Source organism: Argopecten irradians, chromosome 15 (genome assembly GCF_041381155.1).
Source record: "Argopecten irradians isolate NY chromosome 15, Ai_NY, whole genome shotgun sequence".
NCBI classification, from domain to species: Eukaryota; Metazoa; Mollusca; class Bivalvia; order Pectinida; family Pectinidae; genus Argopecten; species Argopecten irradians.
The window spans coordinates 13868781-14111974 of record NC_091148.1 but is presented as its reverse complement, the minus strand read 5'-3'; the positions used below and the strand labels follow the sequence as shown (position 1 = coordinate 14111974).

General features: G+C 34.7%; 8 protein-coding genes and 1 non-coding gene across 12 annotated transcripts; 5 read left to right on the top strand and 4 right to left on the bottom strand.

The window, feature by feature from the left end:
- Positions 1-1491: 1491 nt before the first annotated feature.
- Positions 1492-27844, bottom strand: LOC138308537 (gamma-tubulin complex component 5-like). The gene is given in 23 exon segments (XM_069249558.1): positions 1492-1580; positions 2496-2596; positions 4693-4907; positions 6144-6304; positions 7595-7715; positions 8094-8175; positions 8714-8805; positions 9376-9438; positions 10034-10205; positions 11988-12300; positions 12902-13033; positions 13457-13590; positions 14076-14191; positions 14902-15104; positions 15380-15614; positions 16606-16700; positions 17481-17581; positions 18298-18572; positions 18987-19069; positions 21228-21327; positions 22840-22951; positions 24496-24602; positions 27751-27844. Coding segments are annotated over 23 exon segments (3147 nt in total). The 5' UTR covers positions 27820-27844; the 3' UTR covers positions 1492-1515.
- Positions 27845-27960: 116 nt separating this feature from the next.
- On the top strand, positions 27961-34510 carry LOC138308838 (uncharacterized). Its single transcript, XM_069249864.1, has 2 exons — positions 27961-28080; positions 28582-34510. The coding sequence occupies exon 2, from the start codon at positions 28583-28585 to the stop codon at positions 29363-29365; it is 783 nt and encodes a 260-aa protein (XP_069105965.1). The 5' UTR covers positions 27961-28080; position 28582; the 3' UTR covers positions 29366-34510.
- A 3879-nt stretch (positions 34511-38389) lies between these two features.
- Positions 38390-63120, top strand: LOC138309424 (zinc finger and BTB domain-containing protein 49-like). 2 transcript variants are annotated; one of them, XM_069250607.1, is made up of 5 exons: positions 38390-38638; positions 53138-53703; positions 54647-54805; positions 55291-55360; positions 55780-63120. In XM_069250607.1, exons 2-5 carry the CDS (start codon positions 53218-53220, stop codon positions 57066-57068), a joined length of 2004 nt encoding a protein of 667 aa, XP_069106708.1. In that variant the 5' UTR covers positions 38390-38638; positions 53138-53217; the 3' UTR covers positions 57069-63120. The 2 variants fall into 2 exon arrangements, with proteins under 2 accessions (XP_069106708.1, XP_069106709.1); XM_069250608.1 differs by lacking the exon at positions 38390-38638 and adding an exon at positions 49257-49318.
- Positions 63121-65434: 2314 nt separating this feature from the next.
- Positions 65435-77422, bottom strand: LOC138309786 (uncharacterized). Its single transcript, XM_069250996.1, has 9 exons — positions 76959-77422; positions 73404-73525; positions 71865-72523; positions 70889-70987; positions 70134-70396; positions 69428-69514; positions 68796-69008; positions 68013-68081; positions 65435-67506 (listed from the first exon to the last, which is right to left on the bottom strand). Exons 1-9 carry the CDS (start codon positions 77064-77066, stop codon positions 67399-67401), a joined length of 1728 nt encoding a protein of 575 aa, XP_069107097.1. The 5' UTR covers positions 77067-77422; the 3' UTR covers positions 65435-67398.
- A 62-nt stretch (positions 77423-77484) lies between these two features.
- LOC138309787 (hydroxyacid-oxoacid transhydrogenase, mitochondrial-like) lies at positions 77485-99778 on the top strand. Of its 2 annotated transcripts, none has more exons than XM_069250999.1 (14): positions 77485-77609; positions 85131-85171; positions 86170-86222; positions 87018-87071; positions 87570-87724; positions 88294-88490; positions 89092-89169; positions 89849-89954; positions 90545-90697; positions 95725-95823; positions 97448-97526; positions 98126-98222; positions 98728-98885; positions 99481-99778. In XM_069250999.1, exons 1-14 carry the CDS (start codon positions 77551-77553, stop codon positions 99562-99564), a joined length of 1413 nt encoding a protein of 470 aa, XP_069107100.1. In that variant the 5' UTR covers positions 77485-77550; the 3' UTR covers positions 99565-99778. The 2 variants fall into 2 exon arrangements, with proteins under 2 accessions (XP_069107100.1, XP_069107099.1); XM_069250998.1 differs by lacking the exon at positions 95725-95823 and adding an exon at positions 91161-91259 and having other exon boundaries at positions 77488-77609.
- A 4049-nt stretch (positions 99779-103827) lies between these two features.
- On the top strand, positions 103828-116288 carry LOC138309140 (uncharacterized). Its single transcript, XM_069250290.1, has 12 exons — positions 103828-104185; positions 105314-105460; positions 106282-106384; positions 106714-106879; positions 107263-107379; positions 107653-107804; positions 108089-108188; positions 108687-108801; positions 109297-109418; positions 113888-113990; positions 115303-115421; positions 115626-116288. Exons 1-12 carry the CDS (start codon positions 103933-103935, stop codon positions 115743-115745), a joined length of 1617 nt encoding a protein of 538 aa, XP_069106391.1. The 5' UTR covers positions 103828-103932; the 3' UTR covers positions 115746-116288.
- A 230-nt stretch (positions 116289-116518) lies between these two features.
- On the bottom strand, positions 116519-220294 carry LOC138309139 (uncharacterized). 2 transcript variants are annotated; one of them, XM_069250288.1, is made up of 19 exons: positions 216533-220294; positions 208765-208842; positions 189150-190353; positions 170964-171124; positions 143812-144045; positions 136346-136516; positions 131828-131941; positions 131211-131324; positions 130813-130899; positions 129270-130247; positions 123498-123770; positions 122858-123025; positions 122355-122621; positions 121781-121960; positions 121240-121425; positions 120810-120833; positions 120244-120326; positions 118552-119920; positions 116519-118327 (listed from the first exon to the last, which is right to left on the bottom strand). In XM_069250288.1, the coding sequence occupies exons 1-19, from the start codon at positions 218732-218734 to the stop codon at positions 118133-118135; spliced, it is 8088 nt and encodes a 2695-aa protein (XP_069106389.1). In that variant the 5' UTR covers positions 218735-220294; the 3' UTR covers positions 116519-118132. The 2 variants fall into 2 exon arrangements, with proteins under 2 accessions (XP_069106389.1, XP_069106390.1); XM_069250289.1 differs by having other exon boundaries at positions 130065-130247; positions 216533-220289.
- Positions 164634-164706, top strand: Trnat-agu (transfer RNA threonine (anticodon AGU)). Its single transcript has one exon. It is a non-coding gene; the product is annotated as a tRNA-Thr (tRNA).
- A 5658-nt stretch (positions 220295-225952) lies between the features above and the next one.
- LOC138309493 (amine sulfotransferase-like) lies at positions 225953-237762 on the bottom strand. The gene is made up of 6 exons (XM_069250706.1): positions 237676-237762; positions 237197-237379; positions 233191-233502; positions 230701-230798; positions 227484-227670; positions 225953-226473 (listed from the first exon to the last, which is right to left on the bottom strand). The coding sequence occupies exons 2-6, from the start codon at positions 237366-237368 to the stop codon at positions 226367-226369; spliced, it is 876 nt and encodes a 291-aa protein (XP_069106807.1). The 5' UTR covers positions 237369-237379; positions 237676-237762; the 3' UTR covers positions 225953-226366.
- Positions 237763-243194: the final 5432 nt, after the last annotated feature.

Genomic DNA, 243194 nt, shown 5'->3' with positions numbered 1-243194 from the left:
GTGTATTTTACTCATTCACCCTTGAAATGGTATAATAGACTGTCCCAGTCTTTGTATTAGAAGAGTTCAAATGTGTCTTTAGGGGTGAAGGAGTTAAGTTAGAGCATTTATATAGTTGAGGAAAAATCCCCAAGAGATCCCATAGGGATCTTGGCGCCCACCAAAGAATGATCTATGTCTGACAACAGAAAGAGGGATCTTTTCCCTGCTTTCAAACTTTTACTACATACTATTATGAAACTTGAGAAATATCCTTTCAGTACTTTCTGAGATATGTAGCAGTAATAAACTTCAATTATCAAAATCCAAGATGGCTACCTGTCGATCATCTTGCTGACCGATAAGTCCAAAAACACACTAGACCCCTCGGGGAACCTGCACATGAAATTTGAGAAAGATCCCTTCAGTACTTTCTGAGAAATAGCGGTAACAAACTTTAACTATCAAAATCCAAGATGGCCGCCGGTCGGCCATCTGTCCCAAAATGCAATATGCACAACTAGGGTCCAAGGGGAACATGCATAAGAAATTTGAGAAAGATCCCTTCAGTACTTTCTGACAAATAGCGGTAACAAACTTTTAACTATCAAAATCCAACATGGCCGCAAGTCGGCCATCTTGTTGACCAATTGGTCCCAAAATGCAATATGCACAACTTGGACCCTAGGGGAACCTAGGTGTGAAATTAAAAAAAGATCCCTTCAGCACTTTCTGAGAAATAGCGGTAACAAGAATTATTTACGGAAGGACGGATGGACCACGGACAACGGAAGAAAGGCGATTTGAATAGCCCACCATCTGATGATGGTGGGCTAACAAAAACAAAAAAACAATTTAATAATTTTCATGAAACTTTCAAACTTTTATAAAACTTAATTTACAAATGATGTAATCACAGATCAAGATTGGACCACTATTTGCAATGATATATTGAGGAGTATCTGTGCTCAATGTTAACTTTTAAATGTTGCATGAAAGTTTTTAAGCACATTTTAGTCAACACATAAAAGCATTTTGTCATGCCACAAACTTGGAAACTTCATTATGGCAGTTTATCAGACTCTGAAGAGCTAGAATTCCTTCACTACTTCAGGCAAAGTCTACATCTCTTTGAAAAGGTTTCCCATCACTGTAAAGAGATACAAGTGCTTCAGGAAAGGGAGTGAAAACCTCCCATCACTACTCCAGGTAAAGTCTGCATGATTGCATCTCTTTGGCGAGGTACACTGTTAAGAGATACAATTGCTTCATTAGCAGGCCGTGAAAATCTCCTTTGCAAGGTAACCCCGATACAAATGCAAGTGCTTCACTAATGAGGGCGAAAACATCCGCTCACTATGCCAGATAAAATTTCCCTGGTGAGGTAGCCCCATCACAGTCAAGAAAGCTGCTATCTCAAACACAGATACACTCTGTTAGTGATCAAACATTCTCTTTGTCATAAACTAAGACTTTCATCATGAAAAGAGCACCAAATCATCGGATGGTGTACGGATAGTGTACACATGGGAGATGTCAGTGTGGCCGTAGCCTGGTGACGTGTTCCGTGGAAGTGATTAGAGCGAAGGCGAGAGATTCCACTGAAACAGACAGAAACAAGGTCAAAATAATCGGATACAAACTTAATTACATTCTAGTTGATTTGTTGCTTTAACTCAATAATATAAAGCTATACATTTGTACATTTGATGTATAGCTTTATGTTTTGGAAATAAAGAAACAAATTGACTAAAAATAAATTGTGGTACTGTGAAACCAAGTGTAAAAAGACCACCCAAGGGACAGAGGAAAATGGTCTTTATAGCCAGGTGGTCTTTATAAACAGGTTGAATTCATGTATTGTTAAAATTAGTCATTCGGGACCCTAGAAAAGAGGTCATATTAAGCAGGTGGTATTTATACAGAGGTGGTCTCTACTGAAAGTTTAACTGTATATAGGTACAATAAAACTTAGACAAATCTGCTTGATACTTCTGCTTATTACAAAGTAAATTCAAATCCTGACTTTGGCTCCTCTTTCTTCATACTTCTTCGTGAAACTTATAAGGAATTTGCTTATGAAGAATAATCTTTTGCTTTTTTAATTGATACAAAGAGATTTTGTGGTCCTGTCAAGTGAATTTTTCCTCTATAACAATTTTTTCTGTGAATTTGTTCTCGAATACTGGATATGGCCTTGCTTGAAAGTGGTATGTAGAATGACTAATAGAAAATCAAATACAATCAAAGAAGTACATAATTAATTGTTAATAATGGAAAAATTGCCAAAGAAGAGATTTTAGCCAACTTTGGAATGTGTGAGTGAGCTTGGTAACTACATCGATTTGGAGTGCAATTAGCCTTTGACTTTAATAAACTCATAGTTTCACAAACTCTATAGCAAATTTCTTTAATAACAAATTATTTCTCCTGGTCCCATGGGATTCGTCTTAAGGAAGTTTTTCTGTACTAATGATATGAGATAGATAAATTAGGGTCTTATCTTATATACTTACAGTGTGGGAATGAGCCCCTTTTTATAACATTATTAAGGAAGGAAGCCAGAAAGAGCATACAGCGGGAGAACTCCACTTCAATCTCTTGTATCGTCTTAATACTGAAACACAAAAACATATTTCAGATCACATTTGATATGATGAGTTTCTCGTACATTCAGATATTGTTTAATCAGAGGAAATCACATAATCACATTTTACATCATTAGTAATTCATTAGTCCCTCAAGAATTTGTTTATCTTTTATGGTATTATATGATTGACTCTTTTCAGTACATGGCTTAAACATTTTCCCACTATCTCCGATCCCATAACTATTACTCCAAAATAGAATAAATGTTTTAAGTCTAAGTATCTGTGAGTCGGGTCATTTTAGGGAGATTCAAACACCACAGCTGATATATCCCCTCAGCCCAAAATTTTATATTTGAACAAGAGGCCCAGAGGGCCTGTATCACTCACCTGGTTTTTTGTTAGTAATTATCACAATACTCTGACAATTAGAAAAATAAGCAAAATTGACTCCCAAAGTTTAATTTTGAATCACAACCATACAATGATGCTATTGATACCATACAAATATGCTATCCAATACATAGGTTCAGAGACAAAGTAATTTATATGAAATAGTAGCCTAATTGACCTTTTTGACCTCGCATCTATTGCCGTTTAAGGCCCCGGGTGTCAGCCCTATCATTTGTACAATTTCAAATCCCAACCCTATTAGGATGCTACCATTGCATTATAAGTGCTTTTCCATTCTTAGTTGCAGAGAAGAAGTCGTTTATATGGAAATAGCCAAATTGACCCCTTTTGACCCCACCCTTCAGGCCCCGGGGGGTCAGCCCCATCATTTGCAAAATTTTGAATCCAAACCCTATAAGGATGTAACCATTACATTATGAGCGCAATCCCATGTTAAGTTGCAGAGAAAAAGTCATTTATATGGAAATTGACCACTTTTGACCCCGCCCCTCAGGCCCCCGGGGGGTCAGCCCTATCATTTGCAAAATTTTGAATCCCCAGCCTACAAGGATGCTACCAGTGCATTATGGGTGCTATACCATGCTTAGTTTCAGAGAAGTCTTTTATATGGAAATAGCCAAATTGACCCCTTTTGACCCCGCCCCTCAGAGCCCCCGGGGGGTCAGCCCCATCATTTGCACAATTTGGAATCCCCACCCTATAAGGATGCAACCATTGCATAATGGGTGCTATACCATGCTTAGTTGCAGAGAAGAAGTCATTTATATGAAAATAGCCAAATTAACCCCTTTTGACCCCGCCCCTCAGGCCCCCGGGGGGTCAGCCCTATCATTTGCATAATTTTGAATCCCCACCCTATAAGGATGCTACCATTGCATTATGGGTGCTATACCATGCTTAGTTTCAGAGAAGAAGTCGTTTATACGAAAATAGCCAAATTGGCCCCTTTTGACCCCGCCCCTCAGGCCCCCGGGGGGTCAGCCCCATTATTTGTACAATTTGGAATCCCCACCCTATAAGGATGCTACCATTGCATTATGGGTGCTATACCATGCTTAGTTTCAGAGAAGAAGTCGTTTATATGGAAATAGCCAAATTGACCCCTTTTGACCCCGCCCCTCAGGCCCCCCGGGGGTCAGCCCCATCATTTGTACAATTTTGAATCCCCACCCTATAACGATACTACAATTGCATTATGAGTGCTATCTCATGCTTAGTTTCAGAGAAGAAGTCGTTTATATGGAAATAGCCATATTGACCCCATTTGACCCCGCCCCTCAGGCCCCCGGGGGGTCAGCCCCATCATTTGTACAATTTTGAATCCCCACCCTATAAGGATGCTACCATTGCATTATGGGTGCTATCCCATGCTTGGTTTCAGAGAAGAAGTCGTTTATATGGAAATAGCCAAATTGACCCCTTTTGGCCCCGCCCCTCAGGCCCCCGGGGGGTCAGCCCCATCATTTGTACAATTTTCAGTTAGTAGCCCATAAGGATGCTACCAGTCAAATTTTGTTGAAATCCGACCAGCGGTTATGGAGAAGAAGTCGATTGTTGACGGACGCCGGACGCCGGACGCTGCGGTATCCCATAAGCTCACCTCGGTCCTTTGGACCAGGTGAGCTAATAAATGTGATTAGTTTACAGTCTATTTTGCGTTTGAGTTGTTTGTTTATAAATCACATATTTGATAATCTCGGCGGTTGTATACCTGATGTGATGGATGCCTTTATCCCAGAGATTGTGAAAGGTGAGAATCAGGTTTAGGACTTTCATTACAGCTTCTTTGAGGAGCTTGACTTTTTTGTGGAGGAGACATCGTTCGTGAATCTTGTGGATGTAGCCGTTGTGGATCTTGATGATTTGGTCGAGATCTCTCGCCTTCTGTATCTCTGTCTGGAATTCTAGACCCGTGCTGTGTAATATCTTAGGAAAGATAAAAATTACGGTTTAAGAATATCGTCGCAGGGTAAGGGAGCTCAAGACAACTCATGATAATTTCATGCACACACTTGAAATAGATAGCGCCTCAAGTTCTTCAAGCATTTGAATGACTGTCATTTAGTTTAAAACCCTCTAGTCACATATGCAACTTTATATCAGAAGGTTAAATTATACTTAAATGGTTTGAGAAATAACTACAGTGAAACTTGTCTAAACAGGATGCCACCGGGACCAGCACGTTTGGCCGGTTTAGCCAGGTTTCTGGATTATACAGGTTTTTTTAAATTACAATAAAATATTAAAGGAAAATGCCATTTAGTTATATTGGAATATACAGATATCCAGATCAGACAAGGGCCAGTTTGGACAGGTTATATTGTAATATTTACATTACCACTGCACAGTACCTATATGTTGCTACTAAGCCCAATGCATGTTATGTTATTTTCCAATATTACCATTGGCAGTTAGACTCTGGCGCACTTATACCACAATCAGAGTTCATGAAAACACTGGGTTTTATTCAGTGTGGGAATTCACTGAAAAAATCGTTAAATATTATTAAAATTGATCAATATGAAAATACATTCTAATTAAATAAAATACTTGAAATGGGTTGAGGTATTGTATTTAGGTATATTTGGTTTATTGATAGAACTACTTCATCTACTGCTATTGTTTAGGCCATTGTTCAGGACAACAGACTGGAAGCCAGTGCCACCCAGTATTTCCCGCTAAATCTTAGGCTGTTCCATCGACTGATAATTTTCTCTATACAGACGCATAAGTTTCATTTTCATGCTTTATTTTTTATCTATTTTCTTTTTTGAAATGATAACGACCACTTCCAAAGGAAATATAAGCATTGGTTGTCATATTTTTGACATGCATTGGTGTGTAACATACATTGGATGTTCTAGCATATCTTTCATGGTGCACTAACATGCACCACTGGATATGCTAGAACACCCAATGTATGTTACACACCAGTGAATGTCAAAAATATGACAACCAATGCTTAATGAAACGGTGAAAGTCATTTAGACAAAGTAAGCGAATGTTGTGAAGGGCAGAGGGACTCACTTCACAATGTAAACTCTTGTCTCCTTGTTAACATTTACCTTTCAGTCACAGGACCAAAGCCTTATCAGTAGAAACTTGAAATCAAACGTAATATTAAAGTTAATACTGATGAATTTTTATTTCAATGCCACCTACCCTTGTCATAATATAGTTATGTAGACTATTCACAAAGAATAAAAGCCTCATTCTAAGAACGTGGACGCGATGGACTCGTGCTGGACTCGGGAGCTCCTCGTCAAGGGTAAGTAACTCTTCATCATGAGACTTACTCTGAAGAATATCCTCCTTCTCCAGATCTGAAAAAACAGCAAAATACAACAAGAAAGGTAATGTTACTTCTTTGCAAATCCTCTTTAATAAAATGTTACACAATTTCTTTTGTACAATATGTACTGTAATTTTCTGTGTATTGCTTGAAGGCTTTATAATTTTTTTTTCATCTGTCAGAAAGTGTCTAATGTGGGCTATTGGTGGGAACTGTAAAAAGTAAGTGGGCTTTATGCTGTAAGCTATTTCAAATTTATTGAAAATAGTAGGCGAATAGCTGAGGTACACTTTTCCCATACAGATACAAGTATTTCTTTTTAAATGAGTTGATTTTCGTGTCTTTGAATCCTACTTCAATTTTTTTTTAAACAATATATTTTATTTTCAAAAACGGAGACAATTTTTTTTCTACAAATCTTGTCCTCTCGCAGGAGGGCTTTCACATATCATTCTCCTTTCATTCTTTATTTTCAATTCATCAAAATATCTCTTTCACGCTATTTCACTTTCTTTCTGTTTGTTTATTTGTTTATATTTTCCTTAAGGAAATCAGAATAATTATTACAATATTTATATGTAGTTCGTATCAGGGTATATATATATATATATATATAAAAAATGTTCCATAATATATTTGAGATATCCTACAAAAATTCGTTTTTACCTGCTAGTTGGAGGGATGGCGTGCGTACGTGTCAAGTTTTGCTGTGTATTAGATACTTTTCGGGGGCTGCGGTCTTCTAAATGTATGTATATTTATTTATGTGTTGTATGTGAGTATATGTGTTTACTATGAGATACTAGTGTTTAAAATATGTTAATACAATGTTAGAAATACATTTTCTGTTTCTGACTGCACCACTGTCCACATGTTCCGTGCATGTGGTTGCTGTTATGTATTGCTTTGTTAAATCAATATGCATTAAATATTTGTTTGTTTGTTTGTTTGTTTTTCCATATTTTTCACTTTGCTATTGCGTAATCATTTTGGTGAGTTTTTGACGTTTTCTTTCACTGACCTTTCTCCCTTCATTGGCCTCTTATATGAATTAGGTCAACGTTTTAAATATTTTAAATAAATATTTAAATAATATAAAATTGCTATCTTTACTGTCCTCTGAAATCTGGCCCCGATTTCTCGAAACTTAAGTGCAGACTTAAGTCAAAACTTAAGTTTTTCTCCTTATGTAACTTATATGAAAATTTATGACTTAAGTTTGTTTCGAGAAATTGGGGCCAGTACCATTGAATCACAATAATGATCAATATGAAGTGGAAGTAATAAGTCATTGCCGTAATCAGTTCATTTATTTACTTACCGAAGAAACGTAGTTCATCGAGACAGTACTTGGCTCGTTTTATTTGTAGGAGAAAGTTAAACACCTGGTTATAGATATTCTGACACTTTGTGTTGATCACAACATCTACTGGCCATGGAACCTACAATAAGGATCAAAGTACTGAAAGTACTGTAAGCACACTTTAAAATTTTGTCAAATTAAACACAATACAGCTGTAGATTTATTTCATGTTTGGTGAAATTTTAGCATTTTATGTACAGATTTTGTAGATATCAAAAGAGTTCCATTCGCAGATGCAGTTGGCATCAATACTTTTCATAAATATCTAGATTTATGAATTGATATGGTAAATTTAAATTCCAGAAAACAATTGTTAGACAGGAAGACATATTATCATACGTACAATATAGTGTTTCTGGTGATACTGTAATTGCGAAAACAAAACTTTTTTTCAGTAAATGATGAAAATAATGGGTATTCAAACAAAATACCAGCTGAAGATTCTCATAGGCTTTACCTTGTAATGTAGTGTCATACAGTCTGTTATCTTGATCGGGTTCGGTTCCGATGACGATACTGGATTGATCTCTATCGTCAGCCTGAAAATATTAAAACAATTATCAGTCAAAATCTTTGTTTTTAGAATTAAATGCATCTTGAAAGGAGGAAATCTAACATATACATGTATGTAGGTACATGCATATTTATATAGGGTTGTAGAGGTCTGGACAAAGGCTCTCTCTTCTAAATCAGAATAATCTGTTGTACACTGGCAAAACTTCTTACCCAATAGTGACCTCAAGAAACCTTGATCAATTTCTAGCCAATTTCAGGTCAACATTTCTTGAGGTCATATTCTAGCCAATATCAGGTAAACATTTCTAGACGTCATATTCTAATCAATTTCAGATTAGGAAATTTTGCCTGTGTATTGAAATCGTTCCCATGTTTATAACTTATTTTGAGTCCAGACTCTGTAACTTTGTGTCATAGTTCAATGGCTTGTTGTATGGGATACTTTGTCCATTAGGCTACATGGGTTGGTTTTTCTCAAAAACACTAATTTTTTTCTCCACCCTTAAAATAGCTCTTTATAACATATAAACTCAGATCAAACCCAATCTGTATTTTGTGTACCTGTTGACCTCCTCTGGGAAGTATGTCTGTAAAGCCTCCTGTAGAGTGAGGTTGACAGACGAGGCATCTTGCCAGTATTCATGGAGACGGATCTGTAATATTGATTAAATATCTACATCAAATTCAAATACAAAACAAAATCATGTATAGCTACAATGGATCCACAATCATCCGGTCGCCGATAATCTGAAACACTCACAAACTGGAATGGATTTGGAATCCAGCAGTCAGGGAAATTTGTAATCCCGACAGTTTGTCTGGGGCCCCAAGTGTTTGGATTATCAAAGAAATCTAGAAATGGATAGAAACTATTACAGTGAAACATACTTATAACAAAACACACTTACAACAAAGTCATAGTTAGAACATATTAATTTTTGTTCCCTTTCAAGATTCCTATACTATACAGTCGAGACTGTCTGAGCGACCCCCTGTATGTAGCGACTCCCTGTCTTATGTGACCTTACTTGAGACCCCCCAACGTATTTTGCTATACTGTATGTCTGTAATGTGTCTATACCGAATTGTGTTTATAATGAATTGTTTTTTTTGGTCCCCAGAGATTCATTATAACCATTTTACTGTAGGTTCTTGGCATAAAACAACAAGTTGCTCTATATCTGTAACAGTTTTTGAAACAACATCAATACTAAATGACTTACCTTGTCAAATATTGGAGCGTAGAATTCAAACATGGTGTCACCAGCTTCCATCAAAAAGAAATGCTGAAAATAAGTAAATAAAGTGTGTTAAAACTATTTACTGTTTTCTTGATTGTTTTCTTCAATATCTCTTTTTGGAGTCATTATTTTTTTATTAGTTTTTTTTTCTTCAAAATTTAACCAATTTTCATACACAGAAAGCATGCAATAATATCTTTTCATAATTAAGAATAGTCACCAAAAGTTCAAAAGTGACATTGGCTTCATTCAATATGACTTTCTTTCTGTGTTGTGTTAAAAAGCAGAAGGTCTGAGACAAACTATTAAGAGTAAACTTCACTACACCAGCAAAGACAGTGCCATTTCTGAATTTTTCAGAAACAAAAGAAGGTATAACTTTGGATGTACCTTTACGATTTCCCAATTAGCTGTAGTCAGCTAACTATTGGTGTCTAGAAGAGGTACAAATGGATAAAACAACTAAAAATAGTAAGATTTAGATTTATCACTTCCCATCCATGCAGGACTGAATAATGTGTTGAGTAGACATACAAATGTAGTTTATTGTTTACAAGCCCTCATATAAGCCAGAAAGTCCATCAATGGACAGACACTATGATTTAAGTACAGGAATAGAGTATTATATGTATTTACAAACCCTCATAGAGGCCAGATACTCCATCAGGTGGTACTCCTCCTTCAGCATCACAACGAGGTGAGTACAGATCTTGGAGTCCGTGACATCACCTTTAGTGTGCTATAACAGATACAGACATTCCTGTAGCATGACAGACAGGGGCTGTAGGCCGTGACCAGTCACCTTTAGTGTGCTATAACAGATACAGACATTCCTGTAGCATCACAGACAGGGGCTGTAGGCCGTGACCCGTCACTTTAAGGGTACTATAATATATAGACAGTTATTTTAGGTCAAAAAGCATCAATCTGAAGTCATGACAAGAGATCCCAGAGGGAACTTGGCACCCACCAAAGAATGATCTATGTCTGACAATGGAAAGAGGGATCTTTTCCCTGCTTTTCAAACTTTTTCAAACACACTACATATAAAATTTGAGACAGATCGCTATAGTACTTTCTAAGAAATGGTGGTAACAAACTTCAACGATGAAATCCAAGATGGCGACCGGTTGGCCATCTTTTTTACCGATCAGTCCCGAAAGGCATTATTCATCAGTCCTAAAAGGTACTTTGCACAACTAGGGTACAAGGGGAACCTATGCATGGAATTTAAGAGAGATCCCTTCTATAATTTCTGACAAATAGCGATAACTATCAAAATCCAAGATAGCAGCTGGTCGGCCATTTTGTTGACCGATCAATTACAAAATACAATATGCACAACTAGGGCCCTAGGGGAACTTACATATGAAATTTGAGACAAATCCCTTCAGCACTTTCAGAGTAAAAACGGTAACAACCTCTAATTATCAAAATCAAAGATGGCTGCCAGGTGGCCATATTGTTGACCAATCAGTCCCAAAACACATTATGCACAACTAGGGTCCCAGGGGAAACTTTATATGAAATTTGAGAAAGATCCCTTCAGCACTTTTTGAGAAATAGTGGTAACAAACTTTAACTATCAAAATCCAAGATGGCCGCCTGTCGGCCATCTTGTTGACTGATCGGTCCCAAAATGCAATATGCACAACTAGGGTCCTAGGGGAACCTACATATGGAATTTGAGAAAGATCCCTTCAGTACTTTCTGAGAAATAGCGGTAACAAGAATTGTTAACGGACAGAAGGACGGAAGGACGGATGGACGACGGACCCCGGACGAAAGGCATTTGAATAGCCCACCATCTGATGATGGTGGGCTAAAAATACAAAGAAACTAATACATTAAAGAAACATATAAAGGCAATATTTAGTCAGTTGAAGGTGTTTTCATGTGAATTTCTTTTGAACTGGGGCAAAAAAGTGAATTTCACATGAATGGCCTTCACGTCAATTTTAGGTAAAAACACTACCAAAAGTGTCATGTTCTGGTGACCTATTAAGGGTCACGTTCTGGTGACCTATCAAACTGACCAATCAAAATAACTGCCTCCATTTCTTGACAGGAACAAAATAAGTTAGCAAGAGCAGTCAGAATCATTTTCATGAATACAGTCATTTTACCCAAAGAGCACAACAGAGTTACATGTATTATGCCAGCTGTGGCGAAATCTCATTTTCAGTTGATGAAGGCAGTGGATAAAATGTATACGAACTGAACTACAGGGAGTATAAAGGCCATCAAAACATAACTCCTACGGGGCTGTTTTCAGATCCTTTACGAGACAGATTTTTAAAAAAATTTTTTTGAGAATAAGAATTTGTACTTTAATCAGATTGTGACATATACTGTATTGCACTTTAAATTTGTAGGTTCTATCTTTGGCCGAGTCATATTCACAGGGCTTTACCAAATAAATAAAAAGAATTGTGGTTCATCAACAATATATTAAATTCACAGATCTATGAAGTTAGTCCATGTCAGTGACTTTTAAAATATCTTACTGGTATTTAGTTTTTGCGCACTTAAGTAGTAACACAGATATAGCGAAAATGAACCCCAGCTGAATTTAGACACTATACAAAACATACCTGTTAACGTCATCCTCTATGGTAGTACTATGGGAAGAAACTCTGTTCATACAAGCAGTAAAGATCATGTCAAAGTTTATCCTAAGTAGTCTGTCAAACGTTCCTCGGATCTTCATCTGATCCTCGATCTGTTGGGTGAAGACGGACATGTCATGGGCAGAGTTATCTACCTTGGTTTCTTCCCCATCTGAAGATTGTGAGGTTTGTGAAGTTTCTGAGGTTTCTACGGTTGCTGTGGTTTCTGAGTTTTCCGAATTCAGGAGATTTTCGAGAGATTCAACAAATGTGTTGTACAATGGTGTGGACTTATAAACTGTAATAGAACAAAATCAAAGTAAAGGTTAAATTGATCTATACATATGAAGTGGATATTTTGTTATTTTAGACATGATGTAGAGGATATCAAATGTAAAGCTTGGTCAGTGACACAAACAAAAACCATATTACTGTATAGACGGTTGTTTCTATGGGGATGATATTTTCTCAATTATGTGGGACATTGCTTTTAAAATGAAAAATTTTATCTGTAAAATATGAAGAAATGGTTTAATCATCTATACTCTCAAAATTCAAAGCAGCCAAAAACTGATTTTCTCCATTTTAGCAAAAATCGTGAAAATTAACGGTTGAGCCTTTGTATAATGATTGCCTGTCTTGTAAAGAGGATCTTTTATCTTGTATTTATCAAGTTTTTCTCTAAAACTTTTTTAGAAGATTTCCTTCTAAAATCATCAACTTTCATTCAAATGACTTCAAAAAGCCAATACTCAAATCACCTGAATATAGAAATTTTAATATATATACTACAGGGCTTATATATAATAAATATATAATACAGGGCTTTTTCCAAAATTGTTTATTTCTATCCCAAAAAACCAAATCCCAATGACAGTGAGATTGACCTCTGTACTCACAGATATTATCCTGCCTGCCAACAACCTCCCTCAGTCGACCAAGTCCTTGGAACATCTCCATGGACTTTCCTGCTAGGACCACCTCCAGCAGGATGGGCTGTAGGAACTGTGGGGCCCAGTGGGACACCATTCCTGTGGGAATATTAATGTTAAGGCTGATGATTACAGGTATATTATACACATACTGTATTATGTAAAAAAAAAGAAGAAAAAGACTCTAACTGTGTTGTGCCAAAGGAGAGACCATTCCAGTACAATATTATTCTTTGTCATATTATGACATGGTGATTGTAAGATGGACCAAGGCAACAGACTCTGAAATGTGGTACCCACTTCCCAATAAAATACAGTGAAAGTGAGAGAAAGACCTTGTAAAATACAGTGAAAATAATGATATTATTATTTATTCAGTGATATTAGCATCAAAATGTTTTGTGAAAATCACTCACATATTCATTGAAATAAAACCGAACACAGTGGACAAATGATGACAGAAACTCTAAAACATAAATAGATCATAGATATAGTACAGCCTACATAATCCATTCATCTGACCTTTGACCTGGGTGCTGTCAAGTGACCTTGACCCCTGATGCTGTGACTCCTCCATTAGACTCTGATCTGAAGGTATGTGGATCGTAAAGGCCGTCTCCCAAAAACTCTCGTCCAGAGATCGCACATTTTCATTCCTGTAATAAACTCAATTTCATCAAAAGTTTATCTTCATATCAGCAGCAAATTAAGCATTTATCTATCTTGATATGGCTTCTATGGTCTAGACAGATGCCAGAGTTTTGCAGACAATCATTTCATATTGCACAAGAGCTCAATATAAAGATAACCTACAAAATCCTGATATCTACCGGTATATTGAGCACAGAAACCTTATCAAGATAGTTTAATACTATTAAATCAACTATTTGGGACAGCCAAAAAGTGGTCACCCATTCACCCCCGAAATTTCTAAATGGAATATTCCAGTCCTTGAACTAAAAGAGTCTAAATGTGTCGTCAGGGGTGAATGGGTTACACAGGTAATCTGAATATGTATACTAAAGTGATCAATACAAAAGATTTTACAATATGTATAAGTTATAATAAGAGCATTACAATGTATATTTCACTAGTAGTGTACGTCTAAGAATAAACCACTGCTAAGAAAGCCATTGTGAACCTTTTTACTATAAACTCCTCCATGGGATCAGACAGGTTGCCGTTGGTTACCCAGGCATCAATAATGTCCAGGTATGGCCTACAAGTCTGTATCCACATAGGCAACAACATGTTCATCTGGAACAGACAACAGAGTAACTGAAGTATAACTGAATTGTCTACAGAGGCAAAACATCTTCAGGTCAAATTGATCTTGGCCTAGGTCGATCTGACTCAATCATCTTCATCTTTGTGTGAAATTCAGGTGAATATCAGATCAAATTCTTGACTCCAAACTGCTTTTTAGCAGAACATTTTTACTTGAAACTGAACTGAATTTAAATGAAGACATTTTGCCTGTGTATAAGACATAAGCTCTTCCCATTCATATGAAATCAAACTGAAATGCAATGGAACAAGATAGATATTGATAATACTATATGCTCCAATATGCCCCCAAATTCATGCAGGTTGCCAAGGAAATCAGTTTCAAGGACAAAACAGCTTTGAAAGTAAAGGACAAAGGACATCACTTTTGGTAATGCCATTCAATATTTGAAAGAAATAGCAGTGACCTATAACCTTTAGTCTAGGGTTAAATCACCTCCGTATCAGTCCAATGTTAACAGATGATTCGGGTATTTCTAAAATTTTATCACTTCACACATCTTTAACAGTTTACAATTTATGATTTGAACACTAAATCATGTGCGGAATACCATGTAATAGGAAAGAACCAAAGGATCAAGTACTAAATACAATATGTATCCTGTGGATGAACTAGCTGTATCAGCTATGCGTTGATCATCATCCCATGAAACAATAATTATTTTACAACATTGACTCACCATTTCTGATGAGTAACTGGACATGGCGTCATGCTCCAGTACAGTTTCGTACAGGACACTGAGTAACTGTGAGGCCTTCTGATAGTTCCCTGTCAGCCACTCCGCTTCCTTCACTCCCCGCTCGTAAATAGAGTGGATTACCTTGACTTTTGGTAACCATGGTTTCAATTTATTGTACAACATTGCCAGGGTAAATGTTTCTTCTGTAACAAATGAAAACTATATGTTATCATATATACATTAAATCTGTGCTTAGTAAGTTCATTTGAAAGGTTTTGAATGAATGAATGAATGAATGAATGAATGAATGAATGAATGAATGAATGAATGAATGAATGAATGAATGAATGAATGAATGAATGAAAATTATTTGATCATGATGTAATAGCAAGTTCATTTGAAAAAGTCTTATTAGAGTGAATAAATTAGTGATTGATGAAAGAATGAATGAATGAATGAGGGAAAAATAAAGGATCACCTTGTTTAATGATGATTTTCTCTATCTTCGTTAGTTCCTGTCGCAGACTCTTTATAAAGTGGGACACCACTTGTGAGAAGGCCTGCAGAGTCTGACAAACTCCATGCTGATTGGTTGATCCACTACCGTCACCATAGCAACAACTCTGGTCAATCACCTCTTGTTCAAACTTGAGCAGATTATGGATATAAGCAGCATGTTCTATGAACTCATCCAGGAATGCTTCCAGAGAGTTCTGTCAGTCAAAGAAATCTATATTTAACTTATGTCCCTAGCTTAAGGAACTAATCATTATCAAAATAACACATGCTGACGTGGTTGATTGATTTTAACAGATAAATAGAACACCTACTCAGTGCCTTTGTTGGTTTGGATCAGAAACAACAGTGGCTCTTCACCTTCATCATTTTTTTGTCTTTGCCAAATGACAACTCGTATCTTAAAATTCTGCCCATCAGTTTATTTTCAGAAGATGTAGGATGCTACTAACCGTGTGTTTAGTCCGGTTGTGTGAGGGTGTGATGTCTGTGTATGGCATTAAGATTTCCCTTTAAAGTTGTATGGTCTATAACTTTTTCTCATTTTGTCATAGAAAAAGCATTTAAAGTGTTCTACATATTTTTCTTTGTCTCTCTTAAGTTTTTAACCTCCCATATTTACTGAGTTTTGTAAAATTTATTAAATTTAGATATTGATTTACCACATGTACATGTTAAAAATAGTTTGGAAATCTCCGAACTGTTCCTATTTTCTCCTATCTGTACAGGTATTGCTGATGTTGGTCGTGTGATATGACTTGGAAGGTTCCGATCTAAATGGGTATTGTTGATGTTTGTTACATGAAGCAACTAAGTTTTCAGATATTAAGTTTGAAATATGATGTTGACTATGGCGGTACTTTGAAAACATGTGATATTTCATGCGACATTTACGGCAATATTATATTGATGCTTTTATGGATCCGAACCATCATATATAGGCATCCATATTCACACATTGTATGTTTTATGACAGTTTGTGATGGTGAAAATTACAAGAAATACAACTTTAAACAACTCAAAATCCAAGAGGCCTGATATATGTTCAAGATCATAATGGTATGTAGGAATACTAAGTTTGCTCCAAATTTAACCTTGACCTGTATTCAAGGTCACAGGTGTCAAATACTGTATGGTAAATGTGATATTGAGAGAGCTGCAGATTAAACCTGAAACTGTTTTACTTACCTCCGTCAGATGAGACAGAACGACATCTTCCCGTACCAGAAAACGATGGCCATTATAGATAAATATAAACAGATCGGACACACACACCTAACATCCTACAACACAAAGTAAACTAAACCTCATGATCATTAACTACCAATTAAAATGTTTCTATTTTGGCAAAAACATATTTCATCTCTTTGTGGACTGTTGATACTTCAACATTTCAAGCATAAAGGACTATGTATGGTTTGGACCCTTTTTGGCCTCCAAATCCATCAAATTTTCAAAACTGTTATTTAGTGGTTAATTTGTTGTATTTTAAATATTCAGTTCATCTCTGATTCAACTATAACGACTGTTTTCTTATTTTGTAGCTGTATTTGCCATGGTAACATCCAAAATATGCAAAAATTATGAAAATGTAGAAATTTTGACAATTTGGGTCATTTTTGCAAAGTGTTTGTCTGTGAAACTACAGAGTGCGTCCTTGAAAAACTTAATATTTACTAAGAATATAAATGCACTGCCAATTCATTTTTAGGAGAAACGCAATGTTTGTTCAAGGATGCACTCTATGGTTTCAAAAACAAAAACGAAGCAAAATATTCCAAAAATTGTCAAAATTTCCACATTTTCATAATTGATGCATATTCCGATTGGTTATCATGGCAACTGAAGCTGCAAAATTAGAAAACATTTGTTACAATTAGATTAGAGATGTCCTAAATATGTAAAATCCAACAATTTAAATACTAAATAACAGTTTTTAAAAATTAGACTGCTTTGGGAGCCAAAAAGGGCCCAAACCATACATAGTCCTTTTCTTGATTTTTCAAATTTTTTAATCATTATCATAGAAATCATTGAACATGATACAAGATTTTTCAAATAACCATATACATACCATAGAATTTCTCTAATAAGATTGGTTTCTGTAATAATGGTCTGGTTTGTCTTGGTGTACAATGGGCGAGATCTCTGTTTATACGATTCCCTGGGAAATCAAAGATTAATATGATTAGCTTTAAAGATGCTCCACCGCTGACAAATGGTATTTTTTTCACTATCAAAAACAGGAGCAGACTATTTTGAATTTTTCTTCAGTTACAAAAATTACTTATTTTACACCATTACCACCATTGAAAAGTTTGAGCTTCTAATTTTACTTCAAGTTAAAAATATAAAAAAATAATTAATTGTATCCAGAAAAAATTCTGTGGCACTATATCTTATATAGAATGAAGTAATGATTGCGCATGCACCAAAGGCGGAATAAATTATTTTGTTAGTTTTCGTGTTAATTAGGCATATATATACACACAATTAAACACCAATTATTGTTCAAATGATTAATATCATTTATGCTCTGTCAGTGGTGGAGCATCTTTAAGTTAGAAGGCATCAAAGACAAGGAATTATCACAGTAGTGGTGTAAACTACGAATGTATCATCAGTGTGATGTTGATTTCGTTTGTGTCAGATGTAAATTAATTCAACACAACATAGAAGACTATAGGCTATTTATCTGATGTAATAATTACTCAGATAATATCCAGATATCATTACTGCAGACGCTGGTCAATTGAAATTGAATAAATATTGATTTTTCACAAAGGCCTTTAAGTATTCATGACATTGCAATATGATATGGCAGAAACAGGTATTTATGCTATTTATGCAATAAAAGAACAAATCTGTCAAAAAACTGACCAATCACGATGGAGGTTAGAAAATTGGCTGTCTGTATCGTCAGCACTTTGTCCACACCAGTACTGCACAACAACATTTCTGGTCAGCCAATCAAATCCTGACTCTACCGGAGGAGTTGTTTCTATGGCAACCAATGTACTCTCATCAGGCTGGATGGTAGACAAGCTAACGTCAGGAAACGGAGGTGGGGGAGTGTCATCTATGGATTCTTGGTTATCTCCCCTTGGTGTTTTTTCCTCTTCATCGTCATCTTCATCAGTCCACTCATCTTCGGACTAAAAATATAAATTCCATTAAAATCCTGACACCAAGATCACAAATCATTTTTAAGTATAAAAACAGTCTAAAGTTTATGCCAATCAAAAATAATGTTAAAAAATGGTATGTCATATTTTTTTATTTCATTACTATTCATGGATTGTTTAGTTTGCGGCAATTTACTCGACAGTAAATATCATGAACTTAAATCCCATGTGAATAAAAGTGAAGTTTTTACAATAATTAGACAAAGAAACGATAGTGTATTTCTTATTATGAAAATTTTCTAGTCTAAGGTACAAATCGTGAAAATTTTGACCCCTGTTATACAATCTATATTTACTTCTCATTTAGACAAGTTCAACAACCTGCATCAATAAAATCTTTATTAAAGCCAAAGAATGTAAAAGTCAGTAAATCAATGGCTTTACCTCTATGTCAGATATATACAACGGTGGCTGGTCCTTCTCACCCTCCAACAGAAAGGCTCCCCAGTCAAACGTGTCCTTAGGAGCTGTCAATCAAAACAAATTTGTTACATCTCTACAAACAACATAATCTACTTCAGCATCTATTACTGTATTTGTCATAATTCTCCTTCAGAAGAGCGTAGAGGTGCTAATAGGGGGACGGGCAGTAATTACAACCAAAACAGTAGGTTTGTTTTAATTTTCTTTCATTTATCTATTTGTCGTAATTCTCCTTCAGAAGAGGGGAGAGGTGCTAATAGGGGGACGGGCAGTAATTACAACCAAAACAGTAGGTTTGTTTTAATTTTCTTTCATTTATCTATTTGTCGTAATTCTCCTTCAGAAGAGGGGAGAGGTGCTAATAGGGGGACGGGCAGTAATTACAACCAAAACAGTAGGTTTGTTTTAATTTTCTTTCATTTATCTATTTGTCGTAATTCTCCTTCAGAGAGGGGAGAGGTGCTAATAGGGGGACGGGCAGTAATTACAACAATACAGTAGTTTGTTTTAATTTTCTTTCATTTATCTATTTGTCGTAATTCTCCTTCAGAAGAGGGGAGAGGTGCTATTATGGATGCAATGGGGAGGGCAGTAATTACAACCAAAACAGTAGGTTTGTTTTAATTTTCTTTCATTTATCTATTTGTCGTAATTCTCCTTCAGAAGAGGGGAGAGGTGCTAATAGGGGGACGGGCAGTAATTACAACCAAAACAGTAGGTTTGTTTTAATTTTCTTTCATTTATCTATTTGTCGTAATTCTCCTTCAGAAGAGGTTAGAGGTGCTAATAGGGGGACGGGCAGTAATTACAACGAATACTACTTATGTTTGTTTTAATTTTCTTTCATTTATCTATTTGTCGTAATTCTCCTTCAGAGAGGGGAGAGGTGCTAATAGGGGGACGGGCAGTAATTACAACGAATACTACTTATGTTTGTTTTAATTTTCTTTCATTTATCTATTTGTCATAATTCTCCTTCAGAAGAGGGGAGAGGTGCTAATAGGAGAACAGGCAGTAATTACAACCAAAACAGTAGGTTTGTTTTAATTTTCTTTCATTTATCTATTTGTCGTAATTCTCCTTCAGAGAGGGGAGAGGTGCTAATAGGGGGACGGGCAGTAATTACAACCAAAACAGTATGTTTTGTTTTAATTTTCTTTCATTTATCTATTTGTCGTAATTCTCCTTCAGAGAGGGGAGAGGTGCTAATAGGGGGACGCAGTAATTACAACCAAAACAGTAGGTTTGTTTTAATTTTCTTTCATTTATCTATTTGTCGTAATTCTCCTTCAGAGAGGGGAGAGGTGCTAATAGGAGGACAGGCAGTAATTACAACGAATACAGTAGGTTTGTATTAATTTTCTTTCATTTATCTATTTGTCGTAATTCTCCTTCAGAGAGGGGAGAGGTGCTAATAAGGGGACGGGCAGTAATTACAACGAATACTACTTATGTTTGTTTAAATTTTCTTTCATTTATCATCACATCAGCAGCTAAACTTATTAACATATAAGTCATTAGTTTATCTAATAAATAGCATTTCTCTTATCACATGCCTGGTAATGATTGCTGTGATTTATAATATTACAGAAGCCATTATGTAGGTCCAAAAAAGTACAAATTAGAATTTTAGAATACACTTGTCCATTACAGATATGGTAAGGCTCAGCAAAGTGACTGGAGCTGGGGCTAAGACAAAAACAAGGTGAGACAAGTTTGACATTTCTTACCAAGACACTGTCACACTTACCTATCATCTATGAAAAAAATCTTTATGCTAAATGCTATTCTATTCATAGTGCAATCAAATCTAAGGGCACAATTGATTCTGAACAGATAACAGCAGTGATGAAATTGTGTACCATAGCAAATATATGTATAAAATATAGCATAATTGTTTTTAGTATAAATTTCGACCATAAAACTAGTATTTTTTTACTATTTCATCTTTGTACATTACCAAATAATCTCCCCTTACAGACAGGTATCAATTATGATATTGAAGATAAAATAATCTTTCTCCCATTACACATTAGAGGTCTAGGACTCCAGGTATTTCCCTACCCTAACATATTTCATCTTTGCATTACATATACCAGGGTAATATATAAGTTATGTCCCTTATTTAGCTGACCAGTGGCTTTAGTGAGATGTTATAAGAATTATTTTTTTCAAATTGCTGCCCATTGCTGTATGCCATACCTTCAACCTTTGGGAGTCTTGGTTGCTCCACATATTCTGTGAGTGTAGGCGAGTTAGAAAGGTTCAGTAACAGGGAAAGGATAGCATAATGAGTGTCGGTCTGAAAAACACAATAAAATAGCGGTCAAAAAACAGAATAAAACTATCACTTTTAGACTAAAACCCAAGATTTTGTGTGAAACTACAAAACATTCAATTTCAGGAACAGGCTGGTTATTTAGCACAATGTTAAAGGGACAATTCACTCAGGTTAATTCTTTTACGTAACCAAGAAGCAACATATGGCATAAATGTATTGTTCTACATTTCTTATGAAACATATAACATAAAAAATTGACAAATACCATGTCACTGTTTAGTATTTCAATTGATACCGTTATAATTATAAATTGTTGATCAATACAGTTAAGCAGGTACAAAATGTACGCTGTATCCATGCCTGAGCCGAAGTCACGCATGTTACACAAATGAACTACATAACCCCTGAGGAGGTGATAAAATTATTTTTTAGGCAAAACAATTCACCTAATAAGGTAAACAAACTACTGTCAGGGCGATTTGAGCAGTTTTAAACAAGGGTAGCATTACTCCAAGAGTAAGGGACAGACAAGGGGGCATACAAGATGTTTGACCACAGTGTGTAATGATGGACAGCGAGCGAGTTTGAACATTTCACATGCATTTCACCACCTGACTGATTTGTATTCCATTAGAACTGGGTTTTTTCCAATATATGTACAAATTTCGATGTTCTATTAGACTGAATTGTCCCTTTAACACACTTTAATTGCCTTTCATCAAGAAGACATACATGTATCACATGAGAATAATTCACATACCACATGATACCCGATAACGTTTGTGCAGGACTAGTATCTCCAGTGGTGATGGAATGGAACTTTTTGTAATCTTTATGCTGAAATGATGTTAGCGCGGGATATAATCTTTTGACGTCATTCCACCACCTTTAGAAACAAAAGTCTCGCACAAAACATTATCCATCCTCGATTCTCGATCCCACACTATCTCATAGTGAAATTAAAGGCAGCTCAGCGGAAAACATTTGACCAATCACAGGTTAGCAAAGATTTCCTTTGAAGACTGAGGAGAGAGCAATGCCTAAATCAAAGACACACAGTCAACCACAGTGTCCCGTTATATGGCTTTTTGATTTACAACAAATGACTAAATTACCTGGTCTGTTCTGTTGCCTCTAATTTTACTATGAAATAGTCCAGGGGTGTAGAGATTATAAGTGATCGGAACCCCTGGAACATCAAGGATGAACATTATCATGTACCACCTGGTACATAGATAATTTTCCATTTTTTTTCTGTTGATATTCATTTTAAAGTTCAATATTTTTCTTCCATTGTTTTAAAGATGGCTGAGATACAACACATACATTTTTTTTTACTTCTATGTGAAAGTGAATGAAAATCAGAGTACGTGGAGAAAAACCACTGACCTATGTAGTCAGTACTTGACATCTGCTCCACAAGGATTTTGAACTCAGAGATTGTGGTAATATGTTGGAATACTTTAACATGTACATCAGTTCTTTAGTAAAACAATTTTCTCAAATTGTAAACCATAATATTCCTATATTTACCTTTCCGGTGTCACGGCCTTCAAATACTGGTGCCTCAAGGAATTCATCAGTTAACTTCCGTAAGGAATCCGCCTTATGTTGTTGTGAGTGGATCAGAAATTTATTGATTGTCCTGTGAACGAGATGTAAGAAGTAATGATGGCTAATGTCAGCTCTCTCATTAATTCAGAAAGGAATCCAGGTATTTCCCTCTTCTGACATACTTGTAAATGCTATTCTATTTAGTAAAATCAATACATGTGTGAAATATTGAGTAATTTTTGAGAACAAAACGTCTACTGTGAAATGCACCAAAATAGGATAACCGCTATTAAAGGTATGAACTAGTATTTTTGAAATATTTAATCTTTGTACATTACTAAATTATCTCCCCTTACCGACAGGTATCAATTGTTAATTGAAGATAAAAGAATCTTTCCCTCAATACACATTAGAGACCTAGGATTTCAGGTATTTTCCTAATCCGACATATTTCATTACATATAACATATAAGTTATGTCCCTTTGCTGACCAGTCACTTTAGTGAGACGTTATAAGAATTTTTTTTTTTGTGTGTGCTCTGAAAAATATCGTGTTGGGGTCACAAATACCAGGTACTTTATCTAACTATCAATATCTACATGCAAGAGCAGATAACTCTGTAATATGCAAAGACAGAACAAAAAATAATTCATCCCCATGTTAGCTAGATGGAAGGTATAGAACCATTTCAAGTGAAAAAAGATAATTAAAACGATATTCCCTGGAGAGTCAATGCTACATTATGGCTTCCATTTCATGATTTCTAATCACGTACAATTTTTGTACAGTAACTTTAAATAAATAACAAGGAAAAGTACTGCAAAGCTCCCCTGTGGTAAAAAGTTACTCTCATGAATAAGACTTAATTTTTAAAAAGCTTATTCATCAGAGTACATTTTTGCCCTTTGGGCCTCTTGAAATCCTCAAAATCAAGCATTTTCTTCCTTAAAATGATTGTTCATACCAATCACAACACTTACAATCCTACATTAATGTGTAAATCATGACAGATAACAGTGTTTTTACACTTTCACCAAAACCTTAACCTGTCATTTCAATGTGACGCCAGTGTAACTCCATAAGTCTCCCTTCGATAGAACAGATAAAAATCAGATAAATTTCATCAAATTAATTTTGCAAAATCCTTTTTTCTACTTAGAATATTCCGTATTTGCATATTACAGAGTTATCTGCCCTTGCAGGTAGGTACTGATTGTGACGTCATGAGTTTGAGAGCGTAACGCCATACTTTTCGGACGAAACGATGTGAATTGCGCTCACAAAATAATGATGTAACAATCGATACCTACCCGCAAGGGAGCTAACTCTGTAATATGCAAAAACAGAATAATTTGCCGAACAATGGTAAACCAATGTTTAGACAATATATCCAGTGATATGTGAATGGGGTAAATTTAAAATCATTACCTCTGACGAGTTTTCAATAGAAAACGAAACCATTCAGGTACACTACACATATTTACAAATTATGTCCAGTAACCAGAAGTTCGCCAGTGAAAACGGACTGCAGCCCAACCAGTCACTCAAATTTTAATATAAATTTAAAATTGACTCTGACTTTGAATATAAAGAAAGACTTGCTTGACTTATATAATCTATATAGATTAACAAACCCATTTAAAACATCGGTGACTTTGTGGCTATCAACATCGAGAAATCTATGGTACTTCACATTGGAGGTAGCAAACTGGAGACAAAGGTTGAAATTTTCATCTCTTTCCTGAAACAAAATACTTAGAAGTTTAGTAAATCATGAAAAAATATTGATCAAATATGATATATTTAATAATAATATTTACACTTAATAGTTATACTACATAAGCAACATTAGCCAAGTTTGATAATATTAAACATGTGACAGATTAAATTATATGTCCCATCTAAGTTCTGACATGGTTTTGTTAACTTTATTGCTTTTATTCCACTTCTATCACAAAAGGTGAGTGCACATTGGTAACTGTTATCTTTAGTTCAAAATTCCAGTTCTTGTGCCTGGCAACAAATCAAAACAAGGAGCCGCAAAGCTTGGCATTATCCCCCGCGCCCAGTTGTGTATGAAAGCTCAAACATAAAATAAATGAAGCTCATTGTAACCAAGAGTTTAAATCTTGATATTGTCATCCATGTAGGTTTAACTATTTGAACAGAGCTTAGTATTGTCCTTGAATAAATTCATACAACAATATATCCGCTCTCCAGTAACATGACATTTAAAAGAATAAAAGAACACAGATTTGATGTAACATGTTTAAGTAATATGAATATGATATTTTTTATGACACAAACATATCTAAATATATACATTGCATAATTTACATCTCATTATGTTGATGGAACTGCATCAAAGCAATTGTCCAAATTCACAAGTAACAATATATGGGTATTCTAAAACTGAAAAACAATATGACAGCTGGTGGTGTACATGGATAACACTTTATGGAGCATTCGGATACCTAATTTATGAGGTAATTATAAATATAAGATTACCTCCTATAACCTTGACAGCTTTCCCCACACAATATGATGATCTGAATAGAGCACTAGCCTAACATGTACAGAAAGTTTCGTGTAGCCAAATTGAACGGTTTTCGAGTTATAGCCCGGAATAGAAAGGAAACTTTAATAATATGGTATTTTTGAATAAGTTTCCATGGTAACAGAAAAAGTATCGAAAATGAAAGGTTCCCATTAGCAAAAGGCACAACTACAGCACTAGCCTAACATGAACAGAAAGTTTCGTGTAGCCAAGTTGAACGGTTTTCGAGTTATAGCCCGGAATAGAAAGGAAACTTTAATAATATGGTATTTTTTAATAAGTTTTCCATGGTAACAGAAAAAGTATTGAAAATGGAAGGTTCCCATTAGAAAAAGGCACAACTAGAGCACTAGCCTAACATGTACAGAAAGTTTCGTGTAGCCAAGTTGAACGGTTCTCGAGTTATAGCCCGGAATAGAAAGGAAACTTTAATAATATGGTATTTTTGAATAAGTTTCCATGGTAACAGAAAAAGTATCAAAAATGAAAGGAGGTTCCCATTAGCAAAAGGCACAACTAGAGCACTAGCCTAACATGTACAGAAAGTTTCGTGTAGCCAAGTTGAACGGTTTAGGAGTTATAGCTCGGAAACGATACTCGGACGGACGGACGGACGATACTCGGACGGACGGACGGACGGACGGACGGACGGACGGACGCACCGACGGACAGAGCCCAAATCAATATCCCCCGCAAACGCGTTTCGCGGGGGATAATTAGATGGGGTTTGTGTTTACATTATCCTAGCACATATTCTTTATTTCAAATCTCAGAAAATGAAATGGATCCCATTTCATTTTTGAAAGTTAATTCCAATTTAGTGATCACCCCATTTTATCTGACGACACCTAAATGGTGGTTTTAAACCCTGAATGTATGTAGGCTATATATACAGTGCTATTAACCCTGGATATATGTAGACTATAATACAACCAAAAGTTGAATCATTTTCACATTTCCTTTTGATTGCAGATATTTCCTCATGATCAATTATATATATATACAGCTGTCATTAAGCAGAGGTTATTAATTTAGCTGACTGATACATGTCCAATCTTTTAGCAGAAACAACACTTGAATGCTGTAGGTAATATAGGCCTATAAGGTTTCAATGATTTTGCTGTTACAGTTTAATTTTAAATTATTTAATTTAGCGATTTCCCCACTAGTTTAATTCAAAAGTTCGTTTGCCTACAGTATGCCAGTGACATTGACCGCAGGTGCCTGTGTATTGACAAATTCGATATTTAAGCGAAAATGTTTATTAAATAAACACAACTATAATCTAAAAATATTGATAATACAATGGTAAAGGTAAACTGTAAACAAATATGGGACAGGTTCAAACATTTCAGACATAGCAAGGATTTATAAGTGAGAAGGATTCGTGACTGTCTCTTTACATTACTAAACACCACGCGAGACGCCTATGAACCGGGAATAAAAACCGTTTTTCTCAACAAATACTTGTCTTATCGAGTCAAACGAAACACCAATGTAAAGTTTATTAAATATCACAACGTTTATAACTTGATTTAAGGACAGAAGATTTAGAGAATATGTCATAAATTTTCGTTAAAAAAATACGACAGCTCATGAAATGACGGCCCGCTTCAGAAAGTAAGACGGTAACCCTCGCACCCGCAAGCTACATCAAAGGCTGCGCCGGCGGATATCAAAGGAAATCAGCCGTCGCCCAACGTCACGATCAGTGCACAAACACAAAAGCTCCTGCTTTGTACTCCCCCAAAACCCAGTGTGACTTATCCTTCTCATATACGTCCTCAAGGACGTATATGAGAAGGATAAGTCACACTGAGTTTTGGGTAAAGACAGCGCAGGCGCTTTTGTGTTTGTGCACTGATCGTGACGTTGGGCGACGACTGATTTCCTTTGATATCCGCCGCCGCAGCCTTTGATGTAGCATGGGGGTGCGAGGGTTACCGTCTTACTTTCTGAAGCGTGCTGCCATTTCATGAGCGGTCGTATCTTTTTAACGATAGTTTAAGACATTTCTTCTAAATCTTCCGTCTTTAAAGCAAGTTATAAACGTTGTGAAATTTAATTTACTTTACATTGGCGTTTCGTTTGACTCGATAAGACAAGTATTTGTTGAGAAAAACGGTTTTTATTCCCGGTTCATAAGCGTCTCGCGTGGTGTTTAGTAGTGTAAAGAGACAGACACGAATCCTTCTCACTTATAAATCCTTGACGTCCTTGAGACATAGAGATGTAGCTAGGCCTATACACATTTTCGTGAAGTCTTCACGGATCCTGCACATAATTGATGCATTTATATCGTAGTTATTTTCTGTGAAAATTAAACTGTTACCCTAAAACCTGTCAAACTGTGGATTAGTCCTTTTAAGTCGTGTTCAAAGGTGTTCTTCCATCGCGCCATTGAAATGCAGTTGACGTGCGAACATATTTTCTATATAAAACCCCGAGGAATTCCGAAATATTCAGCATCACGGTCAGTGAGGCGCTTAAACAAGCACAGTGCATAAATGTTATTGAAACAAACATCCATTTGATCCTAAAATTAAAAGAGAAGAAAAATAAACAGCAAAGGGAACTTTGGCGCCTGCTAATCCGATATTTTCATGATAATGTTGCTATGATTATTTTCCTCTTTGTTAGAAGACTGCTTCGAATATAAAAGGTAAAATAACTGTGATATTTCAGTACGTAGATGCTTGAATTGCTGTATAAGACGATTTTTTCATAACGAGCATAACGTGAACGTCATAAACGATTCGGAATGCATGATGTCATTGAATGTTGACATTCTTTTGGGTGTTTTTACTTGTATAAGCCGAACCATAACCCAATACGTTTCATGAAAGTCTCAATGTACCAAGATATCAGCTAATAAATGAGAAAAAATGTGTGTTATAAAATTATACTTTAGGTCATACAAATGTAGAGCGTTGTTTGAAAAAATGGTGAAGACATGAGGCTAATTAGGATTTTTAAAAGCTTACTTTTTGAATGAACAATGTGAAACAAATGTAACGTTTGGTATTAGGTTCTCCAGATAATGATAGGTATATTAACTGTAGATGTACCGTAACTTAAATATTGATATGTACGGAATTTAGATAATTACCACCAATAAAAGTTGGGAAATTAATTATTTGATAACAAAATCTATGGGTTTCAGAATGTCTTGTGAAGGTGGATGCTATTTTTGTGTAAAGCCTCCTGAGAGAGGGATGGATCTTGATTCTGCCCTTAATGAACTAGGCATGCTCAGCTCAGTCACAAATAGCCGTAAGGAATTCATGAAAGAGAGAAAGCGATCAACGAGTGAATCAACACCTTCTAGGCCTTTCAATGAACCATTGCCAAGACCCTTTAATGAACCAGCCCCATTTAATGAACCAGTTTCCAGCTTCCACGGAAAAGGGTTTCATATTCTTCAAGTTGATCCTAAGTATGTGACTGGATTTTCAGCTGATTTTCCATTGGTTATGAATGTGCCAAATTCAGACAGTGACTTGCCAATGGATGCCTCTAGGATTCCGTCAACATCTGAAACAAGTCCAATATTAGACCCCAAACTTAAGGACTGCTTCTGCACCAAGGGGTCATGCCAACATTCTGAGGTCACCCCAAAACAAGTAATCTCGAAACGGTCCATGTTACGAAAGGGGCGGTACAAAAGATATCTGAAACCATATGAAGTTCCATGGAGACTCAATAATTCACTACCAGAGGCGGAAATGCATCACCAGGAACATTCCAAATCTAATGAGTCCTCGCCTGTCAAGGCTTTAAGTGGCGGGCCGTTAATCAGGTCAAGGTCATTGAATAACCTTGAATCTGCAAGGGCAAGGTTAGCCGACATCTTTGAAGAACCCCATCCTCAACATTCAGCTGATAGGCAAGAAATTGAAAAGGTTTCTAAGCAGATAGAAAATCTACATTTTGTTGAGAAAACATAACGGGACATATTTTCTAGTCCAGCTGCTTTAATTTGAAATTAATTATGAGAAACAAAATCCAGTACATGTATGTACAATTGAATTCTTGAAAAGGTTGTATTTCCGCTAATGTGATTGTTATTGTTCAATTTAGCTAAGTAATTTAATCATTAAGTTACTTTTTGATTATATAAGTTTTCAGGGCTCAAATTTTACATTTTTTGTCACTTGCTAAAAATAGCAAGTGCCCTAAATTTGTACTTGCAAAAAAAAAATTTATTTGCAATTAAATATCAGAATTCAAATCACAGTTTTGTTACATATAAAATCATTTATTTTTGCATGATGATATGAGGTGTATGGGTACATTATGTATATCAACAACATTATTGTAAGAACTGTGTCTTCATATTTTCCATTAGAACAATATTTCACAATCGATATGTCAATTTTACAGTTTTCCATGAATAAAACTACATGCTAAAATATAAGCAAGTGCATATTTTTTGCACTTACATTTCTGGTATATCTACTTAATAGCAAGTAAAACAGTCTGAAATTTGAGCCCTGTAAGTTTTCATTGCTCAAGCCTGTTGTATCTTAAAATCGTGTAGAATGTTTTTGCTGGTTTTGCAATTTTTGATGAATGGTCTTCCATCTTTTTTTTGTAGTTTTAAGTCTCTGCCATTTATTATTTGTTAAGGCTTCATCATTGTTCTTCATTTCTAAGAAATTAAAGTCATGTGGTGAATTTTATGTATGGCGATGATTAAGATGGAGCCAAGGCATAATAACCAATACTTACGAAGTAACACGGGGATGTAATTATGTTACTCAAAGACAATATCATACCCTAATATAAATGCTTTTAGTAAAAAAAAAAACCTCATGAATCACCAATACAAAATTATATCATTTCCTGATTTAAACTTGAAATTACGTATACAATGTACATGTAGATAGACTGGAAATATAATGACTATATTAGCTACCAGTTATAAAGTTAAACATGAATGTAAATTTTGTAAAGCATTACCAAGCACAGATAAACTACCTCTAGTATATAATATTCGTTGTTTGATTAAAATTTTCTTTCCTCCCTATGAGATATTACTATTATTTAAAAAATTTTCATGCCCAACTCACAAGAAATAACACTCCAGTAGGTTTGGAAAAAACGTATGTCACATAAAAATTACCTTTAGTAAAATGATCAGAAATACAATTCAGATATTATGTGACACCCCAAATATCAACAATTTCAGATTGAACTCCTAAGTTGAACTGTCAGGGGAAGACAATCCATTTTCTAAATAACTTCTACCAGATGTTTTTAATTTGTTCCTGATTTGGCATATCATTATGTAATTAGAACTTTAAATATAACCTTCCTTAGTGACCACTTCTGTAAAAAGATCACATGTTTAATAAGACAACTTTTTTAGGGTCCTTTGTATATAGAGACAGTTTGTCTTTATAGACAGGTTTGATTATATCAAAACTTACCATTTCTATATAGTGACCACCTGCTTAATTAATAAGATCACTTTCTTGGAATTTCTGTGTTAAAGATCACTCACTTATGAAGAGAATTATTTCTTTGTCCCTTGGATGGTCTAGATCTTTATAAACAGGTTTAAGTGTATTTACTTTTGGTAGTAATACTTGTAATTTTCTTTCTGGTTAATAGTTATGTAGTATTTATTTATGTAGTCTTATTATTTATGTTTAATTTAATATCTATCTATTTATATATTTTGTATTTAATGTATGATTTGAAATAACAAAAGAAGTTACAATGAAAATGTAATGAGACAACTTGATATGGAAATTAAATTAGAGGAATATCTTCATTGAAATACAATGTAACCATTAATTATGAAATTATAAATGCTTGTCATATAATTACACATATACCGTATTCGACCCAATAAGCGCCCAGGGCGTTTAAAAAATTGAAAAGGTGCTAATGAGACTTAATTATTGCAAATCTATACAGTTATGTGTAGTTTTGGTCTTTCTTTATGCGTGGGAAATTAAAATCGAGGCCTCAAAAAGGGGAAGGCGCTTATAGGGACATGGGCGCTTATTGGGTCGAATGCGGTATAACACTCACAGATTCAATTAATGACCTGATAATTTAATTCATTGACAGAGAGCTAATTATATTGATTTTACATTAACAAAGTTCAATAAAGCTCCATTATGCAGGGGAGAATTAACAAAGTTCAATAAAGCTCCATTATGCAGGGGAGAGACTGAAGTCAAATGACATTGTATAATCAATTCATGTGTATGATTAGTCTCACTGGGTGATTATGATGTCATACAAAATGATTCAATCCAAACAAAATATGTATGATGTTATGTTCACTAGAAGCTGGGATTTTTCAACACACTCTTCTACCTCCTGTATTACAGTATTAGATATTTTGTCTTTGCACATTACAGAATTATTTGTAGCTATAGGTATCAATATTGTTACATCATGATCATGATCTTTTGACTGATTGAGTATTTTCTCTGAAAACTATGTGAATAACAAAAAAAAAAAATAACCATACAATCAATATCTAGGCTAGCTGCAAGGGGAGATAACTCTATAGCTGTACATTGAAATATTATAAAGATCAAAAACTCCCAGAAGTCACTTTTAATGGTAAGATTTCAGTATAAATAATAATTCTTGTTAATTTAAATGAATTCTTCTTAACAAATTCAGGAATCCTGGATATATATGATAAAAGCTGTACTAGACTAATTGCTATCTGTTTATCTACTGATACATATTTATTTATTTTTTGACCTTATTCACATTGTAAGAAGTCGAAGTACTTATTTATGATCCTCTGATAAAATGTACAATATATTTACACATGTTGAAAATTTTTAACATATTAGGTGTATATGTATCATATCTATGTGCTAATTGAATAATTTCAGATGAAATTAAACCAACTTATCTGTTAAAGATGCTCCGCCACCGACAGAGAATAAATTATATTCAACATTTGAACAATAATTGATGTTGAATGGTGTATATATATGTCTAATTTTCACAAAAAAATATAAAATAACTAATTTCACTGTTGGTGCATGTGCAATCAGTACTTCATTCCATATAGTATATAGTGACACAGAATTTTTTCAAGATGCAATTAATCATTTTTCAAATTTTTAACTTGAAGTAAAATAAGAATCGCAAACTTTTCAATGGTGGTAATGGTGTAAAGTAAATAATTTTTGTAACTGAAGAAAAATACTAAATCGTCTGCTCCAGTTTTTGATAGTAGAAATACAATTTGTCAGCGGTGGAGCATCTTTAAAGGCTAGGTATACTGTATTGACCATAATTAGTGCCCAGCTGCCTCCTATAAACAACCCTTTCCTTTTCTGAAGGAATTGAAGTTATATATGAATGTCCTATGGGTTAAACAATGTTTTACAACTGTGTGATACTTATTATAACTGTAACATCAGAATTCTATCCCAAATAACATGAAATTCAAGCATTGTTATATAAGGCAGGTGTAAAAACTTGTAAATCGTTTAATTTTGAATCACAATATAATTATGAGTCTCAAGGGAAAGAAGACATATAAATGTTTATTGTGCTATGAGCACAGAAAGATTTAATATGGCTGTTTAGCAGGTTTTCATCCATGGCTCGCTATGGCATTAGTATGGCTCCCTATAATAAGCGCCCCCCTTTGTTACATTTTTTTTAAGCGACCTGGGTGCTAATTACTACGAATACAGTATACCCAAACTAAATACTGTATTGTACACAATTAAGGGGAAATACTTTTTTCAATTTCTTGTAACTTGTTAGTTCATACAGTCTAAGATCACAGGGACTTGATGTCTATTTCCAACCTACAGCTTAAGATTTTTATTGTGAGAACATTTATAACATTGGTAAGTGGATTTGAACGTTGTGAGTCCCTGTGTTGTGTGTTTGGTTAAAATTCTTCAACTTAAATAATCATATGTGTGCTCTATTTCTGTTACATATACCTTAATTTATTAATGCTGGTGTTGTTATTTTGTTGTTTTCATTTTTTGTTCACCAGGAATTGGCATTGATTTCCAACCCATAAGTTTATATAGTTTTATTATCTGAAGTGGTAAGTGTTAAGTGTTAGAGTGAAAATTGTTCTTGTTTAGTCTACTGTAGTGTACAACGCTAACATATGAGCAGATGTTGATAACACTAATATTCAGTCTTTGCTTATTAAAGAGTTATCTGCCCTTACAGAGGGGTATTGGTTTTGATATCAAGTGTAAACACTGTTTGTGAGAGTGTCATATTTTTCTGTGAAAATGATATAAGTTTTGCTTACAAAATAATGACAATGACAAATTACTATCAATATCTACCAGTAAGGGAGATAACTCTGTAAAATGCAGACAGAATACTTAAGCAGTTTTCAATTATATGGTTTGAATGGTTGGACTTAGTTGTTTGTTTTTGAATTAAAGACGGACCTGGTGGTTTTATATTATTGTCAGACGAGCCTTAACAAAGCCCTCACAGGCTTTTATAAAAAAATGCATTGATTAAGGATCCATGCATGAAATAATAACTTTAACAAACGGTCGAACTGGTTGTTCTGAATAGACAAAAGCGACCCTTGTTATATATGTTGGTCTACTCTCTTGCAATCTAAAACACAGAATAAAAGATCATGTCTAAATTATTTAAACAATATGAAGATTGACTCTTATGTGACTGCATAGTATTTTCTGAACAATAATAAATAGTTACTATGATTTTTTGATCTGCATATTACAGAGTTATCTGCTCTTGTTGTTATAGGTTGTTATGACTTAACTTGTTGGCATAAAAGTACAATGGTGTAAAAAAATATGTGACACCATCCAACACATTTGATGTACAAACCAAGAACTACCTCAAGGGGAGATAACTCAGTAATATACAAAACACTTCTGCAGAAGTTACACGCATGTGAAAGGGATATATTATTATGGAAAATAGTTGCCAGTTTTTGTGAGTGAATAGGAGATATGGATGAATGAGTTGGTGATTTTTGTGAAATCCTATTTTTGTTTTTTTTGTTCTATTTCTACCTTGGTGTGTACACATACATGGACCAATCAGAAAGCTGCATATTTTGATTAGAAAATAAAAAGATTTTTTTGAAATTTTTGATTTTGTTGTGAATCTATCTGATACTGATATCACTGCACTGCTTGTGTGTTCTACATGTTTATGAATTAATATAAAAAATAGCAGAAAAAATACAGGCTATTATGTGTCTCAATGACAAACACAAAACAGTCTGCTATAAGTTACATGTAAGTTCATCTTCATTACATACTTGGTTATAGTGAGTTTCAGAAAAATATGAAAATTAAAGCAAGATGACTATTCGGTCTTTGCATATTACAGAGTTAACTCCCTTGCGGGTAGGTATCGATTGTTACGTCATTATTTTGTGAGCGCTATTCACATTGTTTTCTCCGAAACATATGACGCTACACACGCAAACACATGACATCACAATCAATACCTACCCGCAAGTGCAGATAACTCTGTAATATGCCAATTCGGAATAGTCTGTTAAAAAATAACTAAAAATAGTCTCAAATAATGGTGGCTCTCTCGGCCAATTACCCGCATCTGGCGCCCTAATTGGGGAAAATAAGGCACTCTTGAGATTGTATAACACACTATCAGATAAAATTGAAAGTTTTATAATCATCGTATAAAATGAGAACAATTAACAATGGAAAGAAATATAGCAGCAAAACATGTTCAAATCAAACACCCTTAATATAAATATCGAGATAGGAATTCTTAACAAAGCAGCCAACAGCTCCTTAATTGTCAGTATAATCAGGATCTTTAAAAAAATAGTTTTGCTGGTATGTTTTGAAACATTGTCTTGATTATTAAAAAAACTAACAAAAAAACATTAATATTTCAACTGCATTATCTATGGGAATCCTCCTGGCCCAATGTATGTTATTTCTATGTTACAACATTGGTGAACTCCTCTGTGACATCAAGATATTTATTACAACATTGGTGAACTCCTCTGTGACATCAATATATTTATTACAACATTGGTGAACTCTGTGACATCAATATATTTATTACAACATCGGTGAACTCCTCTGTGACATCAATATATTTATTACAACATTGGTGAACTCCTCTGTGACATCAATATATTTATTACAACATTGGTGAACTCCTCTGTGACATCAATATATTTATTACAACATTGGTGAACTCCTCTGTGACATCAATATTTATTACAACATTGGTGAACTCCTCTGTGACATCAATATATTTATTACAACATTGGTGAACTCCTCTGTGACATCAATATATTTATTACAACATTGGTGAACTCCTCTGTGACATCAATATATTTATTACAACATTGGTGAACTCCTCTGTGACATCAATATATTTATTACAACATTGGTGAACTCCTCTGTGACATCAATATATTTATTACAACATTGGTGAACTCCTCTGTGACATCAATATATTTATTACAACATTGGTGAACTCCTCTGTGACATATCATATTTATTACAACATTGGTGAACTCCTCTGTGACATATATTTATTACAACATTGGTGAACTCCTCTGTGACATCAATATATTTATTACAACATTGGTGAACTCCTCTGTGACATATATTTCTTACAACATTGGTGAACTCCTCTGTGACATCAATATATTTATAACAACATTGGAGAACTCCTCTTTTATATCAATAATTACAACATTGGTGAACTCCTCTGTGACATCAATATTATTACAACATTGGTGAACTCCTCTGTACATATTTTTACAACATTGGTGAACTCCTCTGTGACATCAATATTTATAACAACATTGGTGAACTCCTCTGTGACAAATATATTTATTACAAATTGGTGAACTCCTCTGTGACATCAATATATTTATTACAACATTGGTGAACTCCTCTGTGACATCAATATATTTATTACAACATTGGTGAACTCCTCTGTGACATCAATATATTTATTACAACATTGGTGAACTCCTCTGTGACATCAATATATTTATTACAACATTGGTGAACTCCTCTGTGACATCAATATATTTATTACAACATTGGTGAACTCCTCTGTGACATCAATATATTTATTACAACATTGGTGAACTCCTCTGTGACATCAATATATTTATTACAACATTGGTGAACTCCTCTGTGACATCAATATATTTATTACAACATTGGTGAACTCCTCTGTGACATCAATATATTTTTACAACATTGGTGAACTCCTCTGTGACATCAATTATTACAACATTGGTGAACTCCTCTGTGACATCAATATATTTATTACAACATTGGTGAACTCCTCTGTGACATCAATATATTTATTACAACATTGGTGAACTCCTCTGTGACATCATATATTTATTACAACATTGGTGAACTCCTCTGTGACATCATATATTTATTACAACATTGGTGAACTCCTCTGTGACATCAATATATTTATTACAACATTGGTGAACTCCTCTGTGACAATAATATATTTATTACAACATTGTGAACTCCTCTGTGACATCAATATATTTATTACAACATTGGTGAACTCCTCTGTGACATCAATATATTTATTACAACATGGTGAACTCCTCTGTGAATCAATATAATATTACAACATTGGTGAACTCCTCTGTGACATCAATATATTTATTAAAATACATTACCTTGTGAATCATAATATTATTACAACATTGGTGAACTCCTCTGTGACATCATAATTTTACAACATTGGTGATCCTCTGTGACATCATATATTATTACAACATTGGTGAACTCCTCTGTGACACAATATATTTATACAACATGGTGAACTCCTCTTGACACATATTTACAACATTGGTGACTCTCTGTGACATCATATATTATTACAACATTGGTGAACTCCTCTTATATTTACACATGGTGTGACATCAATATATTTATTACACATTGGTGAACTCCTCTGTGACATCAATATATTTATTACAACATTGGTGAACTCCTCTGTGACATCAATAATTTATACAACATTGGTGAACTCCTCTGTGACATCAATATATTTTTACAACATTGGTGAACTCCTCTGTGACATCAATATATTTTTACAACATTGGTGAACTCTCTGTGACATCATATATTATACAATGGTGAAAAAAATTACACATTGGTGACTCTGTGACATCAATATATTAATTACAACATTGGTGAACTCCTCTGTGACATCAATATATTTATTACAACATTGGTGAACTCCTCTGTGACATCAATATATTTATTACGACATTGGTGAACTCCTCTGTGACATCAATATATTTATTACAACATTGGTGAACTCCTCTGTGACATCAATTTATTACAACATTGGTGAACTCCTCTGTGACATATATTTATTACAACATTGGATTTTCACTATGAAATAATCGTCCGCTAAACCTGCCTATAGTATTAGGCTTTTTCAATTTTTTTTTTCTAATATATATTTGACAAAAAAAAAGACTTAAAATATAGGCAGGTTTAGCAGACTAGTCGAGATAATCCAGATATAACATCAGTGATACTAACCCCTAAGGTATCAAGGGCTTTATGGTGAAAAAGGTGTGTAAAGTAGACAACTCAAGAAAAATACTAAGTCGTCGTCTGGTCCTGTTTTTGATAGAGCAAAATTCCATTCGTTTGCATTATCATTTTTAATATACATACATCTATATATATATATATTTTTTTTTTTAAATATCATAAAAGAATTTGTTATTGTGAATATATGAAAAACACCACTCGGAAACTAGAAACATATATGTAGATATACATATATATATATATATATGAGTTTTTTTCACATTAAAACGTAATGAGATATGTATCCATCACCCGTTTTGTATTACGTTACTTAATGTTTTTACTTTCACTTTCGGTTTGCTTGTGCGTTATCGTAGCCCGCAATAATACCATCCAATAAGAATGCGTGGATATAATTGTTGTGTTTCTCTTAAAATTTCCTTTTTTCTGATAACAAAGACTACAAAAATGTTTTTATTTTACGTCGTTTGCAATGTTTAAATCATACACAATTGTGTAACTCCCCTACGATTCCCGTAACACGGAAAATGATGACGTAGTACACAAATGGGATATCCTCCTCACGTCAACTCGGCATTTCCGTTCTCCCTCCCGTTACAGGTGGGTGGTTCCCACGGCTAATCGGAGTGTCCTTAGTGTCCGCCATGTAAAAACAAGGACACTGCCACGTCGGTATGTATTCCTATTTTACATTATTTCTAGTTTATATTCACAGAAATGTACGTATTCTGTGGGGGAGCGAAGCGGGGGACTGAAGCGCCGTCTTAACACGGCTTAGCAGAAACAAATATGTCGGGAGGGATTAGACTTCGGCCATGGTTTGTCGTTATTTGTTTCGGTCGAGTGGGCGAGTGTTATGTCCAGTTCAGTGTCGTCTCCTCCAGAGTCGTACAGATATTCCTCAAACAGAAGTAAGGGTTTATTTAGGTAGGGTATTTTTGTTTTACACATGTGGAATGTTTACATCAATGTTAACTAGTAACAGGTGGACTTTTGCCCGGGGAGGGCCTCGGTAGGCCTTCGACTATAGGAGGGCAGTTATATGTAGATATATACATATAATGCAATGGAAGAGATCTATAAATAAATAAAATAAGCAATATTTTACATATCTACATTATTGTAAAAGACAATGCATGTCGTTGTAATATGGGCCTAATATATACAGAGATGTACTTCATCCTTTCTTGCTTCACTCATCAGGTGATTCAGAATATAGCTAGGTTGTACAGACAGACTGAAAAATTTAGAATGTCATAACAACATAGATACAAAACGTTTTTGTAGGTAATTTTGACAGTTTCTTTTCACACCGCTGATGAATTTAAATAAGAAGACAATATCATGACAGGGAAACAGATACATGGTACATATGCACTGTACATATTTGCCTACCATTTACTGCAGCCAGCAGATTAGTTTCATAGAATAACTTATTTACTTCATCAATTGAAATTTTGTTATTCCATAATAATCCTGTGTATATGCTGTTTAATTGTTTCACCGTTGATTTTAAATCCAATGTATTACAGATGGTCTATCTTATTTGGTCAGTATAGCCAAATTTTCTGATTATACAGGTTTAAATTACTATGAGTATGAAAGAAGATGGGAATACACAGGGATCCCGAATAAACAAGGGCCAGTTTTGACAAGTTATACTGTAAATGTTGGACATGAGATAAATATATATGTCTGAAAATATCCTCAGTTATTAAAACATAGTATATTTATCTAAAACCATATTTAATTGGCTAGCTAGCTAGTCGCAAGACCAGTCCAGCTTGCTTGCTTCAGGCATTTACCATGAAGAGGTTTCGTAAATGACAATAATACAATGCTAACTGCTACAGGGCATTTCATTTAAACAGAAGATCTTTTATCAGAAGCAAGTCTTAATTATCAGATCAAATAAGAATGCCGTACAATGAGAAGTACTGCTATAAAAAAATTCTTGTTTAAAAATCACAGGCAGTTATCCTATTAGATGAAATAGTTTCCCTAAAACTGTACATATGAATTTTTCCTGTGCATGAGGAAAGAAAAACTTTTGTAGCAAGGTGAAAGTTTTGTTTGAAAAAAAAAAAAAAATGTAGTCCGTACCATCTGTCCCAGTGTCATCAATCATCCATCTTTGTAATATTTTAGGAATTACTTGCGAAAAAATCCTCAATGAAATCATAACAGAAGTTAAAGTAAAAAATATTATGTTAGGAGAATTTTAATTTAAGGAATTTGTTAAAGTTATAATAATCAAGGAATGTTGATGAAACTGGAACCTGATATTGATGATATTACTATTTATCAAATTCAATTGTGAAATTATCATTGCTCAGAAATACAATATGTCACAGACTTGAACTGAAAGAGCAATAGTTTTATGAGAGAGTTAAAACATACAATATATAAATTCTGTACAGAAATTGTTACTTGTGTTACAACACACAAAATTGTGAGAAAATAACCAATTACATCTCATTAGCAACTGGAAAACCTGTACTAGTTTTTTAACCACAGATTTTTACACTGTAATTTCACCCCATTTTCCTATCCAGTCATCCATACTAGTTAAACCTGAACATGTAGATCTGTCTGGCATGCCTCAACAGGTGGGAATATACATATATATAGACTGGGGGAGCAGCTCACAACTAGGACAGCTGTTACAGTCATCTCATTATCAACTTGACGACAAATATTCATAACTCAGATTTTAAAATAGTTCAAACTACATAAACAATAAGATTTCATTTCTAAAATGTTTAAAATAAATTTTGTAAAAATAATAATAATTTTCTTTTTGAGGTAAGAATTTGAATTATGATGGAATTTTAGTGATGGACTCGTGAAGCTAACAAGGCTTTGTTGTTTTGGTCAGTGGTGTACACTCTATAGACTTGCCACCTTGTGCCCCCAGGGTCTTTGTATTGATTACCCTCGCCAGTGTACCTGTATTGCAGGTGTATACAGGTGTGGCAGCCCCAGGACACACATTAACACACCAGCGTTGATATTCCTCATTTATCTAGGAAGATAGCTCAGAAATGACAGTCTAGTCGGCGGCTATACATTAACTGGGATATCAGTAAGCTTTACATACGTATACAGGAATGTAATTCTAAGTGTAAATTGTTGATGTCATCATCGGACCAAACCGATGATACAAAACTAACGTCAATACTTGGCCTTATGTACACCTGCTCTTTGATATGACACATTTCTAATTTTACAATTGTTCTGGGCAACTGTGAACAAATTAAGTGTCTTATATTCAATTATACCACCAACAATCTGCGTTTGAAATAGCTGGCAGAAAGAATGGTTAAGGTATTCACAAGATTTTGATATGACATAAATTTTCTATGTATAGCCCTCTACATCGGGCAGCTGTAACCGAATGGTCCATATTCAACTGCCAACAATATAATCTGCCTTTGATGTAAATGATTGATTGACCAGTTAAGGTGTCCGACATTCAACCATCCATTCAACCATCTGGATATAGCTGTAACCAGTCGGTGGTCAAGATGTCTTACATTCAACCTCTTGGATACAAATAGCAGTGCCTTGGTTGAGGTATCTATTCCATCACTACTTGTATGTAGGCTTTCCACTTCTGGTGTGAAAGTCCAATGTCAATTAAAAATATGGAACTGTAGTCAATTCCTATCAATAGCTGGTAATAGCCAGGGTCATTTAAGAATGTGCCAAGTTTAAATTGCGGCTGAAGGCAGATCGAAGTACCCGGGAAAAAAACACATGGCAATTGCCTCATTTAAGATTCAAACTAGCAATTAACCCAGGGATGGAGGGCATAAGGGCATGGTAATATGTCAGGGCATATTAACCATTGGGATGGCATGGTAATATGTCAGGACAACTTAGCCATTGGGATGGCATGGTAATATTAGTCAGGACATCTTAACCATTCCAGGATGGCATGGTTCTATATGTCAGGACATCTTAACCATTGGATGGCATGGTAATATGTCAGGCATATATTGTCAGGGGCATCTTAACCATTCGGATGGCATGGTTATATGTCAGGACATCTTAACCATTCTGATGGCATGGTAATATGTCAGGGCAACTTAGCCATTGGGATGGCATGGTAATATGTCAGGACATCTTAACCATTCTGATGGCATGGTAATATGTCAGGGCAACTTAGCCATTGGGATGGCATGGTAATATGTCAGGACATCTTAACCATTCGGATGGCATGGTAATATGTCAGGGCATCTTAACCATTCCAATGGCATGGTAATATGTCAGGACATCTTAACCATTCGCATGGCATGGTAATATGTCAGGGCATCTTAACCATTCGGATGGCATGGTTATATGTCAGGGCATCTTAACCATTCGGATGGCATGGTAATATGTCAGGACATCTTAACCATTCGGATGGCATGGTTATATGTCAGGGCATCTTAACCATTGGGATGGCATGGAAATATGTCAGGGCATCTTAACCATTCGGATGGCATGGTAATATGTCAGGGCATCTTAACCATTGGGATGGCATGGTAATATGTCAGGACAGCTTAACCATTGGGATGGCATGGTAATATGTCAGGGCATCTTAACCATTGGGATAGCATGGTAATATGTCAGGACATCTTAACGATTGGGATGGCATGGTAATATGTCGGGACATCTTAACCATTTGGATTCTGCCACCACAGCCCATAAAAAAATGGCCATGGTCAAAGTCCTCTTTTCCATCGTAACTGCGAGATAACCCTAGCAAGTTTTCAACATTAATTCATATTTTTGTTGAGATAAAAGTCCAGTCTTTGCTGCTGTTCACTTGTGTTGACTTGGGTTTGGGTTTTAGTAGTTTAATTATCATCCTATTAACAACCAAGTCCAGGGTAATGTAAGGATGTAGGATGTGCACGGTTTATTGGTGGAGATTAGCCGGAGTACCCAGAAAAAACCCAGCAGAGAAGCACATTTCTGAGTTGCTGGTTGTAAGTTAGTTACTGGTTTATCGCCTACTTGACTCCTAATCCACTGGCTGTATGTACATGGTTTATGTCCTTGGGCTATAAACAGCACCTTGGCCTAATAGCTGTGTATGCATGTGACTTTATATACATCCTGATGTTGTAAACTAAAGTAATGAGGTAGATAGAATATCAATGTTTACTGTAAATCAACTTTCTGTCATGTGCAATTTATTTCGCGAAATTCACGAAAGTTTATATCTGCAAATTAAATTTATATATGTCTTGGACGATTCTTGCACAATTGAATTCAAAGATATCTATATATGTCTTGGACGATTCTTGCACAATTTAATTCAAAGATATCTGCATTTAATTTTAAATCTGCGAAAAAGTATTATTGGTGAATTCATGTTTTGAAACAGATATCACAAACTTTAATCAAACAATCTAAAAAAAATCAATCTGATTTAATTTTAAGGAGTTTTACATAAAAATAAATTTCTTTCTTGGTACAAGTCAATCTAGTTGATTAACAACCAGATCCTTACACTATCTCACTCAGTTTTATAAAGGATCTGACAAAATCCCATATGGGGTCATTTCGCACAATATGCATGCTGCAGTGAAAACACATTTTCATAAATGTTATAAATTAGGTGGAGTAAATACATCGGAAGTGAAGCACAGTGATTATAAAAGTCATTATAACACCAAATGGGGTATAGTCAGGTCAAAAAGGTTGACATGCCATGGGGCTGAGGCTTGCAACAAAAGCAAATAAATATGGTATTAGGGTATAAATTTAAGTACTAACTGGTATGTATTCTCTCTCTCATGCCAATATAAGTTTGCATATGCCATTATAAGTTTGCATACATCAAATATAAAAGGAAAAGGGGTTAGTGATATGGGGATTATTTAGACAAATGTGGTTATTTGGTGTATTGTATGGTAATTTTTTTTTCCTTTTTCAATGAAGATAATATCCATTGAATATGAAAAGAAAAAACGGTTAGCATGGGGGCTTATTTATATAATTACGGTACATTTGTATTAGAGTATTAGTATATTTTCTCTCTCACATATAGATATGTTCTGGAGGGGCTCGCTGTATGTGTATCCTATGATGTATGGGATTAGTCTATAATATGTTATGGGGATGGTTCCTAAACTTCTTTTCTGTACTTTAGACTGTAGGGGTAGGTTTTGTATGCCATTCGCCAGTACAGGATTATATATCTAAGCTTTATGTTTAGGGGGAAGTTTCAGTACTACTAAATAGTAAACCTACTAACGCAACACAAAAGTGTACTTTACAGTAGGAGCGAGATCAAAACTGCCTCGGGTATAGACGGAGGAATTTTAACAAGAGCTTATACACAATAGAGTGGGCTTTCTCTGTGTAACAATGCTAAAGGAGTCCCAAACACCGAGGCATGATCCCTTATGGTGAATGGTCTACGTAATTATTGTAAACTGGTCAATGAGGGACGTAATGGTTTGGTGCCATAGGGTACCTTGTATGTCCACAAGATCATATACCTATTTTCTGTATCTACTTTTTGCCCTTGAAATCGGGAGTACGGCATATATTACAGTGAAACTCATACATGTGGAACCAGGGCAAAAACTAAAATCACATGATGTTTTGAACAAAAAAGTTGTGATTCACATGTTAAAGTCATAAAATATTCTGGAGATATCAATAGCCTGCATACCTTGTAAACCTGTCTATAAAGACCCTTGTATATGGACCAAGAAAAGCATGTATTATTAGCTCACCTGGTCCGAAGGACCAAGGTGAGCTTATGCCATACCGTGGCGTCCGTCGTCCGTCGTCCGTCCGTCCGTCGTCCGTCCGTCCGTCAACAATCGACTTCTTCTCCATAACCGCTGGTCGGATTTCAACAAAATTTGGCTGGTAGCATCCTTATGGGCTACTAACTGAAAATTGTACAAATGATGGGGCTGACCCCCCAGGGGCCTGAGGGGCGGGGCCAAAAGGGGTCAATTTGGCTATTTCCATATAAACGACTTCTTCTCTGAAACCAAGCATGGGATAGCACCCATAATGCAATGGTAGCATCCTTATAGGGTGGGGATTCAAAATTGTACAAATGATAGGGCTGACCCCCCGGGGGCCTGAGGGGCGGGGTCAAATGGTTTCCATTTGGCTATTTCCATATAAACGACTTCTTCTCTGAAACCAAGCATGGGATAGCACCCATAATGCAATGGTAGCATCCTTATAGGGTGGGGATTCAAAATTGTACAAATGATGGGGCTGACCCCCCGGGGGCCTGAGGGGCGGGGTCAAATGGGGTCCATTTGGCTATTTCCATATAAACGACTTCTTCTCTGAAACCAAGCATGGGATAGCACCCATAATGCAATGGTAGCATCCTTATAGGGTGGGGATTCAAAATTGTACAAATGATGGGGCTGACCCCCCGGGGGCCTGAGGGGCGGGGTCAAATGGGGGTTCCATTTGGCTATTTCCATATAAACGACTTCTTCTCTGAAACCAAGCATGGGATAGCACCCATAATGCAATGGTAGCATCCTTATAGGGTGGGGATTCAAAATTGTACAAATGATGGGGCTGACCCCCCGGGGGCCTGAGGGGCGGGGTCAAATGGGGTCAATTTGGCTATTTCCATATAAACGACTTCTTCTCTGAAACTAAGCATGAGATAGCACTCATAATGCAATGGTAGTATCGTTATAGGGTAGGGATTAAAAATTGTACAAATGATGTGGCTGACCCCCCGGGGGCCTGAGGGGCGGGGTCAAAAGGGGTCAATTTGGCTATTTCCATATAAACGACTTCTTCTCTGAAACCAAGCATGGGATAGCACCCATAATGCAATGGTAGCATCCTTATAGGGTGGGGATTCAAAATTGTACAAATGATGGGGCTGACCCCCAGGGGGCCTGAGGGGCGGGGTCAAAAGGGGCCAATTTGGCTATTTCCATATAAACGACTTCTTCTATGAAACTAAGCACGTTATAGCACCCATAATACAATGGTAGTATCCTTATAGTGTGGGAATTCAAAATTCAAAATGGGCCTGAGGGGCGGGGTCAAAAGTGGTCAATTTCCATATAAATAACTTTTTCTTTGCAACTTAACATGGGATTACGCTCATAATGCAATGGTTACATCCTTATAGGGTTTGAATTCAAAATTTTGCAAATGATGGGACTGACCCCCCGGGGGCCTGAAGGGTGGGGTCAAAAGGGGTTAATTTAGCTATTTCCATATAAACGACTTCTTCTCTGCAACTAAGAATGGAAGAGCACTTATAATGCAATGGTAGCATCCTTATAGGGTTGGGATTTGAAATTGTACAAATGATAGGGCTGACCCCCGGGGCCTTAGACGGCAATAGATGCGAGGTCAAAAGGTCAATTAGGCTACTATTTTCATATAAATTACTTTGTCTCTGAACCTATGTATTGGATAGCATATTTGTATGGTATCAATAGCATCATTGTATGGTTGTGATTCAAAATTAAACTTTGGGAGTCAATTTTGCTTATTTTTCTAATTGTCTGAGTCTTGTGATAATTACTAACAAAAAACCAGGTGAGCGATACAGGCCCTCTGGGCCTCTTGTATAGGGATGTGATTCTTCCTCTTTTAAATGATCTATTTTACAAACACTAGAAGGGAGGTTGAGTTGTATTGACCATTTAAGACCTGAGAAAGTGGTCTTATTAGCAAGGGTCTTTATACAAAGGTGGCCCTCAATGGAAGCTTTACTGTATTCAGTTTAAGGAGTTCAAAGCATCTATCGGATAACCGGATAACCATCGTTTTTCAGTACAATATTGTTAGTTTTCTTCAACCTATATTCACTGTTTATGTGTTTTAACGTAACCACCTGCTACTTCTTCCTCAATTCATATCTCCATTGATACCATCATATTACCTTGTGACTGTTACAGATTTGTTATGGATGCAGTATTAGTGTATGTATAATGTGACTGAGTGGAGTTTCTTGCTTGTTGTCTTTGTAGTGTATTTTAGTGAGATAAACTTATCATAACATGAATATACCACAAGTTCCCATATTTCTGAATTCCGAAATTGCATATTACAGAGTTATCTGCACTTGCGGGTAGGTATTGATTGTGACTTCATGTGTTTGCCAGCGTAACGTCATACGTTTCGGAGAAAACAACGTGAATTAATTGCGCTCACAAAATGACGTAAAAATCCATACCTACCCATAAGGGAGCTAACTCTGTTACATGCAAAGATGGAATATCTTACTCATGGCTTATATACACTTTTAAACCTTGTTGTACTGTTTACTATCAGTTCATTTCTCTGATGAAGGTGACAGGGTACACATGATACTTATATATAAATATAGTCATTTAAACATCACACATTAACTCTTCACAGCTTGTGTAAGAATGTCATTATATTATACACACTGCAGGCTGCCATCGTTACAGTGCTACTGTCACCTAGCTGCTAATGCTCAAATTCACAATAAAGAAATATATCATGTAATCTATGTCCATGTGCTATATATAATGATTTTAATTTTACCAAAAACTGAGGTAATGTTATTTGGATGTTATAGAATGTTAATGCAGATAATTAAGAATGATCTAGGGAATGAAAGAATAATGGATTGTTGAATGACAGAACTCTGTGCTATTATTTGAGCGAAAGGGTGAGATTCAAAATGTAATATTTATACAAATATTTATTAATATTGATACAAAATAGTAATTCGTATATATTATGAGAGAATGAAATAAGAATGTTGTATATGTATCTGTATTTGCTGATTACTGAATATTTAGAAAAAAAAAAAAGGATGAAATAGATAAATGTACCCAAGCTATGACATATTTAAACAAGACATATATCTATTCTTAAAAAAAAAAAAAAAAAAATATTAAAAAAAAAAATCAAAATTAAGTTACAAAGTACCTGTATACTCTATTATAAATCATTTACAGGTACTGTAATAACATACTTGCCAACTTTTGGGTAATTTCACATGTTTAAACTTTTAACCTCAAGAAAGTCTACTTAGTAACCCCTTATAAAGAAATTAAAGGTTGATTTTTGCATATTTTGACCTGTTCTTTCTGATGGTATAAGATTTTCAACATTTTGAATATTGTAGAATTTGGACTTGCTAAATGGCCTAAAATTGGGGTTCAAAATCGGGAGTCTCCCTCCAAAAAAGGGGAGGGTTAATTGGCAAGTATGTAATAGGTGTACAAGTATTAATAAAAAGATATTGAAGGTATATCCAGAATACAAAGAAAATGTCAAAAGTTGTTTATATATACTTACATGGGATTTGATCCTCTTTGAGTTTATCTTGATCAGCCTATAGGCCTATATATTTTGCAACAGCATCTTATTTAGGATCTTTTAATATCAAACATTCCTATTGAAAAATTAATTAAATGATGTTTATACTGACAATATAACACCATCAAATAAAAGTGTACATGATTATATAATTTCACATGTAATGTATGAATATTGAACTCCCACCATGATCTCAGCTTCCTATGCCAGAAACATATAACGTACCTGATATAGAGATTGGAAAATCCTTCATTGTCTTAGCTTATGACAGAGTTTGGACCTCTAGTTCAGTTTAAATGTTTTTAGGTCACCTGTGACTAAGTCTCATTTCTTCTTCTATACATACATGTATGTTGTTGACTGTACCTACAAATGTATGCATGGTTGCCATTCCTATTCTTCATCATTCTTATGGTAAAACGTGTGACACATTATAAATATTAATCAATTTCTGTCAATAAAAAAATCTTGAATTTAAGAAAAATAATCACTCCTTTTTACTGACATCTGTCATCCTGCTGAGGATTATTTTTAAGTGTGACATAATCTTCAGGGCGAAAAGTAAAAACCCCAAGCCGTCAGTGACCCCCCAAGCTATATGGGGTCTATAGGTTCCTTGGGGTTCAGATTTACCTGTAGGCTGGTTAGACTTAATTACATGTTGTAAAATCACTTACCTGGATGGAAGAGGTGTGTAGTTATAGATAACTTGTAATTGTTTTAATTAGCGATCACCTTTGATTTGACAGATGGTTGTTTTAATTAGCAATCACAGGTGAGAATTGACAGGTGTTTTAAGGTTCATCATGATGGCCTTGGGGTCATGAAGTAGGAGGGGGAGGAGCTTTGTGAGGGAGAGTGTTAATCAAACATTGAGTATCTCACTTTTGTGTGATATATACAGTTGTTGGGGATCTGGTAGGGAAGTCATTCACTCAAGGTTGAACATATAGGTGATTCATATATATAGGATACATTTATATCATCTGGGAGGTATTCAACATTTACTGTGTTACACAAGGAGAAGCACTAGTACTGTTGACAAATCAGGTATTTATTTTATTAACATTTCAATTATTTTTTCATTGAAAATTAATTTTCCATTTATTAATTATAAATTATGAAAGTTGAATTTATATAGTACAAATTTTATATCATTTGGGAGGTGGGTTACATTTTACTGGGTTACACAAGGAGAAGCACTGCGACCAAACAGTTAATTAATTAATTGATAATTCAATTATTATTTACTTTTTAATCTTAATTGATATACCATTTAACGGGTATTCATTATGATAGTTGAATTTCTACATATCTAGCTAACACATAGGTGATTTATAAATAGTATTATATTCAGGATGGTGATATATACTGTAATACAACTTTAGAATGAGTCAACACTGTAATCTGTAATTAATTAATTGGCAATTCAATTGTGATTTACTTTTTGATTTTAATTGATTTTCCATTTATTTAATAATTAGCTTTGGAATATGAATCTCTTAATGATCTTTTATTCAATTGATTTTGAACCAAAGTCGGTTTTATAAACAGTAATAAAAACAAAACAACATTGATGTTTCAAAAGAAAAGTTTCACATTGCTAAATATAGACAAAATGTGTACCTTAATTGATTTATTATTATCAATCACCAAGACTTTCCAATGATCTGAAGAAATTCATTTGTTCAAAATTGTTACAATGATTATATATTAGTTCCAGGTAATTCAATTTTCTAAAATTATATACAAAGATGTTTGTGATGTTAATTCTGGAGTTGAAACAAAATTTCCAAAAAGAATTATTTATTTCTGTATTGTAAGTTATTTTTAAGATCATTTCTAGAAGGCAATAATAGTCTTTAAAACATTTCTTTGAATTGTAATTTCAGAAAAATAGAAAAATATTAAGGTGGGTCTCACAAGGAATGATAAATTGAATAAGTAAAAATGAACTAAATTTCTTGAGTTTGTGTGAGTTTGAATTTTGTTTTAAGTTCTGACTGCAAATTAATATACATTAGTTTGTACCATTATAGACTTAATTTAAACTTGATTACATGTTGAGCTTAGCAGCTCGTTTTACACATGGTCAAGATATTAAAATATGTATACTGTACACATACTTTACATTAAAAAAATCTTTATGTATTTTGTAATGTTATGAATGTATCCCATCAGTTTTTGTTACCCAGGGAATATATCTAGCTATAACGAGATATCGTAATGTACAATGGAAAAGAATTGTTGTGTATTTTGAAACTCTAAATAAATACACAGTAACAAAGCACTACATACTGTAGGTAACTTACACATACTTCCTGGTAATACAATGCTCAGAATTTTCTCTGGAGGGTATGAATTAACTACAACATTAAAATAAAACTATATATATGCCAGTTTCCTGTACCAACTTTTCAGTCAGCTTCCTTGATTGGAAAAAGCAGAATGATTTTTTTTCTAAGAAAAGATTACATACCGGACATTAGTGGAGCTAAGTTGTTTAAACAGAGTAACTATGTAAACTTGATTTTGAAAAATATACAAATTATGCTATCTCCACTTAATGTGTTTCTTAGAACACATACTTGTGTCCTTTCGGCCTGACTTACAAGTCTCAACATAACCTATAAGAAAATCTACATTGTGTATTCAAGTAGCTTAAGATTTACCTTGACGTCATTTTTCTGATGCAAACCAATTGTTGGAGATTCCTTATAGATAAACGATGTGGTTCTTAGAGACTCAAAAAAAAGAGACAAATATGTTTTAACTCATTCACCCCTGAAATTTTATAATAAACTATTCCGGCCTTTGAATTAAAAGAGTTCAAATGTGATTTCAGGGGAGAATGAGTTATTTACAAAATATAAACCCCAGCTCTTTGTGTGAGACTCAATTTTCCGATGGTCTTTATCTTAAACTAATATAAAACTGAAATTGATGGAAAAAACATGGAGGTATCTTCAAATCTTTAACAAAGTCTTCATTCTCTAAAATATTAATTTCCTCAAATTTTGTATTCATGAATTTTCATCAGATACCTGGTACTTTATTTTTTATAATCAATAGTAATATTAAAATATTAACTTTGTTTGACTTATAGAAATACAATTTTTTTTAGCTTAGTTTAACTCATTCACCCCTGAAAATTCATAATGGACTGGTTTAGTCTTTGATTTAGAAGAGTCTAAATGTGTATTCAGGGTGAATGAATTAAATAAAAGTACCAGTATAAGAAAATTGCATTGAGCTTGATAACTTGATATGATATTCAGAAGTTTGATGTTTTATACTTTAACCTGATGCTACATTCCAGGGTTTTGATCAGTAGCTCACCCACATCAGTTAACAAAGGTTCATATACTGTTTTAGACCCAATACCGTGGGTGTTTAAAAATTTGGAAAAATGAAAATGGGCTAAATAAGACAAAATTATTGCAAATCTATAGTTTTGTGTAGTTTTGGTCTTTAATTATGCCGGGGCAATTGAAATTTAGGCCTCAAAAAGGGGGAGCGGCGCTTACCGTATATAGTTATTGGGATGGATATGGTACAATATTCCTTAATGTTACGTAAAGTTCCTTAACTGAGACTTCTGTAATGCTTTCCTATGAAGAATTTTAAGTTAAGGATTGACCCAAATACTGTCCAACGCCATCTCTGAGTTAATCTGGCACATCTTTCAGTGACCATAGATTATTACTTATCTGAATTCAATCTGACACATCTCTCAGTGACCATACAACATTACATCTCTGAATTAAATCTGGCACATATTTCAGTGACCTTAGAACGTTAAGCAAAATTAAACCAAAGCCAGTCTTTCTCTAATGTGTGTGTGTTACATAATACATGTATATGTGTTGAAATTTAGCCTACAGGAAATCCATACCAAGAGGTATGTTTTTCTTTTTTTTTTTGCAGATGTCCCTTGTAACCTTGAAAACTCATTCTGAAGGATCTTTGTACATTGTAATTCATTTATTTGATGAGAGAAGTTGTAAGTGTTGTATGCACATCATGTCATGCACACGTTTTTTGTCAACTGTGAATTATAATATGTGTGTGAAGATTGGAGGAGGCATACCAAATGGGTCTAAAGACAATTTCCATATATAGAGTAACTTTTAAGCCTATCTGCATGGCAGCGTCTGGTCCATGAGTTAGACTGATACACTATGGTGTTAATTTAAGCTTTTACTTAAAACTTTGTGTGTGACAATTTTAAATTGAGAGTAGCATGGTGTAGTTTGTAAAATAAAAAAAAATAAAAAAATGAGTCAGGAAATATTTTTATAGAAAAAACAAGGAAACATATTTTGTGGCTTTAAGGTACAGGACATTGACTAAACGTGTAGTTGGTGAGATTAGATTTAACAATAGGCAGAGTCATGTAGGCAGCACATAAAACACTAACATCGACAGAGTCAGGGAAATACATAATTTGGTATATTAATTTTTCACATCCAATTTTTCACAGCAGTAAACGAAAGAAAATGCACAAGCATGCCTTCCTCCGCTTCAAAAAAAAAATAAAAATAAAAAAAAAAATAAAAAGAAAATGCACACATACGCATAACAACTATTTATTTGTTTACTCATGTACCTGTTAACAGTATAGGCTTGCATAATCATATAATTCATAAGATTTAATAAAAAAAAAAAAAAAAAAAAAAAATGGGTTGTGGTAGTTTATGTTTGATATCTCTCATATTCATATATTCAGCCTGTCTAGGGATGTTTCATATGCTTGCAGTTGGTTCTTTTGTTTTTTGTGCAATTTTCATTACTCTTAAATGGTAGATAGATGCTGTAGATGGTATGTAATAATCCAAAAGATAAATGTAATTGTTTTTCTCATTACAGATTGGCATGCTGTAATGTTGACCCTGGACCATTTCTAGGGAGGAAGAACTCGGTGACGGGAAACTAAACAAAACATTACCATGGATAACACGCTACACTACACATCGGTCAATCATGCGTATCACCTGATCGGCTCGATCAACCAGCTACGACAGAAAAGTGAATTATGTGACGTCATGTTAATTTGTACCGATACCAAGATTCCCGCCCACAAATTAATCCTATCCGTCAGCTCGCCTTATTTCAACAGTTTGTTGAGCCTACGACCTGAAATTACGAATAATGTGACAGAAATACAACTTAATGGCATAGATAGCATGGGAGTGCAGCAAATCATCGAGTTCTTTTACACATCAGCGATCTCGGTGAACGAAGAAAATGTCTGGTCCCTGTTGCCAGCGGCTTCGCTTCTTCAGGCAGAAGAAATCCAGAACCTGTGTTGTGATTTTTTGTCGACTCAACTCCAGGTTGAGACATGTTTGAGAATACACAAGATCGCCACCAGGTGTCTCTGCTCGGCTCTACTTTCGGAAACAACTGAGTTTATAAAGGAGAACTTCGATAAGGTAATAGATCTTAAGGAATTCTGTTTCCAGGGGGATATATCCAATAGAATTTCAAATGTAAATGTTATATTCATTTCAACAAATTTTATTGACCTGAAGTTATTATCTAAGGGATTGAATACTGATTATGATATAACATATTTTAATATGTTATTTCTTCTAAATACAACACTTCCTTGTGCAAGTTGTCAAGCATTTGTGGGGAATATTTTGCATTGAAATTGTCACCTTCATATATCGATTTGGGTACTCCCTGGTCATTAATTTTTCCCAAATTTTTTGATGCGCAAATACTGATAGAAGATATTTTCAGCATTTTCAGCCCTAAAAAGTACCTGCGCAAATTACACTGATGTGCGAATTATACAAGTTTTTACGGAATACGTACTTTTAATTTGTGTTTCAATCATTAGAAGCTGTCATGGTTTTTTTGGCAGGGAAGAGTTATCTGCTCTTGTCAAAGAGTATGTGATTAGAGAATCTGATCATAAGGTCTGATCGCCAGGTGATATGTAGCCAAGCTTAGGCCTGCACTATACACATTCAATGTCAGAGCAAATGCTGGAGAATAGACAATTCAAAATGCAAAGTCATGTGCAGTATATCAATGATGTGATTGGCTGCTGGTGTACTGTCAATTACAATAATAACATTACACACAAAACTATTTCTTCAAAGGGGAGATAACTGTGTTTTTAAAAAAAGAACAGAGAAGTAATATATCAGTTGGAAATTAATTCAATTTTTATCAGGTCTCTCTTAATAGGAACGGTGCCAAAATGTTCTGTATAGTTGAAATAAGTTTGACTCTAGTTCTATGAAAATAATATTATACATGTATGTAGTTTAAAGATTTTATGAATTCAAAAGTCTACAATAATTCTGTTTTATAACAAATGTTGATATTGGATGATTGGATAATGCTAGAAACTTTTATACTCAGGTGATAGAGGAAGAGGCGTTTCTCGACCTAGGTGTGGACGACCTACTTTCACACATGAAGAGGATGAATGAAGTCGTTCTCACGGATGAACGCATGTTGCAGGCATTCAAGTGCTGGATAATCCACAGTATAGACGACAGACAAGTGTATGGACTGAAGGTAGGGGGTTGTTCTCGATCACTGGTGAATAGTCAGAAAAGGATGATTAATCTACCATAATCTTACCTTTAATAATGCTGATAATATTTTAACGCTTTTGATGCAAGGCATTTTGTGCTAAAATAGGATCATGCTATTTGTCTATTATATGTGTCGTTAGCAATTATTACATATATACCCATAATTCTAATATTTTCAAGCTGTTTTCAAAACCATTGTTGTGCTAATTTTTGTGCCAAAAAAGAACATTCTCGAAAAATTCAGTATCTGTGGAAATCAGAATTTTTCAGATAAATTTCCACATTCCCACATTATACTGTTAAATAATACTATTCATAACTTATTCATGCATTCAAATTTTCACTTACAAGGTATAAATGTGTATTCATGCTATTATCGAATGCACATGTTGATCTAGGAGGATAGCAACTGATTATCTAATCTAACTTAAGTAGTTATTAAAGTCCATTACATTTGGTTTACAGATTATCAAGCAGTTTCCTAAACTTGAAGAGAAGCTGTTGAATTTCATCCCGATGGAACTTTTGATGGAAGGTGAGAAAGCTTTTATATTTGTATTTTATACCTTTTCATGTATTTGTGTTAAAAACAGTAAATTTGTTAATCAAAAGGGCTGTAAATATCCATATTACTGATAATTTTAACTTTTAACCATTCTGTATTTGCTTATAACAGAGTTATCTGCCCTTGTGGGTAGGTTTTGATTGTTATATCATGTGTTTGCATTTTGCTACAAGCGTAATGGCACACTGATTTGAGAAAACGATGCACGTTTTTCTCCACACAAGGGAGGAAACTCTGTTATATGCAAAGATGGAATTACCTGATTTACATTAAGTGATGAATTATGCTATCTGAAATATTAGTCTTGTGATTTATAGAGTTTTAATTTATCACAAACTTCACATATTGCTGTAGCAGTTGAGTAAAATTTGCTTAATTTGTTTATACAGAAGCTGAAGAAGAATCCCTTAGTTCTTCTTCTCAAGTAAATCCAAGTGCCCATATCCATCACCGTGGCAACGACCTTAGGACCAAGAGTCCTCTAGAGGGGTCACCGGCAAAAGGAGCAGACAACTCTCAGGTTACAGTCAAGATGGAAGAAGATGGCCACATGTGCTTCGAATGTGCTGAAGTGTTTGATACAAAAGATGAATTGGACAATCACGTTAAAACTCATAAATTATTCAGCCGTCAATCAACTGGACTGAACAATAGTATGGCGAGTGAGAGCCAAAACAACGGTACAACAATCAACAACAGCATTAGTCCCAAGCTTATGAATAGTTCAGCAAGTTTCTCTGAGGAGACGCCCAACTCAGACTTTGCTAAGTCTTTAAATTCCCTCTATTTTGATTCTGGGTCGACGACTACAACTAGTTCACTGTTCGATGATTACATGCGATCGCGAGGACTTGATGGACCCGAGTTTGGGGTGACAGCTCACAGTACTCCGAAAAACAACTTCACCAGCTTGCTCAAACCACAGCAAATAACTGTGACAGCGACCAATTCAAACGAGGAAGGGTCTCAGCTCAACTTCATTTGTCCGGTGTGTGGTAAGACATATGACGATAAAGAAACACTAGGAAAGCACTTGGAGACACACACAGGGTTTGAATGCAAGGTCTGTGGGAAATCTTATACCACAAAATCTAACTTGCAGACTCACATGAGAAAGCACAATGGTGACAAACCCTACAACTGTTCTTACTGTGATAAATGTTTCACGAGTTTATGTGTACTGAAAGTCCATCTCCGTACTCATACAGGCGAAAAACCCTTTGTATGTCCAACCTGTGGCGTGTCCTTCGCTAAAAATATCCATCTAAAACGCCATCTGTCGATACATACTGGAATCAAACCGCACGAATGTAAAATATGCAACAAGCGCTTCAGTCGATCAGACCACTTGAAACGTCACGTCCAGAGTATTCACACACAGGACAGACCACACATCTGTTCCCTCTGTGGCAAGGACTTCGTCCGGAAATACGAGCTTAATAAACATATGAAACAGCTCCACTGGGGCTTTACAGTTGGAGAGGAAGGGAACGACAGCCTTGACAACAGTTTAAATGACTCTTTGCTCAACCCCTCTGGGGCCTCGATGAACAGTTCACATGCAATTAACAGCAGCTTGCCTACAACCATCAAGACCGAAATGATGGATACTATAAATAGCCCTGATGCAATCAACAAAAGCTTGCCTCTCACCATCAAGCAGGAAATCCTAGGATAGTCACATGATACGACAGGGAGTCACTAGTCACGTGGTTAGAGGGAGGAGACATTTTAACTCGTTCACCCCTGAACACACATGTAGACTCTCCCAAATCAAGGACATGAACAGTCCATTATTAAATTTCAGGGGTGATTGAGTTAAAGAAAATTTGAGTCGATTGTAGACTTGTATATTTAATGTAAAAGTTATTGTTAACACTGTTACACAGGGATGTATTGTTAATTGGATATTGTTTTTTAATATTATTTTGTATCTGGATTTGTATTCATTAGTGGTGTATACTGTTACAGTATAACTGCGGTTTTCGTTATAAGTTATTGAATACTAACTACATTGTATTGTTATGATAAATGTAACTACCGAGGCGTATAACGAAGTATTAAAAATTGCCTTGCCAGAGTTTTTCAATATGAATAGTAAAAAGATATGTAAACAGAAATTTTTAAAGTTCGTGGATTAATTGAACAGGAAAAATATACCTATTTTGATGTTAATCAGGAAATGTGAAATTAAAAAAAAATGTTCAATCAGTTTTTTTATTAAGAAATTTTGTTTTTCATTTTTTTCTTGTCTTTTGAATAATGAAAAATAAAAAAAATAAATGTACAAGACTTGATCACATATCAAAAAAATTCTCCAAATAAGATTAATACTCAAGAGTAGTTTAGATATATATATATATACAATGGTGTTGTCATAGCAACCCAGCTGTTTTATTATCTTCTTACAGAAAAGAGTTCCATTGTTATTTTAAGTGTTAAGAGTTACATATGAATGCATGCGAGTGAATTTGAGTAGAGTATGTATTAGACCCAGTGACCTTTCTGTAAGATAATGTATCTGAATATTACAGAGTTATCTGCCCTTGGAGGCTGGTATTGATTATTAATCATGCCTTTACAAGTGTAATTAATAATGTCATACCATTCAGAGAAAATGACCAGACTGAATTTTCAGTCACAAAAACACAATAAATACCTTCTAACAAGGAAGATATCTCTGAAACATGCAAAGACAGAATGCTTGTTTTTTTAGTTCGAAATCATGATACAAAACATTGAAGTCATCTTGCATGAATATATGGTTTATTTATACAATTACAATTTACAATTCAAAAGTACTTTTTGTTACAATTTTTACAAGCTTTTCAAAGTGGTTATTAATTTTTTTAATGATTTTTTTTCTAAGATATGTTTAACGATTGATCATTGAATTTGAATGGACACTGATGAATTTGGCCTCTTAATTTAGGATTCATAATATATGCTGATTCTGTGACTTCTTTTTTTATGTCAGAAAATGTTATCAAACTCTGAAATAATCTTTCAAAATTTACATATAGGATGAAAACAAATCAATAAGAGTTGAATTTTTTGTAATTTTGACAAATATTAAAGAAAATGGCTTGTGAGTTGGTATTTTTTTTTTTTTTATGAAATATTACATAGTGTAAGGTACTGGGAAATGATGCATGGTGTAAATGTGTTATAAGTTCGTAGGATCATTGTACATAATATTAACGAGTTATTGGTCCATTGAGTTACCAAGGAAAGTGTTAAGTGTTGTCATGGTTACTGTTTCATTCCAAATTAGAATAAATTTATTGTTAAGACATTTTGATTATTGAGATTGTTTTTGTTTATATACAGTTAGGTAATTCTGTTTGCATTCCATTATTTTTGTGTTATAAATCATTTATTTCTAGAGGTAAGATGTTTATTCGTAAATAATTGAGGTTATTAATTTATTATTGAGTATGACAGTGAAAATATTTTATGTTTAATTTATTTTTTGTCAAATAAAAAGGTTTTTTTTTTTAAAGATATTTTTGATTACATTACTTGTTGTTATTAGTGCATTTCAACGAAAATATGAATGATAATCAAAGAAGTTATTGTTGCTATGAACCAATTAGCAGGTTGCTATGGTTTCGTGAGTTTGTTTGTTCATGTATATGTATATCTTTATGGTGGTTTTGCTACATTATTAACACAGGATGTTACTATTTAAAAGATTATTTCAATTTAACATTGGTGATATAACTGATTTAATATGTAATCCAAATGAATTATTCACTGTGAAGGAATTTATTAATACATTTTATATATATTTTGTTTACTGGAAACCTGTAAAGATAAAAAATGCAGTTCATCTTTAATTAATTTCATCAAAGACTCATGAATGCTTTTAATCTATAATTCAAAGGACTGGTAATAAATTTTTTTGTTCAAGTGTAATTTTCATTATTTTTGGAAATTTCTTAAATAAGCTGAATTTTAGAAGAATTTTTTTTTTTGTATAAAAACAAAACATATTCTTAATGAATTGACAATAATAAGTCCAATTAAGTTTTATTGTGAAATTCCAATCAATAAGCATAAACGATTAATTCTTATTTATCCTATTTAATCTGAATAGTACATTAAAAGACCATGATATTATGTTAACAGGTGACGGATCTTTGATAAAGAGCGATGTGATTTATTTTCAATTCTGCATTCCATTTTAAAACAGGCATCTTATCATTACATGTACATTTGAACCTTGTTTATTTGAACTTTTTTAATTCCAAGACCTTTTTGAGTTCAGTGTTTTATTTTTTAAGATAAAACAAATAAAAAGCTTGAGTAAGCTCTACATAGAAAAAAGATTTATTACAAGATACATGTACCTAGCTATGCTGTCTTTGCATATTACAGAGTATTCTCCCTTGCGGGTAGGTATCGATTGTTACATAATCATTTTTGAAAGGGCAATTGACGTTCTTTTCTCCGAAAAGTATGACGTTACTTGCAAACACATGACGTCACAATCAATACCTACCCGCAAGGGCAGATAACTCTGTAATATGCAAATACAGAATTCCATCTTAACATTTTACAGTGTTACCTCCCTTGCAGATAGGTATCCATGGCAACATCCTTATTTTGTGAAGGAAACTCTGAAAACTTTTTTTTTTTAAACTTGCAAACATATGATGTTCCAATCAATATTTTTACCTGGAAGGGCAGATAACTCAGTAATTTCAAAATAATGAGCAGATAAATCCTGCAAGGGAGGTAACACTGTTGTAAGCAAACATGGAATAACTAGCTTTCTTTTAATAAACAATTTTGTTTATGTGTAGTTCAGTATAATTGAAGTATACACAAATACTAAGAAGATTTCCAGTATAAGCAAAGATTGTCGGTGAAAGTTTTGAACAGTCTTAGGCACCAGAAATGCAGAATTGATAATCAGGACTAAAAAGTGTATGTTGTTTTGTATCTCAGGTTACGTATATATTACAGTCGGATATTGTTGATAGTAAACAGGTGAAAGAAATGTATCGCTAGTATGGTAAATTATAAGAAATACTCTAATAAACCAACATATTTTTGCGGCGACTTAATTTTGCATTTTCAGGCCTAACTGCCTTTTCAAGTTGATTTAATTTCATGATGTAAAGTTCAATGGATCTATTTCACACATTCTTGGCACAATTTCACGGTTATGAATTTGAGTGATTATTGTTTTTGTCAGCGAAATTTGATCGCACGCGAAAATTAGTTGTTTTAGAGTGTATTGTTATTCAGATTGGGTGACAAAAATTACTGTCACATTTTAAAGAAAGATTCTTTATTCAGAGGTTTTTAATAACAAATATAAATTTGTTGGGTTTTCATCAGATGTTCATCTGTGATTGATTGATTAATGTTGATGAGATAGCTGTGATGGAAATGATGAAATGGTTAAATCTGGAGTGATTTGTTACGATAATGAAATGGGTAAATCAGAGTGAGTTGTTACGATGATGAAATAGTCTATTGAATGTTATGCAGAATGTCTAGATGATAGTCTCTATTTTGTGTTCACCTAATCCATTCACCCCTGTAACTCCACAATGAACTCTTCTAGTCCTTGATGTAGAAGAGTCTAAATGTGTCTTTAGGGGAAATGTGATAAGCCAGTGTGTTTTTTGTCCACAATTATGGCAGTTTTGTAGATGATTTAGCAGATATCTTTTTGTTCAGAAATAAGCACACTATAGATGCATTTGAGTATGGTAATGCATTCGATAACAAACAAATATCAAGATTTCTCAGATTATTTTCTTTCTTTCATTTCATTGGATATATCTTCAAAAGTTGTGCAGTATTAATTTTGAGAAATATGATGCAACCTTCATGAAATATCGGAATGTGAAATTATTATGACAGTTTTATAGTCTGTACCTATATGTATGACAGTGTCTAACTATCTATTGTCTATTAATATTAAGTATATGATCTTCCATGAGATAAGATTCAAAACTGTGAAGGAAGAAAACGAAAAAAAAGGCATTCTGTGAATTTTATGATTAGCTTTCAAGATATGTGAACATCAGTTCTGAAAAATTAAAGATGCTCCACTGCTGGCAATCAGTATTTTTTCACTATCAAAAACAGGAGAAGACGATTTAGTATTTTTCTTCAGTTACAAAAGTTACTTACTTTACACTATTACCACCATTGAAAAGAGCTTCTAATTTTACTTAAAGTTGAAAATATAAAAAATTATTAATTGCATCCCGAAAAAAATCATATATGGAATGAAGTACTGATTGCACATGCACCAAAGGCAAAATAAATTATCTTATATTATTTTTTGTGTTAATTGGACATATATATATACAAGATTAAACACCAATTATTGCTCTAATGATGAATGTCATTTATGATCTGTTGGCGGTGGAGCATCTTTAAGGGATGTTAGAATTTCATTTCTTACTTATACTAATCAAAACATATTTCATGTATCACAATAATTAAAACTTTTAAATTTTCACAGTAATATTAATCAGTACACATGTCATAAGACAAGATGCCTTGTTTGTTAATAAAATCATGCAAAAATTATTTTAAAATGTTGAAAGGGAAAACCCTTCCTTGATTCTAATAGAAATATTTTCATTGGCTGTTTTATGTGATGGGAAGTATAAGGATGATTTTGATTGGCTGTTTCATGAAATGGAAAGTAGAAGGACGATTTTGATTGGCTGTTTCATGAAATGGAAAGTAGAAGGATGATTTTGATTGGCTGTTTTAGTTGATGGAAAGTATAAGGATGATTTTGATTGGCTATTTTTGTCTTGGAGGCCTCTTCAATTAATTTGTGACTAAAATTGAATATTTATATCTAATGTTGACTTTGATTTAGCTCTTTTCATTATCATGTATTGGTGGAGTTATGCAATAACTTTTTATGAGATAATGGAGAAATAGAGGAATTTTTGTTTCTATCCATAAAAAGTGCAAAATTTTTTATTGATATCTTTCCAAAAGTGCAAGAAATGTCTGTTAGGAACTTTATAAGTGCGAAATAGTCAGTGATATACTGAATGGTTTGTAAAGCATGGTCAATGCAGAGAAGTACTGTTGTGGTTAATGTTCAAATCACAAATGTAAATTGTTGTTGTTAAAAAAATGATATTTTCTATTTTCATGGGTGAATGTGTAATGCATCGTTATAATTATAGATATATAATTATTATACATATACATTAATTAGTTTTAATTAATGTATTCAGCTGTTACTAATTACAGCTTTTTTGTTATTGTCTTAATTTTCTTTTTCTTTTTCTTTTGGAGTGTGTTGGAAGAAAAATTTCAGAGATTTCTTCTTAATTCATGTTTTAATTTCATGATTTGGAAATAAATCTAAGAAATAGATTTCTCCTTCGAACTGATACCATTACATCTGTTTTATTAACTCATTCACCCCTGAAAAATCATTTAGACTCTTCTAAATCAAAGACTAGACCAGTCCATTTTGATATTTTAGGGGTGAATGCGTTAATGTTAATATGAGTCTATAAATTTTCTGTTGGTGATAATACTGAAGAAATCAGTAAGTAAAGTTGCCTCTTTGCATTCCAATTAATTTACATAGATTTTCTAATTTACATCTTTGTTTTTTCTCCTAAATCTTTATCATTCTGCACTTAAATGCTCATATTGTATTAAAATATAAGTATGTTGAATATGTGCACAATATTCAGTTTAATAAAAATCACAGTGAGAAAAATTAATACTTGTTACAGTAGTCATTCATAAGATTATAACATCGTTGCATATCTTATAGTTACCTCCATAACATTATAGCATTATTAAAAAACTTGATTGGACCATTATTTAATTGTACAAATTGACATTGTCAATTCACAAAATTCCCTTCAGAAAGACCCATCATAAGATTAGAATTTGATATTTTTAGCCACACCATCATCAGATGGTGGGCTATTCAAATCGCCTTTCGTCCGTGGTCCAGTCGTCCGTCCGTCCGTCCTTCCGTCCGTCCGTTAACAATTCTTGTTACCGCTATTTCTCAGAAAGTACTGAAGGGATCTTTCTCAAATTTCACATGTAGGTTCCCTAGGGCCCTAGTTGTGCATATTGCATTTTGGGACCAATCGGTCAACAAGATGGCCAACTGGCGGCCATCTTGGATTTTGATAGTTAAAGTTTGTTACCGCTATTTCTCAGAAAGTACTGAAGGGATCTTTCTCAAATTTCATATGTAGGTTCTCCTAGGGCCCTAGTTGTGCATATTGCATTTTGGGACCAATCAGTCAACAAGATGGCCGACTGACTGACGGCCATCTTGGATTTTGATAGTTAAAGTTTGTTACCGCTATTTCTCAGAAAGTACTGAAGGGATCTTTCTCAAATTTCATATGTAGGTTCTCCTAGGGCCCTAGTTATGCATATTGCATTTTGGGACCAATCAGTTAACAAGATGGCCGACTGACTGACGGCCATCTTGGATTTTGATAGTTAAAGTTTGTTACCGCTATTTCTCAGAAAGTACTGAAGGGATCTTTCTCAAATTTCATATGCATGTTCCCCTTGAACCCTAGTTGTGCATATTGCATTTTGGGAGCGATCGGTCAACAAGATAGCTGACCGACGGCCATCTTGGATTTTGATAGTTAAAGTTTGTTAACGCTATTTCTCAGAAAGTACTGAAGGGATCTCTCTCAAATTTCATATGCATGTTCCCCTTGAACCCTAGTTGTGCAAATTGCATTTTGGGAGCGATCGGTCAACAAGATAGCTGACCGACGGCCATCTTGGATTTTGATAGTTAAAGTTTGTTAACGCTATTTCTCAGAAAGTACTAAAGGGATCTCTCTCAAATTTCATATGCATGTTCCCCTTGAACCCTAGTTGTGCATATTGCATTTGGGGAGCGATCGGTCAACAAGATAGCCGACCGACGGCCATCTTGGATTTTGATAGTTAAAGTTTGTTACCGCTATTTCTCAGAAAGTACTGAAGGGATCTTTCTCAAATTTCATGTGCAGGTTCCTGAAGGGGTCTAGTGCATTTTCGGACTTATCGGTCAGCAAGATGATCGACTAGTAGCCATCTTTGATTTTAATAATTGAAGTTTATTACTGTTACATATCTCAGAAAGCACTGAAAGGATCTTTCTCAAGTTTTTATATATAGCATGTAGTAAAAGTTTGAAAAGCAGGGAAAAGATCCCTCTTTCTGTTATCAGACATAGATCATTCTTTGGTGGGCGCCAAGATCCCTCTGGGATCTCTTGTATGTGGTTCAGTTTTATTGTCTAGTAGGTAAACGATATCAAACAAGTACGATAAAATGCAAACAAACGCTTTATAACGGTTAACATAATCATTGCTTTGCTCCATTAGCAGTACTAGTAATAGGCACCAATTGTAGCTCCAAAGACGACACCATTTTCTGTCTTAAAGTCTTTTGAGCTACAATATTGCAGCTAATCTTATAGTTACCTCCATAACATTATAGCATTTAAAAAAACTTGATTGCATCATTATATAATTGTACAAATTGACATTGTCTGCAAAGCTCTGGCATCTATATAGACCATAGAGTCCATAGGAGGACAGTTATATGTTTGATGGTAACTGCCACACAACGTCAATGGACAAAGGGTCCCTTCAAAATGATCGCTGATGCTGGTTCCAATTATCAAGATTTCAAATAAAGCCTACTTTAAATGGAAATGTATAATTATACCAAATTCGCCATAATTAGTGCCCAGGAAAAAAGTCATATTTTAAATATTTCTGTACTCATGACACATTAATTTGTTACTATAAACATGCAAATACCTTTTAACCTGTGAGAAACATAATTATGCCATGCTTCACATGTAAAAGACTCAAATATTCATGTATTATATATATATGGGATACAATGTAAGAGGGATTACATGTTGCAAAACATTGTTAAATCCATGGGATGGGGGCACTTATACAACTTCAACTCTTCTCCAGAAAAGGGGAGGAGCGCTAATTATGGCAAACAATTTTTTAGTAAATTAATCGAGATACAAATAAATCGGACATCAGATATAAAGTATATATTTTATTTGATAATAATCGAGAGCACCAATGTGTTGCACCAATGCCACAATTCTAAATTTGCATAAGCTGATAAGATTGTGTTCATATACATAGTACATTGTAAGAAAAGGTTTCCATAAATAGAAGAAATATGAAATTGACAAAAAATAAACAATTTTATGAGTAATCTTAATCTATGGGTATCATACTTCATTTTCAGAAATATAAACTTGATCATTATTTCTAATAGATGTCCTGAAGTTAGTTCAACATTATGTTGATGCTACGTAATCCCATCCTTGATATTCCCTGGTTACTATCACTGTTTTTTGTTCATCTATGGGTAATGTCATAGCAGAACCGAAGGCTATGTGTACGACAACAGATGAAAAAGGTAGTTTGGTCCCTTTTGATGTACATCCAAAAAATTGAATATGAGTACAATTGTGGTGGACTGTATGACTTTGAAGTTGGGTTTCGCATACATTATCTTCAAAAGAAGACTGCAGGCCTGTGATTGGTCAGTTTTTCTTCTTGAAATGCCTTCAGTTTTGCTATGATATATTTGATGGATATTACAACAGTGATAGTAACCCCTGGAATATCGAGGAGGGAATCCATGCATATTCTTTTAAACAATAGTACATGGATATATTTCATTGACAATTTAACAGTTAACTCTGAAGAGTCTTTGTATCAACACACAATGTTTATAAAGAAAGCAAATCAGAAAACCATTTGAATATTTACATAATCCCAAAATGATACCTATAAGATAGAGCACTTCATGTTCAATTAAGGGAGTATGTAAGATATTTCAAGTAAAAATAAGAAAACATATTGCACTATCAACAGTCTATAAAATAAGCAACAATAATATTGTAAAATAAGTTACATTAACATACATTATTTGCAAAATGTCACAGTTTAGATATTTAAAATGACATTGTGCTGGGACATCTTTACCTCCGGTCACTGTGACCCCCTGGAACTGAGACATTGTGTATCCCCATAGGGTTAGAGGTATAGAAGGAAGAGACATTTTTTCAAATATTACCTCATGGATAACAGACAGTAAAACAATATCTGATGAGAAATCTGCTCACCAGTGAACTCTCATACTATGGGAGTAGACATCACAGTGAATAATAGGTGTATCACAGTTGAAAGGCACTTTTTAATTTGTCAAATGAGCACATTTATTATATATTATCGCAGAAATATTAACTGATATGTGATGACTAACTGTATACCAACTTCCTTGCTTCTTAATTTCGCGGTTTTCAAAAAAACAAAAGTGCATAAAGATTAACATTCGCAAATTTTAAGATGAGAAATTTTGCAATTTTCATTTGAAACAAGTTGATGATGAATAACATTCGTAAAATTGAAGATTAGTTAATGGAAATTAATACCAATATATAAGTGATGTAGGCATGAATTTGTGGACATAAACTTTCATGAATTTACTTGAGTTGCGAAAGAAATGCATGCAAATTGGTTTACAATACATGCATGATATTTAATTAATAAACCTCCTAAGCCCTGATAATGCATTAATGCATCACCAAGCCTGGGCCAAATGATGCATCAATGCATCACCGAAGTGGTTGCTTTTTCTGCACGTTTTTTCAGCAAGAATACATCGATAATAATATACTCGGTTAATTCCTTCTTAAATGAGGTAATTTTTTGTTAGAAATAAAGAAATTCAGCCAGTTGTTTCAAAGCATTTTCGTGGAAATCAAATTTCATTTATTTAAAGTTGAATGGAAATACTTTTGAATTTAACAGTGCAAGAATTGTGGAAGATATCAATTCAGACAGAAAAAGTTTTGCCAATTCACTTGGATTGTGACATGTTTGCAAAAATAAATTGCACATGAAAGAAATTTATCTGGTTCAATTCATTGTTACGATCAGAAAGTTTTCGTAGACCTTGAAGACATCGATGATGAGCCAGTATACATCTTATTTGGCACCATAGACTTCATCCAAGATGATCCTGGAGGCAAAGGCCACGGCGAAGGCTGCCACAACTCCAAATATGGCATTGTAGGTAATGGAGAAATTAAAAACCTGTAAAACAAGCACAAAAGTCAGCGTTTGGTAAAAACGAACTCAAAAGTCAGTGTTTAGTGCACAAACTCAATGAATACACTGGGATATCAATAGTTGTTCAATGAGAGGAAATACTAATATTTATATCTGTCTTTGCATATTTAAGAATCATCTGCCCTTGCAATTGTCACAAGACATATTTGCAATAAAAATTTCTCCAAAAAAATAATGCACTATGTAATACGTAATATGCGAAGATAGAATACTACAGTAATCCATTATTATTTTTGGGAATAAAGACATTTTAGTGATGCAGGACATGTGGTCATTAAAATTTGATCCTCAAAATGGAGAAATGAAGGAATATATAATCATATCCTTATGAGCCAGACAGCTTTTTGGTCATTCTAAAACAGCTAAACGTCAATTTTCTCGTTTTTTTCCTTTTCTTGTGTCTTTTTTTTTTTTTGTCAAAATTGTGAAAATTATAGGTTGATTACAGGTAGAAAGTACTAAATACATACGTGCATCTGCAGAGGCTGTTGAGTGAGAAAATACAGCAGTTTTAATCTTCCTTCAGTCGGACAGATACACTGAAATAAATCAACAAGTGGCATTTTTTTGTATGTACAACTTAAATACATAGAACTTAAAATTACATATTTGAAAGAAAAGTCATAAACATAATTGTCAGAACATTGAAGCTTTGTTAATGAAAAATAGTGATACTTATCCTGAACTTGCAAACATTCTTATTTAATCTGGCCAACTAACTCTAAGAACCCTGTTTATTTTGAATACTTTTGTTAGTCTTACTGACCAAACCAAAAACTGCCAGTTTCCACTTACTCAGTCAATAATTAAATTCCCTGATAACTACATCTTGATTGTGAGTTTTGCAGACTACTGTTAAGCAACTTTCCTTCACCTGAGATCAAATCTTTTTTCGCAAATTTTGTGATCAAAATAAATATACGAAAGTTTATGTCCGTGAATTGGTATCTTCCACAACTCTTTCACAATTAAATTCAAATGCATTTCCATTCAGCTTTAAATTCTCGAAAATATTTTGAAAGGAAATTCGTGAAATTTAGTAGCCATGAAAGAAAAAATTGGTTCACAGTATCCAAGTCTGGATTATCGCAGGTTCACTTTATTGTGCGTCAACTGCAGATTTTGCACTATCATAACATTTAACCCACCACCCCTCAAATTTTGTAATGATCTGTTCCAGCTTTGAAATGAGGAGAATCCAAATCTATCTGCAGGGGTAAATAAGTTTTATAGAAATCAAACTTAACCCTCACCCTGATCATCCGCTGTCCTTCACCATTGGCCTCGGCGAATGCCGAACACACGATGAGTAATAGGAGGAGCGGGATGATGCACTCGATGACCTCCCAGATGATAGCGTCATGGCTGATCCAGTAGAGGATATAATCCCCACACCATAACAATACAAACAGGATCCAGCTCGCCAGCCATCTCTGGAGACACGTCGATGTGATACGCATCCGGTGCTGCAACGATATACAAGGAAAATCAGAATATCTCAGTGCTGCAACAATAACTTCTTAAATCAGAATATCTCAGTGCTGCAGGGATATTGAAGGAGAAGTTATAGTAGGCACGTTAGTCAGAAATGTAGGATTCTAGTCCACCTATAAAACAGGAGGGAACTAACAAGGATAACACTATCTATCCTGCCTGTCCCCATAATGAGGAGAGGGGGGGGCAAAAAAATCAACATTTTTTTTTTTTAATAATTACTTTTCGGTGGTATCAACATGTAGTGTTAAATACAGTCTTTGTCACTTAACTGACAAGGCATGCTTCTTTGACTCGGTTAGTTTATCATGCAGAAGACTTGAGTTTGGCCAAAAAGTACTCTGAAAAACATGACCAGATAAGATTTCCACAAGATACAGTATGTTATTACCGAGATCTTCCAGTAGCACATCAATAGTTCCTCATTGGTGAGAACAGTATTGGTTAGTGACTTGTCCTCTACAAACGACTCTGGTATCTGAAATAAAGATTTGATCAGGAATTAGTTTACATTATCTAATTGTGTACCCTGGTACATATTCAAATCTCATGAAAATAGTACATCAATTTTTTTTGTATGGAACTGACCATCTGAAAGCTTCAACAGAACAAATGCATAACATTTATGAAAAACATTTTGACATGTGGACATTCAATAATCTGAACATTTTCATCCCCAACCTAACCTGTCTGGATTTGGGAATTTCTTCATTGCTGATTCTATTGTCTACACAATTTGCAAATTATACTTTGAACTTATATCTTAGTTTCCATTCAACACCTTGACAGTTACAGTCTAAAACTAGCACTAACAGCAATAATAATCATATTTGTCATAAAAGATATCAAATGTATTAGGAGGTCGCTATGGCCAAGTAATTAAGATGTCCCGACATATTACCACAACCACTCGACCTTTCATCCACCTTTGGGTCCCAAGTTCAAATCTCATGTAGGCATGCAGTTACAAGGTACTGACCACTGGTTTTTTTTTTCTCCAGGTACTCTGGCTTTCCTCTATGCACGTCCTTAAATGACCTTGGCAGTTAATATAACATTAAACTAGTCCAACCAAACATATGTATGACCAACTTTACCTGTGGATTGTACTGCACAGGATCTCCATGTCCAAACTGAGGTTCTCCAGAGTGGGCGTGTCTTTCTGAGTGGGCATGTATGGCTGAGTTGGCTTGTCCAGCTGAGTGAGTGCTTCCCCTAGAGTCTCTAAATCTATTTGGCTGATTTCCAGAATGCACTGACCTAAGAGTCACCTGGGAGTTTTCAAATCGGTCTTCACGGAGAGAACGGTCAGAAAATCCTTCTCGGTTTCCATCATCGTCCCAAATAAACCACTCTGACTCTGAAGGAGGAAATATACATAATATCTTAAAAATTAATCAGAACGCCTATAGATCAATGCAAATCTAGCAAAATGACCTCACAATGTAACAGAACCAAATAAAATTTCCATGGATTTTCAAATAGTAATAAGCTTGCAAATATATATATACAGTGTATATACCCTGAAATGTACAGATTTCAGTAGTGTTAAATTTAGCACTGTACATAAAATGCAGCGTGAAAAGCACTAAAATAGGTAGGTTTATTGCAGTATGTGGAGTTCAATAATTCAATATTACAGAACTGAAATGGACATTTCTTCTAGAATTCAAATATGATAAAACAAAGCAATATGAATTGGACCTACATGTATACAGTGTAGATCACTCTCTTGGAAACTGGAGCCATTTTTTTACAAGCTGAGCATTTTGAAATGAAAATGACAAGAATTATCTCCCCCTGATTTATTGGGTTTGATGCGGTGATTATTTATGGCACATGAAATACTTACTGCTAGATGCATTAGAAATGAGATCCATATCCTTGCTGCTAACAATCTCCATGTATAACTTGGCATCATGTTCAAGGACCCTTTGAAATCGACGCACACCTGAATAAGGAAATGAAGCTTATTGGTCAAAGAAATACAAATGCTTATCATATTTTACCACCAATAATCCTCTTTACCCTAGAAAAGAATAATGGGATTTTACGGGGTCAGGTCTTCTTCAATACAGTACAAAGGCCTTTGTTATTTTAATATCTTGTAGTTCGATTTCAGTAATGATAATGAATAAGAGGCTTTACATATCAATTCATCAGATTAAAATCTATGATTGTTTTAGTAATGATTTCAGTCATTTCATCCAAAGCAAGATTGACACATCAATGAACTAAGTTACAAGCCTAAAAGTCTTGTTAAAAAGGAAAGGGGCATATTGCCGATGGATTACCGTAACATGATGAAATTTAAAGAATAGTGACAAAAATCGAAACAGAAATTAAACCAAGTGTAATTATACACTTATTTGTTTGTCACTTGCGAATCACCAAGGTCATCACCGAGGTCATTCTGAGTAACTGTAGCAGCTGGTGGCTACTCTAGTGAAATACATTAGCTCAGAAAGCATATAGGTTACATTGTCGGAGTAGCCATATGTTACTACCCAACTATGATAATTAATTTACATTGTCACTAAATTGTTAATAATTTTATAATCTTAGCACATTCTTTCATAGTGGGGCTAATGAAAACAAATTAATTTTGCAAAATACAAATTTCTCATAATTTTGTGAGTGATCTTGCTCATAGATTCACTGATATTGCTAATAAATGAATATACACTTGAACGTATATATTCAAAACACCTGGATTGCAAATTTATATATTCATTTGTTTAAAAAAAAACGTAGACAAAAAAAAAATTGTATATGTGAAAATAAATTTGTTATCAGTATAGTGCATATAGATCTACCAATGATCTTACCTATAGTGTGTGTTCTACACACAGACAGAAGCATACAGCCGACAAGTAAATTCCAGAGAAGGGAGATAACTGAGAAGGTCATATGGGACGAATACATCACATGACAGATGACAGTGTTTATATCCAGTTTCTGACAATGTCGAGGGCCAAATGTTCCGTATCCTACATAACCGTTGATAACCACTGCGACCGTTCCTAAAAATATCATCAGTCCGGCGGCACTGATTTTAAAAAATGTTCTGGAGTGTATCCGTACACTTTCCACAAAGTTACGATTACTGAAAAGTTTCCTCGAAAGTTTATTTGAGTAAATTCCAAGACATATCCAACTGAAGCCCAGAATCAAATTCACAATCCCTGTCAGTAGAGATGTGTCAGAAAATTTCGACAAAATATCATAGACAGTGTGTATAGCCCCACTCACTGTGAATGTACAAGCTAGCAGAATCGTAAAAAGTTGGAGAAATATTGCCAGGCATTTTGTCTTTTTGTTTGATTCATGGCTTTCAATTCCCAAAATATGTACAAGCAAGGTCCATGCCCATCCAGGGATACGATTGGAGGACATCTTGGATTTGTCTCCGTTTGCCTTTCGGGATTCAATTGAATTATAAAATGTTTCATCTATGGAACGAAGAAGTCCGTTATTTGTTGCTGTTCTAAAAATGAATAAAAAAAAAAATACAATAAAAACAAAGAAATGAAATAAAAAATAAAACAAAATAAATCTCAGTTACTATAAATATGTATTGAAATAAAATAACACTTTATTTATTTAAAACGAAAAGAATCCCCGCCCATGCAAATACCCTAAGTCATTGCTATTCCCAGTTTACTAGTAAAATGAAAACTAGATAACCTGTCTATAAAGACCGCTTAGGAACAAAAAAACTGGTCTTTCTAGTCAAGTGGTCTTTATACACAGGTCAAATTGCGTTTAAAATGACCATTTGGAAACTGGAAAAGTGGTCTTATTAAGCAGGTGGTCTCTGTACAGAGGTGGTCACTAAGACAGGTTTCACAGTACCTCTTGTGTAATAAGGGACATTGAATAAAAAATATATTTTAAGTACTTTTAAAATGAATTTTGTGTATTTAATTCACCCTTTCTTGACATGTAAAATCTCAAATCAATGTACTAAAACAAATGTTAACAAAACAATAATACCTAAAGTTTGTATTAACCTCATCTTGATATCTTTTTTAAGCACTCTTTTACTGAAATTCCAATTAATGCCAAATTACAATTATACAGGGGGCCCGGGTTTGCACTGGGTGTTCCATAATTGTGGTCCTTCTCAGATAAAATGGGGTCCCCTTTATGTAATTGGAATGAGCTTCCATAAAAAAAATGGAGTCCTTCTCATTTTCTAAGCTTAGAAAGGGTATGAGGACACAGCTTCAATGCAAACCTTGAGGGGACCGTGGACACCATTTTATCTGAGAAGGTTTTCTGGAACACCCAGTACAAACCCTGAACACTCCCCCTCCCCTACCCAACCCCAGACTCCCTTAGGTAAGTGATTCAGAGAAATATACCTGTCCCTCAGTGCTGACTTTTGGTCATTAGGAGAATCTGCGGACACTTGACCACTGTCCATCTCATCACAGTTGACACTCGTACCACTGGCCTGTCCAGTGTACACACTGGTCATTGCCTTCTGAAAGAAAGAGTAATTACTTAATATTCTCAAAAATGCACAATCCATGTAAATATCATGAATGATATGTCACTTTCGTCTCTTCCATCAGGGCAATCCAATAAATAGACACAAAGGGCTATAGCTGGCAAAACACTATATAGCTATCCATTTCATCGTCACAGTCTTAATGGCATATCATATCTCAGTCTTATTTATTTAACAACTCTTCAGCAAATTTCTGACATTGTATACCAACTTATTTTTTTGACTATTTAAATTCCAGTTTCCATGCCGAACAACTTTTCACACCAATTTAATTTCAAATTTTTTAATATTCATTGGAAAATGTACTGTAGATATGGATATCTTCATGACATGATGTTTGAATTTTTTGGTGACATTTTTTGCGCTGTGCATATATATATAATTCAATGTCAAAATTTGAACTTGTGATATGTTCACCCATGTACATATTTGAGGAAATTAATAAAAGCAAATTAACCTAAAATATCCATGTCACAAATAATTCCACTTTTACAGTACTGGAGGGCAGATATTTACATCCATTTTCTTGACTGATTCTCACAGTTATTACTCACAGATTTTAAAGCTTATTAAAATCCATGTATGAATGTTATCAAGCAGAAAACTGGTTCCCATAATGATACACATGTACCTAATGTACCTAAGACTAGAGGATAATGCACTTAATAAGATAATGTATTATTGACTGATTTCAGATCTAACAACATGAATCCCCTTAAAGGATATTGACTGTAGCAAAATAAACAATCCAATGACAGATTCACGAGAGATATCATTGATAACTGTAAATAAACAAACATATTTGATAAAACATTGTCATCCTACCTGTTCTTTGTGACTATCTATCTTTTTATTTCATAATATACTGTACCTCTATTTATAAGTGCATATTTGCTAGAAAAGTATTACGGCCCATCTACTTCTCTTACCGAGCAAAAATGAACATTATATATATTACATACAATGTACATGTACATGTATATGATACAATGCATAATAGTATTAGATATAGATCTGATGTTTTATTCATAAAACTACAAGCCTATGCGGATGAAATTAGAATGTAGGCAAATACTGTTAATTAACAAAGGTGTTTTTTGGATTTCTGACAGAAGGCGGGATTGGGATAGAGAAAAATTAAAATAAGAGGGAATAAGGAAACGCTCAGAATGGGAAGACACCAAAGAGGTTACTTTGTGTGAGTTACAAAGGAAAGTGAAAAAGGGCGGAGAAAGGAATTTGAGTTCAGGGGAAATAATACTGTAAAAACCTTACCTACAAGATTAATTTGTTTCATTCATTCATTCAATCTTTAATTCCTCTTATAGAGATTATACAAATAATAAATTCAAAAGAAATACAAAAAATTACAAAAAGAAAAAACTGATTTTTCCAGCTATAAAAGTTCATGAATTTCAAAAAGAAGAAGGGAGAGCCAGGCGTACATCTACATGTTCACGTCGCGAAACGTTAATCCATTCTTTCTTATTGTCTTACGTAGTGTGTAGCCATTTTGTGAAATTGTTCCTCTATGTCTTTTAGATGATCATTGCGTTGCCCGAATAGAATCTGTACAAAGCCTTCATCTGACTGACTGTCTAGTAGTATCAAACATTCAATACCACATATGTCGAGGACATCAGTCATGAATTTGTCTCTTAAAGAATGAGTGACACGGCACTGTGTCAAGTAATGTCTAATGATGTCCGTTCGTCCTTTTCCCCATTTTGGACACAATTCATGGTTATTTTGAGGTTGATATGTCTACATCTTTGAAACAAAGAGCGCACATGAAAGATCTGATGGGGTTTGTGGGTGAATATCTGAGTGTGGACATGTTTAAAACGACTGAAATCGCTCTCCTTGTCCATCCGATCGAGCCATAACTTCGTTTCGAGGTTCCTAATAGCAGAGTTTACAAAAAGTTTCCAGGATATCTTTGATGGAAATTCTGTCTTCGATGAAATATAATTCTCTAATAAATCCATAAGATTATATTTATTTAGGAGTTCGCAGATGTCGGGTATAAATCCTCGTTGTTCCGGAACTTCATTACTAAGGTAAGTATAAAGGTGAGTCAGGAAAATCCTTTTAGAAAGAAAATTGCTCGGTAATTTAGTTAGTCAAAGTAAAAACTGAAGTTTTCGTCTGTCAACTTAATACGGAAAAGGCCAATCATACTTTCAGATATGTCCGACCGTGTGCGCGCTGGGAAATCTTGGATTTTCCGAGCCGCTAAATGTTGAAGCCTGGAGAGTTTTTCACTGTCACATATTTTGATATTGATCCATGTTTCGCAGCCGTATAACATAGATGGTAAAATGACTTTCTTGTATAATTTTACAGATGTAATGGGGTTTAGCCTACAGCTTTTGTGTCCAACTCCACAAACAGAGAAAAGTGATGCGCGACCTTTTTTGCAGCTTTTTTCTATTTTCTTTGTGCATGACAAGTTACTAGTTATTGGGATACCTAAGTGTTCGTGGACATCCTTAACTTCCAAATCCACACCAGACAATGTCCACCTATAGTTATCGACGTTAGGACGTCCACCAAATATCATTGTACAGCTTTTAGTCGCACTGAATAGAAACTTCCACTGGGATGAGTAGTTCTCGCAGATATCAAGAAGGTATTGCAACGAACGCGGTGATAGCGTCACTAGCGTTATATCGACGGCAAGCGTGGGGTTGCCACATTGTAATGAGTTTAACGGTGCACCAAGTTTCGAATCCGCCAATTCATTCAAAAGGTCGTCGATGTAGATTAGGTAGTATAATGTGGACAGAATTCCTCCTTTCCTCAATCCGCGTTTCATGTCAATCCACCGGGATTTGGTACCGTTCCATAGAACAGTGCTTTTCAGTTCTGAGTAAGTATTTTTGATAATGGTAAGTATTTGTCCCTTTATTCCTTTTGATTTCAGTTTTTGTATTAGTCCCACCTTCTGGTGATTATGACGTCACAAAACTCATGTCAAATGATGACGTCATAATCACCAGATGGGACTAGTCAACAGTAAATTGTACTTTACCCATGTCGTTTTTTAATATTGAAACTCTCGTATTGGCAGCGTCTTTTTAGTGTTTTGAGAATCCTGGATTTGAACCCCAGTTTGGCAGTGCATTTTCTCGCTCCTACTTATCTATGTACTATATGTAGTGAGTATGACATGTTATGTTTCCATCACCACAGCTCTTATAGGAATAAGGAGATGGGGTGGAGATTAATATATTGTAACTTAGTATACTAAAGATGTATAAGTGCCAGTAGACCAAGACAGCAAAATTTGAAGGGATTTCACAAAAGCAGGAAAAAGGAAGTATTTAGAATATTAAGAATACTAATGTTATGAAATGTTATAGAATAATGTGATATTCGGAGTTCAATATGATAAACTTATTACTTGTGATGACGCCGATGGTCGATCAAGTTTGAAGTCTTCTTCATCATGATCATGTTCCAGTGATTCATTCCCCAAAATACAGCTTGTTGATGAAAATTCGTCCATCATGAATTTCTCAGATTCTGATTATTATCTGGATGTAAACTGTCATGTGCTTTTTCCTCAAAACTTCAAACACACTGTGAATAACATGCTTCACAAACATGTGACATGCTTTGCGGATGTCTCTTAACCACCTCAAAACATCGTCTGCTTAGTCAAGCCACTTTGGCCCCCTCCCATAGCATTTTTCAAGACTACCAGAATATGGGAGTTATTTCCCTTGCTTGGAAAGCTCTGTACTTCCTGTATCTGCACCTTTATATGATTAACGCAAAGATACGAGTTTAAGCTAAGTCGACTAAAAGAAAATGACTCCTTTTAACTTTTCTGATAAAAACTTGTATTTATGCATTTTCCCATGCTGGTCTGAGATGCGTTTTTCACTTAAAGCTACAAAGGGATTTTCCCATCTAAAAATAGACTTTTAACCATATCCGGTGAGATCCTCCTTTCTCTTATCAGCTGTTGGAGAAGTTGGACACCAAGCACGATGGCTGCTGCAGCAAGAAATAAGGCGCTAAATCTGATGCGACACGTTGCCAAATCATGGTAAGATTTTAACCAAAGATTTTTTTTCTGTTTCCGTGGAAATGTTTAACTTGCAGGTCTAAAACAGCAAAGAGCAAAGTTTTTGAATGCAGACTTGACGTCCCTGGTTATGACTTTGGCTGACAGGTTTTATAGGGTGAGAGAGTGGGTCGTCACAATCTTCATACATCTAGGTCAGGACTTACCTTCCGTAAAAGAAGTTTGTTAGTTCTATCAACCATATTGATCAATGTCTAGTTGTCATTGATTTTAATTGAAAAAATACATGCATATTCAAGAAAAATAATGCAAGTTTGATATTAAGAAAACATTATTATGTAATTTTTTTAAACGAATCCAAATTGAAACTGTCACTATGAAACTATGCATTCCAGAGTTCAGTTTCATGTGCTACCCTTTACTTCAAAATCTCCATATACCAGGAAAGCATTACTGGAACTATAGTTAAGAAAAGTTTCTGACGGAGAATTTTAAGTTAGCTTGGGAATTCCTTTAATAAAGTAGGCCCACACATGGTTTCAACCTTGAACTTTTCAAAACACCCTAGACAGAGACTGCACCAGTGGATCTACTTGATAACTTAATTAAGCAAATAATTGACATCAATTATACCCTTACAAATTTGTAACATGTATGTACCACATTTGCAGCATATGCTGAAACCATGCTGCTGTGTATGCTGGCATCATGCTGTAGACTTTACAGCATGAATGCAGCATGGTGTCCATTACCATGCTTATTTACAGCACATGCTGCAACCATGCTTTATAAATTGATATAAAAAAGAAGCATGGTTGCAGCATGTAGTTGCAATGCAGCATAGTACCACACTGCAATAATTATACAACACATGCTGCAATTATGCTGTAATAACTTATTTGGATTGAATATAGAACTGTACCATATTTCAATTTTGCTGCATTAGCATATTAATTTGGGATATAGTTTTCTGCAATTATGCTCATGCTGTATTAAGTGTTAGTGTTAAGCCCACTATCTTCAGATGGTGGGCTATTCAAATTGCCTTTTGTCCATCATTCGTCTGTAAACAATGCTTCTTATGCTATTTCTCAGAAAGTAATGAAGGGATCTGTCTCAAATTTCATATGAAGGTGTCCCTAGGGCCCTAGGAGTGTCCATTATGCTAATTTTGAGACTGATCGGAAAAATAATATAGCCACCTGCAGGCAGCCATCTTGGATTTTGGCAGTCTATGTTTGTTGCTGCTATTTCTCAGAAGTACTGAAGGGATCATTCTCAAATTTCATATGTAAGTTCCCACTAGGGCCCTATATAGTTGTGCATATTGCATTTTAGGACTGATCGGTTAACAATATGGCCGTCATCTTGGATTTTGATAATTAAAGTTTGTTACAGCTATTTCTCAGAAAGTACTGAAGGGATCATTCTCAAATTTCATATGTAGGTTCCCCCTAGGGCCCTAGTTGTGCATATTGCATTTTGGGACCAATCAGTCAACAAGATGGCTGCCAGGCAACCATCATGGATTTTGAGAGTTAAAGTTTGTTACTGCTATTTCTCAGAAATTTCTGAAGGGATCGTTCTCAAATTTTCATGTAGGGTCTTCTAGGGCCCTAGTTCTGCCTATTGCATTTTGGGACCAATCGGTCAACAAGATGGTCGACCACCATCTTGGATTTTCATAGTTTAAAGTTTGAAATGCAGAGAAAGAAGTTTTAAGTTTGAAAAGCAAAAAAAGAAGTTTAAGTTTGAAGAGCAGAAAAAAAGAAGTTTAAGTTTGAAAAGCAGAGAAAAGATCCCTCTTTCATTTGTCAGACATAGATCAAACTTTGGTGGGTGTAAGATCCCTCTGGGATCTCTTGTTATTATATTAACTTTACTTACACCATATGCTGCAACCATGCTCTATCAACTTGTGCCACGCTTCATCCATGCAGTGATCATACTACATTTTCATGCTGCATTCATATTGCATTTTTGCTATATAACCATGCTGAAAATCCATAAGAGTACATGTATATGTACTACTCCATGAGAAATAAAATAAGTGATTTAGTTCAAAAAATTTACTAGTATGAAAGAATTTCTCATCCGCAGGACTTGATTATACAGTATAAATTTGAATTCTATAAAATCTATCTGTAATTGTCTGGATGAGGTGATTCATGCACTTACTACAATGTACCGGTATGTATGTGTATTTATAAAAAAAATGGTGTGGCCCATTTTTCTGATAAAAGAAAAATATAATCCAGCGAACATTTGACACCTTATTGAACAAGGATACAGGTTTTTTTCTTTAAAGGTGATAAAAACAGAACGGACATGGAAAATGAGATAATACGCTAGAAACATTTGTAATGCCTATCTAAACATATACCAGTTTGATATTTACTTATATTTTGTCTCTAAATAGTAAAATTAATGAAAGCAATCTTCACATCTTTTCGACGACATATTTTTTTCTATGACTTACCTCCCTTGAGTTCCGATGAGTTGTGACGTCATCTGAGACACTCAACTACCGGAAGCCGGTGTGGCGATCGCGGAACTGTCAACATGCATGTGCATTTTAGCCACATGTCTTAGTACTTACGGAAATACACACGGAGAAAAATATGTTATATTTCGACTTATTGGGTAGCGTGATTTATCCCCTACATAATGACACATTTTTGACGTCATAACCTATGAAATGACGTCACTACATGTAAATAATGATGTCATTAATGTCACGGGTACATATGTCATGTGGCTTATGGTGTGCCAGGGGTTAAACCACGAATGAATAAGTAGTTCTTTCCTATTCAGTCCACCCTGGAGTAATACGACTGTGCATGTATGTAATTTACTGGTAATTTTATGAGCGAAATAAGATCGTAGCGAAAATGGACAATTATTGGGGCCCGCCTCTTTAGACATACGTTTTAATAGAAAATCATCTGTTACAAACATACGGAGACATGAAAAATACATGCAGATTAAAAGAAAAAAATCAATAATTTATAAGTTGTGTCCTTTGGACCCCCATTTTCCTCGACTGAAATGTTCTCAAAATGCGCATTAAAAATAAAAGAGGTCCTTCTGCACATTTTTCATACTTCATTTTAGGGATTTTCATATTTATTTTGGGTTACACAACAATGTGCCGGTGGTGTGAAACAGGTATGTTCAGATCTAGTCCGCTAAACCTGCTCATATCATTTAGGCTTTTTTAATTATTTTTTTTTTTGCCTAATATATAGGGGGAAAAAAGCCTAATAATATAGGCAGGTTTAGCGGACTAGTTCAGATCGAGCAGGGTTGCATAATGATATGACGACATTCACAGTTATCATTATTTAATTGCAGGAATTTAAATTCGAAAAATTACCATGTTAAGAACGCTCTAAAGTCATCAAAATACATCGTAAAACTCATCTCAGCAATCATAAATACATTTAGTAATATTTTTCCTTCTCGGGGGAGACCTTAGGACCCCCAAAAAACAAAATATATCTCGCCTTAAGCCCTCGCAAAATCATCAAAATACATCGTGAAACTCATATCTCAGTCATTCTAAATTGTAATATCTTTATCATGGTCTCCCCCGACCCCCAAAACACCACAATGCTCGCAAATTTGGCTAATTTTAGTACTCATTAATTTCCTGTTATATTCTACATAGTACACTTGCGTATATATATGTAGAGTGCGAATTTTACCGATTTTTTTTTTATTTAGACCCCTAGATCGTCTCATAATGGTCAATAGGCTATCTAGTGTGCTGTGGTCTGTGCGTATACTTTTAAAATTTACTAAGGTCGACATGTTTCTTATTTCCAAAACTCCGCACGGTTAGAAGATTTGTGTTTTATAAGAAATATATGTTGTTTCATTGTCCTGTGTTAGTTGAACTATTACATGTGCATCTTGTACACGAGTACATGTCATCCATATTAGGTCATTGTATCTAGTTTCTGTGTTTTGTGTCCCGTCTTTTTTATCGGTCGTGCGTGTATTGTTACTACTGTACATGTTATTCTATTTCGTACACATCCGTAAAACTCATTATATAACTTTAAGAAAATAAATAACTCTAGCCCTTTCTGTGCGGTGTTCTGAAAGATTAAGCTTCAAATAGGAAATATAGAGGTGTGCAGTACGTACATAAGGCGGGATAGGGGCACGTTTATCGCGGTATGATAGGGGTTTTGGATAGGGTATGAGGGGTGGCGGTTTTTTTTTATAAACATGTAGCATGTAGTCTCATTGTAATTTGGGTCCATTTTCTTGTAAAGTTATATTTCTTCTTGTTGGTTTAACTTTAAAGTCTATGTTTTGAGTTTTAAGTTACAGACAAAAGTCAAGCGCAACCCCCTTGAACCTGAGTCAGTGGCACACACGTACACGGTGTCAAATGGCTTTTAAAGATGCTCCACCGCCGACAGAGCATAAATGATATTCACCATTTGAACAATAATTGGTGTTTAATCGTGTATATATATGTCTAATTAACACAAACAATAATATAGAATAATTTATTTCGCCTTTGGTGCATGCGCAATCAGTACTTCATTCCATATAGGATATAGTAACACGGATTTTTTTCGGGATGCAATTAATTATATTTCATGTTTTTAACTTGAAGTAAAACTAGAAGCTCACAAACTGTTCAATGGCGGTAATGGTGTAAAGTAAGTAACTTTTGTAACTGAAGAAAAATACTAAATCGTCTGCTCCTGTTTTTGATAGTTAAAATTTACCATTTGTCAGCGGCGGAGCATCTTTAACATACTGAACATAACAATTTTATAGCCCGGAATATGACGATAAGAATGAGTAAGCTATCGTTTTTATTATATCATTGTATGTTATAGATTATATATTATATACGGATTCATTTCCACTATTCAATATAGCAACTACACGTAGCGCGACTGTTTTAAATATCTATAATCGCCAATACCGCAACACTGCCCCATTGAGTTTCCCGGCTCTTGTCACAGCTGTTGGTCTCAGATGACGTCACGAATCTACGGCCACCTGGTGATATCAGGGGCGATAAGCGATGCGATCGTTCTAGACAAGGGTCGTTGTGGACTTCGTTTCAAGCACATTTTATGGAAATTACGTCAAATACAACCTGTATTTTTTGTTGGAAATCATAAAGTGCACCACAATAAACAAATATCAACACAAAAATAGCATATTTAAAATCTGTTTTTATCACCTTTAAATGTACTTGACTTTTTCTTAACCCTCGTCCTTAGCTTGTCTCTACAGAGTCTGGTGACAAAATTAAAGCAACTATATAAACCAACATTTGACTTATTCAAAATTAATGAACTAGGCCATAGTGATACAGGTTTTTTTTTCAAAATATCTTGACTATTTTACCGTAACCAATGATTTTTTTCTTGTACAATTTGTGCCAAATAAAGGCTTCTTTCCGTAAAGAAATTTTGCTACATTTTTTTCCAAATTTCATAAAAATATTTTCCCAAATAAAGAAAAACTCTTAAAAATATACATGTTTTAGAAAAGACGTGATGTATTGTTTTCCCAATTGAAAAGGTACTGGCCCCTGAAATCATTGAGTAAGAAAATCACGACTAACTTGTCCATAATTCTAGCCAGTCTTGGTTTCAACTTACTTCTCAGTCAAGGACATGGAAATGTTTAAAGTTTGTATAATATTATTGGTTATATACCCATTTCGGTTCCCAGCTACCCACAGGTAGTTTGTGTGTACATATTGTCCCATCTTATCTCTGTACAAACAGAATATCTTGAGAAGGTCACCCTAAGCTAAGCCAGTTTGACATATTCAAATTTCAAGACTGTAGTAGTCTAGATCTATGCCCTAGCTACTAGTATATCTCTTCTGGTAATATATGTAACAGGAGAGGAGAAAATGTAGAGGCCAGACCGGGAATTGAACCCGGAACCTTCCGAACACTAGCTGAGTGCTCTACCGAATGAGCTACCTGGTCACAGATGATCGACCCAGTCCAATCCGGCTACATATATATTCATGCAATGATCTCAAGTCTTAGTCATAATTTTGTGTTGTATTTGATGAAGATCTCGAAATTTCTGATGCATTATGTGGTGTAAAGGGCAAACAATTCTTAAATGCTGCATGCTGAACTAATCTTAAGATGTCTGACATTCTACCACTAACCCTCCACTATTGGGTCACTGTGGCTAAGTGGTTAAGGTGTCTGACATTCTACCACTTGTCCTCCACCACTGGGTCACTGGCTAAGTGGTTAAAGTGTCTGACATTCTACCACTGGTCCACCTATCTCTGGGTCATGGTGGCTGAGTGGTTTATGATCATCGTAAATGGTTTATTGCCATTTTGAAATTTTATTCTATGTTATTATATGAAAGGTAGCTGATGGTTATTTATTTCATGTCCTTTGTTTTGTATTTGGTGTAGTTAAGGCTTTTATTGAAATAAAATGTATTACCGCGGTAATTTAGTGTGATGTAAGGTTTTTAGGTCACCTGACCATAGGTCATGGTGACCTATTGCGATAGTGTTTTGTCTGTCATTGTGAGTCGTCCGTCGTAAGTCATGTGTTTCCATTGTGCGAAGTCTGTTAACATTTATTGTACTTTGCTCTAATAATTATTATTGGACCTTGTGAACGCAATAACTTTAGTAAATATAAACCGAGCTTAATGAAACTTTGTGTGTAGACTAACATTGGAATGATCTCGGACGAGTTGAAAAGTTAGCATAATTCAACAGTAATTTACGGAGTAATTGCCCTTTGCACTGATAAATACTATTGGACCTTGTGAACGGGATAACTTTATTAAATATAAACCAAGCTTAATGAATCTTTGTGTGTAGACTAACATTGGAATGATCTCAAACGAGTTCAAAAATCAGCATGATTCGACAGTAATTTAGGGAGTTATTGCCCTTTGCAATAATTTTTATTATTGGGCCTTGTGAATGTGATAACTTTAGTAAATTTACAAAGAGCTTAATGAAACTTTGTGTGTTGACTAACATTGGAACGATCTTGGATAAGTTTGAAAAATCAACCTGATTATATCATAACTTACGGAGTTATTGCCCTTTGCAATTATAATCATTGAATCTTGTGACCATGATAACTTGAGTAAATTTGCACCGAGCTTGATGAAAGTTTCTATGTAGACTAACATTGGAAATATCTCAAACAAATTTGAAAATAAGCTTGATTTGACTAACTTTTGTAGGGAGTTATTGCCCTTTGCAATAATGATTATTGAACCATGTGAACACAATAATGTGAGTAAATTATGCTTAATGAAACTTTGTATGTAGACCTAATAGATGTATGTTCCTATTTTATGAACAAAAGACGTCAGTAAATTAAATAATTTGTATCAAATATCCGGTGACCGTTAAAGCCCATGGGCCTCTTATCTTTCTTTGAAATGATAAAAGGGCTTTTAGCAACAAATTGTAATCTAGTGCAAAATTATACATGTTATAAGAAATGAAATTTCTATAGTTGTCTATTTTAAAAAAACCGCCATATTTATTTTATACAGGCAACACATTGCTCCAGAAACTACAGCCGTGACATTAAATAGTAAGTACATTGTATACCATAACCAGAACATGAAAAGCATAGGTAATTGGATTTAAGTAAGATGGATGTGCTGAAATATTATAGATTACCTGAGAGGCCCCTGAAGACTAGAAGATTTTATTATGATTTTCTAGGGCCTAGAAAGTAGGGGTAAATACCTTAAGATTCCTGACATATTACCACAAGCCCTCCACCTCTTGGTTGCGAATCCAATTTCGGGCATTTCCCATGTGGAATAGTTCCCAGGTACTGACTGCTGGTCGGTGGTTTTTCTCCAGCTACTCTGACTTTTCTCCATCAACAAACCTGGCACAATTTTACATGACCCTGGCTGTTAATGAGATGTTAAACTTATCAAACCTATTCAAAAATACAAATTCCCTTTTATCAATTATAGACCTTTGTTGAGGTTAATTGTCAGTGTGTTAGACCTCCATGATATGATTAAAGTATGATTATATAACACTGCATTAACAAAACATTAACAAGGTACATATTTGATAAAAGGGAATTGGTATTTCAGATGATCATTAATGCTAACCTCCTGGATTTGATAAGTGTATAACCTGAGAGAAAACGGGGTGTGGAGATTGTGAAACATATTTTTTAGGCTGGTCAAGAATATTATGTAAATGGGTATATGACACAACCAATAAAATTATTATTATTCGTTACGTTACGATAACCACACTGTTGTCGTCATCAGACGTAAAATATGTTTATGTGGGGTGTGGAGATGATTTGTGGCGACTGTGTATACTAAAAATACTATACGATCATGATTTGCGACTTACACATAAAATGGGTCCTGTGTGTAGATAAACAACCCTCCTATTAGATATGCCTGGAGTTGTTGCATTTACGTCTTACAGATATTTCTTGTTTATACTTCTTCCTGAAACAGAAACGAAGGGGTCTTTCTCATATTCCTTGATTATGATATCAGTCTCTGATATTTGTAATCTCAATCTATATCTGTTGTTTGTTTTTTATTTCAGACAAATATGGCACAACAGCTGATCCTCAAACTCAGAAGGAATATGCCTTTGAGGTAAGTACAAAGTATACTGGTTAAGGTTATGGCCCTTTAGTGGAACTCTTCAATAAAAAAATGACAGTTCAGTTTGAAGGCGCCATACTTGTCAGTGGCATTTGTACTGATAGATTATAATTTGATTTGATAATAGTTAAATCCAGAGATTTGATTAAGTAATACATGTACTTTATCAAGCTTTAAATGAAAAATACCATCCCATCTTGATTCCATATGGCTACAATGTCATTTATCTAATGTCTTTTAGACATTTCTAGCTATATAATAGCATAGTTTCTCTACAAACCTTCAGTATCTGGCTTTAGACCATAAAAATACTTCTGGTTTGTTGTAGACAAAAGTAGTGCATTTTGAATTTTTAGAAGTATTACAAAAAAAAAAGATTTTTCTTGACTTAGCTATTGCAGCTATTTATATCCTTTTTACATATAATTTTAGTATAATATTTGTACTACCAGGAGAATTTTGTTTTAACCCATGTCTGGAGGTTCATTGTGCTAAAGGACACACTGTGTTATAGGGCTTGAGTAGTGATATTTTGTCATTTTCTGGATTTTCCAATAACATTGTAGGTTGTGACATGTATGTGAGAATATAACAAAAACGAGCAGGTTTTGCGGCACTTTCTAACTCGACTGCGGCTTCAGAATAAGTAGCTGAATCTAATAATTTTAGTTGAATCAAATTTTTTGCAAAATTTTTAAAATATGTAATTTTAATTGTGGTCTGAGGCCATCTTTCTGTGTCAGAGATTAGATGGCAATCACTAACTCTTGGTCTGATTTATTACAGATGGCCTGCTCTAACATCCGGTATGGACCGGGAGTCACACAGGAAGTCGGCATGGTCAGTACAATCTCATGTCAGAACTGATTAATATTTTAATCAGAAGGGCTGGAGAACTTCATTAACTTAAACTCAGAAACTTGAAGACCCTATAAATGAGTGCAAATATATTTTAATAATGATAATTCAAAACTTGTTACATGCACTGATTATGCAAAAGAATACTTTTGTTTGCCTTGGTTATTTTGGAAACTTGAGGTATCAGTACCTTGGAAAAAAAAATGAGCACAGTCTTTTTACAATCAAAACTATTATTTACTAGGTATTTGTTAAGAGACATATAGAATGATTTTGATATCAATAGGTATTAGTAAATGAAACTTTAAAAACAAAACGTGAATATTTGTGATACATAAACACAATAAGGTACTGCATGATATGTATAATCCATTATACCTGATTTTTCTTTAATTTTCGTAACTTATTAAAGCTGAATTTAGGCCTGATAAGCTAGACAAAGATTGACTAGTGTTTATATCTCTAACCTTTAACCTCCAGGACTGTAACAATCTTGGAGCCAAATTAGTATGCGTAATGACAGACAAGTATTTACGTCCTCTGCCAGCCGTCCAGGTGGTGTTGGAGTCACTGGAGCGTCACAAAGTCCCGTATAAACTGTATGATGGATGCCGAGTTGAACCTACGGATGAAAGGTGTGGAACTCACTGATTTATCAACTCTTTGGTTGGAAAATATCATAATTCAGTATAACTTGTCAAAATCAGCCCTTGTTTAATTTGGATCTCTATGTATTTCAGCGTAATTGTATGGCATTTTTCTTCTTGATTGATTATAGTTAAAACCTGTATTATCTGGAAACCTGACTATACTGGCCTAATATATTTGTCCCTGTAACATACATGTTAGACAGGTTCCATTGTACTTAAAACAGTAAAAATATAAATTTGTTTAATCTTCTCATGTGGTAGGGCGTTTGACCCCTGACCTTTTCACATCAGTTTGTTTTAAAAGAATCCAGTGTTTCACATAGTGAAAAAATTGTTTTACTCCAATTCTATCGATTGGTTGTATGGTACAGTGAACCATTCGCCTTTCACATAGACTTCAGGTTTTGAATCTTGGTACAGATATGAAGTGGTCAGCGGTCACCTGCACAATGAGATAGGTTTTCTACTGAAATTTCAGGTCTATGTAAAGTTGCTTTTTTTGTGTTTAGTTATTGTTGTTTTGTTAACAATCTTTACTTTTTTTATCCATTTAGTTTCAAGGCAGCTATAGATTTCTCCATCAAGCACGAGTTTGACATGTTCCTGGCCGTCGGAGGAGGGTCAGTAATGGACACTTGTAAGGCCGCCAATCTTTACTCCTCAAAGCCAGACGCTGAACTCCTGGACTACGTCAATGCTCCCATCGGAAAGGGACTTCCTGTCACTCACCAGCTCAAACCCCTTATTGCAGGTACATTGGATTAGATTATTTTTAAGTCCTTAAAATAGCTACAGTAATCCCCGTAATTAGCAAGTCTTTTACATGTGAATCACGACATAATAATGCATCTCAAAGGCATATGAATGTTAACTGTAACAGATTAATGTAAGATTTAAAATATGGCTGACTTTTTTTCGTCCACAACTTACATTTTGGTTCATCAGAAATCACATCTTTGATGCAATCATTTAAGTGTCCTGGGCGCTAATTGCAGCGAATAAGAAAAGTACATTCAAGTATATATCAGGCTTAAAAGGTAACCGAGGCCAGAGTACCCAGAGAAAAAAAATCCCAACTTAGAGTCAATACATGGATGGAAACTGCCCTATATCGTATTCTAACTCGAACTTGAGGGCTTGTGGTATTATATGAGAATATCTAATCGTTGCCCTTATTGCAAATACAATTCATTAATTAGCAGATACTATTAATATAGTACCATGAATTTTGGTTGAAATCAAAGTGGCAGTGAAATAAATGTTAAACACATGACAACTGATAGATATAAATATCAAATATAAAGTCAAGAAATGAAAAACAGACATTAACCTGATTGTGTTTTCCGTGACAGTTACCACGACGGCGGGGACAGGAAGTGAGACTACAGGGACGGCGGTATTTGATTATCTCCCCATGAAAGCTAAAACAGGTAAGCTCTATTTCACTTTCACTTGGTTGTGATTTCATTCAATATTTTCTTGTGTTTTACTATGATTTGTAATATTCTTTGTCAGATTTAATCCCTACCTTAAAATCAGAGGCACATAATGTTCAAGTGAATATTCTGACGAGTGATTAATTTTGAGATTTGGATATAAGTATTAGACATTCATAGCGGTGTTATATTCACTCAAGAATTTTAGCTACACAATTTATACATTCACAGAATATTACATGGTGGCAAGATTTTTGCAATTAAATGACCTTTGCATAATTAGCAGAAAATCCTCGTTTACAGCCATATCACCTATGTCTGTCCTGTTGATTCGTGTCTTGTTTCAGTTTCATTTCAAGGAGACATTTATGTCTTGCACTCATTTCTGGTTTATCATGATTTTGTTCAATTTTGTGTACCTTTTAGCCAAATTATTCAGTTTTCACACAAAAATGAGAAAATTATATAATAGCCATTTTAAAATTTTGTGATCTGGCTTCCTAGGCATATGATATATGACTTAGCTATCTCTCAATATTTCACAGATCAAACCTTGCGATTATAGCAATGCCCTGCAAAATTGCAAAAAAATATTGGCTACCTGGTATATTGTCTTTGATTTAAATAATTACTGTCTCTTGTACTGATTTCATGAATATGAATACCTTTATAGGTATCTCTAACCGTGCCTTACGCCCCACCCTGGGAATCGTGGACCCACTCCATCTCCTGACCATGCCAGAACGAGTGACAGCCTACAGTGGAATTGATGTACTATGGTATTATTCTTTTATTATACAAAAAGAAATCAGGGCCCATACCGTTTCTCGAACATGTCTAAACTTTTAACTTCTGTTATGCTTTCCTATGGGGAATGTTAAGTTAGGGAATGTTCATAAAACTGGGTCAGGATATTGCAAATTGTCTAGTTAAATACCGATTAAATAGTTAATTAAACTACTGAAACAAGTGACATTAATTTAGGTTTGTCTGTTAGATTTTATTTTCATACAACTGGTACAGATTTACTTTTAAAAATGTAAAATGTTCAAACTTTATTACAGGGTTAAATGCTTAAGGCCTTAGCAGACTTTAATTATCACTTCCAGTGGAAGTTATTTGGTTATGACCCCTTAATATTCATTATTCCGTTTTATTTTAGGATAAAGAATATAGCTCCTTAAATTGTTTGTTCTCAATAGCTCTTTGAAGTTTCTTTTGATTTATCCTGGGGAAGATGAAGATGTGAATTTGTGGAAGTTTTGTGATCATGTATTAGATGTTCTATTTCATGTTTATGTTTAAAAATTTCTTTCCTTTAAATAACATTTTTTACACCACTAATACTGTATGATAATTCTTACTTCAGCCATGCTATCGAGTCCTACACTGCCGTCCCCTATGAGGAGCGTGTTCCCCGCCCTGAAAATCCAAATCTGCGACCGGCCTACCAAGGATGTAACCCCATAAGTGATATCTGGTCCGGTCACGCCCTCAGAATGACCAACAAATACCTCAAAAGGTGAGAATTGTTACCATAGCATCATATCTATTTTGTCATATCATCATATCATACACCCCTAAAGACACCTTTAGACTCTTCTAAAAAAACACTAGACTAGTCCATTAGGAAATTTCAGGGGTGAATGAGTTTTGTAACCTAGTATTGTTATGTTCTGAAAATCTTTTGGGATCTTTTCCTCATCATTTGTGGTGTAAAAAGTGAAGAAATTTGTAAGGTTATATCTTGATTCAAAGCTGCTAATTTTCATAATTTTAATACAGTGTAAAAAAAAATAACATTTTCAGGTATATTTTCTAGCACATTGAATGTAAAATGATGGTTAATATTTGCTAATCTTTAAAAAAAAATCACCATTTAACCTTTATGGTTCAAATATATAAATGTTTGTTTAATATTCCATATTCTCATTCTTTTAAACTGACACTTTAATTAATGAATTAATTTGTACAAATAAACAAAGATCTACGTACAACAAAGACGACATTGAGGCTAGATCTACAATGGGACTAGCCGCGTCGTACGCTGGTATCGGCTTCGGGAACGCTGGAGTGCATCTGTGGTACGTCGGTGTGACGCTGAGTTTGGTTTGAAATCTTACTAACCTGTGTTTATGTTTTGTAACTAGTTTGCTGTTCTTTGAGTGTTATGAGCTTTAAGGCCATTCTAAAAAGACATCTATGCCAAACCAAGACTCTAGGATTTTTTTAATAGAAAATCTCCATTCCGCTTTAGAATTTGGGTATTCTATCAACAATAAGCCCTAACTTGGCAAAACCCCCCCCCCCCACACCTACCCTTTTTTCAAGCCTATTAGAACTTAGACCCTTCCTATAATCTTATTCTATTTGCTTGTAAATTTGTTCTGCAAAATATTGATGTATGGAGATCAATCTGACTTTGAATAGATAATATTAATTTATAATATTAATATTGATATTAAATAATACGAGATACGAGATATATAATAATAAATACACTTGAAGTCATTGGTAATAGATGTTTCAATAGAATGTTCTTTAGCAGAGTTGCATTGTTTGTATTGTAGTTTAGTTCTAACCAATGTTTCTAAAATAGTACAATCATTGTGTGGCCACGATATAGTATGCAAGATGATACAGTCTAAAGATTTTTTTCTTTTGCAAATGTATAGCTTGTTAGCTTAACCCCAGATTTGAGTTGTATATAACCAGAGAGTTTGACACGAAGAACACAGCTGTTGTAGTTATTCTATGTTTAATCGAGAATAGTCAATCCTAGCACTCCAGGTTTTATTTCAGTAATGCATCTTTCTCGTAACAGCAGCCAAAGTGATATTTAGGCTTTTCTAAACAAACTTATTTTTGTAATAAAAAAAATCTATATTTTGCTGGCTAAAAGCAATCGCACACACACACATGAGCTGTCTTGTTTTGTAATCTAACAATTCTTACATAAGACTGGTGGTTGGAATCTAAATTTAACAGCTACAGTGTAATCAAGTCAGTTAGAAATTAACGAAACCTTACCTTTAACATTAATTTTACTTATGGATTTCAATTTACAGATGATAGTTATTGTCTTTTGCAGATTCACACAGTTTGCATACAAATTTTTTTTCATACACCTATGAAATTAAAAAATAGTGACATCAATGCTTATCTGATATGTAAATAAAAATCTTCGGTTCTAGCTCATCCTTTATTACATAGTAATTCCTTAGGAAATTTATGAAAAATTTGCATATAAAGAATTAGATACATAGTCTCTCATAATGTATTGCCAGATTTCTTATTTATAGATTAAAGACAGTTGAATTTGCTCATCCTCAATACTCCAGGGGTTACTTTCACTATCATCATATCCACCCCTACAATTACAGATTTCAATGTATGTGTGACATTAAAATAGGGGCTTCCCTAATTCTATTTTAAAAGTGATGTGCTGTCCATCTATATTTCATCACGGGCAGTAGTAGAGAAGATCTTGGGTGATTCCCTCTTTCTATTTATAGAGTCTAGCAACAGCAAGGGGTATTCTTGGATTCTATTTTAGGACCTTATGAGCACAAAGCCCCTTTGCATTGAGCTTCATTAGCTCACCTGGTACGAAGGACCAAGGTGAGCTTATGCCATACCGTGGCATTGCATTGAGCTTCATTACTAAGCATGAGATAGCACTCATAATGACAATGGTAGTATCGTTATAGGGTGGGGATTAAAAATTGTACAAATGATGTGGCTGACCCCCCGGGGGCCTGAGGGGCGGGGTCAAAAGGGGTCAATTTGGCTATTTCCATATAAACGACTTCTTCTCTGAAACCAAGCATGGGATAGCACCCATAATGCAATGGTAGCATCCTTATAGGGTGGGGATTCAAAATTGTACAAATGATGGGGCTGACCCCCCGGGGGCCTGAGGGGCGGGGTCAAATGGGGTCAATTTGGCTATTTCCATATAAACGACTTCTTCTCTGAAACTAAGCATGAGATAGCACTCATAATGCAATGGTAGTATCTTTATAGGTTGGGGATTCAAAATTGTACAAATGATGGGGCTGACCCCGGGGGGCCTGAGGGGCGGGGTCGAAAGTGGCCAATTTGGCTATTTCCATTTAAAACGACTTCTTCTCTGAAACTAAGCACGGTATAGCACCCATAATACAATGGTAGTATCCTTATAGTGTGGGGGATTCAAAATTGTGCAAATGATAGGGCTGACCCCCCGGGGGCCTGAGGGGCGGGGTCAAAAGTGGTCAATTTCCATATATATATGACTTTTTCTCTGCAACTTAACATGGGATTACGCTCATAATGCAATGGTTACATCCTTATAGGGTTTGGATTCAAAATTTTGCAAATGATGGGGCTGACCCCCTGGGGGCCTGAAGGGTGGGGTCAAAAGGGGTCAATTTAGCTATTTCCATATAAACGACTTCTTCTCTGCAACTAAGAATGGAAGAGCACTTATAGTGCAATGGTAGCATCCTTATAGGGTTCGGATTTGAAATTGTACAAATGATAGGGCTGACCCCCGGGGCCTTAGACGGCAATAGATGCGAGGTCAAAAGGTCAATTAGGCTACTATTTTTCATATAAATTATTTTGTCTCTGAACCTATGTATTGGATAGCATATTTGTATGGTATCAATAGCATCATTGTATGGTTGTGATTCAAAATTAAACTTTGGGAGTCAATTTTGCTTATTTTTAGCCCACCATCATCAGATGGTGGGCTATTCAAATCGCCTTTCGTCCGTGGGTCCGTGGTCCGTCCGTCCGTCCTTCCGTCCGTCCTTCCGTCCGTCCTTCCGTCCGTCCGTCCGTCCGTCCGTCCGTTATACAATTCTTGTTACCGCTATTTCTCACAAAGTACTGAAGGATATCTTTCTCAAATTTCACATGTAGGTTCCCCTAGGGCCCTAGTTGTGCATATTGCATTTTAGGGACCAATCGGTCAACAAGATGGCCGAGTGGCGGCCATCTTGGATTTTTTTAGTTAAAGTTTGTTACCGCTATTTCTCAGAAAGTTGTGAAGGGATCTTTTCTCAAATTTCACATGTAGGTTCCCCTAGGGCCCTAGTTGTGCATATTGCATTTTAGGACCAATCGGTCAACAAGATGGCCGACTGGCGGCCATCTTGGATTTTGATAGTTAAAGTTTGTTACCGCTATTTCTCAGAAAGTTGTGAAGGGATCTTTCTCAAATTTCACATGTAGGTTCCCTAGGACCCTAGTTGTGCATATTGCATTTTGGGACCAATCGGTCCACAAGATGGCCGACTGGCGGCCATCTTGGATTTTGATAGTTAAAGTTTGTTACCGCTATTTCTCAGAAAGTTGTGAAGGGATCTTTCTCAAATTTCACATGTAGGTTCCCCTAGGACCCTAGTTGTGCATATTGCATTTTGGGACCAATCGGTCAACAAGATGGCCGACTGGCGGCCATCTTGGATTTTGATAGTTAAAGTTTGTTACCGCTATTTTTCAGAAAGTTGTGAAGGGATCTTTCTCAAATTTCACATGTAGGTTCCCCTAGGGCCCTAGTTGTGCATATTGCATTTTGGGACCAATCGGTCAACAAGATGGCCGACTGGCGGCCATCTTGGATTTTGATAGTTTAAGTTTGTTACCGCTATTTCTCAGAAAGTTGTGAAGGGATCTTTCTCAAATTTCATATGTAGGCTCTCCTAGGGCCCTAGTTGTGCATATTGCATTTTGGGACCAATCTGTCAACAAGATAGTCCACCGGCGGCCATCTTGGATTTTGATAGTTAAAGTTTGTTAACGCTATTTCCCAGAAAGTACTGAAGGAATTTTTCTCAAATTTCATATGTAGGTTCCCCTAGGACCCTAGTTGTGCATATTGCATTTTGGGACAGATCGGTCAACAAGATGGCCGAAGGGCGGCCATCTTGGATGTTGATAGTTAAAGTTTGTTACTGCTATTTCTCAGAAAGTAATGAAGGTTTTTTTCTCAAATTTCATGTGCAGGTTCCTGAAGGGGTCTAGTGCATTTTCGGACTTATCGGTCAGCAAGATGATCGACAGGTAGCCATCTTGGATTTTGATAATTGAAGTTTGTTTCTGCTATATATGTCAGAAAGTACTGAAAGGATCTTTCTCAAGTTTAATATATAGTATGTAGTAAAAGTTTGAAAAGCAGGGAAAAGATCCCTCTTTCTGTTGTCAGACATAGATCATTCTTTGGTGGGCGCCAAGATCCCTCTGGGATCTCTTGTTTTGTATAAACATCTACAGGATTCTAAATATATACTGTATTTCTATTTTAAGAGCTTTTGAAATATGTGCTTAATATATAGCTTCATTGGCCTGTTGACATCTTGAATATTCTTTGTTTCTTATTTTAGAGCTCATATTATCAAAACATTGCATGGAGCTTCATTGGCCTAACAAACAAAGGGAATTCCCAACTTCTATTTTAGGATTGTGTGGCGCTTCAATTATTGGCTGATTAGGAGTATTCCCTGCTTCTATATTTAAACCAATATGATATAGCATCTGTTTTTGCTGTGTGTGTTTATATAGATCGACAGACAATGCAGACGATATGGAAGCTCGTAGTGCAATGCATTTAGCAAGTACATACGCTGGTATTGGCTTCGGTAATGCTGGTTGTCATTTATGGTATGAATAGTTAAAAATTTCAATAAATGTTAATTTTTATTCAATATCAATTAGTAGACATTGAAATATTTTTTAAAAAAACTATTATGTAAATTATTTCCTAAAGGAATAAGAACTGAGAAAATCAAAATGTATAAAAAATGATATGCATATAAACTATGTTAATGAGAAAATAGAGAAGTCTTAAATATGTATTAAATAGCAATAATCCTACATGTATTTCAGAGCCTTTATGCCAAAGCTTTGCAATAAAATATGATAGCATTAATTGCACTTTCTTTATTATGTTATTTATATATCAATTATTGCAGTTATGTGAATTAATAGAAGTACTAACTTCAGCTTTGTGATGAAGTATATTCTCTCTTGTGATCTTGATGGTCTAGCTTCCATACAATTTATATGTACTTCCTTTGAGGCTTGTTCAGAATACAGAGCACACATAAGCAATAATTGTTGAAAAATACACAACAAAGCGCGATAAGCAATGCATCTAAAAGCAAATGCTATAGTTATCCATATGAGATGATGTCAAATGGATTTTTTTGCAAGGAAATTAATTGCCACTTCAAGACATTGTGTGAAAGTGATTAGTTAATCAGGGTTTGCACTGGGTGTACCAATAAATGGGGTCCACTCCTTCTCAAATAAAAGTGAATAAATCCCCCTGTGTAATTTGAACTTTTAGAAAAACAAGTAGAGTTCTTTTCATTTCCTGTGCTAAAAATGATACAGAGAGGCTTTGTGAATGCTATTTTTCATTCATTTGATTTCAGTAAATAAAGAAAACATAACTGTCAATTGTATACAATAATGACCTATTTTTGCTGGATTTTAATGCATGAGATAAGGCTGATTCTGTTTAACATGATGCTATGACAGTAACATTCCAGTAATGGTAAATGTGGGAATTCATGCAATGGGAAAATTTCCCTCACACATAATATTTTATGAATAATTGCCAACATTTATGATTAGTTGCCAAACATCTGAATATATATATATTCATGGTGAAAATAACACCACTGAAAAAGATTTTATGTTTTGCAAATTGCAAAAATTTGGATTGGATAATTAATTATACATGGAAATATCCACTTTTACATTCATAAACTTTGTGTTATTGCTCGCCTTCCTGAACAAGCCTCCGTTCAGTAATGGTAATTTCACACATTTGTAGTAGACATTCCTCCAGCATGTTGACACAAACATTATCTGTGTGTAACTAATGTACCACTAACTAAATTAATTTTTAACACATATCTTAAGTCCTTCATATTCAATACGTGGTATTAGGTACTTATATTGGAAATATTGCTGAATATTTTGTGTTCATGTACAGTAATTAATTGATATTTTAAAGGAAAGCAATCTATATTAACTTTTTACCTGTGGGATATTGGTCTTGACTATGTGAGATTTATAAGGGTATGTGAAGAAGACCTGAAAAAAATCTGATTCTTTAAATTTCATTAACATTTTTTTGAAAATTGATAGAAAGATCTTTTAATTATTCATAAGTTAATTTAGATTTTTTGATTGCCTTTTCAACATCTTTATTGTTCATGTGATTTAAGGTTAATTACAAAAAAATGTAATTAAATATCTTTATATTACATTTTAGCCATGGAATGTCATACCCTATCTCTGGGCTAGTTAAGGGTTTTGTTTCTGCGGATTATGACAAGGACATTCCTCTTGTGGTAAGCTATTAATATAAAAATATATTTTCAACCTACCGGTAACCGATACTTAGATGATAATTTCTTTGGATTGTTAAATAAAGAATTTTTCATTTCAGTTTTTCATGATCATCATCTTAACATGTAATGTTTTGAAAACTTTTTGTTTGTGAAATTTGATACATTTCACAACTTAACCTTTTAACTTTAAATCGCCTAAAAATGCTCCACCTCCTTAAGAGCATAACACATATTCATTATTTGAACAATGATTTGTGTTTACTTTCTCATGTCAATGTATCTCTTATTAACACAAAAAATAATATAAAATCATTTATTTTGCTTTTGGTGAATGCACAGTCAGTGTCATAAATTTCTTTCGGGACACAATTTATTTTTTTTTTTTATATTTTTATTTGAAGTTAAATAATAAGCTCAATTTTTTTCAATGTTTGGTAATGATGTAAAGTAAGAAACTTTTGTCACTGAAGAAAAATATTTATTTGTCTGCTTCTGTTTTTGATAGCATTTATCAGTTGATTTGTAAATTTAAAGCATCTTTAGAAATGTCAAAGTTCACTAGAGTTTGTTTTGAATCTGTCTATATATTCTCCCTACAGCCCCATGGATTGTCTGTTATAATATCAGCTCCAGCTGTGTTTGAATTCATGGCTCCCGCATGTCCAGAGCGCCATCTAGAGTCGGCAGAATTTCTTGGTACGTGTCGCTATACACAGACTTAATTTGTAAAATGACCAATAACTCTTTTTTGGATCAATTCTGATCAAACTTGGTCACCTGATAGATGTAACATATGGATGTCGATTATTTAACAAATAAATTGTTTAATAACGGTTACCATGGCAACATAATGGAGGATTCTGATAAGTCAAAATTTATATATTGTCTAATATCTAAAAATTGCGATACAGGTGGTAAAATTAATACAATATAGGTTATAGTTTTCAAGACATCAGACATCAATTGTTTTCCATGGTTACTAAATCAAATGTCAAAATGAGCATGAATGAAATTTGTTTATTGGTTAGCATATTTGGACCTTGTAAAAATAACATTTCATTTGGTTGACATGGTCTGCAGTATGGGCAAATAGCCATTAGCTTACAGTTCTAATTACTTTTGTGATATAAAAAACCAAATGATAAAATTCTTTGAATTGGCAATGATGCATTAGCATTAAGAATTCTTGTATTTCTGTTAGGTGTTGACATCAGGAATAAGAAGGCAGCTGATGCTGGTAAGGTGCTTGGTGACCGACTTCGTGAGATAATGCAAGATATAGGTGTGCCCGATGGTTTAGAGGCCCTAGGATATACCAAAGATGATATCCCAGCCCTCGTCAAGGGAACACTGCCACAGGTAAAATCTTAATTGATCTGTAACTAAATAACTTATAAAGCCATGAATTTAAGACACCAAATTTAGTACCCTTTTACGAGCATGCAATGGATCAGCAGGCACAATCATAACATTTCTACCACAGGTAAACTCTTAATTTGATCTGTAAGTAAATAACTTATTAAGCCATGAAATTTAAGATACCAAATTAAGTCCCCTTTTACGATCATGCAATGGAGCAACAAACAAAATTTTAATATTCTACCTTCAGTATAAGTGTTGCTTGATTCTGGACTGAAATTCACAAACCCATGTTTTGCAGGCAAAACTGAAAAAAATGTATATATTTTCGCCCTTTGACCTCTAAAATTACCATGAACCTTGAAAACATTGTATACGATACGCAACTGACATTAAGGTATCATCATGCAAAATATTTTGCTTATTACTGATATACAATGTATTAATACAGGTATATATATCTGGTAAATTCAAGTATGGGATATACTAGTTTATATTTTTTGCCTGAAAACGACCTTGACCTATTATTGATAAACTAATGTCAAGAATATTGCACGAGTGTGAACGCTGATTTTGTTTTGGTTTCACGTTACAGCATCGTGTGATCAAGTTAGCTCCACGGCCACAGACGGAAGAAGATCTAACACACATATTCGAAAATTGTATGAAAGTGTACTAAATACAGAACTTTGTATGTGTGACATTTTCCTTGGTATCCATTTTCTGTGAAAATGGAAATCAACCATCAGCATTATCTGTTCTCATATTTCACGGATTACTCATAACACATTAAGTTAAAAAAAAGAAGAAAATTACTGTATAGTCAGTTATTTTTGCGGGTTTTATACTTTCTTGATTTACTTTGGTATTCATATGGTTGTGAAAACTTGATTTAATATTGAAAAAATGGAGAAAAAAAGAATAAATTATTTGTACGTTTTGGGTTAAATCACATTTACTCGTTTTTAATCCACATCGAAAGAAATATTGGCCCACGAAAATAACCGGCTATTTAGTAATACATGATTGATTATGATTTACACAGGGTAATTACATGTTGATATTCAAGATACACATTGAACCTACTTTATGGTTTTATAGCTTTGGTATTAGATTGAATTTTCGATGAGAAAAAAATTTAGAATATAAGCTACAAAAAAGGTAAGAGAGACTTGACAAACTACCTTTGATTCTTATATATATTTAAGATGAATTTGTGAACTGTTGTAGTAGAAATAGTGACCAGTCCCTATGTAAAATTGTAACACTTAATCCCATTACAAAATTACATCAGATTTTTTAGCCTTTTTGCTAAGGGATTACTGAACACCCTTAAACTTACCACGTTTGCCAATCAAAAACCTCGTTACTTTTTGTAACATGATCTGTAATTGGGTAAATCAAAATTAACATGGTTTTGTATTGTTTCATGATTTGGAGGTAATGTAAATACATTAGGGTTCATGTCGGTTCTATATCTTAAAACTATGAAATGATTTTAAATTAGTTAAAAGGAAGAAAAAGTTTTATAGAAGGAAATATAAAAAAATAAAGATGTTTGCATTTGTTAAAACTTATTTTTAAGAATTTGAAAATGGAGCTTTATGGTAAAGCGTCATATGTTTAAAATTATGCAATGCACATTGTATTTGTTGATTTTCACTGATAATATATATTTTTATACGAAAATATTTTGCCTATACAATTTTCACGGGCATTGTGAAATAAAACATGTTTATTTTAACTTAATTATGATCATAAGCTTACCCTATATGCTTCTTTAAAGCAAGATTTGCATCTTATATGAGATTTTCTAGTATTTTATTTAATTAGGATCGAATGAATTTTCATGGTGATGAAACTTTTATTTAGGAAAGATTAATTAGGAAGGAGTTTTTAATGTGTAAATTAGTTATCCAGCTTAGTTTGTGAGCTTTGATTTAAATTAAAAACTAAAATAAAAAACACTTTAGAACTGTTAAATGTATGCTTGAGGGCTGAAATTATGAGCTTATTTGGTTATCAATATCTTGCATGCTTATGGCACTAAAATGCTCCATGAAATTCTCATAGCTGCAAATAAGCCCCCATATTTTTTTTTTTCGAAGAGTAGGTTAGCTTTATACAAATTAGATGAGGCTTAATCTTTTATTAAAGAATCTTATAAAGGCCTTTCTTGAAACTCTGAGTAGCAGCTTATCTAGAAGGCAAAATTTGAGAAAATAGTTTTCATGAATGATTTGAAGAGTCGAAAATGGCATTGGTTACCTAAGCTCGATTTTTTGATGCCGCAAAACATGTTAATTAGTGATTAATAACTGGAGAAAAGGGGAGGGGGCATTTTACATTACATTAACTGTATCTATGCCAAATCTAGTCGTTCACTTTGGTTTGATAACCTGAGATCTGCTTTTGATCAGTGGAACCTTTGGTTGATATAAATATTTTGTATTTAGGTAAATTGCCAATGATTTATTTAAATAGCTCATATTTTTACACAAGCCTTCTATATTGTTTCTTTGAATTGAATGTTTTCTTTTCATTCATCCTAAGATATCAAACAACTTTCTATTCCCTTCTTTACATATTTTAGAGATGTTGTGACTGTGTGCGCAATGATTTTGAAAATAATGTTACAAACACACAACTCGTCACAAATCAAATACCTATATGCAGGGTAATAACTCTGATGACTAGTGAGATAGCGCAAAACTCGAAAGATGGACAAAACAGTGATTAGCGTCCAATCCAGGGGGGGGCGGGAGAATCAGCAAATCATTGACGAATAAAATACAGACCACCTGTACCTTTCATTGTACCTCATATATAACGATTTGAAAAAAGCATAATTACATTACATTAAACAATATCCTTGATACTCTAGGACCGATCAATTTTTGATAACTACACCGCCTTGACTATCTCATAGTGAAAATTGGAGGCAGCATCGCGAAAACATTTGATCAATCACAGGCCAGCAAGAGTAAGACTACAAGAGAACGACGCCCTATACATCAATGCACACACATGTTGACCACAGTGAGCTCAATCAATGGAACTGAAATTTACCTTTTCTGTTCTGTTGGCCTCCGATATCTATGAATAGTCAGTTTCGAAGTGATCGGAACTCACTGAGTTATCGAGGATGAATTTGAACTATGGTATCGCATGTTCTTAAAAATTAACAGTTAGCATCGTCAACAGGAAAAAACTTGGTACAACAAACATCGAAATAAACAAGGTCATAACACTTCGCAGCCCTAACGGAATCCAACAAGAGGATGAAAGCAGGCGTGAGATATGATATGCTGAAGATAGAAGGCGTTTTAGTTCATCAAAAAAGGATTGAAGCATCTGGTAAAATACAGACACATGTTCTTTGACCATTGTACCTTTATACTTAGAGTTATAATATTTGCTCCTTTAATTCTCAATGAAATTATGCAAAGAATACGACATTCATATTTTCCTTTGAAGAACTACGAGATATACATAAATACCATGTTATAAAGTACGAATTACCTGTTCTGTTTTATTTTACAATGACATAAGTCCATACCTTGATCAACTCGTGTACATATCGAGTATGAACTTGGTTGTCCTTCAAAAAGTCAAAAACTTTAACTTTCAACAAAGGTATATGATACAATGTGACCTTCAAACTTTGTATTTGAATTTGAACAAGAATAGACAAGGACAAAAGTTATACCGGAAATTCAAAAATCAACTCTAAGTGAGGATGGAAGCAGGAAGTTCATCAAGTATTTCCTATTTCTCTGGTACGCTCATATGTATATTTTCAAGTTTAAACTTGAATGGAAACATATGACCTACGCACATGATTTGACCCTACACAATACTTTAGAAATATAATTTTTTGATTAGATTTTCACTTTAATTTACAAATGAATATATATAACAGATACCACAATCGTGTGTTTACCTTCTTGTCATACCATTTATATGATGGGATTCAATTTGTCTACTTTAATTTACAAACATATGATAGAATACTTGTTCACGTGTAATTTTTAGTAAGAACTAAATACCTTTCTACCTATCAGTTACTCTGTATATCAAAATCCATTGCTGACTTAGGTGACATACACTTTTCAGCTGGAATTAGAGGCGTTATACGACCAAATCTCCACCCCCTTTTCAAATTTTTATAGTCATTGATAAGATCTGGATGACATCTTGAATGAGCGTTTAATTGCAACAAGCAAGTCCATCAATGATGTAGGACAATTCTGGAACATAGAACTGAACTCATTTCTCTCAATATTCTCTAAATTATAAATCAAGAAAGGACGCACAAGATATAACAGTATGTGAATACTGTGTTTACCATGACCAACTCATATGAGATGATGACTGACTTGACATCGATGAATTAGAGAATTGTTACTCTTCTGGAACATAGAACTGAACTCATTTCTCATTCTCTAAATCATTAAGTCCATTTGCTTAGCCTTCACTGTTCAGGCGACACACGAGCCAGGAAAAGATTATTTAATAAGACTGGATGACAGTCCTAGTTTAATTGCGTAACAAGTACCATCAATGATGTAGACATTTCCCTTCCGAAAACGCATGGGTAATTTCACGTGAAAGGATTTTCATGCAATAACTTTATTTGTTGTACATTTTTACTCTCCCACCCTCATTATCTGTCAAGTTTATAATGGAATTTGTTATACACATGCATTGTCTTTCCTTGTTAGAATTGATACGAAAAACACCCCCACTCAGCATGTGATTCAAAACTTCTGATATTATCTTGGGTATACTGTTAACAATATACAAGATGATATGGCCGCATATATATAAATGTAACTTCAAGCGAAGTAGACACAAAGCTAGATAAATATTCACCTTTATACCGTCCAGGTATGTAACAACTGATTATCACAGGTGTGGATAACAAGCAGCCCACCTATGGTTAACAGGTAGGGGAAAAGAAGGAAAAGCTCGATCGGCTCTAACTAGTCTTTCGTTGACCAGCTTCCGGGAAGCACCAACTCAAATTATTTATTTCAGTTCCGTCATGTCTTTCTTTGATTATATCGAACATGGCGTGTTCGCTTCAGTAATTGCTGTGCTGGTGAGTATCTACTTCCGGAATGGACCAAGGGAGCTCTCTCGGGTTTTGGTTGTCATTTTAAAGCAGCTACCAGGAGTTGATTTTGTGATTGGTAAAGTTCTTCAAAATGAGGTCAAAAGTTTCCTAAGCACGACCAAACTTAACGAGGGTAAGAAGAAGGAAAAGAAGGGATCAGAAGTGCAGCTACCACAGAAAGGTGAGCGGGTCATCAAGTACACATTGCTGATAAGGGCTATACTTACTTTGTGGAGTATAGTCAGCTTAAAAAATGTAGGAGAAATCATTGACTTGTATTATTGTATGAAATATATAACATTATCAACACCTAACGGTAGTATGGGAATTTATTAAGCAACATTAAGTTACTTCGACAGGAATTTCGCGTTCATGTAACGAATGAAAATGTAGATTTATATGAGAATCAGAGTATGTAAAAGCAAATTTTTAAAATGATATGCAATACGGCAAGTTTAGTTAGATAGATAATTTTTGTAAATTTTTGTTTATCTTTTTTATATGGATTTCAAGAAATTTGTTGAACGGTTGAATTTGAAACTAATTTTTACTCCACAGCAAACAAGTCATTATATAATAGACATGTTTTAATGACATCAATTCAAAAGTATATAACTTAACTCATTTAAAATAATGATCACTTATCAACCGAAATCAGAAATCTACTAGACAAATTCTAGATTCTAATTTCCTTGTTCCCTATCATAATTCCATATTTAATGAAATTATGACAGATGTTAATGTTCCATTTGAGATTTATATAAATATGTACATTTATTGCTTTTCAGAACTAACCGCTCTAAATAACTGTTTACTGAAATAGGAATTGTATCCGAAACCAGTTGTAACATAGTCTTCCTTAATAAATTTTCATACAGATTTGAGTCTATATCAACAGTAAAGAAAGTCAATTTTTCTGAGCCTAAAAGTGTCTTCATTTTAGTCCAAATATAACCATAAATGCTACATAAAATAATTGGTGGCTGACAAAAACATTTTCAGTTCAAAATGTTTTGAATCGTTCTCGACGTTTTTATTTCTTCAATATGCTTAAATTACCGCATCATTTCAACTTATACTAACCTATTTTTTTTCATACCAAACACATTATGTCCTTGATTTTCTTGATATTTTCTACTGGTTATTGAAAACGATTTCCCAAAAAGTGTCTAATATTTTACTGGACTAAGCAAAGAAAACACCACCCTAGTTTAGACACCTGTCAAAATTCGACGACTGTTTCATACTATGTTAGAGAATTGAATTAAGAAATTATACTATGTACTTACCACTGGATACATTATGACAGGTGTACCTCACGCGGAGCTACTGGAGACAATGAAGAAGATGAAGAAACAGGAGACGAATTCCGATGAAGGGAAGATCTTCGCGTACATCTACACTTTATCAGACGACCACTTCCAGCTTCAGAGGGAGGCATTCGACCTATTTAGTGGTAAATATAACGTAAACACATAATAGTCTGTCTGAATTGATTCATCAGTTATCCAACAGTGGTAACTACAACTATAACTTATTGCATAACTTCTATCTGGTGTGTGATTTCAAAACAAACAAAAAACAAGAGGTTTTGGATGAAATAGTCAAAACGGGTTTAAGTCATAGTTTTTGACATATGTAACACAAGTAGCTAACATACATTTTGACTGTGTTTTTAGTTTCGAGAAATCTTTCTGTTGTAGTTTAATTTTGTTTTCTATTATGCAGTGATAAACATAATTATAGATTTGACAGTATTGAAATACCATATAGCCGGTTATTTTAGCGGAACAAAATTTTCGCGTTTTGATCTAAAAACGAGAAAATCAAATTTTATAGATTTTAAATTTTCGCGATATGGATTTTAAAGGAAGATATATCATTTTATTTCTCATTATTTCGCGGATCAAATTATTTTCGCGATCATAGCAATGCGCCGCGATATCGCGAAAATATTATCCCCACGAAAATAACCGGCAGTACGGTATCAAATACTGCTTACACATTATCCAATTAAGATATTGAACAGATTCACTTGTTTACAGACACCGGAGTATATTTGTCTCTGCACTTTTGTAAAAAAATGGATATGGATTTCATATGTAGCCTATGGCCGACTCAAGCGCCAATTCATATCAAGCTAAAATGAAGACAATTTGTTTTTACCTGATTATAACAAGAAGTAAATGTAAATAATTTGAAAATATTTTATCGTAAAATTTACCATGACTTTGTTTATTACTTATTCATTTTGCATTAATGACCATATCTTATCAGAAAAGATCGGCCATTCCGTTGACCACGACGCTCTCGTGAAAGAATTCCATCATGGGTTTTTACATGAGAACGCTCTCAACCCCATGTTGTTCCCGAGTTTAAGGTAAGATTTCCATGATTGCTAATTACTTTACTAAATACACTGAAGCTGACAAACTCAATTTGAATAAAAGAAAAACAAAAAAATGTTTGATCCCGTCTTGAGAATCTACAAATCTGCACCTCGTTTGCATTTTCTTTATATGAGGATGGATTATTGCATAATTGCCTTTTTTGTTGTGGTTCATTGTTACATATGTAACATATATTTTTATATACTTTCTTTAAGTCACATTTTGCTGTTAAGAAGGCCAGATTTCACTTTGATATTTCTGGTTTTCATTTATAGTTGAATGACATTAAGATAATCATAAATGTGTTTTGATTATTCAGAAAAATGGAAACGGAAGTCGTGAGAATGACTGCCTCCATGTTAAATGGCGGCGATGACGCTTTGGGTTTCATGACTTCCGGTGGGACAGAGAGCAATGTCATGGCAGTGAAGACCTTCCGGGACAGAGCTCAAAAACTTTTTCCACACATTACCGAACCGGAAATAGTAAGGACTCCATTTTTTCTTCTTATTTCCGATAAACTTTTGTTTACATATTACAGACAGAAAAACAGATAATAGACAAAAATAGAATAAAAAATCATATCAGTGACGGCAAATTCATTTATGAAGAAACTTGAAAAATACATGTATTTTATTTAAAAGAAAAATATGATGGACAAGTTTGTAGAAATCGATAAATTAAATGTTTCCTGAAGGTAACATTGTTTTGCATTGTCTTGAAATATATGCAGAATGCCAACGTCGGAGACAAATGGTTGATTGCACTACGCTAAGCTACACTGCACTTACTGTAGCATACGTAACGCATTCAACCACGGATCTCCGACGAAGGAAAAATCATAAACCAATGAATTTTACTCCACCAGGTTGCACCTAGAACAATACACCCAACAATTGATAAGGCCGCACAATACTTTGGTATGAAGGTTGTCCATACGCCTCTTGGTCCTGACTTTGGCGCTGACGTCAAGGCCATGGAAAAGGTAATAGTTTAAAAATGTTTAACTTGATAAGGATGTAAGTTCTTGTTTCATTACAACTCTATATGGTGTGCTTTGTGATAACCTGAAATCTAAAGTGTCGATTAAAGTTTTTCCCCTCACTTCTGTAATGCTTTTCTATGGATAATGTTCACTTAAAAATCCTTTTAGTATGTTCATGAAACTGGGGCCTGTTGACTTCAAACGTTGACTATGTGTTTATCTGTACAGACTTCTTCAGCATTTGTTTGTATATTCATCATCTATCATAAACAGGCGATTGGTCCAAACACAGTGATGTTGGCGGCCTCGGCTCCACAGTTTTGTCATGGTATCATGGATCCAATCGAGGAAATAGCTGCGCTTGCGCATCGCCGAGGACTTCCGCTTCATATCGACGCATGCTTTGGAGGTTACATGCTGCCATGGTAATACCTGTCTCTACTTTGGATAAAAGCTCAATAATATGCATATTAGACGGATATAAAGCAATTGTCTTTGTTTAAAAACAACATTTACAAATGGATATATTTGATTTACTATACCAAACATTTTTAATTTAACAAATGTTGGAATTGGGACGCAAACTAGGACGAGTTTATTAATGAATAACCAGTATTTAGGTTTGATGTCAACATTTATTATGCAAATAATCCTATTAATCATAATTATCCATTAAAAGTTGATTAAATGGAATATAAAATTATTGTAGGGTGGAGAAGCTTGGTTACCCGGTTCAAAAGTTTGATTTCCGAAATCCCGGAGTAACATCGATTTCCGCAGATATTCATAAGTACGGATACAGCATAAAGGTCAGAGTTCAACATTATCGTAGCAAAAGTGAAACTTTATAGAATACGTAATTATGTACTACAGAGGATTCTGGAAGGTCATGGAACATGTTAAATTAAACTGAAAACAACCGTCCTCCTCTAAATATTCACTAAATAATAAACCATACAGTACAGATACCGCAATACGGGTGAATAATATGTATTCTGTAAACATGGATGTATTCGTTAATGTTTAATTTCGCGATTTCCGTGTAATCATATCGCGGTGTTGTTATTTTCGCGATAAATATATCTGTTAAATTTTCGCATCATAGTTTCATATATATATAGCAAATACAATGCATTATGCGTGAGAGAAATTTTCGCGCTAACAAGCCCTTCGCGTAGCGTAAAACTGCACCTCCGTAATTTTCTACGCTTAAGGCGATATCGGATATTTTATCGAATAAACAAGTTCATAGATTTCGATCTCTTAAATTGAAATGGATGTAACACATTCTGTATTTGCTACATTAGGGTTCAAGTGTGATTATTTACCGGAACGCTGACATCCGGAAGTACCAGATATTTTCCTACGCAGAATGGCCAGGCGGTCTGTATGGAAGTCCGAGCATGGCTGGGACGAGGCCAGGTAAAGTATTTCTTATATCTATCAATTCCATTGTTGTTTTATTTGGGGTGTTTTTGGTGTTGTAAATGTTCTTATTACACCAACATTGTATCATCAAACAATTTACGTAAATTTTACTACAGTCATTCCGTGTAAATACAAAAACTAAGAGTCGCGTTGTCAGTTTTCGTCGCGTTGTCATTTTTGCGTCACTTTTCCTGACTTCGAAATTACGTTGCGTCACTGAATGCTAGCTTCTTATATCAAGTCAAATTGATGTTGAACAGTTCATTAAATCATAGTTATGAATTAATAATATATTTGTAACGGTTTTTTCCATTGTACTACTGTTACATGAAACCGATGACAATACACAATGGTCAAGCTGATATTTCTCTGGTTTATTTGTGTATTATAATATACTTTCCTACTTTCCGCTGGGAAGCTATACAATTGTAATTGATATGGAATAAATGAAAATTGAAACTTTTTTGAGACGAAGTAATTTTTCCACAGGTGGAAATATTGCGGCTGCTTGGGCCTCAATGATGGCTTTAGGTGTTGAAGGGTACATGGAGCGGGCCAAGGTACTCATGGAAACAACAAACAAACTGAAGGAGGGCGTAAACAAAATACAGGTACGATGTGTTTTGATTCGATAAGTTTGTTGAAATATCACAAAAAGACACTATACATTAAGAACCTTTAACAATGAGCTGTATAAAGTAATGTTTGTATATGAAATGTCTGTGATGTGAACTGCCAGAATATTGTTAAGAAGCAGCAAACGAAGCCTCCTCAAACCAAAGTAAGAATAAACTCAAGATCTGTTATAAGTTCTGCGCGAAGATTTGACCTACACATTGCGTTATTTTGTGGAAGACATCTTTTCTCCTTTAGATATGAACCAAAGTCCGATAAAAGTGAGCTCTATCTAAAACTTTTTCAGAAAATGATGTCTACAAAACGATGTGTTTACAAATTTTTTAAGAATACCTGATTAATAAAAAAATATGCGTCCTTTTGTTTTCTTTTTCTTTATCTTTCTTTCTATGGAATCAAGAGATTTTTGGCTTGTGCAAATGTCTTGAAAAAATTACCATCTTTACAAATGATTATTTGTACGAATCACGAGTGAAATGTACACGTATTTTTAAATAATAGATATAAATAAAGATTTTTCCTGGTGGTGATGACCAATGAAACATGTATGTGTCCTTTTGGAATATCGAGTCCACTACCTAACTTTTGTCGCGTTATACAATTCAATATCAAGTGAATCCACTATTCCATCCATCCGAAAAATAGAGTATTGTTTAGTTGTTACATTTCGCGCGGATTTATTGATTAAAACTTATTCGCGGAGAAATGATTTTGCGAATCCTCTTTGTAGCTTTTGAAAGCGTCATTAACGCACTATGGATATAATTTTAAGTTTAAAACCATACTTTTTGTGGGAAACAATCGCGAGGTATCAGATTTCGCGAATTTTGGTGAATCCGTGAGTTTAAAGGTGATAAAAACAGAACGGACATGGAAAATGAGATAATACGCTAGAAACATTTGTAATGCCTATCTAAACATATACCAGTTTGATATTTGCTTATATTTTGTCTCTAAATAGTAAAATTAATGAAAGCAATCTTCACATATTTTCGACGACAGATTTTTTTCTATGACTTACCTCCCTTGAGTTCCGATGATTTGTGACGTCATCTGAGACAATCAACTACCGGAAGCCGGTGTGCCGATCGCGGAACTGTCAACATGCATGTGTATTTTAGCCACATGTCTTAGTACTTACGGAAATACACACGGAGAAAAATATGTTATATTTTCGTCTTATTGGGTAGCGTGATTTATCCCCTACATAATGACACATTTATTGACGTCATAACCTATGAAATGACGTCACTACATGTAAATAATAATGTCATTAATATCGCGGGTACATATGTCATATGGCTTATGGTTTGCCAGGGGTTAAACCACGAATGAATAAGTAGTTCTTTCCTATTCAGTCCACCCTGGAGTAATACGACTGTGCATGTATGTAATTTATAGTTTACACATAAAATTAACCGAGGAGTTTTGATATACATAAAATCTACTGGTAATTTTATGTGCGAAATAAGATCGTAGCGAAAATGGACAATTATTGGGGCCCACCTCTTTAGACCTACGTTTTAATAGAAAAATTATCTGTTACAAACATACGGAGACATGAAAAATACATGCAGATTAAAAGAAAAAAAAACAATAATTTATAAGTTGTGTCTTTTTGCCCCCCATTTTCGTCGACTGAAATGTTCTCAAAATGCGCATTAAAAATAAAAGAGGTCCTTCTGCACATTTTCCATACTTCATTTTAGGGATTTTCATATTTATTTTGGGTTACACAACAATGTACCGGTGGTGTGAAACCGGTATGTTCAGATCTAGTCCGCTAAACCTGCCTATATTATCAGGCTTTTTTAATTCATTTTTTTTGCCTAATATATAGGGGGGGGGGGAGCCTAATAATATAGGCAGGTTTAGCGGACTAGCTCAAATCGAGCAGGGTTGCATAATGATATGACGACATTCACAGTAATCATTATTTAATTACAGGAATTTAAATTCGAAAAATTACCATGTTAAGAACGCTCTAAACTCATCAAAATACATCGTAAAACTCATCTCAGCAATCGTAAATACATTTAGTAATATTTTTCCTTCTCGGGGGAGACCTTAGGACCCCCAAAAAACAAAATCTCTCGCCTTAAGCCCTCGCAAAATCATCAAAATACATCGTGACACTCATATCTCAGTCATTCTAAATTGTAATATCTTTATCAGGGTCTCCCCCGAACCCCCAAAACACCACAATGCTCGCAAATTTGGCCAATTTTAGTACTCATTAATTTCCTGTTATATTCTACATAGTACACTTGCGTATATATATGTAGAATGCGAGTTTTACCGATTTTTTTTATTTAGACCCCTAGATCGTCTCATAATGGTCAATAGGCTATCTAGTGTGCTGTGGTCTGTGCGTATACTTTTAAAATTTACTAAGGTCGACATGTTTCTTATTTCCAAAACTCCGCACGGTTAGAAGATTTGTGTTTTATAAGAAATATATGCTGTTTCATGGTCCTGTGTTAGTTGAACTATTACATGTGTATCTTGTACACGAGTACATGTCATCCATATTAGGTCATTGTATCTAGTTTCTGTGTTTTGTGTCCCGTCTTTTTTATCGGCCGTGCGTGTATTGTTACTACTGTACATGTTATTCTATTTCGTACACATCCGTAAAACTCATTATAGAACTTTAAGAAAATAAATAAGTCTAGCCCTTTCTGTGCGGTGTTCTGAAAGATTAAGCTTCAAATAGGAAATATAGAGGTGTGCAGTACGTACATAAGGCGGGATAGGGGCACGTTTATCGCGGTATGATAGGGTTTTGGATAGGGTATGAGGGATGGCGGTTTTTTTTTTTATAAACATGTAGCATGTAGTCTCATTGTAATTTGGGTCCATTTTCTTGTAAAGTTATATTTCTTCTTGTTGGTTTAACTTTAAAGTCTATGTTTTGAGTTTTAAGTTACAGACAAAAGTCAAGCGCAACCCCCTTGAACCTGAGTCAGTGGCACACACGTACACGGTGTCAAATGGCTTTTAAAGATGCTCCACCGCCGACAGAGCATAAATGATATTCACCATTTGAACAATAATTGGTGTTTAATCGTGTATATATATGTCTAATTAACACAAAACAATAATATAGAATAATTTATTTCGCCTTTGGTGCATGCGCAATCAGTACTTCATTCCATATAGGATATAGTAACACGGATTTTTTTTCGGGATGCAATTAATTATATTTCATGTTTTTAACTTGAAGTAAAATTAGAAGCTCACAAACTGTTCAATGGTGGTAATGGTGTAAAGTAAGTAACTTTTGTAACTGAAGAAAAATACTAAATCGTCTGCTCCTGTTTTTGATAGTTAAAATTTACCATTTGTCAGCGGCGGAGCATCTTTAACATACTGAACATAACAATTTTATAGCCCAGAATATGACGATAAGAATGAGTAAGCTATCGTTTTTATTATATCATTGTATGTTATAGATTATATATTATATACGGATTCATTTCCACTATTCAATATAGCAACTATACGTAGCGCGACTGTTTTAAATATCTATAATCGCCAATACCGCAACACTGCCCCATATTGAGTTTCCCGGCTCTTGTCACAGCTGTTGGTCTCAGATGACGTCACGAATCTACGGCCACCTGGTGATATCAGGGGCGATAAGCGATGCGATCGTTCTAGACAAGGGTCGTTGTGGACTTCGTTTCAAACACATTTTATGGAAATTACGTCAAATACAACCCGTATTTTTTGTTGGAAATCATAAAGTGCACCACAATAAACAAATATCAACACAAAAATAGCATATTTAAAATCTGTTTTTATCACCTTTAATGAAATGAAAACCCTCGCTTATATCAGCAACTATACCGTGACTGATGCTCTTTGTTTATCGTAAATAATTCACATAACTGGTTTTCTCGAAAACATTTATTACCACAAACAATCTTGATATGATATTAATATTATAATATATGCGACCTGTGTATCGTGAAACCGTAATTATCGCTTAATTATTAACCCTTACTCTTGTAATATGATTGTGTCACTATAACTATATATGGCTTGTGTATCGTGAATCTGCTATTCTATGCACTTGCCCCCCTCCCCTGTCTCTGGGTTGCAGATTCGAAACCCACGCGGATAACTGGCATATACTGCCCTTAGATAGGTGTTTGTACTCTCACTTATCTCCAATCTGACACGTTCTTAAGTGGATTTTACTGTTTTCAATTCCGTCTTTCAATCTTACAGAATTACCTCCCCTGCTAGTAGCTATCCATTGTGACGTCATTAATTTATGAACTTAATTCACGTAGTTTTCTTCGAAAAGTATGACGTTACGTTCACAAAAACATGACGTCACAATCAATACCTACCCGCAAGGTCAGAAAATTCTGTAATATGCAAATACAGAATACATTGAAATAAAAATAAAACCAACGCCGTCTTGTCATTTCAGGGTTTGTATGTATTGGGTAAGCCAGTGATGACGTGTTTCTCTATCGGTTCGAGTGACCCGGATGTAGATATCCAGGCAGTAGCAGATGCTATGGGTAAAAAGGGTAAGATATGAATTAATCTTATATCAAATGCAAAACAGAAAACGTAATGTAATGAGAAATGTAGACGAACTATATTTTACGTTTGCATCGCCGGAATTGAGAGGAATAGCTCATACTGATATCAGTTCAAAGAGAAAAGAAAAGAAATCTGTGTTTGTTGCCAACCAGTATCACAGACGTAGGTCTGATACGAGCAGAACCAGTATACGATGATCTCTGGAAATATCTTATTTTTTATTCACTAATGAGATTAACGAGAATACGATTTACTTTATATCACTGTTTTCTATTTATCATTTAGATGTGCCTGGTCATTTTATCAATACATTATTTTTTGGTATTGTTATATTGCTTCCGTCCATCGTATTATTTTACAGTTGTATATCCATTTATTATCTCTATATATTCTATTGTTGTCTTAAAGCTGTATGATCTATCACTTTTGCTCTTTTTGTCATAGTAAAAACTGTATAGGTGCTATACACATTTTTCTCCGTCTGTCCGAGGTTTAAACTTTCTAATTTTACCACTTTTTATCAAGTTGCAGCACTGGAAGTATTTTAATTATAAAAGTGAAAAAATCTTTTTAACGTGTACACGTAAAAAATAGGCTCGAAAGATGCCGAACTCTTCCGAACATCGTCGCGACAATCTCGAAGTAACACGAGAGTTGTGAAACCAAGAGAAGTGTCAACAATTTTTCGTAAACAAAACACGTGGTCGACCATAGCAGACTGGATCTACAAAGAAACTAATGCTCGCACATTACAATTTTTTTATACACACAATATTGAATTACTGCAATGTGTGAATAAGATGTTTCAAATACTCGCACTGTGGACATAAACCAGCACGATTTGCTCATATTAGCCAGAAGGAAAACGTAAACAAACACATGTGCGCTTACGCTAGTTACCTGGATCACCACGTGCAGGACGTGTGGACATCAGTCACGTGATACGATTCGGAATTCCGACACAGCCCGAAGGTACTGAATATGGCGGAGATTGAAGGCGTTTTATTCAAAACCAGGAATATATGATCCTTAGATTTCGGCTTTTTTATAGACTGACATATGGTTTTGGGGAGCTAAATCATCAAGTTACATGTCCATATTCAAATATCAAATGTTAAAACGACATATCGTTACAGCGAAAATTACAAGAAATACAACTTTAATTGTATCATTCCATTTTCGGTTTCCATTGTTTTCCATTGTATCATTCCATTGTTGTTTTCCGTTGTTTTCCATTGTATCATTCCATTGTTGTTTTCCATTATTTCTTTCCATTGCATGTTTTTTTGGTTATAGGTTGGCATATGGAGAGACAACAGAATCCGAGCTGTTTACATTGTTCTATACTTCCACATCACGTGACAGTCTCAGATTCACTGCTGAAGGACCTTGAGGATTCGACACAAGAGGTCAAGGTCAGTATCAAAAATGGTCTGTTCAAGCAATGATTTAACATTGTGTATCGCAATTTTGTAAATAAATATGTTCTGAAAATATTCCATCGTCGGAGACACTATACACTAAGCTTTACTTATCACATCGTTGTGCAATCACCCGTGGCTCTCCGACGATTAAATTATTCTTACGGGATAGTATCTTATGTTTATCATTTGTTACAGAAAAATAAAGCTCTGGCTAACGAAGGAACTGCGGCGATGTATGGAATGATCGCTACTATACCCGACAAGGCCATAGTCAAAGACTTCCTAGTGGAGTTCTTCAGCGAAGTCTATAAATAACTGTGACGCAATCACGTCTCACGAGGAAGCCTTGCGCAGCTATAACGATGTCGAGTGTCATTGTGCGACTGATATAATATCTAGTCATATTGTAAAGATATGTTCTCCCATAACCATGATTACATATCTAGTCTTGTTTAGCGAGATATATGAATTGTATCACATAATCTATTCCCATTGTTCAGTTGAGGTTGGTAAACATAGGTTTGATATTATACCATTGTCCCGTTATCTATCGACGTTTATGAATATACTTTGTAATGCAGAAATATTTTGATTGTTCTATGGGATGCATCAACTACGGCAAATCACAAGCTTGTTTTGTGTAAAGTATCATAAGTCGTTGAACTCTTACAAGATGCGTTTTATACATTATATAGAATATTATTTAGATATTTGTTCATTGATGATTAGAAACCTTGCCATTTTGTGTTTAATCTCGCCTGATGTCGAGTTTACAATATCGTATTACCTATAGCTATGGTACCTTGTTAAAATGTGTCACTGAGTTGGTTCCAAAAATAAAGACATTTGTATGCAATGTATTATGTACTGTGAGTGTTTCTTGCTAATGAAAAAAAAATCGAAGCACATTTTTCTTGATCATACTTAAATTAAGAAAATGTCCCTTTAAAGTGTTCATATATCTTGTACGAAACAAATAAAGTAATCAGCAATTTGGTGTCCGCCATATCGTAGCAGCAGGTGAACAACGCCAAATCAGCACATCTTATGGAACGTTGCTATTTTAAGAATGACACAACTCGTACATAGATGTTTAAAGATTTTAATCCGAGATCAACTTAATACAGATTGCATATAGCAGACAAAGGAAAACAAGTTTGCTTATAATATAGAGTAATGTTATTTCTTAAATAAATACTGCTAAAACAAAAACGTAAAACATTATAACTTCATATTCCGTCTTTGTATATTAAAGAGTTACCTCCCTTGCAGGTTGGTATTCATTGGCATGTCATTATTTGCGAAAGTCACGTCGTTTTCTCTGAAAAGTATGACGTCACATGACGTCACAATCAATACCAACCAGCAAAGGGCAGATAACTATATAATATGCAAAACAGAGTATTGATACATCGTTCTTATCTCCTTATTATTCTCCAATAACTTCTAATTCGAATTAATAACAAAGGTAAAATAAAAATCATTTGTTGACCAACCTGTAACTATATAACTTCCGAAATGTCACTATCAAATGAAAATACAGTAATACATCTTTTGATTCTAACATTTATCATTTTTCTTCTTACTATTAAAAATAATACATATTTCAATTTTTTTCTCCAAAATTTTTAATATCAGTATAAACGTTCTCTTTTTCACACAATAAATTTTGTGCATGAACATATTTTACTTGGCGATAATGGTTCAGGATGGCTGCAAAACTATTTGCAATTTAAAACATAAATTTAATTTCTAATAAAAAAACTTTATTAAACGCCTTTTCGTAGATAATATAAGGGTATATGCAGTAAAAGTTCGATAAGGAAGAAATCGAAGATCACAGCTGAGCACAAACTGATTCTGACTGCTACTCTCTATATTAAAATAATTGTAAGTATAACAAATCATACTGATTAATTAGCAGAACAAAAGTGATAACTTAACTAAAGCATATATAATTACTATAATTGCAACAACTATTAAATCCCTTTTTGAATTTATATATGCAAGATAATTTATTTAGGAAAGCAGTTTTCCCATATTTACAAGCGAACATAAGTAACCAAATGTTTTAAATGACGTCATCATTTTTGCCGTTGATATTAAGTTACGGGTTTTCGTTTTAGAGATCATTATAATGACTGATAAAAGCTGGTTTTGTTTGTCTGGTTCATGTGTATTCCATTTAAAAGCATTAAGCACTGATTGGTGATTCAACAATATAAGCACAAGCTTTCACAAGATTGCTCTAGAACTCAATGGTAAAAAAATACCGAAATTTACCGATAAAACAATAATTTAAATATTATCTTTTGCTATATTTTTTGAGAGCATTTAATGAAGTTATGTTTTATATTTGATTTTATAATACCAGCTTCGAAAGGTTCGATTCACAAATTCTCATATAAAATGCTATTAATATAAGCAAACAATTTTAAGTTTCCTTAAAAGAACATAATGTTATCATTTGAATTGATGATTTTTCAGGACTTATTGTTTCACCTTCTTAAATATTTCCTAAAATAGATATTGACCGAAGAGCATGTAATTTGTTCAGATCACCGTAACGCATAATGCATTTTCAAGGAAATCTTCTGAGAATATTTTTCCGTTGTACTTTAAGTTTGAATACTAAATAATCAAAAGAATTAAAGAAATGTATACGTATATATCCAATCGTGCCTCATTGTAGTCGTTGTTTATCATACTGTTGTTTCGCTGAACACTTTGGATCTATCCGGTAACAAGTCCTCTTTTACCACTACCTGTTGTTTCAGCGCTAAAGGCCCCCTGGTGGCGCGTTCGGCAGATTTCGACCTTAGACGCTTTGTGTTTGGTTTATTGTCGGAACTTAATTCCGGATTCCGTTTCTTGGCGTTACATGCATCATCATTCATCTGAAAAACAATACGTATAAAAGTTTGATGTTCTGTTCTTTTCTATAATTCAAGTGTTAGTTCTGTGCGTGCTTTTGTTCCAGGGTTAGTTGTAACGATAATTGTGACTTTTCTCCAACAGATGGCAAAAGTGTTTGTTAGGAGCAAGCTCGACGACACACACATATAAATATATACTATAACTACTACGCCACACACTACATCTATACGGCATCCTTTCTTACCTCCGGAAGCGCGCGTCTGCTCATAGCGGAAATAGGTGGCGTTGGTGGCGGTATATTTTGAGATGTATTTCCGGTAGATGAAGTATTTTTCTGAACCCCTGTCACCGGCTTTTGTACACTAGTTGATGGTCTATACACTGATCCAGGTTTCTGTGCACTGACAACGTTCACCCCAGAACCGGATGGTTGTACAATTGACCCACTCGCCTCAGATGTAGGGCCATGTTTTTCGAGGGATTTTTCCTCATCCGTCATCGATGAAGACCTTTTTAACGTATTTTTGATTTTCCTTTTCATTGTAGCGAAGAGCTCGACAGCCTTTGTATTGGAAGGTGCTCCGGTTGACATTGCCGTTATACCAGCTTTGGCGACAGAATTTTTAACTGAACTATCAACACTTTGTGATCGTCGCACAATCTTTCGTTTTGGTTTTTCGGGTTTACTTTTCTTACTATCAACACTGGTTTGTTTAACTACTGAATGCGTCGACTTTTCATCGACAGAAACTGACTGTGTAAGTGTCCTTGGCTTCGTTTCCTGTATTAACTGCCCAATCATATCGTCTTCCGACTCATCGTGTTGAAGACGAATGCGTTTCGTTTCTGCAGAAGGTAGCTGTGCCGGTATCACATCGTCTTTAATACCTTCACAACTTTGACTTCTTTCAGGCGTTTGTGAGGGAGATTGTGCATCGCTTTTATCCTCGAAAAACTTTCTTCTAGCAGTTCTTGGCGTTAGTCGTTCACAACTTCCAGAGTCGGAGGAATATCCGGAACGGGGTGAAAGTGAAGTGTCCGAGGATTTACGACTGTTTAGGACTGGAATGGTCGGGAGAAGGCCTGCGGATTCATACGTTGGAGTTCCACCTGCGGATAGGGACTTAGTATAAAATTTACTCTGGGTATTCGGTTCTAATGTACAATTACCTTTACTTGTGTCCAGTGATATACTCGTGGGGACAGCTTTCGTCCTGTTTCCAAGTAAGGATAAACTACCACCAGGCGATTTGGCGGCTTTAGAGGAATTATTATATGAACTTGAATGTGATTTTGGCGACAGAAGGAAGCTTGGTGGCGGATCCGGAAACTTCGTTGTAACACTCTGTTCATAATGTACGTCCGCCATAATGAACTTTTGTCGTAACGGATGTGACGAAATAGGTTGTATTTCCGGTAGTAGATCGGAAGCCCGATGATCGAGAAGATCCCCGGATCCGTTTTGTGTTACACTCCTGAGGTATCTAGGGGATACTGTATCTGTTTGGATTGTTAGTGGTGACGCTTTTGGCGAATCGAATTTTCCCGAATCCCTTTGTCTGCCCGTTGAAAAGTCTTCCTTCAGGAAGTCGATTTCGGAGCTCGACAAACTTCTATAAATAGATAAAAAGGATTACTATAATAAAAACAAAAAACGGATACTATTTCAGGACAGTATATGTTATAGAAATTAACTTCTTTTCGATAGGTGCCCTTCATTATTACTCAGGTGTAGTGTAACCGATATTTGATATATTTATCAGATATATCATAAAATGTCTTCTTATGTAGTCTCATTATTGACGATTCTTAAAATAAAAGATGTCTATTTCACTTATTTTTTTTCTGAAATACTATTGAATTTTTTTTCTGTGATGATTGAGATGATGATTTTGGAGGTAAAGGATGCATTTTCTTTATTAAGTTTCCAACTTGCCTTCTTAGTTTCTTGCGTTCCTCATCTGAAATCTCACGTGGCCTTCCCATGTCCTCCACGGCGAAATGAATCTCCTTCAGAGACTGAAATACATCGCCATAGATTATGTCATATCTTACAATGCGTCAAACAATACTGTATTATTTCAACTTATCATCACTTCTTTTGCAGTAACCGTGTTTTCTCAACGTATATGAATGTACATAAAATTAGTAGCGACCATTACGTGGAGTTGTCTACCTTTCCCTACCTCCCGTGAGACAGTCACCTCACCTCGGTATCAATTACTGGAAATTTTACAAACATACATCACTATCAATGCTGTTCGAAAGTGAAGTCAACTGTGCGAAACCCATAAATTCGTTAGATATGAAAGTATTAAAAATATTTTCTAATAATCTATTCTAAATAGACATGACAACCATGAGAAAACGTGATTCAACCGTCAGGATTAGGAGAGATAATTGAAATAAAGAATAGATATTTATTTTAATTAGCAGATTTAAGCAATTAAAGAAATGAAAAACACGTTTATATTCCTTACAAAAATAAAAGGGAACATTTACCTCTTTAATATGTTTTAAAACGACCTGCAACAAAAATATAATAAAAAGTGTTATTAATGTTTCATTCATAGCAAAGTAATAAATCCGAGTCAGCTCCAGACCTGACACGAAATTCAGAACGTTTGGACATTAATATGGATTGTGTAGGCGGCTAGCAAGATAATCCGATATTCGAATGCCTAATATGATGTAAGGCAAGAAACAACTCGAGTTGTTAGAACAATAGTAAAGAAAATAATAAAGTATTACTTGTTGAAATATCTTAGAATTAAGGATAAAAGAAAAATAAATCTTTGATCTTACTGATCGAAGGTTTACAGAATTATTCAGAAATGGCAAGTACAGAGTGAGTTATTGCAATGTATCATCATCTTCTGTTCTTTTGTCTTAAGGGCGAGTAGTAAAAACAGGATAAAGTGTATGGTATGACCTGATCAATACGTTGTCTGATCGATTTCCGTGGAGTGATCTGGGCGGGATCCCCTAAGTCGACGTCCAGTTCAGGAAGTGGACCTTTACTTAGTTTCTCCAGTCGTGAGACTAATTCTGAGTCCGAGGTCTGGTCTTCTCTCTCGGAATCCGAAACGATCGCAGCTAGTTCTTTTAACCGTGTCAACTGCAGAATGAAGGTTATAGATTTTAAAAATGACAGCTTAGAAGGTTTGAGAGAGTGATAGTAAACTAGAAAAAACAATAGCATTTTACTCCAGAGAATTAACATTAAAGATTATTCCGCTATTTTTTTTCACTTTTAGTCCTCCCTCCATTCCATTTAAGCACAGTAATAACAGGAAATGCGTAAATTTATCCTTGCGCTAACGTGTTAAAATAAATTATCCGCTTAAATTTGTGTTTACATTCACTAGATTCATATAAGTGTAGTTGTTCATTAATATCATCAGTTGTCCTACAGAGTACACAGTAAACCTTAACAATCCTACAGAATCAAATATCTTAACATATGAACTAACCCCAGTTAACACGTCCTCAACTCTCCTCTGGTCCCTCTTATGCTGTTTCCTCATCTCTCCCAGCCTCCGGACCAGGTCAGCTCTGTCCTTTACGGAAGATTCCTGTTCCTTAGCTGCCCTGTCCCCGACCTCTTCCACTCTCCTCTCCAACTCCGATATTCGGAGTCCGCGGTCGTCAATCTACGACAAACGGGACCAGATATAACAGAATCGATAACATTAAAACATTTCGCAAATGAAAGATCATATAAGTGCAATCTCCCTGTCATATCTATGCAATAGTGAATATGGTTATTCATAAGTGCTTTGCAAATTATGTTAACACCAAGACAAATTCAGTAGAAAATGTGGTCAAAATCGGACGTATTTAGTTAAAGACGTTTTGCTTGTGAAGGTAAATTCACTAGGCGTCAGAAATGCGCATGAACGATTTACGCAAATAATATTGGCTTGACAACGCTAATGTTTCTAGGTCGATATTCGTTAAAGAAAAATGCACAGCAAGTTGTGCGCCACAAAATAACAAGAAATGCCAGTCTGTTTAAATTGTCAAGATTATTATGCATTGCATTACCTCTTTCTGTCGGGAATCGCGACTAAGCTGCTCTTCATCGATTTCTGTACGCATGCGCCGAAGTTGTTCAATCAACATCTTCCTTTCCTTAACGTACTCTTCGTCACGTGCCTTCAGCTGGCTCTGTAGATCTAGAGCGAGTGCGTGAGCCTCCGCTAGGAGTCGCTTCTGTTCCGACCGCTCTTGTTCCCAGGCTACCTCCATGCGGTTCTGCATGTTTTTAGTTCTGTTCTGGGCCTGGGATATCATCGCTAGTTGTTCTTGTAGCTGAAATTATTGTTAGAAACATACTATTTAATGATTAACAACATATCATTTTTTACATTAGATTTGAACTTTTAAGTGTATATGCAGATTAGTCATTACTGGGGATACAATTCTGGTATTCGTTATCTTTGATAAACTCACCGTAACATTGACTATCAACATTAACTGTACCAAGCTCAATGAAAATCAACCAATCGTATGATTAGTTGGTCATTGACAAATAACAAAGCTCCTACCTGATTTATCTTGCTCTGCATGTTAGATTTGTCCACGTCCCAGCCTGACCGCTCGGTGGTGATACGGTTGACTAGTTCTGCACGCTCGTACTCCTGGTCAGCCAGCTGGTTCTTTAGCTCCTCGATCTTTTCCTGGAGATCTTTGGCCAGTTTCCGTCCTTCGTCAATCTAGAGAAATAAATAACTCTATATTAACTTTATTAATCCAATGTGTTAATCATCTTTATCATATAACAAAATAACTAAGAACGAATAACAGGAATAATAGCTTGATGCACCGGTAATTTCCTTTAATCATATGCATTTAAGAATTAACTTCGAAGTGAGGAAAAACTGAAAAAAATAGAATTATCTTAATTCTTTTTCAGATTGAACTTTTTTCTTCAGGATATGTATGTCTATATAAATATTGATATTGTTTATATATTTCAAAATTCAAAACACTTCACTACCGGTTACGTCCGTATCATAGTTTTGATAATAAATAAAATTTGACAAATCTTACATAATCCAGGTAAATAATTCAATATCACAAATAAACATTCATTTATTCAACAGGTATATGAATGACTCTCGGGTAAATATTGGAACGTTATAAATGAATCAATCAATTCATTTATTCAACTGATTGACCCCTGACCTCTTTGACGTGTCTGGCGAGTATGTCCTTCTCCTCGTTCCACTTCGACAAATCCTTGGCGTACGTCACCTTCATTTGGCTCATGCCTTTCTGGACACCCCGTATGATTTCCTTGTCCAGAGTTTTCTCCCTTTGCATAGTGTCTAGTAAGGACAGAAGTTTCATGTGTTCCTTCTGGAGATTTTCAAGTCTCGTCTCGTAACGAACCTTCATGGCTAGGTATTCGGCCCTAAGCACCTTCTCGTGGTGTTGGATCTGGTAGGCAATATCCTCCTGAAATGGTCAGAGAAAAATAATCATATTATTTCATCATTTTGTATTGTGCATGTAATTGTTTAGTGTATTGTGAAATATAAATCATAATTCAAGATCTGAGCTATGCCAGATTGTCATTTTTTTTCATCTTTTCTTTATACATAATTATCTGCTTGCGTGTGCATGTTTGTAGCGTTACGTCATTTGTTTTGAGTGAAACGTCATCAATTTTGTATAGAGCTATCACTTCCTCCAAGGGTTCATTATATAATTGGACCGCAAGGAACTGTGCGGGAAATTGTTTAATTGCTCGATGTATACACATAAACTAATGACGTAACCCATACGAACCGCTCAACAAGTGGAGATAACTCTGTGTATCATATTTAATCATATTCATATCACAAAAGCATAAAAGCCATCCATAAAAACAGACGAAAGCACAAGCATTCTACACATTATAATTAAACCGAATACATGTTTCACGAATAGAGTTTAGAGAGTGATCGCGTATCCACCATGAATTACTATTTGTCAACATGAAACACATTGTTACTCTAGTGAAATCTATAATTTAGTAAATAATTCTTGGTAGTATGCAAAGAAATAATCTATGTTAAAAATAATTTTTCTACATAAACCGATTCATCCCTTAAATTGCATAATGGACTGATCAGGTCTTTGATTTTGGAGAGCCTAAATGTGTTTTCAGGGGCAATGTCTTAAATATGATAGTACTTCCATGCCGATAATTTCATCAAAGGCAATATGCAGATATATAAGTACACCAATGTAATGTAGTATGAAAATAAGTGAAGAATACATCAAGTAAAAATACATACATCGTAAGTAAAACTAAATATTCCCAATTGGTTCAAAATTTACAGATTGACTATTTATAGTAATAAAGTTACCATGAAAACCATCATTTCAGAAAATAAGCCCTCTTGCACATCTATACATGATCCCTAGCAATATTGTGAAGTGTCACTAGCATTATTGTAAAGTTTCATTGAAATTGGTCCAAAAATTTCGGACAAGATATGCGTATTACAGACAGACGGGATTTTAGTGTGAACCCACCTTCCCTCCACTTCTATGCGGGGAATATAAGGAAACATATTTCAGATAGTTTTTAGATTATCAATTTTATGCCTTTGTTGTGTGTTTATCTTAGTTTTATCACTAAAGGTAGGATGTTACTTTATATTGTTAATAAAGTCATAAACAAACATTTTACGCGCAAGATCCTTAATTCAGGAAACACGCGTAGAAAGCCACGCATTTCTGATATACGTCATATCATAGTTTTACATACGGAAATAACCAAATATTTTCTTATTTTTATATTAGCTTTGCTCTGAATCTTTTGGCGCAGATGAAAAAGAGATCAAGGTTTAATGTTTGTGTTATGATGACTTTGATATGAGAGTCATAAAGAAGTTGAACCTTGCGCTGTACGATATAAACTTATTAGCTGTATTTACTGTAGTCGATACTAACTAATCATGAGTTTCCAGCGTGTTTAAGTTTATAGTTAGATATATCCATGAGGGTATCCCTCATGTATGGATATTACAATGTTGATGGTAGAACCTAATCTTATAAAAGTTATAGTTTTATCAGCCTGAAGATTATATCTATAGTAAGTTGTAATAACTTGTGTCTAATCCTTTGATGTCTGTTAATTTAACAATGAACAATTTTTTTTTAAATCAAACCTTTTCAAGGAGCTTATTAATACCGTGTATATAAATTCCCTGGTCACAAGTTTCAGACTCCATATTTATCGCTTACTTGCCTGTTATTGGCGATAAAAACAAGCAAATATTATTATGTCATTTTGACAATGATAAATTCGTTTAAAATCTTTGGAAAAAAAGAGTTTAAAATCAATTTAGACTGCGAATCAATAATGAATTAGATTTCCTAAAATTTATGCATAGGAATTTTTCTAGTTAATGAAATACTGATATACTTATATGAATATCATTTTCATAACATTTGCAGACCCACGAAGCTAACAAAACATCTCGGAGTATAATTCATCATATTTGACGTCCAATAAAGAACGCACCAAGCACTATATCATTTTACCTTGGGAGAGTTATCATACAGTAACCTGCTCTACGTTCTAGTGTGGCAGCATTTTAGACTCTGTTTCAATATGTTTTACGGTAAAACGTTGTTTTGAGATCTCTGCTTTTATCTTTAAATGCTGTTTTGACACTTGGCATATAAAAGCCGCACAGTTTTCTTGAAGAATATACAGATGAAAATGTTACGTAATAGTTTTTTGACTCAAGTTTATGGATGCAACTCTGCAATATTTAAACAGTGGTATTAGTTAGGTGTTTGGCTAAAGCACTTAACATCCGGACTGATTTTAAAACTATTTTGAGCTTGGCTGGAAACTTTAAAGACACTCTTATGAAGGTTTTCTATAACATTTTAACAGGAGACGGATTAGGAAATGTAGTAGCCAGACTGGAACTCGAACCCAGGACCTCCGAACACTAACCGGATATTCTATCGATTGAGTTACCTGGTCGTCGATCGACCCAGTCAAGTCCCTCATTCTTGTCATTATATTTAACTTAGGAATTGTCACAGAACCAAAACTTGATTATAAGCTGGATATTCCGTTTTTGCATATTCCACAGTTATCTGCCCTTGAGGGTAGATATTGATTGTGACGTCAGGCGTTTGCGAGCGTAACGTCATACTTTTCGGAGAAAACGACGTGAATTGCGTTCACAAAATAATGACGTAACAATGGATATCTACCCCACTCTGTAATTTGCAAAGACGGAATAGATGGCAGAATCATGTCAGCTACAACCAATTGATAACACAAAATCCCAAAATATAACGATATACCACAAAAGTCAACCGCCAGCAAATTACTATCCTCAGCGAGTGTAAAATGCAAGCAATTTCTGAAACTCTTTGTTGTCAGAATACAAAGACCCTATGTACTCTGCGATGTATTTTACCCTATTTTTTGGTGAAATGACGTTGTAAAATTGACAACAGTTTATTATTACGAGAGGATATGAACTTAAGAAATCGCGAAACTCAATCCATACAAGAGTGACAAATATTAAATAAGCTTTGTTACGAATTAGACTTTCAGCATAAACGAACACCCTACCAACCACTATACATTCACAAACATAGACATCCATACACTCAACAAACTGCATACAAGGGAGACCGTCCTTAAATGACGCTAGCGGTTAATATAACGTGGGTTGGTGTTTCAAAAGATACAAAACTCATGTATTTGACCTGCCACATTCATGCACTTAACAACATCCTCAACTTACCTACTTCAACGAAATTTGTCTAAAAATGCTATGGAAGATTTGTTAGGCTTAACGAATATACGGAACATATTTATTGATATCTAAATATATCTATTATTTCTAATAAAGGAAACTTACACGAAAACATAATTGTCTCAGTGATATTTTGAATGGTTATGTTGTTGAAATAGTTTTTTTTGTATAATTCAGTATAAGGTTTACTTGTTCAAATTTAATCAAAAGGTTTACTTGTCAAAAATAATCATAACTTTTACTTGTTCAAAATTGAACATAAGGTTTACTTGTTTAAAATTAATCCTAATGTTTACTTGTTCAAAATTAATCCTAATGTTTACTTGTTCAAAATTAATCATAATGTTTACTTGTTCAACATTAATCATAAGATTTACTTGTTCAACATTAATCATAAGATTTACTTGTTCAACATTAATCATAAGATTTACTTGTTCAAAATTAATCATAAGATTTACTTGTTCAAAATTAATCATAATGTTTACGTGTTCAACATTAATCATAAGATTTACTTGTTCAACATTAATCATAAGGTTTGCTTGTTCAACATTAATCATAAGATTTACTTGTTCAAAATTAATCATAAGATTTACTTGTTCAAAATTAATCATAAGATTTACTTGTTCAACATTAATCATAAGATTTACTTGTTCAAAATTAATCATAAGATTTACTTATTCATCATTAATCATAAGATTTGTTCAACATTAATCATAAGGTTTACTTGTTCAAAATTAATATCCAGCTTAAATTTGTAGCGCCTAAAACAGGTATATTCTACCGCAATGAATTTCGTCTATTCTACATTTACCATTGCAACACTTTACACGCGAGTTTGCCAACAAAAGACAAATGGCTGATACTTGGCCTACATTGAACTATGTTATCAGGTACATTTAACTGGATTTGCTTTTCATTGCCTCTCTGACGGGGATATTTCAAAGTTAGACCCAATAAACCGACTGTACACAGACTCTACAGTGATTTATCTGCAGACAGAAACAACATTCTGTAAGATGTGGCATGAAATGTCGAGATCCATATCATGAACAACCCATGTGTTACATTTACTGCTACAGTGACGCGACTGTGGTGGTTCGTCTTCAGTTTTACAAAGATGTGTAAAAGATATAGGGGTCTTATTAGGAGGTCTTGTTCGGCTGATTGTTTTAACGTGTATAGCCTTGGGAGGGACACAGAATCCTATTTACCAATACAATAGACATGCGATACTTTACTTGTTTCGCGATATCTACATCATTTATATTGATAGGAAATCCGCAAATGCTAATTTTTGCAAACTTGGTTTGAAATTGAAATCGCGAAATGAAAAAGCCACGATAGAAAGTTGGTTTACAGCAGTCCGGACACTAATAGACCGGAAAACTCACAATCCGGACATAACTGCAAGTCTAAAGGGAAACAATTATTTTACTGAGTAGAGTGATTTCGGCAGTTCTGTAAGTTTAGGATTCGGAAGAATTTATGGATCAAAATTTTCGCGATGTGAACTTAAACGAGAAAATTAACTATTTAACATTTTAAATTTCTTATATTTAAGAGTATGTATGATACAACCATTTTGCAATGCGAGAAAGCAATCCCCACGAAAATAACCAGATGTAGAGTAAGTTTGACAAAAGAGAAGAAGTGGGACGACTGGTCTGCCCATTGTCTGAATAAAGTGACCTTGGTGGATAGTTTTTAAATAGCCTTTGGTAGTAATTTTTAATGGAATTAAACTAACAATGGGAAAAAGTCTATAACATTTATCACAACATGTAATTACAAATATCAACAGCAAGCAAAAGATTTTTTTTATCAAAGAGGCAGTCCTTAAATGACCGAAGCTGTCAATAGGACCTAAAATGATTGATTATTTATATTCCATTTCAAAGAAATTTTCGACAGTGAACAGTTTGTAAATTACAATACATATGTTTGATATACAGGCGCATTCTACTTAAAACAACATATCTTATATGATAAAGTTAAAATTAGGCTATATGAGATATTGTTAATTTTTGTAGACAAGATTGTTAATAATTTGAAAAAATGATGATTGCATGCATTGTCTAGCATTCTTACTAAACACTTAGCCTATTAGCATGCTCAACGTAAATTCTGTGTTATTATTACGCCACTTTTCTCTCACTTCCGGATGACCCGGACATACCTGCGCTCTTAGACGATCTAGTTCCTGAGTATTTTTGTCGTTTGTGGCCATTTCTGCCGTGAGTTGCCTAATTTTTTGAGTTAATTCCTCCTGAAGTTTGTACTTTTCGTTTTTCAAAGTTCGTAAATTTGCATCATTTTCAACCCGTAGAACTCTATATTCTCCAGTAATTTTCTCTTTTTGTTCTAAAATTCTATGTGCTTCTTTTCTCAAAGTAGCAACAATCTGAGGTTCATTTTTGTCTAAAGTACTTTGATACATGTGTAACTTTTCGCGAACTATATTTAACTCCGCCTCTAAATTAGACCTATCCTTATTCCATAAGACCATCGCTTCACTTAGAGCTTGTTTGGCCTTTTCTAGTTCCGATTGTAAAGTACTATTATCTGTATGAAGTTTACCCAAATTGGTAGCGAGACTATCGAGATCTCTTTTGAGCCTAATATTTTCGGTTTGTATATCTGATTGTGTTACGCTACCTATCTCTGATATTTTTTCTTCCAAATCTGAAATTTCTTTGTTCTTTTTATCTATCGTTCCTTCCATCTCTGTCAACTCATCATTAAAATAGTTTATTTCCCGCTCTTTATCTGACACATTAGTATTAACTGTTTCCAAGACGACGTCCTTCTCGCGCAAACGTTCATCCCTCGTGCGCAAACTCTCGCGGAGTTCACGTAGTTCCTCGTCCTTCTGCGAGATTTGATCGAGCATGGATTGCATGTCTTCCTCACGCTGACGTATAATTTCCTCACGTTCCTGTAATATTTCCTCCTTCCGAAATACAACACTGACCTTATCCTGAACCATCGTCTCCAGTCCTTTCAGGAGCTTTTCTTTCCGAATATCCTCCTCTTTCAGTTTTGAAATGGATTCTCTCAATGAATTACAGTCCTCACTCATCTGCTTAGATTCCATCAAAAACGCTTCCTTCTCTTTATCTCTTAAGGCAATTTGAGTTTGCCAATATTCGTTCACCTGTAAAAAATTAAAGAAACTTTATATTAAAATTTGTCTTTGTTCAAATTATTGCATTTGTCGTGCATCTTTAGTTATATTTAGTGTAAAAAGGAGCGGGTCGGTGTGATTTATACACAGTGTTAATAACGATCTCTGTCACTCTGATGATGAAACATGAAGCTTCTTTGGCTCAGTCGGTGGAGTCGTAGTTTTTTTTACACACCGGAAACCTAGGTTCCATTCAAAGCTGGGACACTCGACAGGAATCATTTATATTTTCCCTAATCTTCTATACATTTAACCTGAGAGGTCCGTTTAATTATCTACATCAATCTTAGCGACAATAGTATTGACATTTTTATTTCAAAGTGATTTTGATGCAATGCTACACTTATACTTTGCACTTTGTTTCCATTTGTTCAACCGTAAATAAGGTTGAAATGTTAAGCAGACAGAAAGTAAAAGATACAACAATTACACTACCTAAGATTCCATTTGAACACAAATCTTTAATTTCTGCTTGTTAATGTTAGCCACTCATCCTTTACGCGTGATTCTACCCTTCTAGAATAGTAAAGCTTACCTCTTTTAGGTGTGCCTCCAATTCCACTACCTTGGAATGATAAACTTCAACTTCATTTCCAAGGATGATAATCTCAGCCTCGCTTTGCTGAAATGAAGATTATAAATTAGTCTTGTATAATGCCAAATATTTTTATTGATATTGCTAAAGTGTATCCATTTCATTCAAATAGAAACGAAATATTTTGATACAACCAAACACCCTAGAGTGCATCGCCGTTGTCATTCTAATCTGGCTTTAAACTGGAAGATTTTCAATAGAAGGAATGATAGTTTTAGTTATTGTTTCTTCGACAATTAACAGTGTCATTCAACTCTTTTTCATGACAACAAAGAAAATGACACGCTACAATCATATTTTATCTCTGCTTGTTGCATTGGTAACAGGAAGTGACCTACCGAGGGTGTCTTGGCCTTGACCGCCGATGTGTCGGCCCCGCCGATTGGTCGTTCAATGACGGTATCAACACTCCCGGATGGAGTTTGGTCTAGATCAGATTCGTCAGTGTCAGCCTGAAATGGGAATATATTCAATTGTAACTAAAATGTTTTGGAAAATTAATAAATCAATTTAAGAACATAAAATTAAGCAAATAATTCAAGGCATAGTTTGCACTTAGAGAAAAGGGATACCATTAGAATGAACAGTTATACATGAACGGTATGTTATCACATACTACATATTTTTAATCACCATATGCATATTTACGTGCATCATACTGAAGATTTTCGGATGAATTCAACATTTGCTCTCTTATCAGTATTTTGGATTTTCCCATCGAGATAAAATTGTTTTAACCTGATCTGTTCATCAATCATTTAAACACGTGGCACTTATGTGGCTGAGATGAATGTTTTGAATATGTATCATTCTGTAAAACAATATGAGGATCGTATGAATATCAATATCTGACTGAAGCCATTACTGTAATGCTTTAACCCAAGCTATACACACATACATGACACATTTTTGATTGATGTCGATTGTATTTCTACAGCTAAGGAAATCAACTTACCATAGCCTGACTTGACTGAAGGACCTTGTTTTCCTCCTCCAAGGTCAGCACGCGCTCACGCAGGCCCTTAATCTGGTCACTGGCAATGCGCAAGAGCTTTTTGCTGTCCAGAACCTGCGGGGAAGAAGATGTCACAATGTCAGCATAACCCAATTTTAAAGTAACGTGTTGATTATTGGTAAAATCCTCTACCAATTTCTAAAAATAAGTATTTTTATAATCTCATTCATAAAATCACCGGAACAGCGCTTTGTCGTTGTATTCAATGTTAACTATACTTGGGAATAGTTATAATACGTACCGGTGAAGAATGGTATTTTTCCCCATGGTAAAATGACCGCGGGGTAAAAATACCACCCTTCAAAATATCATGTTACGCCGGTAATCATAACTTACAATATAATATTATAGTAATATTGTAAACTGAATTATTTTCGTGTGTCTTTTGAATAGGCGTATTTCGTGGTCGATGAGAAGTCATAAAAATACTCGCAGTGGAATAAACAAAATAATTTATAAAAAACCATGGTAACTTATTAATCAAAATCAAATCGAAAAATTAAGTCGCCTTAATTATTCATCATTAAAACGCGAAATAGTCATAAACACTTGTTGAGCGTACGTTAATGCTCAAAGTTTATTGGTTGAAATCTTGAAATGAGCATAATACGTTATTTTTTGTTTTGTTTCTTGTTTGGAAAAATCAAACAGTGGCGAACTCAAGCTTGGTAGGACAGTGTTGCCGTAACTATCATTTATTGAGAGACTGAATTGGGTTTCCTGTCAGCTGTCTCGAGCACTACATTAACAGTTTACTATTATATGAAACATGTCATTTTCTAATATTACTGACAATCCCTAAAACAGTAAAATGTACTTTCTAAATGTCGTCATCCGTTAAAAGTGATAAATGGTGTGACATTAACGTAAAAGGAATATCAGATCTGGACATGCCGTCTCTTATCAACATCGACAGCTGAAATATTAGCAAAGGGATCGCTTACAATGTTTTAACGATTTTTTTTTGTATAATTTCAAAATGAAACCAATGGGGAGGATTACGTCTCTAAAATAATTTAATATAATACGTTCTTTAAAATGTTCTTTCCAAAATATAGTTTAACATTTCTCAGTTTAAAATAATAATATATTGACAAAGGCGAGTTAATTCCAGAATCCTTATATTGTCTTGAGAGTTAATTCCTTATTTCCCTCTTGACTCAAGGCCACGTTTGAATTTTTTTTAAATAAGTGGTTTATTTACTTGTGATATAAAATATCGCTTATATATTTTCATTCAGTGATGTATATTTTCTAAGACTCCGAGCAGCGAACCCTATCCAGTAACCTTATACTAGCAACGGGTAAACTAGTATGTATGCCGGGGAAGAACGGTAAATGTAATTAGTATGTACATGTATTAGTGTGTAAATCAGAATTAGGTGTCACCTCAGCAAGGGAAAAGGTACAACAGACTTTCTCACACTGATGAATGCTAAAGGGTACTCTTTATAAATAAACCAGTTGGTTAAACGAATGTGTTTAAAAGAAGAAAAAAAAACTTATTTACAGTCACAACGGTACTACTAAGAAAAAAAAACATGAATAAATCCGCACATTCAATAGGAAACCTTATCAATTAAAAGTACTCTTTTCGTATATCAAAAGTGCAATTGTCTTCCTTTTTAACGTTCTTGATTAGTTTAAAATACTTTTTGCATTTGCAGCTTCTCATTCCATATATTTTGTGGTTTGAGATTATTTGAGCGTATGAAATAGCACAACAACTGTATTTAATCGGTTTAGCTAATTACTGGTCGCTATGGCAACAAACAATTACACTTCAAGTTAGGTAACTTTAATCGTAGAGTAACAAGCGAAATATAATTTTCTGCGATTTTTATGGAAATTTTAATTACACAAACCAATTATTTTGAAGGCATTATACATACCATTCATAATTTTCAAATAGAAAGTGTTGGCAGTTTTTACTTCAGCATTGATGTCACTATTTTTTAATTTTATCGGGGTATAAAAAATTCGTCTGCAAACTGTGAATCCGCATATCTCTATTGTGACGTCTTGTTAACGTCGGGTTTTCGCGCCATTCTCGGAATTGTTTTTTCATAGTGGTATGCAAAAAAATATTGGCCAAACAGAAAGCCAGATTTGGTATGAAAACAAAGAAAAATTAATTATTAAAATATATTCGTAGTTGTTAACAAAATGAATGAAAGTGTAAAATATGAAGGCATACTTTTACTTTTATTAAATCAATATAAGACAAATATAACTTTAATACTTGATACTACCGTACAACGAAGCACACAACTTCATACGCGGTATTTGAGAATATGGAATTTATAAACAAAAGTTAAGAAAAATATATGGAATTTATAAACAAAAGCTAAGAAGGATATGGATTTATAAACAAAAGTTAAATAGTTTTATATTGTATAAACACCCGTGGAATGATTTGCTTATCATATTTCTTGTGTTTATGAGAAATTCTTAATAGAATCGCTTACATAAAAATGTTTGTTTTTAATATCGTACGGGTTTTTTTTTCAATTTGGGCGAAGGCTATTTACAAAAATTATTTGTTGTGACGTAATTGTTTATCTTTTACGTCATAATGGTGTTAATTTCGAGTGTATTTATGGTACAATCGGACATTAGACATGCTGTTCACACCGATAGCCTTCCTTTCGTGGGGATGATATTTTCTCAAATTTGAAAGCCTGATCCGCGAAATTTTGAAAAATAATCATATATACACTTTAAGTCTGACAGCGACAATTCAAAACCGCATGCATTTGATTTTATTATTTTCAGTTTAAATCGTGACAGGCGAAATGAAGTGGCTGTCATTCAAATAGAACTAGGAACGCGCTAACTCTTCAGGATTTCGCAAACCTTTTTAAAAAGATAGGTTAAGTAGAACTCCAGAAGACCAGATCGCGAAATTAAATCTTCGAGAAAACGCCTTAAGGTATAAATTCGTGAAAAAGTCGTTGCCAGTAACATGTTTCAGCAAAAAGTTTTATTTTATTCACTCTCGTTTGATAATTTTGAATTTAGGGGATATTATAACTATGCTTTAACAAATAATCTCAGTCAGTACAAGTGCACTTCATTTAAAAGGTGAAGTTGTCGTGAAAAATAACAACTATCAATCATGCCTTTTATTGTGATGAAACCTGGTGTAAACGATTTATTTTCCCACTTTCAGAAATTTGATCAGTTTTATTTGGTATAATATTACAAAACGATAACGTTAAAGTGACAATATCATAGGCGGATGATAGTGGCTGGTAATTCATTCATGTCTGTTTTCACCAACACTATGTATGGTGACTTATATCGATTGGGTGGGATTCTGTAGAGTTTAGCATAGAACTGACGGTAAATGTCAACCTCTCAGAAGGCCCACAAACGGATACAGCAGTTGTGTGATGCATTTAATGGATTTTTATTTCGGTTTACGCCCAATTCACAGCTTCAACCTTTTAAACACGACACCCCCTGGACACACAACCACACGCTTTCAATTTAAAATATATTTGTACTCGATTTTTTCATATTACAGAGTTATCACCCTTACCGCAAAGTATTCACTGTGGCGTCATTATTTTGTCGTTTTCATTGAAAACTCTGACGTAACGCTCTAAAACACATGACGTCACAATTAATACCTACCCGCAATGCAGATAACTCTGTAATATGCAAATATAGACGACCCGTAATCTCCGCCATACCACTTTATCTTTTGCAACAACTCGTTTAATTTTTTACCATTGTTTATTCAAATTCTATCTTTCATAATTTTAATTGACGATTTACTAATTGTTTTATTGATTAAAATGAAATTTAACACTGCATCAATATGTTTTTGTTCCATTTAAAGATGGTTCAATCGGGCATTAAGTAAAAACTGAAAGCATTTTAAATATTACATCATTAATAGATCAGTCAGATTGGTACCGGCAATAGCATACTAAGTACAATAAACGGATTTTTCAAGCAACGACAGTCATCGTTGCATCTAATTGAATAAAATGTATATCCTTTATCTATTGCTATCGATATTATCCATTTTGTACAGGAAACAAAATGGCGTTCTGATAGTTAAGCCAATCGGTATACTTTAGGGATTTCTCGCGTTACTGAGTCCGAGTAACCATATACCATATAAAACTATAGCGTGACAATGGAACTTTCCATCAATGTCCGAGGCCGTTGACCATTAATCTTATTGAACAGACGTGCGATTATTACCACAATTGGCCTTATCAAATGAACGCGTGATTCCAGCCACATTTGAAATAATCGAATGGACACGTTATACCTACCACATCTGACTTTATCGAATGGACATGTGATTCAAATCACTTATCAAATGGACACGTGCTTCCAAACACCTTTAAATTTATCAAACATACATGTGGTTATTATCACCTTTGACCTTATTGAAGAGACACGTGATTAGTTTCACTTAAAGAACACGTGATATCTTACCTCGTCTTGGAGGAGTTCCTTCTCCCGCTCGTGAAGCTTGGCGTCGTCAGACATGGCGGATGACAGGGTTTCCGTGGAAACGAGAGCTAGCTTCTTCTCTGTAGTGGCCACTTTCTTCCTTTCCTCCGCCAACAGTCGCTCAAGACAATTTATTCGCTTCTTGAACTGGTTCTAAAAAAGATAAAACAGCTAATCAGATATGATCACATTATTTAAATAATAACAAAACTGACAAATCGTTTCGCAAACATTTACATGTAAATGACGATTTTTTATGGTTGTTTTCTTATCATCATTCTACACATGGCCGGTTCGTTACTCTTGAAAGAAAATTTCACACAAATCTTTATGTACGTCTCCAGCGAAGCTTTAAGATAAAGCATGGATACACGCATTACGTAATCACAACAAAGACACACAATATTGAAATTACCTACTCAAGTATATATCTGTCGTATGGATCAAAGGATTACATTATTCTACATGTAACTAAGTTTTCTATTGGCTGGTCAAGATTTGATTGCGCACAAAAGCAATCCCAAAATTATCTGAAGCTACCGATAACACTGAAATACTAAGAAATGTTTTCAAGATGGCGACGTTTGATTGCTGGATTTACATCTCATTAAAATAAATATTTATGGAAAACCCTGCAAATCTTAATCTTTAGCTAAACTAATCGTGGCTTTCGAAAAGGAATTGCTTAGCAGCGAATTTTGTTCAGTAAAAAGAAAACAAATATTAATATGTATAGCGATGAGTGAGAATTGTTAATGGTTTAGATCGCAACTGAAGAGAGAAATAAACTTGAGTTGATATTCAAATTCATAAAACTTCAATCTTCTGCAGCATGAATGGGTTAATTGTTCAGTAATAGCCTGCTTAGAGTATGGAGTCAGTAATGATATGAACTTTTATTACAAAAACGAAATGGCGTGTTGTCCTTGGGCTATACTTATTTTTACATCAACCGATACCTAACGCGGCCTATCTGTCGATGCGGACTATCTGCCGATGCGGACTATCTGAGCAGAATTTAAATTACCAAATGAAAAATATGCTGACTTTGCATAGTTAGATATTGAAAATCTATTTAAAAATAACACAACATACCCTCTTCCTCTAACAATTTTTTTTCTTTCATTTGGAAATTATTTTCAAACAAATTATGGGTAATAGGCTATTGATACGGTAATACAATAGGAAATTGCGGTACTGGGCTTAAGGTTAAATACCAGGCACTAGAGCTACACAAGAAAACATTTCATAAATTAAAAAAGAGATTCTTAGATTTAAAAGTGTCAACACTAGCCATTGACACCCATGGATGATGGTGTGTGGTAATTTGGCAGCTGATGGACACTGAAACCTTGAGGTGGTCAACTCATGATATAATGTCAGATACTAGCCACTAACATCTAGAGAGGTTCTGAGTATGGTAAAATGACACAGATTTCAACCATTCGACCTCTGTACCAACAACATGATAATTAATAACCGTATTAACACTAAAGAACGTTATGCGTTCCGTGGACCTGTTTTCAAAAGTGAATTTCAGTCACAAGGACGATTGTACGACCGACACACATTTATAATGATAATTTCACCATTAATGTTTTAAATTACTTCCGTTCTATTGTGTCATTTATTTTCCATTCAACTCCTTCATTCTAACGATACACCGCTACCATCAAATAGAAATTAATCAGCCCTACTACCGCAAATGCTTAATCTTCCGTAAAAATAAGTCATTGTGATCATTCTGATTCCGTCGCCAGATCTGAATAATAATCGACAGATGATTTCGTATTAATGCAGCAGGTAATAAATAGGTTATTTATATGATAGGTTTTCATTGAGCAAATACGTTAGGAAGACCTAAAATGGTATGAGGCTTGGAACGAGACACAATAGTCACTTTCTAGAAATTCACAAATGGTTTTTTTTAGATTTCATATGGATGTACATTGCTCTCAGCTATCATGTAACAAATGCCTTATTCTAAAATAAAACTTACGCATCTTTGTAAGTAATCTTTGGAAATTAATCTTATTCTTATAGCGTCGATTTTATTTTTCTCATAATGATTATTGATTTTGACCTTATTTTTGAATGTCATTTGTTATTTACCTTATTCTCAGTAATCATTGATAATTTACCTTATTATCACATGCCATTGATTTGTCTTAATCTCAGATACCATTAATGGTTATTTTGTTATTGCATGTCATAATATCATTTTTAATGTAAGTGATAATTATTCATTATCTTGTCTATTATCTAGTTTTTGTAATCATTCTCAGTGATGTGTTTAATTTGATGCATTTTTTTGTGGTAACCGTGAACTTGTACCAGTTAATTCCTAGTGATGATTTGTGAGGCTTGTTTTTGGTTTTGGTTCATTCTCTATAGCAATGTGCAGGTTTTGTTGTTCAGTGAATAAATTAAAACGATAATGACATATGAACCCAATGGAGCAGATTTTATAACCGATTGAACTCCTCCGAAAAAAGGTTATTTATTTTATCATTGCTTTATACAACTTATCATAATTTATCTATTGGAAAAAAAACTTTCATTTCAGAATCTGTATCCCACACCTGCTAATTTACATAACAGCATATGCTATAATTATTGATATTGAGTACATCTTATGTGTAAGCTTTTTGTACCGAAACGGCAGCTCCGGCGGATTTACCAAACGGATTAAAAATTGAGAATTGCCTGTTGCTTATGTCATGTCACCAATAGCAACAATCCATGAAGTTAAATATATATTTGTCGTAAATTATACCAAAGCTTGAGTATTTTTTAAATGAGTGTAAGTGCCTCGATTTCAACAAAATTATATTTCAATATAATTAAAAAAGGATAGAACAACAACAGGTGAGGCCTATGTAAGCTGTCTCCCGTTGTAAGTGCTGAACATGCATTGAGTGAGAATTGTGGTACAGCTATATAAGATCAAACCTTATCTAAATTACAACATTCTTACTAGATTATGTGGTAGTGAGGCCATGATTACATCATAATAGGTGGTCTTAAGTGATACAGATTACAGTTCCTAATTTACATGTCGTTTATTTTTTTATTTAATTGGCACTAACCGCTACTGACAGATAATATAATAGCACATATGGATCCGCACTATTACTCAAACACCCCAAAGCTTACATACCCAAATACGTAAGCTTGTACTATATAGTATTCAGAAAATATTTCTTCACGTGGATTTTTTCCTGTGAATTTTACATGAAGAAATATTGCATGTGTATGTTTTCTCAAACCTTTATATAATATATATCAATGATTTTTTTTCCAAATTATGCATCTTTTTCCATCTGTTTTGTCGAAAATGTTCCTTTCTAAAGGATAGCGATATGTACTTATTCAGTATTAATCATTAATCCTAAAACTTACACTCTCAAAAATGTTAGCTTATATGATGAAAGTACGTAGGCCTAAGCTCTTAAATGATACCCTATAAACCACACGTGATCGATCTGACTTGCATAGAACCCTTTCCCTTTTAATAGCATTACAGTCAAAATCAATTAACAAGTACAAAAACTCTTACGTCATAACGCAATGTATATAGAACTCGGGAATTAATCAGAACTGGTAGGTTCTGTTGCAGACAGATGATAAATTTGTGCCATTTTACCACACAGAACAATGTGTTACAAGAATGCCCTTTACAACCTTATCGCCATGTTTTATTTCTGGGTGCGTTCGAACAGTGCTGTGACATATCATAATTACCACATTCACAGCAACTCATTACTCTCAATCATGCACATATTACCCCATTCTCAGCAGACGTTTAGCGATATCCGTGACAAATCACGGATTCATAGTGCGCCAATGTAATAGTTATTTCTGTCGATTTTTTACGCCTTGATAAATATTAACACGCTTTATGACGAAACTATCAGTGAAATAATCGGTTTTTAAACAGTCAAGCTCCTCCGGAAGATTCAGGTCAGGTGCAGACTAAAAATATGCTGTGACCTCATTTTGTTCCAATGCCTTGTTTATCGCAGGGCTCTATAGGTAAATGTAGTGATGCTGTGCTGAGTATTTCAGGCTTTTGCTGTTCCACTGATCTGATAGATTTCCCGGGAGGGGGGCAGTAAAAGTGAGGGCTCGTGCTGTCTTTAACCACATGTCTATATTTATACTGAGTGAAAATTAACATGAACCATCGAGTTTGATTAACTGGGAGAATGTGGCAGAATTTTATGTGCCATGCCTTACACACGAATGTTATTTTGCCAGGCAATACCAAAACACCAGACATCTATACCTATATTGCTCTTAAAGATATTTCCGATAATTTATTTATGGGTGGACATGAAAAGGGACCAAAATCAAAATTATTATCAAGAGGAATAAGATATAGTGTCTATAGTGACAGAAAAGACCTTTTGTTTTTCAACTTTACGGAAACTCTTATATGACAGGTGGTAGTGACACTATTCATTAACGGGTTTCAGTAGAATGTCATTTATCTTGTCAATCTAACGAATATTGGTTCAAAAACTATATGAGAATATAAACTTTATTTGCAGATTTGTTAACAGTACAATGGACTAACTTTGGCTGTAATGTGGCAATTTAAGAGAATGACATTGGAATGGTTTCGTTCAACATTAGTACCCAGTATCCATAATTAGAGCTTATAGAGTTCACCTAGAAATGCAAAGTTGATAAACCTCTTTCTATTCTAGAAGGCCTTTATCTTGCATTTTGTTGATTTTTCATATGTTATTCCAGTTCTAAAAACTGTGGTTGTATTTGATGTGTATTAGTTATCTTTATCTGTAACGCTTATTCATTTTTGTTGTTTTGAGATTGTGACAAAGTACCAAAGCTTTGTTAAAAATATCAAATATCGACTTTGAAATATTGTCGTGATTGGAGCTCAATTTTTAGAAAGCAGGTCAAAATATAAAAGTGAAAACCTCAAAATATACAATGTCAACAGAACCAGATGTTCTGGGAGAGCGAGCGTCAATTGATTCACGGACGTTTCCGGCTCTAGAAATCAATAACAGATCTGGAATGTTCGTCGTCGGTTGCCCACGTAATCAGCTAACACAGGGTCGTGGTCTGATAAGCGGAGTATAAAGACGTTTAGCCACTGTGGTTTCAGAGGGTCAGTGATAGTTCGTCTTTACAAAATCAGATGAATAACAATGGCATCTCAATACACATCGAAATGCAAAGAAGAAATCCGACTTCTGTAATATTTCCAGGTAATATAGTGCTGGTAACTACAAAAGCATTCCCCATTCTACGAAGTTCATCAGCTATACAGATCAGATCAAGGGTGATTTTTTCTTTACACAATAAGTTTAACCACAATGATACCACAAGGTAAATCGAAATACACTGAACAAATTATTTAGTGAGGGTAAAGACAAAACCTTTCCTAGCCCATCGACGAAATTAGCGATACAATTCTAGATCAGATCAGGGCAGTTTGTCTTAACAAAAAGTATAACCACAATGGTACTATACTGTGTATAAAAAATGTAATGAAGAAATCCGACCTGAGTAATATATGCAGATTATAAAAAGAGTGCAACTACAGAATCTTCTGAGACCATCGACGTCATCAGCCATATAGACCTTGGACTTTTCTTTACAAAATAAGTTTAACCACAATGGTACTACAACGTATATCGAAATACACAGAACAAATCCGACTTGAGTAGTATTTTCATATGATATATGAGAGCAACTACAAAAACCACCACAGTCCATCAAACAGCTAGCATATCTGACGAACTGTAAGTGACCTTATCCAACAGCTGGAAAATACTTGTAAATCTTGGAACAGGTGAGAAAAGAGGAGAAACAATACACAATATCAATCATCTATTGTATATAAATTACCTTCAGGCGGACGCTAACAGGTTTCAACGGTACTGAGAACCTACGAAAATACAGATACATCATCGCCATTCTGACTGATCTCATGAGGCTAGTAATTGGCGGCTATAAAGTCCTAGAGAAAAATGTTGCACTGTCAGCGAACTATGAAATATGTTGCAATTATACTTAATATTAATACCCGGCCATAAGCCTGATTGCATAGTTAAGCTTGGATAAGTCTCATTCTGAAGGTGTGAAATGTATTTAATATATCACCGAAACACTTATGTGTGTTATGTTTAGGGAGGGTGGGATTACGTTTAAATGTGTTTGTTCCCTCTTTAATCAAATTTCTCAATTATGCAGCGATTTATTGGATCATTCGTAACTAAATATTGGTGCAATTTATTACAAGCAGGATACCGTGTGTGATTATTGATAACAGAGAAAAATCTTTTAATTAGTGTGGATTTATGTGTAAACAAACTTTTTTGTACTTTGCATTAAAATACATGTTTGATTTAAGTACATCGGGTGAATAACTGGCCGAGGTCTACCTCTGGGTTGCAAGTTCGGAATCCATGTGGGACAGTTTACATTTATATATCTATTTCATTAGGTTCAGATGAGTACATAAAATCAGTCATTTTCTGAGAGTGACCCATCAGAACATTGCAACTGATGCCGTAAAAATATCATAAAGAAAGGTTAGACGTATTTGACATCATGACTGAAGGGTTATGTACTTTATCCATTTTCTCTTCTTTTCTTCCTACTCTCTAATCTATATTTGTCTTTTTGTTTTTTTTCTTCCATTATCCTCACATAAGCAAAACAAAGCTGACTCGCTCTTTCATTCCACACTCCATGTGAGTATATATTAATTGTTTTCAATTGTTTCCAATCAACTGTCGATAGTGATTCTGTAATTATAATGATTAATTGTTTAAAGACAGTTCTGTTTATGATAAGCCACACATCACCATATCTGATTGTAACATTTCATATTATGTTTGTGAACTAAAATTCTAACTAAAGCATTCACTAAACGCCACTGTATGGCCATCTCAAAACGGAATCTTACATACGGACTGTGTCAAAACTAAATCACAAAGCAAAAGATACGCTGATTCGTTTTAGGGTTTACTACTTTTGTGATTTTGGTGTCAAATAAATGTCATGATATGATCATAGAGCTTCGGATACTTTTTTATATTACATTCTGTCCAAAACGCTTTTATTGATATTGTAATCCAACATCCGTGAGGATCTGAGGTATATATTGTTATAGTTTTGACACAGTTTCCATATTAGTTCCTTTCATTATTTTTTTTTACCTCAGACCGTTTCTGAAAGAAAATAAAGGGGTATACCACAAAGTAAACTAAAATAGAATAAGATTAACATGAAATACAGATAACAAAAGTAACACAAAAATGCGGTTATAAAAACGTAAAATCACCGATGCAGGTATGGAACGCTTGAAAAGAGGTTAAACGAAAAGTGAAAAGGGGTTTAACAAAGGTTTATAATAACGAAATAACGAGGTATAATCAAAATAACGCGAGAACACAAAAGTGTCTTACCTCCCAGTTCTTTTGTATAAGGTTTCGACCCCCAGTTTCCGGAGATCCGGGAATAGAACCGGATCCGTCGAATACTTCGTCACTTCCGGAACTGACGTTGCTAAGGGTACTAACAGTCCGGGCACTGTTTATACTCGAGGTTGCAGAGACGCTTTGATTCTCAATAAGTCTTTCCAGTTCCGCTTCTGCATCATCGGCCCTTTCCTTTACAATGTCGAGCAGGTTACTAAGGATCTGTAAACACAAAAAACAATGATATCATCTGATAAAGACACGAGGCAGCCTAAGTCTTTGTCGACAGAAAATTTGAATTTAAAACAAAAATCGTAAAAAAGACATTTTCGATGTGAGAATGAATTATTAATGACAATGACAAATAGCGTAAGCACATAAAATGATGCTACTTCTTCTACAGTTCATGACTGATGCTGCTAAAGCTTCATCTATAATAGTATTACTCGAACGCCCCCCGATCTAACATAAAGTTGTCAATGCATGCCAAAACTCGGCTAGCATGGCTTTATATTGGAGCTTCATGAATGGATTTATCTTGAGAGAATGTGGTGACTATGTTTTCTCTGTAAATTCGCTGCTATAGAGGACAGAGTTCATCGGAATTCCTTTGATAGATGCGGGAAAATGATCTCTCCCTCTACTGGCATTTCTTCTAAGCTACAACACATCCGGTATCAGTTGTCGTGTTTTTGTTTGTGCTCTACTCAAGAGTACCACTCATTAGCCTCTATCACTTTACATAATAAACCAAAGACCAGACAGAAACAGACTAGGTTTGTTTTCAAGGGATATCACCCCGCCGACGGATGTCTATTACATCTTTGCATATTGTAGAGTTATCTGTTCTTGTGGGTATCGAATGTTACGTCGTCATCCTCTGTGAGTAAAAATGACGTCGGTTTCTTTAAAAATGGTGATGTAACGCTCACTAAAATATGACGTAACAATCACTACCTACCCACAACGACTGATAACTCTGCGATATGTAAAAAAAAAATAAGCACTGAGAGACAACATTAAAATCTTAAAAGTTTAGGACATAATAATGTTGTTTGTCCCTTTATGGTCTTTGGTTAAATACGCTTGACAAAAGGTGGCGGCATAACTAACACTAGCCTACTATTCATGCTGTAATTGCTTGTGTGGGACGATTGATAATATACAACAGCAAAACAGAAATTAGAAAGTAAAATTAATTTGCAATCGTATTGTTATTTACGCTACAAAATTATTTTGTAGTTTATCGATCTAGACAATTGTATTATATTACTTTCACTTAGCGTCTTTTCGAAGGAAGAAATTACATTATCAAGAAGCCTCTTAAAATCTTTTAGACTGTTTTACGTATGAGTAGGTGATATATTTGTCAGTGAGGTAAGGTCTAGAGCACAACGTTTTTATCATTAAAATAGAGCATGGTTTAATTCCGCTTCCTATCCCCTTGCCTGTTAGTCTTATTTTGTCGAAATAAGTAATACTTGTTAAAAAGTTTTGAGAATTATTAAACACCTTTTAGATTTGGTCTTCATTATTTCAATAATATTTAAATATTTACCCCCTGAAAGCAAACCTAGTCTATTTCTCCAATACAACATTTACAATCTCATTCCGTCAATGGTCTAATGGCGACTAGAACTTAACAAATATGATTTTTCTCTTACGACATTTAGTATAGGTAACATTGCATTTTCTAAACGTCTTTCGTACCACAACCTTTAAATAGTCAGAGCACCAAATAAATTGTTTTTCCTAACATCTAGATAACCCTTGTGAACATTTTGTACTGACGAACAATAGAATGAATAGCCCTTATCAGCTGAGCGATTGAGCCCTCTGCCAAGTCGAGGACATTGTATGTGTGTGTATCATATTGCAGTTGTTCCTTGGCGGTTCGGTATCAGATGCGAGGTGTTAAATGCAGTTATGCTTTGTAGGCCGTTTTCACTTAGCAATAATCACTTTTTTCATCTCTGAATGTCTGTGAGGTTGGCTTCTTAAGAAAGAGAATGCCATTTATATTATTGGCAAATTAGGTTTTGGTTGTTTGCCTTAATTCTGCTAATACATATATCTCACGAAGGCGGATACTGCAACATCTTAATGATGAAAAGATGCATGTTGGAATCTGTTTTTCTACCTCGCTACAGTATGTTTGTCCAGAAGATTAGCAGCAATGAGCTACTTATAGTTCATCTCTACAAAGAATACCGTGGTTTAGGTGCGTTAATGATTTCCTTTAGTAGCTAATTACGACTGCATTCCATAGGCTAACGAACTCAAGTCCGGTAACGATTTGCAGGTTGCAGGTGGTTTTTTTTCTGTTGAGAAAATTCAGCGTGAAAGACAACGAAAATATATAGTTTTACATGTTGACGACAAAAAGGTAGATTGACCACTATTTCGCTCTAATTTAATCGCTTAACAGTTTGAAGAAATTATTTTGGTATTTGAAAACTGTTTATAATAGGAAGTATGTGTGGATACTTTCTGATTTGAAAACATTTCATGATTATCTAGATGTTCCTATCAAGCAAAAATTGTCTTATTTCCTTTCCTAGTTATATAACTACGAAAAAACATGAAGCATTCTTCACAATGAAAGATGTCGTATTTTTAGCAGTGGAAATCATTATATTAACTTTATTTGGTGTCAATCCTTTTCTTATGTACCTGCACACATCTGTGTGTGTTCATTAATGTTCTGATTAAGCAGTTCTACATTTTTCCATACATGTTCAATTGTTAAAGTGTTTATTTACTTAAACTCGTTGAGCATATTGTGATATCGAAGTCCATATTAATCATTTTTTAACTAGTGTTACAAAGCAATACATAAAATGTATATGTTATATTTGTCATCATTGTCTTTGAATAGAGGCATGGCGTTCATATGTATTCCGTATTTGCATATTACAGAGTTATCTGCCCTTGCGGGTAGGTATTGATTGTGACGTCATGTGTATGCGAGCGTAACGTCATACTTTTCAGAGAAAACGACGTAAATTGCGCTCACAAAATAATGACGTAACAATCGATACCTACGCGCAAGGGAGGTAACTCTGTAGTGTACAAAGACGGATATTTATGAGAAAGTTTTGGCATTATGGCAATTACGCTTCTATTACTGCAACAGTGTATAAGTATAAACGCGTATTCCAGTAAGACGTCTGATAATAGCTTACTATTAAACTCAAAATGCAATGCAGGATAATGTGCAGAATGATGTTCAAGTCGGTTAGAATTATCATTTAAATTCGATAAAAAATAATGTTAAATTGCTGATAACCTTCAAAAGCATATTACTATTAATTAATAATATCCTGGTTGAAAAGTCGGTTTTACAGACACGTCAACCTCCACGGAGCTGAATCTATGTCGTGTCAGAATAAAGTATTCCTCTTCCCGGTCAGGTCAACAGATAACATAGAAGCTTCATAAATATTTAAATATTGTTACATGTTGATTATTAATGTAGGAAGACAATGCTTGTACTATATATGGAATTACAGGGAGTTTTATCAGTTACTCTGGATCATATTAGAGGAAATGTTGACGTATACCAAACGTGAATTTAGACAGGCGTGTGGAAAGCGATATCCCTTTGGGGAAGATAGAATTGGAACTGGCGGTTGTAATACTATACTTGAAATGGAACATGAAATCAATTTCTCCGTTTCAGAGAGGCGACTCAATGCTAAAATACAAAGGATGTACAACGTGGTCGTATTTCGGAATACATGCAATTAAAGAACAAATCCAGAGTAAAAACATCAGTTTGATTTCTTTCTTTAGATATCTTCAATAACAGGTATAGACAAGTACGTAGGGTGGAGTTTTCTAAGTTTAGCGCCTAATTAACAGCCAGTTACGTAATGACGTGCCGGGTTGTTTTGGTGGAGGAAAACCATAGTACCCGGAGAAAAACAATCGACCAGCGATCATTACAAGGCAACTACCCTACATGGGATTCGAACTCGCGATCTAGAGGTCACATACAGGCGAGGAAACATCACTATATGCATGTTCCGATATGTTGACAACGGTGCAGCGACAAAACAAGAAAAACTCCATCCTAAACAAACAAATAATGCTCATGAACAAACTCAATTGGATGTGTGATAACAATTAGAGCAAGAAAACCATGAAATCAGATTTAAATGTAATGTAATTAAACTTCACAGTTTTTAATGTCTTGCAATCGGAAATGCATTTCCAGTCTTTTGTCACAGCTGATTTAATTTGCCTGAAACCTGAATAAATACCCGAGAAACCAAAATTGAAATAACTAAATGATGTAAAATAGAAAGAAAACAGAGATCTAGAAATTCCGTTGCATGTTTAACGTCAGCAATATCATGCTTAGCTAAATATTGTCCAACTTGAAGTTGTAATTTCGAAAGAAATTCAGTATACTTGACTATAATTTGAATTCGTTCAACCTAAATTCATTATGACAACAGTAACCAAACTATATTTATATTGCATCTCTTTATATTTTTATAACAATCTTTCCTAAATGAACATCACAAAATCAGTCTATGTATTTCCGGCACACAGCTGGAGTACATATACCGCTTTGCTTATCATGATTTAACTTTCATATTGAAATCATTTTATAATCCTTTAATGATCCCCATAGGACGAGGAACATTATTAATATTAATTATTTATGAGACCCTGTAATAGAGAAGCATTACTTTCGGAAAGTTATTAAAATTTGGGAAGGTTAAGGTTTTGTGGAATAGTTAATATATACATTCAAACCTGTCTATAACAACCACCCAAGAGACAGAGGGAAATGGTCTTCATAGTCATTTTAAGTATTTATACACAGGTTGAAATGTGTTGTGATTTACCATTTGGGACACTGTAAAAGTGTAAGCAGGTAGTCTTTATACACAGGCTATGTTGAAGGTGACAATTTATGACCTTAGAAACTTAGAAAAGTGGTCTTATTAAGCAGGTAGTCTTGATACACAGGTGGTCGCTAAGGCAGATTTGTCTGTGTTGTGTAAACTTATACATAACCACCATCATCGAAACTTGTTATCGTACTTGAATTGTTCTGACATTGAATACGCGATTGGCAAAAAACGTTAAATGGGTCAAGTACCGTGGTTACGCAATGGGGGTAACTTATAAAGTTCCTATAATAAAAAACTATCGGTAAACCTAACATTAAAAAATAATTAAGTTAAATTACCATTCTACAATTTTAAGACGATGTAAGTGTTATCTGTGAACTAGGTATGCTTCGTGTAAGTATTACTCGGCAGGTTGTGCCAAGTAAAGAACACCAATTGCATTTGAACTTTTTTGGTTGTATAGAGAAGGGAAGAACATATTCTTTAAATTGAACGAAATTTTCGAAAACTGCGGAGGAAAGTCAGAGATATGGAATAAATTCTGCATGTTAGCTACATTCTACAGTATGGCATGTGTGATGTTTCATGACAAACGGCTTGTAGGCAAATCACCAACCACTTCAGTACCTACACAAACACACAGTACACAGAATACAGATGGAAGTAAACTTGTTTAGCCATTCTGGTGGGTGAAACAGGACATTCTAAAACAAAAGCCCTAAAATAAGAAAAGTGAAATTTGTTTGCTCAATTTTAGCGGTGATAAATCGCTGAAAACTGTTAACTCCAAATATGCACAGCTATATCTGAAATCGTTTACACAATCATGAATATGAAATAATTTCTATGTAATTTCCACTTGGTAAAGATGCATTAAAGTGAATACATAGATGGACAATGATTTAAGCTGATACTTACTATCTTGAATAAAGCATCCTGTTTCAATCCAAACAGTTATCGAAACACACACACACATATATCGTACGCATATACCACTTAATTAACTGGGCCACGCACGTGCGTAAGCGCGCGACTGCCCACGCTTCACTGACAGTTAATTATAACCTGCGTAATTTACACGGCCCGTCCGGCGTGGAATTTCGAAACGAGCCGAAACAATGTTACGGTGCTAACCTGTCTGTCGCTTGTAACACACAGGCACTGCCGCTGTACAAGGCCGAGGTAGTATATATCACTGCAAGAGAACTATGACGGGATGAGGTGGAAAGAAGATGTAGAAAATCAGGTGTTAGGGTGGAAGGTGGAAGGCTGATATAGGGCACCAGGAATTACTTAGGGTAGAGGAGGAAGGTGGATGTAGGCTATCATAGCGTGGAAGGTTGAAGGTGTATATATGCAATTACGGGTAATAATGGAAGATGGAAGGCAGAAATAATGCAGCTATCGGGGGTTAGGTTGGAAGTTGGAAGGTAGATGGAATAGAGGGTAAGGTGAATAGATGTTCACAATCAGGATTTAGGGTGGGAAACGGAAGGTGGATGTATAAAATAATAGAATAGGAAGTGGAAGGTGGATGTACACTATTTCAGGTAAGGATGGAAGGTGGAAGGCGGGCGGAAACAATGCATACTATTACAGGTTAGGATAGAATGTGGTAGGCGGACACAATGCAAACTATTAGGGATCAGAATGAAAAATTGACGGACAGAATCAAGCATAAGGTTGTTAGGCGGATGTGCATAGTTATCTTGGTGAAAGAGGATAGAAGTTAGGTGTAAAATCTCAGAGGTAATATGTAAGTGTCAGGTGTAAACTTAAGCGAATGAAATTGGAAAGTAGAAATAGAAGTCGGGGTTAGGATGAAAAGTGAAGCATAGATGTAAACAGTCAGTGATATGAGTTACATGGAATATAGAAGGTTGGAGTCAAGCGTTACAAGTCATGGAGGACGAGAAGATATAATTAATGCGATTTAGTCGCTAAAGTTTGTGAAATCTTGTAAAAAATGATAAACTCTAACTCTGAAACTAATATACGAGAATACGACAAATCATTAATATTTTGAACTTGTTTAATTTATTCTAAAACTACTTGATGAAAAAAATCTGAAATATCAGCGTATGAGTGTTTGATAGCGGCCGATCAAAATGTAATAAATAAGCCTTCATGACATGTGAAGTTATCACAACTTATCATAAACCCTCTTGAATGGTGTCTTCCCACACGACGACATTTCATGTCTCGGGCTAATTAAATGGTGATACCAGACAATGGAGTTTTAGTGCTTAACTACAGACAAGGCTAAATCCTTCTTCGTCAAATGGAAAATCATGCTCAACTCCCAAAAGGACGATAAGACTCTGCAATGACATGTGTAAAGCAACAATCGCATTTGTAGCAGCAAACTGTCCGTGTCTTTTTTACCCTTGTCAGCAAATACGTTATCGGTCCTATCACTGTCGCTCTGATAGCATTACACGGCAAGGAAGAAGACTTGTGTCTTCGATTGGTCATGCATCTGTTTCATTTGTTGAAGTCCTCGATAATATGGATAAATCCAGCTTATTACACCGATGAACACTATCGGACATATCCCGTCAATCATTGGAGATTAACTACCGTTATCTATCCTTTACATATAGATTAATACTGTTATTGTGCATATGCTTGTTAAAATGCTTCATTCTCCTATCGCGATGTCCAGTAGTTATCTATAAGGGTTGATTAGAGATTTGGCTTTTATTATTATCTATACTAAGTCGTATATCATTAGAAAGGTAGCAGAGAACAGAAGTACCGACTGACAATGGTATTCGTAAAGCTTAAAGATGCTCCTCCGCTGACAAATGGTATCTTTTCTCTATCAAAAACATGAGCAGACGATTTAGTATTTTTCTACAGTTACAATAGTTACTTACTTTACACCATTACCACCATTGAAAAGTTTAAGCTTCTAATTTTACTTCAAGTTCAAAATATGAAAAATAATTAATTGCATCCCGAAAAAATTCCGTGGCACTATATGCTATATGGAACGAAGTTCTGATTGCGCGTGCACCAAAAGCAAAATACATTATTTTACATTATTCTTTTTGTGTTAATTAGACATATATACACACCAATTATTGTTCAAATGATGAATATCATTTATGCTCTGTCGGCGGTGGAGCATCTTTAAATAAGCCGCAGGTACAGCTAATGGTATTATATTTCATGGATCAACCTTGAACACTTCTTCTGTCCTCGATATTTAAATAATAGTAATATTTTCCCTGAAACACCACCGACGCCTATCTGAAATACTGTAAATAACTTGATTTTCGTAGTATACATATTTTCACGTAATTGCGCGAGAGAGTTCAGACGCGATTAAACGCATAATCCGTCTTTGCATATTACATTGTTAGCTCCCTTGCGGGCAGGTATCCATTGTGACGTCATTATTTTGTGAGTGCAGTTCACGTCGTTTTCTCCGAAAATTTTGACATTACGCTCGTAGTAACATGACGTCACAATCAATACCTACCCGCAAGTGCAGATAATTCTGTAATATGCAAATGCAGAATATAAATGCACGAGTGTGAGTACGAACCTATGATCACCTCTGATCGCGAATTTATGTATTAACGACTATAATGAAAATAACGAAACTGCAAAATACTGTAAACAAACTTTCTTTCGCGTGCGACTTACTTTCGCGAATTTCGCGATGCAAGTGATATCAGCGAGTGGTAATCTTCGCGAACATGTTGTGGGATAGAAATCGTGAACTTAAGTAGCTGCGAAATATGGTTTGTTTACAGTATTATACACAATAAAGCGGCTTTACTATAGTATCCTTTGTTATAACATCACATTGTTTTATTTCTTTGTTCCTTTTCTGTCTACCAAGAGTTTTGTTGTGCTGAGCTCAAAGCGGTTGCCATCTATTGTGAAGATGAATGTCCCTACGAAGAGCTATTATCTCTGTATTTGGTATTTTACTATTCTAACCGCTTCTCATGAAGCCTGATCACCCCCTGTTGTCACATATATAGGCGGTTTTCACACACTGTCATGGGTTTGTTTTTCGTATTTACACTTAAACCGGAATCAGCTTTCCAGTATTACCAGTGAACCCTAACGAGACTACACTAGCATATTTATGAAATATTCTGAATAGACGAAGGCGTTGAGTTAGAGTCCATATTATTATGATTTTGTTTGCGAATGCATGCATTATGCTTCCTTAGGACATGCCTTTCTATTTCATTATATATACGTATGAATTATAAATATGAACTTATTTGGTTTTCACTGATTGCGAAACAATTTATACAACTTACACAAGTAATATTTGTTGGTCCGGATGAAAGCGCGTATAAAGTAAACGTATTGTCCTTTTGTGATAGCGGATTTTCTGCTTTACTTTAGATATACAATGTACCTCAGTCTACCAGTATGTAATACATGTTGCGTAAGGTAAACATGAATGGAGAGGTGGTAAGGTGGATTAAGTGGAGATAGGTTAGGTACATCCTCGATACTCCAGGGGTTCTGATCACATTCGATCTCTACACCCCTGGACTTAGACTGGCCACCAGACCCTAAGTTGCTGATAAGACTTTCACAACAGACTTCTTTACTATATTATCTCCCCCTGGTTTAAAACTCTAGAAACAGGCATGTAGTAGAGACAAAAATAATCAAGCCAATTTTTGGTGATTTCTTTTTAATATTCTAGAGACTGGTGGCCAGTCTTCCCTGGACTATCTCATAGTAAAATTGGAGGCAGCTCATTGGAAAACATTTGATCAATTACAGGTTAGCTAAGATTTTCCTTTGAAGACTACAGAGAGAGCGACGCCCAACTTTGAAGTCACACAGCCAACCACAGTGTACCGTTATACGCCTCTTTTGATGTACATCAAATGACTAATTTACCTGGTCTGTTCTATTGCCTCTAATTTTACTACGAGATAGTCCAGGGGTGTAAAGATCGTAAGTGATCGGAACCCCTGGAGTATGGATGATGGGTTAGGTACGTCATCAAATGTTTATTGTTGCGGATATGAGGTAGAAAACGCAATCACCATTTATATATGTTAAGCGCTTCAAAATGTTATGGTATTTTCCTAAATGCTAAATCTATGTATCTATGATGATGAACATGCGTATATGATTGATGTTAGCATATCAATGTTCTAAGGGGGTTAAAAATTCCATGGAATTTGTATAAGAGCAGTTTATCGGCAAATCGATCTTTATCAAGACAACCGAATTTGTAAGGCGATGAATATTTGAGTATTCGTTCCTTATTTACGATAGTGCTTGCAGAGATACAACTTCGAGGTAGAGTACGTATCGTTTGATCACGATAAAACGGAAACAATCGAGAAACGTGAAATTCTTATAGCCATCTGTAGCTTGGTTTGCCTTCGTTTTTTAAAACGCAACCGCATTTATCTTCTTAGATTAGTAGCCAAAATTCCAACTGCAGGAATTTTCAGAAAGCACGTTTGCTTTCATTAAGACAGCCATCATGGATTCAGACGTTTTGTATTTAAATTACCACCTGCAGCTAGAAGTGCAGAACGCTTCGACGATATTGTCCAGAACCCATTTTACATTACTAGAACATCGTAACACTGCATGTTACGATATCAGGTTCACAAGCATAACTCGTGGGGAGGAAGGAAAACTACGTTAGACTTTCTCATGATGGTAGTAAATATTTGTTTCCGTGATTGCTACTTAAAATATTTGACAATTTTCTACTACATTAAGAGCATGACTCTATATGTGATTTGATTGAACATTGTTCTTATTCCATATAACATTATAATTCAATTTTGCTTGCTACGAGCATTTTCATTGGCTTAAAAATTTACTTTATCAGCCCATAAAGGAAAAAATGGCGTCGCCGTTTATAACGTTGCTTCTGATTGGCTGAGATGACGGCGTAATGATTTCATAGACAAAAGAGTCCCAAAATGAATCTTGAATATTGAAGAGATTATCTTTAGTAAATTGAATTATAAGGATTAATTTGAATAGATTTTTTTATGTTATGGAGATATAACACAAAAATCTGAGTGTACTCTCATCATAAACCGCTTCACGGTTTATTTAGAGTACACTCAGTTTTTGTGTTATATCTCCATAACATAAAAAATCTATTCAAGTTAATCCTTAAATAATTGTCTTGGATGAGAAGAACATGGTTATATTTGTTTGTTTGACAAGTTATCTATTTCATATAACTCCATGATTTTCATTGACTATAAGAACATAGTTCTATATTTTTGATTAAGAAGTTACATATATTTACATGACTATATTTGTTTACTCTGACTAGTAGAAAACAGATCTATATATTTTTGACGGAGAAATAACGTCGATTTACATGGCTGTGTATGATTTTCTTCACATTTGTTTTATTTGAGAATTGATTTAGAGGCAGGCCATGCGTATGAATTACTAATACTGTTTTTTATTTGAAAAGTAACTTAGAGGCTGTGAGTATAAATTACTAATACTGATTTTTTATTTGAAAAGTAACTAAGAGGCTGTGGGTATGAATTACTAATATTGTTTTTTAATTTAGAAGTGACCTACATTTATATGAAAGTTAATAACTGTTAACAGAAAAACATACTTAAACGATTTTATATGGTTAATGATCAGTAAACATCTGAAAATAAAGACACATTGACATTACGTCTTGAATCAAGACCAACGTACAATGACAATAACAATATTTTGTATTTGAATGTAACAAAATTCTTGCCCTTGCGGGTACGTATTGATTGTGACGTCATGTGTTTTGCGAGCGTTACGTCATACGACATAAATTTCACTCAGAGAAAATAATGATATACCTACAATGGATACCTACCCGTAAGGGAGTTAACTCTGTGATATTCAAAGACGGAGTTCATAATCTACTCCATGATGTCTTTGGATAACTTTACCAGCATTTATCTGAAGATTGAATGATATGACTTTCCGTGTACGACTTTCACAAAATGATTGCTGAATCGAGACGTCAGCGAACGCAATCCATCAGGGTTGTAATTATCGGGAGAATTGTCCAACCACCTGCCACAACCTATCGCATTTAATCAATGGCTTTACATATATTATGTCATTAACGTCATAATGGATGCCATTCACCAATATAACAGCGTTGTTATCCTGCACTGTTTCCGGGAAACCAGCGGATCATTTTACCCCGGAGATCCTCGGAGATTATCACCTTATATTGGAGACCAGAGAAACGGATTCCCAAGGGAGTCAGACAAGAAAATTACAACCATTTCATTGTGAAGACCTTAAATGAACGCCTTCTTATATCTGACTCGTCTGCCTGAAGATCTCTAGATTAACATGAACTTAGATTTACTTTTACAAATGAATTCAAAGGCTTTATAGAGAATTACTTTTCTACCAGCTGACAGCAAATTGCACATTTGTATTATAGTTGTGTCATTGCTTTCTCTATTTTGATTTTAATATAATTTTACGTTAAAAAATTAAACAATTTATGTATAAGTGGTAATGAATCTACTCGCAAATACACATACCTTACCATGCTTTACCAATTTTATTCACAATTAAATATCTGTTTTAATGAAGTAATCTTAAAATACGTTAATGTATCATATATTCCGCATTCAGATTTGATGAAAAGTATTTAATTATATTTTCAATTAACAATCGTACTCCAGAAGGAGAAGAATTAAAGAGAATTTTAAAGAATCTAATCAATATAAATGTCAAATTTGCATATGAAGAGAAATTCATACTGATTAAATTATTAAATCATATATTAGTTTCACTGATGAGATACAAGAATTGTTTTTGGTTTTTTTTTAGAAAAAAAAAATCATCTGTTTAATTCACAATATTATCATGCCAAACCAAATTATTTAAAAAAAAAGATAAAATCTTAAAAAAAACAATAATTTCAAAGTTTAAACAAAATCGGCCGATTTCGAAACTAAAGCCGCAAAATATAATACAGAGAACCCGCGATAATACGGAAACTTCCGTCCCAAGCCCAAACCGTTCGGATTGCCTTATTTCATCGAATCAATAATCAAATACTTAGTACGCTTGTGATTTTTATCAATAAGCTATCAGCGTTTGGATTATCGTAGGTCCACTCTAGTGATAATGTTGTCACGAATGACTTTGAATCCCAAGATGGTTTTAACGACCACCACAGATCTAATGGATAGGATATTTTGAAGGTGTAATTTGATCAACCACTCTGTTCGCGGGCGATGTCTTCACTACACAGTATTCCTACATACACGGTATTGGATAGGTCTGGTGTGGGCCACAAAACGAATTACTATAACTTGGTCTAGAGGACCCCCCGCCATGGAGATGTTATCGAGGAGACAAACACGCGACTCAGTTCTAAATGTAGAACGGTTTTTGCCTGTACATCATTAACATGTTCATGACTCCCATCTTAAAGACCTGAAAGACGCTGCTCATGTGTAAAAAGATCAGTTGGGTGGTTTATATTAACTTCCTGTTAACAGTCAAGGTCAGTTATGGAAGACTTCAGGTGGATGCATGTTAGTACGTGTATAGTGGGTAGTTCGTGTTTTGGGAGACTGGTATTTTGCCTCTTTTTGTTACTGGAACGTGTGTCCCTTCTATAGTGTTATCTCACTGAAACATTCCACTAGAGAGACAGAAGTAAAACACACCACCACACTATACTGGCAACGGGCAAAGCAGTCAAATTAGATCCCTTCATACTGAACGCTATACAGGAGTAGAAACTACTACTCGTATTGACTATGGTGTGGCCTACCTCACAGGGGCGAGCGTTCAAATACAAGCCAAAATATGAGGCGTTATCAGCGTTAGGCAGGGGCAATATTTTGTATGTCCAAGCTGAGTTTAAATTAAATGAAATTCTGAATATTTTACACCCATGTGATTTTATGAATGAACATAGGAAAACATTTCCCGTTTCTATCAAACACATCAGAACCTTAACTCTATTATGACATGTGAAATGCCATCCCATAATCATTTTTACATCTCGATTTAGCGGCTCAGAACTACATCAAGATCGGGGATACACTTTTCGTGTATAGGGTACAATAATATTCACCCATAATTCCTGCTCAAGATAAAGAAGGCGATAACAGTACTCAGTGTAGGAACAACATTTACATTTATAAACAGCCTACAAGGGCAGGAAAATTCATCCGATGATAAGGGTACATATCTGGAAAAGCTAAATCCCCAGTCTAAACGCGAACGTCTATAACATTATATAATGATTTAGTGATTCAGCTTATGGATTTAAGAATGGAAACACTAAATAGAGGAACATTTATTTTAACAGAACCCATGAAGACCCGATAAATAGTTTTGTGTTTTACTTTTTCTTTTTCTTTTTTTTTCCTTTTTTTTTCTTCTTCTCTTTTTTACATTTTACTGGACAACTATCCCTGCCAAGTGTTACCGTGAAGGACTACAGCTGTTCATGCTGAATGACGAGCAATTGATGTCATAACCACCAGTTGGTTCCAAGGGACCAACTTCAAATGGAATATTTTCAAAAAGTGATAGATACTGCCATATTTAACTGATTATAGTATAATATCCTTCTGTAATAATTAATATTTTCATACTAAATTTGACTTTTGAATTGGTCGATTTTTTTACCTCTAAAAACCCTGACGTTATTTTGATCACAATATACACATCGACTTTGCGCATTGATTTAGAAAAAATAATCCTTTGATAAATCGACGTAATCGTTCATTTTTTTAAATTTCTTTCTTGTAGTCTGGGGAATTAATTATAGGCGAAGCGGATTCTCCAAAAAGTTTACAGACCCGATGGAATTCAAAAATAGATAAATCAATCCTAAATAACAAAGATACATGAGTCTGGTTTAGAGTTCCGTACTATTGTACTTTGTAACGACCTACCTCCCAATATCATTATAACCAGCCTGGTATATTGGCAGACTGCGCTCGTTGGCCTGCTATCCATTACTCCCAAGACAATGACGGTAATTAGATTAACAGAGGATATATATAGTGTATATTGTACTTTAGGTTAGCTATACTTTCTGTTTCATAAGTAACTCAATTTCCAGCACAGCGTGGTAGAGCCAATCAAATACCTCATTACATTTCCTACCTACGGGAAGAACCAATATAAATCTCTGATAAATATAACCGTGATTCTAAGACAATTTCGCAACACGTAATTTTCTGACATTTTGAACATGCTTCTTTTTTGTGCCTACTCCTTATCGATAAATAGTATCACTTAGGATGATAGGCTTCAATCACTTAATACAAATATAAGACATTGAAATTCATATTACAGAATTTGTTTTGTTTTTAATAAATATATACTGTTTAGTTCCTAATATCGCGGGGTTTTAATTTCGCTAAATTCGAGTATCCATCCAAATTCGCGAAATTAAATGTCTGGTGAAATTGATCACAATCATATCCTGTCGTTTGAATGACGTTTTCAAAGGTTACAAAGATAAATTGCGAAAATAAACCTTCGCAAATAAGTTCCAAACAGCAATTCGCGAAACTTTACGCCCGCAGAATTTAATAATTATACATTAGGGACCGGTTAAATATCCTTCAAAAGCAAAGGAAGGAAACTAGAGCAACCAGACGTGTTACGGCGTCTGTCTGGTGTCTAGTCAGTAGTACTATGAGGGGGAAGGTAGAGGGCCGCGGTAGCCGCGTAGTTAAGATATCCCACTGGTCGGTTGTTTTTACTCCACCACAAACCTGGCACGTCCTTAAAGGACCCTGGCTGTTAATAAAAAAATCGCTGTAGCCGAGTGGTTAAGATTTCCCACTGGTCGGTGGTTTTTACTCCACCACAAACCTGGCACGTCATTAAAGGACCCTGGCTGTTAATAAAAAGGTAGTTGTAGCCGAGTTGTTAAGATGTCCAACTGGTCGGTGGTTTTTACTCCACCACAAACCTGGCACGTCATTAAAGGACCGTGGCTGTTAATAGGACATTAAACTATCAAAACCAAACGGATTCTAATGGAAAAAGACAAGGCAAATCAGAACACTATATTGACCGAAGGCATTAGTATTATTCCAAATGAGTAAGTGAGTGAGAAAGTGATGTCTTTTGTAATCTGTCTCTGTACTGTTATATATGTGGGAAAAAACCAAATAAATGTTGTTTTCAAATGAAATGAAAACTTCACTCTGTCTCAATGTAATATTCAACCACAGCTGCATTGGGAGTGAATAACGCATAACTTTAAAATAACATATGTTCTCGTACTAAAAGTTTATACTTGAACATTTTTATATCAACCTTGACCGAATTATTCACTTTGGACTAGTATTTTTCAAAATATATGTGTATTTTGCATATGAATTTACTTTATTAAACTCGTACAGCCAACAGACATATCTTTTAATCAATGTTATCAATTGCAGATCAGAGTAACATGGCGCGTCCATTGCGTGATCAAACATCTCCCCTAAGACTACCACCGTAGTCTTCCAGGGATACAGACGTTACTTTGTACGTTTTTAACATAAGGAAAATCTCGGAGGCTTAGGTTATCTACAAACAGTAAAAACAACTTTTTGTTCTAAGCAAAAACTCGGTCGGTTAGCCTTTCTACATAAGTAAAAACAACTTTTTATCCCATGCAATACCACGACCTTGATCGCTTAGGTTTTCTACAAAATTTAAAGGCAATGTTATGTTGTAAGCAATACCTCGATCGCTAAGATTTTCTAAAATATCTAAATCATTTTTCCGAAGCAATGCCTCGATCGCTTACGTTTGCTACGAAAAGTTTTTTTCCAAAGCAATGTCGCGATCGCTTAGATTTTCTTCAAAACACATCGATCTCCTAATGTCTTATAGGCTAGCACTAAAGTTTATTGGCATTTTACTCCTAGGCTCGCCACGTTTACTCCCAAAGTGCTTGTGTATTACACACTTCACACCATTGTTCTCTCGGGTGTCAAAATATCTTTAACATTCTGATGAGTTTGACAAAGGTGATAACTGGACTGAATAGCACCCTTACATTACAGAGTATAGTAGTGTGATTCCATAGGGCGTGCTAGAGAAGTTAGAACCAGCGAGAGTTGTTTCTTATTGAATAATTCTCGTCTAAAAATATTCTTCATTTGGATATTACAGAGTTATATGTCCTAGATGGCAGGTATTGAGTGTACGTCATACATTTGCGAGCATAACGTCATACGAAGTAATTTGTGATCACAAAGTAATGATGTCACATTTGATACCTATCAACGGGAGAGATGATTATAATATTCAAAGACGGAATACTCTTTGAATATCCGAAATTTTTTCCGGATATTTATAAACATTTTCTTTAAGTTGTAAAGTATCATTTACGCAAAGATATCGTTCCAAACTAATAGAAATGTTTATTTTGATGAATTGTTCGATGACATATGTACATTGCCATCTTCGTCAGACAAATGACCATGCAGCATAAGTGTACAGAGATGTAAATGTGTACGTCAAATTGTCTTTGAGTAAATGTGATCGAGATGGTGTACGGATTGTCTTCGAAGTGAAAGTCGAAGGTTGATGTTCGTAGATCGAGTTTTAACATAGCATTTAGTAGTCATCTCACTAAACAGTATACTCTTTGAACGTTCTTCCAAGCGTCTAACATCATAGAGCTAGTTGTAGCATACAGCATAATAGTGATAAAATACGTTACCTGTGAATTGGAACCTACACACAAACACCTACTCCGATGTTTATGACATCACATACTATGTCCAAGTCTGGACTCTGCACCACCTCCGGGGTAGTCGAATTTGTGTTGGAGAGGATGCGTTTTCAATCTGTCTCAAAGTTTTGAAAATAAACTATACAACTCTGACAAATTTCGATTGAGAACATTACACACTGTCTTCCGGGAGTTATTAGCACCACTGCTTTAAATACATTCCATATCCATAATTTAGATGCGAGTATATATTATTTGCTTGATATTAAATTATAAATCCATCACTGATTCACATGACTGAATATATTCCTTGTGATGAACAAAGCCTCGTCTGCTAGCAGAACTTTACCATTCTCATAGCGACTGTTATTTCAAACGAAATCATTCTGTCTATGTAAATACCACCGAATCGCGCGAAATGAAAAACCAAACCCAATTACGGAGAAATGACATCAGTGTTTGAACACCACTGCAACAGTCACTGAAACACACCGCGTAATGTTGAAGATGTTCTACCACAACCGCAAATTTACATCCTGTGGGATGTAAGTGTCCTATCGAAACCACTTAGACAAATCACTAGTTGCCTGAGTATGAATAGACGTGTTCCAATTTGGCCTTGCTTTAAGTCTTACGAAAGCAGCAACATATTAAGGTAGGAATTGGAACAGGGTTCGCTATGAAAACAGACACAGGCGTTCCCCGGAGGGCCTTGAACACAACTGATACGGACTCAATAACACATGCTGTTAAACGGTCTACAGTGATTTTTCAGGTACTGGTATCCATGGAAACACTAGGTGTTTGACCTCTAGTAATTGGGTTATGACCTTTGACCTGCCGACACAGGTGGCTAGTGATGAAGGGAACTGAGAACATATTTAGATATCTGACCATCGTTATCACAGTGAGCAAAGATTTGATTGGTTTTGTGTGTTGCCTCCACACTCGCCCGGGGGGAGGGATCACCATGGTAAATCAATATCGTATCGAGGAAAAGATTAGTACGTGCTTTACGCGTTCTGGTTTACCCTGGGGATATGGGAGTACGGATTACTTATTTACACTTATATACAGGGCAGCAAGAGTAAGTACTGTCAGATGGCCTATAGTTTCATTCGGCATGAATAAAGTTTACACCAAGTCAAACGATATGAAAGTTTGGGATTAAACTAATGTACCTACAAAAATGGATGCAATTTTGCCTTCATTGATTCTTTAGTGATATTAATTGTAGTATTTCTATAAACAAACTTATTTCCGCGTGCCATTGGTTTTTGCATATTTCGCGGGCGACAGGAAATCACCGAAATAAAATCGCCGCGAAACTGTTCAAAATACAAATAGACTCATAAGAGACTTGAAGTCGTTTGGCAGAAAAACATCCGCCATTACCAGTCCCAAGACCATGTAGAGGAAAGAGGAGGGTCATGGTCTCAAATAGAGGTATTAACCTACATCTTGACCTAAAACAACCAATAATCAATCAATAGGCAGAAAAACGCGAAAATAAGTTGTCGCTAAAACAAGATATCTTACAGCATCAAGAGAGATACACATTTTCTATAAAAATGTAAACAAATTTATTTTGAAGGAAAAAATAATAAAAAGCTGGTTTCGAACAGATAAACGCGAAATCAAGTCTCTTAGAAATTGTATTAACAGTCATTGTGAAAATGTGTTTTTATCTTCTGTGTAACTTCTATAACTCTTGTGTTAATGGGCCGGTCAATGGCCTAAAGTTTGAAGAAAATTATAAACTAAATATCTTTCCGACGGAACAATAAACCATTTGCTGTATGTTTTCCTATTTCACTGCAGTCAAATTTGTTTTTCAAGCTATATTACTTGTAACAAAATTCCTTACATTATCTTCTGTCGTAATCCTATTTTTCAATTTATTCTTATCGAAAACTGTAATATGAGCGGCTGCCTTTGGTCCAACAACGGAGCTTTAATTAACATTTTCTAAAGAAAAAGCTGTAAATGGACGTCACGTAGGGTTACAGAAGGCTTCGATATTACGGATTTGTGGTAGAGTGGGGATAAGGGGGGTATGGGTGGAAAGCGGGGGTCGAAATCCCCAATACTCAAAGGAGGTGCATGTGTACTCATACCTGGCATTTGTCCAAAATGAGCTTGGGTTGAGGAAGGCATGGATAGGTAGCTCTGTGAATGGTTTGACACACTATCCAACTTGAAAGTTAATCTAATATTTTGGTAAAGTATGCTAAGTACAAGTTTAAAAAGAAAATATTGGACGTGTGGAACGTGTGTGTATGTTGGCGATGTTCGACGATGATAACGAGTGAGAAACTGGGCCAATTCCTTCTCAGGCAGGAAGTAAAGTCTCATTGGAAACCAAAGTTTACCATGAATTATACTAAGGAAGAAAACATGTAAATATCTTTTTTGTGACTTAAAACAAGATCGAATTCTGACATAATGACAAAAATTTTTGATGATAACGAGTGAGGAACGAGGACTTCTCATTTCTAAATTTCCTTCACAGTCAGGAAGAAAAGCTAGATTTGGAAACTAAATTATACCATGAATTAGATTAAGACATATACAATACATTTTTGTGACTTAAAACAAGATCGATTTCTGACATGATGAAATAATATTTGATGATAACGAGTTGGAAATTGGACCAATCCCATTAACAGACAGGAGGTTATGTCTGATTAAAAATTCGCACACAATATGTAGACAATATTCATGCAAATGAAAATATGTTTTCTCTCCTTCACATATTATTTCCCTATATTCATCTATCACAACATACTCAGAGATATTCATACGAATGAAAATTAAAAAACCCTGTTTTTTTCTCCTTCATATCTTATTTCTCTATGTTCATCTATCACAAAATATTCAGAGAATATTCATACGAATGAAAATTAAAAAAATAAGTTTTTTTCTCAATCATTCATTGTTTCCCTATCTTGATCTATCACAAAATACTCAGAGGATATTCATGCGAATGAAAAAGAAAAAAATCTGTTTTCTCTCCATCATATTTTCTTTCCCTTTTTTCATCCCTTCATCCATCATTGATCAATGACTGATTAATTGCACCGATATATACCAAAGACACGCTGGATATAAGAGAGTACCAGATACATGCTGGGATCTGGTTCACCAACTGTCATCAACACGTTCGACCTAGTTGGGTATGGGATGTACCTTTCGTTGTGATAGTACTATTGTAGCGGGATTAGATTGGGTAGATCATCGGTGACCAGGTAGCTCAGTCGGTAGAGCACTCGGCTAGTGTCCGGAGGGTCCCGGGTTCGAATCCCGGTCTGGCCGCTACATTTTCTCCTCTACTGTTACGGAATTGGCGCCCAACTAAATAACCCACGGTGGTGGTGTTTGGAAGGGTCTCGTATGTCTTCGAGGGCGAAGACTTCGAGAAAGGAGGGAGGAGTGTAGCGGGATTGGACTGGGTCGATCATCGGTGACCAGGTAGCTCAGTCGGTAGAGCACTCGGCTAGGGTTCGGAGGGTCCCGGGTTCGAATCTCGGTTTGGCCGCTACATTTTCTCCTCTACTGTTACACTATAAAGAAGATAATGATATATAACCCTCACGGCCACACTTCATGTGCTTATGCTTAGCATTTGTACTGTAAAACGTTTTAAATTCGCGAGGCCAATATTCGCGGTTTTCTATATAGGATAATATATATTAGCATAGGTTTAATTTCGCCGTTCACATACAATTAAAATTCAAATGAATGACCTTGACCTTCAGTCAAGGTCACAGGGGTCAATTAGGCTAGAATTTTTAAATAACTGCTTCTTTATAACCAAGACGCCTAGAGAACTGATTATACAATGATACTGTTCCTATAAATGTCATTAATTACTTATTTTGCATATACTTAGAATTCGTTGGTTTCGTTGAAAACGCGAATAGAGCTAAAATACTGTATAGTGCTTTATAGTCGAGGGTCAATATTTCGCTTTTTTGCTTACGGAACATATTCGCGGGGGTTTAATTTGCAATGCACCTGAATTATGAATCAGAGTACAGCACAAATTGTTGTGATTTATGAAATGAGAACGATACTTCACAGCATTATGCTAAATATTTAGCTGGTGTTAAAAAATTCGCGGATTTCGGTATAACCGTAAATATAGCGGAAATAAAACCCCTTCGTAACATTACCGCTATACAGTATAATCCAAAAGGGGAAATTTCATCACTATACGGTACATCGCACCAAGTGGAATCTTAACATGAAAATTTTGTTAATGTAATGAACAAAAAATCGTTAACAACAAAACACGATCTGGCGAGATTAATTTCTCTTGATGTAAATTAATGTAATAACCATAGTAACTATTGCTTATTATAGATAAATTTTCTATGATAATTGCTTAACGACATTGTGTTTCTTTTGCTCATTTAGAACGCATTATGATTCCGACACCAATTTACAGTTAATTATTTAATTTAGAAAGACATTCAGATGGTATTTCTATCAACGTCCAAACAATCTGCTGCATCTTCGAGATATCATTCCCGCAATCCAGGGAATGTTTGTCAACTAATAAGAAGTTGCTGCTTTGCATTATGCTATGACCTCTGCAATGAACATTGAGCAAAGCTAAGGCTCTAAAGAAGATCATCTACATCAAATGCCACATGTGAAACAGGGCACCTGCCAAATGTCGTTTACGCGAGTCTTCGATATCACTCAAATCTCGTCTCTTGTGTATACAGTATGTGCAATCTACCTGTCGCCGTCCATCGCACGAGGCTGTATATAAATACCAGGCAGGTTCTGTGATCGGAACCTTCTTGGGGAATGACGTCACAGCGGATGATAAACGAACCATATGATAGGAGTTTGAATTCGGAACACCTCGTCTGTTTGCCTTTATTTAGGCTCTATAACTAGACGAGGTGTTTCGATTTGGCACTTGGCGTGACCAGGTTAATGTAAACCAATATCTCGAAGTTTACTAATTATTGGCAATCATAACGCTCTTGCATTATTAGACAATGGATTTTATCTACCTTGTAGGAAAGGCAATGCAAGTTTATATTATCTTCCGACGAATTTGAGTAACGTCTATATGATTTGATTTTTTCCCGTTATGAAGACACGAGAAACTGCGAAACTATAAATACAAATTCATGAAACACAATTTTGAATTTTTTTGTATATTGTAGTATTATCCTTGACACGTACGGTGGTACAAAATTTACGTTAAGGAGGAAAGCGAGGCGGTTCTTAAAGAAAATGCTTCACTTGCCCTGTTATGCCTCGAACTCGCAGCCCAGAGTCATGGACCTAGTCGTAGAATGTCAGACACATCATCCTCTTAGAAATACTCTTCATAGGCGGGTAGCTAGCTGAAGAATAACATGACAGGGGAAGGGTGGAGGAGGGGACTGGGTGATAGTAATAGAACATCCAGCTGAACCACATTGCAAATGTTGCCCATGGGTACTAGTAAAATGTCTCAACACCACCGCAATCTCTACACCATTATTGGAAAAATAACAACAAAACTGAGAACTATGACAAACCATATTATCTGAAGAACAACCATCAACGACAATAGCTACCACATTCGTCAATGTTTTATGACAAACATTCGCGTTACTTTCCTTTACGACGTTCAAGTGCTTCTGCAATATGATACCACGCTCTGTCACCATGTAAACACGTATATAATGCTGTGTTTTCAAACTCGGAGCATTTGATAGTAAATCAGGGATATGATAACCGAGTGCGCTTGAGAGATAAATCTTGACAGCTAACTTTTCAGAACGATTTCTAACTGGAAAATGAGGGAATTAAATAGCAATAGGATCGTCCATCTTGGGATATGTTCAGCGTGTAATTAATTATCTTTTATCAACTTCAATTAAAACACCAAACATATATCATCAAGTGTATCATTTCCCGACGATGTCTAAGAAACTGATTCTCCTTTATATCATATAAATACTACCTGCATTAGAGGGTGACAGTGTCTTGTGTCACCCCGAGGATATCACTGTCACCCGAGGCGAAGCCGAAGATGACAGTGATAGTCCGAGGGATGACACTAGGCACTGTCACTCTCTAATGCAGGTAGTATTTATTTTATCATACCATAAGTCTAGTAATAGAACTAGTTTTCAAATATTCTATTGAAACATTTTACTTATTTTAGAAAAAGTCGAAAACTTACCGGCGGCAGTAAAATACAATATGTCACTAGTGTAATATGACCTCGAGTGATTTTCATTGGCTGGAAATTCATTGCGACGTCAGACAGAAACAAAAAAATGAAAATGACGTGACGTAAGATAACGAGGACAGTGGGACAAAATGGCGGCCCTTGCTGGATTTTCGGAATACCTTTTGACATGAAATTCTTTGTTATGTAGGTATTTGGAGATATAGATCTTAACTTTGTGTTCATTTCATTTTGAGATTTTATGAACCTCGTCTCGAAGTTTTAATTTTTGCTCGTCAAGGCTTGCAAAAATAAAAAACGCCATAGACTCGTTTCATAAAATCTCATATAAAATAAACACTCATGTAAGATCCTATATATATCAAATGTCCTCCGTGTTAGGAAAAAGTCCAGATAAAAAAATCACATCGAATCAGATTGTTATTCTCCACCCATTCAGTACTCTCCAAATGTATGCTGATTATAAACACGAAATTCTGTATCCATGGCAACGGTGTGATGCCTCCTGCCTGGATTTTTCGGGAAGTATTACAGCAGCTGGACCCCACCTGTCTCACACCTGTCCAGGTAAGTAATTAAGGGGCCCAGGTATAGCTATTATCCTCAGATTTTGTGTTTATAGATTCCTGATGTAACTAAGGTGTTGTGCTTCCTCTTCCTGTAGAATGGTAGCTTCATTTTTACAAACAACAGCTATTTTCTATCTTTCGGTTTAACCAAGGCTGTTTAGGAATCACTCAACTACTTAGCTTGTGAAGAACTTTAAATAAATTTCGAAAGTTTACGTACATTAGGTTATTCTGTAATGAACAGAAGGGAATGATATAAACACATTTATTCAAACATATGGAGGCCGTTTTTTATTTTTTTTATAATTGAAGTAAAAATCTGACACGTAGTTTGGATAATTGGGCAGCGTCAGTATTATAAAAAATAACAAGAAAAATGGGCAATGTATTAAATGATTGCCAAAGAGACTAATTCTTGAAGCTTTTCAGCAAATGCCATGTCAGGGAAATTGATTATGTAGGCCGATCAGTTGAAAACTATGTAATTACTAAAGTGTATTTTTAAATGCAACTTACAAACAGCCAACGTCAACACGGAATCTTGTTCTTAATTGCAGTCGGAGAAAAAGTGAAAAAAACTACCAGTGAGCTGCATTTTTATTTGACATTTTCCTAAGCCCGCTGAATCACAAATACTGTTGTATCACATAATCTGACTGATATGCAGTGATTTCGCCCGTGTTATATTTTTTTGCATATATCACTTGTATAATATAACCTAGAGCGATTTCCATTGACTGTGCCTAGCAGGCAATCTATTTTGTCATAACAGAAACGATAAAGTAACGTCAGAAAATGACGTGACGTAAGGTCATTGGTGACGGTAGGATAAAATGGCTGCCTCCGTTTGATTACATTTTGTCGTTGAAATTCTTTGAAATGTTAATTGTTGCAATTATGTGTACATCATTTTAGGGTACAATCAATTTATCAATCAAGTCTTGAAGCTCTGATTTTCCAACATTTAATTTGGGCTAATTATCGCGATTTTCGCAACAAATTTCCTTAGCTTTGGTGAGCGATTAAACAAGTGTTTCAAACCATAGGGAATATCATACGAAGGTTCTAATTAAAATCTACTCGGTCCGAAAGATTATGAACCGTGACCCCAATGATCTTGAAATTGACATAAGAAATATTTGTGCGACTTCATATGTGAATACCTTTTTGACAATAAAACCGATAAATCAATAATACCGCCAAAGCTACCATTTCTATCTATCTAAGACCAGAAAGATGACCGATGGTATCTTATACTTCTAGCCTTGAGATAGTCAGAGAAATATACCATTATCTCAACGTTCATTACTCGTGTTGGTGTACCAAAACATTTAAGGTCTTAGTACAGTTCCGCTCTGGCTTTCAAACGAGTCTATGAATCGTTAATTGGCCTCTATAGAAGAGTGGAGATCCAAATAGCTCCAGTTTGTCAGAAAACTGAAAGGATAACAACTGTTTTTCTGGAGCCTTGCCATCCGGTTTGTTATGTAAATAAAGGGGTGATTTGGAGGGGATTTCTGTGTTTGTATACTGGTAAGGGAAATAGCCAGCGCTTGTTTTTAAAACAGGTAGATATGGGTATATAATTCCAATATATCCATACAAACGGTGAAAGGTTCAGGAGGTAAAGACTGTATCGCTCAGCGAAGGACAAGTTTAACGGATAATGCATATTTATTCATCATAATGCTTATTTACTACTTTGAACACGAATATATTCATACTAACGTGAAAGATTCAAAGGGTAAATAATGTATTTACTGCTTTTAAATGTATAACACATGCGAAATGTTTAGGTACAATCGACTTGAAAAGAGCAGGACCTAAATTCAATTTGAAATTCATCTGAAAATGTCCTGAAATGAGGTTAATGTCAAATTCAGAAAACTCATTTCAATTTCAGCTAAATTTGACGTTAATTTCATTGACTGAATAAACTTTTGTGGCGCTTTCCAGATAAGAATTTTTTGTTCTTGTACTGGAAACTTCGCGATCAAATACTAAATGAATCGAATGATTTTCTCAAATGCCTCCACCTGTAAAAGTTTCTCGATTTCCAATATCTCAATTTTTGGGCATTTTTTTTTTCGTTTCATTTTTTAAAAAGTAAACAACTGTTGGTAAATATCTTTTAACGTCACTTACGCTCACTACACATAAGCAAAAACTAACAACTTGATCAGTTGATTTCGATGCACATTTTGTAGTTGCCACACCGTAAAATTGACTGGGTGTGAACCGCGTTGACACTTATCCATTATCTCCTAAAGAATGCACCAGTTCGCCAATTGCCAAGCATTTTCCTTAGCACCCAATCAGAACCTAGTCTTGTGTTTCGTAATTGCATATCCATGGATGCTGAGAGCACATATTTTACTACATGTTGTAAAAGCACGGTTTCGGGTATTTTGCAATAGGAATGATATCCTGTCCTGCTTTAAACATATCTCTTGCACTTTTTGAGACTCGAACTGGTCATCAATATAGAAAAAAAACGTGTTTACTTCGCAATGCAGTTACGGATTAAACGCCAAACTTTGCTTTGCAATTTTACTTTTGAGTATAGTATATCTGATGAATGAAAATATCTTCCAAAGCTGGATCAACGTACATCTAGATAGAATTCGGCTTGAAACACTGACAGTTATAATAACAAGGATACAATGAGTGCTTAAGAGGACAAATACAGACGCAACATCTTTGAGAAATTTCAGGCAATTTCCAAAAATATATTAGTTTATGAGGATTGCCGGAATTGTCTCGGAGATGTTGCGATTGATAAAATGGAAAACACTTACTTCCGACTTCTCCTGGCTCACGTCTAAATCACGAAGCAGTTCAATCTCCTTTTTCCGGAATTCATCCTTAAGATTCTGAACGGTATCCTTGAGACTTCTGACCTCGCCGTAAAGTTTGGTCAGCTCCTGATCCTTCTGTTTGACCGATCCTGTCAGTTTCTCTGTTAAAATAAACATCAATGTATCAATTTCACACTAAATGAACCACGAATAAAGGGTAAATATATCAAATAGATGTTGTTCTAGGTTTACGCGATAAAAACATGGACCAATATCATGCTATAATAGTATCTTGTTCATCAAACGTAGATTTTAACGTCACTTGTAGTCAATGACATTAGGGTCCTATAGAATGTCATTTTTTTAGAGGAGAAACGTTAAAAAGGTGAGAGCGATATGGCAGATCATTGTTATACTCCAGTAGTTTGATTGTAAACACAAAGAACAAGGTTGCCCAAATCTTTTCGTTACAACACTACGGTGTGTGACTTGCTTTTTTTTGCATAGAAAAACTATTTTAAGTGTTCAACATATTTTTCTCCGCGTCTCTAAGTTTTAAACTTTCAATATTTATCTACTTTTGTAAATTTAGTATTCGCAAAGTTGTTAAACAATGCACTATTTAAGTTTAACGGGTACACTTTAAAAACACCTTAAAAAACGGAGGTCCCCGAACTGTTCCGATCTGTACGGGTATTGCCTATGTTGGCCACGTGATGCAACTCGGTTTTCCGATTTTCCCCGAAAGTTTGAAACATGGCGTTGACTGCAGCGGTTCTTTCAAAATGGGTGATATTTCATGCGACAATAAACACTATGTCAACAGTATATTGGTGCTTTTTTGGATCTGAAGCATTCTATAAAAGCATCCATATTCGCACATTATATGTTTAATGACAGCTTCTGAAAATTACAAGAAATACATCTTTAAAGTATGATGAGGGTAATCATGAAACCATTGTCCCTTGTGTCCTATTGGAAATTCACACGAGCTTGGAACCATAAAGAAAACTTTCTCACGCAAAACTTATTCTCAAACGTCAAGGGCTCTTTCAAATCTATTGGGTTTTTTTTGTTTACGAACCTTTAAAGACCTCAGACAAAAACATGCCGGTAGTGTCTATTTGTATTAAAACTTAATGGTTGAGAAGTGATCTAATTTACCTGTCTCATCTAAGAAAAACTTGATGTTAAAAATTACCCCTGAGAATACCTATGCGATGCTGTGTTCTGAAATAGCTTTCCGTCGGTTTATAAGGGCGCAGCACTAATAAGGTAACACATACATGAAAATATAAGAAAAAAATTCAATCTTCAAACTCCAATCCTACACAATGACAGCTTCAGTTTGCGGCCGCCATTTTTTTATTCATATTGGGAGGGGAATCATGGTTAATCATCATGGATATGATGCTTTTTAGTAAGCTCAATATATATTCGAGCGTTTCAAGCGTTCTTATGATCTGACAAACGTAATCTTCATCCGACAGAAGCTAAGTGCTATCGCTCTTTATTTGCAAACGTTCAAGTGATTTAGACCACCATCCAATATATTCAGCTGACAAAAACGGAATATCTGTTACGAAAATATTTTTTCCCTTCTCTAATGGGGGTTTCCTTATCAAATGGGGTTTTTTGGACAAGGATAGAGTGTGAATATATGAATGAAAAATAAACAGAAAATTCAGCTCCGTTATTTCCATCAATTGCACCTTTTAACATTGCCTAATCAATGGTTACTGAAACATCTGGTTGCGACCTTTTAGGCCTTGCCTTCAGTCATATTATATACAAACATTGACTGGACACGTCAATAACACTTAAATGAATGTCAACTGCAAGTCAAGTCAAATTAACAACAAGCAGTTGATACAATAAGAAATTTATGACGCATTAAACATTCTCCATCTACAATTATGAATTTACTTTTGTTATATACTTTCTATATTGTAGCAGGGGCAAAAATAAATTCAAACCCTAAACCATTTATATATCGTCTTTTCATTTCACAGTGTTTCTTCCCTTGGTGATAGATATCCATAGTGAAATAATCATTTCGTGGACGAAACTCATTTCGTTTTCTCTAAAAAGTATTCTGTATTTGGATATTACAGAGTTATCTACACTAACAGGTTGGTATTGTTTGTGACGTCATGTGTTTGCGAGCGTAACATCATAAACTTAGGTGAAAGTGACGTTAATTGCCCCCCCCCCCACAAAATAATGACGTCATAATGGATACGTAACCGCATAATGAATACGTAACCGCAAGGGAGCTTACTCTGTAATATACAAAGACGGAATAACGTTACGCTGGCAAACAGATGACGTCACAAAATACCGTTCTCGCAAGGGTAAATAACTCTGTAATATGCAAATACAGTATTGCTGTAACATCCCTCCTTGATTTCCTGTAGAACAAGATTCGCTGTTGAGCGATTTCTTTATAGAGATGCTGACATCGCTAATATTTCCTTCATACCACTCCAGGGAAACATTCTATAGTCTGACATCTCCTGATATATGTCCTTGGAACTCGAATAAAGAACGAAAGTCAGGAAATGTCAATACAGAAACTATATGACATTTTCTTGTTGAGAACTTTGCTCCTGAACATAAAATTTCTGACTGTAAAGATCACTTTTACCGATTTGATATCCCTTCGAGGTTTGTTTTTCTGTGGAGATTTGGTTTTTAATATAGGTATCTGTCAACCCTCAAGTTTGTATATGATCGATATTCAGTTTGATAAAAAATGTTATTCACAGCTTGCTTAAATTTCCCTGGCGTCTTTTGCGTGAAGCAAGCATGTATGTTGGTTATGATGTAATATCATATCATAACCTAAGTTGGATTTTTTTTCGTCGATTTTGATTGGCTAGAAAGGTTGTGAAGAACTAATAGTTCTATTCTTTCTCTCATTTCTAATTTCTCAGACTTTTGTCGTAAAACGTCAAAAAACACAACATAAAAATAATCAATTGAGATTGGATGAAAATTATATTGATAATAAAGTTTCGATCTTCCTGATTAACTATCTGAATCTATATGGAAACACCTGCCGGAAGATAATTTTTAACCAAATCTGATTCAATAATAATTATATTTTGCTTGTTTTAAGCAATTTCATTGGCTTAAATTTACTTTATTAGCCCATAAAGAAAAAAATGGCGTTGCCGCTTGTGACGTTGCTTTTGATTGGCTGAGATAACGGCGTGATGATTTCATAGACAATAGAGTCCCAAAATGAATTTTGAGTATTAAAGAGATTATCTTTAGTAAATTGAATTATAAGGATTAATTTGAATAGATTTTTATGTCATGAGGATATAACAAAAAAATCTGAGTGTGCTATCATCATAAACCGCTTCTATTCAAGTTAATCCTTAAATAAACTTGATTGGTTTTACACTTTGTTTTTCTTGTGTTTTATTTGGGGTAAATAAAATGATTAAAAAGCGGACGACAAAGACACACCAGCTGTAGTATAGACGATGTCAAACCAACATCGATCTAATATCTACCATGAATTATTCAGTCTCGATATTTCGAAGTTTTTTTCTGTCTGTCCCTCGATTTTTCAGGGGAACATCTTTATATCAATATTTTAAGCGCATAACACAGAACACATTCTTCTCGTTCTCTGTTTTCTTTTATTAGTCTCCTCCACAAAAGAGTTCCAAAATAAAATGCTAAATGCGACAAGGAACTATTTCAGTAGGTCAAATAGTGACAAGAAGATTTGACTGTACCTGTAAACTCTATCTTACCCCTAGGTCGCTATGTGTTAGCTGTATATTAAAGCGATTATCAGTGGTGGATTGTTTTCCTTTAAGCTCTACTATCATGCATCATTACATAACGTTATCATTCACTTAAACTTCTGACGGATCCCAAAATTAAAAAGAATTAAATTTCAAATTTAAAGGAAATTTCAAAGTATCAAATTAACTTTCTGCAGCAATAATGTACATTCTTCTGTAACGTGCACGATTGAATGTTAACTCAAACAGACTTAGATGGTGAAAATCATTGAGAAAATCTATTTTTGTACTTCCTGAAAAAATACTAATAGGTCTGTAGGTATGCCACATGTTCGCACTTATGCATGACCCAAGCATGTAAGTAGGTGCACGCATGCTCATTAAACGTCTGACCTTGATAAGATAATCTCAAGGTCGTTATTTGCCGGCACTTGAAAGGTACGAGCAGCGTTCACCATATGCCCTCCCAATCTGATTCTTGATGTGTTTAAGATAATTTAGAATATATTTAGAAGATCTGTCTCGATATTGTAATTAATCTATGTCAGTGATTAATTGTATAATGCGTTTTTTAGCTATTAAAGAGTCATCGTTCGGAAAACATGATGGGATGTCTCATTAAAGATGCTCCACCGCAGAGGAATAGTATTTTTCTCTATCTAAAACAGGTAGTAGTTTTCTTTATTTACAACAGTTACTTACTTTGCACCATTATCATCATGGAATACTTTGAGTTTCTTATTTTATTTCAATATAAAACATTAAAAATAATCGATTGCCTCCCGAAAAAAATCCACGGCACTATGCCCTTTATGCAGTGAAGTACTGATTGCGTATGAACAATGTACAAATGCAAAATAAATTATCTTATATTTATTATTTGTTAATTAGACACATATTTGCACGATGAAACATCATTGTTTAATCAAATGATTGGTATCGTTTGTCCTCTCGGTCGGCGTGTGGAGCACCTTTAATAGTAGGCGGGAATAAAGTAATAAAGAAACAATTTACTCAAATGTGCGGTATAACAGTGTACAATTTCTATTGCAGAACAGAAAAATTGTTCTTATTTATTGAAAATGAGGCAAACGATGGAACAATTAGCTGTATTAAAAGCATTAGTCGAAAACAACATAATATCTACTGTTAGTCTTAAACAAGTCTCGTTCATTTACTTTCATCATTGTCATTTTGAAGCTCCACTTCCAACTTAACATAATGTTCTATGTAAACTTTGCCTTATAACTAAGATAACGTTCAAACTGTTTTGAGTTTTGCATTCTTTTTATGACTCAAAAGGACAGTTTATGGGCTCCATTTTCAATGGGTTTTCCCCCAATTACAGCCAAGCCCGCAATTTTTTTTTTAATTTTCCTAAATAAATATAAGAGGAAACAATGTATTATTGTCAGTATGCTTTGTTTAACATCTGCGTTCTGTGATAGTCTATGACAGTCTGGAAAAAAACCATTTTGGTTTTAATATCACGATTCAAACACACAGGGCAAATGGTCAGGATGTCGGGACACTTTACCATTGGGCACAAATAAAATGTAAACAAAAACCAAACGTTGAATATTGCGTCTATGTCTGGGTTTAGTAAGAGGTCAATTCGCATTGCAATTTTTTTTTCAGTCAATTTCTCAAATTATTATGTTAGGGTTCACAAAACGGAACATACAAAAACGCAGACGCATTAAAACGGGCATATCTCTCAGACTGTCACTCGAACCTCAGAGAAAACATCCCTGGCTGTCACTCGAACCTCACAGAAAACCTGGAAACATGAACATCAAACAATCCTGCTGGATTTCACCCGTCATCACTCGATGCGTAGTCGAGTCAAGTCGATCAGATAGACAGTTTGTCGACCACGAGCTCGACTCCAATCTGATCTTGTCCGAGGCATTCGTTAAATCTATTTCGGATGTTCTGACGCACTTACCACCATCGAGCCTTTGTTCATATATTTCGATGAAATAAGTAGCCACTCGAATTGTGGTTGTTTCAGAGGGGTCAGCAACAGTCCCTCCTCCCCATTTTTATTGGCAAAACTACTCCTATCAAAACAAGGTATTCCCCACATTCAATGGAATTTTTCTTAATTTTGTATTTTTGCTTCGGATAATTTTATCATCGAACTCAATCGTCGACCGTAGGTTCTTGTGGACAGGATAGTGAGGCAACTTGCAGAAAAAAAATCACAGATTAAATCTGTCGAGAAAAAACAACAATCAGTCAACTACCAAATTTTTGCAAAATCAATCGTTTTCGAAACGTCGCCAGCTATTACTCTTCAAGTTAGGTTAAATTTGTATCGGGAATTTGTATCAGTATACGGGAAGGCTAATAATGGTTTAGGGGAGCTCTGATTACACGATGGTACATTTTGCACCTTCGCCTTTAATTAAGGTATGAATATTGAAATTAAAAAATGTTTCCGTCTTGCAAAAGTAAAATAAGTTTATTTCGTGAAATTGAGTGGTGGGGTTGGAGGTATTTATTAATTGATATTTTCAGCGTGAATTCAAGCAGAAGCTTACATAACGACCCATTCACCGCCACCTATCAATTATAATTAACTGATAAAACTATTGATAATACGAATGGATCTTCAATTAATGTTGACAGCGTTAGAAAACGCCGAGAGACCTGTGTAATCACATAGAAATGGTGTGGGCCGGGTGTAATTTATCGATGTGAACGGAGATTAACCAAGGCTCGATCACAGAGTCCGTTTTATTTAGTACAGAGGAGGACCGACATAATCTGATATATAGTATAAATCAATGGAAATATTATACTATCAGACTCGGGCTGACTTCTATGGTGTCCTGGTATCAACATTACAGATATATAGAGAGAATCGAGAGTTTCATAAATAAATTATATAGAAAGAGTGGGAGCTTATTACACATATTCTATACAATCTGTGTGTTTTATCGATGTATGAACACACATTGCATTATTCACCCAACATATCATTCGTGGGTGTTGTCTAGTTTTTTGTTGTTGTTTTGTTTTTATCATTTATATTTTTGTGAAATCGATAACACAGATATAGTGATTTAATTATAGGTGAATAACCCCTACCCGAAAAAGAAGAAGAAGAAGAAGAAGATGATGATGATGATGAAGAAGAAAAAAAAAAAGAAGAAAAAAGAAAAGAAAAAAGAAGAAAGAAGAAATAGAAAGGAGGAGAAGTAGAGAACGAAAAGTAAGAAGAATAGAGGAGGAGACGAGAGAGGAGAGACGAAGAAGAAGAGAGAAGAGAGAGAAAAAGAAGACAAGGTCGATCAACAGCAGAAGGAGAGAGGAAGAAAAACAAAAGAGACAAGGTCGAAGCAGAAGGAGAAGAAGGAAGAGAAGAAGGAGAAGAGACAAAAGAAGACAAGGTCGATCAACAGCAGAAAAAAAGACAGGTCGATCACAGAGAAGGAAGAAGAAGAAGAAGAAGAGAGAGACAAGAGAAGAAAGAAGACAAGGTCGAGCAACAGCAGAAGGAAGAAGAAGGAAGAAGAAGAAGAGAAGACAAAGGAAGACAAGGTCGAGCAACAGCAGAAGGAGAAGAAGGAAGAAGAAGAAGAGAGAGACAAAGGAAGACAAGGTCGATCAACAGCAGAAGGAGAAGAAGGAGGAAGAAGAAGAAGAGAAGACAAAAGAAGACAAGGTCGATCAACAGCAGAAGGAGAAGAAGGAAGAAGAAGAAGAAGAGAAGACAAAGGAAGACAAGGTCGATCAACAGCAGAAGGAGAAGAAGGAAGAAGAAGAAGAGAAGACAAAAGGAAGACAAGGTCGAGCAACAGCAGAAGGAGAAGAAGGAAGAAGAAGAAGAGAAGACAATGGAAGACAAGGTCGAGCAACAGCAGAAGGAGAACACGGAAGAAAAAGAGGAGAAGACGAAGGAAGGAAAAAATGAAAGAAGCAAAAAAATATTTGTGAAGATAGCATTGCTTTAAGCATGAACCTGTTTCAATTTGACGGTGTGACGTCAGCTTAAAGTACAACTAGACCTAACACACGTTGATGATCATATGGGAACACTTACATGTACTTTAAACATGTAAACAGAATCCGTAACGCGAGACAATAAATGTCTAATTGGTCCTTTTATCTCCACAGATTCCGAAATCCTGTCTCCTATAAAACGACTGTAAACAATGTCTCTAGCAGACTTTTTTATCATGTAAATAAACAATTTTAAACAAAAAGTTTATACCGTCTTGTTAAATGCAATATCCTAAAAGTTGTCTGTTCTATTACAATGAAAGAATGTGACCCCGTGAACTATGTTTCTTTTTCACAACACAATATACAGGTTATGGGATATTATGCGTGTATATAGATACGTAATCATGTTTACCTGTATCATCGATATTCCAGGGATTAGTATCACTGTAGCGATCTGGATATAACGACAGTGATAGTAACCCCTGGAAAAAATCGAGGAGAAGACTATGATAGGCTATGCCTGATGAATCCTATTGACACATAACATCTTTTCTCAATAACATATTTGGAAATTGAAATACCTCGAGGAAGTAGCCCCTATGGATATACATTTAAGCATTGAACGTCTTTCAGTAGGAATTCATAGCCAATATGCTATGCTAGCGTTTCATGTTGAATTTGCCTCTGTTCAGTTGGCATTCATATTGGCTATCAATGCCAACTGAAAGACGTTCAATGCTTATATTTACATTTGGTTACAATTTTATGATGAAAACCTAAGGAATTTTTCATATATAATGAAATAATCATTCGTTATCGTCATGGATGGAACAGCCATTTGAACAGTCGTCTTCCGTGATAGCTGACACGACAATTGTGACGTCACAATGATAATGACGTCATGATACGCGTTTTGAAGTTCATTGTCTAAATGAATTCCAACTGATTTTGGTAAGGTAACATAGTGGGACTGTAGAGAAAATATGAATATTCAGATATAATATTTTGCAGTTTCTTCTTGTCATGAATTAAGATATTCTTACTGAAAATTTTAGTTTGGTATGTTTTATATGTAAATCTCATAACAAACTCCACATTTCTTAAACACTTACTATATAAAATCATCAAGTTAGAATCACGCAGTTCGTTCCTGACATTGAATCCGAACAGATTACTGATTTTGCGTTTTTTATCATAGACAAACACGAGTTATCTCCCATATACTGCTGGATTTGCGCCTTATTAGTCGGTTAATTACATATTTTTGGGACCACGAGATTCCCAAAACATTCCAGGAACCTGAAGGATATGCGGACATGCAATACGACAGGTAAAGTGGCTGTGTCGGGCATGATGCCATGCTAAGTATACAGAGAAGGAAGATCCGTGGTGGAGTAGCGAAATACAGATAAAATTCCTGATAAAAAGTTTATTTTGAGTTCCATTTTAGAAGCATTCAGCATTCCGTTCTATCAGGTGTTAATACAACTGATGATGTTTGTGTTTTATGTATTCAACATATTTTAATACATATACCACATTTATTTATTGGAAACAATCTGGCCAACCATGTGAAGCAGGTTTGGATTATGAATTGTCATAGTCGGCCGCCCTCTAGCTTTGCGTTAGACCTGGGCCGTTTTCGATTATGCGGTTTGACTGGTTGGACCTAGTTGTTCGTTTATTAATAAAAGGCGGGCCTGGTGATTTTATATTGTTTTCAGACGAGCCTTGACAAAGCCCTCACAGGCCTGTATTAAAAACTACAGGCCCGTCAAGATTTTTGCAATAATGACTTTAACAAACGGTCGGACCGGTTGTTCCGAATAAACGAAAACGGCCCTGGGTCGTTGGTTCGAGCCCGACTGGCGGCACATGTACCTTTACAACACAATAAATGATATTTAACGGATTTCTTGGGGTTAAATTACTATATCTTATTAGCAAAGACGTTATATAAAATATGTAAATACAAGCATTAAATTATCTTGAATGACATGTATAATTATGTAAATGGTCAATATCGATATCAGATATTTCAAAAGAAGCATTTTAATATCGAGCACTTTTTGGTGCTAACGTCGAAAATCCAATGTTGATTGATCTACGCTACACTAGTAAAGTGCAATCAACCATGGGTTTACGACGTCGATGTCATATAGCGCGAGCGCGCAATATGATGATTGTCTGCAAAAGAGTTATTGCAAAATCCTCTTAAAAGTTCCCAAGCATACATATTCGAAAACCAGATAATCTGATGAAACAGATCACTTATATTATTTAGTAGTTTTTTAAGTGTTTATCTATTCTCGAGTACTACGTCGATTTGTGTGAGAGTCTTATGAGGGTCTGGCGTTCATCTCGAAAGGATATTACTGTGTACGTCCGAGATTTATACCTTAACTTTAGTAAGTGGGTCGACGGCCTTTCTCTATTGCTTTAAACAGAACACACAACCTGTTGAATGTAATCTCATCGGCAATAATTTCAACGTTAGTCGTCACACATGGTTGATTTAGAATGAGATTACGTAAGCGATACGTGTGTATCTATGTAATAATCAGGTCGGTTTCTTACAAAATATCCGGAAACAAACTCTTCGTATCTATCGTCCTAGCCTACATAGCGTGCTTACATTTATTCATGACCTACATGATAAAGAGCTGCTTCAACATGAAAGCATTTCTTAACACATTAATGTTGTAGTGGTTTAGAGAATCTACTTAGTTATATTTCTACAACTGTTCAGTAACGTCTTTTTGATTTCGAACGATTGTATTAGATAGCTTCTGCTTTTCATATCCGCTATGATAATTAGAAAATTACATTCAATCCATATATTTACAATAGAATGATTTATGAAAATATAGATAATTGAAAGGTTATTATACTATATTTAAAATTATGACACCCATTAACGACGAGAAACGAGATTGATGGAACAGCTGGATGACAAAGTTTCAGCCTTCCAGTAGACCTTTTTTTTGCAAATGGAAAACGATAAACAAGAAATATAGCTAAAATGATATTTGATTGACATATTACAATAAACCTTAATTGATTCTATATCAAGAAACAACACATTAGATATTATACATTAAAATAGTGTTGGGGACTAATATTTATTGGTATGAAACTGGCGTGATGTTTGAAATCAGCTGATCGATGCACGAGAATAATTGTATATTGTTTCATAGTGTATTCATAGTGTTTTTCATAGGTAAATGTTTGTTTTCGTCAGTTGGTTGATCCATATAGTGACGAAACACTCAGAAAGTAAATATAGTAGAATGAAAAAAAATGTATCTAACGATCATAAAGTTGGATTTATTATGAAAATGAATCAAAATTATTTATAGTTCTTTCTCACGCTCGGTAAGGAATTTATATCAGCTTCAAACGTGTATGCTTATCGAACGATGAATAAAATACTGTTTTAACTAAACTGATTGCATGCACAAGGTATATTCAAGGAGGTGAGGTGGACGGCTTCAGAAAAGAAGGATAAGCCTAGTTCCCAGCGGAAACTCTACCAGCCTACGCTTACATGTACGGTACTCTACATGGAAAGTGACTAGCGTCGGGTTTGTTCCGTAACGTAGAGGTGGAGAAAAAGTCGACATATGATGTAGGATATATGAGTCAAGAAAGAAACAATTAAGAAGAGACAGGCCAGAATTAGGATTCATTCTACCGTTGAAAAAGAAGAAGCGAGGGAAAAAAGAAAACAAAATACAGCATGTTCTACCTACAAATCTCCACACATGTAAATTGAAGCCATTACTCATAGCTGACAAAATCAGATCGACTCCCCATATGTTACGTTGTGTAACTCATAGCAGCTTTCAAACGTTGTGGCCAATTTGTTAATAAATTTCGAACAAAAATCAAAGTTTATGAATTTTGGAAAATTTCTTCATTAATGATTATTAAATATTGATCATTTTATATTTCAATTTAAAAGACATTATTATATGTATTTATAATCAATAAGGAAACGCGAATAAAAAAAATGTTTTAGCAGTCTAATGTCCAGTTTAATGTATTGGTATATACTTGCAACTTTGTTTAAAAAATCTAACAATGGAAGTTTTGTTGTTATTTTGGGGGCAAATAAAGGCATGTAAATAAAGACGAACTTAACTACATAAAGAAAGCGTAATTAGTTGGTCGTAAGGTTGAGGAATTTGTAGTGTTTTCTCGTAATTGAAAACAATGCCTGCATGAACATAGTTCTTTCTGCATTATCCCCTAACTAAGCTATACATCATGTTGTATGCCACAAATTATATATCTAATTAGCTTAAAGTTCTTTTCCTCTTCATTGATCTACAGCATAGCGCACCTGCATTACCGACGTTATGTAATTATCGTCCTGCTGTGACAATACTTTGACATCGTCCTATATTTCCCCACCAGGGATCAGGTTTTTTAATGTCATTTAGAATTATATACCTGTTCGGAATTACTCTTGTCTAATTTGTAAAACGATTTGTTTTCGTTATTATATTTTGTTCTTCTCTGTACTATTATTCCGTAAAAATAAAAAAGAATGTTTTGTTTTAAAAATCGGGGTACTTCGATATTGTCAAGTTATTTGGTGAGTGGCGGTGTTACTTTCCAGAAATGGAAATAACAATTTAGGAATCTCACAATATTATCACATAGCTTAGTTGTAAGATTTGTTTTCCTCGTTGAGGTCAGCAACTGACAAATGCTGTTATAGATGCCTGCAAGTGGTTCATAGAAATATGTTTCTGTTCTGTTTCTTTAAACGAAAAGAACTTAAAAATTTGCCGTCGCCTTGCTCAAGGGGTTACTATCACTATTGTTATATCCACCCCTGGATCATGTCATAGTAACACTGTAGAGACTCCTTTGAATAAAATTCAGCCACGGTTTACCGTTATTTTTTAATGCACATTTTGTATATCGAAGGTCCGAACTACATGATCGTCTCCTACTTTACAATGATATGATCCAGAGGTAAATATAATGAAAGTGACAGTAACCCATGGAATATCGAGGATGTCTTACTACATGACGTCGCTTTTGAAAGTGTGTTTGGGGTTTAGCATTAGTTAGATTATATTACTTGGACATGTTGCATACATGTATATCTAGTATACAAATCGAAAATATCGAGTTCTAATCAATTGGAAGAGGCTACAGTCCAGTAGACAGGATGGGTATCACGCGATGGGACCTAATGAGGGGGTTATTGGAGTTATGAGCCTGAAAACAAAAGGAAATAGTAGTTTGTTTTTAACTAGTTTGCATAGTAACAGAAAAAATCTAAAAAATAAATTACCTATTGCCAATTGCAATGTTCGTGAAAGTCGATCAAATTTGGGGTCTTATCATTTCTTCATAACTTTCTGTCTTCTAGTTGAAGCCAATTTGTTAGATTGTTGTCATATGTAGTGAATTCCCAAAGTAACGATCGATTGGTACTCAACTAGGTAGTCATAAGTCTTCAAATTATATGAACACGTAACAATATGTAAGCAGGACGTATTAACGGCGACTAATTTTGGGATATTGCCTTTCCACCAACTCACTTTTGGCCTTCGGTTGAGCGTTTGTCCAGTTGAAGTAGTCTGTTTAGTGGTAGTTTGTATTCCCGCTTAGCGTTCAGCATAAATAGAGTGGGACGACTGGTTTGCCCGTTGTCAGTATAATGTGACCAGATGGGGTGTGTTGTTATGTTGCTTTGTCAACATGCTCTAGAAGGGTAGCACAATCAAAAGGTAGGAGTTCCTAAAGAAAGTTATAGTATTCGTGTAGGTAACTTAAACCCTTAAACGTAAACTATTATAAGGAGATACAACACGAATATACCACAGCCTCCCAAACCAAACTGTATTCACACACACACACACACATAATGACATGATGCTTGTAATTAATTTTTATTTGTTTTCATACTAAATCCAACTCTCAGTTGGCAGATGTGTTTTCTTCATATACTGTGAAGAACAAATTCGAGAATGGCGCGAAAATCACACGTAATTATGACGTCACAATAGACACGTCAATGTTGCGTATTGATTAAGAAAAAAATAATCCATTGGAAAATCAATGGAATCGTTTAAAACGTATCGTTTAAAATTTATTTTAAGCATTGATGTAACTATTTTTTAACTTCATCGGGTAATGAAAGAAATTATTATTGCAAACTTTTGTGAGAACCCGCTACGCGGATTCACACAGTTTACAAACAAAATTGCTTTCATACCCCGATGAAGTTAAAAAATAGTAACATCAATGCTTAAAAAACTTAATCAGTCAACCAACTTAATGGAAATGTAATAAAAAAATGTTTTCGATAAAAGGATTCGGGTATCACGCGGTGGGACCTAATGAGGGGGTTATTGGAGTTATGAGCCTGAAAACAAAAGGAAACAGTAGTTTGTTTTTTTAACTAGTTTCCATAGTAACAGAAAAAATGTAAAAAATATAAATTACCTGTTGCCCATTGCAATGTTCGTGAAAGTCGATCAAATTTGGGGTCTTATCATTTCTTCATAACTTTCTGTCTTCTAGTTGAAGCCAATTTGTTAGATTGTTGTCATATGTAGTGAATTCCCAAAGTAACGATCGATTGGTACTCAACTAGGTAGTCACAAGTCTTCAAAGTATATGAACACGTAACAATATGTAAGCAGGACGTATTAACGGCGACTAATTTTGGGATATTGCCTTTCCACCAACTCACTTTTGGCCTTCGGTTGAGCGTTTGTCCATGTGAAGTAATCTGTTTAGTGGTAGTTTGTATTCCCGCTTAGCGTTCAGCATAAATAGAGTGGGACGACTGGTTTGCCCGTTGTCAGTATAATGTGACCAGATGGGGTGTGTTGTTATGTTGCTTTGTCAACATGCTCTAGAAGGGTAGCACAATCAAAAGGTAGGAGTTCCTAAAGAAAGTTATAGTATTCGTGTAGGTAACTTAAACCCTTAAACGTAAACTATTATAAGGAGATACAACACGAATATACCACAGCCTCCCAAACCAAACTGTATTCACACACACACACACGTTAATGACATGATGCTGTAATTAATTTTTATTTGTTTTCATACTAAATCCAACTCTCAGATTGGCAGATGTGTTTTCTTCATATACTGTGAAGAACAAATTCGAGAATGGCGCGAAAATCACACGTAATTATGACGTCACAATACACACGTCAATGTTGCGTATTGATTAAGAAAAAAATTATCCATTGGAAAATCAATGGAATCGTACGTTTAAACGTATTTTATGATATCAAGTAGTCTGAAAAAATTATTTTAAGCATTGATGTAAGTATTTTTTGACTTCATCGGGTAATGAAAGAAATTATTATTGCAAACTTTTGTGAGAACCCGCTACGCGGATTCACACAGTTTACAAACAAAATTGCTTTCATACCCCGATGAAGTTAAAAAATATTAACATCAATGCTTAAAAAACCTAATCAGCCAACCAACTTAATGGAAATGTAATAAAAAAATGTTTTAGATAATTTCTATTGCTGAAATTTCTTATTGTCTAATACTATGGTAACAGATCAAGTATATACAAGCCCTCTTTTGTGTAAACATTCAAACAATTCTCACAAAAATAATAAATTTGTAGTATGATTTATCGTAAAAATATTTCGAAACTATACAAGGTGTTTAGGCCGTTTTTCTTAAGTTTCAAATATGACTATAATTGAAATTTATCTGTTATTGTGAGTAGGCATATTGTTATGTCGATTTTATATGAATATACGTAAGAGAAAACGACGTATTTTTGCTCACAAAGAAATGACGTAACAATTACTACCTTCCGGCAAGGGAGATAACTCTGCAATATGCAAAGACAGGATATTGTATAAGCATGCTATTAAGGTCAAGGTTTGGGTATGTTGATTCCATTACGTTCAGATCGTGAAAGAGATGAACGATCAATGCCTGTGACTTCTGTGCACTCAGCACACATCTTCTGGCGCATTACACGGGGCAGTTCGGCTACGGTACAAGCTAATTGCTCAGCCTATTTGCAATTATTTTAAATGTTAGCATGTATTTCTTTTCCCATTTAGTTTACATGTCAGTCTGCATTGGATTTCTGACTTTTTATTTAGACATGATTTTACATTTCCGGCTATACGTATCTAATGTTCAGCTATACATGTGAGAAGACATGAGGCGGAAACGAGCAGACAGTCGGCTAATTACCTTTACTGTGGCTGACCTCGACATGAAATACATTCTTAAAGTATAATGAGCTTTACAAATAAAACCTAATACTGAATTTTTCGTGTACCTAACAATTCTTCAATCCAATACATTAACTCCATCACGCTAAACAAAGGGATAAAAAAATATGCCCATTGAAAAGAGGATATTTTCCACATGATGTTTTAGGATTATTTTTGCTAAAGTCTTAAAACTCACTACCCATACGATCGTGGAGAACATGAGAAGATTTATTCTATTTCTCTTTCATGGTTCTTTGTTTTGATTTTATTTTCAAAAAGACAACGAAACTAATTAGATTTAAGCAGAATAACAGGTGTCATTGCGTGAGAAAGCGTTATAGAAATATAACAGACTATTATTTGTAAACGATGATGTTATTTATAAGAAGGGTTAATTTGCGGTTTTTCCATTTAAGTAGATTATCGTTTTTTCAGTTTATCAGAAGAACAATGTTCAAAAAAGAACACTACACAATATATGTCCATCCCGCCATGTCTAACACTATAATTGACTATTTCCCACCTGTAAAGGGCATATGTCCGAATGTTTGAATAAAATTCCTGAATTCCTTGGTGATCTAACTGTGATATTTGATGACTTGTTTAGCACATGTTTGAAATTAATTCTTAATGCCGTTTTTATAACTTTTGCTTATAAGTATTTTTTGTAACGGTTGTAAAATAAGAACCTGGTAACCTGAATGAAAACATTTTATATGACTATAGGGCAGATAACAATTTCAATACAAATAACTGAAGATAGTTCTTGCCATTGAACTTCTCCGACTCACGTTATTTTCCTCACTGTGACCTAGGTGGTCTAGGAGATATACGTGTATGAGATCATCTACACAACATTTATTATTTTACTGGAAGCATGTACATTTTTTGCTGTCTCTAAATAAACAGGTTGCAATGAAAACAGAGCCACTTAGCTCAAAAAACAATTTAAGTTGAGCTTGAAATTACATGAATGATGCGGGATCATCTTTTTCACTCCTGGTATTTCAAAAGAAAATATATTTAAAGAAGATTTTTTTTGGTGTTTTATAGTTACAAACGTTAAAAGCTTCATCAATTACTTTTCTTAGTGTTAGAATACCGAAACTGACAAAATGTGTTGGCAAGGTTTAAATTGTAGCCAGTTCTTCAAGTTGATTTCCAAAAAGTGTGATATTTTTTACTCATTAAATGCATCATTTCTATTATTCTAATAATTGAATATGTAGAGTGAATGGCTTCCTCCATTATTTTTTTCTTGTTCATTCTTTTTTATTCAAATAGTTTATTTCTATTAATATTATTTATTCAGAATAGTATATCGACATTTATTTATATTGAAAATGAAATCAATTGTGGAACTGTGTTAGACAAATTTCATTTAGAAAGAATCTACTGCAAATTATATAAATAAATCTTTAACGGCAAAACTAGGATTTTTTATACAAAAATATGATTTTAGCTCACTCACCTAGCGCGTTGTAGTTCACCATGTAAGCAGCTAGTATGGTTGCTATTCATCATTCCACATTTTACATCATGAGTTCTATAAATTAATTTTGTAGGACAAATCTTTCCTGATATATACATATACCGGATTCCGGTCGAAACATTATACACGTTCCCATGTTTTCTATAGCAACATAAAACGCACAAACTATCTGCACTACTATAAAAAATAAACCGTGTTCAGACACAAACATTTTCATTTGACATAACACGTAGTCTTAATTGATAAGACCTTGGTTCTATTCCTCGAATATACGTTTTTTATCCCATTATCATATCTACAATGGACATATGGCGTAATTTGAACGGATAGTACGTGATCCGAATAATATGCCGAAACAATAATGGTGGTGTGCGACCTAAATGTTACTTTTGTAACACATTCATGTCAGCTGCAAATGAAAACTGGTCTAGATTCATTGAAACAAATAACATCGACTTAAAGATATAACTAATTCAAAACTAAAGTTGCTCCCATTATTTAACCAATGTCTAAATTTGACTTAAGTTTGTTTTGAAAAATCTGGACCTGTTCTATACAGTGTCACCGGGCATAGATTATACAGGTTTTTGGATTGTACAGGTAACCTGTTTCTATCGCAGAATTTAATCAATTGGTTGACACATCCATCGAAAGTAATGATTTTGTAATTAATATATGACATCGTTTTAAATAATCCATTAAAAAAATCTTAATTACAATGAAGAAATAAAAATGTTCCACTTACCGACTTCTTCCTCCATGTCGAGAATCTGATCCATCAACTCCTCACGTGTCTCCCCGGCGGCAGGGGCGCCCTCTGCCGGCAGACCAGGGGCGACGTGCGAGGGAAACGAGGCAGGGCTCGGAACAGGAGTATCAAATCGTGGGTGGGAATTCCCAGTGGAGAGAGTAACGATAGTGCCGGGAGAACTGACGCGTTTATCATTGTACGGGGCACCGGAACCACGTAAATCCAACACACTAGGCCTTTGCTGTTGGAGCAACTCACGTGAGCCTCCACTATCACGTGACGCATCACGTGGTGGTTTTGCTATATCACTTTTAAACCCAATTTTACTAGTGTAATCCATTGCAGGCGATAAAGGTCTGTGTTTTTCTAACTGGTTTATTTTGAGCTGCAGTGAACGTAACTTTTCATCTTTAACACCTTCAGAGTCGACAGGATACCCTGTCGAACGCTCAGGCGATGAAGGCACCGTGTCCTCCATTTTGTCTTTTTGACCTCCAGTAAGTCGAATCACTTTTTCTTTTAACATGGCATTTTCCTGTTGGACATTTTCCATCTGTTTTTTAAGTTCTACATTAGCAGGATAATGTTCCCCTTCAAGAGACCTACTCTTTTTTAATCTCGATTGACGAGTCTGCAACACACACTGGGCGTTCAAACGCTCAATTTCTCTTTCTTTCTCAATAATTTTCCAACGCAGTTCATCTGCTTCTATTTTCATATCTTTGAGTTTATCCTCATAATAATAATTTGGGGATGACGGTTCTGGCAACACATTCAACAATATTTCCTTCTGACGCAGTTCCTCTGATAACTTACCACATTCCTTCAGCAGATTTTGATTATCCTCCTCTAAATCATTGAATTTCTTTTTCAAAACACTCAACTCTTGATTATTCAAATCAAGATGAATTTTTAATTCCGCTTCTTCTTCCGAAACAGGCGAACCTTTAATTTCTCGGAACCCCTCTTTCCCTTTCGTTGCTTGTGCGGCTGACATTTTCTTTAATTGAATACTTAAATTTTCATTTTCCTCTTCGAGTTCCTCTAGCTTTCTCCTCGATCTTTTCGCTTCCTCTTCCATCAGCTGAAGTTGGTCTTTGAGGTCTGTCTCGCGTTCCATACTGTCATATAAATCCTTCATCAGTTGAGAACTGTCTAGTTCCTGACTGCTCTGTTTCCCTAATCGTCCAATAATGGTCTGTAAAGAGAAAGAACTTGCATTTATTGTTGTTTCCTAAATGTTTTTTTTTTCAAACGCTCTTTTGTCGTTTTCGTTAATTACGTCAACGGAATTACCAGGGGAACTTTTAGAAAGCATATGCTAAGCCCAAACAAATAATATGTCTGTTTAGGGTTACCCCAACGACCCTAATTTTTTTTTAACCCCGACCCTAATTTTTTTACCCCCGACCCTATTTTTTCCCACTTTCTGCGAAAAAAAAGTCGAGATTTCGATCTCACACTCCGGTTCCAGCCATTATTTTAGAGTGAAAGACACTGAAAAAAGACTTCCGACCTACTGACCCTATATTTTTGCCAATGTAACCCTAAATAGACATCTTTTTTGGCCTTAGCAATCTTAAATTCTATAATGTTCTGTATTGGTGACAGTAACCTAACGCTTTTGTAAATGGAAGAATTTACACGCAGTTACATATTTTTCTTTTGATAACCTCATTATATAGTATCTTGTCGAATCTTATTCAACTGATGCATAGCATGGTTGTGTAATAAAACTAATTACCTTGTGACCTCAATTTGTATATATATTCATGACATCATAACTGTAAAATTGGATATTATACTCCTTGAATGTCAACTATTAGTTTTTGTCAAAATTACAAATTCATATAAGGACTAATTTGCTTTGAAATCATTGCGCCGTTGTTTCAGCCAATCAAAATCTACTTTGCAAACGACGCCATTATTCCTTTATTGGCTGATGAAATAATTGCTAGGCCAATGAAAGCGCTCGTTACAAGCAAGATTGAATTATTTCAGATTAATGATACCATAAACGTAGAATAGGTCAACCATAAAACAGAATAAGAGATATAAATATCGTTCTTAAAAACATTTTGTGGCACGAGTCTTTCATTTAGTCTTACCATCACAGAACATAAAATTCCCTTTTTACTAAAGTTCACATTTAGTGCTTGAACTCAAACAATCCAGTAAAACTGTGAAACTAAAATATCTTTTCCAATACGTTTTGAAGCACCTTCGCCATAGCAATTTTGTCGACGAAACAGAAACCAAATAACATATCATTCTATCCGTCTGTTGTCAAAGAAAAAGTCCTATATACTTGTCTAGACGTATCACAGAAGTTATACGTCACAATAAATTTACACTAAAACAAATAACTGCGTCTACTGTCAACAATAAAATAGAATGTTTGACGTAACGTTCATGAGTGTTGTCAACTCTTATTCCAATCCAGTTGAACTATTGTTTTAGGCGTATAGTAAAATGCTGGGTTTTCTCTTAACGTTTGCATACACTGACGTTGGTTGTTTGAAAAAAAATTATCTGGATAACGACTCGGTTCTCATTATACAGTAAAACTAGCTCATAATTAATTGCAACGGACCTGGAAATACAACTTGTTATACAAGTTCGTTTCGATGTATAAATAATGTGACTTGAAAAAATCACACATTTTGATTCGGTTTTACTTTACTTCGTTGTAAAATTGACTTCCGCATACTTACAAAAGGTTGTCAACTTGGTAAAAGTATCACTTAATTCCTATTATGATACGCATCGTAAATGCTTTCCCAACCGTCAATTTTTCAAAAACAAAAATGGATAATTTACACTATTGAAGATTTTTTGTTGTTGTTTTATATTGATTTATCATCATATTAACATTTATGGTATGGCATGTTCAGAAGGTGGACGAAACCGGAGTATTTGTAGAAAACCAACGACCTGCCGTCAATAACTGGTAACTGTTCTATATAGGATTCGATTTTACGTCGACGCTGATAGCTAGAGTAATAATAGTAATATGTTGTGACATCTGATTCATCAAGGATAAAAATCATTCTATGTTCCCCGTTGATAGGGCCATGTGACCCAATCGGCATCGCGGAATAATCACACAGCTCGTAGGTGCTCTGTATACTTGTTATACTTCCTGAAATGCTCAGCTGTTACTACAAATGTTTGTATGTCTTTCTCGCACAATTCACAGTTGCCAAAAAAAAATCATCTTAATCACCAACCTCATACATAAAGCGAGTTATCTAGGTGACTGACTCTGAGTTTCTGACTTAATGCGAACGTAAAAAAATTATTTTCAGAGAAAATGGTGATAATATAGTAAAAAATAGTCAGTTTTGGCAACTGATGCATAATTTTCTGAATATATTTACATTATTTATTATATATGAAGTACAATACCAGCTTTTCAAGTATTATACTCAATATCTTTTAGGTTTATAAAATAATAGACAAAAAATAATGAAGGATATTCTTCGCGTCAATAATTGAATATTAAGAGCTCAGTGAGGTACTAATTAGGTATAAATTTTCGTCCTTTGAGGTAACAAATCCGGTTGGGGCGCATCTAAATCTTAATTTGTCCATTGGCTGTGCCGCCTTTTAAATTTCCCGCGAAAAACGAATGACGTCATCATAAATAAAATAACCTCAAACTTACTTGCAATTCTTTTTCCACTTATCAATAGAGCGGTATTAAAAAAAAAAGTTAACTATAATGTATGACCGCTTGAGAAGGATCAATAATTTCTCGATTCCTGATTAGAATGAGAAAATCAAATTTCAGCGAATCTAAATTTAGCGTTTGGTTTAAAAATGAGGACATACAATTTACCTATTTATTGCCCATTACTGCATAGATCAAATTTCTGTAATGTGAAATCCCAAAATGTTGTCCTGCTTCATATGATTAATTATAACTGTCTAAGAATATGCCCCCTGCTAAGCCTACTCCCAATGCTCTTTTTGAAAAAAAACAGGAAAAACGTATAGCCGCCAGAACGGGGTTCGAACCCCAGACCTTCGCATGCTCTAACAACTGAGTTACCTGGTCACTGATGATCGACCCTGTCTAATTCCGCTTCAAATACATATATATGAATGAATATGCAACCACAGAGACATTGTGCCAAATTTCGAAGTCAATGCTGAGCGCTCTGTTAACAGAATGGAACACACATGGAGTACCTATATTATGATATTAATTTATTGTTTTAATACGAGATAACAGTAAACTAAAGAACTGATGTAAACAAATCAAGTACGCCTTTATTTGGTTGTTTAACCTAGAGCTGATAGAGGGAAGTGTTTAGACAACACTGTCACGTAAACTATGAAGAATATCTAAGCCTTTCATCGGCATGAATGCACTATTATGTCAAAACGAAATCAACCCTTTTACTTTAATTAAATCAACCCTTTTACTTTAATTAATACGTTTTATGTAAATATTGTCTCTCTTGGAACTAACATTTGAGGTAAAGTGGTATCATGAGTTACTTAAACATGCTCCATCGCGGACAGAACATTAACTATACTTAACATTATATCAGTAATTAGTGCTTATTTAGGTAAATGTATGTCTAATTAACACAAAAATAATATGAAATAACTTTTTTTGCTTTTAGTGAATGCGCAATTAGTACTTCATTCATATATGGCATAGCTCAATGGACCTTTTTTGGGACGCAATGACTTATCTTTAATATTTACTTGAAGTTAAATAAGAAGCTCAATCTGTTCAATGGTGAGAATGGTGCAAACTTTTGTAGCTGAAGAAAAATGATATGATAATCCTTCTGTTCCTGTTTTACTATTCGTCAACGTAGTAGCATCTTAAGGATCAACTTGAATATATTTTATTTTATGGAGATATACAAAATATATTTTTGTTACAATTCCACAACATAAAAATATACTTAGGTTAATCATTATAATTTTATCATTATACCTGTATTTCCATTTTAATTGATGGACTATTTTCTCTAAGAAATAACTCCGCTTCCTTATCACCAAATCAAATACGACGTTATAAACGGCGACGACATTTTTACGTTATGATATGCTTTTATGATTTTAAGCCAATGGAAATGCTTGCTACGGCATGCTTCAGTGATATAACACTATAAAATGGGCAACAGTTCCACTATACAAGAAGACACAACATGAATATACCACAGTCTCCAAACCACGCACCTCGCAAAACATACACGCAACACACCGCATACATGGGAGGCCGTCCTTACATGACCTTGGCTGTTAATAGGACGTTTATTAATCAAATAAACAAACAAACAAAAGCGTCCTTATCACCAAATCAAATAATTTCATAATTTTAAGCCAATGGAAATGTTTGCTACAGGCAAGATTAAAAAATAAAATAACGAAAACGAAGCTCTAGTCTTTCAATATCACATGAAAATTTAAAAAAAAATTAAAAAAAATAAAAACAGAATGTAGATAAACATTTTAAACCGTTCTGCTAGATATTTAATTGAATTGCAAAGCAACTAGTACTCAGCTGTTATACACAGAATACTCATGAATAGTTTTGATGTGTTATAGCAGTACGTGTGACCTTGCAGATAAGTATAAACAAAAGAAGTCCGTGTTTATTTGGTTGCCTGCCCCCGTACTGATAAAAGGAAATGAGTTGCAGGCAAAATACGTAAACAAAAATGAAAAAGTCTGTCCGTACACCGGCTCCCGTTAACCATTGATTCAGTAACTCTTAATTTTCTTTGCTGTTATCAGTAAGATGTTATGATAAGATTATAGAAATACTTTTAAACGTATAGTTATGCAAAAACAAATAAGACAAAAGCATTCTGAGTGTTCGGAGTTAAAGGGATAAGGTAGTCTAAGATAGCATTGGAATTTCCATCTAACAGTTGTGTTTTAGTAAGTTGAGATGAGGTTGAGTTACACAAGGTATGTCGTATTAACTACCAAAGTCATGCAATGATGGACTGACAATAATTAGATGGTCAAGTTTATTTGTTTGTTTGTTTGATTAATTAACGTCCTATTAACAGCCAGGGTCATGTAAGGACGGCCTCCCATGTATGCTGTGTGTTGCGTGTATCTTGTGCGAGGTACGTGTTTTGGGAGACTGCGGTATATTCATGTAGTGTCTTCTTGTATAGTGGAACTGTTGCCCTTTTTATAGTGCTATATCACTGAAGCATGCCGCCGAAGACACCAAGCAACACACCCCACCCGGTCACATTATACTGACAACGGGCGAACCAGTCGTCCCACTCCCTGTATGCTGAGCGCTAAGCAGGAGCAGAAACTACCACTTTTATAGACTTTGGTGTGTCTCGGCCAGGGGACAGAACCCAGAGCCTTCCTCACAGGGGCGAACGCTCAACTCAAGGCCAAAAGTGAGGCGGTGCCAAGGGAGGCATTAGGGAAGATAAAGTCAGTTAGGAAGAAGAGAAAAGATAAGATCCTAAATTGAGTCGCCTTTTACGATCATGCAATAGGGGCAGCAGGTACAATTCTAACGCCCTACCTGTAGGGCTGAGATGATCAAGTACAGATGGGGAAAGCCAACGAAAAATAACTAGTCATCAAACACTGATAAATAGATTTTTGTTCCCATGTTTTTGTCATTATAATGTAACCGGATGGCATGTGCTCGTTTAGGGTCTTCGACGGCGTGTTTCAGTAAATTGGCACTATTAATAGAGCAAGATATTCCACTATGTCAAGGAGACACAACATGAATATACTACAGCCTCCCAAATATAGAGACATTCATACACCAAAAACATCTCGCACATTTCATGGTATTATAAGAGCAGTAAAACATTTTATAAATAGTAAACATGTAACTTTCTCTTCAGTAATATGTTTACCAAACATTCCGTTAAATTTGAAAGTTATATTACGAAATAAAAAGGGACGCAGGACATTTATAGAATCTTGTGTTATAATCACACAAAACCCACATCACAAAGAAAATGGTCTTTAACTTTTAATATCCAGGAAAATCAATGGAAAAAAATGTAAATGCCTTTAAAACCACTGATAGTACAAAGCTAAGATGGCTCCAATACAGAATCCACCATAGAATTTTAACTACAAATACAATTTTACATAAAATGGGAATTAAACCAGACAATAGATGTACATTCTGTAGAAATTTTCCAGAAACAATTGAACATATGTTTTGGGATTGTGACAAAGTTACTAATCTGTTAAGTGATTTAAAACAATTACTTAATGCTAATAACATTTTTGTTGATTTTATTAAACAGGAATTTATATTTGGAAAATTCAGTTTTTGTGATGCAGACTTGATAGTAGATAACCTTATTTTACTATTGATTAAGCAATATTTGTTTAAAATGAAATGTTTAGAAAAAAATATCAATTTAATAAGTCTAAAAAATCATATACAATTTGAACTTAAAGCTCATAAGCAGATGATAGTCAAACATAAGGCTTGCCATAGCAACATTGAGCTACAAAATAATCTTGAAAACAGGCTTAACATATGATCTTAATATCTCTATGATGTAGTTTTGTTTTACTAATTTGAATTGGCCAATGTTCAACTAAACTCTGTTATAATTATAATAAGCCAGTGTTGAAGTTTTCGCTTAACTCCATATTGAAGTGAATTTCTTTATCAAAATTCAGTTCTCATGATGCTGATTTGATAGTAGATAACCTTATTTTACTATGAATTAAACAGTACTTGTTTAAACCTACAACCATTATAACATTAATGACGAGTGAAACTTGGAATGAACTTATATCAAAATAAAACTTGGGATATATATACTTGCATCTTTATATTTGGAACACATATATACATGCACATAATTACACGGAATCCTTATATGAAATGAAACCTTTTTGTGCTGCTAAATAAACCCCATGTTCAAAATGTTAACTATTTAACTATGTGAACAGTGAACCACCTAGTCTGAGTCTGCAAATTAATATAGCTCCTCCCTCCCCTATTGTGTATGTGCTGTCTTTATAAATGTGTGTGAGCGAGTAAGTAAATGCATATAAAATAGCCAACACTATACTAAGTTTTAGTTGTCAAATTCTATACAAATGGATATGGTTGCATGCTTATAAGTTTGAATGTACATGTATTGTATATATAATGTGTTGTTTATAAAATTGAAATTGAATAAAAATCAATTGTTAAAAAAAACAAAAACATCTTGTACACTTTGGAAGCCGTCCTAAAATGACCTTGGCCGTTAAATAATAGGACGTTAAATTGATAAATAAACCCGTCGAATTCCATTGAGTAGACATTAGGCTTGTAACTTTCAGATGATGAATAATTAGTACCTGACATCTGTCAAATGAAGGGATCGAACTCGAACTACGAATGAAGGAGCTTTGTATCTTAGAATCAGCTGCGAAAGACTCGAACTCTCAGCTAACAGGTGGCTTATCACTATTTTTCAGTTGTTATACAAATGAAATGATTAGAAATAAAAACAAAATGTTCGATGATAGAATAGAACATCACATATTCTTGTCTACTTTTCTACAATACCTGATGATTATTAGGGAAATATCTTCTAGCGTGATAGAATAAGTGCTATACAAAACCTTACTGGATATGTATTATTAATTATGTAATATTATAGCATTTGTAATCCAACCGGATAGGTACAATTATGTGAAAAAAGTATTGTTGAAGCTATATATGTTGCAAACACGGCTATTACAATGACCTGACAATAATGAAACTCCAACTAAACACAGATTATTTGTAGCGATGAAAACAAATATTACTTGAGTCTAGACGAGTTCGAAAAAAAGCAATTTTGACGTTGACCTCAGTCATGGAATTATGTCATTGATTTACACGTGTAATGTATAGTGATTGTGTAGAAACCAAATTCTAATGTAATAAACCAATTTTGAGTAACATTGATCACTCACATTTTGCCCGCCAAAACATTTATTATCTCATAACATATTACCGTATGCAATATGCAATTATCATCTGGAAACCAAACTTTGACGAAATGTCTTTATTTAGTAACAGCGAGTTTTGCAGTTGAACTTTTCAACTCAAATAATTATATCTCTTTATGTGTTACCTCATGAAATACTATTGTATTAAATTTCGACAAAACCAACCAATTCTTTCTTCCTTTTCCCCTGACAACCAACTTCCGGACAGAAGATAAACAGAGAAAATGTTTTAAGTACATTTGCAGATCTCTTGATACTCAACGTTATCAGATTTCCCTGGAAACAGAAGGAGCTTATTCATCTTCTTATACGATTGGTCACTACGATGTTATGTCTTCAACATACGTAGATGGACTCAAATTCAAAACAAAATCCAGCTCATGGGTTCAGCAAAAATATTGCTGCAGTACCAAAACACTAACCTTAGATAATCTTAATCTGGACCCAAGAAAGATAACTCTCAAAAGACGATGAACAACAAACGCATGTGCAGTTGTTCGAGGGAAGACAACTCTGTCAACACTACGCTTATTGGGCTACCTTTCAGCTACTAGCATGTTTATCATTAGATGGATACTCATTTATATTTATTACCATATCTTCTATTCGTCATGACTTAACGGATATACTTTAATTATTCCCATATATAAGTCTTTTCATAAATATTTCTTATAAATCGCACATATGTGGATAACAGTATCTATAAAAGACTTAAATGACTTAAATTGTGATGTTTTTAACAAAATGCATATTTGTATTGGATCCAGTGGAATATTTTAACACGTTTTCATATGATATTGACATGTGTGTTTGACATGATTGGTGTCATCTTCTATTCGTCATGACTTAACGGATATACTTTAAGTATTCCCATAAATAAGTCTTTTCATCAATATTTCTTATAAATCGCACATATGTGGATAACAGTATCTATAAAAGACTTAAATGACTTAAATTGTGATGTTTTTAACAAAATGCATATTTGAATTGGATCCAGTGGATTTTTTTAACAAGCTTTCATATGATATTGACATGTGTGTTTGACATGATTGGTGTCATCTTCTATTCGTCATGACTAACGGATATACTTTAAGTATTCACATATAGAAGTCTTTTCATAAATATTTCTTTTAATCGCACATATGTGGATAACAGTATCTATAAAAGACTTAAATGACTTCAATTGTGATGTTTTTAACAAAATGCATATTTGTATTGGATCCAGTGGAATATTTTATAACAAGCTTTCATATGATATTGACATGTGTTTTTGACTATTTTTGACATGATATGTACAGGTTAATGCAAAGTGTCTATATTTGAATAAGTGTGTTTGTGTTACTAGTCAATACTGACGAATGGTGATTTTATCTCATAAAAAAAACAGAAGAAGGTTTTTGTATTTTTCTTCAGCAATAAAAAATACTTACTTTATACTTTTACTATCATTGTTGTTTACGAAACTCAGTAAGGAGATGACTTCATAAGTTGTTATAACTAGTACCAAATTCTTTTTATCATTTTGGTTGATATGTTTACAGTCACGCCTTTGACAAATTCTTGATGCCTCTATATTTTTAGAGTACTAAGTATCCTTCTGATGGTTCGTGACAGACACAACACGGATATACCGCAGCCTCCAAAAACACGCACGCACCGCACCGCATGCAGGGGAGGCCATCCTTAAATGACCATAACTCTTGTTAGAATGTAGAGCCCCAATCGCCAACACCATGCTTTCATAAGACACCATGTAAACATACACCACAAAAGGTGATAGTAAGGTGCACACACGTCACTTGTTTATTCAACTGTAAAATGAGGGAAGCATAAATATGAACACATAAGCGAAAAATTGTAAACAATTGGCAAAGACTAAATATATAAGTTCATTTTAGTTCTTCTTTTAGGTGGTCCTTTTTCAATTTAAGTTTCATTTCACCTCAATCACGCCTTCAACGGACGTACGAATCCTTAATACAATGTAGCCCACTTGTCTAAGTGGTTAACTAAACGAATGTTTTGAATACAAAAAATAGCCACACTTCTCTGTAAAAACAGCTAGTGACTTGTTATGCTTTGTGTTTGTCATACATGATAATGGTTCTCATGTACACCGCATCAAAATACCAGTATAAGTATCCCAGAGTTCCCTTTCGTGGTGTTATCGCGTGCCAAATAGAGCACGTGCATTATTGTATCACGTGGTTTAGATAAGTGTGGAATGCAACAGAGGTCGTAAAATACTGTATAACGTTATTACATAATCGATAAAACATGTCGAAATCAAACAAATCCAAAGCTTCCGTTGTCCTGGGTAGTGTCTGTACAGAACTTAACGGTTTAATGTTTGACAGATCACAAGATCCTATTTTGTAGACGCTTGCCCCCTTCTCAGCACTCTACGATCACCAATGACTTATAGAATCCTTGATAAATCCAAGACAAAACTGCTTTACTGCTTCATGATTAAGGTTTTTTAAATGTGTTTCTGTTTTGTATCATTATTGTGCATCAATTTATCAGTATAATTATGGTCAATTTTGGTTACTTTATAGCGTTGTCCTACTAAGACATACTACAAAAGACACCGAACTGCACACCTCACCCAGTCACATTATACCAGTCGCTCTTCTTCACTAATGATGAATTAATATGTAAAGAATCAATAAAAGTGTCTTTAGTATTCGAACTTGATAAAATTTTAATCAAAACTTTAATCTGGTGATGTGAATGTTGTCTGAAATTATAACACTAAAACTGTAAACTTAAGAGCATCGTAGAGATTGTGTAATTAAGGTGTGCTTCTATCTCTGATCACGAATCATAGGCCCACGGTAATTGTTAATTATTTCCTAGAATCATTATAAACAACTTCCTAATACCAGCTTAGGTTTTCACGATGCTTTTAGGTATCGTTGATCAATTATCTCTCCAAAGACATGAAGTCATAAATTATATACGACAAAACACTTTTCACTTGTTAACTATTTCACTCAAACCAATTAGAAGGTTGGAAAAGTAGTACATAGAAGCCAAACTCTGGTTTACCAAGTCCATCGTTTTTGTTACCTGGCTTAGATATGGCCGTGGTTATAAGGTAATCAAGGCCTTCATGCCTAACAAGCAAAAAGTACAAGGTGAACATAGAGCGAAATTGTATTTTAGTGGTGGTATTGGACGTCTTTGTTTGCTTAATTTTTGTTGTTGTTTTTTGGGTTTTTTTTGTCGTTTTTTCTTTGGTGATTTGTTCGTTATTTTTCAGTCAGCAGTTTTTCACTGCAACCATCCATATTCTGTTATGCTATGTTTAGAAAAATATATTTATGTATTCATACTTTTAAAAACTTTTAACAATCAGTAGCTTAGGCTATATGTATTTAACTAAAAATGATATACCAAGACATTATAGTGTATTAAATCAATGAAGTGTTGATAATTAAATTTAATGTGTTATTATAATATATGTAACTACATGGCTTTAAGATGTGAAAATATTAATAATGTTATACAGTATAACTGTTTAATGTTGGCATTATCTCCACATGTTTATGCTACGTTCCAGAATTAAATAATTTGTGCATTTCGCTACTTTGATGGTTACGATGATAATCTCGCAATATATAAATAGCTTCAGAAATACTTCAAAAGGCGTAAAACAGCAGGTAAGAACGTGTGTTTTTTTTATAAAGTTAACCATACTTCAATCTTGCTATATATTCTCTTACTGATAACAGAGAGGTATCTACACCGAGCCAAGAAATTAACCATCGCTGTCCAAAGCATATGCAGCTTAATGCGCTAGTTCTTGTTTTTTTGATATAGTTCAGATCATGAACTTCATTTTAAAATACTAGAATAAAGGAGCTCACATTATCTTTTTATTAAGAAAAATCATGTAATATATTTTGAACATGATTATTTTGGCAGAAGTCCTACTTTAGATTTTTTTTTAATTCCATCGAAATAAAGCTAACTAGGCTAATGATAAGAATGGGCGCCTGCGCCTGGTGGGGATTCGAGAGTCCACGCATTCCTAATTGGTACAGAACGTCCTAGTGTATGAACATGAAAAACATGTGCCCATCACACCAGCGATGTACAGTCCTCACTTGAGCTATTTATAGTCTGATGCATCCGAAACTTCATGAAGGTTCTACTGTATGTAAGAAGTTATAGGAACTACATTATCTACCGCAGTTATGCGTTTCATCAACCCATAAACCGCAAATGATATTTTTGTTCATGGTCTCGTACATCATGCGCATAGTTGATATAGGATCAAATATTTCGGGTTGATATAAATAAACAAGCAGCACATCTAGATATATAACTGTAGTGTAACATATTCAATCATCACTTAGTTATTATGACGGACTACAAGAACCATGGTATGTAATCATTTATATGGAATATTTATTTATGTTTCATACCGCCGACGAATAAGGATTTTATCTCATAAAAAACAGAAACAGGTTTTGTTATTTTTCTTCAGCAACAAAAAATACTTACTTAACACTTTTACTATCATTGAAAAATTTGAACTTTTTTTTAAAATTTCATTTCAGTATAAGATTATTTAAAATAATAAATTACATTCCGAAAACAATCTATGTCACTATATTCTGTATGGAATGGGCTACTGTAACGCAGACAAAAATAGTTCATGTGTATTTTTGTGTTGATATACACGATTAAAATAAATTATTGTCCAAATGATAATTATTGTTTATATTTTTTCAACGTGTTCAAATCATTCATCCCTGAAATCTCACAATGAAATGTTCCAGATATAGAATAAGACGAGTTCATATCTGTCGATAGAGGTAGGTAGGTTAAATTTTTCTTGTGTGATTGTATTTTGCTGACATTCTTGTGTATTGACGATTTAATTTTAGAAGGATAATCATATAATAATCAAATAATCTCGATAACCCAGGGGCTACTATTACTGACGTCATATCCATCCAGCCCTGCTCTATCTTATAGTAAAACTGAAGGCACCAGAAGAAACTGGTAATTTGAATCCTTGTTTACTCCAAAGGAATGGTAAAACAGTGCATTGTGGTTGACTGTATTGCTTTGAAGTTGAACGTTGTTCTCTCTGTAATATTCAAAGGAAGTATCTACAGACCTGTGATTGGTCAGTTTGTTTCTCTTGAACAGCCTTCAGTTTTACTGTGAGATAGTCCAGGGGCGATTATTACGTCAGTGATAGTAACCCCTGGGGTATCGAGGATGCCTATACATAAACAACACACTAAAATGTTGCCATGGTAATTAATATAAACACAATGCTGTTGTTTTCTGTAGTGCTTAATAATTACATAGTATCTATTTGCTGCTTTAGACTACTGCACCGGGGAATCGCCAAGTACTACCATATGACGTCATACGTGTCAAGAGTATATGTTTATCTATCCTTTGCAGATGCTATAAAAATTAGGACTTGGTATCAAGTAGCAAATTACTGTGCAATCAAAGCGATCTCCAATATAGCTGCAGGCGTCGAGAAGGTGTGTGTTTGATATGTTGATATTAAGCACTAATGTACACTATGTTTATAACGGTGCCAATAATGTGCTTGTATGTTTAATTGTTCGGTTGGTTGGTTGAATGTTTGGTTGGTTGGTTGGTTGAGTGGTTGGTTGGTTGAGTGGTTGGTTGAATGTTTGGTTGGTTGGTTGGTTGAGTGGTTGGTTGAATGTTTGGTTGGTTGGTTGGAGTGGTTGGTTGAATGTGGTTGGTTGATGTTGGTTGGTTGGTTGTGATGGTTGGTTGGTTGAGTGGTTGGTTGAATGTTTGGTTGGTTGGTTGGTTGGTTGAGTGGTTGGTTGAATGTTTGGTTGGTTGGTTGGTTGAGTTGATTGCACTTTGTTAGTCTTGACGTCTACAAAAGACTCAATTAAGACATTCAAAGAACGACACATAATACACTAGCATCTAAAATAACAATTGTCTCCTTTTGATATGTTGATATTTAACACTTATCAAATGTGTTTAGTTGGTTTTTGATTGGCTTGTTCGTTGGCTGGTTGCATATTGTCAATTAAATATATACCCGATCAAAAATTTTAAAAAATCATGGCCAAAATAGATATCCTTGCATCTAAAATAATAAGTTACTTCTTTTTTTTATTATATATAGGATATACATATGTAACGACAGTGGTAGTAACCCATGGTATATCGACGATTGGATACCCAATGTCGTAATTGCAGTAAAGTAAGTTATCAAAATATTACTTGCTCTATTATTGAAAATGAGTTCAGCCTTTTTGCTCATTATTTAGAAATTAATACACAATATATAAACGAATTACCATTGTCCTGTACTATCATTGTTAAATGTACACTTTTTCGTGTGTCTGACATAGACGTGACAAACTTAATATTCATCATTAACAATTATAGAAGGCGAATCCTAGATTTTTTGTAACTATTTTTGTCTTTTATTGTTTATTTGTTTACTCATTTAAGTTGTTTTATAAACGTAAACATTATAGTGATACTCATATTTAGCTCATTTCGCGATTGAAACATAATATTAAAACATTATTGCTTTGATAAAACAACTATAGGTATACATTTTAGACATGCAATTATATTTTTGCGCTAACAATGGTTATATAATAATATGCACGTTTATAGTTTATGCATTTTACCTTTTTTGTAGAAATAAATGTAGTCTGGTTCTAGGTTGAAACAGAATACCACGATTTATTTCATTGTATCCTACATTTTCTATTTTTTAATTCTGTTTCTAAATGACGCTATGATATTCTGAATTCTGACATCACTTGTTCTAACAAATATCTTATTATTTTATCATTTTCATTCCGAGGACAGATTGAGGGAAAGCTAAGAAGTGAAGCAGTGAGGGCGATGTGCAGTATAGCAATACGAGCTTTTTACTACATGCATGGGGATGAACTAGATACAGACTTTGATCTCCAAAAGTTTCACACATATAGATGAAGGGAAAAGACAAGAGAAGTATTATAATATATTTTAAGCCATGATGTCATATAGTTATTTCAATATTTTAAACACATAAATATACCGGGACAAGCGTATTTTAAAATGTTGAAGTTATTGATGATGAAAAAATGAAAAATATTATCAAAATTAAACTATTTCTGTTAAATAACTGTATTTAATTTTTTAAATATTTGAATCGTGAATGTAGCTTAAAACTGTTACTTTCAAGTTTGTTTACCTTTTTGAATACTTAGCCCCATCAATATAATGTGCTCTTTTGGTATTCAATCGCATTGATACTATGCATTGGTCATGTCAATTATTAGTTGACGTACGTAACGTACGTGCGACCAACAAAAATATTTTTGGCTATTTTTATAAATGTTTGGCCTAACACGTGTTCTAACAAAGCATAGCTGTTAAATCCAACTAAATAACGTAATAAACTGCATGTTAGGAAACTGTAGAAACGTTAAAGTTATTTTTTAAATGCTTTAAATATGGGTAATATTTAGCCTGTTCACAGGAATGGGTTTTTTTTCGATTAGGTATCGGTATATACTAATCAAGATTAGAGTATGAATATCATTTTAAGAATTCTTATAATTTTGTTACCTTGTATCATTTTATATGAATATATATCAATATTTTATATCATTTCTATTTAATATTTTGAAGGACTCTTTGTACTCACAAAAAAAATATTTTTTTGTTATTTTCTATGCTTGATATACGCGAATTTACAGACAAGAAAACAAGACTTTTAACTGGTCAACAACATTAATTTGAAAAAGCCCTAAATTTTTATCAAATGTTAAAAACGCATACACAGATATTACGCAATTTAATTAATTGTAAATTGCAAACATTTGAAGCATTAATAAGCAGATGAAAGAAATGTATGACACAAACATTAACAAGACTCAGGTGTTAAGGTGAATAACGAAATATTAACACAATATTTACAAAGCATGCTAATTTGCATTAATTTTAGTGAAGCCGTTTCTCATGAATATGCATGGCGAGGCGTTGTCTGCAGTCAGGAACGGAAGGAGAGATTCTATGAAGCATGCAAATCGTTCCGCATGAATAGTTATCATACTAAAGTATATAATTTTATAAGCAAACTGTTATTTTTCTAAATACATATTATAATATGTGTAAAATGTACTGTATTTTGTTTGTTCAATATAAGCAAATTTTGAAAACCATGAAATATTCTATTCTGTTTGTGTTAACACTTGTACATTTATTAGATATTCTTAGATATATATGAGTATATAAATAGGATGCGAATTACGAGTTATTAGTTGGATGCATATTTAGACAAGTTGGACGTAAAAAGACGAAAGAAGAAAAGAAAAACAAAGACAAGGCTTTGTTGAACATTTTATTTTCTGCGCCTGAAATACATGTGATGGTGTGTGTATCTGGAACATAATAAGACCCGAGGTCATCCTAGAGAAACGAACCGAGGTAGTCCGAAAGATTAGATACAGAGATGAATAAATAGATAAATAAATAAATATGTGAAGTATAAAGAAACAGTGAAGACACAGAGAACTAGAAAGAAGTTGATAAATTAAAATATGTATGTGTTATAAATCAATTTGAAAAAAAAAGAAAACTTTTCAAACGTTTGAAACACCATAATCTAGGTTTGTAAAGTTATCAGCGACACATACCTATACATAGCTGTTTTAGCGCGATCACTCGTTTTGATCATTTGCAGCATGCTACAGCAAATTGTTAGTCTATAAATATGATCAAATAAATCAGAACCCTTTACACCTACATGTACGCGATCACCCACACTGTTGTGACACATAAGCACTTTGAACTTTGACCTATTGCAATGCACCACTATCGTTGGAACGATTGACACGCTTCAAAATTGGACTCTCTGCTTCCGGTTCCTGTCTGGCATTCAAGATCTCCCATGATGCATTGCATTGTCGCCTAGCAACACTGAAGTGACTGTTGTCATGCCGATTACAAGGAGGTGATCTCTAGTCCACACTGCTGTCAAGGTAAATGGAATATTTGGACTGAAAATGATAAACAAATGACAACAAGTGAACACAACAAGTCTACGTGACGTCACTTTCAAACACACACGCTGTGAGAGAACAATATTCAAAACCTTATAATCCATAAACATATTATTTTCAATGTCGGTATCAATGCGAAAAATAACAAATGAAAACACTTGACGGCATAAAGGAGAAATTACTTCCTTCGACAAGCGTGACATTCATTTAACCAACGATGTTCTGCACATTATTTATTTATATATCTATTTATTTATCTATTTATTATTTTTTGGGGGTGGGGTTAAATCTAAGTAAATGATAGCTGTTTTGGCAATCGCATTTTTTTTAATTCAACGATATGAACTAATAAGGTTTTAGTTTTTAGGTTTTTCCAATCGATTTTATTTTCTTCATATGCTGATGTAGTTTTCGCAGACATAGCAACACATAGAAGCAGAAAGACAATCTTACAATACACAGTAAACGACATGTTTATTATCTTGTTAAAATATATTGTCCATTAACTTTTCTTCACTGAAAAATAGTATCTATTTCGTATTTCTGTGTAAAACAGTTCGGTTGCGTGTTTGAATTACGTCATAATTATCTGAATAATTTAGTCAGGAATCGTATTTGATTTTTGCTTATAAGTTTCTGTTTTTGCAATGAATTTATTAAAAATTCTAAATCCTTAACCGGAGTTACTCAGGGGAAATCTTTTGAAACTATGCCGGCTGATATTCCGTCTTTATATATTACCGAGTTTCCTCCCTTGCGGGTTTGTATTATTGTGACGTCATTTTTTGTGATCGAAATTCACACCGTTTTGTTGTTTGAAATGTATGACGTTACGCTCGCAAGCACATGACATCACAATCAATAATTATCCGCGTGGGCTAGATAACTATGTAATATACAAATACAGAATATTAAAATAGGTCAAAGAGCATTTAATAGATACCGAAAAAATTAACACATGTTACATAGTATAGAACAGGTAAATGCATCGGATGTGATTTATACAACAGTTACATTCGAGAAAACCGTGTAATGTGGAACACAATACTTAGTCGAGCAGACGACATTGAAGAAAACTCTCCTCGAGGGAGGGGTAGGTGAGGTTTAGATGGGATTCAAATAGTATAATCTGCCTTTGCATTTTACAGAATTATCTGTCCTAGCGGATAGGTAACTGCTGCGATGTCATCATTTGATGAGCGAAATTACGTTATCATTACATGAAACTATGACGTTACACTCATAAATACATGACGTAGCAAACAATACCTACCCGCAAGGGCAATAATTGTGTAATATGCAAAGATAGAATAGGCCGTGTTATAGAAAACATGCATGAAGGTGCCAACTCCTCAACGTGTTCTCCCTCAATAAACATTTAACATTTTCTAATTGTAAGGATGGGATAGCCCATTACAATATTTTGGGGCGGTAGACGAAATTCTTTTTGTATTTTGTTACCAAGTATTTTATCATATATTTGCGGTTAACGGCAGTAAATAATGTTTCATACACATCGTAAAATGTCGTAGCTTAGTGTTTTCGCAGTGCAATGGTAATGTGATATTTTGTTTTAAAACAGTTCGAATTTATAATAAACAATAACTTACTCGTCTATCTGTGACGTCATCAGACGCTGGAGACTCTCTATCAGGTCTATTGGCGAGCTGGTTTTGTAGATCTACGATCTGAAATGGAAAAACAAATAAAGGATCTTATTATTTGGTGAAATGTTTGTAAGAAAATAATGAAATGTATATCATTGCATGGTAGTTGCTTTGCTTTCAAGGAAACGACCATGTCCTTCGAAAGTTTAAGCAATTATAAATTCATTGAACATACAATTTTAGGTCACAGCGACACACATCATATAAATCTATGTCTCAGCGGCCCTTGAAATATAAATCTAGGTTACCGTGACACCAATAAACAAATCTGGGTCACAGCTACATCCAATATACAAATTTATATCTCAGCGGCACCCAACATCTAAATCTAGGTCACCGTGATACCAACATACAAATCTAGATTACAGCGGCACCATCTCAATTGAGAAACAGACTGAAATGGTATATTTAAGAACTCTGGGCATTGCTGGTGTCACAAAGACAAAGAGGAATAGATAAAAAAATAAATGCACTTTTTTTCCATGGCACTGCTTTCACAAATGGACTTTGTCCATTAGGATTATGCATCTAAACCCCTGAAGTACACAGGCTGTTTCCAGTCATTCAAGCTATTGGTTTGTTCCATAATAATAATTTCTATCTTTATGTCTCTTCCCGAATCCCAAACTGAAAATTTAAATTTACAGGCATCTGTTGTAGAACTCGCTCTTTCTGTTTAAGTCATAGTTTATATATCCTGTGTAATGAATGCGACAAAATAACATCTTGCATTTCTTGGTATTCATCATGATATTAAATATCTCGGATTTTTATTCATTTGGGAAAGTGTTGGAATTTATATTGTCTATACAAAGAATCAGAGATAGGAGCCTCTAATAATTCAGACAAATATGTTACAGGTCATAAAAATAACAAATATTTGAATATATAAATCCAAATAATCTGTCGTTCAATCATCTTTTTGTATAGGTTCTAAGCCGATGAATGACCCAAACAAAAAGACGATAGAACGACTGACCAATCCGAACTTCTTTTCTCTTTGCGATTAAGGTGTGACACAACACATCGTATTCATATGCGAGGCGGTCCTCTAATAACTTCTACTGTTAATAGACATTTAGTCTAATTAGCCACCAAATCTAATCAAAATTAGGAATGTAATTCCGCTCCACTACGATGCTCTACGTTACGCTCCAATAAAATTCTGACAACTTCCCGTTCAGTGTCACCTCAGTATGACCCCTGTGGTTAGCCAATCAGCGTCTCGCTTATGATATCTTCGGTGTTGTTGATTCTCTCGGAAATATAAGCGGCTAACAGTGTGTCCCGAGATGTTCTGATTCTAGGCCAGGGGTTATGCTGAAGAGACCCCGAACGAAGAGTTTTTAGATCTTATGTAAAAGGAGCGGGTCGGTGTGGTTTGTAAATAGTGTTAAATACGGTCTCTGTCACACAGCTGACGGAGCATGCTACTTTGGCTCAGTCGGTAGAGCCGTAGATTTCCACGCCGGAGACCCGGGTTCGATTCCTGGTCGGGGCACTCGACAGGAATGTGTATTTTCCCTGTTCTACATTGGCGCCCAACTAAATAACCCATGGTAGGTGGTTAAAGAGTCTCGGGTTGAGATTTAGGAAATCTCAAGAAAAACAGGGGTAGTAGTGTAAAATGAGCGGGTCGGTGTGGTTTGTAAATAGTGTTAAATACGGTCTCTGTCACTCAGCTGACGGAGTATGCTTCTTTGGCTCAGTCGGTAGAGCCGTAGATTTCCACGCCGGAGACCCGGGTTCGATTCCTGGTCGGGGCACTCGACAGGAATGTGTATTTACCCTGTTCTTTTACACTTGTATCGAAGATTAACGTAGGACATCATAGTGGAGCGGAATTACAAGTCAGGTTTTAATTTGATTGATCAACCACACAGCATTACAAAATATCTACAAATTATATGTCCTAGCAATAATAATGCTTCCCCACTTTGGTACCATCTTTTTTCGACACCACTACTCTTTCACATCATTGCGGCTACCTAACGAAACCTTATCTAATGTGTTATGTAACGAAATAATCATAATATTTACTGATAGTATCGCGACACATCTGTACAACATTATGATAATCTTGTCTCGGGAGCTGTTACATCGGCCGAGTGCGCACAATACCGATTAGGGGCCCAATACAGGGAGATCGTGCGTGTGTTTTATGGTTGTGTATACGGTGCGTGCAGTTATATACACTGACCTTGAGTTTTAAGGAATACAACAGTATGTCTAGCGCATTTATTTTATAGAAGGTAATCCATTCACTTATCATCAAAATATGTTCGTAATCAAAACAATAATAAATGCAGAATACGAAACACCTCATTATAAATAATATATCAATCGTTCTTGTCATTGTTTGGTAGACGTTGAGTTTGGGAAACAATTGTTCTTCTACCACAGCACCTTTTCTTTAACAATCGTATTTTAATTTCGATAAGGTTTAAAAAAAGAATGTCCCATACAAAAACAATATTTAAAAAAAGCCGACGACCTGTCATTTTCATCTCTGGTATATTTTAAGATTTTCTTGACATTTGTCAAGGACACGGAATAAGCCGAAATGTGACGAAGGATTCCGATCTACATTTACCAATTGTATAATGTGACTATTGGAATCGCAGCTCTCCAGCAGAAGTATTCTGACTGCGTCACTGGTTGAATTATAAAGTTAATAAGAAAAAGAACATGCTGATGCTAATAAAGCAAGGCTCAATAATGTAGGATAACATAGATTCCTTGTGATGATCAACCCATACACCTCAGACACGTAATAAACCGAGCTTTCGCCATCACGTTGGAACTACACCAAGACCACGCTGCGCGCGGGCATGTGTTTGGCATCTGCTCGTGATGCACGTGATGCGTGTTTACACGTGAAATTACAGAAATGAAAGCATTGTCAGCATACAGTACTGTAAAAACCTACATTTGATAGGACAAATCTTTTCGATTCAAAATCATCCTGTCGTTAATTTTGAAATTAGAATTTCATCCCTTAATGAAGTAGTCAAATATGATTAATTAAGTAATATGTCTTCCCGTAAAAACTAGACAGTTTCGTAATGAATTTGTCGACAATGCTCAGTATGAGGCTAACGTTACTGTTTGTGTTGCGTCTCCGTGGAAACTGGTCCAAATAAACTATACTGGTAACTACGTACCTTTACCCATTACTGTAAGTACTATGTCTGTTGTATTTATCACGGTAAATATACAGCCGTTATCGGCTGAAATGGCAGGTACATATCGCAGTACACCACTGTATACCACTGTGATGCTATACCTCCAATTAGTACATGCACGCATTGGGTAGTCATGGTATATACACTCACCAGTAAATAATTTGGGTTAATTTTGTTCAGAGCCACGGGTAACATGGCTATTTAGTCAAACAGACTAAGAGTAGTAAAGGTCTCTGACAATCTACCTACTGTGTCCCCAATGCGGAGCTCATGTTGAGCCGTAAGCAAGGACTAGTCCTAGGTCGATGATTTTGTCTACCGATTAACATAATATCTAGCATGAACTTAATGTTTGAGAGTACAAGGTGAAATTGCAGTTTTAGTGTTTAGTTGAACAGAGCCCGGTTCCATCAACAGTCCTTTACTTTAAGAAATCAATTTCTTAACACATGAAAGCATTACACATCTTTAGTTGGGAAACTTTTCATATTTATTGTAGCCTTCCTAATCTAGGTCCACCTTGATTTAAATCTTCTTTGAAATCAGGCCGTGAACGGCATTTTCATGACGTATGAGACCAAAGACATTTTGAGGAAAATCCAATGGAAAAAAAAGATGCAGTATGTTACTGTCTGCTTTTGGTATCTTTTTTTATTAAATTCCATATTTATATTTTTATAAAGTAGGTAAGAAAAAATCTAAAATTTTGACTAGGTGCAACTAAATTATACACGAAATGGCAAACTAACAATTTTCTTACAATGCCACAGGCAAAGAATGCTTCCGAAAGGGAAATGATCTGGTTTTTAAAAAAAGAATGCAAGAACTCTTAACTCACTCTAGATCACTAAAACTCAACACTGGATAACAACTGGGGGATCATACACCGGAGCAAGTGATAGTTTCTGATCCTGATTAACGTACTGCATGCAAGAATAGGGACGACTGGTTTGCTAGTTGTCACTATAATGTGACTGGGTGGGATGTTCAGTGTCACTGGTGGCATGATTCAGTCATATAGCACTACAAAGAGGGCAAGTGTTCTACTATAACAAAGATACACAAGATATATCACAGTTTTCCAAAATATACAGACATTCAACTGCCCAACATATTGCACACAAGGGAGACCGTTATTTGATATCCTTAATTGTTAAAAGTGCGTTAAGCTTAATAATCAAACCACACCAAACCTGTCCACCGTTGAAATTTACTTTATACCAACCACCTCGGTTACTTCAGACACATTGATACATTGCAAGCACTTGTTTGAAGCATATCGGATATCCGTATACCATTTCATTAATAACAACCCCACCTTCGTAAGTATGACTAAAAAAGGAGATACTGGTTTGCTTTGGAGTATCGATTAGAAAATTTCAAAATTTACTAACATTCCACCGTTCCCACCAGTACGTGCATACCTTCGACACCGACACATTTTACTTTCATTTATCCCCCTCACCAAAAGCCTGCTAACTCGTAGTTCATTCATTAGGAAATCAACGGATGTAGACGATATTAATTTCGGGATCAACGGGTAATAAAACCTCTAGAATGTAACAAAATCTAAAATTAGCAATGTTAATTTCTTCGTCACGAGCGCATTCTTGGCAGTTTAGTGTTTCAATATATAAATAGATAATTGCGCAAATTTCACTGTAGCATTAGACAGGAAAATCAGTTACACTTAGTGATATGTCCTAATTTTAGATCATTTGTGCTTAAACAAAAAAGGCCAAAGATTTATATAAAAATAAATCACTGTCATTAAGTCAAAAGAACGCATGTGGCGCCCAATGAAGACACACAAGAAAACGATCGCCAAGTCCTTCCTACTTTAATACGATAGGATTACTTTGAAGGCATGCCAAAGAACTGTCCAATTTTCAGATCTGATTTTATCTAAGGCTGAAATGTAGGTTGACTGGTCAAAGAGGCTGTAGAATACTCTTAAAAATGGACAAACCTCGAAGGGTATAGGCTTTGAGATGGAAAGTCAGATGTAACATTTCTTTTCTCTGTCTTTTTTCCCCTTTTTCTCTTCTTTTTTTTTGAAAGGGGGGAGGTTAAAACACAAACATAGAATGTAATTATCTATTATGGAGGTGTACGCAAATTTAATCGATAAACCAAATACTAAATCAAGTATTTTCGAATTTTCAAAAAAAAAAAAAAAAAAAAAATATTTTCGAATTTTCAAAAAAAAAAAAAAAAAAAAAATCACAAAGCCTTGGGAATCATATAAACACAATGGTGCGATTTGAACTAGAAGCGACAAAATATATTTAAGCGGCTTACATTTGCTCGCGAATCTGCCTCAGCCCTGCCATGATATATATGGTCAAACACGTCCTCAATATTTCGCGAATCACATTTTCGCGACCATTACAATATCAGGCACGTAGCTACCATAGACTCCGGTACTCCCGTGCATCCACATCATTTCCATGCTCATTTTAGAATTAATACTGATGTACTTGTACTTTACTGGTGTTCTTTACTTGTATTGTAAGCTATACTCTTGCTAGAATAACTCCAATGAGTATCTTTACTCCCCAGCACATTAATTGATGTAAAACCAATTTTATTTAAACGAACTAGCGTTACTATAGATGATATATATATGTAGCATATGAACTTTGGTTTTCTTTTTTTCTAAGAAACATAAACTTATATTAGTTTTAGTGACATCATAGTCGCATTGATATTGCACTTTAAACTCCACTGTGCACTGTGTTAAGTACACTAGGGTAGTTTTCTTTGACCATTCTTTTTCTTGTTAGTGGCAAACACAAAAAAAAAAAATTTCGATCTTAGCTTACAAGGAAATCTCTACAAAGAGGATTCTGCATCCACTTTGTTTTAACCCTGGCTACGCCCCTGTAATATCCCACGAAAACGCGAAAACAACTGGCTTTCAGTATTGCACATTCAAGTGCCTGCATTTGTATGTAGTTATATCTAATGCCCATGTGTAAGAATATTATGTGAGGTTCTTTGACGCCCTGGATCTGTGTACTTTATCTGAGACAATACTACCAACATGTGCCAGTTATTATTAGACATAACACATAACTATTAACAGATGGGATCGAGATGCACCACACAACATGTTATCTGCTGAAATGCTACACCACTGCACGAGCACAGCACGTGTGCATGTCAGCCGCTCCGCCTCCCAAAATCCTAAGTAATATATTTTCACTGGACATGAGTCTCAATAAACTAGGTCCAATGTTGGCGAATGTTTGGTAGCATGATGGGCACCGTCATCACTCGGCTACCACGGTCTGTTATTACCAAATTATAAACTCTTGATGGAATCCAATTTTGAACAGAAACACCCCTCCTTTTCTTGCCATTGCTTTCTTGATCTATACATAAACTTAAAATAGATCGACAAGACAGAGAACTTACCCTAACTGTGACAATCGCCTCTTTCTTTGTTTTGTTTTGACTAATCAATTTTCTTAAAAATGTTTACAATTTCAAACGATAATGAGGTCACATCAGGCATCGCCGAAATATAAGATATTTAAAAGATTAAAATTTAAGACATTACATCTACATAGATATATCATTTGTCGTCCAATTCTTACAAACACTGTTCGCTGGTTATAACTTGACATTTTACAGACATTGTCCCAGTCAGTTTATGATTTGTCATGTCACGCATTTCAGGATTTCCTTCGCGCTTATGATGTTCAAGTATCAAAAAGGCACTCATGGAGTGATGGTATTTTGATGCCGTTTATTCGGCAATAAGGGTCCTTTAACAGAACAAGGAACACCTGTTAACTTCAGTCATGTCCTAACTTCTTCTGTATTGCTATCCTATGGGAGATTTTAAGTTTATGAATATTACCTTTAAGTTATGGAATGCACTTGAAACTGGGCCCAATTGACATTAATGATATCTTTTCGCGAGTATCAATAATTCAATCAGTTCATAGAAAACGAGAGATAGAAAAATGAGATTCTGTTTATTTGGAACTAATGAAGTTGGAAAGTGGTTTTATCTAGCAAAAATACATGAGAAAGGTACGTTGAACGAAAAAGGAACTTACGAAGGTTTTATCAATATGGTATTGTTTACATGCTTTAGCAATGAACATAGGGAATTTTCATCTGACTTATTTTGTTGGTTGATTGGCTCCCCTGAATTCAATGTTTTGGGATGTTGTGGTATATTGGTGTTGTGTCACTTTGCGATAGTGGAAACTCTTGTCCATTTAACAGTGTTATCGTACTGAAGCATACAACACACACTATGTATCAATATTTCGGGTTATCGAGAACAAACAGTGTCAGTTAAGAGATATATTTAGAGCTAACGGTGTCAGTATATGGATGTCTATCTATGATTAAGTTAATCAGTTTAAAAAGGAATTTATATCTAGAACCAACAGCGTCAGTATCTGGTGAGTACAACAATGATTATATAGGATTAAACGAAACATTTTTTATGATTAAATGATTAAATTGCATTTTTTTTCTCAAATCAGTGATAAGGTTGTACTTACTTTGTCTTTTAGCTTATCTATTTCCATCTCAAGGCGAAACTGCTTTTTATCCGATTTTTCTAGAATATCCGTAAGATGCAAGTTTTCTTCTTCGACCTTTGACCTCCTGTCTTCCATAATGTCCAGCTCGTCGTGTAAACGAACAGACACTTCCTTCGCCATTTGTAATTCCTGCTCTATTGATCTTATATGGGCGCGTGCATCTTCGTCCTTGAACTGATTTTGTAAAGTTCTAAGTTTATCCTCGTACTGTAGACGATCTGCTTCCACACTTTCATTCTGACGTTCAGCTTTACGTAATTTAAACTGAAGGATGCGACAGTTTTTCGCCGTAATTTCAAGTTCTCGTTGCAAGTCCCTGAACTCTTCGGCCTCTTGATCGCGGAAACTGTCGTACATTTCATCCATTTCGACTTTCAGCTCTTGAATTTCTCTCCGCAATTCCTCATTCTCATCATGAAGGTCCGAAACAATTGCTTCCGAAGCATCCACTTTGAGTTCCATATCGGCGATTTCCGATGCGACGTCATCATTTTCGATATTTTGTTCTTGATGTTGTTGCTGTTGCACGTGTTGTTCTTTAAGTCTATCAGACAATAATGTATTGTCCTCTTCTAACTTCTTACATCGCCCTTCCATGGATGTTAACTGACTTTTCAGACCAACAATCGCATTCTCTACATCTTGCTTCGCCAGTAAAACCTTGCTTTCGTCTTTCTCCTTTTCCGTCATCCCGTCTTTGAGCTTTTTATTTTCTTGCTCGAGCGTTTGACATTTCCCTTCCATGTCGTTCAATTTTTTCCTCAGTAAATCCAATTCATTGTTTACTTTGGTCTTTTCTGCTGTAAGAAGCTCAAGTTTCTCTTTCGTCGCCGCTCCATTTTGGACGACCTCGGATTTGTGGTCCGGAGTTGTACCATACTTGCTTCCCCCGAACTTGGATGATAAACTACTAGTGAGCGGTTTGTTTACGCTGGGCTTCTCTCCTGCTGCTGTAGTGTTGCCTGTGTCAGACGTAGCGCGGTGCGAAATACTCTGTTCCTTCGGCGACACTGACTTATCACTACCTGTACTGCTAACGTCGGCTGTAGGTGTATTAGTATCGCCTACTTTATCTTTTACACCCACCTTCTTTCTACCAAGGCTATTAAACTTAGTATCGCTCGGTCCGTCTTTGAGACTCCCAACTTGAGATTTACTGCTCAATTGTTTAAACTTGTTAGAAATTTCCTCAGTTTTTGAAGTGGTCACCTTTCCCTTATCCTCAAATTTCGATGTAGATAGTTTGGTCTTGCTACTAATTTCCTCAGATTTTGATGCTAATTGCTTCACTTTACTGCCATCGTCCGATTTAGATGGTGTTATGGATGTTGTTTTTTTGCTACTCGTTTCTTCTAACTTTGTTGAAGATGTTTTTGAAGTAGTCTTTTCAGATATGTTATCGTCCTTTCCTTGTGGCCCAATATCCTTTTTGTCAAAGGGCTGTTTCTTCCCTAAGCCTGATAACAGCCCCTTATCCTGCGAGAGAAGGGAACTCCCCGCTAGCTTAGAGTTAGTGAAAACCTTAGTTGTCGTTAGACCCTGCTTCTTGTTGTCTCCCGGCTTTGTGTCTGATGTTTCTCCTGCGGAGCTTTTATTGTCTGCTGTCGTCTGCTTCTTTGAACCCTGTGACGTCGACAATGACAAGCTACCTTTGACCTCTGGCTCCGTGCTTTGCGCAGACTTCTTATTAGAGTCTGACCCCGCCCCTGATTTCTGTTTTAGCTCCAGTCTCTCTTTCACGCTTAACGCCCCTGTCACTAATTTACCTGGCGTTTTACTTTTGGGGGCCGTCTCGGGGGGTTTGGATTTAGGGACGGTCTCGGGCGGTTTTCCTTTATTTTTGGAATCTGTTTTGACATCAGTACATACATCTTTCAAATTTTCTGTAGAATTCTTTAAATTGTCTGTTTTACTGAGTCCAACAATACTTTTTGGTCTGTTTTTATCCGCAATTAATTCTTTGGACTTACCGGCGTCATCGAAGGGCTGGTTTATGTCCTGTTTCCCTGGTAACCCTTCCTGGTCGCCATTGCTAACGGCATGTTCCTCTTTTGTATGGAAACAATTCCGACATACATTCTTCTTAAACACGTGGCATTCAAAATTGTCACACACATTACAGATTACCTCCGGAGTATCCTCCTTCCCTCCGCCACTCATTTTGACGTAGTGCTACACTTGTATATCCCTTATAATATCCAAGAAGAATTACTCACAATAATACACGAAATTTCCCCCGGCAGCGCCCACGAATGTTATCACAGGATTTCAAAATGGCGGTTCCTCTATTCTCTTTTCTCCGTAGCTTTTACACTTTAACTCACATGTCTTTTCCAGAATATTTCCTCTCCGATGTTTCCAAACTAGTGCACTTGTAATGTGTACTACGTCATCAATTTCTGTGTATATAGGTACCCTTATTCGGGCCGTGCGTGACGTAGATAGTCCCATATGAGTAAACGGATGGGAAGGCTAAGCTTTCTTTACTGCATTTCGTTTCAGGGGCCCCAAAGAGGGAGTGTGTTCTAACTGTAATCAGTAAGGCATTCCGAGCTTGATGTTTTTACCGGTGTGTATATATATATATATACAGTATATCTTTCTGATTCTAGTAGAGCAGACTTATCAGCGCTAGCAGATCTTGGAGTTGGTCTCTGTCAGAATTGTAGTATAATTATTCCAGTAGTCTACAGCCGGGGGTGTATATATACGCAACAGAAACCTTCGGACATCTCACTAGACAGAAAGCGTGTGCATTACACGTGGTTCATGTTTCACTTGTGTAGGTTTGTGCATCATGAGTATATATTTCATGAACCTCAGATGAAACTCGTCAATTCCTCGGAAAAGGTTCCCATCACAGTTTATGAATTTTATGTTCATTTAGTAGTTTGTATATTCAACTCTAAAAATAGTTCCTCTTTCGAATCATTCACAATTGTATACATGTAATTGAAAATTCATCTGTTGAAATGCATATCAAATGTTTACTTCAACAATAAAAATAGACGTACTTCGACTGTTTTGTGCAAAATTCAATATGCGTCTAGGATTATCTAAAAGCTTATTGTAATGATATATTTGCCTGTTTTATAGTTCCGTATATCTAACAAATGTCGTTTTTCTGGCCAGTACAAATAAATAGACTGAAAACATTATTGGTACATTATTGTTTAACAATATGGCATCATATGTAACCGTTTTCGGATCACGGAATTGTGTGATAAACTTTCCTTACGATAGTGGCCAGATCAGAAACATGTGGTATATGTTTGTATATCATAGATCACATAGACGTTGTCACGTGATATCCCAGTCTTCATCATAACACTGACGTAAAATGATACAGTAGTCTCGTGCCGTGCGCGAGCAAAGGTCATGGAGTTCTATCCAGTGTCTTTGTTTTATCTGGTCCAGCTAATATCAGCGTCAGACCTCCTGTGACGTTCACAGTTGTCAGTGAAATAAAGTAAACTCCATCCTGACGGATAATAACTTTAAATCCTTAATATCGTGACGTCATCAGTTTAAGAATACAATAATCCTTCATGCGATAAATCTCATAGCTCAAATAACAATTGCTGTTGATTTGGCGTTCTGTCTATGAAATCACACCCAATTGAGAGATAATAAAATCCCGTATCACTTGGAATTCACATTTTAGTTGATATTAAATATATAGGTCCAGAATCGTCTGTAGCTACCCCATACGTGGTGCTTAACACGGAAACAGAACCGTGCACGTGATGTATCAAATTCACTAATGAAGATAGCGCACACATACGGAATCTTTTAACCCGCCCAGTTCTCGCGCAGGAAAAAAATGTTTAGATCTAGGTAAATCAGTTCAGCAACTGTTCAACTTATCTCAGAGCTGTGGTATACGCACGCTGTGGCTATACAGTAGTTATTGTATTAATTAATCCTATCAGCCAATTTGATTAACCGTCTAAAAAGTTAATAATTCCAAAATCATTTTTGAGCTGACCTCACCAAAATTTCAAAAGTACGTTATCATCGCAAATACAATTTGTCATAAGCCAATACCAAAAGATTAATACAGTCTATCGATTCAAGGGACCATCAGAAAAACTTCAAAACATCGAGACTCGAATATATATGTTTTATAATCACTGATTACCAAAAAAAAAAAAAAGTATGCAATTAATCACACGTATTAAAAGCGTTTTAATGATACAAAGGAGCTTTAAGCATTTTTATAATACCAATGTAATATTGTATATTATGTAGTACATTATATATTATACAAAATAAGTTGTAACTTAAAGCTTTTACTTTGGGGCGTGACCATGTTTCTTACAGTATTTGTATTAGAGCGTGATCGTGTGTTCAGGTAACATGAATGGCTAATTATGTTTTAATTATATCATTACAAATATGTTTAAAACAATGTCATGTTATATCAAGTATTCATGTCATAATTCAAAATTAAGGTAATAAACAAGTATTACATTTATTTTATTTTATTTATCTTTATATTCGCAGAATCGACAAATTCAAGTTATTTAATTTCCTAAAATCATTTGGTGTTTATCGATTCACCCTGAAGTTTTCTGCATTGAATAAAAAAACCTCTATCTATATATATTTATGTTATAGACCTGGAACTTAATTAAAATTAAAGAACTTGTAGACTTATCAATTTGGGTGGAATGAGTCTCCATGTTTCAGATGGTTCTCACAGATCAGGGGAAAGATATCGGTAGGAAAGATTCCGGCAATTTAGATTCCGGCCACGCCTGGCTAAGACCAGCAGGCCATATGTACCAGAATTTAGTGGTATACTATAAAACATGGTCTGGTAAAGAAAAACGTCTATCGAGAACCTTCGACATTTTCCGTATACTCGTTTACGGAAAGTGCCGAAGATTCCCGATTGAAGAAACAGGATTGTTGAATAGAGACAGATATATAAGAGTCGTTTCAGAAAGGAAGCGGTTTCAAAATCATTCGGTCAAAATCACAAGGAAATGAGAATTTGTCAAAGTGTAGTTAAGGAATAACTACAATTATATTTAGTTGTATGGATCTATAACCCTTGATACCTATTGAGTGTAAAACACTCAAAATACGTGTGTAACCAAGTTCTTGACAAGGAGTTTTACAAGTCTACAACGGAACGTTGAACTGTGTGAATTAAAGTATTAATAACATATCAATTAGAAATTGAAAAAATAGTATTGGTATTCGATTTCATTAGGTATACAAAATGTACATTACATGTAAGGACCAAATAAACTGTCTCATCTGTAATTTCACACAGAGCCTCCAACTTCACTGACGCACAATGTAGTCCGGAGGTGGATTACACGGCAGTAAATAGTAACTCCTGGGACATCTAGGCTATCTAGGATGGTGCAAGCACGGCCCAGACCTTAGTTTATATCATACCACCGTGTTTATGAAGAGAATGGAGGAGGAGCTAATTGGACGGAAAACTATGTGTTGCATCAATCAGAGTTCACTCTCTCATTCTCACGCTCTCATCGATATATATAACAATATCCGTTGTTTTTGTAAACAACCACAACCCCTGGCGGTCATCACATACGACCAGAAATGCATGGACTAGACTGGACAATGGTCAAGCTGTGTGGCTAATGTTATCTATTGCACGTCCAGCTGTGAATGATAAAAGTTTATTTTGGCCAGCACTGTGTCGATTTGGTTTTTACGAGAACATCGGAGAAACTAAACCACACATACTTATTCATCCTTAACACTATAGGGGTTACTATCAATGTCGTTATCGCTGGACTACCTCGTAGTATACTTGAGGCAGTTAAAAAAACGACCAAAAGCGACGCTCAACTTCAAAGCCACACAGTCATCCACAGTGTATCAATGGACAGTGTTTTCTGTCTTCTGTCTTTACTGTCGCTTTTAGCTGCAATATTGTAGCTCAAAAGACTTTTAGACAGAAAATGATGTCGTCTTTAGAGCAACAATTAGTGCCTATTACTGCTAATGGAGCAAAGTAATGATTATGCAAACCATTATACATGTAAAACGTTTGTTTGCATTTTATCGTACTTGTTTGATATCGCTTACCTACTAGGCAATAAAACTGAACCACTTAAAATATCAAATTCTCATCGAGGCATTATTTTTATTGCATAGTACATATGAAAGTCTTTTTGAAGGGAATTTATATGGCAAATCCACAAATTGTGAAATTGACGACTGGTGAGCGGTACGGTAGATATTAAAAATGGTAGTATGTTTGGACAAAAATGATATGTAAATGCATGTATACGCATAAAATAATTGGAAATCTACAAAAAAAGTATGGAAAACTGTGCCCGAATGAATTTCGGAGGCAGTGCTCCACTACGACACATATAGGGACCAATTCGTACCCGGCCGAAAGGTATAGTAGGCCGGGTACGTATATTCGTTCTATATTGCTATGGCATGTTCCAGGGGTGAACAGTATGTCAATGATAGTAACCCCTTGGGTATCGAGGATACTATTTTTTCACATAAACAATTTCTCCAAAAGAGATATGGCTTTGGTGCAAATGGACCATCGGACATATTATTTTGATCTTGGTTGAAACGAGGATAAATATCCCTAATTTAGTTGCCTTTTACGATCCTGCTGTGAAGCAGCAGGCACAATATTAATATCCTACTTTCAGTAAAGCATTGCAGGAGATTCGCACATAAGAAGTTGACATTAAGTTGTGTCTATGAGATCTGATGATATTGAACTTGCATGAGTTGCGGGTAGATATTGATTGTGACGTCATGTGATGCGAGTGTAATATCATACTTTTCGGCAATTTCATGCATGTGGGGACCGCAATGAACTGTGGGAGAGATTGACTTTTCGGAGAAAAAAACGTCAATTGTGCTCACAAAATGATGACGTAATAATCGATACCTTCCGCAAGGGAGCTAACTCTGTAATAATGGGTGAAAAATAAGAGTATTTTGATGATAGTAATTTTACGATTTTTAGATGGTGCTTGAGATTCTCTCATTATCTAAACAAACTGGAATAACATGTTTTTAAACATGGAAAAATTGATGATGCCTACTTCACAGAAGATATCATTAAAGATGCTCCACCGCTTACAAATGGTATTTTAATTGAATGTTACTTAAATTATCTCTATCACCCAGACCACGTGACCCTATGACGTAATCATCTTAACTAGGTCATGTAAAGATGTAAAGATTCACATGAAGTTCTAAACATCAATCTCAAAATAGCAAATACTTGTTAAATGTGAATTAAAGTGTTAATGATAAAATAGAACAAATGCTTAACTAGTGGTCACCATGATTTAATTCTTCAATTTTAGTCTAATATGAAAACATCCACTTTCACTCATAAAAAATTGACCTCTGAAATAAATATGAAGCCAGGGAAAATTGAATGTTTTGAATAGCATGTATTATGTAGCTGACTCTAATGTGTAGTCATGCAAAATATTTTCCTTACAACCGGGAAAGTCGTAAAATGACCTATTAGTACCATCCCTTATTTATTACAACGGATGATCGGCGAATACAGAAAATTCAGATACATTTTAAGTTATTAATTTACATTGCAAAACGTCAGATATCAATAAAATGATAATTTTCCACGAATAATAATAATATCCTCAAAATATCGACAAAATACCACATTTAATCACATTTTCTTTCAAGCTTTGAAATCATCTTAATCACTTAACAGTATCGCCTAGGCTTAGTATAGATTAGTACAAGTCACGGGAGCTCGATATGTAAAAGTTGTTTAAAGATGCTCCACCGCTGACAAATGATATTTTTTCACTATCACAAACACGAGCAGACGATTTAGTATTTTTTTTCAGTTACAAAAGTTACTTACTTTACACCATTACCACCATTGAAAAGTTTGAGCTTCTAATTTTACTTCAAGTTAAAGTTACAAAAAATAATTAATTGCATCCCGAAAAAATTCCGTGGCACTATATCCTATATGAAATTAAGTACTGATTGCGCATGCACTAAGGGCAAAATAAATAATTTTATATTATTTTTTGTGTTAATTAAACATATATATACACTATTAAACACCAATTTTTGTTCAAGAGATTAATATCATTTATGCTCTGTCGGCGATGGAGTATCTTTAAATTACAAGACATCACATATGTATAATACATACATATACACGGCACACAGTAAATACAATATTACATTACAGGTACATCTGTCTATGAAGAACACCCAATAGACGGAGAGAAATAGTCTAGATTGAAATGTGTTGAAATTGGTCATTTTGGACCCTATAAAAGTGGTCGTATTCAGCAGGTGGTCATTATACAGAGGTGGTCATTAAGACAGGTTATTCTACATTTTAATTAAGCAATATTTATATCAATGCCCTACATTAATTGCTTTTATTCAATTTTGCTTGTTACGAGCATTTTCATTGGCTTAAAAATTTACTATATCAGCCAATAAAGGAAAAAATGGCGTCGCCGTTTGTAACGTTGCTTCTGATTGGCTGAGATGACGGCGTAATGATTTCATAGACAAAAGAGTCGCGGTTTATTTAGAGTACACTCTGATTTTTGTGTTATAACTAATTAACATAAAAAATCTATTCAAGTTAATCCTTAAATATCAATACATGCAATTGACAATTTAAAGATGCTCCACCGCCGACAGACCATAAAAGATACTCATCAGTTCAACAATAATCGGTGTTTACTCATGTAAATGTATGTCTAATTATCACACATAATAATATGAAATAACTTGTTTTACTTTTGGTGGATGTACCTCAGTACTTCATTCAATATTGGGCATAGTGTCGTGGACTTTTTGGGGGACGCAATTAATTACTTTTAATATTCTTATCTTGAAGAAAAATAAGACATTTTATTTGGTGGTAAAGGGATAAAGTAAGTAACTTATATAACTGAAGGAAAATAGAAATTTTTCTGCTTTACAGAGAAAAATACTATTTGTCAGCGGTATAACATTTTTAATATGAATTTATAATAATCATCAACACGATTGCAGAGGCGTCATGAACATCACAGACAGATTGATTTGAAATTATTTCACAAAGTTTTCAAATAATCAGATTGTTTGTATACGTTTAAGCTTTTAATGTTTGTTGACCCTTGCATTATTTTTTACTTGAGTATTTTGGAATGTACATTTTCACTGATTCATATTCTTAATGAAAGGGTAACTGATTTCGTCGTCAATATATATCAGATTTACATAAATTACATGTTCTCTCGTTTCAAGGAGTACGAGGTCATCTTAATGTAACATAAACCTCTACAAAATGTAGACTTTTCAGGAGGAAAAACTGACCAATCACAGGCCTGCAGATTTCATTTGAAGATTACAGAGACAACGATGCCCAACTTCAAAGCCACACTGTTGACCACAATGTGCCATTATTTAATTCTTTTGATGCACATCAAAGAACAACCTGTCTCATCTCTTGTCGCGCACAAAGTCTTAAATTATGAGGTAGGTTATGGAATCTTTTAAATGTATTTTTCCTCATCAAGCTCTTATCAGTTACTTTGATCATATGTTAACTCTCACAGGGAGTTGCGACTTATGTGAACACAAAGAGTGAAGTGCTTCGGTCATTTGTAAGTATCTGCTTGGTTTTAAATTCGAAACTATTTGGTTGATTTTCAGTCTTAGCTCTGTCAAGTTGCTAAATTTGAATCTACAGGCTTAACTTTAAGTCCTGGCTCTTTTATTTAATTCGAAACTATAGGCTGATTTTGAGTCCTGACTCTTTCATTGCTTAATTCGAAACTACAGGTTGATTTTCAGTCCTAGCTCTTTCACCTTTTCGTTGTATATTTTATCAAACTGTTCACTTTGGGCAACAGTAAACATGGTTTTCCATTCTCCATCTTGACCTGCAATTGATAAAAAATATAGTAATTGATTATAGCGGAAAAGCATGTCAGGTGATTATAATAAATATATTCTTTATTTGAAATACGCGTCTTGCAATAAGAAAAATATAATATGACTGAAGGCAAGGCCTTAAAGGCCGCAGCCAGATTTTCAGTAAACCATTAATTATACAATGTTAAAAAGTTCAATTTATGGTAATAACGGAGCCGACCGAATTTTCTGTTTATTTTTTATTCATATATTCACACTCTGTCCTTGTCCGCAAACCTCCATTTGAGAAGGAAATCCACATTTTATTTCCGTAACAGATATTCCGTTTTTGGTTTCACTTGAACGCTTGCAAATAAAGAGCAAATAGCACTGATCATAAACTTCTGCCGGATGAATATTAGTGTGTTCGTCGGATCATTAAAGCGTTTGAACCGCTTGATTATATAATGAGATGACTTCAAAGCATCGCATCACGCTGATGGGATTTCTTTACAGTGGGTAAAAGATAATGGCGGCCGCAAACTGAAGCTGTCAGTGTGTTGGATTGAATTTGAAAAGATTGGGTTTTTTTTGTTACATTTTCGTGTACGTGTTACCTTAGAAGTGCTTCGCACTTCGTTGTGCCCTTATTAATAGAAAACATAAATTCAGGCATAAAATAAATATAAACAACGGCAGAAAATAACCTTAATGTTTTTGTAATATTCTTCCTGCAAAGCATTATGCTGTCATTGCTAATAAAAAGCGTTATTTTTTTTATTTTCAGCTTTATAATTGTGCTGTCAGTTATAAATAAATGTATTGCTTCAATCTATATCTCTTATCTGAAATCTGGTTTTTATTCTGTATTTAGAGTTATCTACCCTTGGCATAGTCATGGTTTTTTGTTTTTTTTCTTAACGTCATACTTTTACAGAGAAAAGGACGTGAGTTTCACTTACAAAATAATGACGTCACAATTGGTTATCTACTCGCAAGGGAGGTAACCCTGTAATATGGCTTTCAGATTGTTACGCACCTTTTCTATAAATCGGTAACCGTCCATCTTCAGTAATATGCTTCCATCGATCATTTGGTGGGGTAGAGAGATTGTGGCTTTCCTTTATTTTGTTGAATTGAATATTTTCACTTACAGAGCGTAAGAAAGACTCTTCATGGTCCACTTCTAGGAATGTTGCCAGCTTCTTAACATTCTCGAATGTATTCTGAAACACATGTAAAATAATTAATAATTGAACATTTAACGACAGATACTTCAGGGGTTACTAAATAATAGAGCTACAGGATCGGTGGGCGACAGCAGATGCTACAGTTTGCTTGGTACTTGGATGAATGCCAAAAAATAGAATACCGGCACACGGTGGTTGACTACTTTGGTATATGGATTTTAAAATGGACGTCGCGCTCTAAATCATCTTCAAAGATTGACTCTGGAGGCATGCATGTGATTTATATATGCTACTTATGTAAATTTAGATTGTACAGTGTCTGGGAAAGAACATGAAAAACAAAAAGTTATTGAAGCAATACTATTGCGTACGAACGCAATACTCTTTTATTTTTCATGTCAGATTGTAAGATTCCCATTTAATTGTACAAATAATTATTAATGTTGCTAAGCCAAAATTAGATCTCTGATCTGACTGTGTGTACTCATTGCATCTCTGATCTGACCGTCTGTACTCATTGCAACTCTGGTCTGACCGTGTGTACTTATTACAACTCTGGTCTGACCGTGTTTACTCATTTCAACTCTGGTCTGACCGTGTGTAATTATTACAACTCTGATCTGACCGTGTGTACTCATTACAACCCTGATCTGACCGTGTGTACTCATTACAACTCTGATCTGACCGTGTGTACTCATCTCACTGGTGGGCTGTAGCACAGGGGGCCAACTCAATGAAAATGGATGTTGTCATACATTTTTTGTATTTGGAGGATGGACTGATGAGTATATATGACAGTCATGTGGTTTTTTTAAAAAAATACGAGATTTGGAAAATTATTAAAAAATCGGGATATTTAGGCCTACTGTAAAACAGAGAAAGGGACGACAGTCGCCATATTGGATTTTTTACCCCCACCTCGATTAAAGTTAATTTTTTCACAATAGTATACCTTTTTCCCAGTGTTATAGTCACGCATCAGTCCTCCGATAATCCATGATCACACACAAACCATGCAAATGCATATAAACGATGTCTATATAGTCGAACGCAATATTTTAATCCAAAATTACCGGCGCTTTCTGACTTGTGACATCGAAAGCAACGTCCTCGCGAAGAGCGATTAGAGTGACTTCCCCTGCAGTGTAATTCAATCGGTTTAATCAGAGATATTCCGATACGTTTGTTTTCGCGGAAAATTTGAATATTAAAACGTATCGGAATGCCTCTGACTAAACCCATTGAATGACATTGCAAGGGAAGTCACTCTAATCGCTCTTCACTAGAACGTTGCTTTCGATGTCACAAGTCAGAAAGCGCCGGTAATTTTGGATTAAAATATTGCGTTTGACTGTATAGACATCGTTTATATGCTTTTGCATGGTTTGTGTGTGATCATGGATTATCGGAGGACTGATGCGTGACTATGACTCTGGGAAAAAAGGTATACTATTGTGAAAAAATTAATTTTAATCGAGGTGGGGGTAAAAAATCCAATATGGCGACTGTCGTCCCTTTCTCTGTTTTATAAATAGTAAATATCCCGATTTTTTAATAATTTTTCAAATCCCATATTTTCCGAAAAAAATTCACATGACTGTCATATATACTCATCAGTCCATCCACCAAATACAAAAATGTATGACAATATCCATTTTCATTGAGTTGGCCCCCTGTGGGCTGTAGATATTAAAATGATGATTTTTTGACAGTATCTTTAGCTATTATTTGTAGTTTTAGCCAGAATTAGAATGCATTGCAACTCTAGTGTTTTATTCAACAAGTAAGACAATTTTATTTTGTTATACGTGAGTTTTCAATTTGCAAAGAAAACTTCGCATGTTAAATTTTCCCTTCTCAGTTATTCTTTTAGTTAACTCGATGCTGAACAAATAATTTTATTTGCATAGATTGTGATGCTAAAATGTCACACATTTTATGATGTCGTTTTTATTGGTTGATATGATATTATGACAGCGGAATATCACCGGGCTTCGTCTTATTGTTATTAAATAATAACAAACGAAACTATGTGATGAATAATAACGGCTGATTTGACGATGTCTTTTGATCCAATATGTACCGTAAGCCAAATAATTTTCACATGCGATGTAAGTTATATGTGCGAAAATTAATTCTGCAGTAATCTATTGAAAACCATAAGAACTGATGAATTAAGTTGGGAGTGAATCATTGGCATGGACAGACAAACATATATATGTATTATGCCTTATTTATAAACATTAGTTACAACACTAAATGAATGCACTGTAAATTTTTGTCCGATGTATGTTTAGATGGAAACAAGCATGCAGAAATCAATTTACAATAAATAATAACAAAAAAATGTGAAATGAAATTGTTGACCACAACTTTGCTTCATGGTCTGACCGTATGTACTCATTTCACTGCACTATAGATGTTGATAAAAGGATTATTGGCAGAATTGCTAAAATCATTTTCAGCTATCATTTATACTAGTAAAATTAAAACCTATGTACAAAATTTATTTAAGTATTTTCATTCTCAAATTGTTGGTAGTTTTTTTGGTAAATAAGATATCAAAAGCTCTTCTTGATTTGTGAATAAGTAATCGTCGCGAACCCAACAGGTTAGAGTTCACGAAATTAGATCGGCGTAAATACAATAGGATTTCAGCAATGGTCCATCATAACACTCAGCATTATTTGAAACAATTGGCCTTTGATAATCCAAACCTTTGCGTCCCCAGCTCAAAACACCGGAATGCGAATTCTTCGGACAACCCAATGAAATCCGTTTCCCATTATTTCCGTCCGAATTGTGAGTTTTACACATTATCGGCGTTCGGATTATCGCGGGTCCACTCTACTCGTGTATAAGCTTTTTCAATTAATCTAAAATAAATATCTAAATTTAATATGTTTTTTTTTTCTCTTCATTTTTACATGTAACTTGTGTATTGTTTCATACAAAAGAAATCATCATAAATATCCCTGTGAAAACATTTACAAATATTAAATTCCTTTTATTTCTATAATTTTTGAAAGACATGTTCCATTTATTTCGATATGTGATGCTTTTAACCTGTTTAAAATCTTGATACGAGAGAACTAGACAATTTGGACTTTTCCATTCTTGCAAGTCTTTCATCCATGAAAACCATGTTCCATTTCCCATGAAACCTGAAACAAATGAAAAATAATTAAAAAAAAAAAAAAAAAAAAATCGACAACAGATTAAGTCTGGATCATTTCTGCATTCCAATAATGTTTTATTTACTCGGCATCATCGATATCCCATGTGTTCCTATCACTGTCGTTATATAACCCTTGGGATATGTCATAACCTAACTGAAGGCATTTCAGAAAAATATTACCAATCACAGGCCTGTCCAGAGACGACCTTTGGAGATTACAGATACATCATCGCCATCCAGTGAACCTTAGTTGATTCTGGTGATGCATACCAAAGCACCAAACAACTTGACTCATCTGGTGTTGCCCAGAGACCCTTCGGATTTGCTAACACATATTTCAGGGATCAAAACCACTGCCGTAATATCAACCAACCCCTGGACTATGGGATAGAAAAAACTGAAACCTCTATCGATGTGTATGGCTTTGAAATTGGTAGTCGCTTACTGCATAATCTTCAAAATAAGTCTTTGTATGCCTGTGATTAGAAAGTTGTTCTTCTCTTCCAGGGGAGTGTAAAACGACAATGATAGCATCTCCTTGAATATTGAGGATACCCATTCTACTGCAGATCAACGCATTTCTATCGTACCATCACAATGAACTGTTAAAACTCGTTATTTACTGGTTTTGGTCATTTCATATTTACCTGATGAGTGTTCAATCTAGTTATACAATCTGATTAACATGCAGATCCTAATACTCACTCCGTTTAACCGAACAAAGAGATGATTAAAATACAGACCCTGATACTCACTCCGTTTAACCGAACAAAGAGATGATTAAAATACAGACCCTGATACTCACTCCGTTTAACCGAACAAAGTGATAAATAAAATACAGATCCTAATACTCACTCCGTTTAACCGAACAAAGAGATGATTAAAATACAGATCCTAATACTCACTCCGTTTAACCGAACAAAGAGATAATTAAAATACAGATCCTAATACTCACTCCGTTTAACCGAACAAAGAGATTATTAACATACAGATTCTTATTCTAACTCCGTTTAACCGAACAAAGAGATGATTAAAATACAGATCCTAATACTCACTCCGTTTAACAGAACAAAGAGATAATTAACATACAGATTCTTATTCTAACTCCGTTTAACCGAAAAAAGAGATGATTGAAATACAGATCCTAATACTCACTCCGTTTAACCGAACAAAGTGATAATTAAAATACAGATCATAATACTCACTCCGTTTAACCGAACAAAGAGATAATTAACATACAGATTCTTATTCTAACTCCGTTTAACCGAACAAAGAGATGATTAAAATACAGATCCTAATACTCACTCAGTTTAACCGAACAAAGAGATGATTAAAATACAGATCCTAATACTCACTCCGTTTAACCGAAAAAAGAGATAATTAACATACAGATCATAATACTCATTCCGTTTAACCGAACAAAGAGATGATTAAATTACAGATCCTAATATTCACTCCGTTTAAACGAAAAAAGAGATGATTGAAATACAGATCATAATACTCACTCCGTTTAACATAACAAAGTGATAATTAAAATACAGATCATAATACTCATTCCGTTTAACTGAACAAAGAGACGATTAAAATACAGATGATAATACTCACTCTGTTTAACCGAACAAAGTGATAATAATGATCTGTTGTTTTAAATAAGATTTTTACAATATATAAAGTTATATATGCCGTAACCTTCATACCAACGAATCAATGAAAGTTTTTTTCAATATCTTATTTTCCATAAACAATACAAAAAAATTGTGAATTACTACAATACTTGCAATGCATATACATAAGTTTTATTTTTTAAAGTACAAAAAATAGCTGAAAATAATTTTTATTCTGTGCTGCCAATAATCGATATATTAACATCTACAGCACAGTGAAATGAGTACATACGGTCATACTATGACGTCAAGCCGTGGTGTGCATTTCCATTTCACATTTTTACTGTAGTATTGGTAATTGTAAAGTAATTGATGTAGGTATGTTTCCATCTATATCATACATCAGGAATGGAAAACAATAATTTTACAGTGCATAAAATTAAAAAAAAAATAGAAAATAGAAAAATATAGAATATAAAAATATAATTTTTTATAAAAAATTTAACTTATGTTTATAAGGCACATTTCACGTTTATCTGTACAATTGAATGATTTGCACAGTTTTATTCATCAAACCTTTTCAATATATTACTGAAGAAAAAATGTGAAGGAGTCAAAATTTTTGCACAGTTACAGCATATATAACTCATTGCATATAATTCAGAATTGCCCATGTGTAAGACAATATCTCCAACTTGTGAATAGTTTTATACATACATTAATTTTATTTTCAAATTCTAGAAATCAGTAAGCAAAGTTGATGATAAATCTTACATTCTTCTGATAGAAAAATCCTTAAAAAGCCCTCAAAAGTGCCTTTGTAGCCAAGATCTCCCATGGCGCTCATCATATGATACATGGACACCACCAGATCCTTCGGATTACGAGTAATGGTGACAACCTTCCCTTGTCCAAGCTTCATTTGTTCTGGGAGAAACCGGAAACGCATATGAGAGCCGAAAACTCTCGGTGATGGCATATTTTCGATAGCATTGAAGTCTTCAAATTCCATCCATGTTGGAGTTCCGTGATATTTTAGGGAACCTGATTTTAACATCCTCACAGTGTTGTAAAGCCAGTGTGTACCTTGGTGATAAAAGCGAATTTATTATACAGTTATGGTCTTGGTAACAAGTTGATATGGAGGTTTATTTACCCGGAGGAGTATTATTTCCCTAGGATTAGAGCGTACATAAACCTTCATATCACCTTGCCATGTGGAACATAAATTGCTTGGTACAATTATTGTATAAAGATAACTAAACATAATGCTTGATTTACTTTTTCGTTGTTGTTGAGAGAGATGAATCCGTGGGAAAGATAGGCGGTTGCCATGGAGGGACGCGTGAAAAATATGTTTGATCACATGGGATACGCTGTCCGCGTCGTTATCTAAGTGTCCGGGCTGATATCACGTCATCCGGGTTTTTCGATTCGGTTTCCGGTGCAAAGGGTACATTGTACTTTTTTTTAAATGTGGACATTGGATAAAAAAAACTCTCATAAAACTATTTGATATGGTAATTGAGAATGATGACAGAAGTCTTAAAGATAAAGGTAGGATCAGGCCAAATCGAGTTCTGTCCACATCGCCGAAGCTTCGATCGCCATTTACGTACATGTACTAAAACATAAACAAAACAATATTGGACAAAGACAACAAATTCTCCACTCGACTTCATGTCCTTATTATAACTGACCATACTGAAATTAAATCGCTTTGCCAAATATTTTTGTCCAAATGGATATCCGTAGTCAATTTTGTAGAAGTGATAGTACAAATATAAGCCTACACTATGATCTTGTTAATTTTGTGGAAAAAAATATATATAAAAAAAAATAAAAAATAATTCATTTAACATGTTTCAACGTAAGACCTACTGTATGTCTATAAGAATCAAATTTCACTGTTATGTAAAATCTACTCAATATGTTTTAATGACAATTTTTAAATTGTTAAAGATGCTCCACCGCCGACAAAGAATAAATTATATTCATCACTTGAACAATAATTGGTGTTTAATCGTGTGTATATATGTCTAATAAACACAAAAAAATATATAAGATAATTCATTTTGCTTTTAGTGCATGTCAAATCAGTACTTCATGCCATATAGGATATAGTGCCACTGATTTTTTTCGGGATGCAATTAATTATTTTTTGTAATTTTAACTTGAAGTAAAATAAGAAGCTCAAACTTTTCAATGGCGGTAATGGTGTAAAGTAAGTAACTTTTGTAACTGAAGAAAAATACTTAATCGTCTGCTACTGTTTTTGATGATGAAAAATTACCACTTGTCAGCAATGGAGCATCTTTAAATTTATCACTTTTTACAACGCGTTAATTAATAGAGGATCTAACATTCATTACTTTCATTTTCATTTTTGTATAGGAGCGGCAAAATCAGACTCGGATTTGACGTTTCCGTCTACAGAGACAATCGTGCGACGTCATATTTTAACCACGACGTCATTATTATGGATGACGTCACAATAGTTTTATTACACACGTATCATACGATATTTATGACATGGCCGTATGACATGGCTACACGGCTCAGTTAAATGATAAAAAGGTTATGGTATGACAATTTTGATATCGTATCTATATCAGATCTTGACCTAATGTGCTGATACCACGATGTATGGCTGGTAATGGGTGCGATATGAAATTTCTCTTAAAATAATATCATTAACTAAACAATTGCCATTTGTCTAACCTAATTAAAGACATTGCTATAAGTATATTATCTATGTTCCTATTAGTTAGCGAATATAAAGGACATGTTAGAAGTAGATGGACGACCAATGGTTTAAGTATTTTCAACTTCTTATATTCATTAATTTTGAATTTTGTGTGTTTATTTTGAAATAGTTAAATATGTTTTGGTTATATTTTAATCTGATGACATAGCAGTAGACGCATATGGTTAGTATCTTTCTAATTAATGTTGATGCTTGATGTTGAAAGAAAAATGAAGAGATGATAGGTTTGAAACAATAAAAGTTAATTCTGACCTTTTCTCGTCTTATTGATTATCACACCCGTATTACCATTAGAGGATAAGGGATCAACAATAAATTTCCGTCTTTGCATATTTCGAAATCATCTACTTTATCGGGTAGATATTGATTGTGACGTCATGAGTTTGGAAGCGTAATGTCATAATTTTCGTGGAAAACGACGTGAGTTTCGCTCACTAAATAATACAGTCATAATCAATACCTACCCGCAAGGGAGCTAACTCTGTAATGTGTAAAGACGGGACTAAGTATTGATCCTAACAGACATTTTCGCAAGTTTTTTTTATTGGCTAAAGAATTTATGCAAGCTTGTAGTTGATGCATACACTTGTTATAGATGTTCAGTTTACATCAGTTTACATGTTAAGAACGGTCACTAATGTTTCCAAAAACAAAGGGGCAGATGACATTGAAATGTCGGCAATACTCTGTCCACAATGTTAGAATTACTTCTTTTCCCAATATTTTCTACTTCGAGTAATTCGTATCCTACAGACATACGTTTATAAGAATCCAGTGTTATCTGGAAAACAACCGTGGATATTACGTCCTTGACCCATCACCTAGATTTACTCACAGTAGATAGTCAGTGTCACGGTGTCACGTGTACAGTTATAAGGATGTTGTACTTTAAGTCAGGTTCAGATAACACTATGATAACCTTGTTCGGAGGACAATATCCTCATGTAATATCTATAATTACCTAAAATATAGTAACCTGACTATGGCCACTTGTCAACCTGAGCCCACTCGTACTCAAAATAAATAATTACTCTTTTCAAAGTATTGCCACCAACGGAATTCGATTATTACTAGAATAACACAATGTCAAATATAGTTTAGTCTGTATATGTAAATGAAAATGGTCTTGTATACTCTGTGTTATATTTACATAGGTTACAAATATATCTAAATCAATCCATAGAATCCTATCTGAATCCACAACATTCAAAATTTCTTGAGGGACTCATTTTTCTATGAAATCATTGCGTCCATGTGTATGAAATGTTGATAACATAATGTTTACGTCAATGGAAATGCTCGTTACAGGAAAGATTGAATTAAATCCAGATCAAAATTTAGGTTCAAAATATCAATTATGAGAATGGATAGGTAAAAACATTAAAATTTCTGAATTTTTGTGCATCTGTGCACTTTAAAGATGCTCCACCGCCGACAGAGCATAAATGATATTCATCATTTGAAAAATAATTGGTGTTTAACTGTGTATATATATGTCTAATTAACACAAAAGTAACATAAAATGATTTATTTCGCCTTTAGTGCATGCGCAATCAGTACTTCCTTCCATATAGGATATAGTGACACGGAATTTTTTCGGGATGCAATTAATTATTTTTCATATTTTTAACTTGAAGTAAAATTAGAAGCTTAAACTTTTCAATGGTGGTAATGATGTAAAGTAAGTAACTTTTGTAACTGAAGAAAAATACTAAATCGTCTGCTCCTGTTTTTGATGGTGAAAAAATACCATTTGTCAGCGGTGGAGCATCTTTAAATTATTTCAAAATGGCTACCCGGTGGGAGTTATAGCTGAAGGACTCCATCTTTTGTTTTATGACAACCTATTTTCAATGAATTAACTCGATAACTGTATAGTAATTTCCAAATCTTTAACATTATGACATATGTGAAGAAAAACGCATTTAGTTAGTTGTTTTCTTATAAATGTGTATCAATGTGCTATTATTTTTAACTGCTCAGATTGTTATCATTTTAGTTAATCGTCTTTACCAGCCTTCGGGAACACACAGACTAGTACATCGTCTTTCCTGATCTCGCGGTGAGCTATTTTCTCGAGCTGATCTCTCACATTTCCAATGGCTTCCTTGTTGAACGCGTAACCTTGGTAACGTTTAAACGTATACGTGTTGTTCTGTTCATCGACAATAGTGACGAGATCCATATTGGCCTCAACTGAAAAGTAAACCAAGAAAATATTAAGTGAGATTTTTTATAAATAAACGGGCTCTATATATCAATGAAGTATATCTTCCCTTATAGAGAAATCATTTCTCTTTCCGTTGAGTTCATACCCTTGATACCATAATACCTATATACTGTTGATTAGAAATTCGTGTAAGGTCCCTATGAGCCCGAGGCAGTTGCTTATGTAGATATACAGAGAATTTAACATTTGAAATCAAAAATAAAATAGAAAAAAATGTTCGTTACATGCAAATTATCATTAATTTATAACTTAAATATAATACCTTGTAAATCACACTGTTTGCAGCTTCGTTGATAAGCAAAGGTTTATGTGTTAGCCAGTTGAAATATGTTGGAGGAGTGACTTCTACACCAACGAGTTTTCACCGAATAACTACTCCGTCGAGTTTTATCTTCGTTACGATAACACAGGTAAATGTACGATCATATGTACCGCCGTTATAAAGATGATGTCCCTCAACTAAGGTTTAAGTATGTTACAAGATGTTGCATAATTATAATACATACATGTCTAAAACAAGGCAATATCCATCATCAGAGGACATTTTAGAATTAAAAATTCGTTATTGCAGGGTGTAGTTATTGCTCTCTTTATTTCAACCAGGATTACATAAAGAATGATATTTTACATGAAATCATTAGACAAACCGCAAATAGATACTTACAAAATATATGTAAGTTTAAGTCAAATTGGTTAATATTGAATCGTGATAATAGATTTTCTGTTTTGAAAAGAAGATACAAAAATTTTACATTTTCTTATCTAAACTCCTCTAAATCTTTATTTGGAAAATCAAGTGTTTATTCGTTACCCTATAATGTATACTAAAATGATGCAAAGACAGAGTTCGATTTCGGAACAGAATTGGCCAGTCACTGTAGCATGGAACACAAAAAATGGTGTCCGAACAAATAAACAAAAAACTTACAAATATAATATCTTTGATATTTTGAAGCAGTCGCAAACAACATGTTTTTCAAGGCCGCAGCTATTTTCTCAATCCATATACCAATGATATATTACGTAAATGGAAAGGTGCACCTGTGGTGATCCAACAGGTTGTGCAGTGCGAGAACTTAAATTTTGACACGAGAACCACCAAGGGCTTCAGGGAGAGTATCATGCTGGAAATCCTTTGCTTGTTAGCTGGATTGAAACTTTAAGATTTTGCTCTTCGGATGTTAACCTTGACAAATGAGATATTTCAATGAAACATAGCAAAATTAATTAATTGTGGTCTCGGTCCTAAATAGTACAGTTTACATCTTATCTAATCAATTTACAATTGCACTCTGGAAAGCACCAATCCAAACATCGCGGAGAAACTTTCGGCACTCTTCGGCAATTTCCGAAATATTTCAATGGTGGTGTGCACTATACGAGTTATATCCCTTGTTATTAACTTTTTCTATGATTAGATTAAAAAAAAAACACATACGGAATCACATTGAGTGATTTCAATGGTTCCAGTAAATTATATTACAACGGATTGTTTGGGATTTCCCTTGAGATATTTCCTAAAGCTTTCGCCATACAAACTAGAGTTATGTCCCTTCTCTAGCTTGTTTACATCTCGGGTTGACAAAGGTTATCATGTATATCAGTATAAAATGGGACGCTGCTATATGTAGAAAGTGATGACGTCACAATGACGCAAACCATGCAGATGTGAGTACTAGTGCAGAAGATTATGTAAGCACAGATCGTGTTGGTAGATTAATATACGATGTTATTTATAACTGTAATACCGCGCACACGTGCTGAATCAAAACACAATCTGACGAACTCGTCAAGATAAACCATACACTGGTATTAGGAGGATAAATCAAACTATTTGGTATAGTTTTGTAATTTTAAAGATGTTCCACCGCTGACAAATGGTAATTTTTCACTATCAAAAACAGGAGCAGACGATTTAGTATTTTTCTTCAGTTACAAAAATTACTTACTTTACACTTTTACCACCATTGAAAAGTTTGAGCTTATAATTTTACTTCAAGTTAAAAATATAAAAAAAATAATTAATTGCATCCCGAAAAAAATCCGTGGCACTATATTCTATATGGAATGAAGTACTGATTGCACATGCATCACAGGCGAAATAAATTATTTTATATTATTTTTTGTGTTAATTAGGCATATTTATACACGATTTAACACCAATTATTGTTCAAATAATGAATATAATTTATACTCTGTCGGTGGTGGAGCATCTTTAATGTATTCCACATATGAACACACGGAACGTCGTGTGTTTTGTCGAGATGTAAAGGTGGCGTAAGAACTTTAATAATGATAAGTTTAACCTGACGGAGGGATATTCCGGACTGTCCAGGATATACCCTAGGTGTTCCGCACAAACCTAACTAATTAACTAAAACATAGCATGATTAAATACATGTACAGTCAATGAAAATATAGACGAATTAGACTGAGGATGACCTAGTTCGCTAAACCGGCCTATATTATTAGGCTTTTTTATTTATTTTTTTTTGTCTAATATATAGTCAGCTCGCGGAACCTTTTAAAAATCTGTCCTACGATTTCACATTTTAAGAGGTGCCGCGAGCTGACTATATATTAGGCAAAAAAAAACAACAACTAATAATATAGGCAGCTTTAGCGGACTAGGGATGATCAGGCGGTCTTGTATGATAATCCTATTACGTAACATAATGAACAGTTTATCTGAGTTGTTATAACTATACGACAAAGAATTGATCAATGTTGACATGTACAGATAAAGCTATTTACAATATGAATACGAGGTAATTGTGATCATCTTAGAAATATATTTAACAAAGAGTCTGATGAGTAAACGTATTTCGTTTCAAAGTCAATTTTAGCACTTCGCGTTTTATCACAGAATTTCCTTGTGATAATATCAACAGTCATTTCAGGGCGTGCTAGGTAAAGATATGACAGAGGAAAACCGGATTACCGGGAAAAAATCCACCGACCAGCTGTTAGTACCTAGCAACTGCCCCTCATGGGATTCGAACACGCGACCGAGAGGTTGAGGGCTTCTGGGTATAGGCTCCGTAACGCAAAACAATACACTATCTTGTTTGTTTGTACCCGGAAGTCGTAAACCGGAAGTTCATGGAAAACGAGACTTTCGGAGCCTATTAACACAGGAGTCTGCATCTGGTTTTGGAAAAATAAAATATCCTACCCCTACTGTATGAACAAGGTGAGACACTCCATGAACCGGAAGTTTTGTAAGGAGCAATCTGATTGGTTAATTGAATTAATTGCTTCTTGCAACTGCTCGCTTGAAGAGTTCCAATTCCGATCCACAGTTGAAGTATTGGAGTGTCTCACCTTGTTCATATAGTAGGGTAGATTATTACATTTTAATCAAACCAGAAGCAGATGCCTGTGAATATTAACCACTAGCCCACCACAGCCCCTACAACAAACAAATTATGCTAATCTTTGATAACCAATACAATGTAAATCTGACGTTTCTTTTAATTGGGGCAATGGCTTGAAAGATGATTAAGATGATGATGAACAATAGATTTTTTTGTCTTTTTAGATTAATAAATATGTTATTGGAAATAAAATAAGTATAAAAAGACTTCGTCTTTCAAGTCTGTTTTCAATGTCGCATATTTTCATTTTAACATTAATGGAAGAAGGGAAATAATCCATAGAATACTAAAATCGTGAACTATTTTTCAGCTTCGATACTACGTGCGTTTATGGTAATGATAGGAATAGTAGCCCCTGGGAGTATCGAGGATGCGGATATTTAAAAATGGATGTGTCTGTTATCTTTTATCTAAACGTTAAGTTAAAAATCTCCTGACAACTGATCTGAATCTAATCGATCTCGTCCTAAGAGTCTCACAGGCCCGAGTGTAGATACACCACTTGCACGTGCGCTCGTGAACCTGTGCACGTGGTCACTGGTCATACTGTGTATTCACCAAGTCACATGGAGTACACGGCTCCCACAAACGTTATCACTTAGTAAACGTAAGTAAAACTGTATCATTCTCTTTTCTTTTTAATTTCAAAGAAATTATATTGCATATTTATAATTGTTCATCCTCGATACTCCAGGGGTTCCGATCACTTACGATCTCTACACCCCTCGACTATCACATAGTAAAATTAGAGGCAACAGAACAGAAGAGGTAATTTAGTCATTTGATGTACATCAAAAGAGCCGTATAACGGTACACTGTGGTTGACTGTGTGGCTTTGATGTTAGGCGTCGCTCTCTCTGTAGTTTTCAAAGGAAATATTTGCAGGCCTGTGATTGGTCAAATGTTTTTCGCTGAGTTGCCTTCAATTTTACTATGAGATAGTCCAGGGGTGTAGAGATCGTAAGTGATCGGAACCCCTGGAATGTCGAGGATGATAATTGTTTAAACAACGCGTTTCATACGTTTCGTGCAACAGGGACATGGCACGAAATTTCATCGACGGTAAATATATACTTTATATAATACACAACAATAAAACAGTATGGACGTGAAAAGGTCAGGGGTCACCTGCCCGATCACGTGGGTTTTCTCCGGGAATTCCGGTTTCCTCCCACACTAAGACCCCTCGCGCGCTTACATCCGGGCCACCGAGAGTGATTTATATAAGTTGTGTAACTTGTTTCTTAATCGATGTAAAATAAATAAAGTTTATATTTTTTATATTTTTATGTGGATATGAAGGATAGGGATATTCTACACGAGGGTCACAAAATGTAGTAAAACCCGTGGCTTGCCACTTATGAAAGAGTATTTTTCTTTCATACCACGACATTTTATTGCAATTTTACAACTGGAATTTCCTGCCATTTTAAAATAAATTCGAAGAATTCCACGGCTGAAAGTCAATTTGTCATTAATGAAAAATTACGTGATATTTTCAACAAAATTTTCGTTGTTTGCATCTTTTATAGTAAAACCCATTTAAGTTTATGAAAAAAAATGTTAAAATTTTATCGAGGAAATAGAAATTTTGTTGACGCCCTGACGTCATGAGGCTTTATTGCATGGGTAGCCATGCAATACAGCCTCAGGCGGCATGAGTGTATTGCACGAGACCAGTCAGTATTACACCCGTAAGTATGAAAGAAATATAGATATCCTACAGCATTTTTCATGTAGCTTATGATATGTATAGATTATAAACCTTTAGTTGGAGATTCGTGCCAAGACTCTGTGATTCATATAGTCATTTAAAAAACATTTTTTCTAAATAATATAACATTATTTTTCTAAATAATAGTCCCAATAAAACGATTTCGGGTATCACTTGCTTATTTAAGGAATAGATTTCAATTTTGTTGAGGTTATTCGGGTATAATGATAATGGGGCACGTGTAAATTATGTGAAGCCGGGTTGCATAACATTTACACGGAGTCCATGTGAGTGCAAACTGTAAATATTAATAAGTGTTTCGATTCAACCATTTTAGGCGAGTTTTGTCTTCTGAACTATGTTCTGAGGAACAAATTGCATCAAGTAGAACTCAATGAGTTGCTGGATTGTTTTGGAAACACTGCCCTCCACCTAGCAGCACAATATCCTAAATGTTCGCCTGCGATTCGCCTGAAGGTATGAGGTTACTGGGTGAATCTGAAGTTGATGAAACATTGAAAAATTTCGAAGGAAGGACCGCAGCTGTTTATCTTTGGAGACCTGAGAAAGCCATCCTTAGATGTCATTACGAATACAGATTCATTTGTTATGGTAAGTGACATTATATTTTTGTAATTCTATGGCATTCGTTTGTCATCTGAAATAAGTGATGTTCATAAAATTGTTAGA

Bases quoted from the DNA above. Each gene is read 5' to 3' on its own strand.
- LOC138309140 (XM_069250290.1), top strand. From the start codon at position 103,933: ATGTCTTTCTTTGATTATATCGAACATGGCGTGTTCGCTTCAGTAATT. The intron at 107,380-107,652 runs GTAATAGTTTAA...TATCATAAACAG, and splicing joins ACGTCAAGGCCATGGAAAAG to GCGATTGGTCCAAACACAGT. The intron at 108,189-108,686 runs GTCAGAGTTCAA...TTGCTACATTAG, and splicing joins AGTACGGATACAGCATAAAG to GGTTCAAGTGTGATTATTTA.
- LOC138309787 (XM_069250999.1), top strand. From the start codon at position 77,551: ATGGCTGCTGCAGCAAGAAATAAGGCGCTAAATCTGATGCGACACGTT. The intron at 86,223-87,017 runs GTAAGTACAAAG...GATTTATTACAG, and splicing joins AGAAGGAATATGCCTTTGAG to ATGGCCTGCTCTAACATCCG. The intron at 87,072-87,569 runs GTCAGTACAATC...TTTAACCTCCAG, and splicing joins TCACACAGGAAGTCGGCATG to GACTGTAACAATCTTGGAGC.
- LOC138309786 (XM_069250996.1), bottom strand. From the start codon at position 77,066: ATGATGGACGAATTTTCATCAACAAGCTGTATTTTGGGGAATGAATCA. The intron at 73,526-76,958 runs GTAATAAGTTTA...TCTTTCTTTCAG, and splicing joins GACCATCGGCGTCATCACAA to AAGGCAATGACCAGTGTGTA. The intron at 72,524-73,403 runs GTATATTTCTCT...ATTCATTTTTAG, and splicing joins AAGTCAGCACTGAGGGACAG to AACAGCAACAAATAACGGAC.
- LOC138308838 (XM_069249864.1), top strand. From the start codon at position 28,583: ATGTCTTGTGAAGGTGGATGCTATTTTTGTGTAAAGCCTCCTGAGAGA.
- LOC138309139 (XM_069250288.1), bottom strand. From the start codon at position 218,734: ATGAGTGGCGGAGGGAAGGAGGATACTCCGGAGGTAATCTGTAATGTG. The intron at 130,248-130,812 runs GTAAGCTTTACT...AATTTTTTACAG, and splicing joins TGGAGGCACACCTAAAAGAG to GTGAACGAATATTGGCAAAC. The intron at 120,327-120,809 runs GTAAATGTTCCC...GATGTATTTCAG, and splicing joins TTTTAAAACATATTAAAGAG to TCTCTGAAGGAGATTCATTT.
- LOC138309424 (XM_069250607.1), top strand. From the start codon at position 53,218: ATGGATAACACGCTACACTACACATCGGTCAATCATGCGTATCACCTG. The intron at 53,704-54,646 runs GTAATAGATCTT...TTTTATACTCAG, and splicing joins TAAAGGAGAACTTCGATAAG to GTGATAGAGGAAGAGGCGTT. The intron at 55,361-55,779 runs GTGAGAAAGCTT...TTGTTTATACAG, and splicing joins GATGGAACTTTTGATGGAAG to AAGCTGAAGAAGAATCCCTT.
- LOC138309493 (XM_069250706.1), bottom strand. From the start codon at position 237,368: ATGGATCTCGTCACTATTGTCGATGAACAGAACAACACGTATACGTTT. The intron at 230,799-233,190 runs GTAAGATTTATC...CATTTGTTTCAG, and splicing joins GATTTTTCTATCAGAAGAAT to GTTTCATGGGAAATGGAACA. The intron at 226,474-227,483 runs GTGCGTAACAAT...TATCAATTGCAG, and splicing joins GTTACCGATTTATAGAAAAG to GTCAAGATGGAGAATGGAAA.